Below are 250,326 nucleotides of genomic sequence, written 5' to 3' on the forward strand. Positions count from 1 at the left end.
ATTGGAGAACACTGCTAGAAGAAGTCAGGATCTAGTCTAGTGCACAGTGAATAGTATTAAAATCTAATATCTACAAAGATGTGTTGTTGAAACATTTTTTTTCTATTATCACCCTCATTTTTACCCAAAAGAGCCAAATTAAGACTGATTTGTTTGTAATCAGTTCTAATCAACATGGCCTCATTATTTACATAAGCACAGGAAGAATAGTGATTGACCATATAAGTTCTTTTGGATCTGCTTTGCTGGAACTTTTTATAAGCAATTTTAGGTTGAACTTTTAATAGCCTCTCAGCCTCTCAAGACCAGAAGCCAAGCCGAATTCTTTTTTTTTTTCTAAAAAAAAATTTTTAATGTTTATTTATTGTTGAGAGAGAGAGAGAGAGTGAGCAGGGGAGGGGCAGAGAGAGAGGGAGACACAGAATCCGAAGCAGGCTCCAGGCTCTGAGCTGTCAGCGCGGAGCGTGACGTGGGGCTCGAACTCGTGAACAGTGAGATCATGACCTGAGCTGAAGTCGGACGCTCAACCGACTGAGCCACCCAGGTGCCCCCAAGCCGAATTCCTGCTGTCGGGTTTGCCTGCAATACCTGTAGATATGGGGGAATTCCTCTTCTTGAGGTCTCCAAAATATCGTGAGGTTTCTGCACCTGCCAGGACGTGACATTTTTTACTCACCTGGTAAGGCTGGGGGGAACTCTGTAAGCAAAATATCAGGCTGATATTTCCAAGGGGCTTTGTTGGATCCATAAAGTCAGCCTTAATTCCTTAAAGCTGTCTGGTCATATCTGAGTCTATGCATGTCTTTCCCAGATATGACATTCCAGTCAAAGCCTTGGTAACATAACCAGTATTTCCAATGGTGTCTTGTTACAAGGAAAACAGATTCTTACTGAACATAAGCAAATAATTGTAATTGCCATGAAAGAAAGAATACTCACTGGGAGTTTCTGAATTCTGGAAGGTAAATGTTTCAATTTGTTCACAAAGGAATACTTTATCATATCTCTGTAAGTCATAAATGTCTTCCTTAAATCTGGAAGAGCAGATATTAGACGACCAGCAATGTTTCATTTTTTATTTTATTTTTTTAATGTTTATTTATTTATCTTGAAAGAGAGAGACAGAGAGAGAGTGGGGGGGAGGGGGAGAGAGAGAGGGAAAGAGAGAGAGAATCCCAAGCAGGCTCCGCACTGTCAGCACAGAGCCAGATGTGGGACTCAATCTCATGAACTGTGAGATAGTGATCTGAACTAAAATCAAGAGTCAGACGCTTAACCAACTGAGCCACCCAGGCACCCCGGACCAGCAATGTTTCAAACAAAACTGGTCACGACTATAATCATCTTTCTTAATTTATTCAGTTTCATGTTACTAATATTTGTTCTGTTTGAATGCAGCTTTTCCTTTAGATTTGCAAATTCCTTCTCAGCTTAGTTTTATCGCTTTAAATATATCAGCAACCAGAGTTTGTCAAAAAGTTTCATGAATCTGCTTGAAGAGGAAACACGTTTTGCAAGAGTATCAGAACAATAACACTAAATGACAAAAGACTAAAAAATGGCCATGGTTAAAGATCTGATGAGTGTTTGTAATAATGCATTTGACAAGGAAATTCAGTTATTTCTGAGACACATGCGTTTTAATAATTAGATGACCTTACACCAGAACATATTAAAACTTCAAGAATTTCATATAATTTCTAAAACAGTTACAGCATTTACCCATACAATATAACATAAGAAGGTGTCTCATTAGTTGTTTGACAGTGCTTCCCATGTAACTTACCATACCAAGTAAACAAGACTGATTAGTCAAAATGACTTCATTTAGAATTCGAATCTTGGGAAGTTTTGTTAAAAACCTCAGAAGGTTTTAAAGCACATACCTAAGTGGGATTACAGATCATTAAAAAACGTAATTAAAAAAATTTTTTTTTAATTTTTATTTCTGAGAAAGAGAGAGAGACAGAGCATGAGTAGGGGAGGGTCCGAGAGAGAGGGAGACACAGAATCCAAAGCAGACTCCAGGCTCTGAGCTGTCAGCACAGAGCCCGACACAGGGCTCCAACTGGGAGATAGTGACCTGAGCCGAAGTCAGATGCCCAGCCGAGTGAGCCACCCAGGTGCCCCAAAAAACTTAATTTTTAATTATCTATTTAACCAAGGTGGCAATAAGAGATTCAAAATGCAAATACAGAAGGTTATCTAGTTCTTAGCAAAACTTAGATGCTTTTAATAATCAGTTTTAACTTCCTCACATAATTAAAGACCTGATAAAAACAAAGCATAGAAAGTTCTTGGGGTTTTTTTTTGGAGGGGAGTGGGGGCAGATAAAAAGTTCACTTATAAGTTCTTATCAAAAGCAGACCAACAATCCAAGAAAACAGAGAGAAAGGCTAAATCTCAATCTTCTGTCAATGTACATTTAAAACTCATTCATTCCAATTTTATTTATCCCTGACCACGCATAAAATTCTTCTCCAAAGATTTCCCTTTACAAACTTTCTACAACTTTCTTTTTCATTTAGATTTTGTCCTAAGTCTTCTTTCTCTAAACAACCAGCCTTATTTAGGACAAACTTGCTTTCTTTTCCCTCAGCAAAAATGTTTCCCTTTTCCTCATACTTTCTTTCTTATCAAAAACACATCTTATTTTTCCTGCAGATGGAGTTGTTTCCCTTATCATTTCTAGCAGTCTCCATGACATTTATCAGGATTTTAACTTTGAGAAACCTCAGATTCCACTGAAAACTAAATAGTAACCAGTTGTGAACTGTTACACCAGAATTCCTTAGATTGGAAATTTATGAATACATTTTTTAATTTCTAGAAACATGTTTTTTTCCCCCATCATACAATCTTTCAATTAAGTACAAAGCATGTTTATCAACAGACCCGAGTATCCTCCAGTTTCTCTGCAATAAGAGGCCAAAGCAGACAAACCTAAGGTCAGTAATCAGGTACTTTAGTATTCTTAGTTGGAAAAGACTTAGATACCTAGATACCCAATGAATTCAGCCCAACGTACCATTTAATTTAGCAGAACTTCAAAGTTTCAGGCTACCAAAGATTTTGAAAGCTATAAAACTTTTTATTTATTTAACTTATTTGCTCATACAGTTATGCATGAAAACCTCATGAGACAGACAAAACCAACCATCATTTTAAGTCATTTTTTGCTGACAATTTGGAACAGAGATAATGCAAGCTTATTTGACCTTTAGTATATTTTGGTAAAATAGCTTTATATTTAATGCTAGTAAATATAAAGACGTCTATTTTAATTAAACAACAAACTTAAACTCATTCTTTCTTTTTGAGTTTATTTATTTTGAAAGAGAGAGAGTGAGAGAGGGAGAAAGAGAGAGAGAGAGAGCGTGCTCATGGGGGAGGAGCAGAGAAAGAGAGGGAGAGGGAGAGAATCTGAAGCAGGCTCCTCGCTGTCAGCACAGAGCCCAAAGTGGGGCTCGATCTCACAAACCATGAGATTATCACCCTAGCGGAAATCAAGAGTCAGATAATTAATCAACAGAGCCACTTAGGTGCCCCCAAACCTACACTGGTTTTAATTATTGAATTTTTTCTTACATCATATGAGCTTGAAAAACATTTATGTTAGTCTCTTTCTGAGCTTTAGAATGCACAATTCCTGTAAACATTTGACTTTAAAACAATTAAATAGAGCTCTTTTACAAACTAATTTTTAACAATACCATCTGGACATAGAAAAAATATCTCACATTTATAACACACACATACACAAACAAGGTGCAAACAAAATCTAGTCTTTGTTTCATTAATATTTGTGAAGAGGACATTAAAAGTGCAATTTCCCGGGCGCCTGGGTGGCGCAGTCGGTTAAGCGTCCGACTTCAGCCAGGTCACGATCTCGCGGTCCGTGAGTTCGAGCCCCGCGTCAGGCTCTGGGCTGATGGCTCAGAGCCTGGAGCCTGTTTCCGATTCTGTGTCTCCCTCTCTCTCTGCCCCTCCCCCGTTCATGCTCTGTCTCTCTCTGTCCCCCAAAAAATAAATAAATGTTGAAAAAAAAATAAAAAAAAAAACAAAAAGTGCAATTTCCAAATCTTTCTCTTTATTTTGTTAGGAAAAATAATAAAACTCAAAATCAAATAGAAAGACTATTCTTTTCTCCAATTCTCCACTATTTTTTGGTGAGAATAACATTTTTTCCCACACCAGTAAGTATGTCATCAGGAATTGTAGTTCTTGCAAGTAAAACATAGTTTCTACATTTTTTTTTTCAGAAAAAAAAAATTTTAAGTAGTTCTCTGTCCAATGTGGGGCTTAAACTTATGACCCTGAGATCAAGAGTCACATGCTCCACAGACTGAGCCAGCCAGGCACTCCCAGAAATTTTTTAAATTAAGCTTTTAATTTTAATTCTAATATTTTTTTAATTCCAGTATTGTTCACATACAGTGTTATATTAGTTTTTTTTTAATCCAAGCTAGTTAACATACAGTGTATTAATGGTTTCAGGAGAATTTAGTGATTCATCACTTACATATAACACCCAGGGATCATCCCAACAAGTGCCTTCTTAATGCCCATCATCCGTTTAGCCCATCCCCTCACCCAACACCCTTACAGCAACCCTCAGTTGTTTATTCTCTGTATTTATGAGTTCTTATGGTTTGCCTCCCTCTGTTTTTATCTTACTTTTCCTTCCCTTCCCCCATGTTCATCGGTTTTGTTTCTTATATTCTACTTATGAGCGTAATCACATGATACATTTCTTTGACTTATTTTGCTTAGCATACACTCTAGTTTCATCCACAATGTTGCAAATGGCATAATTTCATTCTTTTTGGTGGCTGAGTAATATTCCATTGTGTATATATTCCACATCTTCTTTATCCATTCATCCATCGTTGGACATTTAGGCTCTTTCCAAACTTTGGCTATTGGTGATAGTTCTGCTGTAAACATTGGGGTGCATGAGTCCCTTTGAATCAACATTTTTGTATCCTTTGGATAAATACCTATTAATGCAATTGCTGGGTTGTAGGGTAGTTATATTTTCAATTTTTTGAGGAGCCTCCATACTACTTTCCAGAGTGGCTGCCCTAATTTGCATTCCCACCAGCAGTGCAGAAGATATCCTCTTTCTCCGCATCCTTGCCAACATCTGTTATTTTCTGAGTTGTTAATTTTAATCATTCTGAGGTGGTATCTCATTGTGGTTTTGATTTGTACTTTCCTGATGATGAGTGATGTTGAGCATCTTTTCATGTGTCTGTTAGGCATCTGGATGTCTTCTTTGGAAAAGTGTTCACATTCTTTTGCCCGTTTCTTCACTGGATTATTTGTTTTTTGGGGTTTTAAGTTTGGTGAGTTCTTTATAGATTTTGGATACTAACCCTTTACCTGATATGTCATTTGTAAATTCTTTTCCCATTCCATTCGTTGCCTTTTAGTTTTGTTGATTATTTCCTTCACTGTGCATAAGCTTTTTATCTTCTTAAGAAGTTGCTGTGGCTGAGGTGAAAGAGGTTGCTGCCTGTTTTCTCCCCTAGGATTTTGATGGTTTTCTGTCTTACATTTAGGTCTTTCATCTATTTTGAGTTTATTTCTCTGTAAGGGGTAAGAAAGTGGCCCAAGTTCATTCTTCTGCATGTCGCTGTCCAGTTTTCCCAGCACCATTTGCTAAAGAAACTGTCTTTTTTCCATTGGATATTCTTTACTGCTTTGTCAAATACTAGTTGGCCATAGATTTCTGGGTCCATTTCTGGGTTTTCTATTTTATTCTATTGATCTATGTGTCTGCTTTTGTGTCAGTACCAGACTGTCCTGATGATTACAGCTTTGTAATACAGCTTGAAGTCCAGCATTGTGATGCCCCCAGCTTTGGTGTATTAATTTCATGTATACAACATAGTGATTTAACCACTGTGTACATTAGTCAGTGCTCACCATAAGTGCACTCTTTAATTCCTATTACCTATTTCACCCATCCCCCCACCTACCACCCCTCTAGTGACCATCAGTTCTCTATAGTTAAGAGTCTGTTTCTTGATTTGTCTCTCTCCCCTTTCCCCCCCTTGTTCCTTTGTTTCTTAAATTCCACATATGAGTGAAATCATATGATATTTGTCTTTCTCTGATTTAAATCTTAGTGTTAATTATACTCTCTAACTCCATCAATGTTATTGCAAATGGCAAGATTTCATTCATTTTATTTATTTATTTATTTATTTTTAATTTTTTTTTTCAACATTTATTTATTTTTGGGACAGAGAGAGACAGAGCATGAACGGGGGAGGGGCAGAGAGAGAGGGAGACACAGAATCGGAAGTAGGCTCCAGGCTCTGAGCCATCAGCCCAGAGCCCAATGCGGGGCTCGAACTCACAGACGGCAAGATCGTGACCTGGCTGAAGTCGGACGCTCAACCGACTGCGCCACCCAGGCGCCCCTAGATTTCATTCATTTTAATGGCTGAATAATATTCTACTGTATATCTGTCTTTTATTAAAGCAAATCTAATCATAAGATAGCATTATAATTTATGGATCCATTGATTAGTCTTTTCCCATTTTCTAATCTAACATGGCTGGTTTTGTCCAAAGTTGCCAAAAGTTGCAGAGACAAAAACCAAATGAAGCCCAGAGTGCCTCTGTGAGCATTGGTTCCTCCCAGAAGCCAGGGGCTTCACTGACTGAACCAAATGGCTTCCTAGTTTCTGGTTGCTTGGTCTTATGGCCAGTTTTCTCTAATTGTGCATGCAAGAAAACGAATGCAGACATGTCAAAAGAACCTTCTTTGGGCCATCTGAGACTCAAGCTATTAGTTAAAATTCCCCCTTTAGGTAAGCACTTCCACGTAGAGACTCTGTGTGTGTTGTGTGTATACCTGCCAGAGTCCCTGTGAATTGTTGTTGGTTTCCTGGGAGCTGTTTGGCCTTTAAAGCTCAATTGTCTCCCTATTCATTTTAGTTTCAGTTTTGGAATAAGGTTTGAGCAAAATCTAAGGATGGTGAGTATGGTGGGTTGAGAGGGTGCCGTTTGTGAGTGTCCCTTCCTCACAGCCGTGATACATTCTCTGATGTGCCTTGGTTTCTCTCAGTAAGACCTAAGACTATCAAGGGGCCTCAGAGCATTGGATAATCAGTTCTCACGTGTGTGTCCTTGGACAAGCCCATCATCAATTACCTTATGAGATGGTAAATTCCTATGGGACCACTATGGGTTTTGAGTACATCCGCTGCGCTTTCAGTCACCCGAAAGTACTGTTCAGCTTGAAGAAGCAAGTGTCACTCCTCTTCAGAGCTGAATCATTCAGTCTCTCCTATTTCTAGCCAGAAAATTTACTCAGGCCTTATACAAAAAACATCAATTAGTATAATGCCAAATTAAAACAACCAACCCATCACCTCCAACCTCTCTAGATTATTCCCACCTAGAGATCGTTACTGATAACCCTGAACAGCTCAAGTAAAAATCAGGACCATCAACTCAAATTGAGGAGGACCAGATATCAGGAGAACTCACTGACATACCTGTGAGGGGCTGAGAAGTAGGAGGGGCACAAAGGGGCCCATGTTGGGACCAAGCACAGAGTTCCAGATAACCCCCAGGTGTCGTCAGGTGAGGCGCTCTGATATCCTGCCAACAATGACAAGAAATGTCAATGCAAATTGGATAGACCTTGTAGAATCTCTAAAAGTAAGAGAGTTTTATTCGAGCCCAAGTTAGGACAGTTGCCCGGGAAACACACTCTTCACAGGGAACAAAGTGCTCCAGAGAATGAACAGGTTTCACACAGTTACGTGCTTTTTTACATATTGTAAGAGCTCAAAAGATGATAAATTAGCAGATAGGCAGGAGTCACGAGTTTTATCAAGGAATAGGGAGAGTAGGAGCCTTGATCAATATCTCAAGGGCAAAATGGTTTTCCTTTGGCTACTCATGCACGAAGTAGATGTACAATGCACGTGTGGTGGGCCATAAATCAGGCTTTTGATTTGAACAAAGTTAATATACAGTCTTGTTGACTACGAAATCTGAAGTGGCTTCCCTCATCTATCGGGCCTTCAGAGAAACATTCCTTCCCATATGTGTGACAGTACTTATAAGATACCTATAGCATTCCTGAACATGGACTCACCAGCTTAACAGATACATACTTGTACATTTTTATATATTTTTCTCTATAAATGTTGCATTGACATAGTGTCGTACAAATGCACCTGTTGGATATGGCATCGTGAAGTAGGTGTGGCCACAAGAAAAGACAAGACTGGGGCTTGGAAGGAGAAAGTTTATTATATCAGAGAAGGTCACTGCATGCCACACTGGGCCACAGGGACACTACTAGGTTTTGGCAGAAGACAGGAGTAAGGGAAAAGTCTAGGCTAAAATTTTTATTGAAGCGTTTGTGGGAAAATCAAGGCAAGGTAGGGCAAAGTAAATAGGATTGGCAGGTTTGAATAATGCCAGGGGGTGATGGGCTATCGAGTGGTCTCTAGTTGCTGGGCTATCTGGCCCTCGATGATTTCGGGCAGAGAGAATATTAGTATGGTGTGTGAGAATTAGATAAGGAGGTGGCTGGAGGGTGGGTTTGGGATGAGTTAATTTGTATGTGAAGGATGTGCTCCAGGGCAAGCCCTTTGCTATCTCTAAGAAAGGAGGGGCCAGCAAGCTTTTAAGACCTCAAAACATCCATGAAATACAGAAAAAAATTAATGTATATATTTTAACTAGCAGTGTATAAGATTCCTCTAGAATGGACCTCATGGAGCCAAACGTCATAAAGGTTACCCACTGTATCCATAGTCTTGACATGCTCAGGAAAAAAAGCCCACAGTGATCATTGCAGAGCAGTGAGAGATTATCGGGACTTTTTTTTTTTTTTACTTCTTTATTATTTGGGGTTTTATATTCATAATAATATATATTATTTACGATCAATGTACACATATATTAAAAATATGAAATAATCGGTGATGGTAGAAATGATGATATGAAATATTTAACTTCTTGAAAAGTCCAGGTAATTTAAAGCTCGTATGTTCTCTAATCTTTCTTTTTTTAAAACAAATTTTTATGTCTATTTATTTTGAGAGAGAGATAGAGTACATGCACACACAAGTGGAAGAGGCGCAAAGGGAGAGGGAGAGAGAGAATCCTAAGCAGGATCCATACTGTCAGCACAGAGTGCCCTACATAGGGCTTGAATTCACAAACTGTGAGATCATGACCTGAGCTGAGATCAAGAGTCAGACATTTAACCAACTGAGCCACCCAGGTGCCCTTCTAATCTTTCAAAGCAAATAGAAAAGTACTGTTTTTACCGATTTGATTCCTTACATTTTTGACAACAGTGTTTTCTGAGCAATTTGTTTTTGTTTTGTTTTGTTTATAATGTTTTATCTGAATTTTATTTTTTAAAATTTATCTGAATGTTTTTGTTAACAAATTAGCTGAACTATAACGTACCTTGTGCATTTCTCTGAAATTTTATTTTATTTTATTATTTTTAAATTAATAATTCATTCTTTAATTTACATTCAAGTTAGTTAGCATATGGTGCAACAATGATTTCAGGAGTAGATTCCTTAATGCTCCTTACCCATTTAGCCCATAGCCCATTCCCTGAGCAATTCTTAAAACTAGTTCAACGTAAGGAGATTTACTTCCAAACTTCTGAGAATATGGTCTTTTTTATTTTCTTTTTTACACTTAACATGGGGTTTGAACTCATGACCCCAAGATTAAGAGTCATATGTTCTACTGACTGAGCCAGCCAGGCACCTGGAGAATCCTTCTTATTCCAAAGGTAAAGGAAATAATTTAAAGAATGCATCAGAGAGAACTACTATATGATGAAGTGTGGTTTTATATTTATTTTTTTATTTAAAGTTTTTATTTTAATTCCAGTACTGTTAACATACAGTGACATATTAGTTTCAGGTGAACAGTGTAGTGATTCAACCTTTCCATATGTCACCCTGTGCTCATCTGGACAAGGGCACTTCTTAATCCTAATTACTTATTTAAAAGACTCCCACCCCTCCCCTCTGGTAACCATCAGTTTGTTCTCTATAATTGAGTCCCTTTCTTGGGGCACCTGGGTGGCTCAATCAGTTAAATGTTTGCCTCTTGATTTGGGCTCAAGTCATGATCTTGCGGTTCATGGGTTCATGTCCTGTGTCGGGCTCTGCACTGGCAGCGTGGAGCCTGCTTGGGATTTTCTCTCTCTCTCTCTCTCTCTCTCTCTCTCTCTCTCTGCCCTTCTCCCACCTGTGTTCTCTCTCTCAAAACAAATGAATAAACTTAATTAAAAAACAGAGTCCCTTTATTGTTTCTCTTTTTTTCCCCCTTGCTTGTTTTTTTTTCTTAAATTTTACATATGAATGAAATCATACGGTATTTGTCTTTCTCTGACTTATTTCACTTGGCATAACATTCTCTAGCTTCATCCATGTCTCTGCAAATGGAAAGATTTCATTCTTTTTTTTATGACTGAATAATATTCCATAATAATTCCATAATATAACTGAATAATATTATGACTGAATAATGATACACACACACACACACACACACACATCCATCTTCTTTATCCATTTATCAATTGATGGATACTTGGGTTGCCTCCATAACTTGGCTATTGTAAAAAATGCTGTAGTAAACATAGGGGTGCACGTACCTGTTTGAATCAATGTTCTTGTATTTTGGGGGTAAATACCCAGTAGCGCCATTGCTGGATCATAAGATAGTTCCATTTTTAACTTTTTTTTTTTTTTAAAGTAAGCTCTGTGCCCAATGTGGCACTTGAATCCAAGACCCTGAGATCAAGAGGTGCATGCTCTATCTGAACCAGCCAAGCACTCCACTATTTTTAACTTTTTGAGGAATCTCCATACTGTTTTCCACAGTGGCTGCACCAGTTTGCATTTCCACCAATAGCACACAAGGGTTACTCTTTCTCCACAACCTCGTCAACACCTGTTGTTTCTTGTGTTTTTGATTTTAGCCATTCTGACACATGAGAGATGATATCTCATTCTCATTTTGATTTGCATTTCCCTGATGATCAGGGATAATGAGCATATTTTCATGTGTCTGTTGGCCATCTGTATGTCTTTTCTGGAGAAGTGTCTGTTCATATCTTCTGCCCATTTTTAAATTGATTAGTTGTTTTTTCAGTGTTGAGTTTTATAAGTTCTTTATATATTTTGGATACTAGGACTTTATTGGATATGTCATTTGCTAATATCTTCTCCCATTCCATAGGCTGCCTTTTAGTTTTGTTGATTGTTTCCTTTGCTGTGCAGAAAGTTTTTATTTTGAGGTAATCCCAATAGTTTATTTTTGCTTTTGTTTCTTTTGCCTCAGGAGACATGTCTCGAAAGAAGTTTCTACGGTCCATGTCAAAGAAGTTACTGGCTGTGTTCTCTTCTAGGATTTTTACGGTTTCAGGTCTCACATTTAGGTCTTTAATCCATTTGAATTTATTATTTTGTAAAAAGGTGGCCAAGTTTCTTTCTTTTGCCTGTAGCTGACCAGTTTTCCCAACTCCATTTGCTGAAGAGACTGTCTTTTTCCCATTGTATATTCTTTCCTGCTTTGTCGAAGATTGACCATATAATTGTGGGTTTATTTTTGGGTTTTCTATTCTGTTCTATTGACATGTGTGTCTATTTGGCCAGTACCATAATGTTTGGATTACTACAGCTTTGTAATATAACTTGAAGTCCAATATTGTGATACCTCCAGTTTTGCTTTTCTTTTCTTTTTCAAGATTGCTTTGGCTATTCAGGGTCTTTTGTGGTTCCATACAAATTTTAGGATTGTTTGTTCTAGTTTTGTGAGAAGTACTGTTGGTATTTTGATAAGGATTGCAATAAATGTGGAGATTGCTTTGGATAGTATAAACATTTTAATAATATTCCTCTAATCCATGAGCATGGAATATTTTTCCATTTCTTTGTGTCTTCTTCAATTTCTTTCATTGGTGTTTTATGGTTTTCTGAGTACAGGTTCTTCATCTCTTCGGTTAGGTTAGATTTATTCCTAGGTTTCTTATTTTTGGTACAATTGTAAATGGGATTGTTTTCTTAATTTTATTTTCTGATGCTTCATTATTGGTATATAGAAATGCAACAGCTTTCTGTACCTTGATTTTTTTTTATCCAGGGACTTTACTGAATTCATTTATCAGTTACAGGATTTTTTTGGTGGAGTCTTTTGGGTTACCTGTATATAGTATCATGTCATCTGTAAATAGTATAAGTTTTACTTCTTCCTTACCCATGTGGATGCCTTTTATTTCTTTTTCTTCTATGATTGCTGTGGTTAGGACTTCCAGTACTATGTTGAATAAAAGTGGTGAGAATGGACATCCTTGTTTTGTCCCTGACCTTAGGGGAAAAGCTCTCAGGTTTTCCCCCATTGAATTTGATTTTGCTGTGGGTTTTCAATATGTGGCCTTTATTATGTTGAAGTATGTTTCCTCTAAACGTTCTTTGTTGACGGTTTTTATCATGAATGTTGTACTTTGTCAAATGCTTTTTCTGTACCTATTGAAATGATCATATGGTTTTTATTCTTATTTTTTATTGATGTGATGTATCGTGTTGATTGACTTGCGAATACTGAACCACCCTCAGAACCCCAGAATAATTCCCACTAGATCGTGGGATGGTTTTTGAATGTATTATTGAATTCACTTTAGTAGTATTTTATTGAGAATTTTTGCATCTATTTTCATCAGGGATATTGGCCTGTAGTTTTCTTTTTTAGTGGTATCTTTATCCAGTTTTGATATCAGGGTAATGGCATCATAGAATGAATTTGGAAGTTTTCCTTCCTTTTCTGATTTTTGGAATAGTTTGAAAAAAATAAGTATTAACTCTTTTTTAAATATTTGATAGAATTTGCCTGTGAAGCCATCTAGTCATGGACTTTTGCTAAGAGTTTTTTGATTACTGATTCAATATCTTTGTTGCTTATCTGTCTGTTCATATTTTCTATTTCTTTCTTTTTCAGTTTTGGTAGTTTATATATTTCTAGAAATTTATTCATTTCTTCTAAGTTGTCCAGTTTGTTGGCATATAGTTTTTCATAATATTATGATTATTTGTATTTCTGTTGGTGTTGGCTGTTATTTCTGCTCTCTCATTTGTGATTTTATTTGAGTCCTTTCTCTTTTTTTCTTGATAAGCTTGGCTAGAGGTTTATCAATTTTGTTAATTTTTTTCAAATAACCAACTCCTGGATTCATTGATCTGTTCCATTGGTGGTTTTTTTTTTTTTTAATGTTTTTTTGTTATCATTTTTTTTTTTTTTTGAGAGAGAGAGAGAGAGAGAGAGAGAGAGAGAGAGAGAGAGAGAGAACGAACACAAACAGGTGAGGAGCAGAAAGAGAGGGAAACACAGAATCTGAAGCAGGCTCCAGGCTCTGTGCTGTCAGCACACAGAGCCTGACTCAGGACTCGAACCCATGAACTGTGAGATTATGACCTGAGCCAAGGTGAGGTGCTTAAATGACTGAGCCACCCAGGTGTCCCTGTTCTGTTTTTTTTGTTTGTTTGTTTTTGTTTTTAGTTTCTATATCATTTGTTTCTGCTCTAATCTTTATTATTTCCTTCCTTCTGCTGGTTTTAGGTTTTATTGTTCTTTCTGTAGCTCTTTTAGGTGTAAGGGTAGATTGTTTATATGAGATTTATCTTACTACTTAAGTTAGACCTATACTGCTTTTATAAACTTCCCTCTTAGAACTGCTTTTGTTGCATCCCAGAGGTTTTGGGTCATTGTGCTTTCGTTTTTATTTGTTTCCATGTATTTTTAATTTCTTCTTTTATTTGGTTGATCCATTTGTTGTTTAGCAGCATGTTATTTAAACTCCATGTATTTGTGTTCTTTCCAGATTTTTTTCTTGTGGTTCATTTTTAGTTTCATAGCATTGTGTTCAGAAAAGATGCATGGTATGATTTCAATCTTTTTCAATTTGTGAGACTTGTTTTGTGGCCTAAAATGTTACTGTTTCTGGAGAATGTTCTATGTGCACTTGAAAAGAATGTGTATTCTGTTTTAGGATGGAATGTTCATAATATATCTGTTAAATCCATCTGTTCCAGTGTGTCACTCAAAGGTATTGTTTTCTTGTTGATTTTCTGTTTAGATGATCTCTCCATTGATGTAAGTGGGCAGCTAACGTCCTTTATAATTAATGTTTATTTATTTTTGAGAGAGAGAGAGACGGAGTGCGAGTTGGGGAGGGGCAGAGAGAGAGGGACACAGAATCTGAAGCAGCCCCAGCCTCTGAGCTGTCAGCACAGAGCCCAACGTGAGGCTCGCACACACGAACCATGAGATCATGACATGAGTTGAAGTCAGACACCCAACCGACTGAGCCACCCAGGCACTCCATGTCCTTTATAATTATTGTACCACTATCGATTAGTTCCTTTATGTTTGTTATGAACTATTTTATGTTTTGGGGTGTTCCTATGATGGCTGCCTAAATATTTATAATTGTTATATCTTCTTGTTGGATCATCCCCTTTATTATTATATAGTGTCCTTCTTTGTCTCTTGTTACAGTCTTTGTTTTAAAGTCTTCTTTTGTCTAATAGAAGTATTGCTACTCCAGCTTTTTTGACATCCATTTGCATGATAGATATTTTTCCATCCCTCACTTTCAATCTTTAGGTGCCTTTATATCTAAAATAAGTCTCTTGTGGGCAGCATATAGACGGGTCTTACTTTTATTTTCCATTCTGTCACCTTATGTCTGTTGATTGGACCATTTAGTCTATTTACATTCAAAGTAATTATTGCGATACCTGGGTGGCTCCACTCAGGTCATGATCTCATGGTTGTGAGATCGAGCCCTGCTTTGGGCTCCGTGCTGGGTGTGGAGCCTGCTTGGGATTCTTTCTTTCTCTGTCCCTCTCCCTTTCAAAGAACAGATTTTTAAAAAGTAATCATTGACAGATATTATTTATTCCCATTTTGTTACTTGTTTTGTGGTTGTTTCTGAAGATTTTCTCTGACCCTTTCTTGTCATTCTCTCTTTCAAGTTTTGCTGATTTTCTTTAGAAATTTATTTGGATTTCTTTCTCTTTATTCTTCACATGTTTATTAGTAGTTTTTGATATATGGTTACTATTAGGTTTGTATATAAATTCTTCTGCATTAGCAGTCTATATTAAGTTGATGATCATTTAAGTTTGAACTCATTCTTCTTTCCTCTGCATGTTTTAGGTATATATTATTATATCCTTTTTGGGGGTAGTTCCTTGACTGATTTTATAGAGAAATATTCATTTATACTGATTTTGTATTTCCTACCTTTTTACTGTCAGTTTTGGTCTCTCCTTTATATATATATATATATATATATATATATATATATATATATATATACACACACACACACACACACACACACACACATACCAATTTTTTTTTTTATTTTTTAGAAGTTATTTATTTATATAATCTCTGCACCCACTGTGGGGCTCAAAGTCACATGCTCTACTGATTGAGCTAGCCAGGCCCCCCTTTCTACTCAAAGAGTCCCATTTAATATTTCTTACAGGGTTGATTAGTGGTCATGAACTTTAGTTTTTGTCTGGGAAACTCTTAATCTCTCCTTCTTTTCTGAATGATAACCTTGCTGAATAAAGTATTCTTGCCTGCAGATTTTTCCTATTCAGCACTTTGAATATGTCATGCCACTTATGGGGTTTCCCTTGTAAGATACTTCTTTTGTTTTGCTTTCTTATTTATTTATTTAATTTACTTATTGAGAGAAAGAGAGAATCCCAAGCTTTCAGCACGTAGAGGCTGACACAGGGCTTGAACTCAGAAACCATGAGCTCGTGACCTGAGCCAAAACCGAGTTGTGTGCTCGACTAACGGAGCCACCCAGGCGCCCCTGTCTTGCTTTTAAGATTTATCACCACTTTTTTTCAATTTAGTTACAATGTATCTTGGTGTGGGTCTGCTTTTGTAGATTTTGATGGGAAATCTCTGTGCCTCCTGTACCTGGATGTGTTTCCTTCCAAGATTAGGGAACCTTTCAGCTATTTCTTCAGATTAATTTTCTACCCCCTTTTTTCTCTCTCTTCTTCTGGGTGTCCCATAATATGAAATTATTACATTTGATGGAGTTGCTAAATGTCCTGTCTGTTCTTGTTTCATGTAATTGTTTTTACTCTCTTTTGTTCAACTTGATTATGTTCCATTACTCCGTCTTCTAGGTCACTGATTTGTTCCTCTGCTTCTTCCATCCCACTATTCATTCTGTCATGCGTGTTTCTTATTTCATTTATTGAGCTCTTTATCTCTGCTATGTTATTCCTTATCTCTGAGTTAAGTGTCTCATGTCCAGTTTTCTCAAGTCCAGTGAGTATCTTGTGGTCATTGCTTTAAACTGGTGTGTTAGATGTATCTGTTTTGCTTAGATCTCTAGCCATGGACTTGTTCTTTGAGCTGGGAAAATTTTCTCTCATTTTGTCTGCTTCTCTGTGTGTTTCTGTGTGTTGTCAGCTAGGTATTCTGTTCTTAAAAGTAGCGATTATAAAGAGGAGGTCCTGGAGTGCCCTGCAGTGCACTATCCCCTGTTCATCAGAACCTGGCATTGCAGGAGAGTACCTATGTGTGTTGACACCCTGCTGTTGTGTCACTTTTCCTTTCAGTGCAGTTGTCTGCACTGACTCTCTGCATGTTGTGGGCTGTGATTGTTTCCTGTGGTGTTAGTGGGACTCTGGCAGGCCAGCTCTGATGGCCTGTGCCCACAGGGGAACTTGGGAGTGGGAAGCAGTGTTAGCAAAATTTGTGTTGGGACCCTAGTCCTATGCTAGATTTCGCAAAATATTGTGGCACCTGGGAACTTGTGCATTGGGGCCAAGTGGTGGGTGTTCAAGGTTGGGCATGGGGCAGCGCTGCGTGATTTGCACAGTGGCAGGCAATACCTGGTGGCTAGGCAGGGTGTAAGCATAGCTTTAGCAAAATTTGCACTGAGCCCAGGGACGAGGCCTCCAGGCTAGGAGGGGGAAAGTGCTCTGGAGAACTTGTGGGGATGGTATATTGGTAGTACATTCGGTAGCAAGTGTCTGTGCAGTACCACCTCCTGCAGGTGGCTCTGTTTATGCTGGTGGGTGAGGGAGGAAAACAGTACCTGCCAGCTCCCTCATTTTCCAAATCCCTTAACATGCTCCATACTCAGTAGGAACAGCTCTCCTATTTGTCCCTGGTGTTGTGTAAGCTGCCATTTTTATGTTGCCTCTCCAAGCCAGCTGCTCTGTAAGAGCGGAGACACAGCTATCGCTTGCCCAGTGCAGAGTTGGCTGACTCCAGGATCCAAGTCCCACTGGTTTTACAAACATAGGTTGGTTTTTAAAGCCAACCTTATGGGGATTAGCTTTCCTTGTGTGCGATGGCCTGTATCTCTGCTCTCTCCATACAGGAGAGCTCCCTCTCTCCTGCTGGCAGCCTCCCTCTGCCTAGCTGACCGTCCTGACCTGAGAGGCAGCGCCACGTCTATATTTAGCTGTGGTTTGTTCTGCCAGTCTTCAGATCATTCTCTGGTTTATTGACCTGGATATGGATGGTATCTAGTTGTAAATGTGGGACAGGGTGAGCTTGGGGTCCTCTTAATCCACCATCTTCCCAAGCTCCTGATGATAAGGTATGTTTTTTGCATATTTTGTATGAGCTACGTGGGGGTAAAATAAAGTAGCATTCCATTTATGGTCTTATTACCTTCTCCAATTAAGGGCAGTCGAGCACCAAAATGTACTGCTTAGGTAGATGACAAATGCACTATTGAGAACCTAAAATATTTCTTCATACGCTATGTATTCATGAAATACCTAAATAAGTAGACTGATCAAATATAGTCAAATGTCCAAATACTGTTTCACCAATGCTGTTAACTCTGATCAGTATTAGAAAAAAAAATCCAATCCAATATTAATTAACTCGTTCATAAAGTTTTTAATAAGCTATCATTTTCTTACATGTACACTAGTAAACTTAAAAAGACAAATATTTACTACCAAACGTTAAATACTGTACAATTTATAAAAAATATAATTTTAAGAATTTGGAGTAATAAAGGGAAGAAACCATCTTCAAATGGATAAAATAAGAAAATCCTACTTGTTAAGAAATGTAACCAGAAAAGATATTTTCAATTTGTCTAAGGGAATACTAAAACTTTACTGAAGTCAGAGATCATAGTACTTTTGTTCAAGCCTTTATCTACATAGCTTTAAATAAGCCTGAAAAATTACTTTCTAGTATATATAAGGCTGTTTGAAACAGAGTGCATGACTGAGAGAAGGACTATGCTAGCATGTGAAATCATGAAGAACAGGGATATATCTTATTCATCTTTATATCCTCAGCTCCTAGCATAATGCCTAGCTCAAGGTAAGTAATAATGTTTAAACAATGCTTGCTGCTTTGAACCAAACTGGGGAAATACACATTTCTACCTTTGGTCCAAATTTCATTCCATATTAAGCACTACATTTAAAGTTCCTGAGTTGCAGTCCTGGTTCTTGGCCCTTAGCCTTAAACTGGGTATGGTAGGCCAACACACATAAACATTCTGTATCAGCCTTTTGACAGAATCCTTAGAACTGAACCATCATGGGCCTGTGAATCTTCTCTTATGTGGTCTGATTCTTACTTCTTGGATAAGTTAGTATCAGTGTGCAAAAGTAATGCATTTTCGGTGCAGGATAAGAATGTGCTTATGAGTAAGAATGGAATAAAGGCCTTGTTTTTCCATGTTTTAAGTAACAGATACATAGCATCTTATATTATGACATAATTAGCATTTTTAGACACTCAATATAATACACTGTATTACAATGAAATGTGGTGGTAGGCTTCCATTTTAGGAGCAAAAATAAGTTTCACATGAAAAAAAGATTTATTTTAGATTCACAGAAAATACATTTAGAATAAATCTAAATTTTTAGCATTTAAACAAACACAGAGGAGCTTCAAGATGTATAGTCTCCATGCGGTCTGAAAAGCAGGTACAAAAAGCTCTTTTGCAATTACTGATCATCACCTCGTTGCCTTAAATTTCTAGATTTTCCATTTTCAATTCTTCTCTTTTTAAAGACTGGGGCCACTCCATCTGCCACGATTCCAAGAGAAGTGACTGTTTTTTCTTTAAATACCATTTTAGATTGTCCACCAATATCAGGTTCTGAAGTTGATACACACTCATTTTCAGTGCATGGAAGTTCAAAATCTACCTCCTCACTGAAACAGAAAGAATAAACCATTATTTACTAGACTAAGACAAACCTTTACCTAACCTTTGAGTCCACCAAAAGCCCAGGATCATCTTTCTAATGATAGAAGTTAAAAGTCATTTCAAAGTAGGAAACTTGAAAAATACTATTTGAATACTTGAAAAATATTATTTAAAATACAGAGTACCTATTTAGGGGGATATGTGTCTGGAAAGTTCTTTTTTTTCTATTCTTTTAAATTCTGTTCTTTTATTCCTTCTGCACAAAGCATGTATCATCAAAGGAAATGCTTGTGCTTATACAGAACTAGCAGTACAAGTTGCAAAGGTGGATATGTGACAGTTATTTATGGAAAACTGGTTTTGCCATGAACTGACAAGGGCTCTGGGGGCTTACAGAGAACATGATGAAAACCATGGAATCCCACTGTCCTAGGGTAGGAGACTCTACATGGCTGTTTGCCTAGCACTCCTTTTCTATCTAAGATCTAGCCACCCACATGATTAGTGAAAGTAATCGGTTGACTAGTCTAGAGATTGGTACCTGATTGACATGAACCTATCACACTATTCCACCCTCCACACAGTCAACTGGTCCCTGAAAGAGCAACTAAGTCATGCCACACTCATCAGTCCCACCCATGAGCTTTTTGAACATGGCCCAGAAAGACCATTATGTTTAACTAACTGTTTAGTGGCTAAGAGTGTAAAACTTGTGGGGAACTATTTATCTTCCTATTTAAAGGAATCCTGCAATGGTTGAGAATAAAGGTGGCTTATAGGGAAAAGGAGCAATGAGCAGCAGGGGGAAAGAGAATCCTGCCAATGTTTCAAGACTTGCTCTAGTAACCCCTCAGGCTGAGTCCAATTCCTGCCCTTCTCACAGCCTGGTAGGCAGAACCTTCCTGGGAATCTTTGAACTAACAACCTATTTTTTATTTAAGGTAACTTGAGTTTCTATCACTTGAAACCAAAAGATTAACTGGTTAATATTCGTTATAGATTAATTGACCATATAAACACGGGTTTATGTCTGAGTTCTCTATTTTGTTCCAGTGATCTGTGTGTCTATTTTTGTGCCAATACCATATTGTTTTGATTACTACAGCTTTGTAGTATAACTCAAAATTTGGGGTTGTGATATCTCCGGCTATATTCTTCTTTTTTTAAGACTGCTTTGGCTATTTGGGGTCTTTTAGGGTTCCATACAAATTTTATTATTTGTTCTAGTTCTGTGTAAAATGCTGTTGGTATTTTTTTTTTTTAATTTTTTTTTTCAACGTTTATTTATTTTTGGGACAGAGAGAGACAGAGCATGAACGGGGGAGGGGCAGAGAGAGAGGGACACACAGAATCGGAAACAGGCTCCAGGCTCTGAGCCATCAGCCCAGAGCCTGACGCGGGGCTCAAACTCCCAGACCGCGAGATCGTGACCTGGCTGAAGTCGGACGCTTAACCGACTGCGCCACCCAGGCGCCCCAGCTGTTGGTATTTTGATAGGGATTATATTGTATCTGTATATTGCTTTAATAGTATGGACATTTTAACAATATCAATTCTCCTAACCCATGAGCATGGAATATCTTTCCATTTGTTTGTGTTGGCTAAAACTTAATATATGCTATCTGGTCAATTATCTTAAAAGTACATGAAAACAAATTTGCTTCCCTCTCAGAAAGACTCTGTAGAAAGGCCTGTAAAAATAGTTTTACAAAATCTTTTCATGTCCCATCCTATATACACATGAATAAAAACAGGTTTAAAAAAATAGGTGTCTAGGCATTGTAATAAATATTTTTTAAGATTTTAATCTCTACACCTACTGTGGAGCTCAAACTCATAACCCTGATATCAAGTCACATGCTCTACCAAATGAGCCAGCCAGGCACCACTAATTTTTTTAAAATGTAAAAACAGTTTGGAAATTTGTTAGTCTTACAATAAAACAAAAAGAGAATATAAGTATAAAAATAAAATTTCAGGCTAGTAATGGCTAGTTCAAAACTAAAACAAAACTTTTCCACATAACAAACACTTGAGAAAGAATCTATCTTAGATCATAATGTGATAAACATTTCCTCAAAATCTGATGAGGGGATGCAGCAAATAGGGATTCTCACTGGAACTGGTCTTATATCTGATTTGTTTTGAAAACATGCCTTCCAAAACTTTTCTTTACTGTATTAAAAATATATGTTAGGGGCTCCTGGGTGCCTCGGTTAAGTGGCTGGCTCTCGGTTTAAGCTCAGGTCATGATCTCATGGTTCATGAGTTTGAGCCCTGCATTGGGCTTTGTACTGACAGTATACAGCTTGCCTGGAATTCTCTCTCTGCCTCTCTCTCTCAAAAGAACAAATACTTAAAAAAAAAATATATATATATATATACATAATGTATATATTATATAAAATGTTTTATATATTAATATGCTATATAAATATAATTATATATAATTGATTATATACATACAGAATTATATACATATATAATAAACGCCATTTTTATTTATTTTTACTACTTCTCTATTTTCTTTTAGACTGCCAACGATGGTGCTTTTTCTAAGGTTAGTAGCCCCTGCAGTTGATACAGTATTAATTCTTGGCTTTTATTCTTTTATTACAGGAGAGGAAACTAAGGTTTAAAGAGGTTAAATAACTTGATCAAACTGTTATGTACGTAGAGCTTGGATTAAAACCCAGGCCTTTCTGACCTAAAATCTGTCTTTTTTTCCCCTAGACCACTCTGCTTCCAGGTGAAACTAAGAAATTCTATTAGCCAAGGAGAGAAACATTTGAGGAATGAAGTGTAGCAGGGTTTGGTCACTGGAAAAATGAATCTGTATCCAAGAAAATTTGATGTGAGATTCATTTATTTCATTTGAATCTTGGTGCTTCATATTATATCTTGTTAGAGTAATCAAGCTGTAACAGTCTTCTTTTTTAAGTTTATTTATTTTGAGAAAGAGAGCTGGGTAGAGGCAGAGAAGTGGGGAGAGAGAGAGAATCTCAAGCAGGCTCTGCACTGCCAGTGCCGAGCTTGATGCGGGGCTTGAATCCACGAACTGTATATCATGACCTGAGCCGAAATCAAGTTGGGCACTTAACCTACTGAACCACCCAGGCGCCCCTAGCATTTCTTAAGGGGAATTATGGGAAAGATAAAATAGAGAAGGGTTCCATCTTTGAAATGATGGTTCTACGAAGTTCCTAAGTGGAGGTTAACAGAAGTGGCAGTAAAGTAGGATATATATCCTTATGACAGATTTAAAAGAAGTTTGTATTTGAAAGAAAAGGTAAGAGACTGCAAGTAAATCTATTACAGAGAAACGTCTATTCAAATAACTTTGGAACAGTTACAAAAAATAATTATACAAGCACTTCCACAAAATCATACTCATTTCCAAATTCAAAATGCAAGAACTGTAAAGGTCATAGTATTTGAACACAACATAATAAAGGTGAAAAAATAAACACCCCTGCCACATGCATATTTTAAAATGTGAAAATTAATTAAAGGAAACCTTTTTTTTTTTTAAGGAAATCTCATTTAGAATGGAGTCAGGCCAGCAGGGCAAGCTCTCACAACTTCTCACTTCTCAATTCCAGACCTAAGGGGAAGAGAGGGACTTTGCACAAGGATACTATTTTGCTATCCCAACAGGAGGAAGAAAGGCTTTCCTCCTCCCCCAAGCAACAATCCAGCCAATGAGACACTGACACCTCAGCCAGTGAAAACCCACTATACTTCCAGTTCCCAATTTACTCTAATGGACTTTTTTTTTTTATAACAGCTTTCTCAACATCCTGTTTTCCTCTTTATTAAAGGGCATTCCTCTCCTTCCTTCTGAATTCTTGCCTATCGTTTTGCCCTATCTTGTTTGTCCTGGACTGCAATTCTCTAGTATTACTGAATAAACCTTTTTTTTTTTTTTTTTTGCTGGTAAAATAACTGGCAATCTTATTTATTTTTAAAAGTTTATTTTGAGACAGTGAGTATGGGGGAGGGGTAGAGAGAACAGGAAAGAGAGAATCCCAATCAGGCTCTGTGTCATCAGCATGAAGCCCCACATGGGGCTCAGACTAATGAACCATGAGATGATCTGAGCCAAAATCAAGAGACCAGAGGCTTAACCAACTGAGCCACCCAGGTGCCCCTGGCAGTTTTATTTTTAAAGTCAGCATTACTTGATGATCAAAAATGAGATCTAGTGAAGACCTTCAACAACTCTAAGGCTGGTGAGCGAAGAGATGACGGTATCTACAGAGCCAACTGGGTACGCTGTCTTCTCACCACCTACAGAGTTTGAAGGTAAGTTTTCTCCTGGATTTTGAGTGCCCTGTTTTGTGTTTAAGCCTCCAGGCTTCATTTGCAATCTGTTTTCAGGCCTTGTGTTTTTGTTTTTTCAATCTCTGAGAGTACTTGTGTGGCCTTCGGTCTGACTCCTTTTAGGACACGAGACTCTTCATGATGAAACCATGCTGGTCTCTGGCTTGACTCCTGCCTGGAACCAGACTGTGCCTACTGAAACTGTTCTAGCCTTTGGTCTGACTCCTTTTTAGAACCAGACTGTTCCTGTTGGAACTGTGCTGTTTATTTTTTTATTATTTTTGTAAATGTTTTATTTTTTGGGAGAGAGAGAGAGAGAGAGAGAGAAAACGAACAAGTGGAGGAGGGGAAAAGAGAGGAAGACACAGAACCCAAAGCAGGTTTAGGTTCTGAGCTGTCAGCACAGAGCCTGATGTGGGGCTCGAATTCACAAACTGCAAGATCATGACCTGAGCCAAAGTTGGACGCTTAACTGACAGCCATCCATGCGCCCTGAAACTGTGTTTAGAAATTTCTTTCTGCTCTAGAGAAAAGCCTCTAAGAAATGGGAGAACAGTTATCAAAATGCTTGAGGGTACCCCCCACTTCTCATGTTTCTGGGACTCTGGCTGGTTTTATGTTTAAAATTTAACGTTCTGGAGTGCCTGTGGCTCACTTGAGCATCTTACTCCTGATTTCAGCTCTGGTCATGATCCCAGGGTAGTGGGATCAAGCCCTGCATTGGGCTCTGCACTGAGCATGGAGCCTGCTTAAAATTCTCTCTCTCCTTCTACCCCTCTCCCCAATTCACTCATTCTCTAAAATAAGAACCAAAAAATCCCACGTTGGGCTCTGTGCTGATAGTACAGAGCGTGGGACCCATTTCAAGTTCTGTGTCTCCCTCTCTCTCTCTCTGTCCCTCCCCCATTCATGCTCGCTCTCTCTCTCAAAACTAAACATAAAAAAAAAAGGGTCTCTTATTGGGGTGCCTGGGTGGCTCAGTCAGTTAAGTGTCTGATTCTTGACTTCAGCTCAGGTTATGATCTTGCGGTTTGTGGGTTAGAGCCCCATGTTGGACTCTGTGCTGGCAGGGAAGAGGCTGCTTGGGATTCTGTTTCCCTCTCTTCTCAAAAAAAAAAAAAAAAAAAAAAAAAAAAAAAATCTATCGTCTTCATGCATGTATATTTATAACTAAATGGATCAACTTAGCCAAAAGTAATTTTGAACCTCAATGGCTATTATGGGAAACTTTTAATCTTCACAAACTTGCTTTACTCAAAATTAAATTAGAAAGCTGTGACTTGCAGAAAAACAAAAACACAACTGACTGGGATGCCTATTTTATTTTTTATTAAAATTTTTATTACATATAGTATTAGTTTCAGGCGTACAATACAGTGATTCAAGAATTCTGTATAGTATTAGTTTCAGGTGTATAATACAGTGATTCAAGAATTCTGTATGTTAGTGCTCATTGAGATAAGTGGACTCTTAATCCCCTTTACCTGTGTCATGCACCACCCCTCCTGCCCATCTCCTCTCTGATAACCATCACTTTGGTCTCTAGTTCAGAGTCTGGGTTTTTTTTTGGATTGTCTTTTATTCCTTGTTCATTTGTTTCTTAAATTTCACATATGAGTGAAATCATACAGTATGTGTCTTTCTCTGACTTATTTCACTTAGCATTATATCCTGTAGATCCACCCACGATGCTGCAAATGGCAAGATATCATTTTTTAAATGACTGAATACTATTCCATTGTATGTATACACAACCTCTTCTTTATCCATTCATCTACTGATGGACACTTGCATTGCTTTCATAGTTTGGTTATTGTAAGAAGTGCTGCAATAAATATAGCGGTGCATATATCTTTTCAAATTAGTGTTTTTGTATTCTTTGGGTAACATCCAGTAGTGAAATCGGCGGATCATATGATAGTTTTATTTTTAATTTTTTGAGGAATCTCCATACTATATTCTACTGTGGCTGTACCAGTTTGCAGGAATCAACAGTTTTTCTCCACATACTCACCAACAGTTACTGTTTGTATTTTAGTTTTCAGCCATACTGACAAATGTGAGAGATTTCTCATTGTGGTTTTGATCTGCAATTCCCTGATAAGTGATATTGAGTATCTTTTCATATGTCTGTTGGCCATCTGTTGGTCTCTTCTGGAGAAAAGTCAGTTCATGTCTTCTGCCCATTTTTTAACTGGAATATTTGTTTTGTTGAGTTGTATACATTCTTTGTATATTTGGATATCCTTTATCATATATGTAATTTGCAAATATCTTCTCCCATTCAGCAGGCTTTCATGTTCCTTCGTTGTTTACTTTGCAGTACAGAAGCTTTTATTTTGGTGTAGTTTATTTTTGTTTCACTTGCCTCCATAGACCTATCTAGAAATTGTTACAGCTAATGTCAGGGAAATTACTGTCTGTGCTCTCTTCTAGGATTTTTATGGTTTCATGTCTCACATTTAGGTCTTTAATCCATTTTGAATTTATTTCTGTGTATGGTGTAACAAAGTGGTCCAGTTTCATTCTTTTGCATGTAGCTATCTAGTTCTCCCAACACCATTTATTGAGACTTTTTTCCATTGTATATTCATTCCTCCTTTGTCAAAGATTAATTGACCATATAATTGTGGGTTCATTTCTGGGTTTCTATAACGTTCTATTGATATATGTGTCTGTATTTGTGACAATTCCATACTGTTTTGATTACTACAGGTGTGTGGTATATCTTGAAATTTGGGGTTGTGATACCTCCAGTTTTGTTGTTTTTTCAAGACTGCTTTGGCTATTGGGGTCTTTGTAGTTCCATACAAAGTTTAGTATTTATTTTAGTTCTGTGAAAAATTCTGTTGGTATTTTGATAGGGATTGCATTGTATCTACAGATTTTTTTGTTGTTGTATGGACATCTTAACAATATTTGTAATGTCTTTCTATTTGTGTGTGTCCTCTTCAATTTCTTTTATCAGCGTTTCATAGGCTTTTTTTTTTTTCCAGTGTTTCATAGTTTTTGGGAGTTTAGTTCTTTTACTTTTTTGGTTAAGTTTACTGTTAGGTTTCTACTATTTTTTGGTGTAACACTAAAAGGGGTTTTTCCCCTTAACTTCTTTCTGCTACCTCATTATGTGTATAGAAATGTAACAGATTTCTGAAAAACATTTTTTAAGTAGGTTCCACACCCAACATGGGGCTTGAAGTCACGACCCTGAGATCAAGAATTGCATGCTCCACTGACTGAGCCAGCTAGGTGCCCCGTATTTCTATATATTGATTTTGTATCCTGTGACCTTAATGAATTCACTTACCAGTTCTAGTAGTTTTTTGGTGGAACTTTAGTGTTTTCTACATATAGTATCATGTTATCTGCAAACAGTGAACATTTTACTTCTTCCTTTCCAATTTGAATACTTTTTGTTTTTGTCTAATTGTTGTGTCCAGGACTTTCAACAATATGTTGAATATAAGTGGTGAGTGGGGACATCCTTGTCATTCTCCTGATCTTAAGGGAAAAGCTCAGGTTTTCACCACTGAGTATGATGTTCACTGTGGGGTTTCCATACATGGCCTTTATTATTATTATTATATTATATTATTTTATAATATATATTATATTATTATTATATTATTATTATTATATTATTGAACTATGTTCCCTCTAAACCTACTTTGTTGAGGGTTATCATGAATAAATGTTGTACCTTGTCAAATGCTTTTTCTGCATCTGTGCAGATGATAACATGCTTTTTATCATTCCCCTTATTGATGTGATGTGTCATGCTGATTAATTTGGGAATACTAAAATACCCTTTCATCCTCAGAATAAATCCCACTAGACTGTGAATGATTTTTTTTTTTTTTTTAATTTTTTTTTTTTTTTTTTCAAGTTTATTTATTTTTGGGACAGAGAGAGACAGAGCATGAACGGGGGAGGGGCAGAGAGAGAGGGAGACACAGAATCGGAAACAGGCTCCAGGCTCTGAGCCATCAGCCCAGAGCCCGACGCGGGGCTCAAACTCACGGACCGCGAGATCGTGACCTGGCTGAAGTCGGACGCTTAACCGACTGCGCCACCCAGGCGCCCCTGAATGATTTTTAAAATGTATTGTAGGACTCAGTTTGCTAATATTTTGTTGAGGACTTCTGCATTTATATTCGTCAGAGACATTGGACTATCATTCTTTTTTCTGCAGTGTTTTAATCTGGTTTTGGTATCAGGGTAATCCTGGCCTCATAGTATGAATATGCAACCTTTCCTTCCTCTTCTGATTTTTGGAATAGTTTGAGAAGACTAGGTATTAATTCTTTAAATGGTAGAATTCACATGTGAAGCCATCTGGTCTTGGACTTTTGTTTATGGGAGGTATTTTGATTACTGATTCAATTTCATTTTTGGTAATTGGTCTGTCCAAATTTTCTATTTCTTCCTGACAGTTTGGGAGGTTATATATATGTTTCTAGAGATTTGTGTGTTTCTTCTAGGTTGTCCAATTTGCTGGCATATAATTTTTTGTAATATTCTCTTATAATCCTTTGTATTTCTGTGATGTTGGTGGTTATTTCTTCTCTTTCACTGCTGATTTTGAGGTTTTTTTTTTTTTTTGATAAGTATGGTAAAAGGTTTATTTTGTTGATCTTTTCAAAGAATAAGCTCCTGGTGTCATTGACCTGTTCTACTGTATTTTAAGTTACTATTTCATTTCTGCTCTAACACTTAAAACTTCTTCCGTCTACTGGTTTGGATTTTGTTCTTCTTTTTCTAGCTCCTATAGGTATAAGGTTGTTTATCTGAGATATTTCTTGCTTCTTGAGGTAGGTCTGTATTGCTATAAACCTCCCTCTTAGAACAGCTTTTGCTGCATCTCAAAGATTTTGGATGATTGTATTTTCATTTTATTTCTATGTTATTTTTTATTTCCTCTTTAATTTCTTGACTGACCAATTCATTGTTTAGTAGCATGTTATTAAATCTCCATGTATTTGTGCTCTTGCCAGGTTTTTTTCTTGTGGCTTTTAGTTTTAAAGCACTGTGTTCAGAACAGATGCATGGTATGACTTCAATCTTTTCCATGAGAGACCTGTTTTGTGGCATAATATTTATTCTGGGGAATGGTGTATGTACACTGGAAAAAAGTGTGTATTCAGCTGTTTTAGGATGGAATGTTCTGAATACATGTGTCAAATCCATCTGGTGCAATGTGTTATTCAGAGCCAGTGTTTCCTTGTTGATTTTGTTTGGATGATCTGTTGACGTACGTGGGGTGTTAAAGTGCCCTACTTTAGGGGTACCTAGGTAGCTCAGTCAGTTAAGCATCTGACTTCAGCTCATTATCTCATTGTTTCTCATTGAATCTCTCATCACAGGGTTCAAACCCTGTGTTGGGCTCTGTGCTGACAGCTCAGAGCCTGCTTCAGATTCTGTGTCTCCCTCTCTCTGTCCCTCCCGTTCACACTCTGTCTCTCAAAAATAAATAAACGTTAAAAAAAATTTAAAGTACACTACTATTAATGTATTACCTTCAATTACTTTCTTTTTGTTATTAACAGTTTTATGTATTGGGGTGCTCCTATTTTTGGTGCATATTTACAAGTATTATGTTCTTGTTGGACTGTCCCCTTTAGTATTATATAGTGTCCTTCTTTGTCTCTTGTTACAGTCTTTATTTTAAAGCCTATTTTGTCTGATACATGTATTGCCACCTGGGCTTTCTTTTGACATCCATTTGCATGATAAACATTTCCCTATCCCTTCACTTTGATTCTGGTGTCTTTAGGTCTGAAATGAGTCTCTTGTAGGCAGCATATAGATGGGTCTTGCTTTTTTATCCATTCTGTCACTCTATGTCTTTTTTTGTTTTTTTTTAAATTTTTTTTTTTTCAACGTTTATTTATTTTTGGGACAGAGAGAGACAGAGCATGAACGGGGGAGGGGCAGAGAGAGAGGGAGACACAGAAACGGAAACAGGCTCCAGGCTCTGAGCCATCAGCCCAGAGCCTGATGCGGGGCTCGAACTCACGGACCGCGAGATCGTGACCTGGCTGAAGTCGGACGCTTAACCGACTACGCCACCCAGGCGCCCCTCACTCTATGTCTTTTGACTGGAGTTAGTTCATTTGCATTCAAAGTAATTATTGATAGGTATGCGTTTATTACCATTTTGCTACTTGTTTTATGGTTGTTTTTGTACTTCTCTGTTCCTTTCTTCTCTTTTTTTCTCATGATTAGTTGGCCTAAGTGATATACTTGGATTCCTTTCTCTTTAGTCTTTGCATATCTATTACTGGTTTTTGAGTCATGGTTACCATTATATATATATACATGGATGTATATATAATGGTAATTTGTGTGTGTATGTGTATATACACGTGTGGGTGTGTATATAATTTCTGCATGTAACATTCTATATTAAGTTGATGGTCACTTAAATTTGAACCTATTCTTTACCCTTCTCTCTCCCATGCCCATATTTTAGGTATATGGTTCATAATTTATTTTGTGAATTTATTTAATTTATTTTGTGAATCCCTTGACTGAATTTTAAATATACTTATTTATACTGCTTTTGTGTTTCCTACTTTTCTTAGTCCTACTTATGGTTTATCCATGCAGAGTCCCCTTTAACATTTCTTGTAGGGCTATTTAGTGGTCATGAATTCCTTTATCTTGCGTTTGTCCGGCAAACTCTGTATCTCTGGGATGCATATTTTAAATTGTACCTTGAGGGTTCCATATGTTTTCAGGATACTAAGTTTGCCTTTTTGCAAGATGCTATTTACAAATCAACTGAGGCAAACAAACAACTGAAGCCATCAGAACAAAAGCCATCAAAATGGCTTCTGAGGCCGTTTTCTCCCTCCCTCCATCTGCACCCATCTTGTGCTCAGGACCCACCTCTGGCAACACTTTTGTCTGTTCTTTCTGCTGAACTTGCCTTTTAATCTCTCTGCTTCGTCCTCTCCTGAACCTATTAAAACCTGCTTCTTTAAAGTTAAGTTTTCCGAGGAACTAAATAAACTTCAAGTTCCTTGTTCCCTGGACTAAGGCTGAATTGTGAGCCATAGTTAAAAAGTCCCCTAAAGTGACTGAGGACCCCAGTAAGTTTGCTGAAGAATTCAACAGTTATTCAAATTTACCACTTTGGTTTCTCAGATTTATACTAATTATTCCATGTGCTTGTTGGTGAGAACCAGGCCAAACACTGGATGGAACCAGCCAGAGGAGAATATCCTGAAGGGTATTTAGAAAAACAAACATCTAACTTGTGGTAAGATGCTAGAAAACTTGTTGGAAATCACCAAGCAATTACAGTCGCTCTTCCTAAGCCTGTTGACTGAAACAAAACTCAGATTAGCACACAAAAGCTTGATGAACTTGTTCATGACTATTACAATTGACTCCACACTGTCTTTAAAGAAAATTTTGATCTTTCTTTAGATGTTAAATCCACTCAGGTAGCATTTAACTTTATGTTTATTAATGTTCTAAAGTGGGAATTTCTCCTTTAATTAAAAGGACCAGGAGAGGGGCCAACATGGTGGAGAAGTAGGGGGATCCAAAGTTCCCTTGTCTCTCAAACAAAGCAGTGTTGAAGCCAAAGGACTTTGAACTCCAAGAGTCTGGGAGGCAAAGAGACAGGGTTGCTTCCAGGGACCCACTGGGACAACCTGACGGGCCACAGGTACATGATGGTGAACGGGGAGAGATAAAAAGAATGGAGGGGAGGGATCCCCTTCTGTGGAGACAAGGGGAAGTGAAAGAAAGCCTGGGGAAGCATAGGACTGTATCTTGACAACAGAAAAACCTCAGACCAGGACGGAGAAAGATCCAATCTCTGAGGGGCTTTCTCCGGACTGGGGCCAGCTGCCCAGATCATGCACCTGGGGAGGGGGGGAGCCAGCTCTGGGGTGCAGTCCGCAGTAGGAAAAAGCGATCCCCTCCCTGGAGTGCTGTGGGACAGGACAAACCCTGCCTGCTTCCATCAGCCAGAGACAATGTATTGGGCAGCACGGAGCGGTGCTTCTCCAGTACAGAGTGAGAGTTTGAATCCCAGCCAAGTGCCAGGGCATGGGAGTTGGCAGAGCAAGACAAACTTCTTTGTGTGGCCAGCGGCACAGTGAGTATGGCTAGAACAGAGTTGTTTGGGACATCTGGTCCATGGAGGAGAGACTGGGGTGTCGCTATTTTTCTCCTCACCACCACCACCAAGGTAGGGCCTCAGGGATCGGACCCTGGGGCCCACAGTGGAGGCGTGACCTGCCTACACCAAACCATGCCCCTCCGTGCCTGATAACGCCTATCTACTGGACTGGTATAGACCCAGATGGCCCCTCCTCCAGACCTGTGCTGCTGCATTGCCTGGTTTAATTCTCCGACAATTCTTATTATATAGATACATTCTTCCTTCTATTTCTCCTTCTTCTCTCTTCCCTCCTCTAGTCTGGTTACTCTGGTTGTTGAGTTGTTTAAGCAGACATATTTAATCCACTGTCTTCATACATGCTCTACACCTCCTTTATTTTCCTTTCTCTCTCTCTAGAATAAGCCATATTGTCTGTCTGGACAACTTTATCTTTTCTTTTTCCCCCACCTCCTTCTTTATTTTCCTCTCTCTCTCTCTGGATTAAGCCATACAGTTTCTCTGCCTGGTCAATTTTTATTTTTTCTTTTGCCCCGCCCCTGTCATTTCTCTCTTTGTATGTACTCTTTCATCAGCACTGCCTCCATGCTGTTCTTTACTTGTAGTTGGTGTTTCTGGTTTTTTTTGTTGTTGTTGTTAGTGTCTTTACATGTTTTCTGTCTGCTTTTTGTTTGTTTGTGTTCCTTTCCAGGGCTACTTCAAGGAACAAATCAGAGCACACCTGGTGGAGGGTCCAAAACAACACTACGAGTAGGGAGGTAAAGTAACCAAAGTCACAACAACAGAGAAAGTCACACTCTCTAAAAAACACCTCCTGAAGGGCCAGGCCCTGGAAAGTATATGACCCCTCTTTAATATAGTAATGCTCGTAGGTGCAGGGCACATAACAAGCTTTTAAAACACATAAGGGACAGAAAACTAGCCAAAATGATGAAATAGAAGAATTCTCCTCAAAAGAAATTCCAGGAAGAAATGACAACTAAAGAATTGCTCAAAACAGATATAAACAACATACCTTAACAAGAATTTAGAAAAGAGGTGGTCACAAGGAGGACTGAAGAGGCAGAGGAGAGAATAGGTGAAATAGAAGATAAAATAATGGAAAAAGATGAAGCTGAGAAAAAAATAGATAAAAAAATTCTGGATCACAAGGGGAGAATTAGAGAAGTAAGTGATTCAATGAAACGGAACAATATCCATATCATAGGAGTTCTAGAAGAAGAGAGAGAGAAAGGGGCCAAAGGTATACTTGAACAAATATAGCTGAGAACTTCCCCAATCTGGGGAAAGAGAAAGACATTGAAATCCAGGAGGCACAGAGAACTCCCTTTAGACATAACCTGAATCGATCTTCTGCATGACATATCATAGTGAAAATGGAAAAATACAAAGATAAAGAGAGAATTCTGAAAGCAGCCATGGATAAGCAGGTCTCAACAAACAAGGGTAGACACATAAGGGTAGTAGCAGACCTATCTACTGAAACTTGGCAGGCCAGAAAGGAGTACCAGGAAATTTTCTATGTGATGAACAGGAAAAATATGCAGCTAAGAATCCTTTATCCAGCAAGCATGTCATTCAAAATAGAAGAAGAAATAAAAGTTTTCCCAAACAAAAACTGAAGGAATTCATCACCACTAAACCAGCCCTACAAGAGATCCTAAGGGGGACTCTGTGAGTGAAATGTTGCTAGGACCACAAAGGACCAGAGACATCACCACAAGCATGAAACCTACGAATAACACAATGACTCTAAACCCATATCTTTCAATAGTAACACTGAATGTAAATGGACTAAATGCTCTAATCAAATGACACAGGGTATCAGAATGGATAAAAAAAAAACAAGACCCATCTATTTGCTCTCTACAAAAGACCCATTTTAGACTTGAGAACCCCTTCAGATTCAAAGGGGATGCAGAACCATTTATCATGCTACTGAAGTCAAAGCTGGAGTAGTCATACTTACATCAGACAAACTAGTTTTAAACTAAAGGCTGTAACAAGAGATGAAGGAGGGCATTATATAATAGTTACGGGGTCTATCCATCAAGAGGAGCTAACCATTATAATTGTCTATGCACTGAATTTGGGAGAACCCAAATATATAAAACAATCACAAACATAAGCAATCTTATTGGTAAGAATGTGGTAATTGCAGAGGACTTTAATACTCCACTTACAACACATCATCTAGACACACCATCTAGACAGAAAATCAGTAAACAAAGGCCCTGAATGATACATTGGACCAGATGGACTTGACAGACATGTTTAGAACTCTGCATCCCAAAGCAACAGAAGATACTTTCTTCTGGAGTGCACATGGAACATTCTCCAAGAAAGATCAGAAACTGGGACACAAAACAGCCCTCAATAAATATAAAAGAATTGAGATCATACCATGCACACTTTCAGATCACAATGCTATGAAACTTGAAATCAACCACAGGAAAAAGTCTGGAAAACCTCTAAAAGCATGGAGGTTAAAGAACATCCTACTAAAGAATAAATGGGTCAACCAGGCCATTAGAGAAGAAATTAAAAAATATATGGAAACAAATGAAAATGAAAACACAACAGTTCAAACCCTTTGGGATTTGACAGTCCTAAGAGGACAGCAAAAACAGCAAAGACAGTCGTAAGAGGAAAATACATTGCAATCCAGGGCTAACTCAAGACACAAGAAAAATCCCATATACAAAATCTAACAGCACAGCTAAAGGAACTAGAAGCAGAACAGTAAAGACACCCTAAACCCAGAAGAAGAAGAGAAATAATAAAGATCAGAGCAGAAATAAACAATACCGAATTAAAAAAAAAAAAAAAAAAACCCAAAACAAAACAGTAGAGCAGATCAACAAAAGCAAGAGTTGGTTTTTTGAAAAAATAAACAAAATTGATAAATCTCTAGCCAGGCTTCTCAAAAAGAAAAGAGAGAGGACCCAAATAGATAAAATCATGAATGAAAATGGAATTATTACAACCAATCCCTTAGAAATACAAGCAATTATCAGGGAATATGGAAAATTATATGCCAACAAACTGGACAACCTGGAAGAAATGGATAAATTCTTAAACACCCATACACTTTCCAAACTCAAATGGGAAGAAATAGAAAATCTGAACAGACCCATAACTAGTGAAGAAATTGAATCAGTTATCAAAAATCTCCCAACAAATAAGAGTCCAGGACCAGATGGCTTCCCTGGGGAACTCTACCAGACATTTAAAGCAGAGATAATACCTATCCTTTTCAAGCTGTTCCAAAAAATACAAAGGGAAGGAAAACTTCCGGACTCATTTTATGAAGCCAGCATTACCTTGATTCCCAAACCAGACAGAGATCCCACAAAAAAGGAGAACTACAGGCCAATATCCCTGATGAACATGGATGCAGAAATTCTCAAGATTATAGAAAATCGAATTCAACAGCATATAAAAAAAATTATTTACCATGATCAAGTGGGATTCATTCCTGGGCTGCAGGGCTGGTTCAATATTTGCAAATCAATCAATGGGATACATCACATTAATAAAAGAAAAGAACCATACGATCCTGTTAATAGATGCAGAAAAAGCATTTGACAAAATACAGCATCCTTTCTTAATGAAAACCCTCGAGAAAGCTGAGGAACATACTTAAACATCATAAAAGCCATTTATTAAAAGCCCACAGCTAATATCCTCAATGGGGAAAAACTGAGAGCTTTCCCCCGCCGAGATCAGGAACACGACAGGGATGTGTACTCTCACCACTATTGTTTTAACATAGTGTTGGAAGTCCTACCATCAGCAATCAGACAACAAAATGAAATCACAGGCATCCAAATTGGCAAAGAAGAAGTCAAACTTTCACTTTTTGCAGATGACATGAGACTCTACATGGAGAACCCAACAGACTCCACCAAAAGTCTGCTGGAACTAATACATGAATTCAGCAATGTCACAAGGTACAAAATTAATATACAGAAATCGGTTGCATTTTTATACACCAATAATGAAGCAACAGAAAGAGAAATAAAGAAATTGATCCCATTCACAGTTACACCAAGAGTCATAAAATACCTAGGAATAAACCTAACCAAAGATGTAAAAGATCTATATCCTGAAAACTATAGAAAGCTTATGAAGGAAACTGAAGAAGATACAAAGAAATGGAAAAACACTCCATGCTCATGGATTAGAAAAATAAATACTCTTAAAATGTCAATACCACCCAAAGTAATCTATATATTCAATGCAATCCCAATCAAAATTGCTCCAGCATTCTTCTCAAAGCTAGAACAAGCAATCCTAAAATCTGTATGGAACCACAAAAGACCCTGAATAGCCAAAGTAATACTGAAGAAGAAAACCAAAGCAGGAGGCATCACAATCCCAGACTTTAGTCTCTACTACAAAGCTATAAGCATCAAGACAGTATGGTACTGGTTGGCACAAAAACAGACACACAGACCAATGGAATAGAATAAAGACCCCAGAATTGGACCCACAAATGTATGGCCAACTAATCTTTGACAAAGCAGGAAAGAGTATCCAATGGAAAAAAGACAGTCTCTTTAACATATGGTCCTGGGAGAACTGGACAGCAACATGCATAAGAATGAAACTAGACCACTTTCTTACACCATACACAAAAATAAACTCAAAATGGATGAAAGACATAAATGTGAGACAGGAAACCATCAAAATCCTAGAGGAGAAAGCAGGCAACAACCTCTTTGACCTCAGCTGCAGCAATTTCTTACTCGACATTATCTCCAAAGACAAGGGAATTAAAAGCAAAAATGAACTGCTGGGACCCCATCAAGATAAAAAACTTCTCCACTGCAAAGAAAACAATCAACAAAACTAAAAGGCAACCGATGGAATGGGAAAAGATATTTGCAAATGACATATCGGATAAACGGCTAGTACCCAGAATCTATAAAGAACTCACCAAACTCCACACCTGAAAACAAATAATCCAGCGAAGAAATGGGCAGAAGACATGAACAGACACTTTTTTAAAGAAGACATCCAGATGGCCAATTGACACATGAAAAGATGCTCAACGTCACTCTTCAACAGGGAAATACAAATCAAAGCCACACTGAGATACCACCTCACCCTAGTCAGAGTGGCTAAAATGAACAAATCAGGAAACTATAGATGCTGGTGAGGATATGGAGAAATGGGAACCCTCTTGCACTGTTGGTGGGAATGCAAATTGGTGCAGCCGCTCTGGGAAACAGTGTGGAGGTTCCTCAAAAAATTAAAAATAGAACTACCCTATGACCCAGCAATAGCACTATTAGGAATTTACCCAAGGGATACAGGAGTGCTGATTCATAGGCACACATGTAACCCAATGTTTATAGCAGCACTTTCAACAATAGCCAAATTATGGAAAGAACCTAAATGTCCATCAACTGATGAATGGATAAAAGAAGATGTGGTTTATATATACAATGGAATACTACTTGGCGATGAGAAAGAATGAAATCCTGCCATCTGCAGCAACATGGATGAAACAGGAAGGTATTATGCTGAGTGAAGTAAGTCAGTCAGAGAAGGACACACATGTTTTCACTCAAGTGGATCTTGAGAAACTTAAGAGAAGTCCATGGGGGAAGGAAAGGGGGAAAAATAGTTACAGACAGAGAGGGAGGGAGCCAGACCACAAGAGACTCTTAAATACTGAGAACAAACAGAGGTGGATGGGGTGGTGGGGGAGAGGGGAAAATGGGTGATGAGCATTGAGGAGGGCAACTTGTTGGGATGAGCACTGGGTATTGTATGTAAGACAATTTGACAATAAATTATATTCAAAAAAAAAAAAAAAAAAAAGGACTAGGTTGAAATGGTAAATTGCCCACCCCAGATTTAGTTAACACGGCAAACCTGCTCACTTGCATCCTAGGTGAGTCACCTACAAGAAAGACTGCTAAAATGATCAATTTTCAACTCTGGCAAATGAAGGCCCCTAAACACACACACACACACACACACACACACACGCACACACGCACCAAACAAACCTAGTGTCTGCTATTATACTGCAAAGAGCCAGGGCAGTTTAAAAAAAAAAAAAAAAAGGTTGTAATAAACTTAAGCTTTCTGGGCACCTTCAGCCCTCTAGTCTGAATTCCTCTAATGAATTCCTAATTCCCAATGATGGGGCTCTGAGGAACTACAGGGACTCTTCCCTCTTAATCAGCTTTGGGACACCTCTCTCCAGATTGGGAAAAAATCTCTCTCTTCATATCGACAGCAGAGCTATACTCTCTGTCATCCACCCCACTGCTACAAGGCAGCCCCTGCCTCGGAGTAGTAAAACAGTTCAAATAGAGGGGGTCTCTAATAAACGTCATCAGGTTCCTATCTCTGAATCTATTCCCTTTTGTCTAGGTTTTTTCCCCCTTAGTTATTACACCCGTATTCATTTATTGGGCCTAGATTTCTTAGATGAGTATATTATGTCAGAACTTCTTTATCCCAAGAGAGAGAAATAATTTTAGAATTTGACAGTATTAATCAAAATAGCCAGAGGATCTAGATGACCTTTGACATCTTTTATTCCTATTGAATCAGCTACCAACCTCTTCATGGGCAAAATCCCCAAGTGATATTGGCAGAATCTACAGTGAACCTCCCATCAAGATTCACATAGTGTTCTCAAAACCTCATCTTATAATTAATCAATACCAGATAACTAAAGAAGCCCTTTCAGGATTCAAACTTGTAATACTAGATTATGAGGCCCAGGGCCTCACTATCCCTCTTCCCTATTCCCTGTAGTAAGTACTTTACCAAAGGCTAAGGATGGAGGTTCTTCCAAAATCTCTGAACAATAAATAACACTGCTATCCCTTGGCACCCTGTTGTTGGTAACCCCCATATGCTACTAGCAGCCATTTTTACTGAAAGAAAACTTTTCATTGTAATCGACTTAAAAAGCACATTTTTAGTATTAAAGTTGATGGGGATAGCCTGTATCTTTTTGCTTTCATCTGGAAAGAATGGAAATACATCTGGACAGTAATTCTCCAGGGTACTTCTTTTTCACAACCTTAAAAGCTGATTTGGATATCAAGTTTTCTGCAGGTCTGTTTTATAAAATGTAGATGATATGCCTCTCTGGCCTTAAACGGACATAAAATCTCCAAAGAAAAATTGCAGTTTGCTCAAACTCAGGTTAGACACTTAGGGCAACTGATCTCAAAATAAGGACTACATTTGGATCCAGGTGGACTTCAAGGCATCCTGAATTTCCCCCAATCTAAAACTAAGCAGTAATTACAAGGCTTTCTTGCACTGGCTGGCTACTGTCAAAACTGAATTCCTAACTTCTCTATAATGGCTCAACCTTTACACGCTTTATTAAAAAGTGACAAACATAACCCTGTTATTTGGAAAGATGACATGGCCTTTGAGAACTTAAAGGCTAATAAAGCCCCTTGCTCTCGGACATCCTAATTATCAACTTCCCCTTTTTCCTTCATATATGAGAGGGAAGGGAAGGCCCTTGGAGTACTCATCCCAAAACATGAGGACCATCATGGACCCACATGCTATTAAAGCCAACTAGACCCTGTGGCACAGAGATATCCCCCCCTTGCCTCAGAGCCATTTCTGCCACTGCTTTTTTAGTTAAGGCCACTCATGAAATAGGGGATTCTCTTCATGTGTCCTCGTGCCCGTGCAGCAGAAGCCCTCCTGAATTCTCTTCACACTCTTGCTCACCTCATACGAAATCCTTCTAACTGCTCCTGATATAACTCTTTCTCATTGCAATAACCTTAACCCTCTTATTCTCCCTTCCTTCATGGATGAAATCCCTCATGACTACTTAATGCTGACAGCTCACCTTTTGATTCCCTGTGACCATTTACAGGAAATTCCTTAAACCATTGCAGATTTTTCATGGTTTACTGATGGTTCTTATTTAAAGGATAAAAATGGTAAATATTGTGCTTGGTATATTACTGCATACTCCTTTTGAAGTCATTGAGGTGGCACCTTTAACCTTTGACTACTTCAACCCAAGAAGCTGAGGTACACATCCTTACTTGAGCTTGTACCTTAATCAATGGTAAAACTATAAATGTTTAAGCTGACAGTTGGTATACCTTTGGGAGAGCTAATGACTTTGGAATATTATAGAAACAAGGTGTCCTTACCTCTAATGAAACTAAAAATGACTTATGTCCAAAATTTATCAGATGTTGTACTTTTGTCAATAACTCTAGTTATTATTAAGGTTCCTAGGCATTCTAGACTTAACTCTCTTATAGGCCAAAGGAAACCACCTCGTTGATACCTCTGCCAAAAATACTGCACTCGAGGAGACCAATAGCCAAACCTCTATCAAGTCCACAGGGATATTATCCCAAATGATAATCTGGAAAAACTGACAAGTGATATCTAACAATTGGCCCCAGGCAAGCAGGAACACTATTTGAAATGTAATAATCATTGGCTTGATAAAAAGACAACTTTGGTTTGGACTAAATAACAATCTAGTCTTACCAGTAGTTCTAAGATTCCTAATACTTAGCTCTGTATATGCTTTAAACCTGTGGTTTACTGATAAAATAATAGCATTCCTCAACCAATACTGGTGAGGAAAGTTAATACGGCAGCAAAAAGTGCCTAAATCACTTGTCCCACTTTTCCAAAGTACATTCCAGGGAAACCTGTTTGTAAAAATGGATTTCATACAACTTGTCCCTCTCATGGGTAAAAGTTTTAGTCATGGTTTGCATGTTTTCTCACTGAATCAAAGCATTCCTTTGTAGACAAGCCAATAATGCTTCTGTGGCTAAAATTCTGAGATCATCTCTACCTGGGAACCCCTCTCAAATTTCACAGTGAGTGGGGAATCCTTTTTACTGGCCAGGTCCTTTGACAAATCTATGCTGTTTGGCCAGTTTTAGAACACTTTCACTGTGCATACCATCCTTAATGCTCAGAGTTACTCACATGCAGTAACAGCACTATTAAGACTCAACTGGTACAATTTGTAGAGACCCTCCAAAAACCCTGACCAAAACCTCTCACTCTCTGGGACAGTCACAGGATTTCCAATACACTTGGCTCTTGCCTCCTCTGACGCACAGTTAATAAAAGAACATAGGGGCGCCTGGGTGGCTCAGTCATTTAAGCATCCAACTCTTGATTTTGGCTCAGGTCATGATCTCACAGTTGTGAGCTCTGAGCTGAGCACGGAGCTTGCTTGCGATCCCTCTCTCCCTCTCTCTCTGCCCTTCCCCTGCTCACACGTGCTCTCTCAAAATAAATAGACATTAAAAAAGAAAGAAAATATATTTCAACACTGTAAAGACCTAATTGCTTCTATCAAAAATAACGATGTTTTGGTACATGTTTTTCACAGTGCACTTTGGAGGAGACAAAGACCTTAAGTATCACATCTTGCAAACTGAGGATTTTGTCTGCTGGAAAATGCACCTCCACATACTCTTCTACCTTGCTAGAAAGGCTCTTATTGGGAACTACAAACCAATCCTTATGCCTCCAAACTCCAGGGAATAGACTTTTGGTTCATGTAAAGAAAGCACCTGGGGCGCCTAGGTGGCTCAGTCAGTTAAGTCTCTGACTTTGGCTCAGGTCATGATCTCATGGGTCATGAATCTGAGTCCCGCATCAGGCTCTGTGCTGACACCTGGGAGCCTGGAGCGTGCTTCTGATTCTGTGTCTCCCTTTCTCTCTGCCCCTCCCCCAGTTGTGTTCTGTCTCTCTTTCTCAAACATAAACAAACATTAAAAAAGGAGGAAGGGAGGGAGGGAGGGAGGGAGGGAGGAAGGGAGGAAGGAAGGAAGGAAGGAAGGAAGGAACCAAACCCTGACTGGATCTGTACATCACCTGGTGACCTGAAGGTACAGATTTGCTGAAACTGAAGCAGATGACATCTGATGACATAGTTTTCCCTATGTCTGGACCAGGCTGAATACCTTTTTCTCACTTTCTTCTCTCTCATGGAAAGACAAAGTACTCATCTGCATTTCTCAAGCCCTTGCAAAAAACCCCCTTCTTTTGATTATGGCTTTTAGGAAAAAGCCTTATCATGATCCTAGGACAAATTAATTTTTTACCTGCTTTTTTAAAGGGTCAGAAGTTTCAGAATTCACATAAGTTTTATTTCATCTAAACCATTAACTGACGTTAGAGTCTTATCCAAAATAATGGGTCTCTAATTTTGCAAACTTACTGACTGTATTATTAATAACACATTTGGTTCTAGATACTTCTTCTGAGATAACACTTTAAAAAAGTCGAAATTTCAAGTTTTGCTATTTTGCAAAAAGCTCACCAGCTTTTGCTTCATGATTATACCTACACTGTATCTTCCAAAATGCATTTGGTTAATTCTTTCAGTGTGCAGTATCTACTATTGTGTTTTCATGGTTGCTTTAAATGGGGACTTCTGGAAAGGAGGCATACACAAGCCCAGGTTTGCCTTCACAGGGAGAACCATTCTCCCCTAAGTTGGAATAAGTGCAAAAAAATATTTCACCTGGCTACTTTCAGACCAAGAGTCCTGGTTTGGAATGTGGTTTGGAACCATTATATGATTTGGAATTGTTCTGTTTTGTGTAAATTATTTTAAGTTTTATATATTTTTTGCCTATTGAACTAAAAAAAAAGTGTACCCAATAAAGTGATGTTGGCCCAACACTTTAAGATGACCTCCAACACTTAGAACCTGAAGAAGACTGGGACTTTAAGTGGGAGTACCTCAGAGTTTCTTCCTCTTAACTTTCCTAGTTAATCAAATGTGGCTTTAAGTAGTTTCCAACTGTTATACACTTTCTTTCTGATATTACACATGACAACCTGGAAAGGTTCTTCCAGACTCTGAGGGATAAACACACTGAATATGGAAAACCTGACTTGATCAGTGATACTTTTTTGTTTTTAAAGTAGGCCTCATACCCAGTGTGGAGCCCAACATGGGGCTTGAACTCATGACTCTGAGATCAAGACCTGAGCTGAGATCAAGAATCTGGATGCTTAACTGAATGAGACAACCAAGCACACTTATTAGTGATACTTTCAAAGAAACTTGATCAAAAGGGAGAAATGTGGAGGGCTGGCTGGGAAGATGGCGGGGTAGGAAGACCTTCAGCTTGCCTTGTCCCATGGATACAACCAGATAATAATGTCAGTGTAAATAACCAGGCGATCCAAAAATGGGCAGAACAAATTCCATAACTAAAGGCAGAGAGGAGGCCACACTGAAGAAAGCAGGAAAGGCAAAGATGTGGTCTGAGAGTAGAATGGACTGTGGCCATCTGTGGTGGGGAGAAAGTCAGTAGGTGTGGAGAAGGGCAAAAACTAGACATTTATGCCAGGAGGCCATAAATGCAGAGGATGAATCCTCATAACGTTTGTCTTTTAAAGTGAGAGGGATTGAATTTTGTGAGTTCTAACAACCAGTGAGGCTTAAAGCCTAGAATTTTAAAGATAAGAGGGCTCAGTTCTGGGAGAACCCCGAGGGCATTAGGAAGCTGAGTTTGTGCCCTTAAAGAGACAGCACAGCAAACAACAGGCAGATAGAGCGTAGAACCAGTAGTTTGAAAAACACCGGGAACAGACAAGAGAGAAAGTGATTTGCTCATTTCACAGCATGGCCCTGAGACTCAGGGCTTGCGAGGAAACTCCAGGAGCAAAGAAGCTGGCAGGCACCATTTCCCTCCCCTGTCCACTAGCATAAACAATGGCCACCTGAGGGAACCAGTGATGCTGGCAGTCATTACCTACTTTGCTTATACCAAGCCCCGCTGCACCCACCTCTGCACTTTGTGGATCTGCCCTTCCCAGTCACATTTGCCTCAATCCCAGAGCTACAGCCCCTCTCCCTGAGAAGTCTGGGGCAAATCGTGCCAACTCCACATCTCCAGACCCACAGGTTTTGCGAAACCTCAGTTCCTGTGGGGGGCAGGTCTCATTTTGCAAGCAGACCAGTGTACGCTTTAAAAGGCTGGGAACCAAATGCTGCCCACAACAGGCAAAGACAGACTCGGCAAACAACTGGACTGAGGGCAAAAGAGGTCAAGACTCAACACAGAGAACACACATAAAGGAAACACTCTCTGAAGTGCTAGGCCCTGGGGAAAAGACACTGCACTACAGGGCACTACAGGACCTCTTCTTCATAAGACTATTATTGTTAAGAAGAAGAGAAGTAGCTGACCTTCCCAACACACGCAAACAACACAGAAAAACAGAATGAGGAAGCAGAGAAACATCTCTTACATTAAAGAATAGAACCAAACCACAGCAAGAGAGCTAAGTCAAATGGACAGTAGTAATATGCCTGATAGAGAATTTAAAATAATGATCACAGGGGACATCTGAGTGTCTCAGTCAGCTAAGTGTCTGACTCTTGATTTCGGCTCAAGTCATGATCTCATAGTTTGTGAGTCTGAGCCCCACATATGGCTCTGCACTGACAGCATGGAGCCTGCTTCAGATTCTCTCTCTGCCCCTCCTGAGCTCATGTGTGCACCCCCTCTCTTTCAAAATAAATAAATAAACGTTAAAAAAAATAATGATTGGGTTGGCCTGGGTGTTTCAGTCGGTTAAGCGTCTGACTCTTGCCTTCAGCTCAGGTCATGATCTCACGGTTTCATGACTTCGAGCCCCACGTTGGTCTCTGCGCTGACAGTGTGGAGCCTGCTTGGAATTCTCTCTCTCTACCCCTTCGCCACTCATGCAGTCTCTGTCTCTCTCAAAATACACTTAAAAAAAATCATCAGATGGGGTGCATGGGTGGCTCAGTCAGTTAAGCATCCGACTTTGGCTCAGGTCACGATCTTGCGGTTCATGGGTTTGAGGCCCGCATCAGGCTCTGTGCTGACAGCTCAGCCTGAAGCCTACTTCGGATTCTGTGTCTCTCTCTCTCTCTCTCTCTCTGCCCCTCCCCTGCTTATACTGTCTCTTTCAAAAATGAATCAATGTTTAAAAAAAATCATAAAGATACTCAATGGACTTGAGAAGAGTGGAGAACATCAATGAGACCCTCAACACAGAGATAAAGAACCAGAGGTCAAGGGTACAAATGTAATTAAAAATACACCTGAAGGAATAAATAGCAGGCTAGATGAAGCAGAGTAACAAATTAATGACCTGGAAAATAGAGTAATGGAAAGTAACTAAACTGAGCAAAGGAGAGGAAAGAGAATTATGCAAATTAAGAACAGTCTTAGTGGACTCAGTGACTCCATCAAATGTAGTAACATTTATATTACAGGGATCTCAGAAGAAGACAGAGAAAAGGGGGTAGAAAATTTATTTGAAGAATAATGGCTGAAAAGTTGCCTCATCTGGGGAAGGAAACAGATATCCAGATCCAAGAGGCACAGAGATCTCCCCAAAAATTGAATCCAATGAGGTTCACAGCAAGACACATAATAATTGAAATGGCAAAGAGTAGCAATAAAGAAAAAAAAATTAAAAGCAGCAAGAGAAAAGAAAACAGTTACATAAAAGAGAAAACCCATAAGGCGATCAGTGGATTTTTAGCAGACACTTTCCAGGTCAGAAGGGAGTGATATGAAATATTCAGTGCTGCAAGGGCAATATCTGCAGCCAAGAATATTCTAATCAGTAAGGCTATCATTTGGAATAGAGGCAGGGACATAGCTTTTCTTTTCTTTTTTTTAAGTTTATTTATTTATTTTGAGAGAAAGAGTGTAAGGGGGGGAAGGGCAGAGAGAGACGGAGAGAGAAAGATAATCCTAATCAGGCTCTGTATCAGCGGCGTAGAGCCCAACACGGGGCTTGAACTCACAAACCGTGAGATGATGACCTGAGCCAAAACCAAGAATCAGACACTTTGACTGAGCCACTCAGGCGCCCCCAGAGTTTTTCAGACAAACAAAAACTAACAAAGTTCATGGCCACTAAACCAACCCCTTAAGAAGTATTAAAGGAGCCTCTCTGGGAATTAAAGACCATAAATCATAGTATGAAAAGTAGAAAACACAAAAGCAGTAAAATATTTCTGTAAAAAAAAAAAAATCAAAGGAATCATAAAATAAAAAGATGTAAAATATAACATCATATACTTAAATGGGGTAGAGGAGTAAAGAAGGGGTTCAAATTTAAGTGACCATCAAGTTAATACAGAATATATGCAGAAGATATAAACCTAATGATAACCACAACTCAAAAACCAGTCATAGATACGCAAAGAATAAAGAGAAAGAAGTCCAAATGTATTTCTAAGAAAGCAAACACGGGATAGAAGGAACATACTTAAAGATCATAAAAGCCATTTATGAAAAGCCCACAGCTAACATCATCCTCAATGGGGAAAAACTGAGAGCTTTTTCCCTGAGATCAGGAACACGACAAGGATGCCCACTCTCACCGCTGCTGTTTAACATAGTGCTGGAAGTTCTAGCATCAGCAATCAGACAACAAAAGGAAATCAAAGGCATCAAAATTGGCAAAGATGAAGTCAAGCTTTCGCTTTTTGCAGATGACATGATATTATACATGGAAAATCCGATAGACTCCACCAAAAGTCTGCTAGAACTGATACATGAATTCAGCAAAGTTGCAGGATACAAAATCAATGTACAGAAATCAGTTGCATTCTTATACACTAACAATGAAGCAACAGAAAGACAAATAAAGAAACTGATCCCATTCACAATTGCACCAAGAAGCATAAAATACCTAGGAATAAATCTAACCAAAGATGTAAAGGATCTGTATGCTGAAAATTATAGAAAGCTTATGAAGGAAATTGAAGAAGATTTAAAGAAATGGAAAGACATTCCCTGCTCATGGATTGGAAAAATAAATATTGTCAAAATGTCAATACTACCCAAAGCTATCTACACATTCAATGCAATCCCAATCAAAATTGCACCAGCATTCTTCTCGAAACTAGAACAAGCCATCCTAAAATTCATATGGAACCACAAAAGGCCCCGAATAGCCAAAGGAATTTTGAAGAAGAAGACCAAAGCAGGAGGCATCACAATCCCAGACTTTAGCCTCTACTACAAAGCTGTCATCATCAAGACAGCATGGTATTGGCACCAAAACAGACACATAGACCAATGGAATAGAATAGAAACCCCAGAACTAGACCCACAAACGTATGGCCAACTCATCTTTGACAAAGCAGGAAAGAACATCCAATGGAAAAAAGACAGCCTCTTTAACAAATGGTGCTGGGAGAACTGGACAGCAACATGCAGAAGGTTGAAACTAGACCACTTTCTCACACCATTCACAAAAATAAACTCAAAATGGATAAAGGACCTAAATGTGAGACAGGAAACCATCAAAACCTTAGAGGAGAAAGCAGGAAAAGACCTCTCTGACCTCAGCCGTAGCAATCTCTTACTCGACACATCCCCAAAGGCAAGGGAATTAAAAGCAAAAGTGAATTACTGGGACCTTATGAAGATAAAAAGCTTCTGCACAGCAAAGGAAACAACCAACAAAACTAAAAGGCAACCAACGGAATGGGAAAAGATATTCGCAAATGACATATCGGACAAAGGGCTAGTATCCAAAATCTATAAAGAGCTCACCAAACTCCACACCCAAAAAACAAATAACCCAGTGAAGAAATGGGCAGAAAACATGAATAGACACTTCTCTAAAGAAGACATCCGGATGGCCAACAGGCACATGAAAAGATGTTCAGCGTCGCTCCTTATCAGGGAAATACAAATCAAAACCACACTCAGGTATCACCTCACACCAGTTAGAGTGGCCAAAATGAACAAATCAGGAGACTATAGATGCTGGAGAGGATGTGGAGAAACGGGAACCCTCTTGCACTGTTGGTGGGAATGCAAATTGGTGCAGCCGCTCTGGAAAGCAGTGTGGAGGTTCCTCAGAAAATTAAAAATAGACCTACCCTATGACCCAGCAATAGCACTGCTAGGAATTTATCCAAGGGATACAGGAGCACTGATGCATAGGGCCACTTGTACCCCAATGTTCATAGCAGCACTCTCAACAATAGCCAAATTATGGAAAGAGCCTAAATGTCCATCAACTGATGAATGGATAAAGAAATTGTGGTTTATATACACAATGGAATATTACGTGGCAATGAGAAAAAATGAAATATGGCCTTTTGTAGCAACGTGGATGGAACTGGAGAGTGTGATGCTAAGTGAAATAAGCCATACAGAGAAAGACAGATACCATATGGTTTCACTCTTATGTGGATCCTGAGAAACTTCACAGGAACCCATGGGGGAGGGGAAGGAAAAAGAAAAAAAGAGGTTAGAATGGGAGAGAGCCAAAGCATAAGAGACTTAAAAACTGAGAACAAACTGAGGGTTGATGGGGGGTGGGAGGGAGGAGAGGGTGGGTGATGGGTATTGAGGGGGGCACCTTTTGGGATGAGCACTGGGTGTTGTATGGAAACCAATTTGTCAATAAATTTCATAAAAAAAAAATAAAAAATAAAAATAAAAAAAAAATTTTTAAAAAAAAAATAAATAAATAAATAAAATTAAAAAAAAAAAAAAAATTACTTTCAAACTTGAAGCTTGTATTTAAAGATAAAACTGCTATATATTTGTATACACTAAAGAAGGTTAAAAAATTATATTGATTATATAAACTATTAGGAAAGGAATATTCGTGGCACATTTTCACGTACTTTACCCAGTTGCTTAACTGCTTCTGTCTCTAATACCATGTCCAGAACCAGAGGAGTGTATTTTTTAAGATATATACTTACTATTTTTACTTTTTCCATAAAATTGTCTGTAGTATTTTTGAATTAGAATTCTATGTCAAAAAATTGGAAATCACTGACATTTTCACTGAAAATTTCTTTGCAAAAGAGGTAACAAAATATCCTTTCTAAATGTGCTGAGAAAGCTGGTAATCCTCAAATAATTTCTGCTAGATGAAATATTCCAATTTATTTTATACTGGGGTAAATATTTCAGCCCAAATATTTTCATAGGCATTGCCTTTTTGTTTCCATTTAGAGTAGCTTTCTTCAATAAATATTTTTATAAGACAACAAAAAAAAAAAAAAAAAAAAAAAAAAAAAAAAAAAAAAAAAGAAAAAAAAAAGAAAGCAAACAAACCATGACAGGACAAGAAAGGATCAGAGAATAGTCTATAGAAATAACCAGAAAACAAGTAAAAAATGGCAATAAATACATACTGATGTATTTGAACATAACGGACTAAATGCCTCAATTAAAAGACACTGTCACGTGACAGAGTGGATAAAAAACCAAGACCCATTTATATGCTGCCTATAAGAGACTCACTTTAGACCTAAAGACACCTCAAGAACGAAAGTGAGGGATGGAGAAACATCTATCATGTAAATGGATGTCAAAAGAAAGCCAAGGTAGCAATACTTATATCAGGCATAACAGACTTTAAAACAAAGACTGTAACAAGAGACAAAGAACACTATATAATAATAAAGGGGAAAATCCAATAACAGCTGTAAATATTTATGCACCCAAAATAGAAGCACCAAAATGCATAAAATAGTTAATAGCAAACAAAAAGGAAATAATTGAAGGTAATACATTAATAGATCGATGTCATACCAGGTTATCTTTCCTGAACACAATGGTATGAAACGAAAAATCAACCACAAGAAAAAAATCTGGAAATAGGGCAAATACATGGAGGTCAAATATCATGCTACTAAACAATGAATGGGTCAAACAAGAAACCAAAGAGGAAATAATAAATTACATGGACATAAATGAAAATGAGAACATAATCACCTCAAATCTTTGGGATGAAATGAGCTGTCCTATGAGGGAAGATTACAGCAAAACAGGCCTATGTGAAGAAGCAAGAGAAGTCTCAAACAACTTAATCTTATTCCTATACCTAAAGAACTAGAAAAAGAACAAACAAAACCCCCAAACAGCAAAGAAAGTAAATAACAAAGCTCAGAACAGACATAAATAATATGGAAACTAAAAAAATAACAGGTGAATGAAACCAGGAACTGGTTCTTTGAAAGAGATCAAGGAAATTGATAAATCTCTAGCCAGACTCATCAGAAAAGAGAGGACCTAAATAAACAAAATCAATAATAGGAGAAATAACCAACACCACAGAAATACAAACAATTGTAACAATACTATGAAAACCTACGTACTAACAAATCAACTTAGAAGAAATGGATAATTCACAGAAACATATAAGCTATTAAAATTAAATGAAGAAAAATAAAAAAAAACTGAGCAGACCAGTTACAAGCTATGAAATTGAATCAGTAATCAGAAAACTTCCAAAAAACAAAAAGTCTAGAACCAGATGGCTTCATGGGTGAATTCTACCAACTGTATAAAAAAGAGTTAATACCTATTCTTTTCAAACTACTTCAAAAAATACAAGAAGGAAAACTTTCAAATTCATTCACTGTAATACCAGAACCAATAAAGACACCACAAAAAAAGAGAACTACAGACCAGTATCTCTCATGAACATACATGCAAAAATTTTCTGCAAAGTATTAGCAAACTAAATCCAACAAAATATTAACAATCATACACCACAATCAAGTGGGATTTATTCTCGGAATGAAAAGTGGTTTAAGGGGCGCCTGGGTGGCGCAGTCGGTTAAGCGTCCGACTTCAGCCAGGTCACAATCTCGCGGTCCGTGGGTTCGAGCCCCGCGTCAGGCTCTGGGCTGATGGCTCGGAGCCTGGAGCCTGTTTCCGATTCTGTGTCTCCCTCTCTCTCTGCCCCTCCCCCGTTCATGCTCTGTCTCTCTCTGTCCCACAAATAAATAAACGTTGAAAAAAAATTAAAAAAAAAAAGAAAAAAAAAAGAAAAAGTGGTTTAATATTTGTAAAACAATCAACGCGATATGTCACTTCAAAAGATAAAGGATAAAAAATATATGACTAAGTACAACATCCATGTATGTATACAAAATCCTTTGCAATACAGGTGTAGAGGGAATATAACTCAATTTAACAAAAGCCTTATATGAAAAACCCTTAGCCAACATCATACTCAACAAAAAACTGAGAGCTTTTCCCCTAAGGTCAACAACATGACAAGGATGTCATGTCACAACTTTTATTCAGCACAGTACTGAAAGTCCTAGCCAAAGCAATTAGACAACAAAGAAATAAAAGGCATCCAAATTGGGAAGGAAGAAGTAAAACTGTCATTATGTGGAGACAATATACTATACATACAAAACTAGCCTAAAGACTGACAAATTAACTCAGTAAAGTTGCAGGATATAAATCACTGTATAGAATCTGCTGCATTCTACACTAATAATGAAGTAGCAGAAAGTGAAATTAAGACAACAATCCCAGTTATAATTATACCCCAAACAATAAAATATCTGCTTAACTGAAGAAGTGAAATACCTATACTCTGAAAACTATGAAACACTGAAGAAAGAAATTCGTGACAATGCAAAATGGAAAGACATTCTATGTTCATGGGTTGGAGGAACAAATACTGTTGTCTTTAGTGAGAATAGGTCTTTATCACTTAAAGCAATCTACAGATTTAATGCAATCCCTATCAAAATACCAATAGCATTTTTCACAGAACTAGAACGAACAATCTTAAAATTTGTATGGAACCACAAAAGACCTTAAACAGCCAAAGCAGTCTTGAAAAAGAAAAACAAAACTGGAGGTATCACAATTCCTGATTTCAAGTTACATTATGAAGTGGTAGTAATTAAAACAGTAATGGTACTGGTATAAAAACAGACACAGAGATCAAAAGAATAGAATAGAAAAGCCAGAAATAAACCCACAATTATATGGTCAATTAATCTTCGACAAAGGAGGAATGAATATACAATGGAAAAAAGTCTCTTCAATAAATGGTGTTGGAAGAACTGGATAGCTACATGCAAAAGAATGTACATACATTACACCATACACAGAAATAAATTCAAAATGGATTAAAGACCTAAATGTGAGACATGAAACCATAAAAATCCTTGAAGAGAGCATAGGCAGTACGGTCTCTGGCATCAGCCATAGGAACATTTTTCTAGATATATCTCCTAAAAGAAGGAAGGGAAACAAAAGCAAAAATAAACTACTGGGACTACATCAAAACAAAATGTTTCTGCACAGTGAAGGAAACAATCAACACAACAGGAAGACAACCTACCAAATGGGAGAAGATATTTGCAAATGATATATCCAATAAACGGTCAGTATATCCAAAATATATAAAGAACTGATACAACTCAACACCCAAAAAAAGAAATAATCCAATTAAAAAATGGGCATAAGACATCTCTCTGAAGACATCCAGATGGCCACTGGACATACGAAAGGATGCTCAACATCACTGATCAACAGGGAAATGCAAATTAAAGCCACAAAGAGACATCACCTCACATCTGTCAGAATGTCTAAAATTAGAAATATAAGAAAAAACAAGTGTTGGCAAGGATGTGGAGAAAAGGAACCCTTGTGCACTGCTGGTGGGAATGCAAACTGGCACAGCCACTATGGGAAAACAGTATGGAGATTCCTCAAAAAAAAAAAATAGAACTACCCTAGGATCCAGTAATCCCTTAAATCCATTCTCCCTTTATTTCCTAGTATTAGGGTATTAGCTGGACACATGGCTTCTCAAGACTACATTTTGGAGCCTTTCCTGCAGTTAGGTATGCCCAGCCATGTAAACTAAATTCAATTCATGGGTCTTCGGAGTCTTGGCCTTAAAACACTGGATGTGTCTTCCACCACTCTTTCTCCTTTCTCAGGGGATAAACATGGATATGGTGGTGACCCAGTTTTGACAATCCAACAGACAACATCTTGGAGAATGGCAGAACAACAAGATGGAAAGAACCTGCATCACTGAATGATTTTATGGAATACAGATACTTACCTGCTCTGAATCACCTTTGATCTCTGCATATTACAGAGAAAAATATACTTCTGTCTTATTTGAGTCAAAAAAAAAAAAAACCAGTGGGGAGAAGGATATGACAATTAATAAAAGGACACTTCATTTAGAATGGAGTCAGGAGGCCAGCAGGGGGAACTTTCACACCCTTCCACTCCCCAGGGAGTGGTACCCTACAGGAAGAGAACAAGAATACCACTTTAGTATCCCAGTAGGAGGAAGGCTTTCTTTCTCTATCCCCACCCCTGCAATAACAGTCCAGCCAATGAGAGACCATCACAACCCAGTCAATGAAAAGCCACTATACTTCCAAGTTCCCACTTTATTCTAATGGATTTTTTTTTTGTTGTTTGTTTATAACAGACTTCCCAGTATCTTTCTTCTACAAAAGAGCACTTCTCTCTTTTGTTCTGTGGACTTGCCTATGGTTTTGCCATAGTTTGCTAGTCCTGGAATGCAATTCTCTGCTATTCCCGAATAAACCCATTTTTGTTGGTAAAATAACTGGCAGTTTTATTTTTAAGGTTAACAAAAACAAATACTCTCCTGGAAAACCACCAAATCAAAAACTGAGCAAAAATACAATACTAAACTATTCCATAAACCATGAAATCACGGAACCTTCATTCAAAGTTTATGCAATATATGGGCATAACTATATTCAGAGATTGAACAACTTTAACTGTTTTGGTTAAGAAACAAAAACACCCTTTCTCATGCCCTGTCAACAGTCTAAGTGTTTATCTGAAGAAAGAACAAAAATAAAGAAACTTAAGAAAAGTCAGGGTAACAAAATTAGAAAAATAAAAGTGAAAATGGATAAACAGAAAATCCATTAACAACTAGAAGCATAATAAAATAGACAATTAAAAACAAGAGCTGATTCATTAAGTAAAAATGTATCCTTTAGTGGAGACCTAAGCTTCTGCTCCCCCATAAAATGATCAACAAATAGAGAGCTATATGTAAACAAAAACAGCTCTGGGAGAACTCTGGAGTCCTCTTAAGATATTTTAGCAGCACAAAAAAAAAAAACAAACTTGAGAATTGCAAAAGAGAAGGTTCTTTCTCTTCATGTTGCCTGTATCATTTCATTTGCCAAGGTGACACTGATCAGAGTCAAGAGGAAACTTCCCAGCTAGAAAGTTCCTTTCACCAGGATATCAAGAGAGGAGTGAGTGACCACCTTATCTAGCCTTTTGGGGTACTGCAGGAAGTACTTCAGTTTCACTTCAGACTCGCAAAGCTGAGATGTACTGAGATGGATAGGAACAAGGAAAAAAGGCAGGGTCTACCAAGAACAGTCATGCAGCAGGAGTGACTGTGGTTCACGGTGACCTGCTTTACAAACTCAGCAGCTTTTGCCACTGAAGAACGAACCAATGGCTCCTACTTCTAACTAAATAGCACAACTACTCCAGACTTTCACCAGGTATTTCACCCAAGAGGTATTAGCTTTCCCTAATGCCAACTGCCTGAGTCCGTCCACCCCTGCCTCTGCCAGAGCCTGGAACCACACTAACTGCCAGTTCAGGCCTCTGTGCAAGTGCAAGATGCCAGTGTAGACATCTGTGGCTGACCCCCCCCCCCCCACTGCTACTTGTACACTTAGGGCTAGCTGTGCATTTAAATGTTGCCACCCTGGGGCGCCTGGGTGTCTAAGTTAAGCATCTGACTCTTGATTTTGGTTCAGGTCATGATCTCACAGTTTGTGAGTTCGAGCCCCGAATCGGGCTTCATGACAGCATGAAGCCTGCTTAGGATTCTGTGTCTCCTCTCCCTCCCCTTCCCTGCATGCTCTCTCTCTCTCAAAAATAATTTTAAAAAATTTTTTAAAAAATGGGGCCACCCTAACATCCATTACCAGTCTCTACTGAAATGTGCACACCAGGGACAGGTGAAGGCACTACAGCACAGGAGATCATGCTAACAGCTAGGTCCCCTGAAGCTGCTTCTGGATCTGAATCAAGCCTTATCTTCTGTCACTGGCCTGCTTGATCATGCTCATCTGTAGCCAGTTCCTCTAGCTGCACACCTGTATACCCTAGCCCAACCCCTGACACCAGCTTCCACTGCAGTGTATATGTATATGTATAATGTATGCATCATTAGAATCTCAGAAGGAAAAGGGAGGGAGAAAGGATTACAAAGCTTATTTAAAGCAATAATGGCTGGAGGACTTAGGGGAATATGGCAGAGTAGGATGATTCTTAGCTTACCTTGTCCCATACGACTAGATAACATCCACATCAGTGTAAACAACCCAGAAAATGACCCAAAGCCTGGCAGAACAGACTCTCCACAGTTAAATGTAGAGAAGAGGCCACATCAAACAGAGTAGGAAGGATGGAGAGACACGGTCAGACTGGCAAGACTACGGAAGGGAGGGATGCTGTGGGCGTGGCAAAGGTAGAGAGACACTCACTCCAGGCATAGGGAACCTGCCCTGGGAAGATGAATCCCTGTAACATTTGGCTTTTGAAAACCAGGGGGGCCTAATTTCACAAGTTCTTACAATCAGTGGGCTTAACATCTGGAACTTTAAAAATCAGCAAGCCTGGCTGTGGGAGAGCTGGAGGTCAACAGGAAAACTGAGCCCCCACCTTTAAAGAGACAGCACAATAGCCCTGCACCGAGAAAAAGCACAGAAGCAGCAGATGGAAAAATGTGTGGCATATATAGGAAAGAGCCTTATTTACTAGTTTTAGAGCATGTGCTAGAGGACTAGGGATCTTTTGGTGGGGCAGGGATCTTTAGGAAACTTTTCTAGGAACAAAGAAGGTGGCAGGTACCATTTCCCTCCCTTACACCCCCAGCCTAGCCACATGGATACTGTGGGAATCAGTGTGGTGCTGATACTTTCCTCCTTCTACGACCTGCCCCCTGACCCAGCAGGGCTCCTCCTGTAGCGGATCAGTATAAATTTTGCTGGCACTGAGCCCCACCACTGCTCTCTCCTGAGGACTGGTCCCCTCCAGCCCTGTGGTAATAGTTTCCTAAAGTGGCTCCAGGTCTCCTACCACAACAGACCTACAAAACCTTGTTAACACTGCGCCCCTGTCCCTGTATTCTCTCAAAGACCGAGCCCCCTCCAATATGCCCTTGGCTTAAGTACATCCAAAGTAGTGCCTCAAGCCTGACAGTAAGTAAGCAGCTCTTGACAGGGACCAGCCCTTGACTCCTCACCTGCCCTGAGGATAAGATAACCAGACACACCAGCCCTACGGCAGCCCTAGCAGCAGGCTGGGGGCAGACACTAGGTCTGACTGCAGGCCCCGCCCATCAACGAAAGCTTCTCAGATGACAACACAGGGAAAGTACCCTGCATTTTGCTGCTACCCAACCTCTGGCAAATGTCTGGTCTGACTCAACTCAGGCCCAAGGCAGCCCCAGACTGGCTCACTTATGACACATGAATGAAACCCTGCCCCCAACAGGCAAACAGAGCCACTGCAGGTGACTGTTCTGAAGGCAAACTGCTCAGCCACAGCAGTAGGGTGCACACAACACACATAAGAGACACCCTTGAAGTGTCAGTTTCTGGTGAACAGGAGGCCACTGCACTGCAGGGTACTACAGAACCTCTTCTTAAGGCCACTACTTTCAAGAGCAGGAGATGTAGCTGACTGTCCTAACATACAGAAATAGACAGAGTTAGAGAAAATGAGTAGACAGACAAATATGTCCCAAATGAAAGTAGAGGACAAAATAACAAGAGAGCTAAATAAAATGGATAATATGCCTCACAGAGAACTTAAACGTAATTGTCATAAAGATACTGGACTTGAGAAAAGAGTGGAGGACCTCAGTGAGACCCTTGAAAAAAAGACTGAAATCATAAAAAAGAACCAATGGGAAATGAAGAACTCAATAAATAAAATTAAAAAAACACTAAAGGGAATAAATAGTAGAGGAAGAAGAAGAATAGATCAGTGACCTGGAAGACGTAACAGAAAGCAATCAAGCTGAACAGGAGAGAGAGGGGGGAAAAAATGTAAATAGACTTAAGGGACTTGGTGACACTATCAAGTATAACATTCACATTATAGGGTTTCCTGAAGACGAGGAGAGAGAAAGGGGGGCAGAAAATTTATTTGAAGAAATAATAGCTGAAAACTTCCCTGAATTTGGGGAAGGAAACAGAAATCCAGATCCAAGAGGCACAAAGAGCCCCCAACAAAATCAACCCGAGGAGGTCCATACCCAGACACACAGTAATTAAAATAGCAAAAAGTAGTGATAGAGAATTTTAAAGGTAGCAAGAGAAAACAGTTACATACAAGGGAAACAAAATAAGGCTTTCAGCAAATTTTTCAGTAGAAACTTTGCAGGATGGGATGGAGTGGCACAATATATTCAAAATGCTGAAAGAAAAACACCCTGCAATCAATATTCTATTCAGAAATGCTATCATTCAGAATAGGAGAGATAAAGCATTTCCCAAAGTTAAGGAATTCACCACCACCATTGAATTCATCACCATTAAGGAATTCATCACTATCCCTACAAGAAATGTTAAGGTGGGGAGGTGCCTGGATGGCTCAGTTGATAGAGCATGTGATCTGAAGGTTGTGAGCTTGAGCCCCACATTGGGTGTGGAGCCTACTTAAAACAAACAAACAAACAAACAAACAAAGAAGTGTTAAAGGGAATTTTTTGAGTGGAAAGACCATAAGTAGGAGTAAGAAAAGCAAGAAGCACAAAAGCAGTAAGATTAAGTATATCTATATAAACCAGTCAAGGGATTCACAAAATAAAAGCATGTAAATAAAGTATGACACCATATATCTTGAATGTGAGGGAACGGCAGGGGAGTAGAATAAATGAATTAGAGAAAGACAAATAGCACATGATTTCACTTATACGTGGAATCAAAACAAATGAACAAAGAACAAAAAAGACAAAGGAAAAAACACTCTTAACTACAGAGAACCTGATGATTACAGAGAGGAGTGGGGGGGATGGGTGAAACAGGTGAAGGGGATTAAGAGTACATTGACCATGTGAGCACTGAGTAATGTATAGAATAATTATTGAATCACTATATTGTAAACCTGAAACTAATATAACACTGTATATTAACTGTATTGGAGTTAAAGAAAAATAAATGAAGGGGTATTATCAGAAATAAGTTAAAAAATAATGGGTGAAAACTTACCAAATGTGGGGAAAGATCTGTACATCTAAGTTGAAGCTAACCAGTCACCTAAAAATTTCAATCCAAAAAGGTCTTCTCTAAGACACACTTTAATAAACGTAAAATCAAAAATGAAGAGAGAATTTTAAAAACAGCAAGAAAAAAAATGTCTCTCATATAAGGGAATTCCATAAGGCTATCAGTAGATCTCAGCAGAAACCTTGTAAGCCAGAAAAGAGATGGTATATTCAAACTGCTGAAAGAAATAAACTGGAAAACAAGAATACCCAGCTAAACTCTCCTTCAGAAATGAAGGTGAGATAAATACTTTCTTTAATTAAAAAACAAAACACAACCAAAACTCAGGATATTTATCACCACTAAAGTGGTGCTGTGCTGTAAGCAGTTCTTTAAGCTTAAATAAAAGCTTAAGCTACTAATTACTAACATGAAAATATATGAAAACATACAAAACAATGGTAAAGGTAAGCATATAGTCAGATTCAGTATACTCTAATATCATAATATGATGGTGTGTTAAACTCAGCTCTAGTATAAGGGTTAAAGGACAAATACAATTAAAAATAGTGCCTGGGTGTCTCAGTCGGTAAAGCCGACTGACTCTTGATTTCAGCTCAGGTCATAATCTCAGGGTTGTGGGATTGAGTCCCACGCTGGGCTCTGCACTGAGCCTGGAGTCTGTTTGGGATTCTGTCTCTTTCTCTCCAATAAAAACAAAACAAAACAAAACAAAATGAAACAAAACCCCAGTTATAGTGTAAACAATTGTTAATGGATACACAACACATAAAGATGTAAATTGTGACATCAAAAACCATAAAAGGAGGGTATGAATAAAAAGATACTTTTTGTATGTGATTGAAGTTTTTATCAGTGTAAAGTACTCTATAATATGTATAAAATTTTTAATAACAGCACCATAGTAATTACAAAGCAAAAACCTAAAGTAGATTCACAAAAGATAAAGAGAAGGGAAGCAAGGCATATTACTATGAATTCAGAAAGGAAAGCAGCAAGAGTGGGGGTGGGAAAAGGAACAACAAAATAGCCAAAAAACAATTATATATTAAATTCTCCAATCAAAGATTAAGAATGCTAGGGCGCCTGGCTGGCTTAGGCGGTGGAGCATATGACTCTTGATCTTGGGGGTGTGAGTTTAAGCCCCATATTGGGTGTAGAGAGTACTTAAAAATACAATCTTAAAAAGATATATAGAAAAGAGGTAACTGGGAGGCTCCGTCGGGTGACTGTCCAACTTCGGCTCAGGTCATGATCTCATGACTTGTGGGTTTGAGCCCCATGTGGGCTCTGTGCTAACAGCTCAGAGGTTGGAGCTGCTTGGGATTCTGTGTTTCCCTCTCTCTCTGTCCCTTCCCTGCTCATACTCTGTCTCTCTCTCAAAACTAAATAAACGTAAAAAAAAAAATATACACACACACACACACACACACACACACACACACACACACACACACACAGAATGCTTAGGTGGATTAAAAACAAACAAAAAAAAAAACCAACAAAAAACCAGAACCAACCATATGCTGCCTGTAAGAGATTTGCATCTGATTTAAAGACACACACAGGCTCAAAGTGAAGGGACAGAAAAAAGTATTCCATGAGAATGGAAACCAAAAGAAAGCAAGGATAACTATAGTTATAGCAGACAAAACAGACTTTAAGCCAAAAATGGTATCAAGACACCAAAAAAAAAAAAAAAAGCCATTATATAATGAAAAGGGGTCATTCCATCAAAAAGACATAATAATTATATCATTGTCATCAAGGTGCAAATGTATGTACCCCAAATTGCAGAACCTAAATAAATTAAGCAAAATTCATAGATTGGAAGGGAAAAACAGACTCCAATAAATAGCAGGGGAGCACAGTATGATACTTCCAATAATGGATAGATCACACAGACAGAAAATCAGCAAGGAAACACTGGACTTGATCATACTTTTTAGACTAAGTGGATCTAATATAATCTACAGAACATTCTATGTAACGGCAGACTACACATTCTTCTCAAGCACACATGGAACATTCCTTAGGACAGATCATATGTCAGAAAACAAATCTTAGCAAGTTTAAGACTGAAATAATGCCAAGTATCTTTTCTGACCAAATGGCAAGAAACTAGAAGTCAACAGGAAAAAAATCTAGAAAATTCACAAAAATGTGGAAATAAACTGCTTAACAGCTAACAAGGCCAAGAAGGAAAGGGAGATTAAAAAAAAAAAAATGTTGAAATATAAAAGGAAACACAACATATCCAAAACTATAGGATGCTGCAGAAGTCGTTCTAAGAGGGAGGTTTATGCAATAAATGCCTAGGTTAAGAAAAAAGAAATATCTCAAACAACTTAAAACTAGAAAAAAGTACAAACTAAGCCCAAAGTTAGCAAAAAGAAGGAAATAACAGGTATCACAGCAGAAACAGAAGCCAGAATAGAACACATTAAGAAACCTATGAGATGGTCCATTGAAAAGAAAAACAGAATTAACAAACCTTTAGCTAGACTGAGGGAAAAAAAAAAGATCCAAATAAATCAGAAGAAATGAAAGAGGAGACATTTCAATAGACACCACAGAACTACAAACCATCATAAGAAACTACCATGAACAACTATACACCAACAAATTGGATAACCTAGAAGAAATGGATACAATTCCTAGAAACACACAACCTACTAAGGCTGAATCATGATAAAACTGAAAATCTGAACAGACCAGTAATAAAGATATTGAACCAGTAATCAAAAAATGCCAACACAAAGAGCCCAAGACCAGATGCACTGGTGAATTCTACCAACTATTTATAGAAGAACTAACAGTAATTAACAAAATATTGAAGAGAAGGGAACACTCCTAAACTCATTACAGCAGGCATGTATTACTCGATACCAAAGCCAGAGCAGGACACCACAAGAAAAGAAAATTACAGACAAATATCCCTGATAAATATAGATGGCAAAAATTTTCAACAAATTACTTGTGAACTGAATTCAACAGCACATTAAAAGAATCATACAGCATGACCAAGTGGGATTCATCCCCAGGATACAAGGATGGTTCAACATTCGCAAATGAATTGTGATATACCATTAATAGAATGAAAGATAATTTCAACAGGCAGGAAAACTAACGAAGTACATCTTTTCATGATAAAAAACATTCAATGAACTGGATGTAGAATGAACATATTTCAAAATCACAAAGGCTATATATGATAAACCCACAGCTAACATCATACTGAATGGTGAAAGATGGAAAGCTTTCCTGTAATATGAAAAACAAGACAAGGATACCCACTCTTACCACTCCCATTCAACATAGTACCGGAAGTCCTAGCCAAAGCAATCAAGCCAAGAAGAAATAAATAAATAAAAGACATCCAAATTACAAAGGAAGAAGGAAAAGTGTCTCTGTTTGTAGATGATACATATTATACATAGAAAATCCTAAAGACTCCACCAAAAAACTGTTAGAACTAATCAGTGAGTTCAGTAAAGTTGAATGATACAAAATCAACACCCAGAAATCAGTTGTTTGCATGCACTTAACAACAAAATATCTAAAAAAAAATAAAAACCCATTTACAATATCATCGTAAACAGTAAAATACTCAGTGATAAATTTAACGAAAGAGGTGGAAGATCTGTACACTGAAAAGTAGAAGGCACTGATGAAAAAACTGAAAACAACACAAATGCAAAGATAGTACATGTTCAAGAATCAGATGAATGAATACTGTTAAAATGTCCATGCTGCTCAAAGCCATCCATAAATTCAATGGCTATCATGAAGATGTGGTATATATACATACAATGGAGCACCCTGAGGGTTGGCTCAGTTGGTATATATACAATAGAGTATTACTCGGCAATTAAAAAGAATGAAATTTTGCCATTTGCAACCACATGGATGGAACTAGGGGGTATTATGCTAAGCGAAATTAGTCAGAGAAAGACAAATATTGTATGACTTCACTCATATGAAGACTTTAATTAAGATACAAAACAGATGAACACAAGGGAAGGGAAGCAAAAATAATATAAAAACAGGGAGGGGGACAAATCATAAGAGACTCTTATAAATAGAGAACAAACAGGGTTGCTGAAGGGGTTGTGGGAGGGGGGATGGGCTAAATGGGTTAAGGGGGTTAAGGAATCTACTCCTGAAATCATTGTTGCACCATATGCTAACTTGGATGTAAATTAAAAAATAATTAAAAAAATAAACAAAAAAATAAAAACAAAAGGAGGCATTAACACCTGAAAAACTCAAGCTATACAGAAAGTTCAATGTATTACCATATGTTTTAAAATTTAAGCTTTGATGGGATCTTAGGGAGTGGCGCCTGTGTCTGACTTTGGCTCAGGTCATGATCTTGCAGTTCATGAGCTGAAGCCCCATGTTGAGCTCTGTGCTGACAGCTCAGACACTGGAGCCTGCTTCAGATTCTCTCTCTCTCTGACCCTTCCCCATTCACGTTCTTTCAAAAATAAACATTAAAAAAAAAAAAAAAGATTCTAGGGAAAAATATAAATGACCAAAACTAGTACTCGAGAATCCTCCACTCCCCAAGAACAGCTGCAAGCGTGTAAGTTATTGAGTATTTAGATGTTCTAGAGACCAACTGCATAGTGATGCTGTGTTGCTTTTTATTTTTTACTTTGTATTTATTTATTTTGCGGGGGGGAGCATAAGTGGGGAAGGAGCAGAGAGAGGGAGAAGGGAAACTACAAGCAGACTCCGCACTGTCAGCATGGAGCTGCATGTGGGGCTCAATCCCATGAATCATGAGATCATGACTTGAGCTGAAATCAAGAGTTGGTTGCTAAACCAATTGAGCCACCCAGGTGCCTTTGATTTGTCTTTTTAATTTATTCCTCACAATAAATTAGAAATTAGAACTATTATTATGGCATTTTACAGATGAAGAAATCGAGGCTTAGGTACATTAGGCAATTTGCCCACAGTCACGAAGATGGTAAGCAAGAAACCAGTAAGTTATAAAAAAATTAACTCCCCTAGAATTCCAGGACCAGAAGACTATACTAGTATTTTCTTTTAAACTTTCTAATTGCTGAGAAACTTGTATTCTAGAATATGAATGAATGGAAAGTTACTGGAAAAAAAAAAGATACTGCAAAGTTACTGGGGGGAAAAAAGCATAAATAAAAATGGAAAACTACCTAATTCACTTTATTTAGCATAAGTTGTATACAAAAATCTGATAACGATATCACACATCTAACAAAAACACAATTAAACTATAGACCACCATTAAAGCTATCACCAGTGAAATTCATCAAAAGCTACTTAATAGTCCTTTTTTTTAATTGCTATTTTTGAGAGAAAAAGAGAGACAGAATGGAAGCAGGGGACGGACAGAGCAAGAGGGAAACAGAATCTGAAGCAGCTCCAGGTTCTGAGCTGTTGGCACAGAGCCCGATGCGGGGCTCCAACTCACAAATAGCAAGATCATGACCTGAGCTAAAGTCGGGAGCTTAACCAACTGAGCCACCCAGGTGTCCCTGTTAATAATCCTTTAAAAATCTGGAAATAAAGCATGCTTCCTCAACATAATAAAAATTATCTTAAGCCAATAGTCAATATAATCCTTAATATAAATTTTAGAGACATTTCCACTGAAATCAGAAAACATAAATGCTCACTTTCAACACTATACCACAGAGTATGAAAATCTAACTAAAATAGAACATGAAATAAATCGGAAGTAAAATCAGCAGAAAAAGGATTACAAAATATTTGCAAACAAATATCTTCATGAAAAACCCAAGATTCAAAAAAATAAGTTTTATAAATAATACAATAATTCAGCACCACAATTGGACTCAAGCTTCTTCATACTATAATTACTGGTTAAAAAAATAGTAGAAAACATGGGTTAAATCCACAATTTAAAAAAAGCTAAACATGTAAAAATTTACGTACTTAACATTTACTAAGCATTTACTATGTGCCAGGCACTGTTTTTACTTTTTTGGGTGCAGAAGTGAACTAAGGTAGACTAAATGGCTACCTTGCCTATATTCAAGAATGCAAGTATGAGACTCACAAAGAGGCAGCTACAAAAGTTGTGTAGAGAATCATACCTGATGATTTGAGTAAAAACAGATATGCGACGTTTTTGGGTGAAAACATAAAATACTGAAAACATGTCAATTTTTTAAAAATCAAATTCAACAAGTAAAATATAATTTCAATTCATTTTGACTAAAATTAGATTGTAGCTATTGAACATTTACAAAAGGACTTAATTTGTCTGGAAAAGAATAAAAAGAAAAACAAAACAGGATGGGGCGCCTGGGTGGCTCAGCCAGTTGGGTGTCCGACTTCGGCTCAGGTCATGGTCTCGCAGTTTGTGAGTTCAAGCCCCGCATCAGGCTCTGTGCTGACAACTCAAGAGCCTGGAGCCTGCTTCAGATTCTGTGTCTCCCCCTCTCTCTGCCCCTCCCATGCTCACGCTCTGTCTCTGACTCTCAATAATAAATAAATATTAAAAAAAATTAAAAAAAAAAAGAAAAACAGGAAGGAACTACTTAAGAAAATTAAAAAAAATAAAAGACATACCACCAGATGTCAGAACATATCGTATAAAAGCATGTAATTAAATTACAATAATGACATCTTTACAGTACTATCACAAGAATAGATAGGCTAATGGAACAAAAAAAGCAGCTAGAAACAAACTGGTAAACTCGAGAATTAAACACAAGACTAGGGGCGTATGGGTGGCTCAGTCAGTTAAGCATCTGTTAAGTATACAACTTCGGCTCAGGTCATGATCTCGTGGATTTGTGAGTTCAAGTCCTGCCTCATGCTCTGCACTGCCAGTGTGGAGCCTCCTTGGGATTCTCTCTCTCCCTCTCTCTCTCTCTCTATGCTCTGCCCCCACTTGTGCGCGTGCCCTCTCTTTCAAAATAAATAAATAAACTTAAAAAAAAGACAAGATTAAAAAATAAGTGTCACTTAAAAAAGTGGGGGAAAGAATGGTACATAAAACTGGGGAAGAATGGTACTGGCAAAACTAGTTGGGCAGGTAGGATAAATAACTACTTTAGAATCTCATCTCATATGATGCATTAAATAGTTGACAAACCACACAAACCAAAAGGAAATACAAGTACATATTTGACTTCTGTATGAAAAATGACATCAATAAAATAGATCACAAAAGGAAAAACAATTGGACTAGTTAAACCTGATGAAATTGTGCACATCTAAAACCATTATAAACACAATTAACAGTCAAACTAGAGATGTGGAAAATCCACAATACCTACAACTAATCAATGGTTAGCATCTGTACTACAAAAGGAACTTACAGAAATAAGACTAATAATTCAATGGAAAAATTTACAGGGACTACCAATAATTTACAGAAGAGTAAATACGAAACACTAATATACGAAAAAAATTTATATGAGTAAATCAAAGAAAACTAAAATGAGATATTTTTTGCTGAATAGAAAATACTTAAAAATTTAGAAATAGCTAATGCTGAAAGGGTCCAATGGGACAGACATTTTCAGAAACTGCCGATGGAGTATAGATTGGTATGCTCTTTCTGGAAAGTAATTGCCCACTGTGAATCAAGATTTTCAACATGTTCACATCCTTTCAACAGGTATTCCATTTCTAGAAATTGTCAGGAATGTGTACAGAGTGATATATCTATACAGTAATCAGAATGTTATGACAACAAAATGTGCAAAAATAATCTAACTGCCTAACAGGGAATGGCTGAGTAAAATGAAAGCACATCTTAAAAGATTAATATTATATAACAGTTAAAAATAACACTTATGGGCGCCTGGGTGGTTCAGTTGGTTGAGCATCCAAATCTTGGTTTCAGCTCAAGTTATGATCTCACAGTTCGTGGGTTCAAGTTCCGCACTGGGCTCCATGCTGGGAGTGTGAACCCTGCTTGGGATTCTCTTTCCTCTCTGACCCTCCCGACTCAAAATAAATACATAAACTTAAAAAAAATAACATTTACAAAATTTTAACAAAGTACAAGGATATTAATAATACAATATTAAGTAGAGAAAAAGATAAAAGCTGAGGAAGATACTCCAAAATGTTACTATTATCTCTGGGTAACTAAACAGTTATTCTTATTTATTTATTTATTTATTTATTTATTTATTTAACGTTTATTTATTTTTGGGACAGAGAGAGACAGAGCATGAACGGGGGAGGGGCAGAGAGAGAGGGAGACACAGAATCGGAAACAGGCTCCAGGCTCTGAGCCATCAGCCCAGAGCCCGACGCGGGGCTCAAACTCACGGACCGCGAGATCGTGACCTGGCTGAAGTCGGACGCTTAACCGACTGCGCCACCCAGGCGCCCCTAAACAGTTATTCTTAAACTTTTCTTCAATTTCAAAAATTTTCCATAATCAAAATATATTGGTTATTTTTAGGGGGGAACCTCTTAAGAAATTAGGCTTATCTACTTGCGAAGTCAGACATAATCCATCACATGTTAAAATGACTGACAATGTTAAAATTTAACAAGCATGGTTTTACATACAGTACACTTACCACACAGAAAACCAAATAGTCGAATTTCAAGAAATCTTAACTTTAAGAAATGTTGGTATAGTAAGACCACTTTCCTATTGTAAGTCACTTAAAAAATCATTCAGGAGCTGAAGTAATGCAGCCTGTTATTTCTGCAATTTCAGTATATACAGTCAGTATGCTTATGGTGCTTGGCAGTATGCTGCATTGAACGCATTTTATCTATTATCACAAATACAACCTAAACTCTCATAACAATAGTAACATTTTGACAGCAGTTCTAATCTATACTATGGTATGTTATCCCTACATAATTGTTTTTTAAAAGTTCATTTATTTGAAGTAGAGAGAGCGTGGGAGCAGGGAAGGGGTAGAGAGAGAGGGAGAGAGACAATTTCAAGCAGGCTCTGCATTGTCAATACACAGCCCAATGCAGGGCTTGAATTCATGAACCGTGAGATCATGCCTGAGCCAAAATCAAGAGTTGGACGCTTAACTGACTGAGCTACCCTAGGTGCCCCCTACAGAATTAATTTTTATTAGAATTGTATATAGATCTTCCCTTATGATGGGGTTATGCGCCCTGATAAATCCACTGTAAATGGAAAATATTGTAAACTGAAAATGCATTTAGTACACCTAGTCTACTTAACATCATAACCTAGCCTACCTTAAATGAGCTCAGAACATGTACAGTAGCCTAAATTGGGGAAAATCATTCACCACAAAGCCTATTTTATATAAAGTACTGAATATCTCATATAATTAATTGAATACCATACTGATGGTGAAAAACAGAATGGTTCTAAGTATACTGGCTGTTTACCCTCATGATTGCATGGGTGCCTGACAGTGTACAGAGTATTGTATGGCAGGGTACTGCTAGGCCGAGGAAAAAGTTCAAAATTTGAAGTGTGGTTTCTATTGAATGCCTATTGCTTTTGCATCATCTTAAAGTTGAAAAATCGTAAGTCAAACCATCGGTACAAAGCTGGCCAAAACTTGTGTTACTCTATCTTATGAAAAAATACAATCTTTTCATTAAAGTACAGTTTTAACTATAAATAATTTCACTGTAAAAGTATCCACAGAGTAATCATCTAAACTATCATCTCAAAGCATTAATATTTTGAAGAAAAACTGCTAACTCGTACTTTTTTTTATTCACCTGAAGATTTAAACATTTAAGAAACACTAATTTGTGGAGCTGGGAGTGAAGTCTTCCTTTTATTGTGTAAATACTCTCAAGACAGTAATTTAAACATGTGAGCTAGTAATACAAACCTAGTAATACAAATCAGGTAACATCCCTACCATGATACTGGTTTAATTGATAAAACTGTTCTGTTTCTTGAATACTGGCTTTAAAACTTTGCTGAACTGCAATAAACCATTTTCAAGACAGTAACAAAATAAGCTTTTTTTTCTGCTCTTCAGATCTATGGAAGCCTTCATTAAATATGCAGGTATTTGTTTCTCTGACAGAATAAGGATGGTGAGTGTGACAATGTTCATATATAAATGGTACAAGTTAGTGTCTGAATCTGTGGTCACAAGAAATGCTATGGCAAAAATGAACTATTGGGATGTCATCAAAAAAAAAGCTGCACAGCGAAGGAAACAATCAGCAAAACTAAAGGGCAATTGACAGAATGGGAGAAGATATTTGCAAATGACATATCAGATAAAGGGTTAGTATCCAAAATCTATAAAGAACTTATCAAACTCAACACCCAAAAAACAAATAATCCAGTGAAGAAATGGGCAAAAGACACGAATAGACACTTCTCCAAAGAAGACATCCAGATGACCAACCAACACATGACAAAATGCTCAACATCACTCATCATCAGGGAAACACAAAACCACAATGAGATACTACCTCACACCTGTCAGAATGGCTAACATTAAGAACTCTGGCAACAACAGATGTTGGCGAGCAGGCGAAGAGAGAGGATCTCTTTTGCACTGCTGGTGGGAATGCAAACTGGTGCAGCCACTCTGGAAAATAGTATGGAGGTTCTTCAAAAACTTAAAAATAGAACTACCCTACGATCTAGCAATTGCACTACTAGGTATTTATCCAAGGAATACAGGTATGCTGTTTTGAAGGGACACATGCACTCCAATGTTTATAGCAGCACTGTCAACAATAGCCAAAATATGGAAAAAGCCCAAATGTCCATCAATGGATGAATGGATGAAGAAGATGTGGTATATGTATATATACAATGGAGTATTACTCAGCAATCAAAGGGAATGAAATCTTGCCATTTTCAACTACGTGGATGGAACTAGAGAATATTATGCTAAGCGAAATTAGTCAGAGAAAGACACATATCATATGACTTCACTCATATGAGGACTTTAAGATACAAAACAGGTGAAGGGAAGCAAAAATAATATAAAAACAGGGAGGGGGACAAGACGTAAGAGACTCTTAAATATGGAGAACAGAGGGTTACTGGAGGGGTTGTGGGAGGGGGGAAGGGCTAAGTGGGTAAGGGGCATTAAGGAATCTACTCCTGAAATCACTGTTGCAGTATATGCTAATTAATATGGACGTAAATTAAAAAACTAAAATTTAAATTTAAAAAATATATATAAAAAAAATTCTTTGGAAAGCCAGTATTGTCTAGAATGGTTTTGTTTGTAATATGTACATAATATGTTAATGAGCTACAAATTAATATGCATAAGCTTTGTACTCCGATTCAATTAAACTCAATGAAACTACAAAATATTTAACATTAAAAAAAAAAAAAAGAAATGCTATGTTTGGGTAGGAATCAAAATAATCATTAGCCTGGACTGAGTAATATACAGAATCGTTAAATCACTATATTGTATACCTGAAACAAATATAACACTGTATGTTGACTATACTGGAATTAAAATAAACATATATTGGCATCTCTATTAAAAAACCCAATCATTAGCTTACTTTTTAAAATAACCACATTTTTGGGTCGCCTGGGTGGCTCAGTCGGTTAAGCATCCAACTTCGGCTCAGGTCATGATCTCACAGTCTGTGAGTTCGAGCCCCATGTCAGGCTCTGTGCTGACAGCTTGAGCCTGGAGCCTGCTTCAGATTCTGTGTCTCCCTCTCTCTGACCCTCCCCCGTTCATGCTCTGTCTCTCTCTGTCTCAAAAATAAACATTAAAAAAAATTTTTTTTTAAATAACCACAGTTTACATTTTAAAATATTTAAGAATACTTAGAAGAAATAAAACCATTCTAGAAATAAAAGAAATGAGCCACACTTTCCAAGAGCACCTTATCCTTGAAATGAGTTACTGAAATGTATGGAAGGAAGTACTGAGATATACAATACAATTTGTAGGAAGTGTGGGTTAAGTTTCAGGTACTTACTGAGACTCAACTTCTTGTTTAATTTCTTGCCATTCTCCATATGGGTTTGATTTTTTAGGAGCTTTGGATTTTTCTTCATTTGGACCTGATGATTTTTGCTCTTGGGTAGTTTTTTCTTTCTGTGTTTCTGGTTCAGTTCCTTTGTCACTATTTTTATTTTTTTCCTGAAATGCCAAAGTCAAGAAAAAACATATTTTAAGCAAAATTATAAGGATGCAATTTCTTTAACATAGTCTTTTGATTTAAATAGTACATTACCTCAGTATTTTTAATTTGCACATAACAACAAATATACATAAAAGAATTTTAATGTTTGATTAGGTTTTTTATTATGTCTAAAATGATAAGACATCATGGTCAAGGCTGTTATGTATATATGTATGTATGCATATATTTATTTAAAGGTTATTTAGAGAGAGACAGAGTGAGTCAGGGAGGGGCAGAGAGAGAAGGAGACACAGAATCGGAAGTAGGCTCCAGGCTCCGAGCCATCAGCCCAGAGCCTGACGCGGGGCTCGAACTCACGGACCGGGAGATCGTGACCTGGCTGAAGTCGGACGCTTAACCGACTGCGCCACCCAGGCGCCCCTACACTGGCCTTTTTAATACTCTTTTCTGCCTTCTCTCCTTACTTACATATTCTACAGTCATCTCCCCTTACACTGTACCTTTTCTGAATTTAATGCCATGTCATTAAACCTTTCTATACTCATTGTCTTTGTAAAGAACTCCCTCAACCTATCAGTCTTAACTGAAATCTGTCTTTACATTGAGGACAGTGCCAAAGCCTCAGTGGAGTCAATAACTGCTAACTATGAAATGAGAAAAGACACACCCTTGAGGGAGAAGCAGGTCCTATGGGAGCCCCTGGCTAGGGTTGGTATTCTTATGGCACCCCTTCATCTGGAATAACAAAGCCCTACGATCCAGTTTGGCAAAGGGACCATGCACTAGATTTCAGCCTCTTTTCAAAATGCACAACCATGTGTGGTGATCCTAGGACACTGTTCTGTAATTCTTTAAGTGGATATTAACTCATTCCCTCATGCTGTTCCATCATAAAGATAGGAAGCAGCATCTGCTTTTAGCATTCTCTTCACTGTTTCCAAGCTCTGACTTCTTTTTAATAACAGATTTTTAGAGATCATAATTTATGCTTTGATTCTAATGCAATGTAATAAATGCCTCCTCCTCTGGAGCATATATCACCTCCTATAGAGTTGTCTTCCATGCTTCCTTACATGAGCTAATGACCTTTGGCCACTATCCCATATACACTGATGTCTTTACCATATTTTTTATTGTTTTCTACCATGTTCTTTCTATTCAACTCATCATTTTGGACCTTAAAAATTCCCTAGCCTGTTTTGTGAGCCCCAAAATCAAGGACTGTGCCTTTTGCTATATTTCAGTCACCTAATGTTATATATTTTCCATCATACATAGCGCCTAGTACATAGGTAGTATTCAAACAGTAAATCCTCACATCTATGTTCCTTTTTAATTTGAATTATGTCATCACTCAAAAATGTCCCACTTGTGAAATTTTAAACTCTAAAAGTCCCCCCTTCTAACTACAGTAAGTTATTCTTCTGGCTTCCTCCCTTCCTTACCTCCTGTCTATAACCTCATTACCATCTCTAATGCCTTAACTTCTCTTTGTGTCCTTAGTTTGCTGACCTCATCATTACAGAGATCCACATCCATAGTGAATCATTTTATTTATTTTTGATCATTCTTTAAAACATTGGAAGTGTATTCTTTAATCCCCATAAACTACCCATCCCCCCACCCACCTTCCCTCTGGTAACTATCAGCTTATTCTCTATAGTTAAGGTTCAGTTTCCTGGTTTGTCTTTTTTTCCTTTGCCCATTTGCGTAGTTTCTTAAATTCTACATACAAATGAAATAATATAGCATTCGTCTTCCTGTGACTGACTTATTTTGCTTACCATTATACTTTCTAGCTCCATCCATTTCTTTGCAAATGGCAAGATTTCACTCCTTTTTTATGGCCAAATAATATTCCACTGTGTATATATACACTATATATACACATCTTCTTTATCCATGAGCACTTGAGGTGCTTCCATAGTTTGGCTATTGTAAATAATGTTGTAATAAACATACAGGTGCATGTAACCCTCTGAGTTTGTGTATTTTTTGGATAAATACCCAGTAGTGTGATTACTGGATCCTAGGGTAGTTCTATTTTTAATTTTTGAGGAACCTCCATACTGTTTTCCACAATGGCTCCACCAATTTGCATTCCTAACAACAGTGTGAGGGGGTTCCTTTTTCTCTACATCCTTGCCAACACCTGTTTATTGTTTTTGATTTTAGCTATTCTGGAAGCTGTGAAGTGGTATCTCCTTGTACTTTTTAAAAAAATTTTTTTGTTTAATGTTTGTTTATGTGTGAGAGAGAGAGAGACAGAGTGTAAGTGGGGGAGGGGCAGAGAGACAGGGAGACAACAGAATCCAAAGTAGGCTCCAGGCTCCAAGCTGTCAGCACAGAGCCTGATGCGGGGCTCGAACTCGTGAACTACAAGATCATGACCTGAGCCAAAGTGGGACACTCAACTGACTGAGTCATCCAGGTGCCCCGCTCCTTATACTTTTTATTTGCATTTCCCTGATGATCAGTGATGCTGACAGATTTTACATCCTTCATTACAGAGCTCCATGTCCACAGGGAATCATTTTAGAAATATATATTTTTGCCTGCACCCTTAAATATCTTTGTTCCCATGACTGTCTATTGTATAGGACCTAAAAAATTTCAACACAGACTTATCCAATCATTGGTGTGTCAAGTGTTACTAAGAGGGGAAAAAAAAATCACAGACTTCAAGTTGTATTACAAAGCTGTAGTGATCAAAAGAGTATGGTACTGGCACAGAAATAGACACTTGGATCCATGGAACAAAACAGAAAAGCCGGAAATGAACCCACAATTATATGGTCAATTAATCTTTGACAAAGCAGGAAAGACTATACAATGGGAAAAAGACTTTACAATAAATGGTGTTGGGAAAACCGGTCAGCTACATGCAAAAAAATGAAACTGGACCATTTTCTTAAACCATACACAAAAAAAAATTCAAAATGGATTAAAAGCCTAAATGTGAGACCTAAAACCATAAAAATCCTAGAAAAGAACGTAGGTGGTAATGTTTCTGATATGGGCTGTAGCAACATTTTCTAGATATGTCTTCTGAGGGAAGGGAAAAAATACCAAAAATAAACTACTGGGACTATATCAAAATAAATAGTTTCTGCATAGCAAAGCAAACAATCAACGAAACTAAAAGGTAACCTACTTAATGGGAGAAAATATTTGAAGATGACACATCCCATAAATGGTTAATATCTAAAATGCATAAAGAACTTATACAAACATCCAAAAAACAAATAAATAATTGAAAAAATGGGCAGAAGACATGAACAGATATTTTTGCAAAGAAGACATCCAGATGGCCAATAGACACATGAAAAGATGCTCAGCATCACTCATCATCATGGAAATACAAATCAAAACTATGATGAGATCCTGTATGTGGTCTCAAAATACCCTCTCTCCAGCATCCCTTAATTTTCTTCACTTCTCAGGTCAGTAATGTCAACCATGAATCAATGCTATGTGTCATTTTTGCCTTGCCACCTGAGCTCCTGCTGGAAAGATCACAAAAGGAGGACTAACAATACTACAGAAATGACTGATTTTACTTTCTGGCTATGGCTGGGGACTCAGTACCACCTGTGAATCCTATTACTTGGTTCAATTCGTCTCACACCCCAGCTGAGTGACTGTTTCAATCCATTAGTGTTGTCAAGCTCTTCAAAGCTCCTCACTCTCAGCAAGCAATCTTAATTTCTTTATGAATGAGTAAACTAAGGCTAAAAGGGTATGACTCTCAATTTCTTCCCTGATACCAACTCATCCATAGTCCTACTTCTTAAAGGAAAACCTTATCTTCTTACCGAAAATGAGTTTATTCCTTGCTCCATGACCAGCCTGCCTACCCTTGTTGGTATCCCCTTTCTATCTCCTTTGTGGAGTCCCTCTTAACACATCACCACCATAAACCTCTCATGATTAAGAGTCAATGTGCAGCCATCAGCCTGTCAACTAATTTCTACTTTTCATTTCATATCCAAACCACATATACACCGTGAAACAGTTGTCCTTCCTCTAAAATCTTTTTTTTTTAATTTTTATTCAAATTCCAGTTAGTTAATATATAGTATAATACTAGTTTCAGCTGTACAATACAATCTGAGTTCCACCACCCCAAACTCTGGTAGAACTGCAGGAAGGGCTTAAGGCCTTCTTTATTGTAAAATTCAATGGACATTTTTCTTTTCCTAGACCTAATTAATCCTTGATGTTCTCTATTCCTTTGGCTTCTTGGATATTAGATTTTGCTTCTCTGTATAACTTTCTAGCCACTCCTTTCATTGTGGGCTCCTCTTTCCCTGCCAGTCACTGAGACGTTTAATGTTACCCAAAATCATTTTCCTAGGTTATCTCACCCAATCTGAGATTTAAATTACTACTAGTAAGCTGATAATACTCAAATTAGTAGTTCTAGCCTAGACACTCAACCTTGTATGTTCAGACAGCTCTCTGGATGTTAGAGATATTTCAAACTTAGGAGGTCTAACTCCTAATGAGGAGAGGACAGTTAATGAGGACAATTAACTGACTGTCTTGCTACCAAACGGATACTAATAAATGGTAATAACCATCTATCCATTTGCTAAAAATACATGTCTTGGTTTTATTTCTATCTTCCACCAGAAAACTAGGTAAGTCTGCCAAGCTTTAAATTGTTACAGTTTTGTAAAGAATAAAACAAGAACCTACCTTAAACTTTATTTTTGGCTTTTGTGTTTCTGTAGAGGCCTCTCCTTTTTCTGCTTCCTGCTCCCCATCAGAATCACTATGAGAATCTGATGATTTGGACTCTTCTAGGGTATCAAGTGACTTTTCATTGACTTTACTAGAAAGCAGGTCGCCAGAATGTGGAATGAAATCATCAGGTTTTTCCCATCTGGATTCTATTCAACACATTTTAATAGTCGTGTTATTTACTTATTACCAATTCTATTCAGAAATAACTCCCGATATAACATTCCCTATCACTTAAAACACATTACTTTTTTTAACCTTTTTTTTTTTTTACAATATAGTATTAAATAACAACATTGCATCTATTTCCCACCATCATTCATTTAAGAAGATAACTTAAAATAAGAGTTTCCAAAGCTCTTGCTCTTTTACCTTTTAGAAGCTGATTTCAATCTGGATTCTCTAGATGTATAACTAAGGAAAGAGACCTAAGAATTGGGCAATACCTTCTAAAGACTCTCATAACTTACCCCAATATGTGATATTGAACACATATCAGATTTCCTAGAATTTATAAATCTTTATTTATCACAAAGATTTCCTGGGATTCTCACAAAGTGAAATCATACAGTGAAGATCTGAATGAATATAATTTGTCATTTTTATACTAGGAAAAAAATAATCTCCACTGAATTCTACTGCCATCCAGTGGTCTAGAAATGATAGCATTTCTAATTATCTTGCAGTTATTCTCTATTTTTCATTTAATAAAAGGAAAAGGGATTCTAAGATTTACTGCCCAACTGAGACAGTTTTTAAGAGTGAAAGGGGCTCTATTAATAATTATACTCATCTAGACATAAACTGGAACTGTTTGAGGGCAAATCAATTTGTCTCTCATTAAAGAGGATGGTTTCTGGGGCACCTGGCTGGCTCAGTTGGTGGAGTGTGCAACTCTTGATCTGGGGATGAGTTAGTTTGTGCCCCATGTTGGGTGTAGAGATTACTTAAAAATAAAATCTTACAAAAAAAAAAAAAAAAAAGGATGCTTTCCAACATTAATAAAAACATTATTTCCTTATCTATATTTCACATAAATAAAAAAACTTTCAGGAAGTAAATAACTTAAGCACCTACTATGTATCAGGTACTGTTCTGAGAACTATAGATACTTGACCCTCATGACCAAAGACAGTACATATAATCACTTCTACTTTACATAAGAGCAGCTACAGGTTTAGTGACTTGCCCACAATCATACAGCTGCTAAGGGAAGAAGCTATGCATTAAACTCAGATCCAACTCTCTAGCTGTATCACTATATTATTTTATCTTTAGAAAGACTCAGTACTGCAATCTTACTGAGATAGAATGATTACTATCACTGGGCAGGCTAGGTATCTACTTGGAGGCTAAGAAGGCCTCTTCCCCCTAAAAGATTTAATGGTATGTAGAGGGTTTTCGATAGTAGAAATTTAATTAATAAAGTCTCCTAAAGTTATATTGATACTATACACATCCTGGTAAATTTAATTATAGTAGAAACTAAATACAATTACTTGATAACCCATTTTGAAAAACCTACATAGTAACTAGGTAACAGTAGTTATATTTTATATTCATATAAACCAAAACGTTATTGAATTAGTAAAAATGAAAATTTGACAATCTCAGCCACTGCTAAAATAGCTTGTTTTGATTTTTAGAAAAGGAAAAAAGGCAAGTTGAATTAGATGATTTCTAAGATACCTTCCAAGTTAATGATTATACTCCTATAACAGTCACAATAAAAATCAATAATGGCAGTGAAAGTAAAAATGATTTTTAAAATTTGTGAATGGGGTATCAATCGAGAATAACAAGCAGTACAATATATTATAAATGAGAATCTTTCTGCTTTTCTATTGTATTGTTTTCAAACAACAAAAAGTAATACATACTTGCTATAGAAACATGTTTATCACTATACTAAAACCCCCAAGTTCCCTTTATCAGCAGGCTACTAAGCAGTTTCAAGTACAATTCTATATAGTTAGAATAATCAAAGGTAATACTTACCTCCTGTTTCTGTATTATAATAGTAGGTATAACCATCTTCGCTTAAACCTTCTACCCAAACAGTCTTCCCTGCTGTCTATTGGGAGGGGGAAAAAAAAGCATAAACTGAAGACAATGATGTAGTTTTACTATGTTAAATAACTAAGGCAGAGTCAACTACCTTTCCTTTTCTCTTGACACCAGGAGTTAGGGGTGACAGTACTGACTATGGTCAGGAAGCTTGGTTTGTGTTAATACTGAGCCAACTCTCAGGGAGAGACTATCTCACCTCTGAAAGCCAGGAACAATTCTTTGCAGACGGGTAGGGACATCTGAATGGCAACTGACTGTCAATCAACTGATATTTGCCCTACATGGAGTTTTTAGGTAGATACCACTTTTCTTCTTCCACCCAGCCTTCTCACAAAAGAATTAAAGAAATAAAGGAACAAAGTGTGTAGAAAGGGCTTATTTGGAAGAAAATTAGCTTATGATAACTCTATAAAAACCCCGGGAACCAATCAGTTTAAAGAATAAAGCAAAGACACTATCAATGTGCTTCAGTTACCTTTTTTAAGTTTCCTTGAAATCCTTCAGGTCTCTCCCACTGGGATGCTTAAAGCAAAATATATTGCATTTACAAAATTTTTTCGCTTAAAAAGAAGAAAAACTTCAAAAAATTTGGCAAAAATTTACAAGATATTCAATGTGTACAAAACACTGCAGATCTATAATTAAAAATATAATTGAAAAATAAAAAGAATATATATCCCAGTAATACTGTATAGAACACATGTGAATAATATTTAACCAAGATGGAAGAACTGAATGAAGGATTAGAAATTACTGGTACTTTCAAAGGAATTATTAGAGCCAGGTAGGACTTCTCCTAAAGACTTCACGGAATTCAGGTTTGAAAAGTTTTTAAGTTTTTTATTTATTTTTTTGTTAGTAATCTCTACACCCAGTTTGGGGCTTGAATTCACAACCTAGAGATCAAGAGTCACATGGTCTTCAGACTGAGCCAGGCAGGCACCCCAGAGTTCGTAAGTTTTGAAGGTATGAGATGGCAGTTTAACATCCTGGGGAGGGGAAAGTGAGGGACAGAAAGAAGGACTCAGAAGAGGAACAAGATGAAGGATGCAGGAAAAAATAAGTACAGGTGACCCTTGAACAACAGGAGTTTGAACTGCATGGGTCCACTTATAAGCAAATTATTTTCAATAAATAAACTGAGAAATTTTTTTAGAGATTTGTGACAATTTGAAAAAATTAGATGAACCATGTAGTTTAGAAATGAAAAAATTAAGAAAAAGGTATTACTGTAAGAATACAGTATACAACACATACACAAAATATGTGTCAATTGACTGTGTTATCTGTAAGGCTTCCAGTCAACAATAGGCTATTAGTAGTTAAGTTTTTGGGGAGTCAAAAGTTATAAAATACCCTATGATCCTGTAATTCCACTACAGACATATATCCAAAGAAAATGAAACACTAACTCGAAAAGATATACGTACCCTATGTTTATTGCAGCATTTATTTATAATAGCCAGGATATAGAAGCAACCTAAGTGTTCACTGATAGATGAATGGATAAAAATGTGAGATACATAGCTCTCTCACAACTCTCTCTATTACACACACATGCACACACACACAATGGAATATTACTTCGCCATAAAAAAATAAAATAAAATTTTGCCATTTGTGACAGCATGGATGAACCTAGAGAATATTATGCTAAGTGAAGTAGGTCAGACAGAGAAAGACAAATACCATATAATTTCATTTACATGTGTAGTCTAAAAAAACCAACAAAACAAATCAGACTCTTAAATACTGAGAATTGGTGGTTACAGAATGGGGGAGAAGGAGGATAGATAAAACAAGTGAAGGGGATTAACAGGTTCAGAGTTCCAGTTATAAAATAAATAAGCCATAGAGATGAAGAAAAGTACAGCAAAGGGAATACAGCCAATAGTACTGCAATAATGCTGTATGGTGACTACACTTGTGGAGAGCATCGGTTAATGTACAGAATTGTCAAATCACTGTTTTGTACATCTGAAACTAATGTAACATTGCATGTCAGCTGTAGTTTAAAAAAAGTTATAAGGAGATTTTCAGTGCCCCTAATACCTGTGTTGTTCAAGGGTCTTGCTGAGAACAAGAGTATATACAGTAGGATGGCAGACAAAGGAAGCAGACAATAGGATTTAGAGGGAACACATAATTAGTAGTTTCAATGTAAATTTGAGCAAGACTGATGATCTCTAGCATACAATCATGGTTCACTGCTGAACTATCTCACATGCACTTCTCTTAAGGCTCAGTGCAAACGGTGAGTGATTAATACTATTCCTATGTAGTCCCAATACTGTGATTCTAAAAATCATAACAATTACAATAATACTTGTAACCCAAGGTTTTCTTCATGGTTAACTCTGATCTCATTTCCTTTCTGATCATTCTTACTTAACTTTTTTCTGGCTTTCCTTCTTTCCATTCCTTTAATATATGTACTACCCACTCTTAGTATTTCTTGTTCTCTCCTTTCTCCTTGTGATCTCATATACTCCTAAAAGTTAATATATTATCTCCATTTGTAGACTCAATTTCTCTAATTCCAGACTCTAATCAGCTGAATGTTACCACATGAATGTTCTAGAGGTACCTTGAACCTCAACATACCAAAAACTGAATTCATTATGTCCCACTTTCACTTACTCTTTCTGCATTTCATACCTCAGTAAATGGCAGCATTATCCTCCTAATCCTCCATGATATGGCACCAATCTATTTTTCCAGCCTCTTTCTTCTGCTAGGACATCTTCAAAGAACTGTGTGTTTTACCTCCACCAGATGACTATTCCCTAAACTTTCAAACTTTTTAAAGCTTCATATCACACCTTTTAGAAAGCTTGCTTTACCCTTATAACAACCTAGTATATAATCTTTTTTCAATCAATATCTATAAACTGTCTGTACCATGCTAGGCCCTGTGTTTGGTGCTAGGGATGCAAATAGTGAATAAGACATCATTCCTGATGCTCTCATCTGTTTGTTTTTTTTTAATATTTATTTATTTTTGAGAGAGAGAGAATGTCTGTGCACATGTGGATGAGAGACAGACAGAGAGAGACAGAGACCCAAAGCCAGCTCTGCTGCTGACAGCAGAGAGCCTGATGCAAGGCTCGAACTCACAAACTGTGAGATCATGACCTGAGCCCAAGTCAGATACTTAACTGCCTGAGCCACCCAGGGCCCCCCTGATCCTCTCATCTTACAGATCAGCTCAAAAGCAATTTCTGTGATGATCTGTCAGATCCACATAATCACAACTAATACCTCAGTATACTGAGTTCCTTTATAATCTTACTTATATCTCTATACTGTAACACTTTAAAATTCCTCCTTTTATCATGCTTATTTCTAACCTTAAATTTTATGTTTCTGAGAGTAAGATGCTTCATAAATGTACAAAAAATGTTATTTATCTCAGAATTTATATGGAACAAAAATCCCCAATACATTTAGTTTTAAAGGAAAACAAAAAAATGTTTTTGATATTCTCACTTGAAAATACCATTATGTATTTTATTAGAAAGTGATACCCAAAGCATTAATCTGGGGTGGAGGGGATAGTTCTTTACTAGGTAATCAAGACAGCTACATAAAAAAAGAAAATGGCTTCTGGTTCCCAGTCCACTTTTGGATAGAAAAATCTTTCTGACAGAGTATTTTAAGAACCCCTGCAATTTGCAAAGTGGACCTGAAACGCCTTACTTCTATGTAAAATGTTTTATTTTATTTCCATTTAGTTCATAGTTTTGGGAAGTTTTGAGAAAAATATAGTTTTAACTTATTTGTAAGGAATCCATTCTTTGTTTTTTTTTTTTAAATTTTTTTTTTCAACGTTTATTTATTTTTGGGACAGAGAGAGACAGAGCATGAACGGGGGAGGGGCAGAGAGAGAGGGAGACACAGAATCAGAAACAGGCTCCAGACTCTGAGCCATCAGCCCAGAGCCCGACGCGGGGCTCGAACTCACGGACCGGGAGATCGTGACCTGGCTGAAGTCGGACGCTTAACCGACTGCGCCACCCAGGCGCCCCAGGAATCCATTCTTAAGGCTTTAATGAAGTATGATGTTAAGTCATTCTAAGAGGATAATATATATGTATGTATAACTATATACTTATTTGTATACTTATTTATTTATTCATTTACGTGAGGTGGGGGAGGAGCAGGGGGGAGTGAGCAGGAAAGGGACAAAGAAAGAGGGAGAGAGAGAATCCCTAAAAGCTTGCCAGACTCAATCTCGGGAACCATGAGATCACGACCTAAACTGAAATCAAGAGTCAGATACTTAACCAACTGAGCCACCAAGGTGCCCCAAAAAGGGTATTTAAAGGGCACATAACTTTTTTACAATTGTGGCAAAGATGTAAAGCTACACTCTTCTACTGCTTAAATGTGCTAATATTAACACAAAATTAACTGTCAGTTATTATTCCTTACTATTTCTATGCCTAAATGACCTACCTCCTGTGATGAGATCATAATAGTAATGGTAACCCTCAGAGGTTATGCCTTCTACCCATCTTCCCTTTGAAGGGTCTTTTTTTCTCTTCTTCTTTTCCTTCTGCTGATTTGATGCAGAGGTTGGCGGGACAGTACTTGTTACTGGTGATATGCTTGGTTCTGAAATTTCTAAAGAAAAAGACATAAGAAAGGTGAAGTACCAACGCAACCTTTTTTTCTGGTATAAGACAATACTGTTATTTCAATCAAAAGCTTGACAAGAAGATTCTTTTGGGAACTTCATAGGTTATTATAAAGCTCATCTGGAAAACCAAATATGTACAAATACCCATAATTATAAAAGAGAAATGCTAAGGGGAAGCTCTTCTACCAGATATTAAAACTTACTCTGGTTAATTACTTGGAAAAAAGTAAAGCTATTCCCCAATCCATGGTCCCTCCCATGTCTTGATATTAATCTTTGGCATCAAAGAAACACATGAAAAAAAAAACATGAAGTAAAATAATGTTAAACTTAACTAGATACAAATCCAAATATTCTGTATAGCAAAAATTAAAAAAAATAAAAGAATATACTATGTTAATTATAATGGAGTTAAGATTTTAAAAAAAAAGAAAGACAAATAATAAACATTTACAACAAATATGACACGGGGTTAATGTTCATAGCAAAGATCCCTTATAAACAAATCCAACATTCTAGAAGATGGACAAAAAGTACAAAGATAATCAAGACAATACATACATTCACCAATATTCAAAGAAACATAAATAAATGTAATTTTCCTCTGCATTAGATCAGTAAGTACTGAAAAGAATAATCAAATACAGTTAATCTAATCCATTAGATATTTACATGGGCGGGATAAGAGTAGTTTTAATGGCTTTAATTTTTTGTAAAAACATTAGCCAGTTATTACCAAATAACTTAAGTTATTTCTACAAAAGTATAAATTAGCCCAACATTTCTGGAGACAGCTTGGTATCAGCTATCAACATATAAAATATATTCATACTTCAATTCTGCAGTCTTACCTCTAGAGCTTAAACCTACAAAAATAATTGTGAAAACATGCCTGCATACGGGTGCTCACTGAAGCATTCTTTCTAACACTGAAAACTCTAAGCAACCTAAATGTTAGGAAGAGAAATCCCACTTTTATGGCATTTTATACCCTTTATTAAACACTTGCTACAAATGGTCTATAATAAACAGTTTATACCATTACATTATTTAGTTTTTATGAAAATCAAAGGTTGTATAGCTAGCAAATGACAATTCTGGTGGATTCCAAAGCCTGTGCTCCTAACCACTCTGTAGCCACTAAAAATGATGTACATCCTTAATTGTTTAAAGGAAAAGAAGTACTTGACATATCATTGAAGGAAAAAATGAGACAACCTCCAAAAAACTGTAACATAAAATTTGGAGTATAACTTAAGAAAGAAAATTCTAAAGATGTTTGGGAAAATCTTAAAAGCAGTTAGTTTTTAAAACTCTTTTTTCTTTGTACTGCATTATTATACTTTTAGAGAAATGTATACCCTATTTAGGCAAACAAGGCTATGAAAAATATTTAATAAAAAATTCTATTTAAACACATTTAAATACAAAATGCTAAGATTTATTTGCTCACAGGGCAGCATAACAAAACTTCCCAATCCATGTAATTGATGAGATCAATTTTCAACTACTCCTCTTTAATTCTGCAGGAACACCTTCATACTTTTTCTCCTTTAAACATACAGTTTTATCCTTTATTGGAAATACAGCCCCGACCCCTTCCTTTTAATTAACAATGTCTAGGTTAATATTTTTAACACATGTATTTTTTTTAAAGTTTTTTTCTTTTTATTTGAGAGAGACAGCATGAGTTGGGGAGGGATAGATAGAGGGAGAGAGAGAGAATCCTAAACAGGCTCCATGCAGCCCGATGTGGGGCTTGAACCTGCGAACTGTGAGATCATGACCTGAGCCTAAACCAAGAGTTGGATGCTCAACCGACTGAGCCATCCAGGTGCCCCTAGGATAATATTTTCAAAGTCTGGTTACAACTGTCCTTATCTGATGAGGGCAATGCCAATTAACTTCTTATTCTGCTTAAAAACTTCATGGAAAGAAGTTTTCAGAGAATAAACAATACCATTCCAGGTTGACTATCTCAACTATTATGCAAGATCAACAACTGGGACTGCTTATCTGCCTGGTTTAAGGACAGTGGATTTGTCATGGAAGAAATGCTGACAGAAATGTTCCCGAGTTAAAGCCTAAATTCATCAACAAGATACATACACTGTACTTAAATAAATGCCTTTTATCTGGAACTGACTTCTCCTCAAACCTTCAGATTATTTACCTTCTTGGTGACTATGTGGTTAAAAAAGGTATCCTTATATAAGAATTATATGTAAACTGGTCTAACCACTATGGAGAACATATGGAGGTTCCTCAAAAAAATAAAAATAGATCTATGATCTGACCCACCAGTTCCACCTCTGGGTATATATCCAAAGGAAATGTAAATAGGATTTCAAAAAGATATATGCACTCCCACACTTACTGCAGCATTACTCACAAGAGCCAAAGTATGGCCATACCTAAATGCCCATCAACAGATGAATGGACAAAAAGATGTAGTACATATATATAATGGAATACTATGCAGGCACGAGAAAGGAGGATATCCTGTCATTTGCAACAACATGGATGGACCCTGAGCATAATATGCTAATACATGAGACAAGTCAAAGAAAAGACAAGCATACTGTATGATATCACCTATAAGTAGAATCTAAAAAAAGTCAAACTCCTAAAAACCAGAAAGCAAAATTGTTGTTACCAGGGAATAGGGGATTGGAAGGGTTAAGGCTGATATTGTTTAAGGGTACAAACTGGCAAGAAGTAGTAAGTATATAAGCCATAGACATTTAATACACAGTATAATGAATATAGACAACAAATACTGTCATTAGGTAATGTGATAAATACTGCTAAAGCAGCAATCACATTATATATAAATGTATCAGAATAACACCTGCATACCTTAAACTTACACATGTCAAATTTACATGTCAAATTTATCCAATTAAAAAGATTATCTACCTTCTAGTGGTAAAATCAGTAAATTTGTCCACAAAAGGCTAATTCATTATAACTCAACTATATAAACGAACATAATTTATAGTTTTGACCATATGGATAAAGTGAATAGTGGGTATAATGAAAGGCCTATTTTTTAATGAATAGTTCCTTTTAGCCAAATACCTAAAACACTCAATTGTCTCTGAAATGAACACTGATCTAAAACAGAACTAGGAACTAGCTAACTACCAAAATGGTATGGTTGTGAATGAAGGTGTTAAAAGATGAAGCTTTAAAGTAAAACAAAGTGCAGGAGTAAAGTCCCACAGTCTAAATAGAGCTATGATGCATAGGAAAAGCACTAAGCGTATACCCTGAGTGTATAACCTCTTTATGGAAACAATAAAAGCTCACTTAGCATGACCTCTGATGTTAGTTTTAAAACATGCTGGCTGCTTTTTTACCTGACTCTAAGCCAAGTCTTTTCAAATCCTCTTGGTAGGCTTTCAGGGCAGCTGCCTCCATTGCGGCAAACTCCTTTGATGCCTTTTCTTCTTCCTTTGCCTTATCCAGGCTTTTCTGTTTAATCTATGGAAGACACATATAAAAGTGAAAGCCAGGTGAAGGACTGATATTTACACAGAAAAATTAGCAAAGAAAGAAATAAACTAAATTACCTCACTGATCCTCTTTGCCACATTTTCCTTATGATTCTTTCCTCTTTCGTGAAATTCAACACTCTTGAAAATGAATAAAAGAGAAAATGCAAAGGAAAGCTACGTAAAATATCATAATGTTCATACTAAATAAGTCACAGTAAATTTGGGAATGTAACATAACAAGATTGAAATAAAAAATGATTAACAGGAAAAAGAAGAATAATTTTAAAGCAAATTAGACCTTTTTTTATCAAATGATGCTAGGGAACTGAACCATGTTATTTATTATCATACCCTCTGACCAGCTTTTCTTTGGTGCTTAAAATAAACTATGATGACCATATCAATGAAGAAAAATACAAGATACCCTTGATGACTAATCCAGTGAATATGATTGTAATGAGGGCTCAAACAAAACAGGAAGCCAAAAGAGGAGTGGAAAAAAAACTTCAAGAAACACCTCTCAACATAAAAAGTCAAAACCAGTTAAGTCCCTAGAATTTGTACTGCTCTATTTGCCACATTAGGCAAGGGACATAGAGAATAAACAATAATCCTTAGAACCTTATTCCTCCAAATTGGGAGAAAAGTAGACAGTAAAGGATTCCTCCTAAATTGTAAACAAATACATTTACAGAATGTGGTAATGATACAAAATGTAAAACTCCTGTGAAAGACAATTTGGCACTATCTACCAAAATTTGGCTGCCGGCATAAAGAATAAAGCTCCCTCTATGGAGAAAGCTCTAGGATCTACTGTTCAATGAAGAAAACTAACTAACAAACACAAACCACACTAAACTATGAAGGATAGTGTATATGGTATCTTACATTTTATGTACGTTGGAATAGAAGCCTCTATATACATACAGAAACAATGGAAAAATTAGACAAGAAAATGAAAAAAGTGGCAACCTACAAAGAATGATGGTAACTGGATGGGACAGTGGAGCGAGTGAATGTTATTACCTATTTAAAACAGCCAGGAATGCTCCCTAAATTACAAATGTCTGGTTGTATACAGTAAGGAAGTTTGGGTAAAATTTCTACAATTCACTAAAGTGAATTCCTCTTTAAATGGTAACAGTGTAAAACAAATGTTCATCTTCTGTTTTTCATATACTGGTTTTCCTAAATTATACCACACAAAGAATATTAAAGGCCCATTCAAAAGACATTAATTTTGCTTCTAATTAAAGGGCAAATCAATGTATATTAACAATCCAAGGATAAGAAAGACATCCTAGAATGGATTATTTACCCTTTGTGACTCCTAAAATTCATTCAACTGCTTGGGTAGCTGAAGAGAAGAGAAACTACCAGTAACATGCATAGATTTCAAAATTTCTGGCATTCATGTGTAAGGAAGGCCTAAGTTAAACAAGATAGTTGAAAACTTCAGCAACTACTCAAAAGACCAAATACCCAGACAAAACCCTGAAGAAAAACACCCCCAAACTCCTTGTAGACAATAATAAATATCTACCAAAGAAATACAACACTACTAAAGATGGGACTACTATTTTTTTGTGCATGCAACTCTATCAAGTAAAAAGGAGATGAATATATATTTCAAAAATACACTGGTATTTATGTACTACATACATATTGCTATGACATGTATTTGAAGGGGGGGGAAATCAGTGATGCTTTTGTTTCATGTCTTAAAAGCTTAATCTACATTAAGAGACACAGTAGTAAAGTACTTAACAAAGCTATTTTCATATCCCATGAAAGAGGTAATGATATTCTTTAAAATGTAACCATTTATAGCTATAAAATTCTGCAAATATATTTAATTAGAATAGAAAAGATACAAGATAAACTACAATAATTGCTCCTTTTTACACATTAAGGGCTTTGTCCTTTTGTTTCTTTGTACACGATAGTAGATAGTATTACAGATAGTATTACAAACATCGTGTGGCTAAACACGGATGAGATTACCCACTCAATGTCCATTTCCTGAATGTCACTGAAGGACCACAGAGAAATAATTTGGCTTACTATATAATCAAATTTAAGCTGATGAAAAAGAAGGAAGCTCACAGCTCTCTTACAAGAAATGAAAAGACAACAGAAATCCTTCAACTTTGAAAAATCAAGAGCAATATATATGAAGGTACTTTGTAAATGCTGAGTTTAGACAAAAAGGAACACGTGAATAAAATATTATTAGATTCTCTTATAGTGTAATTATCATACAGGCCTATTGTCCGCTATCCAACACTTGCAGTAATCACAGAATTTCTTTGGTTGCGACTTCCAGTAGTCTGCCCTGAAAAAGGTAAAAACAAGTCTAAGGTTATTTATAATATAAAAAGGTAAAATTGTGTATGTTTTACATTTTCTTAGAGTTTCAATCATAAGCCCCTGTTACTGAATGTTGTCTTATTTTATTATTTATCTCACTGCAGCAGTTAGTCGAAATTGTTGCCAGTAAAAAGGAAAAAAGTCTGCACCGGATTTAAAACTCCCTTACATAAAACTGTTTTAAAAAAGTTTTTTTTTTTCTTTTCATTTGCCATGAGAAATAAGAAACATCTTGGAAAAGATTTATCTTCTTTACGTCTTTCTGGCATTTGGGGAAGCTGTTGTAATGGGAGGCCTGAAAAAACTCAAAGTTTGCTTTAAATCAAGTTCTTTCCATTAAAAGAGCAAAGAACAAGACTCCTCAGGTGAGAGACTGTGGTTCCTCCGGGACTATCAGTTAATACAATTTGTTCTCGAGCCTCAGGGCAAGAGAGAGTTGGAAAAGCCGAGACCTCTCAGCCGGCAAGACTTAAAAAAGAGCACGCTAGCCAAGACTGGCCGTTTCTACCAGGCGGAGGAGGGCAGCCGTGGCCGAAGTCCAATCCTAAAGTTTCACAACACCCCACGTTCAAGTGCTACGGCATCGAACAGGGTGCTAGCGACCCCCAACAGTGCAAGTGAGCACCCGGTTGCTTCCCGGGAGGCAGTCTAACCCCAACTGGCCGCCAGCCTCCCTCCCCAAGCCCGTGCTTCAGGCCCCCAAGGCGCTCCGCAGGGTAGCATTTCTACCCGCCCAGAGAACCGGCCCGGCCTGTCTGGTGACAGTCCCGAGCGAGTTAAGAACACCTCCGTCACGCCTCCAGCCGAAAGGAGGAGGTGGGGAGGGATGGTGGTGGAGTGCGAGACCCGCAGGGAAAGGGCCGCCCAGAGAAACAACACTTCGTTGTTTAGAGCCCGAGACCCGACTCACATGACTGGACCAGCCGCTCCGCGCGCCGCCCCCGGGTCCGGCTCGAGCTCGTGTTGCCCGCGCGGGGCGAGGTGAGGCCCGGCCCGCCGCGAGGCCCACCCGAGCCTCCAAGCCCGGACACCTCCCTCTTTCCCCGGGACCAGTGTTCCACGGTTCCCAACTACGGGTGCCCAGGCGACTCAATCCGCGTTCGAAATCTCCTCCTCTTCCCCTCCCCCTACAGGGGCGGTACTCCAGGATCCTGAGAGGTGGGGTCGGTATAAAGGGGTTGAGGTCACCGAGAAAGGGTGAAAGCGCGACGGGACTTGAGCTGAAGGACGGGAACCTCACGCCTCAAGTTCCCGAATCATCCCGACTTCACTCTCTCTCTTCCCCTGGGATCCAGAACCTCCACCCTTCTTCTAGGCTCGCTGGCTCGTGGCCAAGGAGCTCGCGCGCCGCCTCCGCCCCGAGCGCAAACAGCTGTTCCCCGAGACGTCGCCGCCCTCAACTTTGCCAACTAGTCCGCACGCCCTTTGACCAGCGGAGCAACCCGGACCTGTAGGCTGGGGGCCGTTGGCGGAGTTAAAAAAAGAAAGGTGAAACAGCTGGTTTCGGGGCCGCGAGTTGCTGGGCTTTGCCTCAGAACTTTCCGGAGGCGGCGGAGTGGCCCCGCCCCGCCCCCGCGACGCCCGCGCGCACGGGCTGTGCTAGTTTCTTCGCTCCGAGAGCGCGTGGGCAGCGGCGGCGGCGGCTCCAGCGGCGCAAAGGCGACAGGGGGGAGCGGCGGCGCGGGCAAGTGGAGCAGAGGCAGCGGTAGCGCCTGCGTCTGTCAGGTGAGTCACGGCAGTGTCCCTACCAGTACTTCCCATATGGTCTAGCGGTTAGGATTCCTGGTTTTCACCCAGGCGGCCCGGGTTCGACTCCCGGTATGGGAATGTCGTAGCTTTTTTTTTTTTTTTTTTTTTAAACCGAATGAGGGATCTCACTTATTTTATTTTCAGTAGCTCTGGCTTTCTACTTGTCTCCTTCTCATGATGAGTTTGTGAAAAACGAGCATTAGTGTAGTTGTTAGCGACTCCGTGACCCGTGCTGCGCCGGGCTGGCTGGAGGAGCGAGTGCGCTCAGGGTCCCCTCGCTTCCCTCCTCTGGCTGGTGGGGCTGAGCCGCGAGGAAGGAGTTTCACTTTCCCAGGGGCTGCCCGCCCCCTCCTTCGCCCCGAGTCGTCCTTTCCCAGACGCTGGGGAGGTGATGATTAACTCTGGCCTCGCCTTATCTCCTCCCAGCGCCCCCCTGGGGCCCACACCCTCCGCGGCCGCAGTTTTCCGACGGTCCCAGGCGACGCGGGGGCGTGTTCGTCCCCTGCCCGCCGCGAGCCCGCGCCCCTTTCGGAGCCCTCGTTCTCATTCAGCCGGCTGTTGTTCACGGGAACCCCCCCCCCCCTCGGCCCCCGGCACAAAGCCTCCTGTCGCGGGGCACGCGGCGGCGAGGCGGTCTGGCGTGCTTCGGTGCCCGCGGGCGCGCTTTCCCGTCCGCGCAGCTGCCCGTCACCGCCCGACCGGCCGCGTGTCCACCCGGCTCTCCCGCAGCGGCCAGCTCGTCCCAGCTTGACCTCGGGGGCGCTGGTCGCAGCTCAGAAAAGTACCGCGGACTCCAGAGCCACAGGCTCGAGTGCCTGTCGCTGCCTGGGAAGGCCTCTGGGGAAGGGAATGCGCGTCCCCCCCCCCAACCCCGCTTTAAAGCGCGCGCGCGCACATGTTGCGGAGGAAAAAAAAAACTCCACTACGATGAGATGCCTTTCAAGAAGAAATTTAACTTTCCAAAGGGTCTAACGTTTTGAGCGCCTCTGATAGAAAATCTTGGGGTGGAGGTGGGGCTTGGAAGAGAGAAAATTGGCTGAAGACTGGGGAGGGGATGTTCCAACAAAGTTTCACTGTATTTTTAAGTATAGAAGCCCTGTGTTTATTACAAAGAAGGGGCAGCTGTGTCAGCAGCATGTGAGCTGTAAATGAAACAAAAGCGTTATCTTAAATGCAAGCTGAAATTAGAAAAGGGGGTGAGCTATAATGTTTAGTCCATTGGGCTTCTGGGAACAAATAGAGAAGGAAAAAGTGGCTCTTGTGGATGGGTTTCTGGTCAGTGCCATTACTAAGAGCAGATGATTGGGTGGTTAGTGTGCGCATTCCCAAACTTTTATATTTTGCCGGCACAATGAGTTTTGAAACAATCTGTTAACGTGATCCGCATGATTAAGGATTAATCATTTTTATGTTGTAAATAAACTCCCAGAACTAGAAGTATTTTATATGTTTTTTAATTAAAATGTTTACACCAAGCACCATCACATGCTTTTGAAAGTTACTGTTGTTGACGTTGGTGTAAGTTGTGGGTACAACACTGAATGTAATTGTGTTTTGGCTCCTGTCATTAGTTTGCGATTGACTTTTTGTGGATCTTTCACCTTCTCTGTACTCTGGGTTTACAGCCATAAATTCTTGATAATACGTATCACTCCAAAACTTTAGATAGAATGGCAAGGATTGTTGAGCATTCTTGAATAGGTAATGTGAGTGGGAAAGGTTCATTTTTTTTTATTTTTTTATTTTTTGGAAAAGTTTCATTTAAAATGAAGAATGGGATCATGTCATTTTTGAGAAACTACTGAAGACTTTGGTCTGAATTTGGGTGGAACGAAGCCCCCTTCCTCGTGTCCAGTGAGGGCTTAACTCTTGACTTTACATTTTGTGATGATTTGGTATCATACTGTACCTAACGGTGCTAAAATGGATGTGATTTTCAGTTGAGCACCCAGGAATTGCAAATAGCTTTGTGTATACTTGAAGGTATGCTAAGGGCAGGAGTTTGGTGACGGTATTTCTCAGATTCATGTATTGTTATAGACCAGGCCAAACAAGGTATCTGAGTTGCAGAAGTGAGTGCTACAGGAACCCAGAGGTGAGATGTCAGTTCTGTTCAGGAAAGAGGACTGGAAAGGAGAGGTAGAAGGGAGAGTATTTGTCCTGGACCTTGGAGAACTGGTTGGATTTCTCCTGGTGGAGAATGTGTCTCCTAAAGCTGAGGGGAGTTGAGGGTGGGGGAGCTGGGGAGAGTTGGGATCAACAAGTATGAAGTTGGCAAATAGTCTGGACACAGTGCTTGGAGTGAGAGGCATGTCGAAGAGAATTTCACCTTAATAAATTTTGACGAGGTGAGAGGTTTTTTTTTTATCAAAGGAGTGGTGTTTATGTGACCAGGGTTTTAACAACCCTTTTCCTTTGAAAAAAACCAAGTAGAGAAGTAACATGTGAAAACTTACTGTTTTAAAAAATTCAAGTAATATAAACATGTGCCCATAGGTTTTGTTTACTAGTTGAATATTAACTTTTAATAGAATGAGAAAAGCAGTCAGAATTCAATTTGAAAAAACGAAATCTAAGTTTAAATCATGAGAATTATTTGCAATTCTTACTAGCTTGCTTTATTGAAAATGACCTTAATATTCTAAGACTGAGGTGCTAGTTACTGTCAGTAAGGCATACACCTTAAATAGGTTAAGACTAGGTGATAAATTTGTGCTCTTGCCTTGTTACTAAAAGGCCATTGGTAGTCACATTTTAGGTGTTCTCTCCTGGACCACAGAATAAAGTGATACTAATTGAACTGCATTTATTTATTTATTTATTTATTTAAATGTTTATTTATTTTTGAGAGAGAGAGACATAGAGTGCAAGCAGGGGAGCGGCAGAGAGAGGGAGGACACAGATTCTGAAGCAGGCTCCAGGCTCTGGGCTATCAGTACAGAGCCTGATATGGGGCTCAAACTCATGAAGCGTGATATCATGACATGGGCCGAAGTCGGCTGCTTAACCGACTGAGCCACCCAGATGCCCCTTGAATCGCATTTATTTACCCAAATGGCCTCTTTAATCTTTGGTACTGTTAGATGCAATCAGAAGATATGTGACAGCTTAATAAATATTTTCACAGATGAACACCTATCTTTAAAGAAATACAAAGGATTGAAAAGAAATACAAGGGGTGGTGGCATTTTAAAATCCAAAGACGTTATTGTGGTCTCTGAGGCCCAATATCATCTGGCCTCTGCTTACCTCCCCAACTTCATCTCCTGCTTTCTCTGCCTCTTCATTATGCATCAGCCACACTGGCTTCCTTTTTGTTCCTTGAACGTGCCAAACTTCTTCTTTTATCACTTTTATTTCTAGCTGTTTTCACTGCCTGGAATATCTCTCCTCCAGCTTCATATTTCAGGTCAACCTTACTTTCTCAGTGAGGTCTTTTTGACCACCCTTTTCTTTTGGTTACATTACTCTCTTGTTTTCTCCTTTTTCTTAGTTATCTGAAATTAGCATGTTTGTTTCTATTTATTTCTTTTTCCACTAGAATGTAAGTTCCATGAGGGTAAGGATATCACAGAGTGAGATCATTCTTACTCTTTAAGATTCGAGCAAAAGTGAATACATTAGAACCCTCATATAGTGCTGGTAGACATGTAAAATGGTACAGTCACTCTGGAAAACGGGATGGCAGTTCCCTCAAAATGTTAAACATAGGATTACAATACGACCCAACAGTTCCATTCCTAGGTATATACCGAAGATAAATTAACACATGTCCGCAAAAAAATATGTACACACGTTTATAACAACATTATTCATAAGCAGAAAGTAGAAACAACCCAAATGTCTATCAACTGAATAAATAAAATGAGAATGTATCCATACAGTCAAATATTATTTGACAATAAAAGGGAATGAACTGGTACATGACACAGTATGGATCAATCTCAAGACCATATGCTAAGTGAAAGAAGCTAGGCTCAAAAGACCCCATTTTCTATGATTCCATTTATATGAACTGTCCAGAATTAGGTAAATCTAGAAGAGAAAGAGTATAGTTTATGGTTGCTGAGGATTGAGGGCAGGGGACACAGTGGTTAAAAGGCATGAGGAGTAACTGCTAATGTAGGTATAAGGTTTCTTTTTAGAGTGGTTGAAAGGTCTTAAAATCATTTAATCATCTAATAATGATAATGGTTGCACAACTGTAAACTAAAAATCATTCAGCTCTACTCTTTGAACGGGTGAACTTTGTGATGGTATGTAGATTATATCAACAAAATTGTTAAAAGATTGAAGCAAAAAACATGTAATATTACATTTTACATTTAGCATTTGGATAGTATTTTTAAAATGTTAATGGAATAATTTAACACTGCAATTCTAGCTCCTAGATAGTCCAGGAACGTATCAAGTGTTCAATAAATAACTGATGAAAGAGGGTTAAAGTATACAGATAATTATGATGCAATGTATAGTGTGATAAAATGCTCAGATAAATGCCCATAAAAGCCATGGGTTTGAAGGTCTCTAAAATATCACATCTGGATTCACGTGAAGTGAATGGGGAGAGGCCTCTTCTAGGAGGCAACATTTGAGATGGGCTTTGAAGTCTGGTTAGGCTTTTGCTCATGGAGATGATACGATGAAAGGCAAAGCATTAAGAAGGAAGCAAGCAGGAGCAGAGGCACATTAACAGTTTGTAGCACATTTTGGCTGAACTGAGGGTACATGTAGGATAGGAATAGGAAATAAGGCTGCAAAAATAGATTAGGGCTTGTAGCAGACAATGTCAGTGCTGGCAGATCTCTGGTATCTTTATCATCCCCCTCAACCACTAGTGTGTTTCCAGTGGCCCATACTTGTGGAGAACTGGAAGTGCTTGGGGGCTTATCCCCTTACCCCTAACAATTTTGAACTCAAAACTGTCCAGTAAAGAGAATAACTTTTAAGCAGGAACTTTGACTTATTCTCTTCTGTATCATCAGCACCTGGAACAGTGCTTGGCACTTGGAGAACATTTAGAAGTGTTTGAATGAATGAATGAAAACCAGGATGTTGGAAGGTCTGTTCAAAGTAAAGTTTATTTTACAGATCCCCTTGACTCTTCCAGATCATTTAGATAGATTTTGGAAGGTTCTGGTTGTGCAGGTCTTTGAATTTGGGATAAGGAATTAGCTGGGAGAAGAGATTTCTTGTGTTTTGATGAAATTAATTTGGTAGTAGTGTGCAGGATAAACTGGAGGCTGGAAAGATTGTGTCTTCCTATTCCTCTTGCTCTCACTCACCCTTTGGGTCAGGCCTTAACTAGGGTGGTGGCGGGAGAATACAAAGGATCAGATTTTAAAAAAAGGCACATTGAAGGAAAAATTGAAGATGTCAGGAAGTAAGCATTCCTAAAAGAAATAGAGCAGTTAAAAAGCATAGACTTTTTTTTTTTTTTTTTTTGCTCCTAGGGTTGGTCAGACAGGAAACTATTATTGCCCACCTGTATGTGTATGTGTCTTTTTGAATACTAAAATTGTACATTAAGTCCAGAGACAAATTTAAGGCTGTCAGACTGCCACCCTGTGGACAGTATGAATTGTGATAAAACTTCATTCATTTGAAATTCACTATTTTAGAGCTGATTATGGTTCTTCCACATCTGTATTTGTGGGTTATGGTAATTGAAAAGTAAAATTAGTTTTCTGAGCTTTTTCAGAGGCTTTTAGAGAAGGGGAGTTTAAAATACAATCAGTTGTTTAAAGTTACAAAGAAGTTAAAGAATGCTGTTTAGATACCTCTTTGCTCCAGAAATTTCCTATCAAAGAGTGTGTTTTTTAAAACATGATGGCATGTTGTAAAATAGTCTTTTTTTCTATTGTACTAATTTTTTCATCCTATGTTATAACATGGTAGATTTTGAGAGTTCTGTTTCTTGAGAAATATGTGAAACTCCCCACCCTCCCCCTTTTCTTTGGCTAAGTGAAAGTGACCTTCCCTTCTCATTTTTTGTAGAGTTGGATTTTATTGTTAGAAGTTCTTCGTGCTTTGATGAATTGCCTTAATTGTATTTATGTAAACAATTTGGATTTTGTTCTGTGTTACTTATGTAGAAGGGCAGTCTGCTCACAAATTAAACTGGTGAGCTAGTTTGCATCAAAATGAAATCATGATTGTGAAAGACTTATTTGCTCTCTGCAACTCAGGAAATGGTTCTGTCTAGAACTCTACAAAATAAAACTTTCCCAGCAGAAGAGCTGTTTTTCAAGCCTAATGTTGTAAATGGCTTGTATTCCCTGAGGTGTCAGGAGGGGTGGAGTGGCCATTTAGCGCTTGAAATTTGTGTTAGCAGTAAAGCAGAATTGAGCTGAAGCAGAATTCTGAGGTCCGCAATTGTGCATGCTTTCTGAATGTGATATCCAGTCTGAGGAGAAGAATGAAGAAGTATCATCTGGACCCCCAGCCCCTTAAGTTACCTGATACTTCATCTTAGGGACCTTACATTTTGGTAATGAAGAGATTTTCAAATTGAGTGTTAATGATTTAAAAAAAATTTTTTTAATGTTATTCATTGTTTAGAGAGACAGAGCGCAAGTGGGGGAGGGGCAGAGAGAGAGGGAGACACAAAATTTGAAGCAGGCTCCAGGCTCCAAGCTGTTAGCACAGAGCCCCATGCAGGGCTCGAACTTATGAGGCCTGAGATCATGACCTGAGCTGAAATTGGACGAACTTAGATGCTTAACCGACTGAGCCACCCACGTGCCCTGAGTGTTAATGATTTTAAATAATTAAATTTTCTCTGAGTTTTTTTCAAAAGTGTAGCATGACACACACATATAATATACTTTAAATTGTTTTATTTTATTTAACTTTTTCAAAGTAAATGTATGGGATTGAGGGTGACCTTTATAAATTTTTTTGCAACATTGTTTAAAAAGTTTATTTTATTCATTTTGAGAGATAGAGACAGAGGGAGGGAGAGAATCCCAAGCAGCCTGCGCGCTGTCAGTAGAGAGCCTGATGTGGGGCTCGAACTCACAGACCATGAGATCATGACCTGAGCCGAAATCAAGAGTCGGAAGCTTAATCAACTGAACCACCCAGGCACCCCTGCAACATTTATATCTCATATTCTATAGTCGATGTATATATACTTTGTAATTTAAGTCTTCATTTAGGTGAAGAATTACAAATGTTTACCTAGGTTTACAAGGTATATTGCTCAGTAAAAAACAGTGTTATTTAGGGTCACCTGGGTGGCTCAGTCGGTTGAAAGGTCTGACTTCGGCCCAAGTCATGATCTCAGAGTTTGTGGGATCGAACCCCACGGGGGACTCTTTGCTGACAGCTTGGAACCTGGAGACTGCTTTGGATTCTGTGTCTCCCTCTCTCTCTGCCCCTAACCCACTTGCATTCTGTCTCTCTCTCAAAAATAAATAAATACTAAAAAAAAAATTTTTTTTTTAAAAGTGTTATTTAGATATTGTTTAAGGAAAGTAACTTTCAAAATACTTCATGGTTCATTTGCTCCTTTCCTAAGTATTGGGACAAAGAGCTAGTAAAGTTAGAGATGGATTTATGTTTTTTTTTTTTTTTTTTTTTTTTTTATTTATTATTTTTTTTTTAAATTTTTTTTCTCAACGTTTATTTATTTTTGGGACAGAGAGAGACAGAGCATGAACAGGGGAGGGGCAGAGAGAGAGGGAGACACAGAATCGGAAACAGGCTCCAGGCTCTGAGCCATCAGCCCAGAGCCCGACGCGGGGCTCGAACTCACGGACCGCGAGATCGTGACCTGGCTGAAGTCGGACGCTTAACCGACTGCGCCACCCAGGCGCCCCTGATTTATGTTTTTTAATATTGAGTGGTTTCATCATCATCATCGCTTTTAAAACTATAAATGACATTAAATTTCTATAAAAAGCTTTTAGTTGGATATTTAGTCTGAACTTAAGAAACTTTGTTATTGTTCAGTGTCTGCCTTTTTATGCTGGAATGGTGACTATTTCAGGAATAATGGTAGTTAACGTTTTCTTTTACTTTTTACATCTGTAAATATAAATGAATTTAAGACATTTTCATAAATGTAAATATAAAACCCTTTGTTCTCTGAAAAGTAATTCCAGCCTAGGTTAGTTGAATTTTGTTAAATAACCACTATTTCATAAGTTTCTGTGAGTGTGTGTGTGTGTGTGTGTATGCGCAAATTTAAAAGTTTACATATGAGTGCAGACCACTCACTATTAAATACATAACTTCTATTTAAAACTTTTTTTTTTTTTTTTGCTTTATTTTAGTTCTCTGGGAAGGTACTTAACTAGTGACTTCTACATTCAGACAGTCCTTATAGTCTTAAATCTTTATTTGTAGTTTAATCTTTTAATTTAGTTAAAGTTTCTTTTGGACTTAAAATCCCAAGACCAGGATGCATTTCTGGTTTAGGATGTGTTGATATATTGCTTTGTGTGAAGCTTTTTATTTGTTTCCAGATTTAATTATATAATTCAAACTCCCAAAATTCTAATGGGATTTGTTTTACTATGACTTTCCTGACATCTGTGTTTATCACTGATACTCCCTTATGCCAAGAAACACAGATGACCCTATTAACTGGGAAGGATGGGGCCTTGCTACTCAATCACCCCCTGAGTAAGGCAGGCAGTCACCCCAGTTGTAAGAGCTGAAGTAGAAAGGAAGAGTGTGACAGAAAGAGATTGACCTCAGGCGGACTCCTAGCACTGTGGGAAGGTACAGGGGTGCACAGAAGCACAGGAAGGTGCCTTCCTGATGGAAGGCAGAACATAGGCGTAAGGAATTCAAAATGCCAAGTGGGCAGTTGACATCAGGGAATTTCAGATATGAGTAGGAATGCCATTTCTTTTTTCGTTTTCCCGTGTTTTTTTGCCATTGCACATGAACCACAATTTTACTGTTCCTTAAAATCCTGCTGTCAAAGACTGTCTCGTTTCTGTTTTCAATACCTTCTAGAATGTCTTAGGTTAGTTTATGGGGAGTATTTTAAGGGGGCTTTTTACCACAGGTTTGTAGGAAAAAGAAAGCACATACATTTTGCATAAAAGCAAAACTACCTACTCATTAGAATGCCTGCTATTAAAAAAAAGACAGGAAATAACAAGTGTTGGAGAGAATATGGAGAAATTGGAGCTCTAGTGTACTGTTCACAGGAATGTAAAATGGCACAGCTACTTTGGAAAGTTTTATGGTGGTTCCTCGAAAAGTTAGAAATAGAATTACTATATGATCCAGCATTCCCATTTATGGCTATCTGCCCAAAGAATTAAAAGCAGAGTCTCAAAGAGACTCTGTACATCCATGTTCACAGCAACATTATTCACAATAGGTGAAAGATGGAAATTACCTAAGTGTTCTTCAGTGGATAAACGGATAAACAAAATGGTATGTACATACAGTAGAATATTTTTCGGTCTTAAAAAGGAAGGAAATTCTGCAATTTGCTACAACGTGGATGAACCTGCAGGACATGCTAAGTGAAATAAGCTAGTCACAAAAAGACACATACTGCACGATTCCACTTATTTGTGGTATCAAAGTGTAATCAGAATCATAGAGACAAAGTAGAATGATGATTGCCAGAGGCTGGGGGAAGGGGGAGTTGGGATTTGTTTAATGGGTAGAGAGTTTCAGTTTTACAAGATGAAAAGAGTTACGGAGATCAGTTGCACAACAGTGTGAATGTACCTATTGCCACTAAACTGCACACTTAAAAATAGTTAAGATGGTAAATTTTATGTATATTTTACTGTAGTTTTTTGTAAAGGGAAATTTGAATTTATATTTGGATATGCAGAATGTAAGGTTATAAAAACCTCTGTAATGAGGTTGAAGTTACTAATCTGGTCGATATTCAGGTATTAGGTGCTGAGGACAGAACCATGAGAAAAGCAGACAAGATCCTCAAGAAGCTTACAGTTTAGTGTGGGAGACAGATACCGACTGAACAAGTAAAAAAGTGTGCTTGAGTGTTACACACACACCAGGGAGACAGACCCCTGACAGAGTAGGTGGAAAGGCTATACTGAAAAAGCTTCTCTAAGAAAATGACATTTAAATAGAGACCTGAAGGATGAGTAAGCAGTGGCTGGGAAAAAGGGAACAAACAGAAAGGGAAGTGAGACTTGAGGGAGTAGCATTTTGCAAATGCTCCAAAGCTGGGAAAGAAAGGGTATCCTTTGGGAGATGAAAGAAGGCCCTGAGGGCTGTGTTGTGTGAAAAGTGGTGGGAGGTGACAGTGGCACATATCAGATTATGTAAGGCATTGTAGGCCATGTTAAGGGGTTTGAATATTATCTTATGCAAAGATGACAGACATTGATGAGTTTTAAACCAAAAAGTATGTTGGTGGAATGGAGCGGAAGTAAGGAGAAAAACTATGTATCTTTTCCTACAATGTGGCTTTTAAATATGAATTACCTACTCAATCTGGTGCTTGAATGTCCGAGGGAAAAATGGTTCATTTGTATTTATTCAGATGATATATTGATTTTCAATGTGGCCTGTTGATGTGGTGACATGTACTTAACAAATTTAAGGGGAATATCGAGGATAATTGAACAGAGGTGATTTTCACCTTTATACTCTAACTTGGTAGTTGAAACCCTAGAAATGGATGGATTTGCCCAGGGAGAGTGTAGAGAGAGAAGGCGGCCTTCAGTGGAATCTTTAGAACCTCTACTGTTCAGTGGGAGGTACGTGGAGGTGGGGCAGAGACGACTAAGGGAAAGTAGTCCAGAATTGGGGGAAAACCAGGACAGAACATTTATCAGGTCCAACAGAACAAGTTCTGAAAGCATTAATTGGGTTTACCTGTCTGGTCATTGACTTTAGTTAGAACAGATTTAGTAGCATAATAGTGGTAGGATTAGATTAGATTAGTATGAGTCTAAGAATGAGTGGGAAATGAAGAAATGGAATACAGATAAATCTTTGAGCAAGCTTAGCTGTGAAGGGAATGAGAAGGAATGGTAGATAGGTTCGAGGTTGTCAAAATTGGGGTTGGGTTTTTTTTTGTTGTTGTTGTTTGTTTTGTTTTGTTTAGAGAGAGCAAGCACAAGCAGGGGCAGAGAGAGAGAATCCCAAGCAGGCTCCACACCCAGCATGGTTCCTGACACAGGGCTTGATTCCACGACCCTGCAATCATGACCTGAGCCAAAATCAGGAGTCGGACACTTAACTGACTGAGCCACCCAGGTGTCCCTATCTTTACCTACATTTAGATACTTGAGATAATTTAAGGCATATCCTTTTTTTTTTTTTTAAGGTTTCATCACTTTTCTTATATATTCTCTCAGCTCAACTTTAGCAGAGTCTTGAAGAATGGGGAGAAAGGATAGTGGGAAACAGTAGCAAAAATAAAAGCAGAGAGAGGTTGGTAAGTCCTGGGGACTTATTTTTCTAATTTGTAATTATCTGAAATCTTAATATGTAGCAGGTTATACACGCTCATTTTAGTATCTTTAAATTTGGGAAATGTCTGTTGAGGTGGTTCACACTAAATTCTAAAGTTCAAAATAGGAGGTTTTTAAACAGTTTGGGATGTTATAGAAATGACATAGGATTCTACAGTGAGAATGGTTTTTAATCCTGGCTTTAAATGAGCACATCATGATTTTTTAGCAACTATGTGTATCCTGTATATTGTTATTTTTTATGATTGGGTGATTCTTCAGATCAGAACTGACTCGGCTGGGGCTATGTACTTAACCTGAGTGGCTTTGCTCACATGGCTGAGGGGCTCTCTGTGTGGCTGTCATACCTTAGTGGTGGCTGGAGGGATCCCAAGCAGCAAGAGAAGTTAAGCTCCCGTGTACCTATACTTGGTAGGCCTGTGCTTGTGTTTTGTTATTATGTTATTGGCCAAAGCAAATCACTTGGCCAATTCCATATTTAAAGGATAGAGAAGAGGCAGAGTGATATTTCACACTGAGAAGTCTGAACAGTTTAGTACCTATTACTTCAGTGGTTTACTGTAAGAAGTAGAGGAGGTTAGCTACCTGGATATCTAACAGAAAAGGCTCCCTGGCGGTGAGAACAGGCAGTGCATAGACCTGGAGGGGAAGAATGCTTGATATGTTCCTGGGATAGCAAGGAGAGGTCAGTATGATGAGAAGAGAGCAAGCAAGCAGGAAGTAGTAAGAGATACAATCATAGAGGTTGGGGCCAGAGTAGGATCTTATTCTTGAAGTTGTTATGAAGACTTCTATTTTTATGTGTGAAAAGAAGAACTACAGGAGGGTTTTGAAGCAGGAGAGTGATATAACCTGACTTGTCTTTTTAAATAGGTTACTTCTGGCTGCTGCTTTGAGAGAATGTTGTAGGGAAAGAAGAATAGAAGCAGGAAGACTCTGAAGTGATGCAGATGAGAGCGGAAGGTGGTTTGCAGCGTGAGAGTAGCAATGAAGTTGAATGATTTTCGGATTTTATATATGTTTTGAAGATTGAACCAACAGGATTTTTTCGACAGGTTGGATATGACTAGAGGACTGAAAGAAGAGTCAGTGGCCAAGGTTTTTGTTGTGAGCAGCTAGAAGTGTTGAATCTCTACCAAGACAACTGGAGACAACTGGGTAGAGTAGGTTTTGGAGGGAAGATCAGGAATTCAGATTTGGATGAGGTAAGTTTGAAAAGTCTATTAGACATTTGAATGGAGTTGTCAAGTTGGATAGAAGAATCTGGAGTTCAAGAGCAAGACCTGGAGATAGAAATTTGAGAACATTGAAATACTGAGAGCGTTGTGTGAGTCCAAGAAATATTTTCTGAAATGATCGTAGATCTAAAATACTTTTAAGTTTTAAAGTTTTCATTTGTACCAGTGATATGGTTTCAAGTAGGGAAGAAGAGCAGCAGAGCAGTTTAGCTACAGCTAAAGTGTATCCTTTGTGATGGTAGTAAAATAAGAGTTTAAAGAAGTCACTAATTGTTCCATGTGTACAGTATTGTGAAATATAAAGCCTGTAGGCTAAGTATCTCATTTGAATATTCCTTTTTACTGAAACAATTACCAGTTTGTTTCTAATTATTTAGAATTAGCTTATTGACAGAAGGTTGTGTAAGTAAAAGCCTGAGAGGGACAGAAGACCAAAAGTTGAGGGAAAGGGCCCTATTTGGATAATCAGTTCTACTCTATTGGGAGTTTTTCTTTTTTCCTCTCCTTCTCTCTCCATGCCTCTCTCTCTGTTTAATTGTATTCATTGTCTGTTAACACAATGAGATGTTCAGGTGTGAGCATGGGGACTAACCCAGAAACTGTGATTTCTTAATGAATATAAAGTTTACTGTTCTTGCCTTGATCCCCAAATAGGGCTTCCAGACCCAGCCTTAACCAACCTATTCAGAGATATCAGTCCATTCAGGAAAGTGAGGAAAAGGCCTTGCTTTTTGTGTAATTTAGACTTCTACAGAAATGACCTGAGAATGGTTTGTTTTGTGTGGAAGAGAAAAAACAGATTTATCATTGAGCCAGTATTTAGTTGACTTCCAAATGTTTTCATTCAGAAAATATTTATTACAGAACTATTGTGGGTCAGGAATGCTATCAGGCTAAAATATGTGACCAGTGAGACATGTAAACAAGTGATTTAAAAACAACAACAACAACGATATGTTCTTCACCAGTTATTCCAGCAGAGTAGTCAGGAAGAGTTATGAAGGAAATCAGTTCATCTTTAAGTCCCAAAACCTGTCAGAGTGCTTTGTACAACAGTACGTAAATGTTTATGTGAATACCTAAACAATGTGATGCATGCATCTATCAGACAATTTTTAAAATACAGAGTGAGGCTCAAAGGGACCAATTCTTTCTTGTAGTGATGGAGAGAGGGGCTTTGCAGGAGATTTACTTGGTGGGGAAGGCCAGCAAATATGGAGGTAGAAAGCATGACATGCTCTGAATTTAGCTCAGCAAAGCTGGATTGTGGGTGTTTGTTGGGAGGTGGAAAGGCCACAAGTGAGGCTACAATAAGGTAGACCAAAGTCAAGATGCAAAAATATCTTATATTAGAATTTATTCTGTGGGCACTGGTAGGCTATTGAAAGTTTTGTTTTTTTAATAGGAATATTAAGAGGTAGGATTTATGAGAAATTCCTTTTTTAAAAACATCATTCTTGAATTGGGAAATCAAATGTTGATACAATTTTTAAAGGTATAAACATATATACTGGAAGTGAATATAGTTAATAAGTTGTATCATTTATGGTACAATCTGTTTTATCCCTTTCAGATAACATATATTATCTTAATGTAGGTACAAACTAGGCTAGGTAGTTAAACTTACACTGAGGGAATGAAAATATGCAGGATGGCATTGGTTGGTTTCTGGAAGAGAAATAACCTATTTTTGCTTCATGAAATTATCGCAAACCTTACTTTTTCTGGTATTTAATCTTTTTAAACCTATTTTGAAGTGATTCTAGGCTTACAGAAGAATTGCATAAATAGTACAGAGCTTCTCTATGTTCTTCATCCAGCTTCTACTAATGTTAATGTCATACACAATCACATTACAGCTATCAAAACTAAGAAATCAAGGGGCGCCTGAGTGGCTCAGATGGTTGAGCATCCAACTCTTGATTTCGGCTAAGGTCATGATCTTATGGTTGAGAGATCCAGCTAGGAGTCAGAATACTTGCTGAGTGTGGAGCCTGCTTAAGATTCTGTCTCTCCCCCTCTCCATCTGCCCCTCCCCCATGTTTGCTCTCAAAACAAAATAAAACCCAGAAACTTAAGAAACTAAGATTGGTAGAATACTATAAACCTTATTAGGATTTTTCATAGTTTTTCTACTGATGTCTTTTTTCTGTTCCAGGATGTGTTGCACTTAGTTGTCTTTGTTTTTTTGAGAGAGGGGGTGCAAGTGAGCGAGGGGTGTGGGGAGAAAGGGGAGAAGCGGGGCTCACGCGAAGCAGGGCTCAAGCTCACCCTATGTGGTACTTGAACTCACTGTGAGATCATGACCTGAGCCGAAGTCAGATGCTTAATGACTGAGCCACCCAGCTGCCCTGCATTTAATTGTTGTGTCTTCTTAATTCTCTCAAATCTCTGATGGTTTCTTGTCTTTTTTTTTGACTCTGACATTTTCAGACTATCAGGCAGATATTTTGTAGAATGTCCCTCAGTTTGATTTTGTCTTTTGTCTTCTATTCTCTCATGGTCAGGGACTAGAGTAATGACTTTTTGGACTTTGGGGTTTTAAACAAATTGTTTAATTTTACTTTTTTTAATATTTATTTTTATTTATTTTTGAGAGAGAGAGTGAGAGCGTGCACAAGCAGAAGGGCAGAGAGAGAGAGAGAGGGAGGGAAACACAGAATCTGAAGTAGGCTGCAGGCTGTGAGCTGTCAGCACAGAGCCTGATGCAGGGCTCAAACCCCTGAACCTGTGAGATCATGACCTGAGGCAAAGTCAGACGCTTAACTGAATGAGCCACCCACGTGACCCAATTGTTTCATTTTTAAAATTATAGAGTAAAATTGGCCTTTAAAAATTATTTTTTGGGAGCAACATATATCAGGTCTTGTTTTTTTTTTTTTTTAAGTTTGTTTATTTTGATAGAGTGAGTGTGGGGGAGGGGCAGAGAGAGAGAATCTCAAGCAGGCTTTGTGCTCACAGCACCCTGATATGGGGCTCAAACTCATGAGCCGTGAGTTCGTGACCTGAGCTGAAATCTAGTTAGACACTTAACCTACTGAGCCACCCAGGTGCCCCCCCACCTTTTTTTTTTTTTAAATCAGGATGTAGAACAATTCCATCCCCCCTCAAAACTCCCTCATGCTCTCTCATTATAGTCACATCCTACCCCTAATCAATGCCCCTGCAACCACTGATAAGTTCTCCAACATTATACTTTGATATTTCAGAGAATGTCATATATTTGGAATCCTAGAGTATGTAACCTTTTGACAATGGCTTCTTTGACTCCTCATAATGTTTTTGAGAGTCATCCAAGTTGTGTTTATCAATAGTTCATTCCGTTTTATTGCTGATTATAAATGTACTTCTAGTATGTTATCTCCTCTCCTCCTGTTTTTTGATAAATAATTGAGAACACATCATGTGTCCTCCTGGTATTATAATAAGCAATTTAAGTGAGATTTTGGTGAAATAGGGATTAGCATGATCCTTTTTACAGAAGTAAAAACATAGGCACAGAGAGTTTAAATAGCCCTAGGTCATGTAATTAGTTAATAGTGGAGCTGGGACCGAACCCAGGTCACCTACTCTAAAGCCCATGCTTTGGACTACATGGCTAGTTGCTAATGTCGGTTTTTTCATTTCTCGATTTTGACCAGCAGTACAATTAGAAATTGAAGTTCGTGTTCCTTTAACATATCCTAAAGTTCCCCTTTTTTGTTTATAGTTATTTTTATTAAAGAGCAAAAATGATAGAATGTAATTTTTTTTCACATTGGTGGGTTATAATATTTAGGGCTAAGCATTCTGTGATTTAGTCCTAAGCAGAAAGTCATGCCAAGTAAGTCATCAGTCCACAAGCAATTATGAATTAACTTTGAGTTCATCTGTTTATGAGAATTAAAGCCATAATACTAAGCTTTTTCTTAATCTCTTTGTAAACAGGATCTTTAATTTGTGTTAGATAATAAATATTATATAAAAATAGACAGAGTCTAAATAGTGTAAATCAGGCTATTTTAAAATAAGAAGTTTGCTTTTTTTTTTAATGTTTATTTTATTTTTGAGACAGAGACAGAGAATGAGTGGGGGAGGGGCAGAGAGAGAGGGAGACACATAATCCGAAGCAGGCTCCAGGCTCTGAGCTGTCAGCACAGAGCCAGACACAGGGCTCGAGGCCACAAACAGTGAGATCATGATCTGAACTGAAGTTGGACGCTCAACCGACTGAGCCACCCAGGCACCCCAAGAGGTTTGCTTTCTACCATAATCTTAAACTTTACTAATGGCAAAAGGTGTCTTTTTCTTTTCTCTTTTTAAAGAGCATGGAGGTTTGGGGTATTAGAGATAAGTTTTTTGAACTTGTGCTGAAAGCCCATTTGCTTAAATATTCTCCTGCCATAGGATTAAAAAAAAAAAAGTTTAAAAAAAAAAAAAGTTTCCAAAATATTGGTATCGGGTTTCTTGTGTTTTTAAAAATATCTTATTAGTGAACTGACATAAATGTAATTGAATTTTGGGGGTAATTATAAAAATTTGCAGTTATTCTGAATATCTGGTAATTTTATGTATTCAGTTAAGTAAAAGTTTGATGAGGAGACTTTATTTTTTAAAATTTATTTATTTATATTTGAGAGAGCAGGAGATGGGCAGAGAGAGGGAGAGAGAGAATCTTAAGCAGACTGTGTGCCAGCGCAGAGCTTGGTGTTGGGCTCCATCCCACGAACGGTGAGATCCTCACCTGAAACAAAATCAGGAGCTGGATGCTCAACCGACTGAGCCACCTGGGCAACCCAGGAGACTTATTTCTTAAATGTAGCCTGGTTGTGATTTTTGTTCTCCACTCTTCAAACTTCTGTCCACAGTCACAGTCGGTCGTACAAGCTGCAGGGTATGGTTCCTGCTCTTGAATGGGTTACCAGTTTATCGATGTATAGATAGACTTGTACAAAATTAACTGCAATACAAAATGGAATGTTCTTGGCAATAGAAATGGCACTGCCTTTCTTAAAGAAGCCCTCCCTCTCAAATCTGTTCTTGACTCATTCACAACAGTTTCTCACCTTTCAATCTCTGTTAAATTCCCTGTAATCTGATGTTTTACTTATCTTTTTTTTTTTTTTTTTTCCTATCATAGCATGGAAACAAAGTTAACAGTGATGTGGGGCGCCTGGGTGGCTCAGTTAGCTAAGCATCTTGACTTCAGCTCAGGTCATGATCTCACAACTCATGGGTTTGAGCCCCGCATCAAGCTCTCTGCTGTCAGTGCAGAACCTGCTTCAATTCCTGTCTCCCTCTCTCTCTGCCCCTCCCCAGCTCATGCTTTCACTGTCTTAAAAAATAAATTAAAACATCAGAAAAAAAAAAAAATTAACAGTGACGTTCATGTTGCTAAATTCAACTGCCATTTTTTTCTCAGACATCATTTTATTTGATATGTCATCAGCATTTGGCACAGTTGCTCAATCCCTTCTTTTGGAAACACTTTTACTCAAATTCCAGGGTAATACCATATTTGCTGTGTTTTCCTGTGATATTTTTGGATACTCCTTCTCAGCCTTCTCTGCTAACTTTACCTCCTCTCCTCTACCTCTCAATATTGGAGTGTCCCAGAGGTCTGTCGTCCTTACCTTTTCTACCTGTAGCTTTATTATTGTATATATGTTAATGGCTACAATTTCTATACCTAGCCCATATCCCTTCCCTTGGCCTTAGGACTATGTCTGCAACTCCAAGGCAATCTGTCCAATTTGACATGTCCACTTGGAGAGCTGATGAACATCTCAAACTTAATGAGTTTAAAACTGAGCTCCTGATGTTTCCATACCCCAAACCGTCATCATCTGTAGTCTTTCCTGGCTCAGTTTGGGCAACAGCAGTCTTTCAGTTGCCAGAAATGGAGTTTTGAAGCCTTTCTTTCCCCACCAACTACTTCCGTCCATTCAGAAATTTCATTGGGTATTCCTCAAAAACATCCATAATTGAGTCAGATCTTCCTCTTATGCTGCCTCCTTTGTTTTAGTCATTATCCTCTTTGGATTATTGCATTAGCTTCTCCTTGCTTCCTTCCTTGCCCCTTTGCAGTGTGTTTTCATCACAGCGGTCAAATCTTATGACTCATATGCTGAAAACTCTCCAACTATTAATTCTCCAAACAGTGAGGCTCTCCACTAGTTCCTAGTACTCTTCTCTTCCTCTTACTCTTCTTATTTTCTCTACTTGACCCACACTGGCCTCCTTGCTTTCCTTAAATGTATCAGTTAAGCTCCCTGTTAGAGTCTTTGTACAGGCTTTCTCTGTCTAGAATGTTTCTTAGATATGTCTACATGGCTAGAGGTCTTTATGCAAAGGTGACATGGCAAAAGTAAATCCTCCCTAGCTAGTCTAAAATGTTCTATTCTTTTCTTTGCTATTATGTTTTTTTCCTTCTTTGTCCTTATCACTAGCATATGTGTATTTTATCTTTTATTTATAATTGACATGCTTTGTATTTAGTCCATAATGTTTGTCCCTTACTAGAATATAAGTGCCATGTGGGGAGGGATCATTTACCAACAGTGTGTCTCCTTTGTTCACTGCTATGTAGCAAGGGCCTGGAAGAGTGCCTGGCACATAGTAGATGCTCAGTAAATGTTAAATGAGTGGATACCTAGGAGTACCTCAGATCAGTCATGAACTTGACATTGGGCAAGTCAGTAATCTCCTTTCCCGATTTTTATTTTTTTAATTAAAAAAATTTTAATGTTTATTTTTGAGAGAGGGAGAGACAGAGTACAAGTGGGGGAGGGGCAGAGAGAGAGGGAGACACAGAATCTGAAGCAGACTCCAAGCTGTCAGCACAGAGCCTGACACGGGGCTTGGACACACAAACCACAAGATCATCACCTGAGCCAAAGTCAGGCTTAACCAACTGAGCCAACCAGGCACCCCTCCTTTCCCTATTTTTAAAATGAGTTTGGGTAGGATTGGTATTTTTAGACTTTCTGAAAACAACAAAGACTTAAATGTATGTAGTATCTCAGTTCCTTGAAGATTTTTGTAAGAATTCAACTGTGTAACAAAAGTTTGAAAACCATGGTAGGTAGTCTAGGTTATTTTATTTCGGGGGAATCAAAGTTTGTTAGTTTCTTTTTTTTTCAGTCATGAATTGATAATCACATCAATTCACATAGTGTTTTTTAAAGGAAGATTCTGTGATAGCAGAGTGAAAGGTGAATTGGAAATAGTTGGTGGTAGGAAAAGGGACAGTTAGGATGTTGTTGCGATATTATTTTTCCTACAGTATGATGCAGTAGCAAAGAAGGATCTTAAGTTTCACTCTAAACTCAATGTAAAAAATAGAGGATTTCCTCTCCACAACATTTAGAAATTATTGAATAGTAAGGGAACAAGCATCTTTTTGAGTGACTGCTGTGTGAAGACCACTAACTACATTGGATGGTAAGGCTGCAGAGCACTAGAGCAGAGGTGCTCAGAAGCATGGCTTCTACCCACATTATTCAGTCTGTTTCCAACAGTAGGCATGAAGCTCCTTTAGGTAATTCACAGGTACATCCCTGGTTACAATCCACTGAAGTAAAGGACACATTGTCTTTAACATTGAATTTATTTATTTATTTATTTATTTATTTATTTATTTATTTTTAATTTTTTTTTTTTTCAACATTTATTTATTTTTGGGACAGAGAGAGACAGAGCATGAACGGGGGAGGGGCAGAGAGAGAGGGAGACACAGAATCGGAAACAGGCTCCAGGCTGTGAGCCATCAGCCCAGAGCCTGACGCGGGGCTCGAACTCACGGACCGCGAGATCGTGACCTGGCTGAAGTCGGATGCTCAACCGACTGCGCCACCCAGGCGCCCCTGTAAAGCACTTTTGAGAGTGCTTAATGCTTTCAAGCCATTTTGATCAATTTACGCTCTTAGAATAAATTAATATTCATCCAGGGGACAGGGTAAGTAGTGCACTAACATTTCAGCTGCTTGGGCACCTTGTCAGATGTACGATGACTTGGAGAGCAAAATTTCACTGTCCACATCGTTTGTTGGCACCTTAGGGTCACCATGTATGGTGCAGCAGGGTGCCTGGCACATGGTACGTTTTTATTTGTGGAATATTTTGGTAAAGAAAACGGTGGCTATCAATTGGGAGCATAGAATCATGAACCGTGATTGCAATGGTAATCTGTTTAAAATAGAGTTTTATCAAGCTTGTGATACTATTTAAAATCATTATGCTATATTAGACTTTAGCTCCTTTCTAACCCTGAATTCTTAAAAAAATTTATAAACCAGGTTAATTCACACTTATTTTTCTACTGAACTTTGAATTTTCTAGATTTTATGTTTAGTGGACTTGTAAATCTGCATCTGATACTGCAGTTTGCTAGCTTTTCCAGATTACATAGCAATGTACCCCTTTCATGTAAGGGTTAATGAGTAGCCTGGTTAGACTCACCAGTCCATTGTCACACTAAAAGCCAGAAAATTTGCTGTCTCCCTTCCATTCCCTCCCACATTTTTTTTTCTTTTCATAGTTTTATTTACTTGATATATTAATATAATTTTTAAAAGTTGAGATTTTATTTTGTAAAACAGCATACGGTTTTAATTTTGTTTCTGTGTAGATCCTGAGTTCTATTTTATTGTTAATGTTAAATTATGGTAATTAACATGAGCTGAATAATGGTTTAATCAAGGTAGATCTTGCTCCTTGGCTCTCTGTCTCTCCTTTTTCTGTACTTCTCCTCTGTTTTTACCTGTAGATTTGCATGTTTGACCTAGCAGAATAATTGGGTCCACAGCAACATGGGCGTGCCTCCCTTAGAAACACTTAGTTTCATGTATGACTCATAGGCTGAAGCACAGACACCACTTCCCCAATCTACAGGAGCCATTTTAACAGCATAAAACTTGCCGGATTGCTTTTTATTTTCAAGCCCAAAGGACAAAAAGAGAACGAGAATATTTGAAGGTAACTTGTTATGAGTTTGTGTGTTTGCTTCTGTCTGTTTCCTGAGCTGATAAACGGAGGGTGGTTCTTACCTGTCGAAGAACATGGCTGAATGTGTTCTTTAACTCTCTGAAAAAAATGTGTGTAGTCAGTCACATGCCTGATTGCACTTAACTGCTAGGGGGAAACAAAGCATTCAAATTCTGGAAAGTTTTAGATCTTCTTAGAAAAGCATTTTTTTTATATTTTACATAATTTGTTTTCTTTGTTTGCCCCCTGTATGACTTGAGAATAAAGGAGATTTTTCTTTCTTTTTCATACTACAAAACAAACCAGTCAAGTTTTCATTTAAAAAAAAATCCAGTTGTATTTGTGGGATAGCTAGAAGTTACAATTAAGTAAATTCATGTACTATGCGTGTGTGATGTTAAAAAAATTCCGAGGCAGTGGTGGTGTTTTGGCATTTTGGTTAAAGGGAGGTTTGGAGACAACTTGGTCATAGGTATTGCTCATTGACTGTTCTTTCCTCTTTTTTCTTAAATTAATGAAATTATAACATTAATTTTTGAAAACTAAATAGAAGTTTAAGGAAAATGAAGCCATTTAGATAGATAATAAGTAAAAGTGATTATTAGATAAAGAGGAAGAAAGAGTAGACCAGTTCATTTAGTATCATAAAAAAATAATAAAGTTTTATAATTCACACTGGAAACTTATTCTGAGAAACAACCTTAGATGCATGGCTGGCTTCTGAGGAAGCATGTAGTATTTCAATTTGTGTGTAAAGAAAAAGTAAAGAATATTGGCCTTCCCTCTATACTGTTGTTGTTAAAATTTGCTTGTTTTGAAGAAAAAAAGTAATACCTTTTGTGTGAAAGAAAAGATTGCTTAGTCTTTTCCTGGAATATTTATCATCATTGAAATTACGAAATTTTGGCTAGTGTATATTCTGGTGTGCCTTCAAGTTCTAGGTCCTCTGAGAAGCTGAGTGAAGTAGTATTTTACTTACGAAAGTTATTTATGAAATTAAAACTTGAATGCAAGTAAAATTTGAATATGCAGGGATTATGAATAAAATATTTGGAAATAAAACTTAAGTCATATATTATTGACTATAATGATGTTTAGCTAGTTCTTTGGAAATTTGCTGTTACTGACTTTCTAAGTGCTTAAAGGCCTATCCGCTGAAAGGGAAGATAGAAAGGCAGTTAGTTACTACTTCATACTCTTGGAAAGGATTTTTATATTAACAGGTCTCAGTTTTGTGGTTTTGCAGGAAAGACATAGCAGACATTTTACCAATTCAGCTCTGAGGCATTTGCTATCATCTTTGTTTGCATCTTGCTGGTTTAGTCAGCCTTTGAGTAAGTAGAGCCTGTATTTACTTCTAGTCTGGTCTGTGTGAAAAATCTAAGGAAACTTTTGGCTTTTTTTTTTCTTTTAAGTTTTTAAAAGCCAGTGACCCATGAGAGAAAAATCTAGGGACAAACAACTAAAGATTTTATTTATTAAAGGGAAGTAGAAAGATTTAGTTTCTTAAAATTAAGCAGCTGGTATAAATAAAATAGATACTGATCATATATTTCAGTTTCTTATTATGTGAAGAAGACTGAAGTGGGGCTTCAAGGACAAGGGAAGGAAAAAAAAAAACAAAACATGGAAGCAAGGGAAGGCCAGAAAGACTTACTTAGCAGTCTTCTTCCCACTGTTTTCCTTTCATAAGGTTGAATATAAGTGTAGATCGAGTCATCAGAATGAAACTTAGAATTACCCATTTAAAGAACTTGAGCACTGAAAAACACTGCAGATCATTCAGCTGCCTCACTTGTATAGATGAAGAAACAGTGGCCCGAAGAGGTCTTGTGACTTGCTCAAGGTTGTGCAGTGCCTAATGGCAGGGCTTCCAGCCCGGAGCTGCTCATGCTAGTCCACGCTAACAAGTGATGCTTTGTTTGAAATGATCTGTGTTTCCTTAAGAGTAAATAAAACCTTAATTAAGTTGCTTGGTGATAAGTTTGGTAATAAGATGTACCAAATGAATTAACCAATGATCTTGAAAATGTGTTCCAACTAGTTTGTTTTTTCATCAGAGAGAAGATGATGCATTTGTTTAATTTCTACAACAGCTTTTTTTTTTTCATTATTAGCATTTTTTCATAGTTGAAGCATTGTTTGTGTCGTTGCTTATTTAAGATGAATCCAGGGGGATGGAATTATGAGGAGTTGGGAATTTACTTTGAACTTCAGAGCCAGACAGGTTTATTTCTGCTTTAGTTTTATCTCTTGTTCTTTTAGGAGGGCAAATACTGTTTAATATGATGCCTTGTTATATTAAAGTGTATGTGTGTGTAAAACCCTGCATATAAGTTTACAAAGTCTACAAGTCTCTAAACTTTAACATTACACTCCTCTTGAACTGAACCTTTCCAGAATTAGTAATCTCATTCCATTTGTTTGTCATATCTTCTCTCCTCCTTTGAGAGTTGACTATACATACTAGGCACATTAAGAAACTAATGGGGAATACAAAATCTTTGTTAACTTTTTGATATATTTTATTGGAGTGGTTGAAATTTACTTTCGATCTGCCTTTCTTTAGGTCTGAAATTTGGTTTTTTAAATCACTTTGCACGTAACTGTTGCATCTCCTACGTCTCCAAGTCCTCTAACCCAGTTCAATATCAGACCCTCCACAAGGTGGTTTTCATTGTCCTAAGCAACAGAGAGCACAGAAACAGCCAGAAAACATAGGCTCTCTCCTCACAAACTTAGATTCTTACTGGGAAAACAGGGTGTGGTAACATCAGTAAAATAAGAATGGAACCAAGCCACCAAGAAGTTAAATTCAGGTTCAGACTATTTGCCTAAAGGTGAAAACATGACTGCAACTTAAAATAGGGAAGTATATGGATCTTTAGGAATTGTTAGTATTGAAGACTGAGTAGCATTTGCCTAGCTTAAGGGGAGTGCCTTCACCAATAAGAATGAGAATGTAAGCTCTTTGAGGTGAGAAATGTTTTATTTTTTTGTCTTTTGGAACCTTTGACAAAACTACCAAGCACATATTAGTAAACAGTTACTATTTGCTGCATCAAACCCTTAGCTACTCAGTTGGGCAAATTCTGCTAAAGTTAGGGGTGGCAAATCTTTAAAAGTCATGTGGCCCTCAGCGTAGTCTGTCTGGTGTCGGCACTTCCTAACCAAAGAAAAAAATGAAAATCTACTTGGTAGTATATGTTTTAAAGCAGTAATTTCAACCTTTGGTGTAATAGAGAATCACCTGGCTTCAACTCCTGAGATTCTGATTCATTAGGCCTAGAGTTTGGCTTATCAGTTTGCATTTGTAATAATTACCCTAAATGATTGCGGTGCAAGTGCTTGTAGGCCACACTTTCAGAAAAAGTACATGTTTAGGAAGAGCAGTTACTTAGCATTTTAATATTCGAATTTTCAAGCACCACTGATATTTTGAAGGCCACAGCCTCTGCTAAGTAAAGAAAGTGGCTGGAGTAGTTTATTATCAGTATTATAACTTATTTACCCTCTTCTCCCTCGCCCAGTTTTTTCTTTCTTTATTCCATTTTTTGCTGTTCTGTGTCTGTCAACTTTGTGGCTTTCCCTTTTTCTGCTTCTCTAATTCTGCTTCTCCTTCTGCTCCCAAACCCACTGCTATATTGACCACAGTAAATAATTAAACTATTTTTTTCAAATGTAATTAACCTATTTTTTATCTCAGTAAACCATTGCTTTTTCGATGTTAGTTTTTTTTAGTTCCATTTGGTGTTTCATGGCATCTCCATTCCCTGATCCTTGGGGTTCTAGGCAAAACATCCCTTCCTGATTTAGGGTAGCATTCACAGCGTTTGAAAATCTTTCTGTCCTGGGAAATACACTATTATTATTTACAGTTGTTTGAGTCTGGGAAGGAGGTTTGTTTATTTATTTATTTATTTATTTACTTACTTATTTTTAATACCGTGTGATGCTTGGACATGATCGAGGTTTCTTTGGACATTTAACTCTATCACTGATTGCATATTTGTAGGCTTTATCTTACATTACATCCCATCTAATGGGACAAAGGTATTCACAGACTCTTGTAAAGTTGTAAAGAATAGTCCATTAGTTGAATGGGGTGAAAATAATTATTGCTTCCATTGTTTGGCTAGAATATTTTGTTCCTTTGCTTAGCAGCTGCTTCATTTGGATGGTAGAAATTGAATTAGTAATCTCATTGAGTCAACTGAAATGATTACGGCAGTTTTCAACTGTTGGAGTAATCTGTTTCTCCCATTAGTATAAGAACCTACTTAAGAGAAAGTTTTTCATCTCATATCTATCTTTGTGTTTTCTCAGATGGTCGGTATACTATAGTAAAAGTAGCTCTTGATCTATACTACAAGTGTCTAGGCATTTCACCCTTTACAAAAATGTAACTCATTTGCTAATTGCTCTGTTGGTGGATAGAAAGAAATTACGCAGCAGATCTTTGGTCGTATAAATTTCTCTGCAGAAGCATTTTGATTTCCTCTCTTCCAGTTATAAATATCTGAATTAACACCATTATCGTGAGAACACTCTTCCTAAACTTCTGTTTTCACTTTCATTCTCTCCCTGCTATAGGAATTCAGCTATCTTTTCTTTCATTTGCTTTTTTAATTGATGAATAGTAGGGTGTCAGCTCTTTTTCGTGTACGTGTTTTACAGCGAGCCTGTAATGAAAAGCAGCCTCCCTCCTCTCCCCCTTACCATTCTCAGTCCTGCTCCTCAGAGGCAGCCACTTCTTAGAGAAGTTTTGGGGTTTTTTAAAAAATTTATTTTCTTGGATCTATCCTTGTCCAGCCTTTTACTCTTATAGTAGAAGTTCTTCAAGGTAGCAGGAACTAGTATGATTTTACAAGGTAAAACATCATGTGAAGTTCATTATCTGATGGATGCCCAGTCATATAGAGCCTTGTGTTTATGCAGAATTGTATACTTTAAAACATTTAAATTAAAGGAAATTGGTTATTTTCTGTGTTTTAGAAAAAACAGTCATATGAACAGTGAAACAAATTTTACAGTAAAACTATAAATATGAGGTGTTGAATTAATAACTGTTAGTTTGTGTGAATCTTATTTTTTTATATCAAAATACTAAATGGAAGCTTAGTATTGTAATGGGGCGATTAATTTTCTTTTTTTTTTTTAACTGAAATGTGCATGTAGGAGAATGTATAAAACATGGACTGCTCAAATATAATTGCAAAGTGTTTACCCATATCACAACCTAGGTTAAGAAATGGGCTCATTATGTTAGAAGTCCCCCACTCCTGTCCCATGTTTGTTTCTCCTTAAAAATGATTACTGTCCTGACTTTTTTCATTATACTTTTACCCCTTTGAACTGCATGTAAATGGAATCACACCATATATATTCTGTAGTGACTTGCTTCTTTCATTCAACTCTGTGAGATTATTTTAATTAATTTTAATTGCCATGTTATATTCCATTGTCTGTCTAGACCAGAATGTATTCACTCTTTCTTATTGATGACATTAGATTATTTCTAGTTTGGAAACATTCTTGGACATGGTTTGTGGAACATATGTGCAAGAGTTCTTTAAGGCGGTATCATCACATTGAGGTATGAGAGAAGTTTACAAAAAGTATGGAGAGAATGGATAGTTTAAGATCATTTAGAGTTCTTCATTATCTTTCCTAGGAACACATGCCTGCCATTGATGCCTTCTTACCCATTCAGCATCTTACTTACTATGGTGTATTGTCCTGGGGGATAAAATCCTTGAGGACCCTAAACAGATGGGCAATTGACGCATTTCAGAGTATGTTGCAGACATCAATATATTTGACCACTAAACAGTTTACCATGCCTGTCATTTATTAACTGGAGTTATTTCAAACAATTTTGAATTAAAATTTTAACACAATAGATATAATATGGTCCCAGTTATATACATAAAAACAATATGATTATTGATACATATGTATTAAAGGTATAAAAATTGGACAGATAGGGACAACATCAAATTTAGGATAGTTGGGAGGGATAAAATGAGATTAGAGAAGGGATATATAGGAGTCTTTAGCTATATGTGGCCTTTTTTTCTCTTAAGAATCTGAAGCAGAATATGGTAAGATATTAGTATAAAGCTATTTCATAATAAATTTTCCTGTCTAAGGGATAGTTATTTTTGTCCCACATTTATAAATAACTGAAAAATAATGTTCATTTGATGAGAAGTCGATTTTTATTTTTTAATTTTTTAGATTTTTTTATTTTTAGAAGGTAATTTTTAAAAATGGTGAATAAGCTCTATCTACATCATAAAAAATATTAACTTCCTGCTTCACTGAATGATTAGCTAGATTCAGAACTAAGTTACATAAGACTGTGTCTATCCCATACAACTAACAAGATGGCCCTAGACATACTTCTCATGGATAACTTCCAGCTGAGATCCATTAACAAGTTGGAACTATAGTTTGCCAGAAATAATTTAATATTTAGAACCATCCCACATTCAAATATTCAAAAACACATTTCAGAACGAAAAGATTCATAAAACACAGTTGGTAGAGGACTAATTGACACTGATGAACTAATACCCTAAATTAGACTTTTGCATCTAGCCAGATTTATTGGCATAATGGATGTTTCATTTGGCTTCCTTAAAATCCTTATTATAATGGTAGCATTTCCTGTATCTTTAGTGGGTTTTTGTTGTTGTTGTTATAAAATTGATGTGGATTCTCTATGTAAGGGTTCTGAAATTTAATAATTGTAGGAATTGCTATAAAAAAGTGAAAGCATAGATCTTAATCCAGGTTTTTGCTTTCATAATCATCTCTTGGCTCTCTTTTCTAAGATATTTCCCACAGTGTATGTATAAGTAGTGGCAGGGACAAAAAAAAGAACAAATGAAATTAGAAGTCACAGGATTTTATGGTTCAGAAGGATTCTTTTTTTTTTTTTTTTTTAAATTATTTAGTGTTGAAAAAGAGAGTGAGTGGGGGGGGGGTGGTAAAGGGAAGGGGATGGGGGATCTGAAGCATGCTCTACACTGATAGCAGAGAGCCCCATGCAGGGCTCAAACTCATGAACCATGAGATCATGACTGAGTCAAAGTTAGACTCTCAACCGACTAAGCAACTCAGGCATTATTCTTGATGCTACGGAATATATCCATGAATAAAACATAGAAAATTTATTCATAAATTACGTTCTATTAATTAACACCCATTTAAGATGTATTCTAATGTATACAAAGATAAGAAAAGTTACAAATAGATTAGATTAGTGGTCCTCAAAGTGTTTTTTTGGGATATACAGAGATGAAGAAAGCATACTAGAACTTAATTTTCAAAAGCTTTATTTTACTGGGGAAAAACTGTATCTCAGAGTTTTCTTTTCAATATAGTATTCTTCTGAGAGAGGATCTCAGTAAAAGGCATTTAATAAATAATAGCCCATCCTTGTAAAGAATTTGTATATTGACAGATATAACCCATGGAAACAAAAGCTCTTTGTGGTCCTCAGTAACTTTTAAGAGTATAAATGGATCTTGACACTAAAAGAATGTTGCATGATTGCAACCGGTGGTTTAAATACCATTCTTACAGATTTTTCCCTTCATTCTTTAATTTAGGAAACTATGGTTAAGTAACTTGCCTAAGAGTAATTTAATAGGTCACTGATGCTTACAGCATTTGATTTAGTCCTTTTTCCTATTAATAATAAGGGAGAGTTTTACATAAATTAAATCAGAGTTAAAAAAAAAAATCACAAGTGTTCTAGACCAGAACTAAAATAAAAACATCAGTTTGGAGGTTTTTTCCCCAATGATGAAGATCTTAGATGATCACTTTTACCATATATTTATTTGTGCCCTTCCAAGTTCTTTTTACAACGACAGCAAAAGTTACTAAAATTGGGGTATTAAGTTACTTATATGTAATACATTAGAAGGTATTAATTATAGTGATTATATAAATATGTAATGTATATTTAATATAATTACTTACACTTATGTTTAAATATTATGTTTAATGTTAAAATATTACATTGTAGTAAAGGAATGCAAATTAAATGAAATTACCTTTTTTGCCTATCATACTGACAAAAAGTTAAAGTATTGCAGAATGGTGAGAACACCATGAAATGTGTTTGTGTGTATTCTAGTGATAGAAGTATTAACTGAAAAACCTTCTGGAGAGCAATTGACATATCAAATGTTTTGACATAATGATCTCAGTTGTAGGACTCTGTCTTAAAGAAAATTTAAGGATGGGAACACAGAGTAAGCTCTGAAGATATTTGAACCACTAGTTTTAATAGTGTAGCAGTTTACAAGTTTATACTTTATATCTTCTCAAAATTTGTCTTCTTTATACTCTTAAAAATAATGGAGGATCACAAAGAGCTCTTATTCATGTGAGTTTCATTCATCAGTATTTACCAGTATTAGAAATTAAAACACAGGGCACCTGGGTGCCTCAGTCGGTTAAGCATCCAACTTTGGCTCAAGTCATGACTTGCAGTTTGGGAGTTTGAGCCCCATGTCATGCTCTGTGCTGACAGCTCAGAGCTTGGAGCCTGCTTCAGTCTCTCTCTCTCTCTCTCTCTCTCCCTCTCCCTCTCCCTCTCCCTCTCCCTCCCTCTCCCTCCCTCTCCCTCCCTCTCCCTCCCTCTCCCTCCCTCTCCCTCCCTCTCCCTCCCTCTCCCTCCCTCTCCCTCCCTCTCCCTCCCTCTCCCTCCCTCTCTCCCCCTCTCTCCCCCTCTCTCCCCCTCTCTCCCCCTCTCTCCCCCTCTCTCCCCCTCTCCCTCCCTCTCTCCCCCTCTCTCCCCCTCTCCCCCCTCCCTCCCTTCCCCCCTCACAAACACACACACACACACACACACACACACACACACTCTCTCTCTCTCTCTCTCTCTCTCTCTGTCTCTCAAAAGTAAATACACATTAAAGAAAAACAATTTTTAAAAAGAAATTAAAGCACAATTTAAAAATATCGATATATTGGGGTGCCTGGGTAGCTCAGTTGGTTGAGTGTCCAACTTTGGCTCAAGTCATGATCTCACAGTTTGGAAGTTCAAGCCCCACATTGGGCTCTGTGCTGGCAGCTCGGAGCTTGGAGCCTGCTTCAGATTCTGTGTCTCCCTCTCTCTCTGCTCTTCCTCTGCTCACACTCTGTCTCTGTCTCTCTCTCTCAAAATTCAATAAACATTAAGCAATTTTTAAAATATTGGTACATTAATTTCTTAAAATAATAAACTCATTACATGTTAACTTAATTATTTTTATAAAAGACAACTATGTTTTCAAAAACAAAAACTGTATGGGAAGAAATGCAAATCTTTAATCTTTGGCCTAACAGAAGACAGCTAGATTTTCATATCTGCTTCTACATTAAATCTGTTGCAGTATGTTCCTTTGGTTGAACAATGTGCAGAAAATTTGGCGTACTTTAGATGTCTACTTGGAAAAGGGAGATGTATTTTATAGCTGCTTCAGATGATTGTGGATTTCTTCTACTACACTACTGTGTAGTGGATACTACACTAAAACTCAACAAATGCTAGTCTCCTAAAGGTGCAAGGGACTCTGAACCCTATCAATGAACTTTTTGTCCTCTGTAACATTGAAGTCCATTTGTCTGCCTTGCACTTTGAATGAATTAATACTTTCCTAAGCAAGATTTTGTAACATTCATTGGTCAACTGAGTATTCCAAATGTTGACATAATATTTTTTTAATGTTTATTTTGAGCACAAGCAGGGGAGGGACAGAGAGAGAGAGGGAGGGTGAGAATCCCAAGTAGGCTGTGCACTGTTAGTGCAGAGCTCGTCACAGGGCTTAAACTAATGAACTGTAAGATCATGAGCTGAGCCAAAATCAAGAGTGGGATGCTTAACTGAGTGAGCCACTCAGGTACCCCTAAGAATCATGTTCTTTAATACTGTACCAATCTTATGGGGTGCCTGGGTGGCTGAGTTGGTTAAGCATCCAACTTCAGCTCAGGTTATCATCTCATGGTTCTTGAGTTCCAGCCCCTTGTGAGGCTCTGTGTGGACAGCGTGGAGCTCTGTGCTTACAGCTTGGAGCCTGGATCCTGCTTCAGATTCTATATTTCCTTCTCTCTCTGCCCCTCCCCAACTCATACTGTCTCTCCCTCTCCCTCTTTTTGAAAAATAAACATAAAAAAAAAATAATAGGGGCACTTGTGTGGCTCAGTTGGTCTATGCGTCCGACTTTGGTTCAGGTCATGATTTCACTGTTTGTGAGTTTGAGCCCTGCATTGGGCTGTGTGCTGACATTTCTGAGCCTGGAGCCTGTTTGGGATTCTGTGTCTCCCTCTCTTTCTGCCCTCTCCTGCTCTGTCTCTCTCAAAAGTAAACATTAAAAAAATTAAAAAAAAAAAACCCAATCTTATCAAAAAGTTTTTTTAAGTATTGGAAAAGCTAATAAGCCCAAAGTAGTGGATATAAATTTTCCAAAATTCTGATTTTCAGTTCAAAGCTCATTTTTTTTTTTTTTTTAAACGTTTTATTTTTGAGAGAGCACAGGTCGGGGAGGTGCAAAGACATGGAGGGACAGAGGATGAGAAGCAGGTTCTGTGCTGACAGCAGAGTGGGCTGGTGCGGGGCTCAAAGTCACAAACCCGGAGAGATCTTGACCTGAGCCAAAATCGGACGCTTAACTGACTGAGCCATCTAGGCACTTCTGAAAGCTCACATGTTATCATTGGTGACATATGCTGTTGTTTTCCTTGAAGTGACAGGGTCACTTTATTCATTTTGGGGAACATGTCTGCCAAACATCCAATTATGAATAATGAGTAATTCTTTCAAGTAAAAATGGCATTCCATGAAAAAAAGCAGCTAGTTTAGCTCACAACTCAAATAATTAGTATTTTTTCTCAAGACAACCATTCTATTTAGAATTTGACAGAAGCACTTTATACATACTTCCTATTTTATCATTAAAAAGGCATGTATTTAATGTTTGAGATTTAAGAAATTATTTTTACTCTTTGTCAAGGATATTCTTAAGTGAAACTGCCTTCTTTTATAATGACTAGTGTGGTTTGGTAACCTAGCCCTGCTTCATGCTAAGGCACTAACAGTTACATCCACCTTTGCTTTTGCACTATTAGTTGTAAATGTGAACATGGTGCAAAAAGGCATATAATACCCTAGTGTTAGTCTGAAAATAGTTTTGACCTCGTGAACTCTCTGAAAAGGTTTATGAATCGTCTGTGGCTCTGAGAAGTACATTTTGGGAATCGCTGTAATATGGCAACTTTAGAAATAGTCCAAGAGTCCACAAATGGGGATTAGTTAACTAAGGGATGATTCTTCTACACAGTTCTATGATAGAATTTAAATTTGTGAAAGTTTATGTCAAATAAAAGCCGATTATACAGTACTTCTCTAATGAGGAAATCAACATTTCTTGAAGAAAGTGAAAGTATTGATCCTGACCCGCAACATTTGCCTTTAATTGGTGATTTTGTGATTAATAAAAGGGAAATTAAAAGGCCAAGAAGGCAGCTGCTGGCTTCTCTTCTGTCCAAGGGGTTTCTGTGTAGTAACTCTGAGTTTAATTTTCAATATAAAAGGATCAATATCAGTATCAATCATTTTTATATGGTTTATGGAAAGAGGTGAAATATGCCTTCAAATTCACTTCTTCATGTAGATTCACTTTCTCATTGGCATTTTCTGATTTACATTTTCTTAATGTGTTCTTAATTGGGAGAACTTTGAGTTGCCGTGTATTATTCAGCTTCAGAGTGAATTAAAGACGTAAGTTTCTGAAAACAAACATAGCCAGAGATTTTCTCATTGCAGTTGATATGATAGATAACATATTCATGCCGGTGGAACCATCACTGTCAATAGTGGAGGGTGTAGCCTTTAAGCTGTCAGAAACTGTTACTGTTAGATGCCCCCCCCCCCCCCCCCCCGGCCCCAGGCTTCTTGTTTAAGATCTCCACACATGGTTGTCTTATGGTGAACTGTGTTCTGCAGAAAGTCTGAACACTTTTCGTGAGAGGCATCATTGAAGGTAGGCTGCTTTGTAGATCTTAGATCTTTCTCTTTGTTATAATGGAAGCCTAATAACCATGACTTGTCTTCAGTAATAATACTTTTCTAAGCACTAAGTCAAGACTGTTTAATGTTTAAAATTTCTTTCAAATAATCTTTGTGTTTATTCAAAAATTTGTATCTTACATCTATTAAAGTATACTAGGAGAATATATATGATATGGTACTATTTATGTAAAGTTTAAAATATACCACACAAAACACATATTAAAGCCTAAAGAAAATTAATGTAAACATTTTAGATTTAAATTAGAGTAATTAAAATTAATGTTATGTGTGTTTTAATTTGAGAGACAGTTTGAAACAGTTTGCATTTAGAAACAGATGATTTATTTGTAAATAACCTTACTGAAAATGTTTTATGATATGAACTTTCTACACTAGATGTCCTGTTTGATCCTTTGATCTGTGGATCAGAGACAAATTTGTATATTATAGAATAATTTACAGCCTCTTAGTCTGAGGAATAAACTGAAAGGGAAAGCGTAACACATTCTTGCCCTTGTTACAATCAAACAGTTGCACACCATTGTTAGCATATTTGATTTTTGAGAAGGTGGTGATAATAGGTTCTTAGATGCTATGAGACTTCCCACCATTTAGGGTGATTGACCAAGCATCAGACAGAGTCACAGGCTGTGGGAAGGGAGCTAATGTGTAAGGAAATGGATACTTCCCTTGGGGTTCCGAGAGCATTTATTCCTAAATACTGGGGATGGTTGAGGTAATACATTTATTTATAAGTAAGAGCAGCAATGTACTAAAGACATGCTAAGAAGACCCTAATAACTCGTACACTCTTGAGAAGAATGAACTACATCCTTCCACTGAAAAATACTGGGTAAGAAAGAAATTGTTTTCCAAGCCAGTCATTTAATAAATGTTACTTCAGGAGCATGGTTCCATGCTTGAAGTTTACTATTAAGTGCATACTAAGCTTTGTTTAGGAAAGAGAGGTGACAGGAAGCTCAGGATGGGTTTATGTGCAGTAAAATATTGAGTCATTTTGAACATTGACCTAGAAAGGAATAGCACTGAATCTTGGTGAAATGTAGTTGTGGTAAGGTAAGAATTGACCAATATGAATGGAGAAGATGGCTGCATTGCACCCAGAACTTTATAGATTGAGGCATATGAGTGATGAACTGAGATGGTTCTTAAGAATTATTGGTTTGGAAAGCAGTTTGGCATGATGAAAATTAAGCATCGCTGTTTTAGTTGTAATTAATTGGAAGTTTGCTTAACATGACTTAGAGCAGTAAGAATTCACTTTTTGAGAATAGAGTTTTATTTAGTTTATGTAATAGTTGAGAGTTGAACATAAATGAATAAGTAATATTAGCCAATTTGGGCAAGGGAGTAGAGATAGCTTGGTTGCAGGGGGTGGGGACACAAATTATAATTTGGGAAGAGTGCTGACAAGAAGCCAAAGTGACCAAAGATCAGAGAGGCAAGTAATCTGTCCTGCTTTGTTGTGAGACAATTGCTTGAAGATTAATTTTTTAAGGTGGTACTTATCTTTTACTTATCTAGGTGGTCAAGTGTTACTTATCTAACCAGTTTGAGGGCTTGTTCTGTTGTTTAGACACTTGATGTTTTACTCAGTCATTGTGGTTAAGTCTTAATTTGTAAGATGTTAACTCCTAAGAATACTTTTTTAGAAAACTGTAATAATGAGTTTTTGTGTGCAACTTAGATCCCAACCTCAAAATACCTTTTTACTTGCTCTGTTTTCATAAACACTCTTCACCATTTGTATGGTATACTTGACTGTGCTTTAATACATTTTCACGTAAACTATTGGACTATTTATAAAACAAGACATAAAAATGTAGCAGAGAAGGCAGGAAATACTTGACGTTTGTATGCCATATCTTGTTGTCTGCTTCCTGTCAGTTAAACCACGATGAGAGGAACAGAGACACAGATGTACAATTGCTGCTTTAATTTCCCATTAGGGAGACCAGTTAAGTATAAGACTTGTTTCACTAAACTTGTGTCACTTGTTAATTCTAGTTATGTTGTAGCCTTGTTTTCTATTATAAGGACTATGGATTACAATTAGATGTTTGATATAGAAAATACAACTTTTACATAATTTAAAATGTGTTTATTTTTGTGGAAAAAATTTTAATTTATTTATTTTGAGAGAGAAAATGTGGTTGGGGAGGGGATGAGAGAGAGGGGGAGAGAGAGAGAATCCCAAGCAGGCTCTGCATTCCCAGCATGGAACCCGGCAGAGCCGAAATCAAGAATTGGACGCTTAATTGACTAAGCCACCTGGTGCCCCCTTTTGTAAAATTTTTATAGGTCATAAGAGATTGGCTTTCAAATTTGTATATATGATATACATTCAATATGAAGTGATAAACTAATATTTTTATCTCAGAATTTTAGTATTAAAGTGTTAATTTACTTTTGTATTTTGGCATATCCAGATTCTTTAAAATATTTAAAGCATTTTATGGTACAACTTTAAAATGACAAAAGGGAGGTCATAGAGCTTGGCTTATTTGAGACAATATAGTAGATGGAAGAACTAGGATTTGAATGTATATCTTCTGATGCTACATCCTATGTCCTTTTAGGAAAAAGTTTGTTTTCATTAAATTGCTATTTATTATTCCATGATTAAAATATTTGAGTTTACTTTTGCCTGTTCTACCTGGAATGTCCCTTCCCCCCTTACATTATCTCTACTTTGGAAAAAGATACGCTACCCCTAAAGAAATGACCCACATGTCACTTCCTTGTGAAGTTTCTCAAGTTCTCACAGGTATTTATCTCTTTCTCTCTATTCCCTTAACACTTTGTTAACTTATTTATTTACATTGTTTTATAGTTATCTGTTCATATGCTTTTTTCTTGCTCTAGGCAGTGAACTAGCTACTTCTTCATTTTTGTATACCCAGTACCTAGCCTATAATAGATTACTTTTCGGAGGAATAAATGCATGCTTGATACTTCTTTTCTTCCATTCTAGAAACAAAAAGCTGATTAAAGAACTACAATGTGACTCTTTTCTACAATATTCCTTTATGGTTTATTTGTAAAAACAATTTCATTATAAGGTTTCTTTCCTACTTTTGCCCTCCACTTGTTTTTTGCTTTTTATAGAAATCAAGTATTCTTAATGAAATTATTAGTGTTTGCAGCATATTAACAGTGGTGATTGTTTATTGGTTCACTCAGAAATGTAGCTGAGAATACCTTAGTTATCACTGATTGTTGAACGTCAAAAATCTTTAACTTTTGGGGTGCCTGGGTGGCTCAGTAGGTTAAGCATCCAACTTTTGGTTTCAGCTCAGGTCATGATCTCACACTTTGTGAGATCGAGCCCTGCATTGGGCTCTGTACTGACAGCAAGAAGCGTACTTGGAATTCTCTCTCTCCCTCCCTGTCTCTCTCAAAATAAATAAACATTTTTAAAAAATCTTTTATTTTTGTCTTTAGATTAATCTGGTGAAAATGTCTAGCTCTTCATTACAATTTTCCTGATTTCTCCACTGAAAGGAATAATTCCCTTTACTACTACTTCTTTTCCCTATGTTATTTTCTGTTCTTGTCTCGAAGTGTTTTGTACTTCAGTGATTTGGAGCCTCTAAATTAGCCTTATTATCAACAGAGCAAGATTCTTTGCAAGTAGGACTTTAGTTTAGATCTCTCTATTCTAGGAATGTTTTTAAAAAGTTCATGTATTAACAGTTTTTCCAGCTGAAAATTGATACAGGTTCCTATGTTATTTTTTATTTATTTTTGATTATTACTTTTTAAATGTTTATTGTTTTTGAGGGAGCACGTGCAAGCAGGGGGATAGGCAGACAGAGAGGGAGAGAAGATCTGAAACGGGTTCTGCGCTGACAGCAGAGAGTTTGATGAGGGGCTCAAACTCATGAACCATGAGATTATGACCTGAGCTGAAGTTGGATACTTAACTGACTGAGCCACCCCTCTATCTTATTTTTAAAAATCAAATTTAAATGATCAAGTAAAAAACATTAAGTCAAATCTTAGGATTCAGATCTGCTTTTTAAAGATTAAAGGAAAGGGGCGTCTGGGTGGCGCAGTCAGTTAAGCGTCCGACTTCAGCCAGGTCACGATCTCGCGGTCCGTGAGTTCGAGCCCCGCGTCGGGCTCTGGGCTGATGGCTCAGAGTCTGGAGCCTGTTTCCGATTCTGTGTCTCCCTCTCTCTCTGCCCCTCCCCCGTTCATGCTCTGTCTCTCTCTGTCCCAAAAATAAATAAATGTTGAAAAAAAAAATTAAAAAAAATAAAATAAAGATTAAAGGAAAAATTATAAAGTATATGAATTTCATTTTTTAAGGAGTTTCAGAAGAACCAGTGAAGTAGTTCTTAATATTTATTAAAACCTGATTTAAAAAACAAAACAAAAACACCTGACAAAGGCTAGACATGTGGAGAATAGTTCATAGGGTTGTTGAGTAGGGCTTCCCATTATTGCATCATTTGCTGGTGGTATTTCTGTATTTGTGTTTTTCTGTGTTTGAATCAGAAAATACATGTATAGATGTCACTTTGAGCATAGCAAAGTGTAGCATACCACCAGTTGGTTCTGGCAGGTGAGGACATCATGTAAAATTCTGTGAAATGCTAAAGCAGACAAATGGAAACACTAATCTTTTATCATTTTAATGGAGAATTTCAGTAAGTCTTTTTTATTAACAAAAGGCAATGTCCTTTCATCTTGTGGCCTAATTTTGACTCTCAACACAATGTACTTTTTTCTTTTTTAATGTTTTTTTTTTAATTGTTTTTATTTACTTTAGAGAGAGAGAGAGGGAGCAAGTGGAGGAGGGGCAGAGAGAGAAAAGGAGACAGAGAATCCAAAGCAGGTTCTGTGCTGTCAGCGCAGAGCCCTATGTGGGGCTTTACTCACAAACTGTGAGATCATGACCTGAGCCAAAGTTGGACGCTTAATCAACTGAGCCACCCAGGCGCTCCAACACCGTATACTTTTAATATGCTTTTAAATTATGTTAATAAGGAACATACAGAAAAAAATTATATAAGTCTTATTCTCAAGTAGCTTATAACCTTAAGAGATGGGACATAGTAAATAATTATGGGATAACATGGGAAAATAAAATTTGTGTCGACCCCTGCTATATCATAAGTATTATTGTGATTATCATTTGTCTTAGCTGGCAGACTGTGATTGCCCATAGGGCAAGACTGGGTCTTAGTCACTGTCTGTTCCCTGTCCTTCTCCCTCACCCACCAGCATCTGGCAGATAGGTCCCTATGAGTGCTTGTTAAATAAATAAAAGAATATAGATAGTACTGATATGATTTCTGAAGGCCATCTAGAGTATAAGAAGAGACAATACAGGGAGAATGGTCTCTTCCTTGAAATGTTTATATTTGTAAAGAGAATGCTTTGTAAAATCCTAATAAACTTATTGTGGTTAAATTTCAGTTCACTTAAAGTCAAAATAAAAATTAAAGTGAAATAGAGGCCTTTAGGAATCTACATCTAGGTTATTAATCAGCTTTGCCTGAAAGAAACCTGCCTTTGGATTTAGCTATATCTCTCCCCTGTCTACATTCCCATCTCATGTTTTTCCCTTTCCCTCTTCATAGGTACTTCCAAATTGTCTTAAAGATGCAACACCTCTCCCACAACTCTTACTCTCCTCTTGGAGTAGGAGAGGTCACATTTTCTGTGCCCAATTGTTGGGGTGTCAGAGATAGTGGGAGATAGACATGGAAGGAGAGTGGCAGAAGTTTCTACTCATGGTGTAAAATAGAAACTTGTATTGCCTGACATTTTTAATGTCCCACATTTTTAACTCAGAATATTTTGAGGGGAAACATAATTGTCCTCGTTAAAATCACTAATTAGATCAAGAAACAACAAGTGTTGGTGAGGATGTGGAGAAAAAGGAACTCTTGTTCACTGTTAGTGGGAATACAGATATACTGGTGCAGCCACTTGGAAAACAGAGATTCCTCAAAAAGTTAAAAACAGAACTGCCTTCCTATCCGGTAGTCACACTACTGGGTATTTACCCCCCAAATACAGAAACACTAATTCAGAGGGATACATGTACCCCTATGTTTATTGCAGCATTATTTACAATAACCATATTATGGAAGCAGCCGAAGTGTTCATTAATAAACAAATGGATAAAGTAGATGTGGTGTGTACGTAGATAGATGCAATGGAATATTATTCAGCTATAAAAATGAATGAAATCTTGCCGTTTGCAACAACATGGAGCTAAAGAGTATAAATGCTAAGTGAAATAAGTGAGTCAGAGAATGACAAATACCATATTATTTCACTCATATGTAGAATTTAAGAAACAAAACTGCAAACAAGGGGAAAAAAAGGAAACAAACCAAAACAGACTCCGTAAAGTAAAACTGATGGTTACCAAAGGGGAGGTAGGTGGGCTGATGAATGAAATAGAAAGGGAAAAAAAAAGGTAACTAGATTAGAATCCCCATGAAAGTAGAAGTTTTGGTCTGTTTTGTTCACTGCTGTTACTTGTTTAACACAGAACAGAGCCTTGAGATATTGTAGGTGCTAAGTGGATATTTGTTGAATGCATAAATAGGTAGATGAGTGTGAGCTGAATTGAGACATGTGCTGAAACTCTCCGAACAGCTGGAGCGTTCATTTGGCAGATATTTATCATGAAGCATCTGTGTTAGATGCGGGAGTATGGTGGTGACCCTGACCATGTCCCTACCCTTATTTGGTTGGCTCTCTCAATCCTTGTATCTTTATGTAAATAAAGTGAGGTGGATATTACTGATATGAAGATTTAATGACGGATACAGTAAAGTACTTAGCATAGGGCCTGGCACACATAAATGGTTTATCTATTACTTTCTTCCACATACTTATTTTCCAAGTTGTTACCATTTCTTTCTCAAGCTCCTTGAGGATAAGTGTCATGGTTCTTTGTGTCTTTTTTTAAAAATCCAGTGCTTGTTATCAATGTTTAAGACTTAAGTAAAGGTAGTATATGTGTTTTCCCTTGAAAATTATAAAGCACTTTTTAGACATTAGGTATTACTAAAAATTATCAATAAACCTTACTGTGCTCTTGTACAATTTCTGGATGTGTCTTTATGCAAAGGTATAGTTTAAAAATTTAATAAGTGCCTATTACATCTACTAAGGTGACTTGGAATTCTTGAACTTTGCAAGAGTAAGGCAAAGCCATAAAGCAGAACATACCTCTACTAAAGAGCAGGTTTAATGTACCCTTACTTGGTCAACTACATGTGTTCACAGGACCACCTGTCTTCTGGCCATCTATCTGGAAGAAAGTAGAGACTCCTTGAATGCTGGTGATAGCAGTCTCTGTTAAGTGACTAAGAAATTTGCATCTGTCATGAATATGACATCTTTCTTCATTGAGTAACTAAATCAGCATCATCTATTCAAAATACTTAATACTAAATGACAGGATACAACCTCTCTAGATTCAACTAGTTCACATATTTCAAAGTTCCATTCTTATTCGAATGGTCGTAAGGCAGTTTTGATGTTCAAATGAGTAACTTACAGGAAAGGTTATGTGGTAATGTTAATATCTTTTGAAAATTTTATTTTCTTGTTTCCCCTCTCTTCCAGTTCTTAGGCAGAGAACAAAAACTTAAGTAAATTAGTTAAGTGAATTTTGTTTTAAACAATTTTCCAACACTCTAGGCAGTTTAAAAACCATTGTTGACGGGCGCCTGGGTGGCTCAGTCGGTTAAGCGTCAGACTTAGGTTCAGGTCATGATCTCACGGTTCATGGGTTTGAGCCCGGCATCCGGCTCTGTGCTGACAGCCCAGAGCCTGGAGCCTGCTTGGATTCTGTATCTCCCTCTCTCTCTGCCCCTCCCCTGCTCATGCTCTCTCCCTGTCTCTCAAAAATAAATAAACTTAAAAAAAAAAAAACACACAAAAAACCATTGTTGAGAATCTCTATAAGTAATTAATGAAGAATTTAAGGAGGGCAGTGTCCACATTGGTGCCTGGAAGCTATTGGTGTAGCAGTCAAGTTGTGGAATGTTTGTTTAAGCTGTTCCCATCATTTTTGGATAGTAGTTACCAGATCCCACGCATGTGACTTGCATTGGGCTTTGTGTTCATAGGGACTACACTCTGTTGTTGCCATTTGATTTGAAAATCTCCAGGGACTTTATGCCTCTTCCCAAATCAAGCCTAAATACTACTGCCTGACTTTCAAGACTCCATAATTTGGTTTTACTTTGCTTATTTAACCACGTGTTCTACCATTTCCTGTTGACGCCTCCTTAGCTGTTGTCAAGCTGGTAAGTGTCTTCAGGTTTACTTTGGTCAGTTTTGATTCTCTGCATTCTTCTGTGTTTCAGCATACATGCAAATGCACACACATGCTATACTTTATCTTATCCTTTCCCTTAGTGTTTCCACATTCTGTTACCTTCCTTTAAAAGATTGATTTTAAGTCCTTTGTTGTCTGTGAGTGCTCCTTGACCTGTTTGACCATCCCCTCTTCTGAAATGCTGTAGTACTGACCAGCTTTATGAGCATCTAATTTTATACTACCTTTTGGTGTTCAGTTATTGTCTCTTGTTTCCTGAACTAAATTGTACATGTCATGGGAACAAGGCCATGCATTATCTTTTTGTATTTACCATGGTACTGAGTTTAGGGGAAGATCAGTAAATATTCATCAACTTTTTACCACTAAGTCAATCAGTAGAAGCATGCTTTCTTTTAAAAATGAATGCTATGGGATCTTCTGATTAGTTCTGGATATAAGATAAGTGTAACAAAACTGTTTCCTCTCAGAGAAGACCTAATGCAAGATGTTGATGCACTTCAATTAACAGTAACCAAAATGGATTCATATGATTGAAAAATTAGTGAGCAATTATATTATGAAAGGTGGAAGGCCTAATATTTTAATTATTCTGTATTATAAATTTGCATATTTCTTATGAGTAGTAATAGAAGTTTGCTTCTATCTAAAATTTGTACAGTAGGAAGATAAAAAGCTACATGTATAATTTATAAATGTTGCATGTGTATATTTTAAGTATGTGTGTTACAGTATTAAGCCCTTGCCCTTCTACCTTCTTACCTCTCGTCTTGCGGTTTTATTTGGGTCTCGTGTTTTGGTGCCACTGAGTTTAGAATCTTAACTGATTGCCAGACAGTTGTGAGAACAATTATAGGAAGAATTCCATTTTAAGGATCTTGACATGGGACACCAGAATTGTTCGATTAAATCCAGACTTATTTAAGATAGATTTCTATTATTTAAAGAAGAAAGGGGGTAATATTATGAAAACACTAGGTCATTAGGGGTCTTCTCATATGTGTGAAGGGGAAATTTTGTGCCCAAGGAATCTTAAAATCCATCAACCTTGGTAACTTGGAAAAAGGTGAAAACAGTTTTGCTTCTCTGGAGTTGATATTATTTTTCTTTACTTTTTTTTTTTTTAATGTTTATTTTCAGAAGGAACATGAGCCAGAGCAGGGGAGGGGCAGAGAGAGAGAAAGAGAGACAATATCCCAAACGGGCTCTGCACTGTCAGCTGTCAGCACAGAACCCAACGTGAGGCTCAGTCCCACAAACTGAGATCATGACCTGAACAGAAATCAAGAGTTGGTTGCTTAACCAACTGAGCCACCAGACACCCCTGGAGTTAATGTTAAGTCTGGTCCCACTATGATTTTGAAGAGGACCCTAAAATGCCACAGGTATAAAAGATTGTGACCAGCTAAGAATGCATGGAGAGATCTGGATTGAGCATGACAGTGAGCACAGACAGAAGCCTGGAAAAGAGTGGTGCTTACTGTGTTGGGGTGGGGGGATGGGGCAGCACTGGCTTTGCTTCTTTATTTTTTATTTCTTTTTAATTTTTTTAATGTTTATTTTTGAGAGAGAGACAGAGTGCAAGCAGGGGAGAGCAGAGAGAGAGAGAGAGAGAGAGAGAGAGAGAGACATAGAATCCGAAGCAGGCTTCAGGCTCTGAGCTGTCTGCAGAGCCCTACCCTGGGCTCTCACTCACAAACCATGTGATCATGACCTGAGCCAAAGAGTCTGACGGTGATTTGACTGAGCCACTCAGGCACCCCTGACTTTGGCTTCTTTAATACTAGCGTGGGGTTGGGCGACTGTGAGGACAATAAAATGCAGAAATGGTGGAATACCTTTTCTGAGATGAGAGTAAAGAGTAGTAAAATTGTGACAGAGGTATAGTTTTAAACTTGCTCCATGGAATATTCCTGTTCACTCTTTTCAGTCCTTATCCTGTGGAGATTATTCTGTTCTACAGATCTGACCACGTTTTCTCATGCCTTTTGCTTAATCCCTGTTAATGGATCTGAAGTTTTTCCTATAGGCAGTGGAGGCAGTAGAGAAGTAAGTTGCTGATATTTTTATCTTTGCTAAGTTGCTTCTGTTGCTGAAGAACAGCTCCAGGGGAGCTAAAGTAAGAGTGGTACACTGGAGGGACAGTGTGTCTCTCCATAAAACTTCATATGACAAATACAGCTTATTCTAGAAGAGTGTTGTGTCGTGTGGGAGTTGGAGGTGTGGGGAGGTGTGGCATGCTGCAAAATCTCCTGGGGGACCTTTAAACAACCTACCCCTGGCTTTTCCCCTGCAGTCTGGGCCAGAGTGAAACGCTTCCCGATGAGAACCGTCGTGTGCGCAGATAGGGGAACGATTGCGCCAGTGAGCATTTTCTAAGAGGATGAATCTATTAACCAGGGGAATGAACCAACACAGAAATGAAATAGAATTTCCTTGCAAGTTGATTCTTGTTTGTTACAGAGAGAAGAATTTTAAACTGCTGAACTGGTTTTGCTGATAAGCACATTTTAGCATCTTTGTGTTCAATGGATAAGTGTGTTTCTGTGAGATTTCAGGTTTGGGGTGCCGAAGGGAAGAAAGTTCCTTTAGTTCATTTGCATAATAAAAATCATCAATTAATGGCATTTTGGTTGATAATTATCACTTTCAACCATTTTGAGATGGGAAAGCAGTTAAATTCTTTTTTTTGTGACCAAAGTTAAAACAATATCAGGTTACCGTTGGATATTTCCCCTTGGTTCTAAATTCTCTTGTTTTCAGAAAATGCTCAGAAAAAGGGTTAATCTTGAGATCGCAGGTATTGACAGGTCTAGGTATGTAATCTGTTTGGCTGTTTTGCAAGGTGCTATAAATGCTGCCTGAGTGTAACCTGACACCAGGTAGGCCCAAGTGGCCAAGGATGGAAAGTGGAGAACAATGTGAAAGAACCAGAATTTCAGGTCTAGGCAGTGAGTAATTGCAGCCTGCCCTCAGAGTCCTGGAACTGTCCATCCGGGTGTCAGCAAAAAAGGCGAAAACATAGAGAAGTCATCCTGCTTGACTTGATCATATTGAGTGAGTGAGTGAGTGTGAGTGTGTGTGTGTGTGTGTGTGTGTGTGTGTGTGTGTGTGTGTGTGAGAGAGAGAGAGAGAGAGAGAGAGAGAGAGAGAGAGAGAGAGAGAGATTACCTTAACATGGCTTGGGGTGAGGTGAACATATTCATGTTTCCATGCCCTGCTTTAGCTTTGCATATGTCGCTGGAAGCCTGACCGAGGCTTTCTATACAAAAAAACACCAATTTGTGCTTCATTTACTTGAAAATAAAATTGTACTTTAGGAAAAGTTTTAGGTACTTCCGTTCCCCTTGCCTTCTCCCCAAGTTGGAATGAAAGATGCTTAAGGCAGGATAGCTATTTAGAAGATATTGGTGGTAATATATGTATATGGCACTTACATAGATTTCAAGGACATATTTTTAAACTTTTTCTAAATTTTCTTAAATTCTGTGAATGTTTGAAATAATATGAGAGCCCTGAACGCAGTGGGGAATGATTTATTCCTCTTGTGACATTAATTTGTATTTTTGTTTTAACTTTTGTGTTGTGTGTACAGCACGTGATTTAGACAGGGCTATAGAGTGAGATTTCTTTTACAACTGGTGCCCCCCCCTTTTTCTTTCTTTCTTTTTCTTTCTTTCTTTCTTTCTTTCTTTCTTTCTTTCTTTCTTTCTTTCTCTCTTTTCTTTCTTTTCTTTCTTTCTTTCTTTCTTTCTTTCTTTCTTTCTTTCTCACTCAATAGGAACTGAGAGACGAACCACCCTTGTTTGAGGAAGTTCAAATCTGGGTCCTTAACTGTAACTACATTTTGGTGTATTTTTTAAATCACTTCTTCCAGATTCACATTTTTAAAAATGTAAAGCTGTAGGAATACTGTATTCAAAGAACTAGGAAACCAATTTGACAATAAATTTCATATATTAAAAAAAAAAAAGAACTAGCAAGCATAATGTCAGTTATTAACTCATAAAAATATTTTAGAATAAATTTTAAGTGTGGTAGCTTTATAAAAAGCTTTATAAATGTTCTCACTTTTTAGGGTGAGTGAAGGTAAAACTAATATGATGGGAGAGAGCAATAAGAGTAAAACTTGAAGATTTAAAACAATGATAGAAAAATCCACAAACTCCTCTACTTAAAGTTGTTCCGGTTAAAAATATGAACAAAAATGACTTAACATATATCAAGAAGTTGTATGGAATAGTGTAGAGACCTTTGCTATAAATATTTGTGGCAGAGATTTCTTATTTTCCAGGTCTTTCTGCCAAAGAACAATACTGATGAAGTTCTATTAATGCAGATTTAGGGACATGAGTAGAGAATTGGGCTGGGAATTTGGGCCTCTTTTGCTTTCTTTTCCACTGTCTTTGTGACCTTGGACAAGTCAGATTTTGCTAGGCTCAAATTCTTTAGCTGGTCAATGAATGCATTGTTTTAGGTAATCCTTAGGTATTTTTCAGCTTTAAAATTGTGTGATTCCACTCTTTTTAGATTGAGAATGGGCAGGCCCTGGGACGATTGTACAGAATTTATCTTGGTACTGCTGATTTATTATTTTCATGTCTTCTGGAAGCTAATGTAAAACATTCTGCGTGTTAGAAAACACATGAAAAGCCCTGTCTTATATTACAAAAAAATTCCAGCCATTACAGTATATGGGTTTATTGCTTGCTTCTCATTTTAATTTGCATAGCTTTTCTTCTTTTCTCTTATTCTATTTCATTTTTATTGTATTTCTTCTAAGCTAATGGTTTTTCCAAATATACTCACTTTTCTTATGATGGGTATGTCTGTTTGTTGCAAAGGGCCTTGTATTAGTTTACTACTTCATAAAAAATTATTTCTTTTCAGATACTTGGCATCTGGCATTACTACAGAATTCCAATTCTTTAGATACTCATACATACATAAACATACAAGCACTGTCTGAATGTTTTATTAAAGGTAGTCATTCATGCACCCCATTGCTCTAAGCTAGTGAATTTTACCTCCTTGGGGCTAGAATGATTTAATCTGAAATGTTTTTGTCATTACTTTTATTTATTAATTTTCATTTTGAGTATATGAGTTGGTGACCTGGCACCTTCCAAAGGGTAGCAATGATGTGTTTTTAAATGCCATTATGAATTAATAGGTTTGTAGACTCTTGTGTTTAAAGCCCTTTCGAAGGAAACTTAACTTTGCATTCAATCAGGGATGAAGAAAGCAGGTGTGAGAAGTATTAAAAACTGATTTTGACTGTCATGTTTTTAGAATACCTGAAATATTTTATAATAAATGAGACAAACTGAGTTGGTTGTAGTAGCCATCTATGTGGCTGAGGGTTTTGTGTTTACAATCAGTAAATTCATGTTGTTTGGAACAGGGGCATAATGGAACTCTGTGTTAAGGGAAGCTTGCCAGACAGGGTGAGGTCTTAGCCTAGAAGCAGCTGGATTTATCAGATAGGTGCCAAATTTTCAGGCACTGGAATAGAATTATACTTTTGTTGATAATGGGCTATAGTATTCTTTGTTGGAGTCTAGCAAATCGCTGTGGTCAAGGAGACTCCCAGGGAGTATGGAAATGAGACTTAAGGAGTAATCAGTTAAGTGGCATTCACCTGTTACATGTCCCTTGCATTGTACTGAGACAATAATGAAGCTGTTGTGTATGGAGCAAAACTCATGTGGCCAGCATTCTGTATATGGATTTTGCATAGCTTGTTTACAGCAACTCTAGATTTTGGTGTTGCATTTTGTACCTGTTTCATAGAAAAGGGAGACTGACAGTAAGTAACTTGTCCAAGGTCACAGTACAGAAGATTCAAACTCAGGTGGTCCAACTCCAGAGCTGTTAACTGCTCTTTTAACTGTTTTTGCTTGCTTTATTATTTGACTTTAAATCTGCAGCTTATTTTGGCGATAAGATACTAGGACTACCTTATTGTTAAGACCCTTCTGTGGTGTGTGTCTCCTTGGAGAATAAGAATATGATCCTGACCCAGTTGAAAGACATGAGAACCAACTTGGGGAGTTTTTACTATTTGGTGGATGTTCAACTAGATGACCTCTCAAAGTTGTGCAAATAAGTTAACTGTTTATGTCTATGTTAGATAAACAGTGTTCACATATATTTTTTCTTGGTATTTTATAAAGACTAAGTGACACTTTGAAAATGAAATAGGTTTGAGAATTACTTACGCAGTAGAATGTTCCTGAATATAATACATAGAGTTAACCAAAGACCTTATAATTTGTTAGGAGAGGGCAAAAAATGCTTTTTCTCCTCAGTCTGAGTACCCATGTCTTTTTCATACTAGTGCAACTTTGAGGAATAAAATGATAAGTTCAGTTTGGGACATGTTTTAGACACATTGACTTTGAGGGGGCACTGATGTGGACTTAAAAGTTGAGTGTGTGGATTTGGAGATGAGCTGAACTCAAGATGGAGACTTTTTTTTTTTTTTCCAATTTGGTGTGTGTGTGTGTGTGTGTGTGTGTGTGTGTGTGTGTGTGTACAATCTGTGTCAGGTAGATTTAGAGGGAAGGCTCTGTACTATTGATCTGGACAGAGTCCTGAATTAAGAGGTAAGGAATCTCATTGTACTTATGTGACACTTTCAGATTGTGAGACCTTGGGCACAGGAACTCAGTGTACTCATGAGAAACTGAATCATTGATCTAGATGTTCAGTCTCATCTGTTAACTGAAGAGATTTTGATGCAATGGGGTTTTCTTATTTAAGTATCTCTAACATGTACAGGTGATAACCTCTGTATCCAGAATCAGAAAATTTCTTCCCAAGACCTATCTTGGTGCCATAGGCTATGCAACTACTGAGAAGAAGGAGTGGGAAAGAGAGAAGACAGAGGATCAGAGGCCTTATTAGGCCAATAAAATTATTCAGGAGCTTTTCTTACACATTTTTAGTTGATGACTTCTATATAGAAATGTACCAAAGCTACCTCACCAGAGTGAAGGTGTCTCCATCCCAACAAGTGGCCTAGTCATCATGGGCAGTCATTTCAGTTTTGGTTTATTATTCTTGGTTGTCAGTGTGTACCTGAAGGTGTGGGTATGTTGATTGCTTATACTTTTGAAAAACATTTATTAAAGCATAATAGTGTGGAAATGTTAGTAAGAAAAGGTACCTCATTGCAATGGAAAAGAAAGGAAACTTAAACTTTACACAGATGTGTTCACATTGGTCACTGGTAGAGTGTCACTTTGTATTTACAAATAAATGGATTTGGAGGGTTCCTGGGTGGCTCAGTCAGTTAAGCATCTGACTTCAGCTCAGGTCATGATCTCCCAGTTCCAGCTCTGCATTGGGCTCTGTGCAGACAGCTCAGAGCCTGGAGCCTGCTTCAGATTCTGTGCCTTCCTGTCTCTACCCCTCCTCCGCTCGCACTCTGTGTCTCTCTCTCTCAAAACTAAAAATAATAAACATTAAAAAAAAAACCCCAAATAAATGGATTTGGAATAGGCCTTTTGGAATCTAACCTTTTACAGAGAAACTTTTGTTATCAGGAAACATCCCTTGATTCTGGTTACTTGACTTCTTACTGTGGTTTTTCAAGTTTGGGATAATGGTTTCCTCTTTATCAAAAGTACTACAATCATTCTTTATAAATAATATATGTAGATATAGCTTAAATATCTAATGATAGATTTTTAAGCAGTATCTGTCTTTAATATAATCCTTTTTACTATTACTATGGGCACCCAGGTATGGTAGGTACAGAAGGAATTTTAGACAATGGTTATTCACCTAGAGAAGTTTTGCTCTATCTTGCTTCCTGGCATATTGCTTTAGATATCATAGACACTCAAAGATTTATTGAATTGAATTAGGGGGACATGATTTTCCCATGTGAGACAGTGTATAGTTAGTGCTAACATGACAGGCAGTAAGTGTCATATTTCTGAAGGGATCGATCCAGATAGGTGGAGGCCGAGAGGTTTGGGGGGTTTGTGAAAGAAATGGAACTTGAGTATTGAAGACTGGGAGAGATGTGAATGGGTGCTGAGGTGAGAGCAGTATTCTGGAAATGGTGAATAAGTAGATTTTGAGCAGGGAGGCAAGAAGGAATGTAGTTTGTGTGGTGGACCATAAGAAGGGAAGCCCAGTGCAGAAGAATTAGGTTGGGTAGTAATTTAAGGGACAAGATTATAAGTAACATTTGACCAAAGCCAAATGTGTGTCTTATGTTTATATGTCTGTCTGTGATCAATTTAGGTGAAAGCATTTTTTTCCCCTCCAGGTATGGTGAATTGCTCAAAAAAGACCTGAATGTGCTAAAAATAAAAATGCTTTCCCAGTGTTGGGGTTGAACTCATTATTGAAAGAGGTGGGGTATAGAGTGGGTGTGGGGCACTGCTGGGTTAGAATTCAGTTTAGTGAGTAGAAGTATTACCTGAATTAAATTCTTAACCCTTACTTTATTTTGATTCCCAGTTAGGGAAATTACAGTTAGCCATGATAACCCCCAGAGTCCAGGGTATATATTGACTTTACTGAAATTAGGAAATTGAGTATCTGATTCAGCTGGCACATGCTGTTTTCAGGGAAACTGATTCACCAGCTCAGCTTCATTCTCTAACTTGTCTCTTTAAAATTAAAATTGTAAGTGCTATTTCAAATGTTATTTAATGTGATTATTTTTATAATCTTTGTCTTTTCATATCACACAGTCATAATCCTATGATGCAGTATTTCATAAAATTGTGATAAACTTAAAACGTTTTCCTTTTGTTAATAGTGGTAGCTTTTTTTTAAGTAGGCAAACATCATTGGCAGGCACTTTTTAAGCATTTCTCCCTCCACTGAAATTGTTTTCACTCTTAAGTTGCGTTTCTGTTTTTCTACTATTGTAAAGTGCAGTTCTTTGCATGTTCTAATTTGCCATGACGTGGTCAAGTGCCGTTTCCTTCCTGTTGCTTGCAAGCCTGTGCTAGAGATAAGGATACATTTCAGTACATTAAAAAAGAAGCCACTGAAGACAGGCTTAAGCATGGTAAAACATTCTTCTTAACAGAAACCTTTTAAAAGAACAGAAAAAGTGGACTTTAATTTCTGCTTATTTTTAAAGGCTTTTAAAATAGTGCTTACTGAATTTTAAATGTATGAGACAGACTTTAAATTCTTATATATATTAGGCATAACAGGGACACTGTATGAATGTTTCTCCTAGGGCAAAAATATACAGATGAAATTACTCATGGAGGAACAATTCCTGTGTGGTTTGCTGGGTTACTGGCAAGAAGGAAATTGTTTATATGTCCTTTATTGCAGTTACAAACCTAGTTATTGCTGTGTGGACTTTTTTTTTTTTTTTTTTTTTTTTAAGTATTCGGCACTTTAACTGTAGTTTAACTGGGGGGAGGGGAGAATGGCTTCACTTTCAGAAATGAGAGGTGATTTTATCTTAGCAAGAATGAAATCTTCAAAGAAAATATATATCTAACTTAAGAAAAAAAAAGCCTGTATTCATCAGTCATGTTGATTTTGTTTAAAAACATTAACAAAAAATACTTTGGAGACACTGCCCTTGGTAATAATTGTTATATTCTGAATGGGCACGATTACTTTTTCATAATTAACTTAAGCTTTTGTTTTTCAGGCCAAGAAGTTCTAAAGAAGAAAAATTTCAGAAAAATTGCCTCTGTTTGAGTGGAATATCAGTGAACCAAGGAAACCTGTAGTGCCGTCCTGAAAGAAAACCTGGTCTACAGTAACTTAACAGACTTAGCTGAGGGTTTTTTACCCAAATTGGTCACTGGATTCTGCTGCCTCATACTTGAACCTGCTTGGAATTTTTCTCATGTGGATCTAAGGGGAATGTTTTATTATGGCTGCTGTTGTCCAACAGAACGACCTAGTGTTTGAATTTGCTAGTAACGTCATGGAGGATGAACAACAGGTATGAGACCCAGAGACCCAGAGGAAATTGGATTTTAATAAATTTATTGTTACGATTCTTCCATTTGCGACAGAAAATTATTTACTTTAAAAGACCATAGGAGAAACCTTATTAATGTAAAAATGTAGATGTTAAAATTTTGGAGGCAATTGTGATCTTATGTTTTAAGTACTAGTTAATTTGTTGAGAAATAATTTAATCCTTAGTTTTGGTGTGGAACATGGAAGTAGTAATTTTGGGTGTTTTTTTTTTTAATGAGACTTTAAATAAAATACCTTAAGTAATTATTTCAAAGTAGTTTGAAAAGTTTCTAGAGGACATAACAACAAGACATGTACATTTTTTTTTTTTTTTTTTGTAATATAGGACTGGTGGTTGTAATAGTTGCTTAATTAGTATTTGTAATCCTGGGCTGTTTTTTAAGTGGAAGGAAAGATGTTAGTAGTCCCATAATCATACATCACTTCAGTGCAAAGCACGTGATTCTGAGGAAGTCCCTTCACTTCTCTAGATCTAGATTGCATCATCTGTTGAATGAAGGGATTAAACTGAATAATTTCAAACTGGCTTTCACTTAGTTTATGTTCAGTGATGTTCAAATTACTGTTTCTAGAATGTGAAGAAGATCCAAGAGGCATTGAGAAAAGGATCTAAGTTAATTCTAGTCTCCCTGCCCTGCCTCACCTCCCACTGCAGGGTGGGGGAGATGCTAGGGGTTCTTGGGACTTTATAATTTACTTCGTTTTAAACAGGTTAGGTAGGAATTTAATTAAGACATGATGTGAGAGACATGCTGTGTTAGACTCACTATACTGGCAAAAATATTTTGAGGACCTGCACGTTTAAAATATGCCCAGTAAGTTGATTTAGATACTGAAAAAAGCCTAATCCCAAATATTTCACATTAATTGGCCAATTATAATGTATCATACTTTTAATCTAGAAACATAGTTACTACAGATAATAAAATTGATTCTTACTTTTGACAGGGAATTATAATTTTTTTGCTGTTTGTATTGTCTATTGAGGTGACAGATCTAAAAATTTATAAATAACCTATAAAAGAGAATTTGGATTGAGGTGCCTTAAAATCCAGATGAGCTTTGGTTAGGAAGGGAAAAAGTTTGAGGGAGAAGATTGCTTGGTCCCAATTAAAAATGTATTAATAGTTACATGGAAAATTACTCATGAGAAACTGAATCATTGATCTAGATGTTCAGTCTCATCTTTTTTACCTACCAAAAAAATTTTGATGCAGTGGGGCTCTCTTATTTATTTCCAATATGTATGGGTGGTACCTCTGGATCTGGAACTGGAAAATTTCTTCCCAAGACCATCTTGGTGCCATAGGCTATGCAACTACTGAGAAGAAGGAGTAGAAAAGAGAGAAGACGGAGCGTCAGAGGCCTAATTAGGCCAATAAAATCATTCAAGAGCTTTCTTACACATTTTTAGTTTATGAGTTTCTAAGTAGAAATGAACAAAAACTACCTCACCCCCAAATTATGAAATACTCTGTTTATATTTTCTTCTGTTTTATGTGTTTAACTCCCCAGTACATATGGAATATATATTTTTTAATAGAATGTGAGGTATAGGGATCTGACAACTGTTTTCTCCCACGAGTGAGGATGTTGACCCTTCAGATTTATTGAATATTTTATGATTTCCACACTAAGAGTGCCACCTCTCTTATATATTAAATTACCACATAATACTTTAGTTTTGAACTTTCTGGTGTATTTTATTATTTTATTCCATTTAACTGTTTTGTATTATGCCAATATCACATTACTTTCATTAGTATCATTTTATAGATTTGACATCTGATAAGATATTCCCCCTCCCCTGCCTAAAAATATTGGTATAGAGTTTTGAATGAATTTTAGAATTAACTCCTTAAGTTACATAAAACTCTGTTGGGATTGTAACTTTTCAAAGTTATACAATATTTGTATCTTCTATTTTTCAAAAAAAAATTTTTTGTAATGTTTATTCTTGAGAGAGAGACAGACGGAGACAGAGTGTGAGTGGAGGAGGGTCAAAGAGAGAGGGAGACACAGAATCTGAAGCAGGCTCCAGGCTCTGAGCTGTCAGCACAGAGCCTGATGCGGTGCTCGAAGTCACAAACTGTGAGATCATGACCTGAGCTAAAGTCAGACGCTTAACCGACTGAGCCACCCAGGTGCCCTAAATATTTGTATCTTTTAAAACAATTGTTTTATGATCCTATATTGGTTTGGTTGATTCTTTATAAAATCACTGTTTGAAGACACCAGATTAGAAGACATTTCCTGTTTTGAGTTATGGTCTGTGGTTATAAATGTCGTCTAAAGCAACTGACACCATTAATGTCTGGTTGCCTCCACCTTGATCATTTTCCCTTGTATCATACTCTTTTCACAATTGCTTGGTGGGCTGGTAATGTTGGAAAGGAAACACCAACATTGTTGGTTCTGACAAGCCACTTTTAAAAGTCTTTTCTTGCTATCTGTTCCAAACTGTGAATATTTGTAGCAGAGAATGAAGCGCTTCTGTGGGAGAGCAACACCATCAGTGCTGAATTGCAGTATGTACTTTTATTTGGAGGTGCCTTGATTTGACCTTATTATTTTTTTTTCAACTTTTTTTTTTTTTTTTAATTTTTTTTTTTTTTTTCAACGTTTATTTATTTTTGGGACAGAGAGAGACAGAGCATGAACGGGGGAGGGGCAGAGAGAGAGGGAGACACAGAATCGGAAACAGGCTCCAGGCTCCGAGCCATCAGCCCAGAGCCTGACGCGGGGCTCGAACTCACGGACCGCGAGATCGTGACCTGGCTGAAGTCAGACGCTTAACCGACTGCGCCACCCAGGCGCCCCGATTTGACCTTATTAAACAGGTGTGTTTGCCTGGGGAATTTATGAGAATAAGAAATCTGAAGGTTGTGGATACAAGTTTCTAAAGAGAAAAACTTGACTTATAGGCTCAAATAATCCAGAAGTTAATTTAATGAAAAACAGCTGGTAGTTTAATGCATTTTATAATTTTGACATGTCATTACATTTTATACTTTTTCAGTTGTTCTAAAAGTAGAACCTAGTAAATCATAGTTATTTATACTTAACAGACTTAGCTCACTAGGGAGAAGCTTGGTGACATGCATGGGAAAGTGAAACAAATATTTTTGTAGAATCCTATCACAATATAAGAAGGTGGTCTTACAACATTCCTTCTTTGGGTATAAATTGGTTTGCTCTGAATATTGATTCCTTGACGCTAAATGATAAAAAGTGCCTTGCTGCCTTTTTAACAAGATACCCAGTAATTCTCCATGCAGTGTTTGAGAAACACAGCATTGCAACTTTGGGAAACCTTCACTGTGAAAGTTACGTTAGAACTGGATCTTGTAGAAAGATCCAGTTTATCTAACAAATGAATGAGCAGAAGTGTTCTGGAACAGTAGAAAGTACTGAAACTTTTAACGGATTCCTTGACTACATAATCAGTCTAACCACCTTAACTTATGGTTAAAAGCTTTTCATAGTGTAACTGTTTGATGTTTTTTTGTTTCTTGTACTATGTTAATTTTGTCAGCCTACTGTATAATGTCCAGTGCTTTCCTGCTTGATCTCCCACATTCATACCTGCTGCCTATTGAAGTTCTAATCTCTTTCAAAATCTTAGGACAAAACCTGCTTATTCTAGAAATTTATCCTAAAATTATTCCTTCAGGAATTAACAAATTTTATCCTGTCATTTCTATATCACTTACTGTCATTGTTCTACTATTTGCCACATTACATTTTCATATGTACATTATCACATCAGAAGACTTTTGAATGAGAGGTAATGTTCCCCAAACTCTCTTGACTACAGTATATATATTTTCTAGGAACCTATTTATCCACATTCTCAGTACATGGACAGTTTTGCCATATCACCACAATTGTGTAAGACCAGAAAGAAATCCTCATGGAGTCTTTTTTCTGTTATGTATTTAGAACTGTTCTGTTGTATGTGTTTAGTCAACACCATGTCAAATAACTTTCAAAACTTATCACTGAAATTATAAATAAGTAAATATCCATACAGAGTTTTTCTATTTATTTATTTACTTATTTATTTAGAGCATGAACAGGGGAGAGGAGCAGAGGGAGAGAGAGAGAAGGAATCTTAACCAGGCTCCACACTTAGTGAAGAGCCTGATGCAGAACTCAATCTCATAATCCTGGGATCATTACCTGAGCCCAAATCAGGAGTCATACACTCAACCGACTAAGCCACTCAGTTGCCCCCATATAGATTTTTCTGTTTCTCAGGAGACTCCTTCAAGTTACAAAGGGAGTTTTTGACATGTATCTTTTTAAATTTATTTAAAAAATTTTTTTCGTTTTTTTTTAAATGTTTATTTTTGAGACAGAAACAGAGTGTGAGCGGGGGAGGGGTAGAGAGAGAGAGAGGGAGACAGAGAATCAGAAGCAGACTCCAGGCTCTAAGCTGTCAGCACAGAGCCTGATGTGGGGCTCGAACTCCCAAACCGTGAGATCATTACCTGAACCTAAGTCAGACGCTTAACCGACTGAGCCACCCAGGCAGTCCCTCCAACTCCCCCCACCAATTTTTTAAATGTTTATTCATTTTTGAAAGAGACACAGCATGGACAGGGGAGGGGCAGAGACACAGAATCCAAAGCAGGCTCCAGGCTCTAGGCTCTGAGCTGTCAGCACAGAGCCCAGAGTTAGAGGCCCAGCTCATGAACTGTGAGATCATGACTTGAGCTAAAGTTAGATGCGTAACCTACTGAGCTACCTAGGCGCCCCATTGACATGGTTGTATCTTGAGAATGAGGTTGTATTTTGTAGAGAATATAGATCACACCAACGGGCCATTTTTAAGGAATTGTGTTAGGAAAAATTCTGTTAGGTCAGGGATTAAGTGTACCTTAAAATAGAAGGGATGAGTTGAAGTGTTCTATGTGTAACTTATTCAGCACCAGCACCAGGAGGACAAGAAGTTGGGATGGTGATAACTAACCTGTACATGGACATAAGGAATTTTGTTATTTACATGTAATTCCAGGTTATATAGATCAATCTACCTGTTCTTGTGGCCTTCTTTTGTAGTCTTGGCAGATCAGACTTATCAGATCCGTTAAAAGCTTAACCTTCTGTACAACTAACATACCAGAGGTTGCTTGTTTCTTTTGTGTACATTTGGAACCCTCATCAAAGGAGTTCTGCCACAGAGCCCATAGTATAAGTCTGCTTACATTTTGGAAAGTCTGACTTTGAATCACCCTGAGGCACTCTTCAGGTTATGTGAAGGGACAAACCTTCCTATGATCTAGTGTTTGGCCAGGCTTATCTCCCTGCCAACTATTAGTGAGGAAGCTGATGGTTATTATGAAGGAGAAGTAGGTGAGGGCAGTAGGAAATTATTATTACTCTCTTTTCGCAATTTTCCCTTAACTGTCCCCCCAGTGATTTCATCAGGCCCCATGACAAGGTCTTTAAAATGAGTATGGATGAGTGGCCCGAGCCTGAGTCCTGGCCTCTCATGTTCCTCCTCAAATAGCATGAACTTCACCACCCACTCCGACTTCTCCTCCAACTATTGGTCCCAGGGCTCCATGCTGTCGCCCAACCACTTGGTCCTGCCAGTCAGCATTGTGGATGCCAGAGTCTATGCAGGCACCAGGGGCTCAGCCTCTCAGATCTCTGTGTTCTGCTCCACCAGCTAATAGGGTGGTGGGGGGCCCAGGCCTGGCCACCAGGATGGGTAGGGGTCTGGAAGGCATAGGGGGCATCCTCAGGAAGAAGGAGACCATGCAAGACCTGAGTGACCACCTGGCCTCCTGCCTGGAGGAGGTGAGGAGCCTCAAGGCTGATAATCAGTGATTGGAGTTCAAAATCTGGGAACACCTGGAGAGGAAGGGACCCCAAGTCAAAGACTGGGGGCAATACTTTTAAGAGCATTTTGCTGAGGGCTCAGATCTTTGCAAAATCTATGGACAGTGCCTGCATCATTCTGCATATTGACAGTGCCCATCTTGTTGCTGGCGACTTCAGAGTCCATATGAGATGGAGCTGGCCATGTGCCATTCTGTGGAGATGTTCTCCCTGAGCTCCACAGAATCATTGATGACACCAGTGTCACTTGACTGAAGCTGGAGGTAAGAGATCAAGGCTCTCAAGGAGCTGTTCCTCATGAAAAAGAAACCATGAGGAGGAAGTAAGGGGTCCAAAAAACCAAATTGTCAACTCTGGGTTGACCGTGGAGTCGGATGCCCCCAAATCTCAGGACCTCAGCAAGATCATGGCAGGCATCCAAGCCCTATGATGAGCTGGCTCAGAAGAACCAAGAGGAGCTGGACAAGTACTGGTTCCAGCAGATTGAGGAGAGCCCCACAGTGGCCACCTCATAGACCACTGAGATAGGAACAGCTGAGATGACCCTCCCAGATCTGAGTACTTGGAGATCAACCTGGACTTGATGAGAAACCTGAAGGCCAGCTTGGAGAATAGCCTGGGGGAGGTGGAGGCCCACTACATGATGCAGATGGAGCAACTCAGTGGGGTCCTGCTGCACCGGGAGTCAGAGCTGTCACAGACCTGGACAGAGGGGCAGCACCAGACCTAGGAGCATGAGGCCTTGCTGAGTATCAAGGTCAAGCTGGAGGCTGAGATCACCGCCTACCATCACCTGCTGGAAGACAGGGAGGATTTCAGTCTCGGTGACACCCTGGACAGCAGTAGCTACTTGCACATTGTCCAGAAGACCACCACACGCAGGATTATGGATGGCAGAGTGGTGTCTGAGACCAATGACACCGAAGTTCTGAGGTGTTGAGGCAGCAGAATAGAAGCAGGTTACCCTTTGGGGAGCAGGAGGCCAATTTAAAGAGGTGAAAAATGAATATGGGTGAGGTCGTCGCATAGGATAGGATATGGACTAGAAGAGTTCCAGAAACATCCAGTGATAAACTTTAGTAATTAGTGTTTACTGACCATTTTGTCCTGTGCATTGTGTTAGGTACTTTACAGGGATTATCCTATTTGACAATCTTACGAAGTAGGTACTTTAATTCCTACTATCGGGAAGAGTCAATTGAGGCTTAGAGAGGGGAAGCAACTGACTTGGAATGATAAAACTGGGAACTGTCACCCAGCTTGTGCCTTGAATAATGTCAGCCACCAATGCATGCAAGTAGTTAAAAAGTGGTTTTAAATGTGGAAGAATTATACTTTGCATTTATGATTTTAGCAAAAAGAAAATGTTATGTATTCTAGTTAATCTGTTAATGTAATTGAGGTTGATAGTCTTTGTGACCTGATAGACCTGAGTACTACCTTTAAAAAAAAAAAAAAAGGCAGCTTTATTGAGATGTAATTTACATACCGTACAATTCACCTATTTAAACTGTGCAATTCAACGATTTTTACTATGTAAACAGAGTTTTGCATCGATCACCATAGTCAATATTGGAACATTTTTGTTATCCCCAAAACAAACCTGTACCCATTAGCAGTCATGTCCCATTCTCCCGGATTCCCACACTGTGGCAGCCACTAGTCTACTTTTTGTCTCTATAGATTTGCCTGTCGTGGGAAATCTTGTATACAATTTTGTATACATTGAATGTGATATGCACAAGAGACCATGCAGTATGTGGTCTCTTGTGACTAACTTCTTTTACTTAAACAATGTTTCCAAGGTTCACCCATGTTGTAGCATGTATCAGTACTTCATTCTTTTTATTGCTAAATAATATTCCATTGTCTGGGTATATCACTTTGTACTTATCCATTCTGTATATTTTTCAAAAAAATGCTTTTTTTTTTTTTTTTAAGTTCGTGTTGGTCAGTTTTTTGTTGGGGGTGGAATTGGCCATCTCCCTTCTCCCAGAAAGTGCTCAGTCACCTAGAGCAGCCTTGCTGGGTGAATAAGGAAATTAGTACCTCTTTGATGTAGCTCAGTTTAGCCACATGATCTTGAAAATTTTGCCTCCTTTCGTTTTACTTAGGATGTAACACATAAAGGGAAGGATAAGTCATTATGTGAACAGATAGGGTTACTGGCCTTTTTTTTGCCCCCTAAGCCAAAGTCACTTTCAACATTATTTTGAGAATAATGATGAAGATAATGTCCTTTGATTTACTAAAGTAAAAAGAAAACCGGTCATGAATGATTTGTTAGAGTGTGAATTTAACAAAGTGATGTCCTTAAATAATGTTCATAAATCTGATATGCTGAATGTTAAAGATGTTAGAATATGGGCAAAGTTTTTGGGTTTTGTTTTGTTTTGTTTTTGATACAGTAACCAAAGTTCTCAGTATTAGGGTAGTTCTATCTTTTTGGAAAGAAGAATTATGTTGTAATGACTAGAAATACATTTGTGAGTTTACCTGTTTCATCTGTTCTTACCTATTGAGACATTGAGAAAAAGAGCACTGAGCATGTGAGGAGGGATTCGGGAATTGACCTGGAGTTGTAGGGATTGGAGTGTGAGGAAAGAATTTTCCTCTCCTGAAAGGTGATATTTTAGGTGACAATTTAAAGATTTGTTATATTTTTATGGTTTTGTTTGACTCTGCACTTCTCTCATTCCACTTTATTTTCTGGTATGTAAAAAACAAAGAGTATTTAGGAAAAACTGTGATTTACCTTTAGGAAAGCAACTACAGGGAAGCTCAAGTAACTGGCACTTCCTCTCCCCTCCCCTGCCCCTTCCTCTCCCCTCCCCTGCCCCAACGCGTGAGCACATTCAGAAATAATTTGGTATTGAAGATTTACCTGGGAAATGATTTATTGAAAAGTGACTCGTTTATGTGCATTAAGATCAGCTGCCTGCAACTTCAGTATAATATTGAATTCTGCAGATTGGTAATTCCTGTCAATTACGAATCTGTGACATGTAGCAGAGTATCAGCCTGGGAACCAGGAGCCACCACTTACTAGACATGTGACTTCAGACAAGTTTTTAAATTTCTCTGAGCTTTGATTTCCTTCACCAAAAATGAAAGAATTACCTCCCAAGGTTATGAGTATTCAGTGTTTATGTAAAGAAAGTATTTAACAAAAGCCTAGTGGTCAATAAATGTGGCAGTTGCTATTGTGAATGACCTGAATTAAATTAAAAAAAAGTGTTAAAAGTTTGTGTGTACCACTGCATACTCTGTTAATTGTTTGGGATAAATTAGGTAATGAAGTCAATTTTTATAATTTGAATATCATTTAGACAAATTCCTTCAGCTTTTTTTCCCCCCTTATTTTTTCTTTGCTGGCTTAGTTCTAGAATAAGCCAACAAATTTATCACTCAGGATTTGAAAAATCTGGCAGATTAATTCTGTGGGGGAGCACTGTCCTTTAACATTAAAGCATGTTAAGTTTCTTTGAATATAGTTTGACCGGGAGTTGTTCAGTTTTTTTGGAGTGACTCTAATTTCTTTTATTGCCTAGGATTGGCTAGTGTCACTTTTCCATTCTGGAAAAGGCTTTGTAGCTAAACTGTCTGTATTCAGGAATGTCTGCCTCATTTTATTCTATGATTCATACATATTTATATAAGATTCTTGTCAAAGTCCCATCTTTTAGAAGTAGGAATTGCCTCCTTAATTATGATTTTAAATTTTTTGAGTTATGTAGAATCTGCATGGTTAAAACCTCAATCTGATAGTGACCGCTAAGGTATTATCTAGTTGGCTTGTAACTAAACATTTAAACCTGGTTAAAATTTAGCATACTTCCCCAAATTTACGTTTCTCCCACCCCCCACATACCCTTAACCTACCAATGTATTGAACTTTTAAACTGAGCACTTTAATAGGAAAACCAAGTTTGTTTTCAGTGACCATTTTACTTTTCGAGATGCATGGCCAAGTAAGTTGTAATTTATCCTGGCTGAGAAAAGGAAAAATCTGGGCAAAGACTAAAGGCAGCCAATAGTCACAAAAGACCTAAACTGGGATTAGAGTTAGCCAAATCAACTCCATAGGGATTTACAGTGGAATTTTGAACATTATCTAATAGGGGAATTCTGGAGAAAAGACCATTTTACTTAGACCTCACTATTTTTTATGGTGCCGTGCAAGAGAGAAGCTAAGCTTCTTCAGAAACACTCATCTCTGCTGGGGCCAACAGAAATAAAACATACATACATATATATAAGCTTTAACTGAGATGAAACTTTTGTTAGACCATAATCTACTTATCGGATCCTGTACTCTTAGAGTCTATCCTAATGGTTAATCTTGTGGACTTGGGAGTTAGATTGTCTGGGTTCAGGTTTCAGTTCTGCCTCTTCCTAGCTGGTTGCCCGATGTCAATAAAACTGCATAGTGCTGTGGGGATTGACAGGGATAAGCCATATAAAGTACTTAACGTAGTAGCTGCTTCACCACCACCACCACGTTAGGAATACCACTTAATTTTAATTTTATGCTGTTATATTGATCATTTTATTGAACTCTCGAAGACAGATTGGAAGATAACTTTTTACATAGCACTGTAGTGAGTTTCTTTTTAATCAGATTAAGAAAGCACTTTCTTATGTTAATTTCCAGAGATTTGAATATTTTTTCTCTTATACCAAGCCACTGGCTACAGTATAATATCTGTATCATGATGTTTATAAAAAATCCACAATCTAGGGGCGCCTGGGTGGCGCAGTCGGTTAAGCGTCCGACTTCAGCCAGGTCACGATCTCACGGTCCGTGAGTTCGAGCCCCGCGGCAGGCTCTGGGCTGATGGCTCGGAGCCTGGAGCCTGTTTCCGATTCTGTGTTTCCCTCTCTCTGCCCCTCCCCCGTTCATGCTCTGTCTCTCTCTGTCCCAAAAATAAATAAAAAAATGTTGAAAAAAAAATTTAAAAAAAAATCCACAATCTATAAAAACCTAGGATATTGAAGAAAGAGAGCCATTGGGAAGTGAAGGGACTGACAGAAGCCTATATATTCAATTGTGTGCCCTGCTGCTGCTTTGCAAGTTGATTTCCATGCCAGAAATACACTGCCTGCTCTAGTCTTGAGTGAAGTGTAAAAATATTTCCTAACATTTTGTGGAGCACTTTATAGTTTACAGTGTCTATTTCATATACACTTTGATTCCCACAAATGATTCTGTGACAGAGTTAATATTTCTTTCCATTTCCTATTCTCTTACATTTATTACTGGATAGCTAGAATAACTATATTAGAATCTTACAATAGATTCCTAGGGCAGAGTTGCAAAGGCACTCAGGGCACTGTTCAAAATTACCTAGCCTATTTACTAAAGATATCTGGATCCCAGTTCTGATTTAATAACATTGTTTGAGAGTATTAGTGGGTAATTGGTCTTATTAGCTGTTTATTGACTCGCCAATTTTGACAGTACTTGGTTTCTTTATATTTCTGTTAAGACATAATGCAGAACAAATGTCCTTAAAGATGTGTGTGTGTGTATACAATGGAAACACAATGGAATATTACTCAACCATCAGAAAAAAAGAAATCTTGCCATTTGCAATGACATAGGTGGAACTAGAGTGTATGATGCTAAGTGAAATAAGTCAGTCTGAGAAAGACAAATACAATATGATTTCACGCATGTACAATTTAAGAAACAAAACAGATGAACATGTGGGAAGGCGGGGGGGGGGGGGACAGAAACAAACCATAAGAGACTCTTAATGATAGAGAACAAACTGAGGGTTGATGGAGACAGGTGGGTGGGGGATGGGCTGGATAGGTGATGGCGATTAAGGAGGGCACTTGTGATGAATCACTGAATTCTCCTGAAACCAATATGAAACTATATGTTAAGTAATTAGAATTTAAATAAAAATTTGAAAAAGAAAAAACAGAACTGTATGGGGATTTGATGTATCATTTGAGCTAGTGCATTGAAGTATTTCTAAGTTTTTAGAAAGGTAGTAATGAATATTTGGTGTTTTGTTTAAAATGAAAATGCACTAGAAACAATGAAAAAAAAGCCCTGAGGAAATTGCCAGGGAATAATTGCCACATGCATAAAACTGGTAGTCCCAAAGAGTTTCATGGGTAAATTATTTTAAACTTTAATGAATCATTCAAACAGTTTCAGTTCAGAGAGAGAAGTTTCCTAAGTCATTTTTACAAAGTCAACATAACACTGATACCAAAACCTGGGGGAATGTGTGCACATACACATTAGTAGGCTAATCCCAAAATGGATACATATTTTAATATAATAGCTAATATTTATTGTCTCTTACATTTGCCGGATCCTGTGGGCAATATGCATTTTTTCCTTTTTAATTGATCTTATTAAATTATATAATATTGGTTAAAAAAAACAGAATTCTTACAAGTTTATCCAAAGGTTACTCCTAAAAGATGGAATATTATCTCCATGTGAGGTTCCTTTATTCTGTGAGGCTTGATAATTAATCACACACTTTTCTTTACATACTTGAGGAGGTAGGGTCCACAGTGGTGTCTGAAAAGCCATCTGAGATTTTTATTTGTATTTTTTTAAGTTTATTTAAGTAATCTCTACACCCAACATAGGGTTCAAACTCACAGCCCTGAGATCAAGAGTCGCTTGTTTTTCCAACTGAGCCTCCAGCCAGGCACCTCACCATCTGAGATTTTTTTGAAATGAGACTCTTGAGCATCAGCTAAAACACTGTATCTATAATTTATAAAAGAAAGACAAGTGATTCTCCAGACTAGAAAGTCCAGATCAATAAACCTGTTTCTCTAGATTTTCTTTAAAAAATAACATTTTTGTTCTTCAACTTCCAAACAGTCTATTTTGAATGATCTACTTTTCAACTGGTTTTTGGTTGTGTCACACTTGGATGCAGTTGACTTAAAAATGTTTTACTTCTTGCTTTTTCTTCTAATTATTTTATTTTTAGTCATTCTGACTAGTGCAGGATATTTTCTCTAGAGGATGTGTCAACACAAAATGAACAAAATTTCTTTTAGAATTTCTAAAAGAAAGGAAGAAAGTATTATTCGAGCCCAAGTTAGGACAGCTGCCTGGGATACACAGTCTTCACAAAGCAGAGAGTGCTGTCACATATTTTCTTTCGATCCTCAGCATAATAACCCTGTATGGTGTGGCAACTATTGTTATCCTTATTTTATGAATAAGGAAACCCCCTGTAAAGAGAAATCTCCTAGAGGTTGAATGAGGAAATGAATGTTGCCCAGAAACACCACTGTAGAATGTGACAGTGCCTGCATTGGAATTGAGTCTTTTTGATTGAGAAAGCCCAAACTCTTAACCATAAGAGAGAAAAAGAACCCTGAAGGAAAAAGAGAATCTGGAAGAATATTAAGTAAAACCTCTTTTATAGCGATTATAAATAAGTAAAATTTTCACATTCTCCCAAATACATTTGCATACTAAAAATTTTAAACACTAGATTCATGTACTACACTCTAGTAAGGAAAACTATATTTATACCAATGTGTTGGGCAGTGTGTACTATAGGTACATAAATTTTTCTGCCTGTTTGCTAAAAGTCTTTTTCATTTTCTTTTAAAATAAAGACGGATAAGCTCGTGTAATGGAGAGCTTGAGTTAATCAACAGAAGTATTCTTATTTGCAGATAATGAAGCTGTTTTAATGACAGGGTTTTTAAAGTGTGCAGAGAATTTGGCTGTGAAGAAGCCTTCACAGGACTTTATGCTGAGCCTTGGAGATGTATTGCACAATTCTGGCTTGTTTTATGTAATAGATCAATTCCTAAAATCATTGAAAATGTATTGGTAACAGTGGTAGTTATTAGGGAGGGGAACTATATGGAAAAGGGACAATATTTTAAACTCTTGGAATACAAATGTGTTCATGTATTACTCTATTCCCCAAAATACATCTTTTTAAAAATCTATTGTTTTTTATTTTTATTTAAGTTTTTATTGTTAAGAGAGAAAGAGAGTACAAGCAGGGGAGTGGCAGAGAGAGAGAGACAGGGAAACACAGAATCTGAAGCAGGGTCCAGGCTCTGAGCCATCAGTGCAGAGCCTGATGCAGAGCTCAAACTCACTAACCGTAAAATCATGCGTGACGTGAGCTGAAGTCGGATAGCTAACTGACTGAGCTGCTCAGGCACCCCAAAAATCTATTAATTTTTTTTTAAATGCACCATGGGAACTTGTTTAAAGGATTTTTTTTTTTAATTTTTTTTTTCAACGTTTATTTATTTTGGGGACAGAGAGAGACAGAGCATGAACGGGGGAGGGGCAGAGAGAGAGGGACACACAGAATCGGAAACAGGCTCCAGGCTCCCAGCCATCAGCCCAGAGCCTGACGCGGGGCTCGAACTCACGGACCATGAGATCGTGACCTGGCTGAAGTCGGACGCTTAACCGACTGCGCCACCCAGGCGCCCCAAGGATTTTTAATTTAAATTCATTTTGTTCACCACTCACCCTAATTATATCTATCTAGATGTGCCATGTCTAGAGGTTTCCTTTAATTTTATGGTTTATAAAAGGGAATAAAATATCGCCATAGTGTTTGTTTGATCTGGTTCAAGTCTCCGCTCCCTGCCTTACCTCTGTCTCAAAGTAATGGTCAGAGAGAACTGGAGACATTTTTTTTTTTTTTTAATTTTTTTTTTTTCAACGTTTATTTATTTTTGGGACAGAGAGAGACAGAGCATGAACGGGGGAGGGCAGAGAGAGAGGGAGACACAGAATCGGAAACAGGCTCCAGGCTCTGAGCCATCAGCCCAGAGCCCGACGCGGGGCTCAAACTCACGGACCGCGAGATCGTGACCTGGCTGAAGTCGGACGCTTAGCCGACTGCGCCACCCAGGCGCCCCAGAACTGGAGACATTTTAAAGTTCTATTTCTTCTATCAGATTGACCTCTGCTTTTTAGACTTTTTATTGAAGTGTTACGTAAACAAAAAATATGCACAAATCGTTAAATGTATAGTTTGATAAATTGTCACAAAGTAAACATGTATGTTTCAGCTTTTGCTTTACCTTGACGTTTTTATGGTTGTTGCTGAGATGAGATGGTTGTGTTCACTACTTTTCTGGTTGCATTCATTACTTTCCTGAAAGGGCTATTCTTATTCAAATAAAACGAAAACAAAAAACCATGCCTGTTAATGTAAGATTATAGTAGGCCAAGTTTTCCCCCCAAGTTTTATTGAGATGTAATTTATATATAACATGTTTAAGTGTACAATGTGATGATTTGATATACGTATATAAGATAGCCAAGTTTTAAGAGTGTTTATTTCTATCTAAATCCAGTATTGAAGTACTTAATCATCCAGTTATTTTGTTGAACGGTTACTCTATGCCATGCAGTATAACAAATGATATATTTACATGTTCTTGAATTCTTACAACAACTCTAGAAGTTATTCTCATTTTTGATACACACGAAAAAAACTAGAGAGGCTGAAAATTTTGATGGAGTTCAAACACCCAGGGCATGGTACAGTTTGGCCTTAAATAGGATCATTCTAACTCTAGAGCTTGAGCACTTACTGTTGCATCCTGTTTTCACCAGGTGTGTTTCTAGTGCATTTGCTGCATGGCAAATATTGTCTGATTGTGTCCTGATAGACTGAGGTATTGGGTTTTTGTTTTTGTGTTTTGATTTTTTAAATCATAGGTGAAGGAAATACTTTCAAAGCTGTGGCTTCATAGGATGAGGCTTTGGGGCAGCATTCTGGTTTGAAGAGAAGGCACAGGAGTGTGTCTTAAAGATGTGTTTTCATGGCAAATGAACTGTGTTTGTGTGTTTATTGGAGTGGCCTCTGAGTGAGGAAGCTGTTGAAGATTACTGCTCGAGTGAGGCCCGTCCCACTCTTGGTTTTGGCTTGTTTTGAGGCAAAGTGATAGTAAAAACTACTTGAAAATGTGCTCATTTTGCCACGTATCTTAAAAACGAGTATGTACGTTGGGGAAGTTTTGAAAGACTGTTTTTAACTTGCTTTTCTTTCAGGAAAACATTTGATAGCTGTTTCATTTTAAGCTATTTCATAGAGGATCTGGGCAGGATGTTTCACAACAACCGCGTACCAGATTGAGCTCTGCTGTCAGGGAAGCTTGGCAAACAAGTTATTTGAAAGTTCTTTTGTCTTTTTGTATCCAAAGACTTGTTGAATTAGCTTTACTTCATATGGTTGGAATAATGGTCCATACTTTCTTAAATATCCTCCTAGGGCCTTGGGTTGTGGTATATTGAGGGAAAAGCAAGCCTGGTGAGAGTAACATTGCTGTTTACAGATTGGTCACTTCCCTCCTCTTTTCAACTTGATGGTATTGCCACATATGTCATCAGCCACAACAAATGGCAAGTCCATAGTGGACAGTGTTGAAATTTGGGGAACTCTCCTTCCTGCCAAAAGTTGGTTTGATTTTTATTATGGATGCTAAAAAAATTTGTTGAAGTTGCGCTTTCAACACATGTGTTTAATTTACCTGAAATTAATAGAAAGGAAAACTGGTATGTATTTTTCATTCCAGAGTTGTTAAGACACTCAATAAAGTCACACAACAGTTGAAAGCTTATCAGTGCAGTTTAGTTTGCTCATAGAAACTGAGGCTTTGAAAACTCTGATCTTTGACAGAGTGTAATAATCCCAAGAAGTCTTCCATCTCTCTTCCCACCCATCATTTTGTGATTTGTTTTGGTTCTGTTACAAAAACAAATGGGAAAACAGTCTGCAAGTGCCAAAACATGTCATAATAAAGTAATATAACTTTGTTGTTTTGGATTACTAGTATGTCAGACATTGGCGTAAATCAAGTTGACTCAGGTTAGGGGATGCAGTTTTGAATTTTGTAATTCTTTAGAGCAGTGTTCTAAACCCTGCATGCACATTAGAACCACACAAGGAAATTTAATAACATGCCCTGGTCGCATCCCCAGACGTTCTGATTTGTTTGCTCCCACGTAGGGTCAGGTATTGATATTTTTAGGTGTTTCCCAGTGAATATCAGTGTTGATATCCACTGGTAGAGTTGACTGAGGTTACCTGATTCAGTTAAAGGGACTGAAGAGTAGATGATTAATTATTTAAACAAAGAGAGGTTTTAGGGATACTTGGAGATTTGTTTTTTTTTTAAGTAGGCAGCCAAATGAAACATAATATTTTTGTTAGGACATCAACAAAGTGTTGACACCTTAATTTCTTAAAAGGAGGTAACAGAGCTTATTGCTGACTGTTAGGAATGTGGCCATTTTATGAAGAGTTCTGACCTTCCTGAGGTTCTTCTTTTTTTTTTTTTTTTTTTTTACATTTATTTATCTTTGAGAAACAGAGTGAGACAAAGCGTGAGCGGTGGAGGGGCAGAGAGAGAAGGAGACACAGAATCTGAAGCAGGCTCCAGGCTCTGAGCAAGCAGTCAGCACAGAGCCTGATGCGGGGCTGGAACCCACAAACTGTGAGATCATGACCTGAGCCGAAGTCGGAGGCTCAACCGACTGAGCCACCCAGGTGCCCCTGAGGTTCTTCTTTAAATAAATCTTGGGAAAGGGTCTGGTTGAAGTGATGTGGGAAAAACTGAAGTGCATAAGGTTTGGTGGTCTTCAGCACATAAGCTTGAAGAATAATGTCTAATCTCAATTTAGAATATATATAAGAATATATAATCTTAATTGCCATAAGCTAGAGAAGCTGTTTAGGGTAGAGGGAGCCAGCTGTCCTGTGATAAGACTTAAAGCTAAATTAAATTGGGTGCTGTTAGGTGTTGAATTGCTCTCTGTACCCCATCTCCCCAAATTCATGTGTTGAAATGCTAACTCCTGATATCTCAGAATGTGACCTTATTTGGGAACAGGGATGTTACAGATGTAATTAGTTAAGATGAAGTTACACTGGAGTAGAGTAGGCCCCTAATTCACTATGATCAGTGTCCTTACGAAAAGAGAGAATTTGGACACAGACACGTACAGGCGAGAACAGCATGTGAACATGAAGACAGTCATCTGTAAACCAAGGAGACAGGCCTGTACAGATCCATCCCTCACAGACCTCAGGAGGAATAAGTCTGCCAACACCTTGATTTCAGATTTCCAGCCTCCAGAGCTGTGAGACAACAGATTTCTGTCTGTGGTCCTATGGTACCACCAGGTCTGTGGTAATTCCACAGACCCTAGCAACCTAATACAAGTCCCAGTATTGTATTCATTTTTAAAATTTAAATCTAGGAAAATTCAACATTTGAAATTTTGCCACACCTTCATTTAAGAGGTTGGGAACCATTTCTCTATAAGGAATTTTCGAATGTGTAGTCATAAAATTTTTAGGTTCCTGGTAACTCAGACTTGAGTCAGTTGTTAGTCAAGCAGTGTAAAAGGCAGGAATTTATCATGAGCTCAGACCAGCAGCTAGTTTCTGGAGTGTGTATTACGTGGTAATCAAGGGGGAGATTCTCTCCAGTCACCTGAGAGGGAGTTCCTACGTGTATTTTGTGTATATAGATTCAGGCCTGTTACATGACATTTGGAGTTGGTCAGTTTGTTCTATATGACTTAATAGCACCCAGGGGAAATAAGAGAAGAACACTTTGAATATACATCTCCATTTCAGGGGACTAGAAAAGAATTGCCCATGCTTTTCAACTACCTTAGAGGAAGACAGCGTAGCTAAATTGGGAGGGATCCTGGGAAGTACCTGGCTGTGGCCCACGACAAAGTCCATAATAGACTCAGATTGGAGAGGCCCTGCAAAAGATGATATTGAAAGTCATACGTTAAACACAGCACAGCTCCTTAACTTTAGGATCCATGCCTTAACAAAACAAAACCTGGAAGTGCCCTTAGAATCAGCTAGTGCTCCTCTTTCATTTAAAGTGAGGAAAATTCAGGGGCGCCTGGGTGGCGCAGTCGGTTAAGCGTCCGACTTCAGCCAGGTCACGATCTCCTGGTCCGGGAGTTCGAGCCCCGCGTCAGGCTCTGGGCTGATGGCTCACAGCCTGGAGCCTGTTTCCGATTCTGTGTCCCTCTCTCTCTGCCCCTCCCCCGTTCATGCTCTGTCTCTCTCTGTCCCAAAAATAAATAAACGTTGAAAAAAAAATTTTTTTTTTAAAAATAAATAAAGTGAGGAAAATTTAAAGTCGGATGGAGAATGCCTGAGCTCTCATGGTTCATAGTCTTTCTTTTTCACATGTTGCTGCCTTCTAAATCACAGAACCATGTGTCCCTTTTCATTCTTAATTAAGCTTTTGCTTCAAAGGAAACTAATTTCCTTGCTTTACTGTTGCGCTTAACACTCACTACCCCAAATTTCAGAAGCCAAGTATTTTTTGAATAGGCAGTAAAACTTTGGTTTCATTTGGGTGAGGACTGCTCCTGTGAATTGCCTTGACATGTCTCTGTCTCTGACTTCGTGGGTGACCTTGGGTAAGTTTCTTAATCTGATTCTTCCTCTGCCAATGGATGGAGGTGATAAGCCCTGTTCTTACCTGGTACAGAAAGCTGCTGCAGCATAAAACGAAATCATGTGAAAATTAAATCATTCATGGGCTCAGCCTCATTAGAAGACTAGGAGCTTAACTTGAGCTCTTAAGAGAGAAGAGATGTTTCAATGAGCAAATGTTCATGCTAGGTTGAATGTGCAGCATTCACCTCTTAAAAAAGAGGAAGGGAAAGCCAAATGGCTATGCTTTGGCCATTTTATATACTTTCTCTCATGTGTCTGGGTTTTATGGTGCAATGTCTGAGTCTCCTACTTGGTGTTTTAAAACTTACGGAGAGCCAGTTACTTCTAACTTCCTCTTTTTTGAAATAGGAAGAAACATTTTGAAATAAAATGATCCAAATATGTTTTAGGGTTATTAGCCATAAATTTCAGAGCACAGTTAATATGGTTAGCACCTGTGATGTGTTAATTCATCAGGTTAGCACCTTAATTCACAGGTTAGCACCTGTGATGTTTATGATAGAAGTTAAATTCTTACGATAGAAGTAGCATTTAACCTCCATGGGCAGTGCTACAAACATGTTAATTTTAAAAGATTGAGGCTGGTAAGTTATAATGAAATCATAACTAATAATTTCAACACAGTAAATTTACTCAAGGAAAATTACAAAACACCTGACATTATTACATATTGGCAGGAACTTTTTCCTACATTTTTTAAAAATTAAAAAAATTTTTTTTTGAAATTTATTGTCAAATTCCATACAACACCCAGTGCTCATCCCAAAAGGTGCCCTCCTCAATACCCTTCACCCACCCTCCCCTCCCTCCTACCCATATTGACCCTCAGTTTCCTACATTTTAAAAGATAATACTTGGGGGCGCCTCAGTGACTCAGTTGGTTAAGCGTCCGACTTCAGCTCAGGTCATGATCTCGTGGTTTGTGAGTTCCAGCTCCACATTGGGCTCTGCACACAGAGTGCAGAGCCTGTCTGAGATTCTGTCTCTGCCCTTCCCCTGCTCATGCTTGTGTGCGCATGCTCTCTCAAAATAAATAAATAAACATTAAAAAACAGAAGAAGATAGTATTTTATGAGAATATGTTCAAGAAACAGGATATTTACATGGTCTTGAGCTGTCTTCCCATAAGATACTTACTAATTATGCAAGGAAAAATAGTAACTTTATAGTTAGTTACCTGGTAGATACCATCTTAACTAAGTGATCAAAGTTAGTATCACTAGTAATAGGACAAATATGTACGTATTTTGGACCTCTTAATGAGGACACAGCATTACTTCTTTGGTGTTTTTGCCAAAAATGCAAGTTGATCTAATCATGAGAAAATACCATGCATATCCAAATTGGGATGGGGGAGACGTTTATAAAACAAATGGCCTGTACTCTTCAAAAGTGTCAAAATCATAAAAAAAGAAAGAAAAGCTGAAGAACTGATTCAGATTACAGAAATTATTTGTATTAAAGGAGTTGCCATGGAGAAATACAATTATTTGCTGAATGAAATGTATGATCCTAGATTGGATCCTGAACTAGAATTTTTTTCCCATTTTTTTTTAAGTTTACTTATTTATTTTGAGAGAGAGAGACAGAGCACATGAGTCGAGGAGGTGCAGAGAAGGAGAGAAAGATAATCCGAAGCAGGTTCTGCACTGCCAGTGTAGAGCCGGATGTGGGGCTTGAACTCACAAGCCATGAGATCATGACCTGAGCCGAAGTCAAGAGCTGTACGCTTAACTCAGCCACCCAGGTGCCCCTTTTTCTTGTGTGTGTGTGTGTGTGTGTGTGTGTGTGTGTGTGTGTGTGTGTGTGTGTGTGTTTTAAAGACGTTAAGTGGGGGCACCCGGGTAGCTCAGTTGATTAAGCATCCAACTCTTGATTTCGGCTCAGGTCTTGATCTCACAGTTTGTGAGATCGAGTCCCGTGTTGGGCTCTGTGCTGACAGTATGGAGACTGCTTCAGATTCTCTCTCTGTTCCTCCCTGGTCACATGCTTGTGTGTGTACACTCTAAATAAATAAGTAAATAAATTTAAAAATAAATAACTAAAAGAATGTGAGACAATTGGGGAAATTTGAATAGGCTCTATAGATTAAATTTAGTACTATATTAGTGTTTTGATAATTGTACTCTGTATATAAGGTAATATTCATGTATCTGGAAATATACATGAATTATCTCGGGTTAAGGGAGGAGGTTCTACCACTCTTAAACCAGAAAAAATTGAAATAATAATACAGAAAGATCGTGATAGACATGATCTAAAATTACATGATGTATGACCAAATAGAAAATGAAAGTTAATTTCCCCATTTGAGTGAAAAGCTGTTGTTAAACACAGCATGTGTGCCAGTGACAGTGTAACATTTATTAAGTTTATGTGGGTTTTTTTTTCCTGTCAAACTTTTGTTGAGATTGTATTTAATTGTACATTTCATTGGTATGCCACTTTTTATGAATTAATGATACTAGGTTTTTTTATTTAATGTGGTTTAAAAGTATGTTGTAGGATTTTCCAATGAAAATTTGGTTAAGCCTCAAGATTGATAAGAAAAGTTTATCCTTAATAGATACACATTCTCTGCAGCCCAGAAAGATTGTCAAGATTTCAGTAACTGATGATATAAAAACTAAATTGATGTCCAGCAGAAAATATTTTTTGGTTGTATTTAACAAAAGCAAACACTTTGTTAATCCTCTTTTTTTCCCCTCACTCTTCCCAGCTTGGTGATCCAGCTATTTTTCCTGCTGTAATTGTGGAACATGTTCCTGGTGCTGATATTCTCAATAGTTATGCGGGTCTAGCCTGTGTGGAAGAGCCCAATGACATGATTACTGAGAGCTCCCTGGATGTTGCCGAGGAAGAAATCATAGATGAAGATGACGATGACATCACGCTCACAGGTGTGTCCCCAGCAGCACCGTACTTTAGCATAGTTTGGGGCAGTTTCTCAGTCCTGTGATTTTTGGGGCATAAGAGTCCCTAACTTGGTTTCAAGAGGCTAGAGCCCTGTAGGGAGAGGGAAATCATATTTTCTTTCTCATCTACCTGAGTTTCGTAGTGCTTTCTCACCTCCTCTTCCTTTTTTCCTAAATATGTTGGGATGAATGTGGCAAAATAGAGGTATGTAAGGAGAACCAAGCCAACCTGATTTGTCAGGCATTCACTGAGCACTTAATATGCCATGCTCTATATTCTCAGTAACAATAGGAAGTTGTTTGTAGGGAAAAATATAGGAAGGTTCTTCTTTTACTGCTGTCACAGGAAGCAAAATAGGAGGCCATGAACCAAATGTAGGATAAGGTACTAGGGTTTAAAAAAGACTTCTCTTCTGGTTCAGTCAGAACTAGTAGCCTATTAGAAATGTGAAGAGTTCACTGTGAAGTGTGACCTGGTGGTAATGCTGTTTTCATCAGTTTTAGAAGTTGGTGCATGCATTTGTATTTGTATACATTTACATTCATCTGTCTTGGCCAGAGGTAGGTGTTGGAGATGTTTGAGAAAATTAATTATTTGGAAACAAAGGCTATTTGAATATTTATTCTTAAATTTGAAAATAATAGGATATTAGCATTAGTCACAATGTCATTAACTAAACTTATACTTTATTGCATGCCAACCATTTCAAACTAATGTTCTTTTTCGTTTCAAGATCCTGTCTAGAATCTTACTTTGCATTTAGTTATTTCTTCTTGGTCTCTTCCAGTCTATAACAGTTCCTCTGTCTTTCTTTGTCTCTCAGTAACCTTGAGACTTTTGAAGAGTACTGACCAGACATGGTAGTATGTCCTTCAATTTTATTTGTGTAATATTTTCTCATGACTGGAATGAGATAATGTAATTTGGACAAAGAATACCACCAAAATAGCATTGTCTCCTCATCATATTAACATAGTAGATTTTATTTTATTTTTTTAACATAGTAAATTTTAAAAAGTTCATTATCTCATGTCTCACAACAGAAAAAGAAAACTGAAATTAGGTATAATGAAATGATTAGCCTAAGATTATACACCAAGTGACTGAGTCCCCACTGATAACATTGACAAACAACTCTTAATTTTTATATTGTCCTTTTTGTATATGTTTTTTATAAAGCATGTTCTCCAGTATTCACATTTTTTGTTCAGAGGAACCCAGTGAAAGTTTTTTGATAAATCTTTCCTTATCAATTGGGGAATTAAATTATGTTAGAGGTTTTTATTCATTACTGACTGAGTTGTGTGTTTTGTATAACAGAATGACTATTGCTATACCTATATCTGTTGTGTAGCTAGTGGGTTTTTCTGGTATATTCAGTTGTAATTTCTTGATGCCTTAGTGAAAAGCTACAGCTGTCTCTGTAGGTTGGGAATAAGGGTCTCCCCTGAAAGAGTATTTATTCCTGGTTTTAGTCATCAAGGAAGACATTGTCCTTGGAGAAGAAATTCCGACTAGGAAAGCGGCTCTTGGATCTTTAGGAGAAAGAATTACTTCTTTCTTTCCATCTTGGGCTTAGACTTGAAGATAGCCAATAACAAGATACAAACAGGATCCGTGCTTCCTAGAGAATAGAACTGATATTTAATGGGTCCAGAAAATAAGCCATGTTTTAAAAACCACATTTGCTGTTTGCATATTTCTCCCTTTTCAATCTCCCAACCTGAGCTTTTATTTAACTCTTCCATCCTTATTTGAGCAATGTCATAAGAAAGCAAAGAACCCTGTAGCCCTCCTAAGTTCAAAGTGAGGGAGGGAAGAATGTTGTGCTTTGCAGAAACTATGGGAAAAGAAAGAGATGGAGAAAGAAGAGTTTATAAACTGTCCATGTGAGTCCCAGGTAGCACTTCAGATGATACTAAGGAATTATTGTTAATATTTTTAGGTATGCCAGTAACATACCATACACATGCTGAAATTTTTAGAGATAAAATATGGTTCTTGGATTCCTTTAAAGTAATCCTGGGGGTGTGGGTGTGATGTGTGTGAGGGGGCCTTGGAGGCAGTGATTGGAGTATGGGTGAAAGAAAGAAGATTGACCATGTGTTGATAGTGGTTAATGCTGAAAATGGATATGTGAGAATTCATTATACTGTGTTCCATAATTTTGATTTTGTTTGAAATTTTCAATAATAAAAAGGTTGAACTATTTTTATGCATTTGAGGCTTATATTAGACTGCAGGTATCATCTGTGTGCCCTGATTGCAGATTTTCATGTTAACCAAAATACTTTCAATTTTATCATTGGTTGATCTCCTATCAAATTTGATATATATCTGAACCTATAAAAGAAATGTATAATGGTAAACTACCACTTTTGTGTGCTCATATGTTGGAGTTCCACCTAAAGTTTCATTTAGAAAAAGGTTATGGTGTGGGGTGCCTGAGTGGCTCAGTTGGTTAAGCATCTGACTTCAGCTCAGGTCATGATCTTGCAGTCCGTGAGTTCGAGCCCCACGTTGGGCTCTGTGCTGACAGTTCAGACCTGGAGCCTGCTTCAGATTCTATGTCTCCCTCTCTCTCTGCCCCTCCCCTGTTATGCTCTTGTCTCTCTCTCTCTCTCTCTCAAAAATGAATATATGTTAAAAAAAAAAAAAGGTTATGGTGTTAAAGTTTTTTTTTTTAATTTTTTTTTTAACATTTATTTATTACTGAGAGACACAGCGTGTGAGCAGAGGAGGGGTAGAGAGAGGGGAAGACAGAGTCTGAAGCAGGCTCCAGGCTCTGAGCTGTCAGCACAGAGCCCGATGTAGGGCTCAAACTCACCAACTGTGAGATCATGACCTGAGTCAAAGTCAGTTGCCTAACCAACTGAGCCACCCAGATGCCCCATGGTGTTAAGGTTTTTTGAAAGTCATTTGACCATTAGTTCTTACGTATGTGGAGATTCTTCTTCCGTTGCCAGCCTTTGAAGTTCTAAAAGTAAAATTACTAGTGGAGATGGTACAAATTATATTTTTTCAAATAAAAGGTAACCAGTGATGACTATATCCATTAATAAATCTTCTCTTATTAAGTAATACCGTTAAGTGTCTCTTCTTTCATATGGATTCTTTTCTGTTTTTACGAGGTCAAACAATTTTTAGTAATTTCTAGTAAGTTCAAATGTATTTAATAAATTATTCCCTAAATTATCATAGTATCCATGCCTTCTGTCTTTGGTATAGATTTTAGCTAGTTGCTAGATCACAGCTAATCTGTTATGAAGAAGGTTTAAAATGCGTGCATTAATAGCTTAGCGGGTTTTATTATTGCCAGAAGAAATGTTTGTTATCCATTTAATGAAGGGCTAACATTTTAAAAATATTTTTAAAAGCTGGATGCACTTTTTTGGTTTTCTGTCCTGTTTCATGTAGGACGTACCCGTTTATTTTGCTTTTCTCAATCTAAGCACTGAAGCTGAATGGAATAAACAAAGTTTATTAAATTAACATTGATACTAAACATATTTAGCTTGACTCACATTTTTGAAATACAAAAGGTGATGTGATTTCTATTTGTAACGGTGGGATGATTTCTACTGTATAGTAAGTTAAAAAAGCAATGGTCAGGTAGCATAAATAGTATACTACTTTTTATTTAAGGGAGAACAAAGAATATAAATGGTATGTGTCTTTGCTTATATTTAAAAAATTGATAACCCCCTGGGGCGCCTGGGTGGCTCTGTTGGTTAAGCATCTGATTTCAGCTCAGGTTGTGATCTCGTGGTCCGTGAGTTCAAACCCCACATTGGGCTTTCTGTTGTCATCACAGAGCCTGCTTCAGATCCTCTGTTCCCTTCTCTCTCTGCATCCTCCCTACTTGTACGCCCTCTCACAAAATAAATAAATAAAACTTAAAAAAAAAAAAAGTCACAAAACCAATAGGAATGGTTTCTTTCAGGGAAAAGGAAGGGACAGGGATGAAAGATAGATTCTTTAAACATACTTTGTTTTGTCATTTTTACTTTGGAACCATGTAAATGTTCACATAATTATAAAACAACACTAAATCCAAAAGAGGAAAAATTAGCAGTATCTGAAAATTGAAGCACACTAAAACAGATGAACCTCATTAAGCTATTGAGATGTGATTTTTAAGGTCGTGCATTTCCTAATGAGATGTAGCCTAAAAAGCAAAAATAAAAATAAAGCTGCTTAGGAATCTTAAATTGTTTTCATAATATTTTTATTGTTATTTAAAAGCGTGTGTGAGTGTGTGTGTGCGAGAGATGTTAGGGTCAAATCAAATAAATAATGAAGTTAATGTCATAAGAAGCCAAGATTTAGAGAGTAAATAAGATATACAAATGTTAAATTGCAAAGTTAAATAAAAATTCTATAATCCTATAAATTCTATGTAAACACACAGTATAAATACATAATTCCAAAACTAAATTCTATAATGCTACATTTGAATTGAAAATATTAGTGTGAACTCAGGATCGATTTTCTTCTCTAAAAAAACAAAGACAAATATTTTTTAGCCAAACATAGGACAACTTGAGTATTAATAAGGACAATAACCAGTAGTTGAAACATATCTAATATGTTTAAATCCATGATCTCATAATGCTACACACACAAAAAAATGGTCACCAATAGGTGATGCTAAAAGCTGTTTTGAAAACTGTTAAGAATCACACATTTATTCTCCTTTCCCTGTTTCAACTATATACTGAGTAACTAGATTATTAAATGAGAAGTTTCTCTTTATTGTGGTATTCCAGCTAATTATCACATATAAAAAATAGCCTTCCCTGCCCCCCAAATTTAACCAGAGTTTGATTGAGCCTTCGGAACTGATTACCAGTTTAAAGCAAATGTAGAAAAAACATGTTAAACTATACAATAGGAGTAGAATTAGCAAAATCTAGACGGGGAAACGCTGCAGGACAAATTTCTTGGTTTAATTGCAAGGAAAAAAGAGAGATGGAAGGTGACATAGTAATGAAAAGAAACTTCAGAAACTTATCAGTCAGTTGCACTGTGAGGACCTTATTTGAATCCTGATTCAAACAACAACTATCAACCCTCCTCCCACCATCCGCCATATATGATATTTCAGACAGTTGGACATTTGTATGCTATTTGATATTAAGGAAATACAGATTTTTAAAAAGTGTTTGATAATGGTATTTTTACGTTTTCAAAACAGAACCCTTATCTTTTAGATATTATAAAATATTTACTACCGGAATTTTAGGATGTTTAGAATTTACATCAAAATAATAAGGAAGAGGAGAGCATGGAGATATAGATAAAACAAGATTGGCCATGAGTCGATAATTGTTAAAGCTGGGTGATGAAGACACAGAAGTTCGTTGTATTATTCTGTTTATGTTCGAATGTTTAAAATTCTTCAGAATAATTTTAAACCCTTCAAAATGTATATGTTTTAAGTTCCTCAAATTAGTGAATAAATTATGGTCTCTGAGTAAATTTTTCACTAACAATACCAGGATAGCCAGAAGAAACTACTGGTTCTGGGTTTGGGATGGGAAATGTACAAGAATAGCCTGTAATATATCTTTTCCCAGAAGGCACAAAACTATTACTTGGGTCTTGTCTGAAAGACCCAGGCCCCAGCTTTAGTTCCCAGTGGCTGAAGATGGGACGTTTAGAGGTTGATTAAGAATTAAGGGGTGGCTCACTCAGTTAAGGGTCTGACTTCTCAGGTCACTGTCTCACAGTTCGTGAGTTCAAGCCTTGCGTCAGGCTCTGTGCTGACAGCTCAGAGCCTGGAGCCTGCTTCGGATTCGCTGTCTCCCTTTCTCTGACCTTACCCGCACCCCCCCTCCCCCCAAAATAAGCATTTAAAAAATTAAAAAAAAAAAGAATTACAGCTGCAGGGGCACATGGGTGTCTCAGTTGACTAAGCATTCAACTCTTGGTTTTGGCTCAGGTTGTGATCTCACGGTTCATGAGTTTGAGTCCTGCATCAGGCTCTGTGCTGACAGTGCAGAGCCTGCTTGGGATTCTTTCTCTACGCCCTCTCTGCCTCTACACTCCTTCTTCCCTCTCTCAAAATAAATAAGTAAACTTTTTAAAAAATTACAACTGCAAAGGATTGAAGAATATAATATGTTAAAACCTTTATATTTTCTTTTTTTTTTTAATTTTTTTTCAACGTTTATTTATCTTTGGGACAGAGAGAGACAGAGCATGAACGGGGGAGGGGCAGAGAGAGAGGGAGACACAGAATCGGAAACAGGCTCCAGGCTCTGAGCCATCAGCCCAGAGCCTGACGCGGGGCTCGAACTCCCGGACCGCGAGATTGTGACCTGGCTGAAGTCGGACGCTTAACCGACTGCGCCACCCAGGCGCCCCGAAACCTTTATATTTTCAATGATGCTAAAAAGTAACTGAATGGCCACTTTAAATGGCCACTTCTATCTTCTATAAAGATGCTAGAAAGCCCATTTATTATTCTGAAAATCAGTAAATAATGTAAAAAATATCAAGTATTTAATTTACCTTTATTGTATGAACTGTGGTTCAAGATAACTAGTTGATGAAGGAAAGTTGTTCTTTATAGAGAATTCTAGCTAACAAATACTGGAGGAATGGTAGGATTAGAATTATCACCATTTTGGAATCCCTTGTAAACAATGGATTTAGGCAGATATCATCAATAACTGCTAAAGTCAGTTATTTAAGGCTGATGGAGAATTTTATAATGGAAAGATCAGGCTGATAACACCTGAACCTGGTTCTCAATCTTAACAGTACTGAATGAAAACTACCAGATTTTATAGCACTGCTTCAGGAGGCACATAGAATCAGTTTTGCAAAAAAAAAAAAAAAAAAAAAAAAAGAATCTAATCAAGCTTCTAGATATAGCTACCAGTTTACAGGAAATACATGGGCCAGGGAGGAACATACTGAGTGGCACCACAGGGGTGTGTGCAAAATCATAAACCTGGGAAACTACAGACAGATAACTGTTTCTTCAAAGATATATGGCAAAAAGGAAAAATAAAAAGGGAGGAGGTACGTATCACCAAATGTAATGCATGAGCTTTGTTTGGATCCTGATTTGAATAAATTTTTTTAGAAAACTAAGGCATTAAAGAAATTTCAGTATTAACTGGATAACTGATTTAAAATACAATTTTTAGGGGCGCCTGGGTGGCTCAGTCGGTTAAGCGGCCGACTTCGGCTCAGGTCATGATCTCGCGGTCCGTGAGTTCGAGCCCCGCGTCGGGCTCTGTGCTGACAGCTCAGAGCCTGGAGCCTGTTTCAGATTCTGTGTCTCCCTCTCTCTGACCCTCCCGCGTTCATGCTGTGTCTCTCTCTGTCTCAAAAATAAATAAACGTTAAAAAAAAAAAATTAAAAAAATAAAAAAAAATAAAATAAAATACAATTTTTAAAAGGTATGATCATGGTATTGTCTTTTAGAGATATATACTGTCATATTTACAATTGAACGATAGGCCGGGCTTCACTTTAAAATAATCGAATGTGAAGGGCGCCTGGGTGGCTCAGTGGTTGAGCATCTGACTTCAGCTCAGGTCATGAACACATGGTTCATGAGTTTGAGTCCCACATCAGGCTTGCTACTGTCAGCACAGAGCCTGCTTTGGATCCTCTGTGCCTTGCTCTCTCTGCCCCTCCCCTGCTCACACTCTCTCTCTCAAAAATAAACATTAAAGAATAAAATAAAATAATCCAGTGTGAGGGGTGTCTGGCTGGCTCAGTTGGTAGAGCATGCAACTATCAATCTCAGGGTTGTGAATTCAAGCCCCACGTTGGGCATGGAGCCTACTTTATTTTTTATTTTTTTTTTCAACGTTTATTTATTTTTGGGACAGAGAGAGACAGAGCATGAACGGGGGAGGGGCAGAGAGAGAGGGAGACACAGAATCGGAAACAGGCTCCAGGCTCTGAGCCATCAGCCCAGATCTGACGCGGGGCTTGAACTCACGGACCGCGAGATCGTGACCTGGCTGAAGTTGGACGCTTAACCGACTGCGCCACCCAGGCGCCCCTACCTACTTTAAAAGAATACAATAAAATAGGGGTGCCTGGGTGGCTCAGTCAGTTAAGCATCTGACTTCAGCTCAGGTCACGGTCTCGCGGTTTGTGAGTTCGAGCCCCGCGTCAGACTCTGCTGTCAGTTCAGAGCCCGGAGCTTGATTTGGATTCTGTGTTCCCCACCCTCTCTCTGCCCCTTCCCCACTCATGCTCTCTGTCTCTCAAGAAATGAATAAACATTAAAAAATTTTTAAGAATAAAATAAAATAATCCAGTGTGTGTGTTTTAGGCTGGGGGGTATGGGTGAAGGAAGATTGGCTATTAAGTATTGAAGCTGGGCTCTTGATACATGGGTTCATTATATGACTTTCTCTATTTTGTATATGTTTTAATTTTTTTTATTAGAAAAAGCTTAACAAAGGGTTTGAAATTCTTCTTGTTTTTTTCTTACTAGGCAATTAAATTATTATACAAACTAATTATATCATTTTCATCTACCAAGCAAACTTGTTTTATACTTGTTTGTGTAATTAAATATCTAGTTATATAAATATTTGGAAGATGGTAATTAATTATGGAGTTATTTGTGCCTTATTTGCTGGATTTTTTAAAAATTTACTTTTAGTAGTTCATTTTCCTCAATTCATAGAATTTCAAAGCCTTGACAAAGGGAGTAATATGCTTTTTCTTTTCTTTTTTCTTTTAAATTTATTTATTTTGAGAGAGAGAGAGTGCAACCAAGCAAGGGAGGCACGGAGAAAGAGGGGGAGAGAATCCCAAGCAGGCTTTGGGCTGTCAGCATAGCGCCCTGAATGGGGGGGGAGGGGTAAAGGGAGGGAGGGCTTGAACTCACTAACTGTTGAGATCATAACCTGAACTGAAATCAAGAGTCGGACGCCTGAACCACTCAGGCACCCATAATATGCTTTTTATTAAGCTTTAAATTTACAAGATTTTAAATAGGAGGCTTACGTTTTTATATTTATTATTATTTTTTAAAGTAATCTGTGTACCTAACATGGGGCTCAACCTCACAACCCTGACATGAAGAGTCATGTGTTCTACTGACTGAGCCAGCCAGGTGCCCTCAGAAGGCTTGAGGTGTTTTGTTTTGTTTTGTTTTGTTTTGTTTTGTTTTTAGAGAGAGAGCTTTTCACACATGCATGACAGTACTTGGGGGGAGCACATGGGAGAGGGGCAGAGGGAGAGAGAGAGCAAATCCTAAGCAGGCTCCACACCTCAGCACAAAGCCTCATGCTGGGCTTGATCTGTGGCCCACATCCCTGGGGCCAAAACCGAGAGTCAGGCGCTCAACCTGCTGAGTCCCCCAGGTGCCCTGACACTTAAGTTTTTAATAAGAGGTGTTACAGTGCTCTGCTTTTAATCACTTTGCTAGAGTTTGTGAGGTATTTATCTTTTCTGATTTTAACTACTACGGAGTAATTGGACTTTTAAGCATTTCTATTTATAGAATATGGCAGTAAAATTTAATTGATTTATTTTTCATTACAATCAGGGGAAATAGTTTCCTAATGAAGACTGTAGTCTCTATCTATCATTAGTCTCCTAATGAAGTTTTGTGCATCTTGACACGAAAGTAAAAAGGACATATACTTTTAGAATTAAAAAACTTGGGGCGCCTGGGTGGCGCAGTCGGTTAAGCGTCCAACTTCAGCCAGGTCACGATCTCGCGGTCCGTGGGTTCGAGCCCCGAGTCAGGCTCTGGGCTGATGGCTCAGAGCCTGGAGCCTGTTTCCGATTCTGTGTCTCCTTCTCTCTCTGCCCCTCCCCCGTTCATGCTCTGTCTCTCTCTGTCCCAAAAATAAATAAACGTTGAAAAAGAAACCAAAAAACTAGCCAACAATCTATTCAGATTCTCTTGGATCCTTTTTGTAGTAATTCAGAAATGTGACCACTTGGGAAATTTAAAGCCTTTGAAAACAGCTTTTTAAAGCTATTTTAAAATCCTGCCTCTTTTTATTTTGGCTATCTTCTTGTTCCTTGACTTCCATGTGACCTATAGATATTTGGTTTTAAGGATACTAGCTGAAATTTGGAATTCTGCAGATACATCTTCCATATTTTCTCTTCTGGCTTGGCAGATTGTGGGGACTCCCAGTGTTAACCATTATCTTATGAGACAAAATATTCTTTGTTAGGAGTTTCTTCCTATATTGAGAGGAGCTGACTAGTTTATGACCCTGAACTTCTTTGTTTTGTATTCATCTTTCAGGAATTGTCCCAGCTCTTTGCTTCTTCAAGCAGTTTTTCCCTTCCATTCCCATTCCTCCTTGGGAAGGCAGTCAATCAAATTAATGTATAAAAGGAAGTTAACTAATCTGCTGTTGTTATAACAGTGTTTAGCAGTTGCACATTTTCTTTTATAATGGCATTAACTAGTTCTTTCATTTTCTTTGAATGTGTAATACTTATTCTAATGCCCTTGCTTCTACTTTATTCTTGCTTTAATTTGTCTCTTTTCCTCAAAATATTTAAATCCTGTCTTAAATGACTCAGCTTAGGGCCATCTCTTCAGAAAACTTTCCTAACTTACAAGGATATATGTTGCCTATAAGTGTATATGCCTCTAGTCAGTCTATTCTGTACCACAAAATTAATCAGTTTGTTATTTTCTTAGATAGTACCTGAGTACCGTTACCAGTAGACAGGAAAAAGGTCATGTCTGATACTATTGCATCTTCCACATTTCCAAGTACAGTTGTTCAAGAGAGATAGGCATTCAATATTGCCAATTAGGCACTTGGAGTCAGTTAAGAATTTTGTAGGTTCTTGAAGATCTTTGATCTAAAGATACAATGAACTGGTTCAGAAATATTTAGGATAATAAGTGATATAATATTCTAATGCAAAGTTAAGCTAAATTTCAAAGACGTATCAGTTTCTTAAAAATCTGTTTATAGCATTAATAAAAAAGATGATTTTGTTCTTCTCTGAATTGAATAGGAATAGAGTAGTACAGTGTGTAAGTTATCACTTTCATTCATTTGAGAACAAAGAACTTTTACTTCAAGTACTGTGTTTAGATTTACTGTTTAATATTTACTGTTTAATCTTGTGTAAAATTAAAGGGCTTTTATTAATCAAGTTACATACTCTCAATCCAACCCTGAATCTGAAAGTCATGATTATATATTCACACATACATACATACACATACAAACTTAAAAGTGATGTGTGATTTTTCCCACAGATATTGAGGGGGGAATATAGCAAGGAGGAGGTATAAGAGATGTTGGATGATGAATATCACATTTAAGAATCTTGAATTTATCCATGAAAAGAAGGCATTTATAGCTCTTTATGTATTTTCTTGGTGCTAATGCTACAGCTAAGTGACTAAAAGCCATCCAGGAATTCACTGTGAAACTATTTTGGACTTCTTTCTGGGATTCAGAGATGTGTCAAGTATCTAGCATGTCCCTGGATTAAATTTTCATTTACATATTAATGCTTTTTAAGAACATTCAAATACTTGGTCTAGGTCAAATCCACAGTCGGGGAATTAGTGTTCTACAGTACACACTAGAGGAGAATGGTGCCAGAATACTAATTATCAAAGGGTGGTTAGATCCTAATAATGTGACTATGACTAAAACTTTTTAGAGATGGTAGCAATTCAGTCATAGAAGAATGGGAAAAGAGTTGGAGATTAACAGACCCATGTTCATTCCTGTTAGTTAACTAAGAGTATTGAAGTCAGTGGTAGAGCTGAAAGGGACCTACGAATACCAACTCAGTCATGTTCTAATATGAAATCTGTGGGCACAAAATGACTTGCCCAGTGACATACTAGTTTAGTGGCACATCTGAGATTTCTGGCTATTATTCCTGGACCCTTTCTACTGAAGTCCATGCCTATCTTATTTATTCTTGAAATAAGAATTATCACAGAAACAACTAGTGCTTTCCCTCCAGAATGTGAGCTCTATTTTGCTTATTCTTTACCTCTCAGCATCTTGCAAAAGGTTTTTGTTTGGTAATAAAAACCCCATATCTTGTATAGTTTTTTTTATTTCTATTTTATAGCTTTTTAATTTTTATTTTTTTCAAATAATCTCTGAGCCCAACATGGGGCCTTGAACTCACGACCCTGAGATCAAGAGTCTAATGATCTACCAACTGAACCAACCAGGCACGCCTTGTGTGATTTTTTTTTTTTAAGAAAAAGTAGAGAAATACTTAAGAGTCATATTCAGTACAGATTTTATTTGTTGATACAAAGTGTATACATAAACTGAAGTATTAAGTGATGTATCCAGGTTCAAGACATCTTTGTGCAATAGATGTCTTATAGCTAACTTGTGTTTTCTTTAAATGTATTGTAGTTGAAGCCTCCTGTCATAATGGGGATGAGACGATTGAAACAATTGAGGCTGCTGAGGCGCTCCTCAATATGGATTCTCCTGGCCCTATGTTGGATGAAAAACGAATAAGTGAGTGTTCATGTGTTTGGTTTGTTCATGTGAATATACTTTGAAAACTTGTTCTTGCCATTGCTTGTTATTAGAGATGGTAAATACCAAGAGACCAGAGATTAGGTTTTTATATTTTTTGTGTCCCAAGCACATTTTAGGGTACAGTATTAGTTGAGACACCTTCACTAAAGTATTCAGGTAAACAAGACTTTAAAAAAAAAAAAATTGGAGAGTGAGATCTTCAGGAATAAAAAAGTATTTAGTCGTCAGCAGATTTTGCAGAATTTATTCTCTTAACCTGATTGGTAGAAGTATTAGGGTATTTATGGCCCAGACTATTATAATTTAATGATCTCTATAGGTATTCACTAGTGAATAGGCAAAAATTCATTGAAAAATTTTCTAACACCTCATGGCAGAAAATTCACTGCCACATTATTGATCTGCTTTTAAACGTTTTTTAAAATTTTATTTATTTATTTTGAGAGAGAGAGTGTGTGTGCACATGTGAGCAGGGGAGGGGCAGAGAGAGAGGGGAAAAAGAGAATCCCAAGCAGACCCTACTCTGTCAGCTCAGAGCCTGACACGGGGCTTGATTTCCTCTCTCGATCTTGAACCATGAGATCATGACCTGAACCTAAATCAAGAGTTGGACACTTAACCAACTCTTCCACCCAGGTGCCCCTATCCATCTATTTCTAAATCCATGTTCTCCTTTGAGCTCTTCTGACAAGAAAGTAGTCAAACTCATTAATTTATTAATTTAAGTCAATTATTACTAAATCAGTTTAAGATGTTGAATATTTTCTGTATGCATGACAATGCATTAGGCAATAATGTGATATACGAATGAACAGATACTATTTTTTCCTCCAGTTCACAGATTAATTTTGAAAATATTTATGTAAATAACTGTAAAAGCCAAAAATAAAGGCCATGGGAGGGATAGCAGCATGTTCTGGAAGGAAAGAGGACTCTGGTTGGAAATATCAGAGACAGGCTTTATGGAAGGAATTTTCTAACCTGGGATATAAAAGATAAACTTTTAGTGGCTACAGGGGATAGGGAAGGGCATTCAAGGTAGAATGGGTTGAGCCAGAGACACAGACCTGTAAAAACGAGAGAAATGTCTGGATAAAAATGCTTTGGTTTAGCTGAAGTATAGCTTTGGTATAGCTGCCTTCTTGGTAGGCAGGAGATGAGATTGGAAAAGTAGGTTTGATCCAAATTGTACAAGCTTCACATGGCATGCTGTGGAGTTTGGGTTTTCTTATCTTTTTTCCCCTGTAAACTATGGGAAAATAAGTCAATTTTATTCTTCTTCTAATTTTCAGCATATAAAGTTTTACAGAATGAATAATATGGTCAAACCAGACTTGGGTTTCAGAGAATAACTTTAGCAGCAATGAGAAGAATGGAGAAGAGAAACAAGATTGACTGGTGATAGAAGTCAGAGAAGGCATTGAATTAGTCCTGTCAAGCCTGGTCTGACTTAGGGTGTCTGATTTAGGACAGAAGAAATAAAAAGAGACTAGATTTCATGATTTTATTTCTACTTTAATCTTCATAGAAACAGGAAATTATGTGATGAAATTATTTTGATAATACAAAGTTGATTATAATTAGTTATTTTATTTCCATTAGATAATAATATATTTAGTTCATCTGAAGATGACATTGTTGTTGCCCCAATCACCCATGTATCCGTCACATTAGATGGGATTCCTGAAGTGGTGGAAACTCAGCAGGTTCAAGAGACCTATGCACACTCACCAGGAACATCGTCACCAGAACAACCTAAGAGAAAGAAAGGTGGGTGGTTAATTTGTTTAGGGCAAACAGTCAAGTCTTGAAGTGGAATCTAAACATAATGTTTATTCAAGGATATTTCTACACCAATTAAAACTCACATAATAAAAAATGAGGGTACAAAACATAAAAGGTATATCTCCATATTAGATTCAATAAAAAATTAAAGCCTCAACCTTTTATCTAAACCCTTTTATCCAAACTCAGAAAGAGGTTGGTGTAAGGGAAGTTAGCTTCCTTCCAAAGGACATAGTTAGAAAAATCACTAGCATAGATTCCAATATAAGATTCCTGTGGGAAAAATAATGAATTGGAAATCAACAGGTAAGTAATTGAAGAGGAAAATGTTAGATTTTAATTAGATTTAAATTTTAAAGGGAGTTTTTAACTTTTCACGAATTTAGGACCATATCTGCATACTAAAGTCTGACACTCTTTCCATTTTATTGCCTTCTGATTCTACTCCAGCTTGTATAATATTTTGAGTTTAATATCTTGGTTAATCACCAACCACCCAGTAACTTAACTTCACATAAAAGTAAGGGTAAATCCAAGAGCCAAAACTGAAGAGGGAAATAGAAACACTAAGAATGAACTGACACTGAAGGGCTGAGACGTTATGTCAGTCTTGATGTCCAAGGCACTTGTGCATTCCCAGCCATACTTAACATAATTAACATAAAAGTGTACCCAGGCTGGTAATAACTTGGGGTACCAGGCAAAAGCTCTTGTAAAACTGCTCTGGCAAGTCCTACATTTAACCTGAGCTGCACAGAATTTCCTCAAATAAAGCAAATAAAACAAAGTTGAGGTGAGCTCACATTGCAGTATTAAGGAATACATAAGGAAGATAATTCCTGAATGAGAAGCAGAAGACATAGAATGAGTCTAGGATTACTTCTCTAAGAACTTAAGACAGTCGAATTATCAAATACAAACTTTCAGTGAATATGACTGCAATTATTAAGGCAAAAGAATGAAAAACAAAGTCAAAGAATGAGACTGTTAAAAAAATACCGGGTGGAATGTCTTCTTCCAGACAACATGGAATGACAGAACCTGGTTTGGCAATGATTTGGGGACAACAAAAGAAAAAATTGTAAGTGGGACTACATTAAACTAAAAAGCTTCTTACAGCAAAAGAAACCGTCAAAAAAATGAAAGGCAGCCTACAGAATTGGAGAAAATATTTGCAAGCCATATATCTGATAAGGGGTTAATATTCAGTCAGAAACACATAAAGAACTCCTACAACTCAATAGCAAAAAAAAACTGATTAAAAAATGGGCAGAGGGCCTTGAATAGACATTGAATAGACTAAACAAGACATACAGATGGCCAACAGGTACGTGAAAAGATGCTCAACATCACTAATTGTCAGAAAACTGCAAATCAAAACCACAATAAGCTGTCACCTCACACCTGTCACAGTGACTGTCATCAAAAAGGCAAGAGATAATGAGTGTTGGCAGGGATGTGGAGAAAAAGGAACCCTTGTGCACTGTTGGTGGGAATGTAAATTGGTACAGCCACTATGGAAAACAGCACGGAGGTTCCTCAAAATGTTAAAACTACAAATAACCATATGACCTAGCAATCTTACACCTGGATACATATATTCAAAAGAAATGAAAATAAGATATCAAAGCAATACCTGTATTCCCATGTTCATTGCACATTAAAAAACATAGGTGGACCTTGAGAGTATTATGCTAAGTGAAGTAAGTCAGAGAAAGACAAATATTGTGTGCTCTCACATGCGGAATCTGAAATAGCCGAACTCCTAGAAGCAGAGAGAAAAACGATGGTTGCTAGGAGGAGGAAATGGGGAGATGTCAATGAAGGATATAAGCTTCCAGGTATAAAATGAGTATGGGGACCTAATGTACAGCGTGGTGACTTTGGTTAACAGTACAATATGTATTGTATATTTAAAAGTTGCTAATAGAGGAAGTTGCTAACATCTTAAATGTTCACACCCCCACAACCAAGTAATTATTATGTGAGGTGATGGTATATTAACTGACCCTACTGTGGTAATCATTTTACAACATAGAAGTGTATCACAACATTGCATTGTACATCTTAAAGATTCACAACTATATGTCATTATATCTCAATAAAGCTGGAAAAAATTTTTAATTAAAAAATCTCCAGAATCTGGATTTACTTTCCTATTTCAACAACTTGAAAATACAGACAAAATGTATGAAAAAGTGCTATTAAAAAGTGGGTATCGGTCAACAAAAGCAAGTGATCTCTGAGAAACAGGAAACAAATGAGGGTGAGCCCTATGATTACCCCACCTTACTGCATAGAGAATTTTTTTGTTTGTTTGGCTTGCTCTTTGTTTCCTCTTTTTCTTTTTTCCCTTCCTTTCTTTCTGTCTTTCTGTCTTTCTTTTTTCAGTTTGGCAATTTCTTAAAACATTTAATGCATGCTTAACATGTAACCCAGCCATTCTTCTACTGAGTGTTTACCCAAAATAAATGAAGCCATACGTTTATAGAAAAACGTATGCATGAATGAATGTTCTTAGCAATTTTCTTTGCAATAATAGCTCCAAACTTGAAACAACCCAAATGTCTATCAACTGCTGATTAAATAAATTTGTGGTATACCTGTACAATGAAGTAACACTCAGCAATAAAATAGAGTATACTATTGATACATACAACAAAAATGGATGAATCTCAGCATAAATATGCCAATTTGGAAAGAAGCCAGATTTTTTAATATATATGTTTCTATTTATATAAAATTGTGCAAACTGCAAACTAATATATAATGACAGAAAATATGTGAGTAGTTGGTTACCTTTGGATTGGGCAGAGTGGGAGAGGTAAGATGTAAGGCTTACAGAGGGGTACAAAGTACTTTTGGGAGGGAAGGATATGCTCACTGTTTTGAACATAGTGATGATTTCACAGGTAAAAACATGTTGGAAGATACCGACTTATAGACTTTAAGCATATGCAATTTATTGTATATCTGTTATACTTTGTAAAGCTATTTTTAACGTGAAAGACTAACATCCTAATTAATAGTGGAAGACTGATGTCATAAGGAACCAAGTAGAACACATAATATATAGGTTAAACAGCAGATTAGTCACTGTTTAAAAGCATTAATGAGTTCCAATATAGATCTGATGTAGAATAAAAAACATGGAAGTCAGAGATGTGAGGATTGAATGAAAAGGTCTACATGTTTGATCAAAGGTCCAGAAAAAGAGAATATGTAGAGCAAGAGGAGGCAGCATTCAAAGGTAATGACTGAGAGTTTTCCAAAGTGACATCCCAGCATGGTGAATCCTGAGTAGCATAACTAAAAGAAGTCCAGATCTAAATACATTATAGAAAAAAATGCAAAACACAGCACTCCCCTCGCCCCGCCCAAAAAAAGAAGAAGAGGAAGAAGAAGAAACAACGAACTAACCAGAGGAGAAACTTGAAGAGGATTGATTTTTAGATTGGCAGCTTAGAAGCTCCCAGTAGAGGATGGGAGTGTTGGCTATCTTCAAAGTATTAAGAAGAAATAACTGTCAACCAAAAATTCTATACCCAACTAATGTATAACTCACATGAAGCTGTGCACATTGCCATCTTGAATAGTAAGGAAGCCAGTGGAAAGGATGGGTATTGGATAGGTTTACTAACGGTCTCTGTCTTGACTGAAACTAGTGATGAAAACAGTGGGAAGAAGAAAATGATATCAGAAAAGGTAGGTAAATAGAAAGCATAAAATAAGAGGGTAGGAGGGATAGGAGCTAACTAATATTTCTAATATCTTCACTTCTAGTATTTGTTATCATTAACGTGGTCACCCAGAGGTGTCTGCCTCATGAATTGTTCTCTGCAGATTCCTGCAGTGATGGAAGTCACGATACCTGGCTGACTAGGTTTTATATTTATGCATTGAGAGGGGCCTGAAGAGTGACTTTGTGAGAGCAGGGGAGTTGGATGCTTAACCAACTGAACCACCCAGGCTCCTCAAAAGTGATCTGTTTTTGATCCTCTTATGCACCTTTAGAAATGTTTCCTATTCAGCTTGGGGATGTGTTCTTAACTAACCTAATGACTTTATCTCTAGAATTCTGTTCTTCTAAGTTCTTGTTCTACATTGCACTAATCCAGAATTTACCCTTGTGACCTAGACCACATAGAGCCTGAAGAATGTTGGGACAAAATATGCTAACTAAGGTGTCCATTTATGCTTAATCTTCATTGGTTTCTTATGTATAGATCACTCCTCAAAAGTGATCTGTTTTTGATCCTCTTATGCACCTTTAGAAATTTTTCCTATTCAGCTTGGGGATGTGTTCTTAACTAACCTAATGACTTTATCTCTAGAATTCTGTTCTTCTAAGTTCTTGCTCTACATTGCACTAATCCAGAATTTACCCTTGTGACCTAGACCAGATAGAGCCTGAAGAATGTTGGGACAAAATATGCTAACTAAGGTGTCCATTTATGCTTAATCTTCATTGGTTTCTTATGTATAGAACGGTAGTCTATTCGGACAGCATGATCATCTCAACCTAAATCTCAGGCAACATTGCCACCAAGTTGTGTTCCTAGAGAAATGGCAAAAGAAGATCACAAACAAGGCTTTAGAATAGTTGGTTGAGCCAGACTAAGGTTGCACAAACTACATTTAACACTGTTGGAATGGACTTGTTTAGAGATTGAATGAAGCATAACTATAATTTATATAATGTGCAAAACTGTTTTGTGTGAATTAAAAGAAATACAGAAAAATAAGATGATTAAAAATACATAGGAAAATAAAAATAGACTATGTGGTTCACCAAAATTTTGCCTCACATATTTTTCTATCTCTAAAGTTTTGGGACGTTTCTAGTATTTGAGAATTACGTGTATGCACATGTGAGAAGAGCTAAAAGTCAACTTCTCCTACCATAAAAAGCTTATGTAACCAACAGACAAACTTGTATGGCTTATTTTTTGAGCCCCAGTCTTATCAACGTCAAGAATGTTCCCCCAAATTTTAAGAAAGCATTGTCAGTTTTGTTCCCTCGAAGACAAGATATAATGTTTTAAACTTAACCTTATTTTTATAAATGAGCTGATATATACATAAAGTGTTTGTGCTCTAACCTATGCTAATGATAAAATTTCACTGAAGTTATTTTCCTTTTGAGTAAATAGCATTTAGGAGACCATTATGTGTGATCCATGTATAAAGCATTAAAATTTAAGATAAATGACCAAATAGCATTTATAAACAGCTAAATTGTTCATTCTCTTTCACTTTTGAGGGCAAATACTTACACAGAGCTGTTCTGTTTTCAGGGAGAAAAACAAAACCTCCACGACCAGATTCCCCAGCCACTACGCCGAACATATCTGTGAAGAAGAAAAATAAAGATGGTAAGGGTAAGTACTATAATTTCCTTGTAATACTTATAGGTCAAGTAATAGTTAGATTGCTTTAAAATATCTGCATTTTGTAAGGAAAAACTACCAGCTCTCTTGACTTATTGAAATGGATCTTATTGCTGCCACATGCTTATAAAGTACAGTTGGCACTTTTCCATTCAAGAGATTTTTTTATGTACCTGTGTGTCCTTTCATTTAATAATGAGTCTCTTGGGAGAGTTCAGCCAGGTTAGCCTTTCAGTTCATAGACACTTTATAATACTGTTTTGAAGTTCTCATATTTTCATAACTGCTGCCCAAATATGAAAAAAATTAAGGTCAATCCATTTGCTCTGATATAAAAAGAACAACTATTGAATGTTTTGTACAACTCTTTTTCACTGTTTTTCTTAGGTAATGGTTCTTAAAGAGGTAAGAAAAAATTCCTCTCAAAGTGTTTTTTTTTCTCCCTAAGTTATCACAAATCTATTGCCAAGATTGCTCTGTCCAGACATCTTACATAAGACTTTTAGTTGTGTTTAATTTTGCTCTTTCAAATGAAATTGTAATCAGTTCAACAGAAATTGCTTTTGTTTCAGGAAACACAATTTATCTTTGGGAGTTTTTACTGGCACTGCTCCAGGACAAAGCTACTTGTCCTAAATATATCAAATGGACCCAGCGAGAAAAAGGCATTTTTAAACTGGTAGATTCCAAAGCAGTATCCAGGTTGTGGGGAAAGCACAAAAACAAACCTGACATGAATTACGAGACCATGGGAAGAGCTCTCAGGTACAAGAAGCTTTTGTAGTTCGTTGTGTTAAGAATATTATTTCCTAAATACTACAAAGTAGGTAACTTCTAAAAAGTTAGAGGATTACAAAAATGGTGAATTTTATTATTGAATTACTAAAACCACACAACTTACAGAAATCAGTATGTATTTAGGGGTGCCTGGGTGGCTCAGTTGCTTAAGCATCTGACTTCTGGTTTCAGCTCAGGTCGTGATCTCACAGTTCCTGAGTTTGAGGCCCAGGTCAGGCTCTGTGCTGACAGTGCGGAACCTCGAACCTGCTTGGGATTCTCTGTCTCCCTCTCTCTGCCCCTCCCCTTGTGCATGCATTCATTCTCTCCCTCCCTCTCTGTCTCTCTCTCTCAAAAAAAAAAAAAAAAAAAATCAGTATGTATTTAAATTGAAATCTGACTCCAATCTAGGAAAATGTTTTCCTTCAAAAAATTTTTTTCATGCAAATAACAGACAGTTTCCTTATAAAGGGACTAAAAAATGCAAACCATCAACAGAAATTTAAATTGACCACAGGAGTCATATGTTTGGAGCCATTAAACTTGAATTCAGCACAAAGTTAACAAATAGTGGTAATGCAAGTACTTAATAAGAGGGTGCATTTTTATTTATTTTCTTTAATTTTTTTTTTTAACGTTTATTTGAGAGAGAGACAGAGTGTAAGTGGGGGAGGGTAGAGAGAGAGGGAAACACAGAATCCGAAGCAGGCTCCAGGCTCTGAGTGTCAGCACAGAACTTGATGTGGGGCTTAAACCCACAAACTGTGAGATCATGACCTGAGCCAAAGTTAGATGCTTAACTGAGTGAGCCACCCAGGCGCCCCAAGATTTTAAATGTAAATCTCAGATATGATCTATATACCTGAATAAATGCTTCAAGAATAATGTTAGATACTGTGAAATTTTGAACTAGGGTATCATTTTATTCTTAAGCTCACTATTAGTTTGTTTTTTCTGTGCTGTCTCTCTCTCAAGATACACATCTATTTGAGAAAGATTTACCAGAAGTAGCAATCATCGTGGTGCCTGGGTGTCTCGGTTGGTTAAGTGTCAGACTTTGGGTCATGTCATGATCTCAGGGTTCATGGGTTCAAGCCCCACTTTGGGCTGTCTGCTGTCAGCACAGAGCTCACTTTGGGTCCTCTGTCTCCCTTGTGCTCCTTCCCTGCTCTAATTCCTGCTCTCTGAGATGGAGATGGAATCCCAAGCAGGCTCCACAAGGCAGTACAGAGCCCAACGCAGGGCTCCAGCCCGTGAACCATGAGATCATGACCTTTACTGAAACCAAAAGTCAGACACTTAGCCAACTGAGCCACACAAAGCCCCTAAATTCTTGAGGTTTGTAGTAGATTTGAGTATTCCGGCAAGTTGGAAGAAGGGGAGATGAAGAAAAGTGAACTAGATAGGTCACTGTATAATCCATATACTTTATCAACAATCTCCTCATCAGAACTGGTTTTAGGTTTAGTTGGCAATAAGGGTTTTTCTATGTAAGTATGTGTGTTTTATATATATTTAGAAAAGAATGTGTTTGGGGCACCCGGGTGGCTCAGTCAGCAGGGCGTCCAACATCGGCTCAGGTCATGACCTCGCTATTTCATGAGTTCAAGCCCCATGTTGGACACTGTGCCGACGGCTTGGAACCTGGAGCCTACTTTGGATTCTCTGTCTCCCTCTCTCTCTTCCCCTGCCTGCTTGTGTTCTCTCTTTATGTCTCTCTCTCAAAAATAAATAAACACTAAAAAAAAAAAGAGAGAGAAGGGGCCCCTGGGTAGCTCAGTTGGTTAAGTGTCAGACTTTGGCTCAGGTCATGATCTCATGGTTCGTGGGTTTGAGTCCTGCATCAGGCTCTGTGCTGGCAGCTTGGAGCCTGGAGCCTGCCTCAGATTCTGTCTCTGTCTCTCTTCCCCTCCCCTACTTGTGCTCTCTCTCTCTCTCTCAAATATAAAAACATTAAAAACAATTTTTTTTTAAAGAAAACAGTATGTTTAATTATACTATCTTATATAAAGTAACTACCCTTCATTTTGAAATTCTTCTCCCACTTGTTTCCAACTTGAGACTTCTGTTATTAGGGAATTTTTAATGTTGTTGAATATCATTTTAATTTATGTTTAATTGAATAAAATATTGATAAAATTGTCTGCTTTGAATAGGTACTATTACCAAAGGGGTATTCTGGCAAAAGTGGAAGGTCAGCGCTTGGTGTATCAGTTCAAGGAAATGCCAAAAGATCTTATTTATATAGATGATGAGGATCCTGGTTCCAGCATAGAGTCTTCAGATCCATCACTGTCTTCAACAACTACTTCAAGTAGGAGCCAAGCAAGCAGATCGAGAGTATCCTCAAGTCCAGGGATAAAAGGAGGAGCCACTACAGTTCTAAAGCCGGGAAATTCTAAAGCTACAAAACCCAAAGATCCTGCAGAAGCTGCACAGCCATCAGAAGTTCTGAGGACAGTGCAGCCCACACAGTCTCCATATCCTACCCAGCTCTTCCGGACTATTCATGTAGTACAGCCAGTACAAGCTGTCCCAGAAGGAGAAGCAACCGTAACCAGTAGCATGCAGGATGAAACATTAAATTCTTCCGTTCAGAGTATTAGGTGAGAAAACTATAAAGTTATTGATGCACTTCATTATGTGATGTTTCTGACCAGAGAGCCATTATTAGTTAAATACGTTAGGATTCAGAAGTGAGAATAAAAATTGTATTGATTTCAAGCTAGAAATCTTATTCAACAGATTGTTTTCAGCAGCAGATGACATCAATCCTGATTCTATCAGTGATTCCTTGTTTTTAAACTTTGACATACTTGATGTTATTCTATTAAGTCTAGTCTACTGTACCTTTGTACGATTGGATTGATCCATACAAGAAGCAATCCACATATTAGAAACTCCAGAGAATGGTTTCAGACCTTCCTTTCAAAGTCAGAAGCTGTAAAAATTTAACATAAATTGACAATCATGACCTTCTGGAATATAGTGAGTTCGAAGAAACAACATTACTCCTTGAGAAGATCTTATCACTGAGCAGTTTTAAAGTTCAAAGAGGCCAAGAATCTAATTTTTGGGGCTTTTAGAGTAGCAGAAGTTGGAAAAATAGTTTTATAGCAATAAAATCAAATTTATCTCATAACCCTGGGAAAGATGAAACAACAAATTGATCAAGAAAACCCTGTCTGCTTTAAACTGGTCTTTTGCAGCATTTGGGACTGGTCTCATTGATGTATAATGGGGAAAAAGAGGAAAGGCAGAAAATTAGATGGACATTTGTAACATTCTCTTTTTCTACCGTCATGAATTTCCAGAATGTGAATTACAATAAAATATAGGAGCCCGTCCAAATACAATAAAAATGATTCTTTGATTATTTTTATTAGCTGACTTCAGTCTTAACATTTGTATATTCCTGAATATAAATGCTGGATTTTTGTTCAGTTGATCTTGAGGTAAGAAGCATTACCCAGAATCAAGACAGAGTTAGATGTTTTAGTCTTCCTTGTATGGTCCATTTAAACTTGTGGCATCGTGAAAATTGACTTGCAAGGAGTAGAAAGGTTACATTTGTCCCATTTTAATTGGACAGGAAGGATCAGTCTTTCACTGTTATTAAAGGAGTACTTATTTATCTATTTTCTTTTTAATGTTTTATTTTCCTCTACGTCCTATTGGTTTTGTGTGATAACTGAGTATCTAGTTGGAAGTACGTGATTCCTCCCATTGGTTTCTAGGCTCTGTCGTCTTATCATTGTGTGTATTCGTGTTAATAGGAAACATCCAATAGTCATAAGCTAATCACTAGGACCCCCTTCGTGGAGTGATTCAGTTATTTTTTAGCATCTTTTTTTTACACCTTGAGAATAAAAACAAATCCCCCCACCTTGCAATAAAAAAAGTCCACAGAACTCTAGCTCTGATGGATATGAAATTGTGATACTGTATTGGATACTTTATTACTCTGAATGTCAATTTCTGAATAATACTGAGTGCTAGATATTAAAATGCTATAATTACACTCCTTATCCATGATTTGCAAACTGTCTTTTGGTGTACTTTTCCGAATTTTCATTTCTAAGGTCCCTGATTGTTCTGTGGACTCCCTGCCTGCTTCCTGCCTCCAGTATTTTTTCTCTGGAGTCCAACCTGTTATATAAGACTACTAGTCACAGCTTTGCTATGCTACTTTCTTGCAACTTTTGTTAGATTCATGTTGCACACAGACTGCAGTTAAATTTCTGGAGCTCCGCTACCAGCTCTCACTTCTCTGCTCATGATTCCTTCCTTGCCTTCCCCAGTTAAAGCTGACTGCTTGTGTGCAGTGCAGCTCAATCTGGGACTTGAACCAGGTGTTTCAGTTGACTTTAATGCTCGTCTCCTCCTATACATGTAACCCTGCAGGAGCCACATTTTATTCATTGTCCTTCTGCTTAACATAGTCTCTATCACATAACACCCCTTCAGATTATAGATTTTATTTTGAAATAGTGTATATATTCATTCTTATCTCCTCTCGGAATAATGAGTTCTCTAAGTGTACTGCTTATATAATGAAGAAATTAAAAACTTTAACTTTTCAGAGTTTAAAACATACTTCCTTATTGAATAAATCATTTTCTATTTATATGTATGTATATACACACTTTCTTTTTTTATATATATACACACATTCTTAATCATTCCTTTGACTTAAAAAAAAATTGTTCCCACATTTGGTTGTATCTTTTATTTGTATCTCTCAAAAATCCTACTTATTTTAAAGCAGTTAAGCCTCTAATGGAATGCATTTTATTCCCTGAAATTACTGGATGTGTTAAGGCCAAAGTTAATGAATAATGAATATAATTACTCCGGTTTTTCTATTGTTCTTTTCCATTATATAGAAAGAAAGAAAAGGTGTTAAGTAAATTTCAAGCAAATTGTACATATTACTCTGAAATTTTAATGCATTATTAGAATCATTTTTCATTAGATTATTTTTTTATTTAGTGATTTCTTTATTTTTTATTTGTATTTTTTATAATTACCTGAACTTTTCATCATGAAAAATTTCACAATATTAACAGGCTGAAATAGTACAATGAACACCTGGATTCACAGTTTAAATCCACATATTCACATATTTAAATCCACCTGGATTCACAGTTGATAGCATTTTGCTTTATTTGTTTTCTCTCTATTTCTACCCTTTTTCATGCTTGGTTATTTGTCAAGTAAGTGGACATCATTATGACATTTTATTTCTAAACATTTCAACATACAGTTCTTAAGAATAGAGAGGTTTTCCTAAATAACTGTCGTATTATTACTCCTAAGTAAAATAGCAGTAATTTGGCTACATTTTTCTTAATTTTATAACTACTTATTAATAAAAACAAAGACCACTTAAAGATCTGTAGCTAAGAGAAAATGGAATATATAGGACTTAAAATTATTAAAAATTAAATAAAAAGGGGGGGGCATCTGGGTGGCTCAGTCGGTTAAGCGTCCAACTTCAGCTCAGGTCATGATCTCACGGTTAGTGAGTTCGAGCCCCACATTGGGCTCTGTGCTGACAGCTCAGAGCCTGGAGCCTGCTTCAGATTCTGTGTCTTCCTTTCTCTCTGCCCCTCCCCCACTCATGCTCTGTCTCTCTCTCAAAAATGAAAATAAACATTAAAAAAAAATTTATAGGACTTAGAATATTCAGTGAATATATCAATAAGAACTGACATTTTCAAAGCACTCTCTGTATTTTATACGCTTTCCATATATTAATGTCTAATATCCTAACTTATCAATGAGATATAGGTAGTAGTATTCCTATTTGACAGATGAGGAAGCCAAGGCCAGGAGAGGCCAAGGAACCTGGTCACATCTAGTAAGTGGTGAAGACAGTGTTTTAATGCAAGAAGTTTAGTCCAAAGCAGTGAGCTCATGATTTGCCACCCTGCCTGTTGAGTCACATGATTCTCATGAATTACCAGTCATTTACAATGAAGTAACAACATGTTTTTTCTTTTCTCAGTTTTTCCTTTGCTCATATCTTTTTATCTCACATAATTTCATGTATGTCTGTTGAAATCTATTAAGCTTTTCTAAATGATTTATGGTATATGTGCTCAGTTTTTACTCTGCTTTAATTTTATATGTGCTTTAATTTTGACTCTGGCTTCATGTTATTCAAAGAAGCTACAACAAAAGTAAACCTCTGGTAAAATATTTTCCTGAAATTGTCCCTTGATAAATTTGCAAGTCCACATACCAACCTAACATAATTTTTTTCTCTGTAATATTTATTCAAGCACCAGTAGTTTGTCTTAGGGTCTTTTAAATCACTTAGCCTCAAAAAATGTATAATGTGCAAATTATCTTAAAAGCAAAGTAATGAAGTAGGAAGACTATAGGCGTAACTTTCCAGCCCTTCAACCTTGTCAATTATTAGATGTGACATTGAATTGGATTAATTAACTATTCTGAGTCTGTTTCCTCATCTCTAAAATAAAGGTGATCTTAACAGTTAATGGTGTTACAGGTGATCATAACAGTTAAATGACATTTCCTTGACATCTAAGTAGATATGCAATAAGAACTAAATGTTACATTGTATACCTTTCTTAGTCTCAGAAAGTTTGAGGAATTTTAAATTACCAGTATATACCAGTGGTTACAAGCAGTGTAGGAAATTTTATAAAGTAGTTAACTGTAACATAACCTTTGTTATATAATATAACCAGACACAACTGACAGTTTAATCATTAACTAAGAAAAAAAATAATTAAAATTTTCTGTGGTTGGGAAAAGGCTGCATGATATTTTACCTTTAATCTCTGAATTTTTGTATTAGTGAAAATCACTTATTTTAGAATTTGTTCAAATAAGCCAGTATACTTACATTATATATATATAAATGAGTATATATATTTTCCGGCAGAGGACAGTCAGGTGTTTGGAGAAAAGGATGTCTTTTTCTAGTTTGAACAAAAGCATTGAAAGTCTAGTGGTAGCCCTGGCTAGCAATATGGAAAATTTCCAAGTACGTTATTGCTTGTGCCACACCTGAATGAGGAAAAGAGGAAAAAGGAGTTGTGTATTAAAGGTGTGTAACTGCCCACAGTTTAAAGATAGAAAAGACAGTATTCATCTTTAGCTGAATTTATTTGGGACTGAAGAAGTGGCAGTGTGTTGTAACGGGCAAGCACAAAGGTCTTGCAGCAGTTGGCCTCTTTTCTTATATAGCTGGTCACCTTATGCAAGCTGTTCACTCTCTTTGTGCATTAAATTTTTATATGTAAAATGGGGATAATAGAACTTACAGGGTGGCAAGGCTGTACATATTTATAGATACTATCTGTGTGCTTACTATATGCCGTGTGCTATCTTATTTACATGTACATGGCCATGAACTCTTGTCATGGGGAGCCCTTAATTTAAGAAATGATATCTGGCTATAGGGTCAGTTAACATACCCAGGCTCCAAGATACCCACCCAAGATACCCTGATTCAGGTAGGCAAGGGGAAGAAGGAAGAACAGTGTATTTTGGAAAAGCTGCCTGGATCCCAAAGTTATTCTGTATCCTTCCAACTCTTTTCTTGCCTGCCAATATTATCAGTATATCTGGCCTTTATTTCTAGTCATAGCCTGTCCACCTATTAAATCTTCATTACCCGGCTCATATTCTCTTCTAACTCCATCCTTCAAAAGAGCTGCTAACATCCTGCTCTAGGCTGATTGTCACAGAGGTGGCTTGGTTGGAATCTGAACTTGGAAATCAGAATCCTACCACAGTGGGTAGGATCTAGTCATCCTGTGTCTTTCCACTTGCTTTGAACTTCTCTTAAGCTGCACTGAGTTTTCTTTTCATATGTCTACCTAGCTAACCCATTTGTTTTCTCCAGAATTTTATTTCTCACATATGTAACAAGCCACATAACTGTAACGTATAAAATTTGCCTATAATAATCTGTGTGCAATGATTAACATTTGGGTGATGGGTACCAGCCTAGCTGTTGACCATTTGAAGTAGCAGTCATCTATCTTCTGTATAATAGCTTCATAGAATTAAGAGAAAACAGTTGAGATCAGATGCTGAGTGTTTTCAGCCGCGCTTGTTTGATATTAACAAAGGCCATAACAATAATTTTCACACTAGTGAACTTTTAAAATTGGATTGACTCACAATATCATTAACAACCTTATGTAGGCTTGATGTACATTAAAGGATTTTATGTTAAAGATTATTTGAGCTGAGAAAACTGCTGAAACATGCTTCCATTTATTTTTGCCAAAGCTTGCCCTTATTGTTTGCTCTCTGTGCCAACCTAAAGAACCCCCATGAGTTCATTATATTCATGACTCGTTTTATGTAATACAATATGAACTGTGAACTATTAAATTTCTTCTTATAGTTCAATATACATTTAAGACAGGGTTTGTTTTTTTTTAAATTGAGCATTTTCCCTCTATATATAGAGAAACAGGTTGAAAACAATTACAATCATATGAATTCTGGTAATTGTGGATGAACATGTGGATGATATTATCCCTCAAGTATTAAAAATAATGAGAGTGAATCTAATACATTTGTTTGAAAATACCTAATTTTCTTGGGGTGCTTGGGTGGCTCAGTTGGTTAACCATCTGATTCTTGATTTCAGCTCAGGTCATGATCTCATGGTTTGAGCTCGAGTCCCGCATGTGGCTCTGCACTAGCAGTATGGAGCCTGCTTGGGATTCTCAGTCTCCCTCTGTCTCTGCCCCTCCCCTGCTCATGCTTGTGCTCTTGCTCGCTCTCTCCAAAAATAAACTTAAAAAATAAAATAAAATTTCTAATTTTCTTTCAGGCAGTTCATAATAACTTCTTTGCCAAGCATTTTGATATCCTCCTCCTTCCCCAACAAAATTGCTTCCCCATTTGTATTAATGTGGCACTTTGTACAGCAGATGGTATCATAGTTAATGGCCTGAGAGTTTTGTGTTGGACATTCCATTATAATACAGGGTCTGTTATGATGTTTATGTTGTGTTGAAAATACAGGGAGTAGCATTTGAAATGTGTAACTCATATTTTGTCAAAATGACTTCAAATGTTAAAAAAGTTTTCAGTTGTGTAGAATATGCTGATTTTCTTTTATTTCATAATCTCAATAGGACTATACAGGCTCCAACCCAAGTTCCAGTGGTTGTGTCTCCTGGGAATCAGCATTTGCATACAGTAACACTCCAGACAGTGCCAATCACAACAGTGATAGCCAGCACAGATCCATCATCAGGTGCTGGATCTCAGAAATTTATTTTACAAGCCATTCCATCCTCACAGCCCATGACAGTACTGAAAGAAAATGTCATGCTGCAGTCACAGAAGCCAGGCTCCCCTCCTTCGATTGTCTTGAGCCCTGCCCATGTACAGCAGGTACTTACTAGCAATGTTCAATCGATTTGCAATGGAACCGTCAGTATGGCTTCATCTCCGTCCTTCAGTGCTACTACTCCTGTGGTGACCTTTTCTCCTCGAAGTTCACAACTTGTTGCTCACCCACCTGGCACTGTAATCACTTCGGTTATCAAAGCTCAAGAAACAAAAACTCTTATACAGGAAGTAGAGAAAAAGGAAGTTGAAGATCATTTGAAAGAAGACATTGAGAAGACTGAGCAACAGCCACAGCCTTATGTGATGGTGGTATCCAATTCCAATGGATTTGCCTCTCAGGTAGCTGTGAAACAAAATGAATTGCTGGAACCCAACTCTTTTTAATTAATATACCAAAGGAATTATGGATGATTGTTTTTTAATTGAACATTTCCAGTTGTATTCAAACTGATTCTAAGATAAATTCTACAGATGTTCCTAATTTTGTAGTTAATTGTTAAAAATATTAATTTAGAGTTAATTTTGACTTTGTTAGATGAGGGAGGGTACCCAAGTGTTTCTCTTTGTTGTGCAAATGTTTCAGAATTCAATTGTGAAGGAACAGGCATTTTATACTATGAAGACCTTCTTTTCAGATTTTTTTCAGTTGCTATACCATAAGCATTTTTTAAGTTTCTTTTTTAATTTTACATGGTATTAGTTTTTCTGATTCTTTTGTAAATACAGTACTTAAATACAAGGCAACAGGAGATTTATATAGGAACCATTTTCATTCCACTTGCCTAAGTTAAAGTCTTGACCCTTTCAAATGCAAGACAGCTATTTTATACTTTGTTAAAATTATGATTTCAGTTAGATTGACTTTAGTTGGTTGCACTGTATAAGGAACTATGAAGATGTAGAAAACAACATTAAAAATTGAAAGTTGCCTATGATACGGCTGAACCTGTTTCAGAAGCAGGATAGTATAAAAGCGTCAGCCTAAGAGTGGCTCTTCTGCTAATTAGTTGTGTGATGTTGGGCAAAGCCACTGGATCTTTTTGGGCCTCAGTTCTCCCATAAAAGGAAGGGATATGTTGGATTAGATGAGATGATCTTCAGGCTCCTTTCTGGTTCTAAATTTAATGATTCTAGCTCCTATATTTTAAAGTTATATCAACTAAAACATTATCAGCTTATTTCTTAATGTAAATATGGCTAACATATTGCAGAAAAATAACTGGCCCTACAACCTACAAAATTCATTCTTCTGTTATCTGTAAGATCTGCTATGTATCTGAATTCTTCCTAAATCCTGTGTTCATTAACTTTTTAGGCCACTGTGTACCGTGGCCCATCAGTAAACTTACATTGCTGAGTGCTAAATGATGTACTGCCATTCTGAAAGAGTCAAGGATCTTTCTTAAGGGCCCAGAAAGCAACCACACCTTGGGCTCATCTGGCTGAGTAGTCAGTTGCTATAAAAGCATAATTGCTTTATATTTTGGATCATTTTTTTATTGGGAGTTGGGGGGGGTTGCGTACAAAGATAATATACATATATATCTGAGTCTCGGAAATGAAATAGTTTTTAGATTACTTTTCAACTGTAAATAATGTACATTTAATTTCACAAGAAAAATTGTTTTCTGCAAATTTTCTAGTACAGCAAAGGAGAAACTTTTGTAGATGAAAAAAATCATGTTTAGAGGTTTCTTGTTCTATGTTTTCATATTACAGAGTGAATTTGTATTTAAGCAAAAATTTAAATTTTGGAAGCCTCTAAACGTTTTTGTATCTTTAATTGGTTTATTATTAAATAAATCATGTAAAAGTTCTCAGTGTTTGTGTTTTCAAGCAAATATTTCTTAAGAAGAAGTATACAGAAAATGTTGTTGGTATTTGCAATGCTATTAAGTATTCGTATAATAAGCTCCATTGGTCAGATTAGAATTGCTGAATGCAGTTCCTCCTCTCAGTTTTCCTTTCTGCTATGCCAGACGGCAGCTTCTACATGGCACACGTGGATTGCCAAGCTCTATAAATTAGAAAACAATAAAATTTTCTTAGCAATAATATTCAACACACTCTAAAAAACAAGTTTTCTGGGGCGCCTGGTGGCTCAGTTGGTAAGCGTCTGACTTCAGCTCAGGTCATGATCTCACGGTTCGTGAGTTCAAACCCCGCATCGGGCTCTGTGCTGACAGCTCAGAGCCTGGAGCCTGCTTCGGATGCTGTGTTTCCCTCTCTCTGCTACTCCCCCACTCACACTCTGTCTCTCAAAAATAAATAAACATTAAAAAATTAAAAATAATAAATAAAAAAGTTTTCTAATTAGAAATCAGATCAGTTAATTGTTAAACTTAGAAAACATAGAACCAGAAAAAGAGAAGAAAATTAAAATCTCAATGCAATACCCCTGTACCTAGCAGTAACTTACACACTTACTCATTTTGTCATGTCAATCAATATTCTTCAAAAATGGGATTTTAAAAGGAGCATTTTAATCTCTGAAGTCAGAGGAATGCAGAAAAGAATCTGAACAAATAGGCCTTGCTAAATTTTCCTCAGTTTACTACCCTTAGTTCATACCCTTTTCTTCTGTCACTTTTCATGACTTCCCATTCTTTATCAAACCTAGTATAAAAACACTTAGGCTTAACATTTCTTTGAATCTTCATTTCCAAATGAAGGCTCCCACATCATGTAAAACATTAAATAGGTATGTTTTCCTTCTTTAAACTGTTAGTTTGATTTTTAGGCCCAGCTAAGCACCCTAAGAAAGTCATGGCAAAGTTCTTTCTCCTCTAGAACTCTGGCTAGCCATGCATCCCCTAACATAATCTCCTCATATTGAACTCCTGAACAGGAGCATAGCTAGCTCTCTGGCCTGTGATGTTACTCTCACTGTCCTAACCTAAAAACCTGATGTTTTCTCAGTTCCCATTCATTCTTTAACCTTCTATAGTATTGCATTTGCCCTATTACCCTGAAATTACTGTTGCAAAGGTCACTAACTAGTAGTTAATTTCCATATGCCAGATTTCTGTCCTTATCTTCCTTGACCTTTCCAACATTTAACCTTTTATAACTCACCCTGAACTTTTTTTTTTCAAGAAACATTTTTTTTTTTTTTTTAATTTTAGAAAGAGAGTGTGTGTGAGCAGGGGAGAGGGGCAGAGGGAGAGAAAGAATCTTAAGCAGGCTGCACGCTCAGTATGGAACCCAATGCAGGGCTTGATCTTACAACCCTGGGATTATGACCTGAACCAAAATCAAGAGCTGGATGCTCAACCAACTGAGCCAGCCAGGTGCGCCAACTCACTGTTACTTTAAGTTCTCAATTTATTGCTTTCATTTTTTTTAATTTTAATTTTTTATTTAAAAAAATTTTTTTAATGTTTATTCCAATTTCATTATGTCAAATCCTTTAGTGTCAAGCCCTTCCTCACTGTCCTCAGAGTTGATGTCCTGCATGGTCTTACCTCTTCTTGGTCCCATCAGCCTTATCTTCAAATAGTACTCTCCAAATCCTGTCAGTTCGGATTGGGGTGCTTTCAGTTGCATGAAACAAAAACGCAATTTAAAATTATTAAATAGTACAAAATAAGACGTCTGGAGTTAGGTTTCCAGGTTAGTTAATTCAGGAACTCGGGTGATAGTAACCAGGTTTCTTCCCTCTCTGCTTTCCCATCCTCAGCATTTTGCTTTAGTTTCCAGGATGGCTTCTGCCATACTTGCCAGATAGCTGCAGTAGTTCCTTCTAGTTTTCTGTTTGTCAGAAGATCTTTCCCAGAATACCCTGAACAGCCGTCTCTTCAGAGCTCGTTGGCTAGATTTGTCATATACCCCTTCCTAAACAAATTGCTAGCCGAGGAAGTAGGGTTACCATGAATGACTTAGATGTGTATGGTGCCAAACAAAATCGGGGCTCTCCAGCAAGAAATGAGGGAGAATGGTGTGGCCTCCCATCACCCACACGCATCTTTCTTTAGAGACACTTTCAAAAATGCTCATGCCTACATAAAACATGTATTTCTCTCCCAAAGAGAGATCAAAGTCCCATCCTGTTGCCCGATCCAGTTTCATGCCCGGGATGTTTGAGATCATACGCAGTCGTCTTTTTCAGATCAGCTGTGTCCCCCTGGTTTCTTGTCCTCCACAGCCACATCCAGTATGAGCACTCAGGATACTCTTTCCAGAGTCAGCTTTAGAACACACCATTTGATGATATAAGTTTGATGCCCTGTCCCAGGGTCACCATTTTCCCATCCTGGAATAGTTGTGTCCTCAGTACCTTTCATCCTGCCTTTTATACATACCCGGTCAGTTATACAACATACCAGGGTCAGTTTTGGAGAATTCCACTTCCAAATACCAAATTGTCTTCCAGTTTGAGTTCTGGGTCCTTAGCAATAGAGATGGATTCTGGTTTTCAGCATAAAGAAATTTTATTATAAGAATATTGTATAGTTCATAGAATAGACAAAAGGACTAGAGAATCGGGGTCAATCTGAGTCAAACAGCTAGGAAAAAACTGCACAAATGATTTTGTAGAGAAATTGTAGCCACTGTTGCCAAGCACTAAACACTAGGCTTTGTATCACTGTCTGTGCTGCCCCAGGAGTTTGGTTGCGATACAAGTGCTCCTGCATCCAGGTGCCCCTGATTTTGAGCATCTTTTGATGTGCTCATGTGACATCCATATATTTTCTTTGATGAAATGATTGTTAAAATTTGTTGTCCATCAAAAATTCTGTTGCTTTCTTATTACTGATTTTTGAGAACTCTTTATGTACTCTGGATGCAAGTTCTTCATCAGCTATATGATTCGCAAGTATTTTTAAAGTGCAGAAACCTTTTAATTTTGGTAAAGTCTGATTTATCAACTTCTTAAGGGTCATGCTGTTAGTGTCATATTTAACAAATCTTCGCCTAATCCCAAGTCACTAAGGTTTTCTTCCTTCTAGACGTTTTATAGTTTTAAATTTTACATTTGGGCCCATGATCCATTTTGAGTTAATTTTTATAGATGATGCAAGGTATGTATTGGATGTTCACTTTTTTTGCTTTCGTATATTCAATTTGTTGAAAACACTGTCCCTTTCAATTAAAAAGTATCAAAAGACTATCCTTTTCAACTATCTTCCCTGAGTTATCTTTGGACCTTTGTTGAAAATCACTTGTCGTATACGTACAGGTGAATTTATGGACTCTATTCTGTTCTATTGATCTTTGTGCCAATACATACAAAGGTTGGTGTGTTGAAATCAGTAGTGTTAGTTCTCCAGCTTTGTTATTTTTCAAAGTTGATTTGACTATTCTAATTATGTATTTCCACCTGAATTTACAGAATCAGTTTCTCAACTGAAACAGAAAAAACCTTTGGGATTTTGATTGGGATCATGTTGAATCCATAGATCAATTTGGGAAGAACTGATTTTTTAACAATATTAAGTCTCCATAGATGCATCTCCATTTGTTTAGGTGTTCTTTAATTTCTCTCAGCAATGTTTCATAAATCTCAATGTATACTTTTTGTGTATCCTTTGTCAGGTTTATTTTTCAGTATTTAATATTTTTGATGCTATTGTAAATGTCATAAATTTCAAATTCTGACTGTTGCTGGTTTTGTTTTAAATCTTTACCTCCTATTTATGGAGGCATGAAGGGTACAAATCTTATGTGTACAACTCAATAAAATTTTACATCTGAATATATTGGCGTAATTGCCACCTGGTTCAAGATATGTAACATTTCCTGCATCCAAGAAGTTTCCTTCATGGCTCTTCTCAGCTAGGAGATCACTTTCTGGTATCCCTCACAATAGTTTTTATCTTCATATAAATGGAATCAATCGAGATGTACCCTGGCTTCTTTAACTCAACATTATGTATGTGAGGTATGTATGTGAGGTTCCTACATTTTGTTGTGTGTATTGGCAATTTATTCTTAATCATTGCTCTATAGTATTTTTCTCCTATCAAAGTATATTTATTTCCAGTTTTTCCTGTGCATAATCCTGTAATCAATATTCATGTACACAAACTAAGTACTCTTTTCTCTTGGGGATATGCCCAGTGGTAGAATTTTTGGGTAACAGGGTATATGTATGACTAGCTTTAGTAGATAGTGTCAAAAGTTTTCTAGGGGTGCCTGGCTGTGGAGCATGTAACTCTTGGAGTTGTAATTCGAGTCCCATGTTAGAGTGTAGAGATTATTTTTTTAAATCTTAAAAAAAAAAGTTTCTAAAGTAATGACACCAATTTATACTCCCACTAGCAACATACACCAGTTATAGGTGCCCCATATCCCTGCCTAGGCTTGGTATTGGAATTCCTTTTAAACAATTCTGGTGAGTGTTCAGTAGCAAAGTATGACTTTAATGTCCCTAATATAGCTGTTGATGTAGAACTTCTTTTCCTATGCATATTGGCCATTTAGAGAACACTTGAAAATCAAAGTAATTCACTTTAAAGAAAAAATAGATATGAAAATTTCAGTAAAGGCAGAAAAAGCATTTGCTATTGAATGCCTTCCCCTCTGATGTTAAAGCCAAGAGAGGAAACCCATTATCACTATTCCATTCAACACTATATGAGATGTACCAGCCAGTGAAAGACAGCAAGAAAAAGAAATGAAAGGTATAGTCATTTCACGAGACCTTAAACAATCTTTATTCACAGATGAAAAATTGTAATCATAGAAATTCTAAAAGAGCCTACAAGGTATTAGAAATGTAAGGTCAAGGGGTGCCTGGGTGGCTCCATCAGTTAAGCGTCCGACTTCAGCTCAGGTCATGATCTCACTCGGTGCCTGGAGCCTGCTTCAGATTCTGTGTCTCCCCATCTCTTGGCCCCTCCCCTGCTCATGCTCTGTCTCTCAATAATAAATGTTAAAAAAATATATATATAAGGTCAATATGTAAAAATACTGTTTCTACGTATTAAAAACAAAGAAGTAGAATATAAGACTTTTATCTTTTTTAACGTTTATTTATTTTTTGAGAGAGAGTGAGAGAGACAGAGTGCAAGCTGGAGAGGGGCAGAGAGAAAGGGAGACACAGAATGAGGCAGGCTCCAAGCTCTGAGCTGTCAGCACAGAGCCAGATGCAGGGCTTGAATTCATGGATCGCAAGATCTTGACCTGAGCTGAAGTTGGATGCTTAACCGACTGAGCCACCCAGTCATCCCTAAATATAAAACTTTTAAAATGTCATTTAAAATAGCATTAAAAAAAAAAAAAACAAATAACTGGAGGGCCTGGGTGGCTCAGTTGGTTAAGTGTCTGACTCTTGATATTGGCTCAGGTTATGATCTCACAGTTCTTGAGCTCTACACAGGGCTCTGCTGACAGCGTGGAGCCCACCTGGAATTCTCTCTCTCCCTCTCTGCCTCTCCCTTGCTCACTCTTCCCCCACCCTGTCTCTCTCTCTCTCAAAATAAATAAATAAAAGTTTTGTTTTAAAGCCCAATACCCAAGTATAAATCTAATGAAAGATATGTGATGCCTCTACACTGAAATTTACAAAACTGCTGAGGGAAATTAAAGAGCACTTAAACAAATGGAGGGTGTATGAATGATACTTATGTCTCAATATTAAGAAGTCCATTTTCTCTAAACAGATCTACAGATCCAATGCAAGTCCAATTAAAATCCCAGCAGGCTTTTTTTTTTTTTTAAGTTGACAAGCTCATTCTAAAATTTGTAACTAAGTGGAAATAAATTGTATAAGATGTATAAAATAATGGCAATACAGAAGATTTGGAATAGCCAAGGCAAACTTGAAAAGTTCTAGGACCTCAAGATCCATTATAAAGCTACATTAATTATGATAGTGTGGTACTGGTACAACGTTAGACACATAGACCCACATACATATGGTCTTCTACTTGACAACAAAAGTACCTTAAGAATTTAGTGGGGTGGGGTGGGGGGCACTTGGGTGGTAACTGAGTGTTCAACTCTGGATTTCTGCTCAGGTCATGATCTCACAATTCACAGGATCGAGCCCGCATCAGGCTGTGCACAGACAGCATGGAAACTGCCTGGGATTCTCTCTCCGCCCCCTCTCTTTATGCCCCTTCCCCACGTGTGCACGTGCTCTCTATCTCTCAAAATATATAAATAAAACATTAAAAAAAGAATTTAATGGGCAAAACAATAAATGACAGCATTTTCAGTAAGTAGGGCTGGGTCACTCAGATACCCATATTGGGGGAAAAGAGCTTTGATCTCAGGCTCATACCTTCCTCAAAAATTAACAAGATAAATCATAGTCCTGGATGTCAAACCTAAATTAATAAGGCATCTAGAAGAGAACACAGACTAGCCTCATGCCCTTGGAGTAGGTGAAGCCTTATTAATATGACACAAAAAGCACTGATCCTAAAAGATCAGCAAACCCAGCCAGTTTTACATCACATATTTCTGCTCTTACCTTTCTGTCCATCCCTACAATTACTGACCTATGTAAGAGGGTCATTTTGGCTTGAAACACAGCAGTTGTGCCCAACAACTGTTCTTTTCCCTTTAACCATTCTTCCACAGCACAGAGACAATAACATACTTTTAAAAATGCAAATGTGACTGTTAAGGCCTGTTTAAGTTAGAAATCCTGTAATGGGTTAGCATCGTTAAGAGCATCACATCCAAGCTCCTCAGAAGACCACATCTAGCCGTTTATGACCTGGCATTTCACCTGACTTGAATTTTGGCTCTACCAATTTTAGAGTTCATATCATCGTTTTTCTAACACATGTTCTTGTCTGTCCTAATTCTAATTTAGCTTTTGAGGCTGCGGCTCGGGTATCACACCTTTGAGAAATCCATCCTTATACCTTTTTTGGGGCTGAGTGCCTGTCCTTGCTATTATGGCTATTCCCATTCACGTTAGCATTTAAAACAATGAGTTTAAATTTCCGGAGAGGATATTAACATCTTTGAGTCCCAGGGCTTAGCTTAGATTTTGGATGTAGTAGACACTCAAGTTCATTTACTTGTTTAATGTCTACTGACTGGGCAGCTCGCTCCCACTTCCTCCTCCTTCCTCCACCCCTAGTCCGTGGAACTTGCTAGAAGCTTCCATCAGATCTTCGTGTGTCAAAGGGCGGTGAGAGAGGACAGGTCCTGACTAGATTGGAAAAGTAAAACAGTACTGGCACAATATTAGGCCACCTTCCTCCCTTTGGTGCCTTTAGACGTAACAAGTTTTCTTCTCACTCGGGGAAGCCAACTAGGAAAAAAGCCTGCGGCTGTGGAGTCCTGGGTAATGGAATAGTACACGCGAACCGGAACCAAAGTGCATCCTTCAGTCTAGCATCTGCAAGGGCAGGACGATTTCCGGCAAGTCCTTGTCTGTTAGGATTCCCAGCGCATAAATCACAGGAACTACGCACAGGCCGGAACTACGCTCCCGGAAAAGACACGTAGTGCAGAATGACGTCACAGGTCATGAAAGCCTCGGCTGCCTCGGGGAGCCATGATAAGAATTATAGTGAGCTGTGGTGAAAATGGAGCCCTATGTGGCTTATTATTAATAGACGTGCAAAACTTTCCCAAGCGTCACACGCTCCTGGGGAATAACAGTATGGTACAAAAATGCTTTTGAACTACTACCCCCAAAGGCTCTGTTGGAGTGCGGAGACATGAATAGCCCACGCGTCCGTAACCATGGCTGCGAAGGGCGGGGACTGGGAGTGTTGGTCACGGGACGCGGCCGGCCGCGAGACTCAGTCCTCCACGGTCCCAGCCCGCCCTGCGCTCGCTTTTCGTTTCCCCTCCCCCCGCCGCACGCTGCGTGGCTGCTCGTTGGCTACTTAGGACGGAAGCTCAGTTTGTGTTTCTCCAGAAGTTTCCCCCTTGGGCGGCGGCGCAGCTCGTAACCTCGGTGGTAGCAGCTCTAACAGCAACAGCGATTATTAGGGATGGCGGCAGCTGCAGCAGAACCTGCAACAGCCCAGAAGTGCGTGTTTTTATTCTTTTCGCTAATTATTTTTTATCTCCCCCTCCCACTCACCCTCTTCTTAGTGAGCATGTCGTTGTTTTCGCTGGCAGGTTTTTCCGGAGCTTCTCAGATGCTCTGATCGACGAGGACCCTCAGGCGGCGTTAGAGGTGAGAGAATCAGTCTCCGCTTCCTCCACTCTTCTTGGGAGAGCACGGCCCCCACGGGTTCCAGCGGACCCCGCCTTTTCTCAGCACTGCCTTCCTGGGATCGGGGTTACTGTTGATGTTGTGTATCATCCTTAATCCTGACAGTGTCCGTCTGTCCTCGGTTCCACAGTGGCCCAGTTACTCCAGACCCTTGTTCATGTCCCCTCCCAGTTGTAGAGCGTTACTGCATCCTCGTAGCTGCTTACGAATGCCTTCTTTATTTCTTGGGGGCGTAGTTAACCTTCATAGTTGGCCTGGAAACAGTTTTGTTTTTTTTTTTTTTTTTTAATGGCATTTGTGAGTAGGAGAAAAAGTGAAATCTAGGCTTGATTATATTTGTTAATTCGGTTTTCCACTTGATAATTCTTGCCATCCGTATATACCAGGTGCTGTGCTAAAAAGTGCAGACTGCTGGAACAAAAACCTTTTACCGTGTTCCTGAATATTTCCAGATGTCCTGTCACTGTTCATTATCCACTCATATATCAGAACTTTTTTTTGGAGTTGCTTTGTACAAGACACTGATTGCTACGGATTAAAGTCTTGTATTATGTCTTGCATTTGTATTTACAGGACACTTTGTATTTGTGTGAAGTGGAAGACTATAAAGGTAGAAAGAAAAGTCAAAAGAGCAAGATTTAAGTAATAATTAAAAGTAATAAAGAGAGCCCAAGAGAGGGATACATGATGCAATCGGTCGCAAAATACAGCGAGGGCTTTCTTGGTTTGAAGTAGGAGGGAAAGAGGAAACCAAACCTTGTCTAGTTGTTATATCTAATACAGGTAAGGTTAGCAGTTTGAGGCAAAAGATGTTTTTTTTTCTAGCTAGGAGTGCTAAACGAAATTTGCCACATGGGTAGTAGAGTCTCTCCGAAGAGGTGATGTTTGAACAGAGACCTGAGGGAGGGTGATGTGAAGCTCTGGGGAAAGAGCATTCCAGGCAGGAAAAGAGCCAATGCAAAGTCATGAGGCTGTCCGACTCAAGGAGCAGCAAAAAGGCCCATTTCACTAGAGGGGGATGAAAGAGGAGTGAGTGATGGTGCCAGGAGGAAGCCAGGGGCCAGGTCCTTTAGAACCTTTTAAGTTGGGGTGTGTTTTTTGGGGTCTAGATATGAAGGCCCTCGGATAAAATGGTTGGTTCATCTATTGTGCTCTGTTTCCCAGCGAAGCTTCTGGGATCAGGATTAGAATAATGTTACAGGAGGCACTGAGCATTTTTCTCCATAATTCAGTAGGTCATCTAGACAACTGTTAATTTCAGAAGCTACATTTGTTGTGGTCGTCTTAGCCCCACTGCCTTCATTGGAAATCTAGCTTATATGGGTTGCTTTTAAAGGATATTGTTGCAATGAATTTTGTTGTCACTTCTCATCTCCCTTGTTTTATTTAAGAACATTTTTTTGAAGTTGTGTGTATAACATCGTAAGTCTGCAGCTACTGAAGTTGTAGTTTTACACATGCGTATACCCCCCAGATCAATATGGGGAACACTTCCATCCTGAGAGCTCCCTCATCCTTCTTCCCAGCCAATAATTCCCCTTACCCACCAGGAAAACTCCCATTTTGACCTCTGTCACCATTAGTTTTGCTTTCTCTTGTGCTTCCTATAAACGGAATAATAGACTAGTTACCCAGTTGAGTTTGGTACTGTGTCTTGCTTTAAACATGTGAGATATGTCCATATTGTGTGAAGTAGTTATTTTTTTCACTGCTGTGTAGTATTTCATTGTTTAAAAATACAGCACAGGGGCACGTGGGTGGCTCAGTTGATTCAGGTCATGATCCCAGGGTCATGGGATTGAGTCCCACCTCCGGCTCCGTGCTCAGCATGGAGCCTGCTTAAGAGTCTTTCTCCCTCTCCCTCTCCCTCTGGCTTTCCCCCACTCACGCACATGTGTGCTCTCAAAAACAAAACAAAACAAAACAAAACCAGTTTATACTAACAGTAGATGTTTAGGTTATTTCCAGTTATTAGCTAGTATGAGTAAAGCCACTGAATTTCCTTGTACGTGTACCTTGGTGAACACGTGCACTTTGTTTTGGGTGTATATACCTAAGAACGAAATTGCATAGAATAGGCATGTGGTTAGCTTTAGTACCTTGGTTCTTAAACTGTGGCTTTTGAACCAGAAGCATCAGCGTCACCTGGGAATTTATTAGAAATGCAAATGCTCGGGCCCCACCTCAGATGGACTCAAAGTTCTTACACTTCATGTGGTCTAGTACTTACCCTTCCATTTTACAGAAGAAAACAGACCCAAAGAAATCCAAATGATCTGTCACAAAGATGTATATAGCCAATTAGAGGCAGAATGGGGCCCTCAGGACACAAATTTCCACACTGAGTCTAGTGTTGTAGAAAGTAATTCTCAAAAGTATCCTCCCCAGACCACCTGTAGCAGCATTACCTGGGAACTTGCTAGAAATGCATATTCTCAGGACCCACCCCACCTACCTGAGTCAGAAACTGGGAGTGGGGAGAACCAGTTGTTTTAAGAGGAAGTGTTCTTTTTAAAGCTTGAGAAGACCTTCTCATAAAGATGAACAGGTAAATGTTAGTTACTAAGTAATTGGTAATGATAAGTAAGCCTGGAACCTTGATGAGAGGTTGTTTCTCTCTAGACTTTCTCAAGGGCTGGTTTAGCAGTACCGTTGACCCCTGAACAACATGGGTTTGCATTGGCCCACTTACACATGGATGTGTCCCAGCACATACCATTCTGTAAATGCTTTTCCCTTGTGATTTTCTTAATTTTTTTCCTCTAGCTTTATTGTAGGAATATAGTATATAATACATACAACATTCACGATATGTGTCAGTTGACTGTTTATGTTATTAGTCAGGCTTCTGGTCAATAGAAATCTATGGATTAAGTTTTTGGAGAGTTAAAAGTTAGATTGGATTTTTGACTGTGTAAGGGTCAGTGCCCCTAACACACCTCATTGTTCAAGAGTCAACTAGTCATTTTGAAATTCAGGACACTTGATGTTATATCAATTAAAATGTTAACTTTTTTTTTTTTTTTTTACGTTTATTTTGAGAGAGAGTGCAGGAGCCAGTGGGGGAGGGACAGAGGCAGAGGGAGAGGTAGAATCCCCAGGCTCCAAGCTGTCAGCACAGAACCCTATGTGGGGCTTGATTTCACAAACTGCAAGATCATGACTTGAGATTAAGAGCCCGATGTTCAACTAAGCCACCCTGGAGCCCCTAAAATGTTACATTTTTATATAAGACTATCCAATTAGGATTAAAGGGGAAATGTATCAAGCTGATTCACCTTTTTCATTCATTCAGTATACAATATACATTACTGATGAATTTTGTGCTGGGAGTCAGGTATCTAAAGATGAAAAGACAGCACTGAGGAAGTTTGCATTCTAGTGGAGACAGAGACAAATCAACAGATTAGTAAAATATAAAGTAAATATTCTAATGGAGTGGTGTATGAAGTACACTGAGAACATAGCAGAGACTAACTAGGGTAGTCAAACACTTGAACAGGATGTCTCAGCTCACTAGGGAGAGAAAACATATGTATGGATTATGAGATCTTTTGAGACCCAGTATAAACAGTTAAGAGCACTGGCTTTGGGGGTGCCTGGCTGGCTTAGTTGGTAGAACATGTGACTCTTGATCTTCAGGTCATGAGTTTGAGCTCCACACTGGGGGTAAAATTTAATTAAAAAAAAAAAAAATGAAAGAAAAAAGCAAAGGCTCTGGAATTAGAGTGCTTGGATCCAAAATCCTGGTTTCATAATAAATCCATAACCTCAGGAAAATTCCTCTTGTCACTCTGGATCAGGTTTCCTGTGAAGTGGGACTAGATAAGACCTATTGAGATTTCAGCTGAAATGTCATCTCAGCTTTTTTTCCTAGACCATCCTGTCTAAAGTGGGCCCCATTGTAAACTTTAAGGTGGCAGGGGTTTTGTGCATCTTTTTTTTTTTTTTAAACGTTTATTCATTTTTAGGAGAGACAAAGCGTGAGCAGGTGAGGGGCAGAGAGAGAGGGAGACACAGAATCTGAAGCAGGCTCCAGGCTCTGAGCTGTCAGCACAGAGCCCAATGCGGTGCTCGAACCCACGAGCCATGAGATCATGACCTGAGCCGAAGTCAGATGCTTAACTGAGCCGCCAGGCACCCTCCACCCACCCCCCCCCACCCCCCACCCCCCACCCCCCCCCCACCCCCCCCCCCCCGATAATTCTTGGAACAGTTGAGGTGGGTATTTGCATTTTACTCACAAGGAAGCTGAGGCCAAAGAGATTAACTTGCTCAAGGTTATATAGTTGAGAAGTGATAAGTCTCTGGGTTCAAGGCATCAAGGTCATCCTCTGGAGGAGGAGGTAGGTCTAGGGATGTATAATATAATTAAAGGTTTGGTAGCTGACTTTAAAGATACTGACCATTGATAGCTTTGTTGAGAGTGTCGCTGGTTAGCATAAATGTGCAATGTTACCAGCTGTGCATGGCTGTGTGGTTTTTGTTTTCAGCAGTGCTAGATAGTTTAGGAAAGGAGAAGGGTTGACACTCTTGTTTATTATCTGTGATTGGAGATTAGCGTGGCTAGAAGAAAAAGGGAAATGGAGTCAAATTGAGATACCTAGAGCTACATACCTTCAGCAGTTAGGTCCCTCTGAGCAGTCTGCTTTAGCTTTTAACCTTAACAACAAGTTATCTTGTTGAGTAGCATTTTTACAAAGCCTAAAACTGGAAAGATTTAGAAATTCATTTTCTCAGGTCCAAATTTTAAACAATTTTAATGCCTTAAAAAGGAGGTTTTTTTCCCTTATTTTTTCTGGATTATCAGGGTATTTCCTTTGTCATGATCTTGGTAAAGATTTCAGTGTAATTATACTTTAGAGTTCACTGAGTTTCTTTATTTTTAGAACTATAAATTGCTTGACCATAGCGTAACCCATTTTATGGAAGTATATATCTTTGGACATGTTCACAGTATGTTTCCCATTGGTCTGCATTACATAATGAATGGCCTTTTGCCACTATGAATCAAATGTTGGCACTGAAGTCCTTGCCTTCTGAGATACCTTTCTTCAGTCCCTTTGTACTCCAGCAGTGAACAACTGTTGTCACAGAAACAGTAGAATCTCAAAACATGCCACAAGTCTGTTGTAGTTCATACAACCACAGATTATTGTTTTAACTTCACTTTTTCTGGTTTTATTATACTGTGTATTGCTTATTCAAAGTAAATTGGTTATTGTAGTTTATGATTTAAATTTGTGTCATAATGTTCAGTTTGTGCTCTGTCCCTTGGTAACTTTTCAAAAATAACAGCCTAACAAGTAAGTTGTTTTATTTAACTGAATCACGTAACTGTTTCTCCTTAACCAGTTAGTTTGTGCTTTTAAAGGTTATTTGCAAGTTGGTTCTTTGAAATTCAGAAGTTGTTACTTGACTCCATTTTAATTTTAATATTCTTTGTACCCCCAGTGTCTGGCCTGGATTTGTTATGTAACATATGTTTAAAAATGCTTTCTAAGTTAATAAACCCGGGGTGCCTGGGTGGCTCAGTCAGTTAAGCGTCTGACTCTTGATTTCGGCTTAGGTCATGATCTCATGGTTTGTGAGATCAAGCCCTGTGTCGGGCTCTGCACTGACAGCCTGGAGCCTGCTTGGGATTCTCTCTCTCCTTATCTCTCTGCCTCTCCCCCCTCTGTCGCACTTTAAATAAACGTTAAAAATAAAACAATTAGATGATCCAGATATTAATATAATTTATAGTAGCTTTTTTGACCTGAAATGTACCTGTTTTCTTGCTTAGGAGAGGCTAGAAATTTGGTTTGAAGATATATTTGAGTAGATAGGTAAGAAGCTATTAGCTCTTTTCAAAATTGTTGAAAGTTTAGTGCAAGATGGTATCATTTAACTTAGGAATTTTAAAGTGTTAGGAAAACACATTAATAAAATGTCATTGGTGTGTGAAAGATACTTGGAACAACATTACCAAGAGGCAGTGTTTAAAACCATATTTGGAGTCAGGCAGACTGGATTTGAATCCTGTCTCTGTCACAGCCTCATCACTAACTAGAAAGTAAAGGAATAGATCTTCTGTGCATGTCTGGGGGAAAGAGCTTTCCAGTGAGAGAAGCAGCAGGTGCAGAGTCCTAAGGTGTTTGAAGAACAGCAAGGAGGCCAATTTGCTTAGGGTAGACGAACAAGGGGAAGAGTAGTAAGAGAGGAGGTTGAAAAGCTAGCAGAGGGTAGTATCAGGGAGGGCCTTGCAGGTCACTGGACGAACTTGGGCCTTTGTCCTGAGTCAGCGAAAGACATTGGAGCATTTTATGCCTATTGATGTAAACCAGATCTTGATTTTCATTATTGCTTGAATCAGGATGGTAGAGGTGAAGATAGTAAAAAATGGTGTGGATCTTAGGTGTGTTGGATTTTGGGTAAATGATTACCATGTATAGTATACATTGCTTTGTGAGAACCACACTACTGGGTTAAAGCAAAATTAATGATGTGTGGCTTTTGAAATGATTTTACCTTTTAAGAAAACTACCAAATCCCTAAGATGTGTGAGCACTGGGTAGAGAATGAAAGCATTCCTATTGGCCTATATTTGTCGTTGGGTGATTGTGATCGTGTTGTGTCTTCTTGTGTCGTTTCAGCTACCACTTAACATACTTTTTTGACTGCCCAGGGTGGCAAACTTTTAATCTGATGTTAAATCTTGATCAATTGATAGTAGCTTTCTATGAGATATTGTATCTGGGTTTTAAACAGAATGCTGTAATTTCTTAGGGTTGCCTGCCATTGACAGGATAGGAGAGGGCCAGATAAGCTTGTGTCTTTATTGATTCTGTTAACTTCCCTGAGCTCTAGATTTAACTTCTAGGTTTTGTGTTTGTTTCTTTGTTTTTATTGGACAGCTTTGCATTTTCTAGGCATGTCAACTTCTACATGATCTTTGAGTCTTTTCCAAATTAGGAGGAGAAAATCTGTGATGGTCAATGTATATCATCTAAATTCTTCAGAATAAATGAGGTGATAATAATTACCATTTATTGAGTTTCTACTGTAGGCCAGGAATTGTGCTAAGATACTACATTAGATTGTAGGTTTTGGTGGGGGAGAGCGGAGAAGGGGAGATACCGACTCTCTTGCAAAGAAAAGCTCCAGACTTATTGTAATTCCCTGTTATCTTTCTCCAAATAGCTTATGATAATAGGTTATTTGATTAAAAATCATGTTTAATTAGAATTCAGTTGCTTTTAAAAAAACATGTACTAACAGTCAACATGTTTATATTTTAGGAGCTGACTAAGGCTTTGGAACAGAAACCAGATGATGCAGAATATTATTGTCAAAGAGCTTATTGTTACATTCTTCTTGGGAATTACTGTGGTAACTTTTCTTACTGACTGTATTTTTTCTTAAGTTGTAAATGTTGCCAAAGATAAAGTGAATCATACACAGTAGAGATTATCTTTGAGGATTTTTAAATTGGTCTTTCATACAGGGTGTAAAGTAGCTGAAACATGACAAACTTGTTGAGCAACACCCAAACAGATGTTCTGGGTATCTTTTCTTCCTTCAGTGGGTGGACAATTTATATGGATTTCATTTGTAGTTATTTTATATGCTAGCAAAAAATAGCATTACATTTACTATTTCACAGAGTATTTAAATGAAATGTTCTTGTTTGCAATTTTTATAAAAAAGAATACCTTTCTGTATTGTGTAACTTTATTCTGGATAGAGAATCTGGGTAGGGAAAAATTAAATACCTTGAGACAAATTACATAAATGATGTTAATGAGAAAATTAGATGAACTTTATCACAGAGCTTTATTCATTGACTGAATAGCTTTAAAAAGGAAGCTAAATATTAGGCTCATAAGGTATGAGGGTAAAGTTTTTTAAATTATATCTTGGATTAGTTTTTCCTAATTTAGAAGCATTTGTCCATTTTCAAACTTGAAAACTTAAAAATCCAAGGCTGATTCAAGTTCCGTGTGTAACTTGTTAGGATCCACAAATAACTGACTAAAAACCCCATTTTTTTTTAATTTTTTAATTTTTTTTGTATATAGATGCTGTTGCTGATGCAAGGAAATCTCTTGAACTTAATCCAAATAATTCCATTGCTATGCTGAGAAAAGGGTATGCAATAACCACTCTTCTTATTGAATCTGGACTATAGATAGTAGGTGTTTAGTTTGTTGAATGAATTAATTCTAAGTTTTATGTAAATAGTAAATTCTGTATTGATACATTTTATTAATACATTTTACAGCTGAAATAGGATTTAATTTTAAATATAATTTTATACTTCCATAACTAGTTAGTATGTGATAGGAGATATATAACTAGTGTTTTTTAAAATAGCAATGATTGGAGTAATTGCAAGGTATAGATGAAACTGATGGATTTCATATCCCTTTTTGTTCATTGTTTGGGATTTACTATATTTAAGTGACTAGAGAATATATTTCTCAACCAAGCTAGACAGGCTACATTTAATGCTGTGAAAGCGCTTTATCTGTGTACTTTATATCCCAGCTTGTTTCTGTTAAGTGTAACTTTATTAAGAAACTTCTTTAATTTCTTAGTGCAACTATATTTTGGAATAAGCAAGTGTACATAATTAAAATCAAGAAATTCCTTCTGAAATGAGTTCCAAAATAGGGTTTTAATGGGAGATATATTTAATGTTACAGTATATTAGAAAACTTCTTGGCTTATTAACATATACTTAAAATATTTCTTTTACCAGTAGAGCATGCTAAGATATTTAATTAGAAAGAAAGCCTTTTTTCATGATCTCACGTGTGTGTGGTATTTGTTTTTAATATGGTCATGCAGGATATGTGAATACCATGAAAAAAACTTTGCTGCTGCTCTAGAAACTTTTGTAGGAGGACAGAAATTAGATAGTAAGTATTGGAATTGTATGTTAATAAACTAACCCACTATTTCTGTATTTTAAATACCACAGCTCAATTTTGTTAGTGTAATCTCAGATTCATCTCAAGTTCATTGTAGAAACCCAACATCTTTTTTTCTTTTCTTACTGACATTTCCTGTTTGCAAAATTTGAGTTTACTTAAAATTGATTAAATTGTCCTTTCTTTAGCATTTAAATCACAGGTAAACTTTGCCATTAGAAGTTAAAAGCTGTATATAAAGACTCAGTGTGCTCCCTTTACTTAGCCTGGCTTTATATTTTTCTGATAGACAAGTGAAAGTTTCATTTGCTCTTTTTTCAGAAGTCTATTCAGTTTAAGTTATTATTCAGGTAGCTGAGATGGGAAGTTTTACAGCAGAAATTTTTATAAGGAAGTGTAGTGTCAGTTTGGGTAAATTGTGATAGGAAGAAACTTGGAGCTTTGAAAGTACTGTGAGTTTTTAACGTCAGCTTCAGAGAAGTATGTGAAAATTCGTCGTATGGATATCTCTGCACATGTATAGAAATTGAAAGAGCCAAAAAACCAGAAAAGTCTGCAAAATACTGGCAGACAAAAGTTGTAAGTAATCTCATAGATAATCGTAGACTACAGAATTCTTATTGTGTATTGTGTACTGTCATTTTATCTTCCTCTAATGATAGAGTCTTTTCACAGTTCTCTAGAGCAGTGGTTCCTAACTAGGGAAGATTTTACTCCCTTGGGGACATTTGATAATGTTTGAAGAGATTTTTGATGACCATAACTGATGGATGGGGGATGTGCTATTGACATCTAGTGAGTAGAGGCCAGGGATACTGGTAAACATTCTATGTTGTACAGGATTATTTCCCAGAACAGAGAGAAGTATCTCATCCAAAATATCAGTAGTGCTGAGGTTGTGAATCTCTACTTTAAAGTATTGCATGACTGTGTTTTTATGTTTCTAAAAATTTACTGTTGTATTGTTTTGATTATTTGCTTTTCTTCTGTATGCCTGCTCGGGAGAGGACAGCGCGCCCAACTTTGCAATCGGAACCTACAAATTAGGAAAGAGTGGTAGTATGTGAACCATTAGGTTACTCACTTAGCAAGCCAGCGTACCACCACTCCTAGCAAATTCTAGAGTCCAGTTTTCTTGTATGATACATATATGAAAACCCTGAAGAGACATGAATCATTCCCCTTTCTAGACTTCAAAGCCCTATTCCTTATTTCTTTTTTTAGAGCAATAGAAAGTTCCCCATCTAAAATTTTTCTTTTTTAATACCTTCTTGCCATGGACTTTTATCTTAGAATTACTTCAGTCTGCCTCAAATGAAGGTGTCTGGTTTTTGGTAAAATTGCTGTTGAGGATATTTAATTTAAAAACAGATTTGCTCTTTTAATTTTAGGGAAAATTTATGTTAAATTGTTAGGGTTCCCTTATTAGACAAGGTAAAAAATTTATAACTCAGAATATTACTTTTTTTTTTCCTTTGGTATGGTAGAAAGCTTGGTTTTTATTTACTGATTAATTTGAATAATAGGTTATTTAAATCAAAGATTTTGATGTAATTGTTTCGCCCACTAAAATGAATATGTATGTACATGTATGTAGGTATTAGTTAAGGCCTGTGTAGTTGGATTTCACTTATAAATTAATGTATTAGGAAATTTCATATTAAGAAATTAAAACAATTTTTTTGACGTTTAATTTTGAGAGAGAGAAAGAAAATGAACATAAGTGGGGGAGAGGCAGAGAGGGAGACACAGAATCCAAAGCAGGCTCCAGTCTCTGAGCTGTCAGCACAGAGCCCAATGCACGGCTTGAACCCACAAACCGCGAGATCATGACCTGAGCCCATATTGGATGCTTAACCAACTGAGCCACTCAGGCACCCCATTTTAAGAAATTTTTATTTTTCAAAATAATCTTGCTTGTAATTAGATTGAGTGTGTAAACTTTTATTTAGAATACTTTTAATAATTTTAAACATTATATTTCATTAGACCCTGTACTGTTTAGGTATCATGATTGTTCTAAGTCTTGTAATAATTTGCTTACATACATGTTTGCATTGCCGTCTTTTAAGTGTATAGTTCACCATCTGTCGTCTGTTGGCTCCCATGGAATCTGGAGATATGACAACTACACAAAGTACAGAAGTGGTTTTTAAAAAAATTTTTTTAAATGTTTATTCATTTTTGAGAGAGAGAGAGAGGGAGACACCAAATCTGAAGCAGGCTCCAAGCTCTGAGCTGTTAGCACAGAGCCCAACGTGGGCCTCAAACCCATGAACTGTGAGATCATGACCTGAACTGAGGTTGGCCGCTTAACTGAGCCACGCAGGCGCCCCAGAGGTGTTTTTTGCCCTTGGTAAGAATGGCATGGTAACAAGAAGGCCACTGAGAGAATAGTAGACAGGATAGGTAGGTAGCTGCTTTGGAGAACAAACCTGGGTCAGGAGAGGCCTTTAGATCCCAGTCCAGCTGTCTGTTACTAGGCTTCCACTCCACACTAAATGATGGTGTGTAGGGACTCTAATTCAGATCTGATTTCGTTGTGCTAGAGGAAGCTCCTTTAACAGAAGAGGGTGAGGGAAATAGAGATTCTGTGTATCTGGGAACCAGTAAGGTTGACTGGTTAAAAGCAATTTTTTTTTTTTTTAATTCTTCAGGATGAATGTCTAGATGTTAAACCTATTAGTATATTTGTAGCTGTAATTTTACGCTTGCTATAAACTGTGGTACGACAACGGTTTCTGTCTAATTCACTGCTGAATCCCTGAGTGCCTAAAGCACTGCTTGGAACATAGTAGATATTCAGTAAGTATTTGTTGAATGAATATGTTAGATGGTGCAGATGAGTGATGTTACACTGTTTTTTTTTAGGTGCAGATCCTGATTTCACTGTCTGGATTAAAAGGTGTCAAGAAGCTCAGGATGGTAAGCATGTAGGTTTCTAAAGGTCTTTCAGTTTACAAAGAAGTAAATGTTTGACATTTTTGGATTTAAACAAATTTATTTGTAACTTTATAACTTTATACATCATAAATTGAACTAGTTCCCTCAGATAGGGATTTCCAAGGTACTGTTATATTGAAAGGATGATTTAGATAGATTTGTATCATTATATTACCGGTAAGAAATTACTAAGAAGTCTAAAGTGACTCCAGAATGCAAAATTAAACCACTTTCTTTTATTTGGGATGTATGGTAAATTGATTTATGCAATCAGTCAGTATGTTTGCACCATAGAAATTATGTATATAACTTTGTCTATAAGTGTATTGTTAACCGGAGATGTTTTTATGTTTTTAATAGGATCACAATCTGAGGTGGTAAGTACAAAGTTTTTCTCCTTCGTGTTTTTACTTAATTATAATTTTGCTATGCATATTTGAGACAGGACTCAGACTGATCTTTCTTTTAGTTATATCTTAAGCAATTTGATGCAAATACTTTTTCCTTTAGTAACTAAAATAATACATTTTGGTTTGATGAAATAAATGTAGAGGTTTGTAGCCATGAAAATTATTGGGCTCATTTAATGTATGAGTCAAGTTGATTTGGTATGTTTTAGTATGGTCAGGATGGTTATTCTTTTTTCTTTTCCTTGCTGAAACGTCCTCACATTTAGGTTGAACAGCTGCTGCCTTGGAAGCACTTGCAGGGTTTATGGTGGTGTAATAGGAACACAAAAGTCAGAGGCGCCTGGATGGCTTAGTTGGTTGAGCGTCCAACTCTTGGTTTCAGCTCAGGTCATGGTGTCATAGTTTGTGAGTTTGAGCCCTGCATCCAGCTCTGCACTGACAGCATGGAACCTGCTTGGGATATATATACTCTCTCTCTCTTCGTCCCTCATGTGCGCATGCTCGCTCGCTTGCTCTCTCACAAAATAAATATTAAAAAAAAAACACACACACAAAAGTTAACTAGAATTTGGAAATGTTTATCTAATTTAGTTTCATATTTGGTGTTTGGACATGAAGACTTTCAAGTCTTTTAAAACTGAAAAATTAAAAATTATGATGGAGTTGAGAGATGCCTGGGTGGCTCAGTTGGTTAGGTGTCTGACTTCGGCTCAAGTCATGATCTCACGGTTTGTGAGTCTGAGCCCATGTCTGGCTCTGTACTGACACCTCAGCCTGGAACCTGCTTTGGGTTGTGTGTCTCTGCCCCTCCGCCAGCTCGCACTCTGTCCCTCTTTCAAAAATAAACATTTAAAAAAAATTAAAATTATGGTGGAGTTGAAAATTATTTGACTTTTTTTAACTACAATGTTTATAAATAACACGCATAAATTACGGCTAATGGTTTTTTAGCAGTGATCATCTACAATTTAGTCAATAAAATGACAAGGATTTAGGAAACGTGTGTGTGGTCTTAACTCTAAGGGCAGTTACTTAACCTTTTTGGGTCTCTTTCTTCAAGTCTGAATGAAAATGTACATCTTTGTCTTCCAGAATTACATTGTGACACTGAGAAAATATTTTATTCTCTGGGTTTTCTTCATTTGTAAACCGGGTCTGCTAGAGTTAATCTGCTTTAGACAGGTTGTGAGCATGAGGCCAGGTATGTGCATATGTAGTGACTGGAGTTTTGAACATCACCAAAAGTGAACCCTGTCTGGTTATCCCTATACCCCCAAGGCTTGTGTATATTCCTAAGTATGATAGGTGAGGGAAGTATTTAAAAGTTGGCTTCTTTCACACCGCTGGTATTTTTGTTTATGGCTTACTATTTTGGGGATTGGAACTAGTCCTGAAAACAACAGAGCAGCATTTGGGTAATACTTCGTCTGGTAACACAAATTGCTGTATAGTCACAGTGCATTTTGTCCCTGCTGTAGTTGACACCAGTGTAGTTTTATCTTTATACCGAGGTGAACTGGAATAATCTGTTCTAGTCATTATCTCCATCTGATATCTAGATTGAGTATTTGTCAATAGTTAATGTTGGAGGGTAATTCTGAGTTAGACTCAGATCTGTAGAGGGGTTTTATTTTCTTCCTTTAAACCCCATCACTTCGCTTATCATTTAGGGGCGACTTAGAGGTCACTTATGACCCAGGGCAAGTTTTTCAGATTTACATAGTTTTAACTGGCACACATGTAGTTTAGGAAAGTATGGATTGGTCAAGAGTCACTTTGTTTTTTGATGGGCAGTTTAGAATGTTTGTTACTGAGAGACCATAAATGGAGTAAGCTGTTATCTGGAAGGTACCATGAAAATGTTCCTTCGTATGTTCCAGAGCCATGTTTGATGCCATTGTTAAGCATGAAGTTTATACTAATTTCTTTTTTTTTTTTTTTTAATTTTTAAAGTTTATTTATTTATTTTGAGAGAGAAGTGCATGTGCAAGTTGGGGAGGGGCAGAGAGAGAGGGAGACAGAGAATCCCAGGCAGGCTCTGTACCATCAGTGCAGAGCCCTGTGAGGGGCTCAAACTCCCAAACCGTAAGATAGTGACCTGAGCCCAAGTCCAATGCCTAACCGACTGAGCCACCCAGGCGACCCAAGTTACACTATTTCTGAAAAATGGTTTTTTAAATGTCATTGTTATTTTCATTTTATTTTATTAAAAAAAAAATTTTTTTTTTAACGTTTATTTTTGAGACAGAGAGAGACAGCATGAACAGGGAAGGGGCAGAGAGAGAGGGAGACACAGAATCTGAAACAGGCTCCAGGCTCTGAGCGGTCAACACAGAGCCCGACGCGGGGCTCGAACTCACGGACCGTGAGATCGTGACCTGAGCCGAAGTCGGACGCTTAACCGACTGAGCCACCCAGGCGCCCCTGTTATTTTCATTTTAAAGAGTTAGTACTGAACATTTTAGATGTAAGCTTTTCCAATCATACCTTTAGAAAGTATTTTGGGTTTTATGCTTTTATTTTAGAAAAAAAATCTTAAAATTATAAAAATACTGAATATTCTAATTTTTTGAGATGACTAGTGTTACTTAACAATTATGAATATTATGCTTTGTCTTTGAGGATGTTTTCATGTAGTTACTCCATATCAAAGTAACCATAGCACTGGGTAAATTAATAATATGTGCGTTTTAATATACAGTTGCTAAACCAGTTTGTAAAAATTTTTCTCTTTCGACTTGCCAAAATCAGTCTGCATCCCAGAGGACTCATCAGTCAAAAATCAAGTAAGTGTTTCTTTTTCATGAAATAATGCATGATATATATGTCTAAAGGGAAAAATCCTATTGTTTAATAGTAATGAGCAAGTCCTTACTTTGTGATTTTAAGTGTTTTTTAGTTTTTTTAGAAATAGTGCTTAGCCCGAGAAAACAAATTCTCGAGCTGTTTGCTGATTCCTGTTAGTCTTTATGATTAAGGGTAAATTAAAATCACTTCACTTTAAACTTGCTTTTTCTGGTTCCATATTATGTCACCTTGAGATGACAAGAACCTCTTTAGGTGTTATTACACAGGTAAATAAGTTAGTAGGCTTGACAGAATTGTGCCTTTTATATTTTAGAGTATATCTTTCATTGGATAATTCTGCATGAGTTGAAAGTTACTATTGCTCAGGGCAACAGTTACAATGATGAATTAAGCATCTAGCAAGTATTTGAATTTATTTTTAATTATTCATTAGCCATGTGTACAACTCGTATTCTTAGGACTGTAACAGAAACACAAGGCATTGATCTGGAGCTTTGCATCCTCACTGAATTTCAGCAGGAAACTGAGACTCTTAAAGTATATGTCTTTAATCAAGGTGCATTTTAATTACCTAAAATTGCTTGAAAATGTTAAAACAATTCATGTTCTTTCTGGCGAGATTTAGGATGAGTCTCCAAGTACCAAGTAGACAGGGAAATTTGACTAGCTTGGTGGCAGCATCAAGAGTATAATTCAAACATCGAATGATAACTATGATGTTAGAATGTAAGATAATCTGACATTGATTTCATATTACCAGGCACTGTGCTCAGTCTTAGGAATATAATAGTGGCAAGATAGATAAATAGCTCTGCCCTCATGGAGTTTATAATCTAATCTAATCTAATTTGAAAGTGAGGATCCCTACAGTTTTAGAGCCTTCTGTGGGAAAGATACACATAATTAGAATTTCTAGGCCCACTAGTTTTCCCATGTACCTTGAGACTGAAGGAAGATACTGTGTTTAATGTTGTGTTTGGTAGGATGGGTTAAACTTTTAAGTTATTTTAATTTTTAGCTCATTTGCTTCTGCTCATTGTATTCAGGGCTGTTGCCCCCAGCTTCAGTTAAGAGATTTTGGGAGTATGAAGTCAGGTTGATGTGGGTCCAGTGTAACACCTACCACTGACTGGCTTATTGCTTCACCCTTCTGGGCTTATATTTTTTCATCTGTAAAATAGGGATAGAGTGCTTTTTCTTCGTATTAGATTGAAATGGAAGTGTAAAACTATTGATGGTATATAATAATGGTTTGTTGTTTAGAATCAGTTTTGTTTTCAACATTAGATTAAGCATAACAGTAATACAGATGTAAGTCAGAACCCCGAAAATCATGTAAGTGTTTAAGTCTCCTGGAAACGTTTTAGGGATTATACCTCACTGTTCATTAGTACAGATCAAAGGAAATACAGTTATATAAAATTGTTTGTGAATCACCAGCTGCTTTTCTATTTTGTTCCTCAAGGTGGAGCTCTTGTTTATCATATTGTAGTTTTTTCTTGACAAAACATAAAGAAGCAACAACTTTGAGAATATTAGATGTTCTGAGGTTTTTTTTCTCTTTTAATAGGTATGACTGGTATCAAACAGAATCTCAAGTAATCATTACACTCATGATCAAGAATGTTCAGAAGAATAATGTAAATGTGGAATTTTCAGAAAAAGAGGTTATTACTATCTTTGAACTATCTTTTATTTTGAGATTACGTACTTTTATTTGCAAAATAGTATATTGCAGAATAGCCTATAGCAGTTTATCAGATACGTCATTTCTTCCTGAGATGTGGAAAATGCTGATAAAAATCTAAAGCATTGCTTCTCAGTTTGAGTGATTTTAAATTTTGAGACAAAAGTGTTTATACTGTAGGGTACAGCTAGATGTACATAATTTTCCTTTAGATTTGAAATTCACAGTAGAATCTGGTTGACAAATAATAAAAGACATTAATTAGTAAGATGTGATTTGGTACATTTGTGTGATGCACTTTTGTGAAAAAGATCTACTTATTTGTTGGGTGATTTATATGTCTTAGAATTTGCTAACCACGTGAAATTAGTATGGCCTCTAATCATTTGGTTTGCTAGCATTTACTAGAAAACTTTAATGATATTTAAGTTAGTGGTAGAAGTAGATGTCTTGCATATGAATACTTTTGTTTCATACTATATTTTGCTCTTGAGTTTTCTGGAGATTTAAATGTTAAATATTTGTTTGAAACATACTATTTTCTGTTATTTAATGATGTATGTGAGAATCCATGTAAAGGGTACCCGATAGAAAAAAAGGATTATTTTGAGTTTCTTAAATCTGGTACTCTATATAAAGTATTTAAAACAATCTGTAGCAGCATGGAAATTCTATTCTTATATTCAGTTTAAGTGATCCTTCATTATATAAATTATAAAATGTACTGCTAATTTTGTATTCATTAGTTGTCTGCTTTGGTGAAACTTCCTTCTGGAGAGGATTATAATTTGAAACTGAGACTTCTTCATCTTATAATACCAGAACAGAGCACATTTAAAGTACTGTCAACAAAGGTAAGACAGTTTTAAAAGGGTTGTTAGTGTGAGCACCTGGCTAGCTGTCAGAAGAGCATGCAACTCTTGGTCTTGGGGTTGTGAGTTCAAACCCCACATTGAGTGTAGATATTACTTAAAAATAAAATAGTTGTCAGTAGTGATGTTTTCAAAATCTAGAAATATTGGTCAACTACTCACGCATGTGATTTTAAGTTTATAGATCCTTTCAGGCACATGTCTTCAAATTAAAAACAATAATTTTTGAGTAACAATTTTCCCCTCCCAAAATTCTAGGATAGTGGAATGTAAAAATCAATTTAACCTCAGTAGTGTTTATATATTTATTAAGATTGGTATAATAGTTCTTAAAGAGGTTTTTAAAAAAGCAATTATCAGCCTCTATTTAAGATTTGTTACAGTGAGTATCTCTTCTCTTGAACTTGTCTGTTTTGATGTACAAATACTTTCTCACCCTGTTTTATGCAGTTAAAAATACTACTGTGAAGATGAATCTGCCTGTTTTTTTTCCTGTTTTTTAATTAAGTTGAATTTTAGAATACTTTGTTAACAAGCGAATACTGAGTAACTCAAACTGTGGTTTGAGTAATTATGTAATTTTTAGATTTCTTTATATTTTCAAAAAGTATGCAATGGAATTAAAATTCATATATTGTTTTAGATATCAATCAAAAGATGTAGGTAGTATAATTTAACAGGACAGGTACTGAACTGAAAAATCAAAAAAATCTGACTCTGGTTCTTTGTGAATTTACATTGTCACAAAATTATTGTAGGTGTAAATTTTCACTGTATAAATGAGAGATATGGACTAAATGAGTGCTGAAATTTTTTCATCTATAAAATTGTATGGAGATATGTAATGAGTTAATGACAATAAATGATATAAGTAGATTTTTTCCATTGCTACACCTTCTTTACAAACATGTCCTGCAACATGCTGTGTTATTAATTATTGAGTTTAAGTTCTAAGGCTGGGTGAATTTTCATATCCTAGAGTAGAATCAGGTCAGCTAGTGTCAGGGAGAATATGGTAACTGGCTTTGCGGAAAGAAGAGGGTGTCTGCCGAGCGTTTGAGCAAAAGTGCAAAATAAAGAAGTGGTCATTTTTTGCATCTAGTTAGACATGATTTGCCCACTAATTTATTTAAAGATTACAAAGTACAAAGCTGTTAAATTATGAGGGGGAGAGAAGAAACAGTTGTTTGGAAGATAGAAAGTAGGTGGGAAAAAGGAATGAAATCTTACCAAGATTGTAGTCCTATTGACCCTATCCACATAGTGTAGAATTTGTTTAGTAAAAGAAGATGGGTAAGTAATCAACCACAAAACTATGGCTAGATTTGGGAGGGAGACAGTTGAGAAAATTACGAATTAGGCATTTTCCTACATACGGTATTTTTATCAACAGGTTGTTAATGCATATTCTTTTGAAGTAGTTTTTTTTTTTTTTATTTTTTTTTTTCAACGTTTATTTATTTTTTTGGGGACAGAGAGAGACAGAGCATGAACGGGGGAGGGGCAGAGAGAGAGAGAGGGAGACACAGAATCGGAAACAGGCTCCAGGCTCCGAGCCATCAGCCCAGAGCCCGACGCGGGGCTCAAACTCACGGACCGCGAGATCGTGACCTGGCTGAAGTCGGACGCTTAACTGACTGCGCCACCCAGGCGCCCCCTTTTGAAGTAGTTTAAATGGAAGCTGACTTGTGTGAATAGATGGCGTAAATGACTTAAAAACTTGTGTTAGTGGGTCGCCTCATGTAACTTATGGAAGAATAGTATTTGTGATAATAAATACAGAAGTCTGTGTGGCTAGAATTGAGGATGTTAACGAAGCACTGTCATCTCTTATTCTTTATTTTCCTTTGAGTCTTGAGTACTTCTTGAATCTGACCATTTTGCAGTGCTCCTGCTGTGTTCCCAGTTACCTTTTTTGTGCCTTTCCTCTTTCTTTATATGCTACATAACTATTTTTCTTTTTTGTGCAGTAGTTTATGTATACATTTTATTTCCCTTGCATTTAGTCTGTGAGGATAAGAAGCATGTCATATTTATGTCTTTGTATATGCTCCAGGTAAGATTGGCTCATAAAGTATAGGATGCCCCATTAATTTTACAAACTGAATAATTTTTTAGTGTAAGTATATTCCATTTGCTAAATTTGTCAACCCTAGCCCTATGTGTTGTACATAGGGCTGCTCAGTAATTGTTCAGTGAATACATTTATTTAATTTTTTAAAGTTTATTTATTTTGGGCAGGGGGGTTAGATGGGGTAGAAAGAAGGGGGAGGGGACAGGGCAGAAAGGGAGAGAGAGAGAAAATCCTAAGGAGGTTCTGCACCAGCAGTAGGGAGCCTGACATGGGGCTCCAACTCATGAACTGTGAGATCATGACCTGAGCCCAAACTCTAAGAGTCAGATGCTTAACCAACTGAGCCACTCAGATGCCCCTCAGTGAATTAATTTAAAATGGATTCTGATGTTAACCCTTTGAAGTTGTTAGATTATTTTTATTCTTAGTTTTATAGATGAAACCAAGGTTCATGGACTTTAAAAGCTTTCCCCAAGTTTACATAGTTACTAAATTATCCATCTTGGCCCAGGGGAAATACTTTCATTTCTGGAAAGCTAGTGCTTCTTTGCTTAGGTTTTTCTAAGTTCTAGATTAAAGAATTACCATTCTAAAGATGTGTAAAGAAGATGACTTTTCTTTTCCTAGCCGAAAGTAACATATATTAGTTTTGTTAGACCACCAACTTTTAAGCTGTATATTATGGGAAACAAATTGAAATAATTGTACTTAATTATATCTTAAGGGAAATGAAAATTTAGAATCTTTTTTCATACAGCAGAGGGAGACTGTTAAATACTGAAAATCAAATCTTTCTGTGGGTTACTGAGGTTTATTTAGTGATGACAGGAAGACAATAATGAAATCACATGGTTTTCATATGAATTCAGGTATCTTGAATCGTTTATGTGAGTGGAGAAAAGAATGCTTCTGGTCACAAGAAACTGCTTAAAATTAGAGATTCTGTAAAATGTGTGCTTTAAAGGGGTGATTTCTTTGGGAATTCGGTTTTTTTCTTTTCCATCTTCAAGGGTGAAGAAATGTTGCATATTCTTGTATAATCTTTGGTTAAGTGTTATTAATTCAAGGGAAATATAATTTGCAATGAAAATAAGAGAGGTGGCACCCTTCAATCAGTGAAATAGCATTTTTAACTAAATATTTTACAGTGTCCTACCTAGATTTTTCCAGGTCAGAATTCATTTTTTTCAGTACTTCTGACAGTTATTTCTCCCTTTTATTGAATCCAAGCTTTCCTATCTGCCTCTTAATTCATTTTATTTATTAAGAAACTGTAGTGTTTCTTTTGTTCCGTCTTACTAATTTCATGACAGTATTCTCTGCTCACAATCACAGGCTTATAACTTAAGTGTCAGCTGTGCTGTGAAATACTCATATTAAAGGTTAATATTCACTCCTCCTAAAAAAGTGGGAATTTTCAAAATGCTTTGTAGAAATATTCTTTGGGGTACCTGGCTGGCTCATTCAGTGGAGTGTGAAACCTTTGATCTTGGGGTTGTGGGTTCGAGTCCCGCATTGGGTGTAGAGATTACTTAAAATTAAAAAAAAAATTCTATTCCTATTTCTAGTCAGAGCAATTTTTTGTATTATGTCTATAAAATATGAAGGCTTTTGACTGGAATTGTGGGAGGTAAAAATGTGTGTCTTTATTTTGAGACAGACCATGGCTCCCTTAACTTACTAAAATTTGAGAAGTTTCAGAGTGAATTCCTTTTCTTAATATTCATAGAAGAATCCTAATGATGATGTGATGGAGTTGGGGATGTCTGGGCAGGATGTAGAGACTTTTGGGTTGTTGTTTTATGTCTTTTTGATAACAGTGGTGGTGGTAATTATGTTTTTAAATAATTAGTTGCTGATGATGCACAAATTGTTTTTGAAGTGTATTCTTTCCACCTTTTCTAATGCATATTCATGTATTTTCAAAAGAAAAGGACTTTACTGTAAATACTGTCTGTAGCTATCTTTTTAAATTTAGCCATATACTATGGATATTTTTTTCATGCGCTTAAATGTTTTACAGGAAAGTATTTCATTGCATGCATCTTAGCTTAGTCAGTCCTATCTGTTTGACCTGTGTAGAATTATAGTAAGTATCTATTTTGAATGCTGTGTATTATCTACACATGGAATCCTAACGATTACTGTATGATATAGGTATTTTTATCACCTATTTACAGGTATAAACTGAATCCAGAGATGTTAAATACTTTGCACAGATTTTTTAGCTGGTTATAATGATGATAAAGATAATAAGAACATTCAGTTATTTGCCAGATACAGTGCTCTATTCTTTTCATGCATGGGCTCATTTAATCCCCATAAGAACCCTAAATGAAGTAGACCCTATTAATCCCTTTTTACAGGAGAAGCTGAGGCTCAGTGAGATTAGTTACTTGCTCATGACCATATTTCCAGCAGGTAGTATCTATCTATGACTCTTCTCTAAAACTGATAGTTGTCTTATTTTCAACCTCTGTTTATTTGTGAGGAAGTAAGTAAAACTTCTAGCAGAAGACACTTCCAGCAAGTTGTCTATCTTGGTTGCCTCATCTCTAAAATATGGATGGTAATCTCCTTTTATAGCATTGTTCTTTTAACTGAGATGATGTATATGAAACACACGGTATGTAATAGTGCTCAAGAAACGTTACTGCTATAGTTATTTTATCCAGATTATTTAGATTTTTATTCAGATTGTAAAAGCAATAAATGTGTATCATAGGAAATTTGGAAAAACGTAAAGGAGCAGAGAAAGTAATTAGTCTCACTATTGATGATATTTTGGCATACTTCTTTCCAGGAAACTGGAATATTTCCCTGTATTTAGATCTTTCACTAGAGGTGATACCTGCTGGAATTTTTTTATGGGAATATCGCTTCTTGAATAATTTCTTCAAGGAGAGTAGACCGTGACCTTTTGTACTAATACAGTGTCTGGCCCGAGTAGACACAAAGCAGATATTTGAATTGTGCAATTAGAACTTTGGGGAAGAGGAACGCATGGGTGGCTCAGTAGGTTAAGCGTCCAACTTCAACTCAGGTCATGATCTCAAGCTCAAGCACCGCACCGCACCGGGCACAGGGCCCTCTTTGGATCCCCTGTCCCCGTCTCTCTCTGCCCCTCCCCAACTCAGTACTCGTACGCACTCTCTCAAAAATAAAAACATTTAAAAAAATTTGTTGAACTTTGGAGAAGATTTTTCAGTTTCTTGTCATTAATTACTGTTCTTTGCATTTAAAAAAATGATTATAAAATGATTTGAGTGTAGGGGCACCTAGGTGGCTCAGTCGGTTAAGCATGTGACTTTGGCTTAGGTCATGATCTCACGGTTCATGGGTTTGAGTCCCGCATCAGGTTCTGTGCTGACAGCTCAGAGCCTGGAGCCTGCTTCAGATTCTGTGTCTCCCTCTCACTCTGCCCCTCCCCTGCTTGTGCGCCCCCTTTCTCTCTCTTCCTCTTTCTCTCTGAAATAATAAACTTAAAAAAAAATGATTTGAGTGTAAAAATAAAGATGGTAGTTGTGCAGTATGACTTCAGGAAGACTTGAGTTTATTATCAGATGAAGGGGTTAGATACAGCAATTAGATGTTTAAGAGAATGTTAGGAAAAATTACATTCTGAAGGTCGGGAACAATTATTTAATGACTACAGCCTTGAAACAGGTGGTTGTCAAAACTACCAGAAAAAGAAAGTTCAGCAGTAAACTGCCACAACTCATAGTGTCTGAGAAAGATGCCTTCACTGTCCCTCTGTAGCAGGAAGTGGGAGCTTAACCTCCTCTTAAGGTGGTATCTGGATGTCATGACCCTTTTGAAGTAATGGCTTCCCTTTAAATCTGAAGTCCTTTCATTGGAAAAAATTAAACTGTGTAGAGAAGACTTTAGAGGTGGGTGATAGTATACAAAATCTTGAGAACTGACAGTTTGGAACAGCAGGGATTGTCATTAGTAATCTGTGAATACTGCTTTGGGACATTCTTGAAAGCCTTCCTTGTGCATATGAGAGCAGCATTCAAGCACACTACCAAAGTTTTAAGTTAACTTTTAAATTATTTTTGACTTAAGTGAAAATAGAATAGCTTCTTAATAGTCACAGTAAAAGTACCTGAAGTTGGGCTGGTGGTAACTCTGGAGGTACCTGCCAGAATCATTAAGACTTAACACTTCAATTTAAAAAGCATATATAAACATTGAAAGTGAAATACGTGTAAAAAAGAATTCACAGAAAATTAGTATTCCTCCTCACTTTCGTGTTTTCAAAAAGCTGCTTTAAGTGGTTTATTATGTGCAGCTATTTTGGTGAATGGATTAAGTACAATTTCAAGTTCAGGTCAGCATGTCTTGATACAGGTTGTTACTAAGAGCTTTGACTTTGGCCTTATAAAGGCCTCTTTGTTCATACTACACAATTCCTCAGGTTATGGTTGTTTTTAGTAGATGTGAATGGTAGTGTGTGCTGCTCTTTAGGTGAAACGAGGAACTTTTTATAGACCCTGCGTAAGTGCAGGAACGTGAGGTGTGAATATAGGGTGCTCTGTGGCAGAGGTTAGTTAAGTATAGTAGTGTTGATGTATACACTGCTTGCCAGGTCTTCACTTCCAGATGAGTTGAAAATTAAAGAAGCAAAATGACTTTTTAAATTTTAGGATAATAGCTCTTTTCAGTAACTATTGCTGTGTCATTGCCAGCTACTAGATTTTTGCCCCTTTTTGATAATTATTCCAGCAGTGATAACTTTTAAAATACTGTCACTAATATTACTGTCACTTAATATTGTATATGAGAAAATATTGATAGCATTTTACTTCATAAAAATTAGTCATCATTTTAGAGAACTGTAGAGATTCTTATAAAATTGTTTTTATTTATGTAGAGTTTATTTTTTTATTTATGTAGAATTTAAACACATAAATTATGTTAAAAATACTGTACTTTTGGGTTGCCTGGGTGGCTCAGTCATTTGGGTGTCCGACTCTTGATTTTGGCTCTTTGATTTTTGAGGTCATAATCTCACAGTTCATGGCTTCAAGCCCTGTGTCAGGCTCTGTGCCGTGTTCTCTCTCCCTTTCGCTGTCCCTTCCCCACTCATGCTCTCTCTCTCTGTCTCTCAAAATAAATAAACTTCAAAAAAATTTTTTTAAATAGTGCACTTTTGGTCTCTTTCCCAGTGACATTTCATGTTTTTCTCATTATAAAAATAGTTTTTGGTTACATTTCTGTGCTAAAGAAAGTACAAATCCTCAGAGACCACAACCCTTTCCATACCATCACTTCATGTCTCGTTAAAAATATTGGCAGATTTCTCAGTGTTTTAAGTTATTATGAAGTGCAGATTTTAAGGATTCTATCACTAAGTGCAGATGGTAGAAAGATGACCAGTAATTGCTAGTTTAAATGATTTATCGGATCTAAAGGAGTCAAAGAACCAGTGTGAATAGGCTTTTCTTTTTGTTAAACTTTGTATAATTTTTTTTTTCATATTTACAAAAGTAGTAATTCTTTTCTTAGAAAAAATTAAAATATAAGGAAAACAAGATAGATGAAAGTGTTATGTGAGTGTATGTTAGGGTTAAGAATAGACCCTAGGGGATCGACCTTGATTAGAAAGTTAAAGATAAATTTCATTTAAAAAAAAACAATTTTTTTTATGTTTATTTATTTTTGAGAGAGAGGGAGAGACAGAGCATGAGGAGGGGAGGGGCAGAGAGAGAGGAGAGGGAGACACAGAATCCGAAGCAGGCTCCAAGCTCCAAACTTTCAGCACAGGGCCCGATGCGGGGCTCGAAGTAACAAACCACGAGATCATGACCTGAGCCGAAGTCGGACGCTCAGCCGACTGAGCCACCCAGGCGCCCCAGTAAATTTCATTTTAATAAGTGAAGCTAGTCTAGCATTCATAAGCTCTTCATAATTTGCCTTACACCTTTTCCATCTGTAGTTTTTTACTGTTCTAACATAAATCTTGGACTTGGTGGCAAATTGGTCTTGTCCATACTCCCTGATGCTTTGTGTCCTTTCAGACCTCAGGGCTCGTTTTAGGCTGTTCCTTTTGTCTCCAGAGAACTCCTCTTTCCACCATTGTAAATGCTCCTACCCCTCAAAGCTCTGCAAGGTGTGCTAAAACTCTTTGTTTTTACACCCAGGTGTGATCTCTGCTGAGCTATTAGAACATTTATTTGCCTCATGGTCAACTTTATTGTAGTATCTTATATCTCACATACTTCAAGATGGTCAGGAACTTGTTTTTACTATTTAAAAAAATCTACCACATCTGTGAAAATTACAGCTTCTTCATATTGTATGTTTAATAATTAGTGAATGATTATGAAAATGGTAGCATTAGTTGTATTTTTTAATGTATGTTTATTTTGAGAGGGTGTGTGCGCACATGTGAACAGGGAACGGACAGAAAGCGAGGGAGAAAAAATCCCCAGCAGGCTCTGTGCTGTTAGTGCAGAGCCCGATGTGAGGCTTGATCCCACAAACCATGAGATCACAATGCAAGCTGAAATCAAGAGTTAAATGCTCAACCAGCTGAGCCACCCGGGTGCCCCAGTTGTAATATGTTTATATAATGGTAGTGTTCTCCACTCTCAAACAGGTTAATGTGCACGCAAATGTAGTGATTCTATTAGAACAGGGTTTCTCAAAGGGGGGCACTGTTGACATTTGGGGCTGTATAAATCTTTGTTTTGGGAAGGTTGCCCTTTATGCATCCCTAACCCCCACCACGGGTGTGATGACCAACAATATCCATAAACATTGCCAAATTCCACTGGGAGGCAGAATCACCTCTGGTTGAGAACACTGCATTGGAAGAAAAAAACATGGATTTCAAGACTTTTTTTTTTTAAGTTTACGTATTTATTTTTGAAAGAGAAAGCATGAATCAGGGAGGGCAGAGAGAGGAGAGAGTGAGAATCCCAAGCAGGCTCTGCACCGCCAGTGTGGAGCCCTATGCAGGGCTTGAACTTATGAACAATGAGATCATGACATGAGCTGAAGTCAGATCTTTACCGACTGAGCCACCTAGGTGCCCCAAGACTCTTCTTAATTGTAGCTTATAGTGTGTATGTATGTTGTTTTTGAAGGGTGGCTTTTAAGTAGAAAAATAAATGTTTCCAAGTTCTTGAAATTTAACCTTGAATAATTTAAGGAAATGATCTCAAGGGTTCTATTAATTCTTATAAAAGTTTATGACTTGAGGAAATTGCATTTTTTTAATGTTTTGTATATTTTACATTGAATAATAAATTTTGTTTGGTGTTTTCTTCCAGATTGAAATTAAAATGAAAAAGACAGAAGCTGTGAGATGGGAAAAACTAGAGGGGCAAGGAAATGTGCCTACTCCAAAACAGTTTGTAGCAGGTTTGTTTTCTGACCTTGATGAGCTTTAAATTCATATTGTGTTATATAGTTGAAGTTAAATAGTAATGGACTTTCTGCCTACATTATTTATGTTCCCAAGGTAAAATACAATGAGTGTAAGAAGATTGCTCTGTAATGAATACAAACTAGCTTTTCATGTGAAGGTTCTAACTTCTTAAACTCAATACAAATGAATGGGGACAAAAACCCTGAGGGAGTTGGGATTTATTGTTTACCAAGTTAATGTAGGATATCATTTGGGGGTTGTTTTTGTGTGTTGCCCTTTCCTATTACTTCTTTTTGGGTTGCAAGTGAATTAGTGGTTTATTCTCCTGAAGTAGTCTCTCTTCTTCCCTTTCCCTTTTATTTCTTTTCTTTCTCTTTCTTCTTATAGAATAATATAGAATATATTGTCAACTCTAATTTCCTGGAATTTCAGGGCTTGACAGTGTAAAGTATCTAACCCATTTCACTATATTGCTCTTTTAGTACAAGTGCTCATAAATAGGTCATGAAGACAGAAAAGCCCAGGAGAAGAGTAGAAAACTAGGGTCGATTGTTTTTAACCCTTTAAGGGACAGGCTACTTTATATTGGGTCAATTTTTTTTTTTCTATTTTTAAAAAATTTTTTTAATGTAATTTAATTTTTTAAATTTACATCCAAGTTAGTTAGCATATAGTGCAACAGTGATTTACCCATTTAGCCCATCCCCCCTCCCACAACCCCTCCAGTAACCCTCTGTTTGTTCTCCATATTTAAGAGTCTTTTATGTTTTGTCCCCCTCCCTGTTTATATTATTTTTGCTTCCCTTCCCTTGTGTTCATCTGTTCTGTGTCTTAAAGTCCTCATATGAGCGAAGTCATATATTTATCTCTCTGACTAATTTCACTTAGCGTAATACCCTCTAGTTCTATCCATGTAGTTGCAAATGGCAAGATTTCATTCTTTTTGATTGCTGAGTAATACTCCATTATATATATATTACATTGGGTCAGTTTTAAGTATATGCAGTAGACAGGTATTTTTCTAATGGAATATTTAATATGCTAGACACTCCTAGAACTACAGTCTAAGAGTGTATTTTACAGCATTGGCCTCATTAATGGGAGGAGAAAAATTTCTTTTTGATTAATGTTCCAATTTGATGACCAAAATGAGCTAACATTGTGTTTCAGCCACTTTTAGATTTTTCACTGCCTTCTTCTGTGACAGAAAACACATTTCCTTGTGGCACCTTTTAGAAAACCCTGAGTTAGCCAATAGATCATTTATTTTAGTTTTATTTTGAAAGTTGCAGAAATACTAAGAGTTTTCATGTGCCCTTCACCTGGCTTCCCTGCATGAGAGCATCATAACTAGTCTATAGTGTAATTAGCAAAACCAGGAAATTGACATCAACAGATAGTTTTTATATTGAAGTATTTGAAGTTGGTATTTAAGCTCTTAAACTTCTGCTTTCACACTTTATTTGAAAGACATAGGAAAGATGCTATGTAGTTCTTTTGGGGCTGACTCTCTGGGATTTGGGGGCTGAGGTTTATATATATAGTTCAAGTATTTTTTTTAAAGAAACACTTTAAATGTCGTATATCACTGAATTCTAACAACAGCCCTCTGAATTAGGCAGCCCTGTTTTATAGGCTCAGAGAAGAAGCAGATTGCTTAAGATCACCTGGCAATTTTCATTGTCGAGGACTAAACCCTGGTCTTCAGGATGTGGGTCTGGTTCTTACATAAACTCTGTATGTGATACTGGTTGTTCCTGCATCTTCTAACAGTGGAAAATCTGCTGACATGAGTATCTTTGCAATTGTTTGATATTATAATGAATGAGCAGGGAAGTTAGGTTACCATCCCTCAGTAGTTTATCTTTCATCTACAGGTGTTAAAATTTTTCTGAGATTAAATCTAAAGATTTTTAGTGTTACAGTTGCAGAGGTTTTCTAAACACAGTGCCTTGGATATTTCAGATGTTATTCCTCCTGTCCTGGTATATTTTTGTAAGGAATTAATATGCTTGTCAGATTCCTGTGTCCTGCAAGCTGGAGACTGCAGATAAGGGCAAGTTGCTTAACACGTTTGAGCCAGTTTTCTTGTGTGTAAAGTGGAAGTTAGAATCTGTGTTTTCATTCTCTGGGGAGTCAGCATCAGGATTAATTAAACCCATGTTTTTTTAGGCTCTTAATTTACTGTAACCTGCATTGTTTTGTTTGTTTGTTTTCTTTGGCTACTAGTGAAAATGTACATAGATCAAGAGGGGATTACTGGTAGAGGAAGAGTAGATTGGAAAACCATATGCTTAACCTAAATAAAACTGTGTGAGGTATTATGGTTTGGTTAGGTTTGCTGGGAGATAGATAGGGAGAAAGTTGGTTTATAGGCGAAGGGAAAGGATGGAACAACAAAATGAACAGTTAGTGGTTTCTCATTTCTGAACTATTTTGAGGAACGGGAGATAGAGAGGCAGTAGAGGAAGAGGGACATTCAGTGTGTCCTAATATATTTATAATAAATAATAAATACATATATATATTTTTTAACGTTTATTTTTGAGAGAGCGCATGAGCGAGGGAGGGGCAGAGCCAGGGAGGGACACAGAATCTGAAGCAGGCTCCAGGCTCTGAGCTGTCAGCACAGAGCCTGACCTAGGGCTCGAACTCATAAGCCGTGAGATCATGTCGGACCCTTAACCAACTGCGCCACCCAGGCACCCCTGTATAGTTTTTTTTAGTGTGTCGTAATATATTAATAGAGAAACTTTGAATCGGGTGTTTTTTAAAGCTTTGTAGCTACACTTTCCAGTATAGTCACCATTGTACGTACTGAGCATTCGAAATGACTAGTCTGGATTGAGTTGTGCTGGAAGTATAAAATACAGATTTTGAAGATCTTATGAAAGGAAAATTACAACATATCTTAATATATTTATATTGATTTTGTGTTGAGGTTGATACAGTTTTGAATATATTAGGTTAAATATTAAAATGAATTTCATCTGATTCTTTTTAGTAATGTGGCTACTAGAAATTTTTAAATTATGTATGTGGCTCACATTTGTGCCTGCATTGTATTTCCATTGGAGAGTAAACAGCACTGCTCTCATAGCTACTATGTAGATTAGTTTTTAATTATTTGTGTGGGGGTGGGGTGGATGGGGGGGGGGGGGCTCTTGATTCCATTAGTCTTTAGGGTAGTCTTGGCAGTGCCCTGAGCCCCTGGGCTAGTCAGTAGCCTGTCTGGCTGCAAGCAGCTTCCATTAACTTCAACGTGCCCTACAGATACTAATGTTTTCTATGTGTGTGTTAGTGGACATTGAGCTCTGGATTATTGCCTGGTGTATTTTTCATCATTTAAGAAGAATTATTATTTCCTATCAAAGTAATCAAATATTTTAACGTGGGGAGAGGATGGAGTCTTAACTCACTGTCTAATTGTATGGATAATTACTTATATTTTCAGTTTATACTTTGAAAGATACAGGAGTACCTCAGAAAAACTAAGCCACATTTTTTATTTAAAGTTTATTTGTTTTGAGAGAGCACATGAGCAGGTGAAGGGCAGAGAGAGAGAGAGAGAGAGAGAGAGAGAGAGAGAGAGACAGAATCCCAAACAGGTTCTGCATGATCAGTGTGCGGATCCTGACACAGGGCTCAAACTCATGAAACCATGAAATTATGATTTCAGCCAAAATCAAGAGTCAGATGCTTAACCAACTGAGCCATCCAAGCACCCCAAGGAAAAGCCACATTTTTAACATTTATTAAAATCTTATTTATAAGAGAAATTTCTTAAGCATCATTTTAAAAAACACTATTTAGGGGGATGGGAGGGAGGGGAAAGTGGGTGATGGGCATTGAGGAGGGCACCTGTTGGGATGAGCAGTGGGTGTTGTATGGAAACCAATTTGACAATAAATTTCATAATAAAAAAATAAATACAAACACTATTATTATTTATTATCTTTTATTATTTGTACTATTTTTGCAACTTTTCTATAAATATAAAAGTTCCAGTACACTTCTCACCCAGTCCCCCCCATTATTAACACAAAGAGTCTGTTTTTAATCTAATCTTGGATAATGTACCAAAAATGTACACTTTATTTTGCTCAAAAAAAAATTCCCAGATTTTACATTATACTAACTGATTCAGTTTTGATAAGTGTAAGTCTGATTGTTGATGTATATATCAGAAAGATATTTATTAGAGGGGTGCCTGGGTGGCTTAGTTAAGTGTCTTGATTCTTGATTTCAGCTCAGATCATGATCTCACATTTTGTGAGATAGAGCCCACGTCAGGCTCGATGCTGACAGCGTGACAGCGTGACAGCGTGACAATCCTGCTTGGGATTCTGTCTCTCTTGCTCTCTGTGCCCCTCCCCAGGCCTCTCATAAATAAATAGATAGATAAATAAAACACTGTCTCTCCCCCCCCTCAAAATTAATAAACTTTATCCAAAAAGACATTTGTTACAAATATGAAATTCAGTGAACTATAAACTGTTACAATGTTCTTTATACCACGGTCACAAAGTTTACATATTTTTGACATAGTCATCACGTGTTGATTAATCACTTCTATCTTTTTTACTCTATAGATGTAAAGAACTTATATCCATCATCATCTCATTATACAAGAAATTGGGATAAATTGGTCGGTGAGATCAAAGAAGAAGAAAAAAATGAGAAGTTGGAGGGAGATGCAGCTTTAAACAAATTATTTCAGCAGATCTATTCAGATGGTTCTGATGAAGTGAAACGTGCCATGAACAAATCATTTGTAAGAACATACGCTTGAAAAAAGCATACTTTAGTAGTAAATTTCAGAAAATTTAAAAGAAATTAGGCAATTTTAAACAAAATTGCATGTACTGTGGTTTTGAATAGGCTTCATCTGAACATTTCTTCCCGCTCTAAACTTAGACTAATTATTGAGGAAGTTGGAAACTTGTGGGGTAGTTGAGAAGTAAGTGGTTTATTCCAAATAAATATGTTTTAGTTATTAAGTTAGAACTTGGAAAGCTTAAGAAATACTCTAATTATGGTAGTTGGATTTATCACGGTAGCTGAAGGCGCTTCCGTTAGAACCATGTATAGCCTCAGTGTCAGAGATGAAGAACATAGAGGGGAAACTTCCAGAACAGTGTTTGGCAAGTAGAAGGTGCATGTTAATTATTCATTGGTTTGTTAATAATTTTGTCTATTGAATAAGAAAATTTAGGCCTTTGCCAGACAACAGATGCCACCTAATTAGGCCTCAAGTTTTGGAATTTTAATGACAAGTCCTCACTGTAGAACTGTATTGATTATTTTGCTTGAAGATGTAATCCTTTGACTTTTACCAGTAGCTTTGGAAATGTCACTCTTCTTTCAAGGGATATTCAAATTAGCATTTAGTTAATGTCTTAGAAACTCAGATATTCCACATAAGTTACTATGTCATAACTTGTCATGATTCAACTTTTCACTGTTGACTTAAAAAGGTTTTCTTTTAATTAAATTTCTTACTTTGAGATAATTGTGGATTCATATGCAGTTATAAGAAATAATATAGAGAAGTCCCTTGTATCCTTTACATAGTTATCCCTAGTGGAATCTCCTTGTAAAACTACAGTACAGTATCACAACCATGTTATTGATAGTTAGGACAGAGAACATTTCCACTGCCATAGGATTCCTTTGTTCGTGTCATTTTATAGCCATACCCACTTCCTTCCACCCCTTCCCCTCTTTAAACTGTACCACTACTAATTTGGCAAGTCTTTGGGAGATACATAGTTTGCAAATATTTTCTCTCAGCCTGTAGTTTGTCTTCTTATTTTCTTGATGGTCTTTTGCAGAGCTAAAGTATTTCATTTCGATGAAATCCAGTTTATCAGTTTTTTCTTTTATGGATCATGCTTTTAGTATCAAGTGTAAGAACTCTTTGCCTGGTTCTAGATCTGAAAGATTTCTGCTGTGTTTTCCCTTTCAATAAAACTTTTATACTTTCACTTATTACATTGAAGTCCATGATCTATTTTGAGGTAATTTTTATATAAAGCAGAGATGTAGGTTGAGGTTTTTGGGGGGGGGGGGTTGTTTTTGGCCTATGTGTGTTCAGTTGCTCTAGACTGCTTGTTGAAAAAGCTGTCTTTCTTCCCTTGAACTGTTTTTGTGTTGCTCGAAAATCAGTTGAGCATATTTGTCTCAGTTTATTTCTGAATTATTTCATTGATCTGCATGTCTATCCCTCTGTTAATACTAGTCTTGATTATTTTAGCTATGTAACTTTTGAAACCAGGAAGTCATTCCTTCTACTTTATTCTTCATTTTCAAAATTGTTTTAGATATTCTAGTTCCTTTGTGTTTCCACATAAGCTTTAGAATGTTTTGTCTGTAGGTACCAAAAAATCCTGTTGAACAGTATATAAATTTGGAGAGATTGACATTTTTACTCTGTTGAATTTTCCAGTCCAATCTTTGATTTCTTCATCAGTATTGTGCAGTTTTCAGCACATCCTGTACATGTTTTGCAAGATATACCTAAATATTTAATTCTTGTTTTGAGTGATTGTAAATGGTATTGTAGATTTAACTTTGGTGTCCATGTGCTAGTATTTAGAAATACAGGTTTGTTTGGTTTTTTTTTTTTTGGTTTATCTTATATTCTGACCTTGTTGAACTCACTTATTCTGGGAGATTTTTTGGTAAATTGCTTGCAGTTTTCTAGGTAGACAGTCATATTTTCAAATGGGGACTTTTTTTTCCCCTCCTGATATTTGTGGCTTTTCTCTCCTTTTCTCTCCATATTGCAGTGGCTAGAATTTGCGGCACTGTGTTGAGTAAGAGTGGTGAGAGTGGATATTTATGCTTTGTTCCCCAGCTTAAGGGAAAACCATTCATTCCTTCACCATTAAGTAGGTTAGCAGTAGGTTTTTTGTAGATGCTATATCAGGTTAAAAGTTCTCTATTCCTTGTGTGAGATTTTTATCGTGAGTGGCTGTTGACTTTTTGGAAGGTAGCAGTTAGGCTCACCACTATACCACCAACACTGCACAGCTGTTGGCTGTTGGCTTTTTGAATTTGAATGCTTTTTTTCTGCAGTGATCAATATGATTATGTAATTTTTCTTCTTTAACCTGTTAACAGTGGTGATTTTGTATGATTAATGTGACTGATTTCAACTAGAACCAGCCTTGCATGCTTTGGATAAGCCTCACCTGGTCATAGTGTGTAATTCCTTTTATGTGTTGTTCAATTCTATTTTCAGATACCTTGTTAAGGATTTTTGTATCTGTATCATGAGGGATATTGGTCTGTAGTATTCTTTTTTTATACTGCCTTTGTCTGGTTTTGGTATCAGTGTAATACCAACTTCATAAATGAATTAGAAAGTGCTCTATCCTCTTCGGTGTTTTAGAAGAGATTGTGTAGAATTGGTGTTAATTTTTTCTTTAGTGAAACCATGTAGGCCTGCGCATTTCTTCTTTTGGTGTGATTTTAAATTACAAATTTAATAGTTAATAGGACTGTTCAGATTATCTATTTCATATTGAGTGTCTTGTGGCAGTTTGTGTTTTTGAGCATTTATTCTGTTTTATCTAAGCTGTAGTGATATGTGCGGAGTCTTTAGTGATACTCCATTTCATTCCTGTGATGGCATTTTGTCTTTTTTTTTCCCCCCAGTCTTGATGTAGAGGTTTGTCAATGTTAGTGAATTTTTTTCAAAGAATCAACTCTTTGTTTACTTCATTTTTTTTCAACTTTTTATTATAAATTTCATTCATTTCTGCTATTTTCTCCTATCTGCTTGCTTTGGGTTTATTTTGCTATTTTTTTTAGGTTGTTCAGATGTGAGTTTAGATTACTGATTTGATACTGTGTTTTCTTTTGTGTGTGTTTATGCTGTAAACTTCCTTCTTAGGGATTTAGCTCTCTCACAAATTCTAATGTTATATTTTCATTCAGTTTTATATGTATTTTGATTTCATTTGAGACATCATCACATGGTTTGTTTAGAAGTATGTTGTTCAGTTTCCAAGTGTTTGGAGATTTCCATGTTATCATATTATTACTGGTTTCTAATTTTATTCCATCGTGATTTGAGACCATGTACTTTATGATTTACATTCTTTGTTTTATTGCCCAGTGTTCAGTCTATTTCAAGTGTATGTTTCACTTGAAAAGAAGGTATATTTTGTTGTTGGGAGGAGTGTTGTAGAAGTATCAATTTTATCTTTTATTTTTATTTTTTCTATTTTTTAATTTTTTTTTTTAAAACTTACATCCAAATTAGTTAGCATATAGTGCAACAATGATTTCAGGAGTAGATTCCTTAGTGCCCCTTACCCATTTAGCCCATCCCCTCTCCCACAACCCCTCCAGTAACCCTCAGTTTGTTCGCCATATTTATGAGTCACTTATGTTTTGTCCCCCTCCCTGTTTTTATATTAGTTTTGTTTCCCTTCCCTTATGTTCATCTGTTTTGTCTCTTAAGGTCCTTATATGAGTGAAGTCATGATTTTTGTGTTTCTCTAATTTCACTTAGTATAATACCCTCCAGTTCCATCTACGTAGCTGCAAATGGCAAGATTTCATTCTTTTTGATTGCCAAGTAATACTCCATTGTATGTATATACCACATCTTCTTTATCCATTCATCCATCAATGGACATTTGGGCTCTTTCCATACTTTGGCTGTTGTTGATAGTGCTGCTATAAACATGGGGGTTCATGTGTCCCTTTGAAACAGCACACCTGTATGCCGTGGAGAAATGCCTAGTAGTGCAATTGCTGGATCATAGGGTAGTTCTATTTTTAGTTTTTAGTTTTTTTTTTAACGTTTATTTATTTTTGAGACAGAGAGAGACAGAGCATGAACGGGGGAGGGTCAGAGAGAGGGAGACACAGAATCTGAAACAGGCTCCAGGCTCTGAGCTGTCAGCACAGAGCTCGACGTGGGGCTCGAACTCACGGACTGCGAGATCATGACCTGAGCTGAAGTCGGCCGCTTAACCGACTGAGCCACCCAAGCGCCCCACTATTTTTAGTTTTTTGAGGAACCTCCATACTGTTTTCCAGAGTGGCTGCACCAGCTTGCATTGCCACCAACAGTGCAAAAAAGATCCTCTTTCTCCACATCCTCGCCAACATCTGTTGTTGCCTGAGTTGTTAATGTTAGCCATTCTGACAGGTGTGAGGTGGTGTCTCATTGTGGTTTTGATTTGTATTTCCCTGGTGATGAGTGATGGTGAGCATTTTTTCATGTGTTGGTTGGCCATCTGGATGTCGTCTTTGGAGAAGTGTCTATTCATGTCTTTTGTCCATTTCTTCACTGGATTATTTGTTTTTTGGGTGTTGAGTTTGATAAGTTCTTTATAGATTTTGTATATTAACCCTTTATCTGGCATGTCATTTGCAAGTATCTTCTCCCATTCTGTCAGTTGCCTTTTAGTTTTGCTGGTTGTTTCCTTTGCTGTGCAGAAAGAAGGTTTTTATTTTGATAGGTCCCAGTAGTTCATTTTTGCTTTTGTTTCCCTTGCCTCCAGAGATGTGTTGAGTAAGAAATTGCTGTGGCCAAGGTCAAAGAGGTTTTTGCCTGCTTTCTCCTCGAGGATTTTGATGGCTTCCTGTCTTACGTTGAGGTCTTTCATCCATTTTGAGTTTATTTTTGTGTATGGTGTAAGAAAGTGGTCTGTGTTCATTCTTCTGCATGTCGCTGTCCAGTTTTCCCAGCACCACTTAGTGAAGAGACTATCTTTATTCCATTGGATATTCTTTCCTGCTTTGTCAAAGATGAGTTGGTCATACGTTTGTGGGTCTGTGTCTGGGTTCTCTATTCTGTTCCATTGGTCTGAGTGTCTGTTCTTGCGCCAGTACCATACTGTCTTGATGATTACAGCTTTCTAATACATCTTAAAGTCCAGGATTGTGATGCCTCCAGCTTTGGTTTTCTTTTTCAAGATTGCTTTGGCTATTCGGGGTCTTTTCTGGTTCCATACATGTTTTAGGATTGTTTGTTCTAGCTCTGTGAAGAATGCTGGTGTTACTTTGATAGGGATTGCATTGACTATGTAGATTGCTTTGGGGAGCATCGACATTTTAACAATATTTTTCATTTCCAGGAGCATGGAATCTTTTTCCATTTTTTTGTGTTTTCTTCAATTTCTTTCATAAGCTTTCTATAGTTTTCAGTATATAGATTTTTCACCTCTTTGGTTAGATTTATTCCTAGGTATTTTATGGTTTTTGGTGCAACTGTAAATGGGATCAATTCCTTGATATCTCTTTCTGTTGCTTTATTGTTGGTGTATAGGAATGCAACCGATTTCTGTGCGTTGATTTTATTTCCTGAAACTTTGCTGAATTCATGGATCAATTCCATCAGTTTTTTGGATCTTTTAATTTTTGGTTTATCTTGATATTCTTGTGAAATCTGTATCCTTGCTGATTTTGTCTTATTGTACTGTCAATTTTTGCTTCACATATTTTGCAGCTCTGTTTGGTGCATATGCATTTAGGATTGCTGTATCTTCATGGTGGATTGGCTTTTTTTAACATATGTATATGTCATTCTTTAGCTCTGGTAATTTTCTTTGATATTAATATAGTCAATTCTTCTGTTTTTTTGATTGTTTGCATGACATATCTTGTTCTGTTCTTTTATTTCCAACCTATCTATATATCATGTTTAAATTGATTGATTCCTACTATTTTAAAGGGAATTTCTTGGAGACAGCAAATGGTTGGATTATGTTTTTTAATCTCTTCTGTCAGTCACTGTCTTTTAATTGATGTATTTAGATCATTTACATTTAATTTTTGATATGTTAGGAGTTTAAGTGTACCATTTTATTTTTGTTCTGTATTTTAATTTTGTTTTTCCTATCTTCCTGTGAGTACTTTTGATTATTTTTTAATTTCATTCTGATTTATGTATATTTTTTAGTGTGTCTTATTTGTATAGCATTTTTAGTGGTAGCTCTGGATATTACAGTAGCCATATTATACATAGCTTATCATAGTTTACTGGTGTCATTTTTCTTGTCAGTTTGAGTGAAGTATAGAAACCAGACCTCCCTCTATGTTCTTTACCCTTTCTCAATTATAATTTTCACAAATATTTCCTCTACGTACATTTAGAACCACATCATACAGTGTTATATTTTCACTTAACCATCAAATGTAGTTTAGAAAGCTCAAGAGAAAAAACAAATTCTATTATATTTACCTATATTGTTACCTTTTTTCATTTGTAATGTTTTAAGATTCTGTCATTTGTTCTTTCTTACTTTAGAGAACTTTCTTTAATCATTCTTTTAGATCTGCTCATGACAGATTTTCTGTCAGCAAGGATTTCTTTGGGTTTATGCTGATTGGGGTTTGTTGAATCTGTAGGTTTAGGTGTCTTGACAAATTTGGGAAATTTTCGGCCATTATTTTGTTGAGTAATTTTTCAGTTCTGCCTCCTTTGTCTCCTTCCTGGAACCTGATGATATAAATGTTAAATACTTTGTTACAATTTTCGCACATCCCTGGGACTATCTTCATTTTATCTCTTTTCTCTCTTTGTTGTGCAGATTAAGTGATCTGTATTGTCCTGGTTTCAAGATCACTGATTCTTTTCTCTGTCCCTTCTATTCTTTAGCCTATCTGCTTACCTTTTATTTCAATTGTAGTTTTAATTCTAAAACTTTCCGTTTGACTTTTTTGTGTCTTTTTTTCTTGGCTGAGTTTTTCTATTTATTTTTTTCAAGTAACTTCATAATTCTAAGTTAAAGCATTTTTACTATGACTACTTTAAAATCTTTATCAGATAATTTTAACATTTCTGTCATCTCAACATTAGCATCTATTGATTGCCTTTAAAAAAAAAAAAGTATGAAAGTTTCCTGGTTCTTGGTGTTTTTTTTTACCAACAACAAGTGATTTTCATTTGAAACCTGGACATTTTCATGTTCTGCTGTGCAACCGGATCTTATTTCACCCCCATCTCAGTTGGCTTTCTTGCCCATCCGCTCTGGCAGAGGAAGGGAGGGCATCCCTTCATTATTGCTAGATGGAAGTAGAAATCCAGATACCCTAATCAGCCTCCTTATACATCTCAGGCATCCCCTTGTTACTGTTGGCAATGGGATAGATATTATATCTATGTGATTTTCACTGCCACCACAGGTGGCAGAGGAGGTGGGTTCATGGTAGCCCAGCATGGATGGAAGTCTAGGCTTCCCACTCAGCCTTTGCTGGCCTTGGGTGGGAATGGAACCATAGTTTTTATCTGTGGTGTTTAGCTGCAGTGGAGTGATTATAGTCTAAAACTTTTCTGTCTTCCTAAGTGGTCTTTTTGTCTAATTTTTTTGCTAGAGAAATCAGGTTTTTGTTGGAGCTTTATTTGTGCCTCTTAGTGTTTCCAGCTTCTTCAGCAGCAACTGTAAGACATGAGACAAAAAAGAAAACCCAGAGACTCACCACCATATTATGTTGTTCCCTGGCTCCCAAGGTCCCTAGCTGATTTGTTTACTTCCCTTCATCTTTTAGAGTTTTCTTATGTCTGTTTACATATGTATAATGTCAGAGATTTTTAATAGTACTTTATGGGAAGAGTTGGCTAAAGTACATCTACCCTGTGTCCCCAGGAAGAGAAGTCAGTTTCAACATTGACTTTTTTAAGAGTGTGCTGGACAGAATAGTGTGTAAAATTTCAAAGATTATAGAATCTGCATCCATTTTCATACAGAGGCTTTGCTAGTAGTAATTGAACCATCTACACCCATAAAACAAGCCACCCTTTGTCAGCATTGACCTAGAACATACCACGTGCTATGGGAAAACAAAATAGACTCTGATCTCCCAGTCTAATTGGGACAAAAAGACCAACATGTATAAAATACTCAGAGGGAAATGCTAAATTGGGGAAACAGATGTCTTGAGTAAATATCAAATTTCAAATTAAATCTTTCTGTAGTCTTTTTAGGAGTAGTTTGTTTCTTTTTAAAGTTTGTATTTAACGGGGCGCCTGGATAACTCAGTCAGTTAGGTGTCCGACTTCGGCTCAGGTCATGATCTCGTGGTTCACGAGTTCGAGCCCCACGTCGGGCTCTGTGCTGACAGCTCAGAGCCTGGAGCCTGCTTCCGATTCTGTGTCTCCCTCTCTCTCTGACCCTCCCCCCATTCATGCTCTGTCTCTGTCTCAAAAATAAAAAAAAATAATAATAAAGTTTGTATTTATTTATTTTTTTAAGTTTTTATTTAAATTTCAGTTACCATACATGCAATATCAGTTTCAGGTTTACAAAATAGATTCAGCACTTCTGTTCAACACCTGGTACTCATCACAAGTGCCTTCCTTAATCCTTACCACCTGTTTAACACATGCCCCCACCCACCTCCCTCTGGTAACCATTAGTTTGTTCTCTATAGTTAAGGGGCTGTTTTCTTGGTTTGCCTCTCTCTCTTTTTTTTCTTCTTCTCCCCTTTGCTCTTTGGTTTGTTTCTTAAATTTCAAATAATGAGTGAAATCACGTGGTATTTGTCTCTGACTTATTTCAGTTAGCATATTACTCTCTAGCTCCATCGTGTCATTGTTAATGGCAAGATTTCATTTTTTTTTTTTATGGCTTAGTAATACTCCATTGTATATATACCACTACTTTCTCTTTTTTTTTTTTTTCCTCAGATGTAGGGTTAGGTTAGGGTTTATGGCAGGGTGAGAGTATGTTCCTTATATCCCGAAGTTTAGAGAACTCTCCAGAGGGTTTGATTTAGGGTTAGAGTTAGGTTTAGGGTTTGGGTTTTAGGGTTAGGTTTAGGGGTTAGGATTGGGATTTAGGGTGTTAGTGGGTTTGTGTTAATGAGAGAAGATGTTACTTGAACAACAGTTTATACACAGTGTAGTTTAGTGAGATAAGCACAGGGCTCTTCCCATATGCTGCTAACTTATGTTTACAAGCACTTATATCCTAATGAAAGAAGGCATTACTTGAAATACGCATTATACACCATGTAGTTTGATTCAAGTATAGGTCTGTTCCCACATGCAGACCATTTACAAACATACCATTTACAAACATAGGTATCAGTATTTTTTTTGAAGCCTACCATGTGCTCAACGATTGTGCTTAGATCTAGTATATAAGTGTTGGTAAGATAGTTTTCTTGCTTTGTAGGAGCTCTCAGCTTTAGTTGGAACCAAGGGTGGGAAGCAGGTATAAAAGAAATCAGATCCTTAAAATTCTAACAGTAGTGGGATGTGTATTATATTAATGGTAACTATTTTCATGCAGAGTACAAATCCTACAAGGGTAGAGTCCTGATTAGGGTCAAATGAGGCCACAGAGAAATGGTGATAGGTCATGTTTAGAGAGTAACTAAAGAATAGAAAGAAAGCTGGGATGGAGAATATCCCATGCAAAGGAACCCATGTAAGAGAGCTTGACAGAGAGTGTGGGGCATGGGGTTATATCAAGGTTCCAGTGTAATTGTATAACTTTATACATTTGCTAGCAACACAACTGGTTTTGTAAAAATGTTTAGATTTTAATAATTCACATTTTTTGCTGTGATCCAAGTCGATGAATTTTTACTCCATTAAGATAACAAATGTCTAGAAGTTTTTTGAAATGTATTTATGAATATGCTAGGGTTGTTAGTAGGAGGTATATTCTGTAGATGGTAAATCGATAACCGGTTCTCTACTGAGATACTGATACTAAGTACCTGTGTGTGATTTGAAAAAAATTCCATGTTCCCTGGTATATATTGTCACAGAGCTTTAAGAAGGGTCTCTTAAAGTTCTGTTCAGCTACTATCGAAAGAGTTTACTTTGCCTGGTCTCTACTATCTTTAATGAAAGAGATTAAGAATTTTCTTTGGGAGCCAATTGTATTTTCATCAGAAGGTAGATTTTCCACATTATGCCTCAGTGCTGATTAGCAGAAGGAAATAAGACCGTGTGTATGAACATGATGGCTTCTACCTTACTTTAGAGTTTCCTTCTTAGGTTGTAGAGAACATGGTTAACTTCTCTGAAAAGCATAAGATTAAATCAAAGTGATATCTTGTGTTTATATTGAGACAAACACAGCTTATATTTGGAACTCTATGCTTGGAACATTTTTAGAAAAATACTATTTTGATTATATGGTCCAGAGATTAATCTATTTTTATTTCTTATTGCAGATGGAGTCTGGTGGTACAGTTTTGAGTACCAACTGGTCTGATGTAGGTAAAAGGAAAGTTGAAATCAATCCTCCTGATGATATGGAATGGAAAAAGTACTAAATAAAATAATTTGCTATCACTGTATTGCATATATTCACCTAATGCCCATTGTGTATTAATATTGCATTCTTGAATTTTGAACACTGAGTATCTTTTTGAAAGGTTTTACCTCTTTACCTCTTTGTGCTTTAGAAATTATTTTCCTTCAAGTGTTCTAAGAGTCTAATGAAGAATGAAGATCCTATTTTATCACTTTTGTCCTTAAGGATTTCAGACATGCTGAAATGAAATGAAGTATCATTTGCTACTAGATAGAGTAGTTCTACCTAGTTATGGAAGGTGGAGAAATCATTAATGAATATCTTGGGTTATTGCCTTATTTTTGATGAAGTATTACGTTAATATTTATTAGACTTGGCAATTTTGGGTGAGCATAGATTTTTTTCAAGTGTTACATTGTTTGCTTTTAAAAACTGCTTTTGGATGGAGTTGTAAATACAATTTTTCTATGAAGTTGTTTGGTTTATTTACCTTTTTCTTAAGTTTTTTTAATGAGAACTTTGAGAAATTATCACAGGGAATTCCTGTTTGGTTATATGCGAAATATTTGTAATTACACTGAGATTTTGGTCCTTACTTTCCAAATTTCTGTCTAAAACATAGACACCTGAGTTTAACATGCTGCAAATTTATCTGTGTTGAAGGATAATCTGTGAAATTGGGCCAAATAGTGATTTAGGAAAGCCCAACTTACCTTCTTGCTGGTTTTTTTTTTTTTCCTGCCACATCAGGAGTCCTGAAATAACTGGTAGTTTGGTTTGGGGTTTTGTTTTTTTTGTTTTTGTGTATTTTTTTTCTTTATTAGTCCTTCTCATGTCCCCATGGTTACTTTGGTTTCTGTGGTTTAGGGTAGCTGCTGAGAGAGTAAATTAACAGGTATACATTTAGTATGTACTCTGTTTCTAGAGTAAATAGATACCATGAGAATACAAAAGGTAAAGACATGATCATTAACTTCAAAGAGCTTATAATCTAGCACAGAGAAAATTATTATTATTTTTTTTTTTTTTTTAATTTTTTTTTTTCAACGTTTATTTATTTTTTTGGGACAGAGAGAGACAGAGCATGAACGGGGGAGGGGCAGAGAGAGAGGGAGACAGAATCGGAAACAGGCTCCAGGCTCCGAGCCATCAGCCCAGAGCCTGACGCGGGGCTCGAACTCACGGACCGCGAGATCGTGACCTGGCTGAAGTCGGACGCTTAACCGACTGCGCCACCCAGGCGCCCCTAGCACAGAGAAAATTATTGATGAAAGAATTATGGAACTCATTATAAATAGTTTTGAGACAGAAAAATAGTGTTTTATGATTAAAATACTTTGCAGTCTAAGCTGTTACAGAGTGTAGGCCATTGGTGACATGTAGGTCTGACTTTGCTTTCTGACCATAATTGTTAACTATAATGCCATAGAGGTTGGTGTCTCTCAGGTCTCACAATGTGGCACAAGGCATTACTGGGCCCTCATAGCTGAGGATAGGGTGAACAGGAGGCAAATCAACCATTGGTTCAACTTTCAGAAGAGTGGGAATTCAGTCCCTTCCATCTAATTGTTTGACCTGAAATGTAGCGGGATTCATGAGGATGGTGGTGGCGTGATAAACCAGCCTTGCCCAAACCTTACACAAGCTCATGTAAGCACCTGGGAATTTTTACTTGTCCTTCTGCCCACTTACAGCTACAGACTACTTTTTTTGTTCTTCAGTATTGAAGGAAAGGTAAAATTAAGTTCTTGCATGAATTTATAACATTTTCATCTTGAGGAAACTTGATAGTAGTTTTAGTATTCTGTATGTCAGAGTTTCTCAGTATACCATTAGTCCTAAGGGGTAGGGAGGCTTTGCTACAGATGTCGTAAGTTGGCCATACAGCACTACACCAGAGACAAGAGTCCTAGCTCCAGCAAATCTCTGTCAAGTCGCTTTATAATCTTCAATAGGTTTAGCCTGTCTTTGTCTTCATTATTTGTAAATAATCTTTAGCGTCTTAGAGTTAAAAGTCCATGATTCTAAATAAGAAACATTTTTGCCACTAAAGGGCAACTTTTTTCTCTCTTAGCAAGGACACTGTTGTAATAGAGGCTGTTTTAAAATAGAATTCTAGTACTAGTTTTGCTTGTACTTTAAAAAGGTATACTGACTGTATCTAAAGTACGCTTGTCTATTGACTAGATTTGCTTAATGTTTGGGATTCAGGATTTTGCTGAGCCAAATGGAGTTCCTAATATACATGACTATATTATAAAATGGATCTGGTTCAAACAAGTACACTAGATTTATGGGTAAAGAAGGGACTTTTGAGAAGTGGATTAGACTGCTGCATAAGGTACCACTCTGGAGTACTGTTTCTCTTTCACCATTCTAGATAATGAGAATTTATAAGCCTCCAGGAAGTTAAAAAAACAACAGCAACCCTCCATTTCAATTAAAAATCTCTTTATCCTTATCCTCTATATTCTCAGCTATTAATTGGTCTTGCTTGCTTTCTAGATTTCCATTTTCAGTTCTTAAATTTGGTTTTCTTAGTTTTCTGGTTAACTTTTTGTTCAGAAGATACATTTTTTTTTCTCTTAGTATTTCTTATTTTCTTTTCTAAGGATTAGTCCTGGAATACATTTTTTTCTTAACCTTAGATTCTTCATCTGTTCTCCTGATTTTTATAATCATTTGACTTCCCAGAATTCTCACATTATCCTCAAAGAATTTTGAATGGGATAATCTACTCCTTTGAACTCTTCTATCAAGTAATCTCTTTAGATGGCTGTACCACAGTTTAAACATCAGAGTCCATTTTGATAATTTTCTGTCTGTGTCCCAACTCCTTCAGATTTGGTTGCCAGCTATAACAAAGTTCAGTCTTCAACATGGTAATTACAGGCCACTTTAAAAAATAATTGGTTATCTTTTTCTTTATATGGAAATGGAGAGAAAGGATGGTTTGCATTGATAACTACATTTTTAAAAACATACTCATCTCTTAGATTTATGGTATTCACTAACTTCAGAATATTGAATGATACTGTTTTCCTGAGGTGAACTATGTAGAACAAGGGAGAAAATTGGACTGTCTTATAAAAATGTATCTATAAGTTCTATAAATTTCAAATATTTAAAATGAGGATATGTTACTATGTTAACGTGAATACGTAGAAATTTTAATTTAGTTCAATAACCTAAATATTGTTTGACTATCCTTACCCATTTTACTTTCCTTTTCTCCTTCCCCAGTTATCTACATATCAGATTAGGTCATTGATCTCTGAGATATATCACTGATTCAGAGCAGTATTGCGTATTTACCATCTGATCTGCCTAATGCAGATCTACTAATTGTATTGGTATCTTCCTTGTCCAGATTAGTGTGCATCTCTCTGACTTGTAGCTATTACTGACATTTCCAAAAATAATTCAGAAAATTTCTGGATGGCTGAGTGGTTTGTTAGGAGAGCTACTTTTCATTGTAACCAGTTCTAAAGAAGTTTACCTTTAGCCATTCATACCTGCTCTTACATAGTCTCATAAGAATATGGATTTCAGTTATCTGTCGCTCAGAGGAACCTAGGAGAGAAGATAGTAAGAGCTTGAAAGGACAAAATAATGGTGTCTGTGCCAGAAAGAGTTATAAGTAGTTGTATGTAAGGGATCATCAGCATTGATCTGGTTCCTTTGTCTGCAACTATGCATATTCTATTGTGGATTCATTTTACACCAAGAGATGCGATCTTGGAAATGTCTGGGAACTTGTGGGCAAATTGGAAATACTGATTTACGCACAAGTGTTACTGTTTGGACCATCCTTGTAAATTGTTTCTGAAATTAACTCTTAGCCTCTCTTCCTGCCTCTGCCTACCTACTTCCTGCCCCCCAAATCAGCTAAAATCCTATATATGTTGCCAATCCATTAGGGCAGTAACAGTGGTAGCTATTCTGTACATTTTGTGGTACACATATGTGGCCACACAAATGTGGCCAGGTGTCACTGTTACATATACACTACCTCATTTATAACAGCCTTGTGAAGTAATGATAACATCTTACTATATCTCAGAAAAATGAAGTCAAAGTTAAGTTCCTTGCCCAAATTTACTCCACTGATAAGTGACAGAGCAGGGATTTTGAACCTAGGCCTGTGAGACTCCACTGCCATGCTGTAACTGCCTCTTTAGGTTTATGAGTTGGGTGTGCAGTGAGTGATTTTTATTAATCACCTGTCTGACAAGCAGAAAATGTGCAAGTTGTTGAACTGTTTGATTCTACTTGTATGTGGGCTGGGAAAGCATATTCTTAAAAAGGTCAGAATATTAACAGTTTCTTAAGTAGGAAAGCCTATTGGGAATACAGATCTCTTCTTAATAGAAGGTATTGTAAGCAGGTTGTCTTGATTTGTGTTGAAGGTGCTGTGTTGTTTTTTTTTTAAATCCAGGCAATTACAGACAAATGAGATACACTTAACAACTATTACAAGTATAGGAAGACTGGCACCTCATGCTGATCACTTCTTGGGATAATAATGATATGCACCTTGTAGGCTGTTAGGAGTTAAAGGAGTTTATTTTAATCCAGAGGGCTCTAAAAACTAAATTTGTGTGTGAACTTACAATATGAAGTCCTATTTTGATGTAGAAATATTAATATGTTTAATTACAGAATGCTAGCACAAATCCTGCTGATGTTAAAAAATAAATGCTGTATCTGTATTGTATTCTAAAACCCAAAATTCTGAATTGAGAAACACATCTGACTCCAAGGGTTTTGAAAGAATTATGTACCTGTATATATAAAGTGCAAAGCGCAGTGCTTAATATTATAGATAATGTCAGATTATTTTATACGCGTTTAGGCTGAGAGGCTTAAATCCTATAGAAAGCCTT

The 250,326-nt window shown here is 37.3% G+C and overlaps 3 protein-coding genes, 1 non-coding gene and 1 pseudogene across 10 annotated transcripts; 4 read left to right on the forward strand and 1 right to left on the reverse strand.

Annotated features, from left to right (window-relative positions):
- Positions 1–17,947: 17,947 nt before the first annotated feature.
- WBP4 (WW domain binding protein 4) lies at positions 17,948–88,235 on the reverse strand. The gene is made up of 10 exons (XM_047868341.1): positions 88,082–88,235; positions 87,064–87,136; positions 84,877–84,939; positions 84,664–84,787; positions 81,118–81,285; positions 77,135–77,181; positions 76,588–76,663; positions 74,545–74,738; positions 69,676–69,839; positions 17,948–19,254 (listed from the first exon to the last, which is right to left on the reverse strand). Coding segments are annotated over exons 1-10 (1,122 nt in total). The 5' UTR covers positions 88,084–88,235; the 3' UTR covers positions 17,948–19,043.
- Positions 88,236–88,382: 147 nt separating this feature from the next.
- ELF1 (E74 like ETS transcription factor 1) lies at positions 88,383–194,801 on the forward strand. Of its 7 annotated transcripts, none has more exons than XM_047868290.1 (10): positions 88,383–88,896; positions 101,223–101,554; positions 140,603–140,902; positions 162,988–163,168; positions 175,548–175,655; positions 177,282–177,449; positions 182,762–182,845; positions 183,427–183,619; positions 185,788–186,237; positions 192,766–194,801. In XM_047868290.1, the coding sequence occupies exons 3-10, from the start codon at positions 140,831–140,833 to the stop codon at positions 193,367–193,369; spliced, it is 1,860 nt and encodes a 619-aa protein (XP_047724246.1). In that variant the 5' UTR covers positions 88,383–88,896; positions 101,223–101,554; positions 140,603–140,830; the 3' UTR covers positions 193,370–194,801. The 7 variants fall into 7 exon arrangements, with proteins under 7 accessions (XP_047724246.1, XP_047724229.1, XP_047724222.1 ...); XM_047868300.1 differs by lacking the exons at positions 88,383–88,896; positions 101,223–101,554 and adding exons at positions 110,434–110,542; positions 130,748–130,927; XM_047868273.1 differs by lacking the exon at positions 101,223–101,554.
- TRNAE-UUC (transfer RNA glutamic acid (anticodon UUC)) lies at positions 88,927–88,998 on the forward strand. Its single transcript has one exon. It is a non-coding gene; the product is annotated as a tRNA-Glu (tRNA).
- On the forward strand, positions 145,729–148,615 carry LOC125171155 (keratin, type I cytoskeletal 18-like; annotated as a pseudogene).
- A 7,948-nt stretch (positions 194,802–202,749) lies between the features above and the next one.
- SUGT1 (SGT1 homolog, MIS12 kinetochore complex assembly cochaperone) lies at positions 202,750–245,496 on the forward strand. The gene is made up of 13 exons (XM_047868347.1): positions 202,750–202,928; positions 203,021–203,078; positions 210,398–210,488; positions 211,178–211,247; positions 211,950–212,020; positions 214,904–214,957; positions 215,336–215,352; positions 218,137–218,171; positions 219,764–219,860; positions 220,627–220,734; positions 230,107–230,197; positions 234,797–234,978; positions 245,358–245,496. Exons 1-13 carry the CDS (start codon positions 202,891–202,893, stop codon positions 245,457–245,459), a joined length of 1,014 nt encoding a protein of 337 aa, XP_047724303.1. The 5' UTR covers positions 202,750–202,890; the 3' UTR covers positions 245,460–245,496.
- Positions 245,497–250,326: the final 4,830 nt, after the last annotated feature.

This window comes from Prionailurus viverrinus, chromosome A1, assembly GCF_022837055.1.
Source record: "Prionailurus viverrinus isolate Anna chromosome A1, UM_Priviv_1.0, whole genome shotgun sequence".
In the NCBI taxonomy this organism is placed as follows: Eukaryota; Metazoa; Chordata; class Mammalia; order Carnivora; family Felidae; genus Prionailurus; species Prionailurus viverrinus.

Excerpts from the sequence above, each read along its gene's own strand:
- WBP4 (XM_047868341.1), bottom strand. Across the intron at positions 84,940-87,063 it reads GGATAGCGGACAATAGGCCT|AGTGTTGAATTTCACGAAAG; the intron begins GTATGATAATTA and ends TTCATTTTCAAG. Across the intron at positions 77,182-81,117 it reads TTATGATCTCATCACAGGAG|CATCCCAGTGGGAGAGACCT; the intron begins GTAGGTCATTTA and ends TTTTGCTTTAAG.
- ELF1 (XM_047868290.1), top strand. The coding sequence starts at position 140,831 with ATGGCTGCTGTTGTCCAACAGAACGACCTAGTGTTTGAATTTGCTAGT. Across the intron at positions 177,450-182,761 it reads ACAACCTAAGAGAAAGAAAG|GGAGAAAAACAAAACCTCCA; the intron begins GTGGGTGGTTAA and ends TTCTGTTTTCAG. Across the intron at positions 182,846-183,426 it reads GAAAAATAAAGATGGTAAGG|GAAACACAATTTATCTTTGG; the intron begins GTAAGTACTATA and ends CTTTTGTTTCAG.
- SUGT1 (XM_047868347.1), top strand. The coding sequence starts at position 202,891 with ATGGCGGCAGCTGCAGCAGAACCTGCAACAGCCCAGAA. Across the intron at positions 203,079-210,397 it reads ACCCTCAGGCGGCGTTAGAG|GAGCTGACTAAGGCTTTGGA; the intron begins GTGAGAGAATCA and ends TTTATATTTTAG. Across the intron at positions 210,489-211,177 it reads TCTTCTTGGGAATTACTGTG|ATGCTGTTGCTGATGCAAGG; the intron begins GTAACTTTTCTT and ends TTTTGTATATAG.